We start from the raw sequence: 288,358 nt of genomic DNA, 5'->3' as shown, positions 1-288,358 counted from the left end.
TGTCTTTTAGTCGCCATCTTGGATCAGCCATTTTGAAATTCTCTAATATGAATTAGTTGTCAGCAAATATTCTAAAATCAGTACCCTGGATGCTAAGTTGATGCTAAATACTAGGATGTTGTGAAGTTATTCTAAAAATACATTATTTTTTAAGTTTTTTCGCTCAAACCGCCATTTTGAGGTAGCCGTCTTGAATTCACATTTTCACCAATGCATACCTTGAAAGTTCAACATTTTTGAGATAAGATGTGACACTTGTATCTGTATCAAAGTAACGTTTTTGATACGAAATCAAGCTTATAAAAAATAAAATTGTCGATTTTTCACGACTTTTTCCAAAGATTCCGCCATATTGGATTTTATTGTGAATCTAAACGCATTCTGATGCCGGCATCTTGTAGAACGACCCCGAAAACACAAGGAAATGCTATTCCAACCTTATATAATGTTTCTCTGTATATAAAATACAGTTGCAAAGTAAAGTTAATATTTTAGGACTTTTGGGCGTTAATGGGTTAATTTAAACCCGAAAATACATTTTTCGATACAAAATATTTGAGGTGTAAAATAATTTTTCATTGAATGTCGATCTTTCTAGACTGTTTCAAATATTTTTCTTTTGTGAATCATTGATATATTTCATTGTACAAGAAATAAATAAATATTACAAATTTTTAGTAAATAAGCATTGTTATAATAGATAATCTTGAATCAATTCATAGCATAATATTAACTAGAAGAAATGTATTATTTCTCAGGTATCATATGTTATTAATATCGTACGTAAAAAAAGTTTTTTATTCGGAGTATTGATCGACTAATAATTTTTTAAAAATAGTTTTAAAAATGTAATATGTCTCCGGTACTAATATTTAAATCTACTTAATTATCTATATTTTAGTGATATAAACATATTAATTTCTGAAGATAGATTATTTAAAGTACATGAACTTATTGATAGATTTTAATTACTTTTAAAACAAACATTCTATCCTTTTTTAACATATCGACGAAAGCTTATTGTTATTCTATAAAAATCAATTACTGTTTAAACAATTTATCCTATGTAAACGCAATGATTAGAATGAAGTTTTTCGTTATATGTGACTGTATAACCGGTTATTTTTTTAGATATTATATATTTAGCTTTTGCAAATGACATTCTAGTACGCCAAGAAGCGTTAGGTGTATCAGCCAATATAGTGATGACATTAATGAAAGATTATCTTGCAAAAGGTCATACCTTATATGTCGACAGTTGGTATACAAGTCTACAATATACAATTTTGTTTACCACATTATATTTAAATAATACAAATGCTTATGGTACAGTTAGGAAAAATCAAAAAAAGTTTGCTAATTGTGTAAAATAAATTATAAAGGGATGAAATATCGATTTAAGTGAAAATTTTATTATTGTTTAAAATGGCAAGATGAAAGGGAAGTCTAGAGATGTGGACAAGCTGCCATTCTGCTGATATTATCGACATAAATATAAATTCCGAGCCGATATTATCGATAAAAGAAGTAACATGTGTACAACATTATAGTCGTTTTATGGATATCGTAGATAAGACTGACATGGTTATTAGTATTCTTATATCTATAAGAAATAATTATAAGTAGTACAAGAAATATTTTTTTCTCATATTAGATATAAACGTTTAAAATGGATTTGTTTTATTTAAACATATTTTGGATAAAAAAATACAATTTGTAATCTTCCATCTAAATTTGATAATACTATACAATATAAATGTTACGAGCTTCAAATGCAGCTCAAGGCAAAAGAAATGAAAACAACTTAATATATCTCACAGAAACGCATTTTTCAGTCATATATTTTAATCCTACTTAAGAAAAAGGAACGAATAAGATTTAAAAATGTGTTGTATGTATAAAATATAAAATCTGACGGAAAAATAAATATTAATGTAAAGACGATTGTGACATAGATTTGTGTATTGACCCATGTTTCAGAATGTAACATACAAAGTTTTATGATTAAATGAATTACATTATTTCTACTATTATGTTTTAAGTGCATTTTAATATTTTATGTTCCATTTTATTATTTTATATATCCATTTTTGTTATTTTATGTTTCATTACCTTTATATTTCATTCAGAAGTAAGTACGTTGCACACGTGAACGATGTTCGCATTTCCGACAATGAATATAATGACACACCTAAGCTAATCGCAGCGATTGTCAAGCGAATATCGTACTACACAATGCTGACGGTTTTATGCTTGAACGCTTCCCAGTTAGAAAGTTAAATATTGCTTATTTTTTTAAATTTATTTATAATTTACTTTTTTATAATATATAATATAGGGCTGATCTCATCGATTTCAACAGTCTTGAAATTTGTTACAGTCATAATTCTATGAATAACTTTTAAAAAGTTTTTGCCATCCCTCTTTGTTTGGGTATGTGAAGTTAGTACCCCAACTTTAGTTCTCGATAGTTCTGATTAGAGTTCTAGCTTCCTTTTGAAGTGTATAAGAGTTCTTTTATATTAATAAAAAGAGTTCCGGCGATTAACGGTATTAAAATAGCAATTAAAGAATGGGGTGCTAATTTCACACCCAACTTCAAGATCGAATAGTTCTGAGTAGCTCATTCGATGTCTCTTGACGAATACTAGAGTTCCTGATAGATAAAAAGATATTCTGATTTTTTTCCAAAAAATTAAAAATTTCGAAAAATTGAACATCAAGCTCGAATAGTTTTGAATGGTTTATCTGATTTCTTTCGATGAGTTCTAGAGTTCTTGATACAAGAAAAAAATTAAATTCACAGAATCGTTTAAAAAATAATTACTAACAGTATTACGTAACAGACCTTTGATGTCAAATAACTTTTTAATTACTGGTCGGATCGCTTTTGATCGTTATAATTTCTTTTAAAACTCTTAGAATGCTATCCAAAACTGCCCTCAGAATTCCTGAGAACTCTCAAAAAATATTTCGCTTAGGGCAGCCAAATTTCGCTAGCTGGCGAGATTTTTTAAAATAGTTCCAAGAGTTCTCATGATAGTTTTAGATAATATATTGAAAATTCTAAAAGAAATTCTAATGATCAAAAGCGATTTAACCAACCACTTAAAACTTATTCAATCCTGAAAGGTCAGCGAGCGAAATTTGGTTAAGTCCTGAGTGAAATTTTTTTTCAGAGTTCTCAGGAGTTCTGAGGGTAGTTTTGGATAGCATTCTAAGAGTTCTAAAGAAATTATGACGGTTGAAAGCGATTCGACTAGTAATTAAAAAGTTATTTGATATCAAAAGTCTATTACGGTAATACTGTTTTAGTAATTATTTTTTAAACAATTCTGTGAATTTAATCTTTTTCTTGTATCAAGAACTCTAGAACTCATCGAAAGAAATCAGATAGACCATTCAAAACTATTCGAGCTTGATGTTCAATTTTTCGAAATTTTTAATTTTTTGGAAAAAAATCAGAACATCTTTTTATCTATCAGGAACTCTAGTATTCGTCAAAAGACATCGAATGAGCTACTCAGAACTATTCGATCTTGAAGTTGGGTGTGAAATTAGCACCCCATTTTTTAATTGCTATTTTAGTACTGTTAATCGCCGGAACTCTTTTTATTAATATAAAAGAACTCTTATACACTTCAAAAGGAAGCTAGAACTCTAATCAGAACTATCGAGAACTAAAGTTGGGGTGCTAACATACCCTCTTTGTTTACTAAAAAGTTATTAAAAATTTCTTATTAATATATATTAATCATCGTAGAATAGATAACCGAATCGAAAGCGAAATCAATATTCTAATAAAAGAGTAAAATGGAAATAGCAGTAAAATATATATAATCACTTACATTTTATATTTTCATGTAAATATATACATTTATTACGTTTTTATCACAAAAGAAACTATAATCTTTCACTTTATTAAGGTACATCTATCTTGCACTAAAACCAAAAAACAATGAAATTTAGTATAGACCTCTATGCAAAGTATATCTATTGAATAGAAAGAAACGTAAAAAAATAATGCAGTAGTTATAAGTTAAAATAACAACAAACCTTGCATAGGTACTGATAATCATGAAACTGACTTGTGATTAAAATCACCATTCGTAGACATAAATTTTTTGCTATAGAATTTATTGATAATATTGATAATTTATTCAGTAATAATAACATTTCTAACATTCAAGAAGAAAAAATTCTAATAATTCTAATAATTCTAATAAACGATGAGTGTCTTATGCACGTTCTTGCTCATCCGTATGTCACGAAGAATAATGTGTCCGTACATCACGATCGTTATGGTGTTCTAGGCATCTTATGGTTTTGCAATCAAAGCGATAATTTGATTATACGCATAAACTAGCTTTGTATTAAAATTTTCAAGAAGTCATCCTCGTCTGGTACTACTTAAAACAAATAAATATATGATTTTCGTGACGTACGGACACGCTAATCTTAAAAACGAATCTGACGTTACAACCCTACTCTTTTAAGTATTGGATATATCAAATACATATTAAAAATTTATTAAAGATATCCACAAACAATATGTAAAGTCAGTTTCATTATTACAATATTACATTATTACAATATTACAATATTATATTAAGCACCTGTTCTTATAACCTAAAAACAAGAGCTTAAGCACCGAAAAATCATGAATAGCATACTTATATTTCAAAGACTATTTTGTAAGAAGAAATTACTTTTATAAGAAAAATCGCTGTATATATTGAAGCGCTTACATTTCAAGAAGCTCTATATCAACGAATTTTTTGTATGTAATATTTGTATCTAATGTAATCACTTCCGTAAATTTCCGTTTTTACCCAGAAAACGTGGCGCTGCTAGTTTCATATAAAGCTAACAGAACTACAATAAGAAAATAAAAGAAAAACAAAAACAGAGACAGGAATTTAAAGAGTAGAATTTGTATTAATTTGTATCATTAAGAAAAAAGTAATATTTGCGTTCAATCATGTGGAAACGATTCTATTGCATTCAACTATATTAAGCTCGGTAGCAAACCATTTCTTATCAGCAGAAAGCAAATGCGAGATAATTGGTGTCACTAAAATCTGTAATTAGAGATTTTGTACTCACTTCGTTCTTTAGGAAAACTGTCTTCGACCATCATTACGTTTAAGAGTGAAGTATCATTCCTTATCAGTAAAACTAAACGCGACTTTTATAGTAGATCCGAGGTAAATTGTACCACTAACACTTGTAATTGCAGATTTTGTACAGATTTTAGTGGCACCAATTATCTCGCATCTGTTATAAAAGCCGCGTTCGGTTCTGCTAATAAGAAATAGTACTTTGTTCTTGAGTTTAATATAATTGAATGCAATAGGAGCTTGTTTCTACATAATTGAATGCAAATATTACTTTTTCTTAATGGTATAAATTAGTACAAATTCTACTCTTCCTGTTTTTGTTTCTGTTCTTTTATCTTTTTTATTATAGTTCTGCTAGCTTTATATGAAGTTAGCAGTGTTATGGTTTATTTTTTTAAACGGCACAGGGTATAACATTTTTATTAATGATATAAATTGATACAAAATGAGTACTAAATAGTCCAATAAGTGCAGTTAATTCTGTCGATTTGGTCCTGCTAGTTTCAGAGAGGTGTGAAAAAAGTTATATAAACATCTAAAAATGCTTCTTTTCTAGATTACAAACTTGTTTTTATTTATAGAGACATTTTTAGACTCTCGTTTATGAAACTCCTATTGCTACTGTAGAAGTAACCCGAAATTGTGTTATCGCTTCATGTGACAAAATACGAAATACTCTAGGAATTTTTGGACGTCGAAACTATTTCTTGATATCAATTAAAATAGAAAGTTCTTGTGCATTTTGCGCGCACGTTTCAAATATTCATAGCGAAAAGATAACAGTTAGACGCATTGTTTTGAAATGTAGTAGTCAAACCTTTGATTCGATGTTTGCTGACAGCGATGTTGTGCTGACACAGCACAATTTTCAGAAAACCGAAATTTGTCCTGCCTGAAAAGTAATTACAGTGATATTCGAAAATTAGAAGCTAGGAGTTCTCATCTGGGCTAAGTGGAAAAAACCAAGATGGGCCAAACTGTGACGAATATCGATACCATGTTCGGCAAGGATCTGACAGAGTCAAAAATAGTTCAGTACTGATATCGATGCTTCAACAACGATGATGAGAGCTGTGAAGTTGATAATCGTTTTAGGCGGCCGATTGAGATTGATGAGCACCAAATTAGCACGCTGATCGGCGAGCAATCACCAATTTCTGCATTTAAGCTTGCTAAGCTATGTGGATTCTCGCCTTCTGGTGTGGGGGGAACGCTATATCGTATAGGTTATATTTGCAAATTAGATAAATAGATGTTAGCAACAGCGACACTGAATCAGCGTGACTGCTGAAAACTGCGCAACTCATATCCGCATTTATCGCGAATTTTTCTCCAGATACCAAAGGTGTTCATTTTTTGGACGGGTTGTGACGCGATGAAAAGTGAGTCTATCACGACAACTTTGCGTGTGTTAAAACTTGAGTCCAGCGTGACGAGAGAGCTGAAACGATGGTAAGACACTGGGCATTACCAGGAATAAGGTTCTTTTCAATATCTGGTAAGATTACGAGAGCATTCTTTTTTTTGCCTTCTGATGGAACGATTAACGTAGATACTTGTACCTCAGATATAATTTACTTAATCAGGTGAAGAAGGCACATGTCGAAAAGCGCATTGGCGAGAAAAAAGGGCGTAATTCTGCATCACAATGTGCTCCCACACACCATGAAGATCACCAAGGTTAAGCTGAAGGAGCTTAGTTGGGAAATTCTTCTGCATTCGCCATATAGCCTGGATATCGCGCCTTCTGATTTTTATCTTTTCCGGTCTTTCCAGAACTATCTGTGAGGTGCACGCTTCAATTCAGGCGACGAGGTCAAAAATGAGGTGACCGCCTTTCTCGAATCAAGAACGACTGACTATTGTAAGAAGGGCACTGACATACTCGTATATTGTTGGCAGAAGGTTATCTGTTTGCAAAGAAATTATCTTGATAATTAATAAAGCTTTCGTTTTCTTGCTATGAACATTTAAAACGCGCACGTAAAACATAACATGTTATAAGGACTTTCTATTCTACCTGATACATAAAACAGTAAATTAAGCTATTTTCAGCCTAAATGAACATGCTCAACGTAGTCGTCATCTTGTTTAAATGTAGAAATTTGTATTTGTGGATTCTGTTAAAATGAAAACAGGAAAGAGGAATAAAGAGAATGAGAGGCAGGGGGAAAGAAAAAAGGAAGATGAGTTACATTTCCGATTTTTAGAGATCTAATATAATATAATATATCTGATCTAATATAATATATAATTATAATACGTTCCAATATAATATAAAACTGTAATACATAATTATAAAATGTAATCTCTCAGCGTATCAAAGTCACATTTTTTATGTTTTTACTTAACTTCTTGAGTTAAGTACGATAAAAGGCGGTCATTCCTTGCGGTTTTACGGTCAGATATGTGTATGCACTACTTAACGTATTTCATTGTCGTCATTAATTTTATGTATACAAATAATTTTTTATTATGATGTTTATGATTTTCTAATATAGGGTGAGGCACCTAAAACAGGTCAAATAACTTTGAATAACTGAATAACTTTGAAAATATGCAAGATAGAAAAAAAATGTTAAATACAAAAATTGTAGAGTTTTTAAGTGATGTACCACATAGCAATATCAGTATGACTTTTTTTTGTTAAAGAGGGAAAAATGTCTAACGCAACCCTGAAACAGAGAAACCGTACAGAGATGATCCTGGGATAGCGTGGGACTTGTACCCACTAAAAATCCCCACGGGCCTACAACATGCTGAGGGCCCAGGAAAACTATGCTAAATAGTAGTTGACTATTTGGGCTCCCTGCAACGCAAGCGCCACTATGCGTTCAACTTTAGGTGAAGGTTTTACGCTCCTCCCAACCTACTACCTTCCTCCCAGGGTCAAATGACGTTCTGGAGGTCAGGGGAAAACTCCTCGGACCTCCAGAACCTCTCCTGGACAGCAAACGATGACGAGAACAACGACAAGCAAGACGACGATGACGACGACAATGATGACAACGACGACGACGACGACGAGGAGCCGGAGAAAGTGGTGAATATTATGACTTTGAACAACGTCATCAAGGTTACGGGAAAGTCATCTTGCATTTTTTAAATAGAAACTCCCATTTTTTTATTATATTATCTTTTTTCTACTAACTAATTTGAACATCTTTTGACTGAAACATTTTTTTAATTGCTTAATATTTTTTTAACTATTTGAGGAAAATTTGGTAACTTTTTCAATATTTAGCTTACGATATCTCGGTCAATATACTTTAAATATACTTTAAATATATCAAAAAATATTAAGTAAATAAGAAAATATTTCAGACAAATGTTTAAATTAATTGGTAGGAAAAGATGATATAATAAAAAAATGAGGGTTCCTATTAAAAAAGTTCGAAGTAATTTTCCCATAACCTTGATAACGCTGTTTAAGGTCATACTAGTATTGCTATATGATGTATTACTTAAAATGCTATAACTTCTATACTTAATGTTTTTTTTATCTTGCATATTTTCAAAGTTACTCATGTGGCCTATTTTAAGTGTCTCACCCTGTATGTAGCAAAATATTTTAATATGTTAACGAAATATTACTTTTGATATAAAATAATTATTGCATTTCTGAAAATACATTTTTACTAATTATTCTAATACTAATACTAATATTAATACTAATTGATATTCAATAATTCATTATTATTTGTTGACAAGTTTAATTGACAACTTGTAATCGCAATATACAATCATATGTCTGTAGTTGCTGGAAAATAAATAATTTCTAATCAATTTATATAATATTTTAACATGATTTATGTAATTGCTGTACAACTTTTGGTATCTAATACATCGGATAAATAACACTTCAGTAACATATTACGTTTATATTACTTAACTGCAATTTTGTATGAGTAGGAAATTACAATTAACATGTATGTTGCATATAACTTACATGTTATATTAACTGTTTTGTTATAAATATTACGACAATGTAACTGCTATATGTTTGATGGAATAGCAATTATTTAATAAGTTCGTACTTAATATTTCAAAATAAATAATATAAACCCATTTCTAAATGACTTAATTATTTGTGGTTTAATCTATTATATAATCTATTATTTAATATATCATCATCAATCATCAACATTTGGAAAACAGTTGTGCATTACATATAGGATAAGGAAAAAGTATGGAAACCCTAAAAAATCTCGAAAAATATAAGTTTTATAAAAAAGCTTTCGAATAGAAATAGGGGTTAACCCTTAACACTCACTAGAGGTCTGAACGACTCTACGCCAATTTCGGATTCAATTTTGATCACGAAGATATTGGAATCGGGACTTGAAGCGCTATGTGTTATTAGTTTCAGGTATCTACTATATGTTTAAACCCTTAGGACAGTATTCAAAACATCAGTGTAGCTTGGGCAGCCAAAAAAGAAGACGGTGTGAAATCTGTGGGTCTGTGCGATCCCGTGTGAGTTTTACGAATAACTGAAAATTTTTTAATATTTGTTTCGTGAGTGTTATATTTCTGCAGAGTCATGCAAAGTATAAATAAGTATAAATAAGTATAAAGAAGTATAAATTTTATACTTCCGGAACAATTTTAACTCATTTTCAAGATGTTAAAGATTATCTCTGATTTTTTTCATTTCATAACTATTAATGGTATTCATTTGACAACTATGAGAAGTTGAGTGAGGTCTGTGCGACCCCGTGTGAATGTTATGAAATTCTGCGGAGGTGTGAGTGTTAAGGTTAAGAAGATTTATTTACTGATCTTCTCAATTTAACTTTGAACGACGTTGCCAAGGTCAGGATAAAGTCAAGTGGAATGTTTCAAATGTAGCCCCCCATTTTTTACTAAATACGAGGGCAGTCTGAAAACTTCTCGGCCTGACACATAGATGGCATTAGAAACTGTCAAACTATAATTGTATTGGAAAGTGGCATCCCTGATATAAACCCGGAAAATTTTATTTCGATCTGTTCGATATTATAAAATTTTATTTCGATCTGTCAAGTCATTCGAGTAGTAGCACCAGTTTAATATTGACGTGTCATTGTCTTTTTTAAAATGGAAAATATTGAATATCGTGCAGTGATTAAATTCTTTGTTTTGGATGGTTTAACACCAACAGAAATTCATCCGAAATCGTTAAAAGTGTATAAAGATGTGTAAAAGTGTATAAAGATAATGCATTACCTTTACTTTCCACTGTGAAAAAATGGGCTCCTCTTTTTAAATCTGATCGTATAAGCCTCGAAGATGATCCACGCGAAGGTCGTCCAAAAACTGCTACAACACCACAAAACATTCAACAAATCCATGATATGGTGTTAGATGATCGACGAGTGAAAATGCGTGAAATAGTTGAGGCCATAGGCATCTCAAAAGAACGAATTGGAAATATTTTGCATGAAGAATTACATATGAAAAAGTTTTGTGCAAGATAGGTGCCGCATTTGCTAACAATTGACTAAAAATGCATTCGAATGCGTATTTCTCAAGCGTGTTTGGATCGTTTTAAGCAAAATAAAAGGGATTTCAAGCGTTGTTTCATAACTGTTGATGAAACTTGGATCCACCACTATACACTAGAGCGAAAAGAACAGTCGAAACAATGGACTGGAGCTGGTGGAAGTGCACCAAAGAAGGCAAAGACGGTTCCATCAGCAGGAAAGGTTATGGCAATAGTTTTTTGGGGTTACAAAGGTATTTTGTTGATCGATTATCTTCAGAAAGGTAAAACAATTAACTCTGAATATTATTGTAACCTTTTGGATCTATTGGATGCAAAAATTCGTGAGAAAGACCTGCTTTAAAGAAGAAAAGAATCATTTTCCATTAAGACAATGCACGTATTCACACAAGTGTTTTGACAATGGCAAAATTCAACGAATTAAAGTACGAATTGCTTGAACATCCAGCATATTCACCAGATTTGGCTCCCTCTGACTATTATCTGTTTCCAAACGTGAAAAAATTCCTAGCTGAAAAGCGTTTTACATCAAATGACAAAACTATTGCAACCGTGGATGGATATTTTGCAGACCTTCCGGAATCATACTTTAATAATGATATTGAATTATTGGAAAAGCATTGGAATAAATGTATTGAAGTTTCAGGAGATTATATTGAAAAATAAAACATATTTTACGCAAAAAAAATTTTCTTTCATTGTTAGGCCGAGAAATTTTCAGACTGCCTACGTATATTCATAATACGTCCTTGCATTAGGGTCTTGTTAATTTTTTCAATATCAATTATTTTTAGTATATTGTAGACTTATCTATTTAGTAAGGTGAAGATTTAAAAAATATATTTATAATATGTCTTACCTTGCGTAGAGGTAAGACATATTATAGGCGTAGAGGTCTTACCTTGCGTAGAGGTCTTGTTAATTTTTTTAGCATCTATTTTTAGTATGTTGTAGACTTATCTATTTAGTAAGGTGAAAATTTAATAAATATATTTATTTATCATTGAAATCTAAGCGTTGCATAAATATCTTGTTAATTATTTGTCGGAAAAAAGTGGCATTAGACTTTTTTCCTCTATTTGATCTCAAGAATATATTATTATAATAGCGCCCAGACTTTTGTTAATTTGATAATTTTGAAATTTCCAAAGGTCAATAAGTTAATAAAAGTTAGGACACTATTGTAACAATATATTTTTGAGATCAAATAGAATAAAAAAGTCTAGTACTATTTTTTCTTCCGATAATAAATAGTTAGCGAGATATCGTAAGTTAAATGTTGAAAAAGTTATCAAGTTTTCCTAAAATATCTTAACAAATATGAGGCAAATAAAAAAATGTTTCAGACAAAAGTTGTTAAAATTAATTGGCAGAAAAAGATGATATAATAAAAATTGGGGTTTTCATTTGAGAAAAGTAATGATCAGTGAATACCTGGAAAGTGACGTCATCTGTAAACAAAATGATAAAATTGTTTTATGTCCCCCTTGGAACCATATAACTTGTGTCTGAGACATTTTTTCCTGAAATATTTAGTTTTGCATTTCCCCGTTCCGGTACTTTTTATACACCTTATATAATCGCACAGTGCATTTTTTTTGTATTGGCTCTACACGTGAATAATGTATTTATTATTTATATGCGTATTATATAATTATGGAGCATAAAATATTTACATACACGCGTGTACAAGTATACGAACACATATATTTATTATAATAGCTGCAGTACGTAGAAGAGAAAATTGTGTGCGCGCACGTGTGTGCGTGTGCATGTGTGTGTAAAACTGGCGACTCATTTCGCTGAAATTCACGTTGAACTGTTGAAAGTTCTGCTTTTTTTCTTAATAATTTAGAGAGAGTTTCTAATTAGGTTAATTAGATTAACTAGGTTAAACAAATAGTTCCTCCATTTAAGCAAAAAAATAGATCCGGATAATCTGACATTCATGTTGTGCCCCTTATTTCCGTTCTTATTATTAGATAAGTTTTGTTCTATACAAATTCCACCATCATATTTCGATAGATTTTGCGGGATCTATAGTTTTATATTCTATATGAGTTTTACATTCTATAAAAAATTTCTGTCATAAAAGTAAAAATTTATTATAGTTACATGAACACTTGCAACCATAATGTAATAAGCTAAACGAATTGAGATGTTAGTCAAAATTTCGGAGTGTGGTAGCATTTTTAAAAGAGTACTCGTATAATTCTGTACATACAAAGCTATCCGAAAAATATCCGACCTTAAGCTGTAGCAGGAAAAGTTAATTTTGGTCAATGGTGACGACGTCCCTTTCAAAGTACTCCCTTTTGAAAACCATAATTTTTTCAGCGATCCTCCCATTGTCGGAAGCGTTCTTTATATTCAACTTTCGGAATAGCTAACAGCTATTTCGTCGCATTCCTTTTTATTTCCTTTACATCATCAAATCTTCTTCCTTTTAGAGAATTTTTCCATTTAGAAAACAGCCAGTAGTCACAGGGAGCCAAATCAAGACTGTAAGGGGGCTGACGAAGTTGAACAATTTCGTGTTTCACCAAAAATTGCTGGATAAACTGCGATGAATGGGCAGGTGCGTTGTCATGATGAAGCCCAGTCATCACTTTTCTACAAATCAGGCAGTTTCCTTCTCACTGCATTACATAATCGCTTCAGAATTTTTATTAGGTCATACTCTTTGTTCACCGTTAACTTTCTGGAACATATTCATGGTGAACAACACCTTCCTAGTCAAAGAAAACTGAACATTACTTTGATGTTGATCCGACTCTGACGCACCTTCTTGGGTCGTTGTTCTTCAAGCGTCCTCCACTGTGAAGATTGGACTTTTGTCTCAGAGTTATAATCATAAGCCCATGATTCGCCGCCATAGTTGTTGGCAAGTTTTTGGCAAAATTTAATGCAGACTTTTTGTTCGATGCGTTTAGTCATTATGAAATGCGACGCGCACAAGGTTCAATCTTTACACAACAGTATAGCGTTGTCGACTGAACAACTGTTGCATCGTGCATGCGTTTGCGTTGCGTTTAATGAGGGTATTCAAAAAAGTCCCCTTTAAATGGTGAATACCTTTTGACAATAGTTCTCTTAAGTTCAACGTTAGAGCATAAGGCTGGATACTTTCTGGACAGATCTCGTATTTACACACATTTTAAATAGTTATAGTGCTGTTATTTTTTAAACAATTATACTGTTCGTGCCTAGCTTATTTAGACATAACTAAGGTATCCTAAATTTGACTAGAAACTAAAACGGCCACCGGATTTAGATCCATTTCTTTTTTTAGGGATACATTAAAGACAGTTGTTAAGCTGGAAATTCAAAAATGATGTCAGATTTAGTAGCAACTATTTAAAAAATCGTCGGTAATATTAAAGACAACATGTTGGAAAAAGTTTTTACGAGTTTTCGTAAAAAATTGAGTTTTATACAAAATCAGATAGTGCGCATTTCGAAAACGTTTATCACTAGCTTATTTGATCGCTAGCATGTTTTTTATCATTTTTCATTAATAAAGTAAACTGATAATTACCATTTTTAAAAATTTATTTATATCATTAAAAACTATAGACTCTCTTTCTTTTAATTTTTGTTTTTACAATAAATGAAGACATTTGAAAATGACAGCTGATTAATTTCAGCAACTTCCCATGGGACACCATGTATTACATATACAAACATGTTATAAGGTAATGAATACTTGAACTTTAAAGATTCTTAAGGCTCCGGGTTCGGTTTACAAGTGAGGTGGATTGTAAAGGAGGGTTGTGAATGAACAAAAGAGTCTCGCCTTTCTTTTATTCTTTGTTTCTTCTGATACACTGTAATAGAGGTGTTTTGAAGTATATGCGTATCTACAAATCATGTGCAAATACACTGCTCAAAAGAATTATGGCATAGATAATTTATTGTTAAAAATTGGCCAACTTTGACTGGCGATTACTTCGCGAAGAATTATTGTAGACTAATGATTTTTTTTTTCAAAATGAAGCTTGAAGTCTCTACTTTAAGAATGTATCTCCATTTTTTGCATGCAATGCACTCCTACCCCTGTAACCTCTGATATCTGAGGGCATGTTTGGTATACTGAAAATTGCAAAGTTTGACAGAATGCACGGACGTGGACAATTTTTTTCGGGGACGCCGTTTGCATCGTCATAAAGTTCAAATCTTCCCCTTCAATTTGAAAAAAAAATGGAATCGCTACAATTTTTTTTCGCAAAGTTACAGCCTTTCAAAATATCGTTGTTTTTACCTCTTTGAAGCTGGCAGGACCAAATTGGCAGAATCGAAACGCACCTATCAAATTTTGTAGTACTTATTTTGTGCTAATTTGTGCTATTAATAAAAATGTTGTACCTCGTGCCATTTTGAAAAAAATCGTGGCGCTACTACCTTCATATGAAGTCAGCAGGACTACAACAAAAAATAATTAAAAAATAAAAACACTTACATAAATAGAAGGAGCATAATTTGTGCTAATTTGTTCCATAAAAGAAAATTTGCTATTTTGAAAAAAAGTGGCACTTTACTCTTGAGCGTAAGCTGAGTCTGTGATGAAGAAGGTTTCTGAAGAAATGCCGCGAGTACAAAATCTGCAATTACATATTTTAGTAGCATAAAATAAGCGATATTTATTGCAAAAGTCGCGACTCGATTCTGCTCATTACAAGTGGCACTTTACTCTTGAGCATAAGCTGGGTCTGTGATAGTTTTTGGAGAAATGGGGAAGAAAGGTTGGACTCCTTAAATAACTTTGAAAATATGCAAGAAAATAATATAGAAAATATGCATAGAAAATAATATTAAATATGGAAGTTGTAGGATTTCAAGTGACGCATCACATAGCAATATTAGTATAAACAACGATATCAAGATTACAGGCAGGTCACTTTGAATGTTTTAAATGGAAACTCCTATTTTTATTATATTATTAATATCTTTTTCTACCAATTAATTTGAACTTTTTTATTTTGAAATTTCCAAAAGTTATCAAATTAACAAAAGTTAGGACACTATTGTAATAGCATATTCTTGAGGCTAAACAAAGTAAAAAAGTCTAATACTACTTTTTTTCGACAAATAGATAACGAGATATTATAAGCTAAATATTGAAAAAATTACTAAGTTTTTATAAGTATCTCAAAAAAAAATATTAGACAAATAAAAATATTTTTCAAGCAAAAGTCCAAATTAATTGGTACAGAAAATGATATAATAAAAAATGGGAGTTTCTGTCTAAAAAATTCAAGGTGACCTTCCTATAACTTTGATGACACTGTTCAAGGTCATCAACCATACTAGTATTGCTATGCGATGTATCAAATAAAACCCTATAACTTCTGTGTTTGATATTTTTTTCTATTTTGCATATTTCTAAAATTATTCAGGAAGCCCGACTTTTTTCCCCATTTTGTATGTACGAGATGTATACATTTACATTTTTGTTGATGCGCCTCTTTATATAATCTCGTGTGTATTTGCTTTCACACGAACAAACCTCTGACCACAATTGCGAGTTGACGAAGCTTTGCCAGTCTTTCCGCATTCTCCTTCCTCTCTCGTCCCGCGACTCTAAACTTTTATACCTTATAAGTTTATCAAGAGTCGTAAACACTCAGCTGTTGTTTCCATTTCTACTGTATGTGCGTGTAAATAAGTGCGTAACTTAGCAAATTATTTAATGGCTGCGATTTTGCTATCTCGATCAAATTAAATCTAATCTTGTGCAAAAATGAAATAATTTTTGTTTTGCTTGCTTGAGTGTTTTTGGCACAAACGATCAATTTTTCGGGTCTCCTTTTTGCCAACAGGCTTGATCGGCCGTAGGAAAGTGACCGCAGGTGGTAGTCGTCGAAGAAAAACAACAAGGGCAAAAACAAAGATAACGACGACGACGGCGAAGAGAAGTCGATCTGCCGTCGAAGGTGAGGCGAGGTGGAGTCCGGTGAAAAAAAGAAGAAAAAAAGAAAGGTTGAAAGCGGTGCGGAAGGGACATCGTGAGGGAGAAGGAGAGAAAAAAGGCAATGGTGGTAATGTTGGAAGTAGTGGTAAAGGAAAGAAAGAGGTCGAAAAGTTGAGTGACCTATGATTTATGAGTAGATGGTAAGGAAAGGACAACAAGGTGGAGTTACGTAGGCGGATAAGGAATAAAAAGAAGACTATCGAGAAAGGACGGAGAAATGATCTTGGTAGGTGACTGGCAAAGTACGATGATCGATTTCTCGACGAAAGGCAGATAGCGTCACAACTAGTTGTCGCTAGGGCACAAAATATCGAGCTCATGCGCGTTGTGGCCCTAGCTGTGGATGAGGAGGGAGAGGAAGACGACGAAGAGGAAGAAGACAAAGAGAAGGAGGAGGAAAGAAAGGAGAAGAAAGAGACCGGAGAGCCAACAGCGACGGAACAAAGGAGATACAAGAGACACCACTGGGTCCACGGGCCTGCGATGCGCCCCGTGGTAACAACGGTAGTAGGGGATAAGAATCGACGGCCTAATACAGCGTGTTTGATTTTCTTTGTGCCGTCATCACCACCGCTGCTACTGTTGTTGCTGTTGCTGCTATTGCCCACTTGGATTTTGACGATCGTCGTCGATGCGTCGCCCGTTCATCCCATTCCATTGCATAAAGGTGAGTTACATTAGTCTTCTTTCATTAATTTGTTAAAATAGCGAAACTCGCAAATTTTTCGATTGGATAAATTAGATTTATTTTTAAAATTTTGTAGTATTTATATATTTATATAGTTAAAAGATGTCCCAAAATTCACGCAAGAAGTAATTTTGATAGAAAACAGGTTTATAATTAAAAATTGTAAATTTTTTTATTGATTCATAAAATATACAGTAAAGGGTTATGTATGGAATAGCATATCGGGTAAATGGCCTCCACGGCTTTGCTGGCACATATGCATTCTTTTGTTGAAATTTTCCATGATCGTTTTGCATAAATGTGGCTGAATTTCGTTGATACAGCGCTCAATTTCCTCCTTCAAGGCGTGGGTGGTCGTGGGCTTGTTGGCATAAAGGACTTAGACTTTAAAAAACCCCAAAGAAAAAAAGTCCAACGGCGTTAAATCGCATGATCTGGGCGGCCAAATCTGATCACCAAAACGGGAAATTACACGACCAGGAAATGACTCATGCAGTAATTGAATTGTTTCTCGGGCTGTATGGCATGTGGCACCGTCTTGTTGAAACCACATGTCCACATCCATATCTTGCAATTTAGACACAAAAAACTGGATTATCATGTCGCGATAGCGAGCACTATTAACTGTTATTGCCTGACTAGCCGCATTTTCGAAGAAGAATGGTTCGATGATGCCTCCAGCTCAAAATCCGCACCAAACAGTGACACGTTGTGGATGCATTTGTTTCTCAACAATCACTCGTGGATTTTCTGAACTCCAAATGCGACAATTTTGTCGATTAACCAAACCATCAAGATGAAAATGAGCCTCATCGCTGAAGATGATTTTGTTCGAAAAATGAGCATCCACTTGTTGTTGTTCCATAATCCATTCAACGAACTCTCTTCACTGTGCGTGGTCAGTTTAAAAACCCTAAACTGTCAGTTGTCACGCTGTCTTTTTTTTTCGTTAGCAACACTTTACCGCACAAATGGCGCAAAACTCAAATCTTGCGTGAATTTTGGGACACCCTTTATTATATAGGGTCTGCCAAAAGTTCCGGAACAGCTAATTATTTCAGAAAATAATGATTGTTTAAAACAATGTTTGAGACAAAAATTGTAAGGCTTAAGAAAAGCTATCAGATATTGATAATTGTTTGACCTTGGAATGACCTTGAGAAATGTTATCAAGGTCGACATAAAAATCTTAAATGGAAACTCTAATTCTTTATTACACCGTCTTTTTCCACCAATTAATTTGAACAACTTTCTGTCTGAAACACTTTTTTATTTGCCTAATATTTTTTGAGATATTTAAGGATAACTTGGTAACTTTTTCAATATTTAACTTACGATATTTCGCTAACTGTTTGTCGGGATAAAAAAGTGGTACTAGACTTTTCTATTCTACTTGGTCTCAAGAATATATTGTTACAATAGCGCCCTGACTTTTGTCAATTTGATGATTGTGAAATTTCGAAAGATCTGCTTAAGACCTAACCTAGGTAGACTGTAGTAAACCGATAACGTCGATAACAAAAACCCAAGTGTTTTGAAAAAAAATTCTCTGCACATGGTGGGAGCAGAAGGGTTGCGATGAGGAAATGCTAAATGTAGTATAAGGTCTTGGAATCGGGTAAATCCATTAAAGCAGAGATTTATCAAGAACATTGATGTCTTTGAGCGATAAAATTAAGAAAAAATTCCATTTACTGGATAAAGCAGCCATAAAGTCATTCTGCTGCACGACAATGCTAAATCGCATAAAGTAAAGCCACAAAGGAAACCATCTTATGCTTAAGCTAAAAAGTTCTCCTATATACGGCGTGTTCTCCAGACTTGCCTCTATTAGATTTTCGCTTATTTCGGTTGATGCAACACGTATTGCCTGATACACATTTCTCGACAGTTGATGACATACGAATTCATCAGTGACTTTATAACCTCAAAGCCACCAGTTTCTATCGTGATGGGATTCGGTAATTGCCCAATGAATAGTGCAAGGTTATTCGATAACAACGGAAAATATTTCCATTGTTGAATCTTGGTTAATCTTGTTCTATTGATTTTTAAATAAAGATTGAAAATTGTCGAAAATCGGAAAGAATTAACAAAATCTTATACTTGGCAAATATAGAGAAAGAATTTTATTAGTAACAAATTAATTTCTTAAATTTGATAAAATATTTTTATAAGTTTCTTTTCTTTAATTTAAGAAATTCATAGTGCGCGCGCGCGCATACACACACGCATACAAAGTGCTTGCAAAAATTCATAAGGTCACGAATAGATGGCTGTAGCAGCGACTTAGTAATTGTTATTTTTTGAGCTACTTTTTTAGTTTCCAAATATTGACCATATTCAATCAAAATTGATAGTTGATAATTCATAATTACAAACCATAGAACGTCATATTTAACATGATTCGGAATGGAATAAAATAAAATTCATCTTCGTCACTGCTTTACCACTTTAATCCAGGTGCAACAATTAAAACACGAAGTTGTGAAACCTGTGGAGAGAATATTATGTCCGCCGCTATTTGTGAGAAGTAGCTTAATAAGTTTAGAAATAATGATCAGGATGTCAACGACAAATCACGTTCATGTCATTTAAACGAGATGCAGAATAACGAATTAGAAACATTGCTCAACGAAAATTCGAACGTTAAAAAAACTTATAGGGAAGCTTGTAGTTGATAAATTAACAGTATGCTTCTATGTGAAAGCAATAAGAAGATCCAGGAGGAAGGAAGATGGCTTCTTGGTGAACTCTTTACAAACGTGAATGTGAATCGACTTATTATCTGTTTTTCATTGTTTGTCAGCTATAAAAAATTTTTTTTGTGACGAATAGTTATGGGTGATGAAAAGTGGATCTATTTTGACGGTTCTAAACTCAAAAAGTCGTGGATTGATCTCGATCAAATATTGATATCTGCAACAAAACGCAACATCCATGGTCATAAACTTTTTTATGTATCTACTGGGACTAAGGAATGTTTTACTATGATCTATTACTGGAATTTATTACTGGAGTAGATACTAGGAGATCAACAGATAATGTAGTTGTCAGTGCAGACAATCATGGATTAGATTGGGAAATCCTGCCGCACCTAGCGTGCTCTTCAAACATCGCTTCATTTGATTTTCATTTATTTAGATCGATGCAGCATGGTCTATCTAATATATAGTTTCGAAATGCTAAGGAATTGCGAAAATCTTCCGAAATAAAGGAATGAATTCCATAATTCAACAAAGGAAAAGTACCATCTGTGCAAAGTAATAACGAAGGAAGTGACAGAGGAAATGACCATCAACGTCATCTTCAATCTACATTAACTAATTTATCTTTTATGGTAAAAATTAAATTCTCAGTATTAGACAATCACAAAAACACATGCGATTATAAATTAATGCCAGGATTATCAGTAAATTTAATCAAAGATAATTATGTCCCATTACAAGCACGCACACCCATGTCAAACAATATTAATTCTTACTTTGATATTAATAATATTCCTTTAATGATCCTAACTATAGTATATATACTATAAATATATAAATATATTTGAGACAAAGATTATTAACGATATTAAAATAGAGATTAAATTTCTTATTGCTCCTGATAAGACTATGATATTCTCCTGCAGGTCGAGATTTTATATCATCGTTCAATATAAAAATCTTTATGAACAAAGATTGTACAATGTCAACTAATAATGATAAAATTATAAATAATGCATATAATGAAACTAATAACTTTATACAATAAACTACACATATAGAATATCTCAACAAACCAAAAATAACAGATAATCTAAATATTAACCCAGAAATAGATTTTGCAGTGATAGAAAAATTAAAAGAAATTTATATTCAAACGTATACGAGTATTACTGAAACTGTACTGCTGTACTGACACTATTAATAATAATAGAGAAATCAATATCGTTTTAAAACATAATCAACCAATTAGCTTCAGACCAAAATGTATTTCCCGATAAATAAAAATTACAAAAAAAGAATTTAGATGATCTACTAAAAAATAATATAATTCAAGAAAATATTAAATAGTCTTTGTGCAAGTCCTATTGTTTTAGTGCATAAGAAAAATGGTGAATTATGCTTATGCATAGATTACAGCGAAATTAATAAAATTACAATTAAAAATAATTTTTCTACATAATTAATAGATGATCATTTAAACAAATTACACGATAAGAAATATTTTGGCAACCTCGACTTGCGCAATGGATTCTATCATATCAAAACGGCTACATCAATAAAATATACAAGGTGTTCGGTAATTAGCTGCCAACCCGAAGTGTGAAGGTAGATTGGGTTAAGACAAACATAAAAGTCCCATACCGTTTTGCAAAATTTGCAATAATTATCGTGTTATTAATGACAGAAATCTGAGAAGTGAGAGCGCGCTGACATAGATGATTGGAGAATACTGATCTGTATTATAACTGAATAGCGAATACGCCGAATTTTCTATGCCCATATGATCGGCGCCATGTTGGAAAAAGCTTGTCAATTTCAGGCGTTATCGGAAACCGTCATGAATCGTCGTGTGCGTAATCGTATATATGCATCGTTTCGCGAAAAATATTAACGCATTGAGTTAGAAATTATTCAGTAGATTAAATATATGTATAAATATATGGTCGTAAATATTTTTGAAGGAAAAAATAATTATAATATATACAGAAAAGTTGTAAAAGTATTGATCATATTTCAATGTGTACATAAAAGTAAATAATTTTTAAAGCAAAACACTGGAAAAATAGTCTTGGGAACACTATTATTAAATGTGGTAAGAAATATTAAATATAACGATAAATTGTTTACAGATATATAATTATAAATTAAGGTCGATTTCATCGTAGTAATTGAAATTGTCTTAATATAAATAAATGTTGTAAATAAATGATTGATTAATGTAAACTTTATTATACATACAATTAATGTAAACTTAATTATACATACAATTGTGCACAAGAGACGTTGATGGCAGAAAAAATATAAAAAAAAATAAATGTCAAAAATCATATATACAATTTTTTAGTAATACAGTCAATTAATTGTTATATAATTGTTGCAACATAATTATGAATGATATTGAAGTATGACACTTGTTCAGGAAAGACAGGCAACGTTTATAGACGATGACATCATATAACATGGCTTCGGATATCCGCTGAGCATCTGCACTTGTAGTATCTGGAAAAAAACGCATATATTTATGACAATAATTATATTATTAAATTAATTATATAATTATATTAACTATTACATACGTAGACATAATCATATTTTATTATTATATTCCAGGCAACTGTACATGAAGTATGTGTATGACGCAATGTATTAATACTACTACTACTACTCTTACTAATAATAATACTAATTATCAAAAGAAATGTAAATATCTTTACTAATAAACATAAACAGGACACACAGAATAGAATATTATAAGAAAATATACAAGAACGATAAAAGAACAAAACATATATTAAATTATATAATTATTAATAAACAACAATATAAAATTTTCGAAAGTATCGCAAAACATAATACGTAATGATTTTGTATTGTTTTAAAAAATTATTGACTCTTCCAAATTATTTCAAGCTAAATGATGTTGTAATTTCATGCCGATAGCAACATCTGACGTGCGGTTCGTAATGGTAAACATTCGTAGCTTAATGTAGCATTTACCAACTTCTTTCGCTAATATAAAAACGTGACTCGAGAAATGTTCGATTGCATCGTCAAAGATGTGCTCATTCAGGGACGGAAATAAATTGCAAGGCGGCTAAAAAACGTCTTGCAGTATTTTTGTGCAAAGAACTGCTTCAGCATTTGATTCTCGGAAAAGAATACCCTTATTTCTGTTCAAGCTATGTCTTATAACGTTTTCAGCGTATTGACAGATTGTAATGACGCATTTGCTAGGAAATATTAGCCCACCTCGCGTCTTTGCCTGAATAAGACTATTGTCCGAAAATTCTGCTACACTCTGACTGTCTTGAAATAACGCATTTCGATATTTCTCACATTTCACTAGCGGTTTTTTTTACTTCGATTATTTTCTTGACTATCCAGCCAGCTATGTTCGCGATACAATTTTTCGAAAACGCGGACAGTGAGGCTGGTAGTTGCCACTTAAGTACGAGATATTCATTTAGAAATTCGTCATTTTTGCTGCACTGTCCGATCTCCTCAACTAATCCATATTTTTTACAAATTCGAGCATTGTCCATAACGCTATAAATAGCAGGATTGTACCGATCGATAGACTTTTCTTTTTAACACTAGAAGGAATCGTTAGGATACTCGTAGAATCCATGGCTTCGACATTACCATTTGTGGCAATTATTTCGTGTCGAACCAATAATTTTCTGTATGTGGAAACAAATTGCGCGCAAGTCGGATTCGGACACCAGCCACCACATCCTTAGATTGCATAAAAAAATAGTTCTAAATGGTCCTAACTACATTTGTATGTTAACAAGTATTTTATTTGAGAACCTTCCGGTTTAACGTATGTATCGTAAATGTCAATGATAGACATGGCGGCTATAATCATTCCGACGAATGGAACGTACCGTTTGGTATTCCACATTAGCTTGCCTTCGACATTCGTGATATTTTTTAAGTACTCTAACTCGGCCAAAATTTGTGGTCGCCAAATAAATTTATTAGTAGATTGCAATGGAGCCTTTCCAAATATATTACGCGAATTTAAGAAGTCGAAAAGTCTATCGATACAACGAATGAAACATACTGTTGCCTCACTTCTTTGAAATTCTAATAAACCTAAGTCTCGCGCACAAAACTCGATTGCATCAACAATACTGCTACTTAAATTTTGAGCAGCTAGAGCCACCTTCATTTTCATTTTATAATAATGGATATATGCGATCTTAAGTCGATATCCTGCCTGTATACCTTCTTCTTGTTGTAAATGCGCTAGAGCAGTTACGAATCTCCATTCGATTTTTTTGCCATCGCTGTCATGCAATTCTTTTTGATTGCTTAAACAGTTATTTCTAAACAGTTTTAGCATATGGCAGGCATCGAATATTATATGTACTTTTCTCTTGTTCGAAGGATGCAGAAAATAAGGTTTCGGATCTATGAAATCAAAAGTAGCTCCGAGTTCGCGTACTGTCGCGAAATGTTGCGATGGACCGTCTAAAGTCAAAGACGCTACTTCGACGCCAATCTCATTCAGACGCTGTAAACAATTCCGTATGAGACTAGTATTTGCCGAAACATCTATCCCATTCACCAGAAAATATCCTAAAGGAATCTTCCATCTATCATGTAATGCGACTGCCATAAAAACTAATGCGTCTTTTGCCAAAGGTAAGTCATCGTATGTTTCCATTCCCGATCCTATACCTACATAGCCTCTAATTTTCTCATTATGAAGATATTGAATATCTTTCTTAATACCTATTTCGTCAAGCATCAAGGCGACAATAATTTGCTTTTTGACTTTTTTTCTTCCGAGACTTTTTTCTTAACGCATCAAAACTTTCGGAGGTAAACCCGGGTTCACAATTAATGGTGCTATACTATGACTGAAGTATGCTTGGGTGAAGCAGAGCGTTGCAAAATGTTTGCCTTACATACCTGTAAGCTTTTGGAACAGAAATGAAGGGTCATAGCAAATTACCGAATGGCAGATGGATATTTTTCGCGAGAAATACCTTCTAATTTATCTCGTTGACGCTTAAATGTATTACGACTCTTTGTTCGTTTCGGTTTATTCGCATTTCGTGCGTACTTCTGCAGAAACTCCGAAACGTCACTATCAGCGATCGATTCTAAACATGCAAGTCCTGACTCACTTACAGATGTATTTTTTCGCAATATGCGTACTATACCCTTCAAGAAGCTTATTTTTGTCGTCAGTCGCTTGATCCGTTGCCCGTTTGACTTGCATTCTTTTTTGTATATCCTGATCAACTTGCAGGCCGAGGCAGGTTGTCTCTTCAAGCTTCTAGGAGAGTTTTCATAACGGTGGTCATGCCGTAACAAAATTGAAACAGGAGTATTTGGTCTCTTTTTCTTATGACTGCCTGTTGGAGTATTTGAGATGAGTGAAGTAGGTATTATGTCTGTCGTACAATCGACGTTAATAGTGTTAAAGTTAATAGTTTCCATGTCCGCATTATTTCCAATATTCGCCGCTGTTTCTAAATCTGTAATAGTTTCTATCTCCGTTGTAGTTTTCATATCAGTAACAGTCTTAATCTCAGCAGTGATTATCTCCGAATTATATTTAACAACTTCTATTATTTCTATATCCGCAATGGCTTCCATCTCGGCAACATTTCCTGATTTCTCAACTTGCAACTGCTGTTGCTCCTATTTTCGAAGATAAAACGTTCATTTTTAAAATGTAAGAAATAGGGAATAATTGAAAGTGTACATGGAAAGCTCTAATATTATATCATTAAATATAGCGATACGTATAAAAGGCAATAAATAAAATTAAAATGTTTCATTTAAACGAGTATTATTTACAATAAAGCGGTAGAAGAAAACTATTTTTCATTAATACTTTTTAGAAGAAGAGAATCAGCGCGGTATGTATGTTGTACTTATTACACTTACCTGTACGCAGTATAGACTTAAATATTGTGGGGACCACAAGCGTTTTCAAGCGCAACCCATTCTTAACCCATTGGAAACAGTTTGGCTCAAAGTGGTCAGAACATAGAATGTCTTCTTCCGTCGGAAAGAAAATCTGCAACGGTATGCCAGATAACCATTTCCGAAGCTACATTGAGTTTTGGAGAGGAAATCTGTAAATATATAATAGTTAATATACTGCATGTAATTACATTTTGGAGTAGAATTGATTCCGATTATTGCATCGAATGTCATAAGTAGTGGTAATAATAATTATCCAACAATTATTAAAAACAGTTAAATTATAAAGAAAGATATATAATACAATAAATCGAAAATATGTAATAAACCATACCTTTATTTTTTATTAGTAAAAATGCTACATTTACTTACTTGTGAAATGTACGATCACCTTCATTTGTCTTAGGCACATTGCAATAGATGCATTTGCTCTGGTGCTTAGGTGCATGAAACAATGTTGGAATACTTCCTTGTCGTAGTGTCACGATTCCATTTTCTCTTATAAAACATTTCTCGGAGAAATGTTCAGAGCACACTCGCAAATATTCGAGTGGCTGCTTATTGTCCCGTAGGCTCAGATTTTTTAACCAAGACTGACGCTCTCGTGGTCTTTTTATTGGAAATCTAAATGAAAAAAACAAATTTTATGATAGTCTATTTTTATTCACTTAATTTGTAATTTTCATGATACATCACATCATGTACGAATAAACTATATATAAAAATAATATATTTACATTTTATATATAAAAATCGTATGACTATTTATAGAAAAACATTCACGTAAAAGTAAAACAACAAAAAGTAATTAACTATTCAATATAACCTACAATTTAATTGAATGACTAATTGTCATTTATATATAATAAGTTGATTTATATATATTAATTAATTTTTTCCATTCTTTGAGTAGTTCTTGTTTCTTTAGAAGCAGAAGTCGTTTCGCGCGCCGCTGTCTTCAAGCGCATCGTCTTTCTTTTCAACATAGTATCTGGCTATGTATCCTATTTTTATTTTCATTAAGTGGAGTATATGTAAAATTGTTGTATTACCCTGATTGAAAAAGCTGCCACATACGCTGCAATATTTACAACTTTCGACCACAACGATGCTCAGAAATAATTGACCCTACTATGTGTATAATAATATATAATATATTATTATACACATTAATAATTATACATTAATAATATATAATATATAATATATAATGTATAAGACTTATTCAATAACGGACAAGTAAGACGTTATTCTATATACTTAAAACTATCAATTTATGAAAAAAAAATCGATTTTTTCAACTTTCTAAACTAAAAAGGTCCTTTAAAATGATATGTTTTTGCTGCACTTCATATTGTCAACCATATGACAGTATGATATTCGTTTCTTTTGCCGAATAAAATATTTTATTAAAAGCAAAAGTCCGTTTTACAGAATAAATGGCAATTATTAACGAGAGAAGATATAATAACTCATTCTTTAATTCACCATCAGTTATTATTTCTATTTTTCGAAAATACAATAAATGCGTGCACGATTTGTATCCAAATTAAATCTAGAAAAAACTATATTCAAAAATATTACTTAACTTTATTTCCCACAATGTCAAGAAATGCAACATTTAAAACGTTATTATACACAATGCGTGTGTTTATAAAATGTATTTGCCAAAGTTTATAAGAAATATTTATGTTTCACATATCAAAGACAGCTGGCTATTTATAACTTTATTATTATAATTTATAACTTTATTTATAACTATATTGAAAACAGCAATATATGGAAATTACTGTATATTTTTAAGTATAGATAAAAATTTATGTAAAAATTCAGAATTATATGTTTTGTAGTTTTCCAAAAAATATAAATATGCTCTGTTTAGTTTATCTTCCAATAACTTTAATGTTGACATATATAGAGTAATTCAGAATAACTTTCTGTCTTTGAAATCACATGTTCTTGAACGAACTCTGAGACGATTTTTCTTCTTGTAAAACGTTATCCGAAGTTAGTTTTTAAATTATAAAGATAAGCAGTTTGCTTATTATAGATCGAGTACAAGAGGTAGATAGGGACGGCACAACTCATCGTTACAAGCAGGCGCTAAGTTGAACGCTTAATGTGATGAGTTTATGCACGTAATAACATTGCACATGACTATTTTTACAACTGTTACTGCTGACCGAATTGCACCCGATGGAGTGTTAATTTCTGTTCTCTTTAATATTGCTCGTCACAAAGAGGAAGGAAAGTCCATAACTCACGATCGAACCGAAACTGAAAATAAAACTCTTTAATATTACGAACTAACGAACTAACAGGTGATAAATGCTGACAAATAATAAATGTTGATAAATGCTAACAAGTGATAAATGCTGTCATTCTCAAGATAAATAATCTTTACAAAGGAATGCAAATTCGTCTATTGTCCTAAAAATAAGAATATCTTTTCAAACCGTGATTAACACTTTTTTTGGTTTTTATTTTCTATTTTCCTCATTTATATTTTCAAAGTTCATTTTTTAGTTCGGAAACATTCACATAATTAAATATTTTACCCTCAAATGTTAAAACATTTGACTTTGGTTTAATTAAAATTAATTTAGTTTAATAAAATTATATATAATTTTATACAATTAATTTAATATAATAATTAATTTAAAATATTTCATTTGATCGCATTAATCCTTACTGCTTGGCACATTAATTTATTTATGCTGAATAATATTGCCGTTAATTTACTATTGCGTTTTGCTGCACAATTATACATGTTTGCAAAAGAAAGAAATGCATCAATTTTGCATTCCCTTGTAGCCTTCGATATGATCATTAAAGAAATTTATAAAAATTATGTTTGCATTGTTAATAGAGGTATGCAAAAGTTTCCATCGTTCACGTATATATAGCATTGTGAATTATTTACATAAAAATTGCGACGTATGCTTGTTAGATTATGTCAATATTGGTCAATCTGCATAGAAACTAATGCATAATAAGTCATATTTATCGACATAAACATTTTTAATTCGTATGAAAATGGGAGTCGATGAGACGCATATTCGTCATTGTATGCTTTTTTTATTTCATATGTACAAAACAGCTGCCGAAGCAACCAAGATCATTTGCGAAACTTATGGTAAGGAAACGATAGCTGAAAATTCATGTTGTGAGTAGTTTCGGCGCTTTAAAAGTGGCAATTTTTGAAAGACAACTTGAAAGACAAGGAGCATGCTGAGCGACCGCGAGAGATGAGTTCAGATGACTTGAAAGCGTTATTACAAGAAGATTCGACTCAATCGAATATAGAACTTGCGAAAAAGTTACATGTTAATCAAAGCACTATAATAGTAATTTGACGCTTGCATGAGATGGGGAAAATTCAGAAGGAAGGAAAATATTACATATTACATATTACAAAAAAAGAAATAGTAATTTTTTTCATATTATTTTTTCTATTATATTATAAATATTGTTGAATGTATTTTTTATGTACAGGGTGTCCCATTTAACCTGACAAATCGTAATATCTGGAAAACTACATGTCGGATCAAAAAAAGTGGGTAATGAAATTTGTTCGCCTCGAAGGGGGACATCCAATAATATCAAACTCGATCTCCCACCCCACTCCCGGGGGGTGGAGGTTGGGGGCAACTTTGAAATCTTAAATGGGAACCCCAATTTTTTATTGCAGATTCGGATTCTACGCCACAAAATACATAAGTTTCGTTGGAAACTTTTTTTTTGATTCATGATAGATGGCGCTATAATCGCAAAAAATTAGATTTTCTGCAATTCTCCAGAAATGATCATTGGATTGAAAAATAAAAAAATACCTGTTCAATATTTCTAAAATTAAAAATATTTTTAAAAAACATAACAGTTATTCCCCTCCATGAGAAGCGAGGGGACTCACCTAAAACAAGCACCCCGATGGTGAGAGGCGAGGGGACTCACCGAAAACAAGCACCCTGATGGTGAGAGACGAGGGGACTCACCTAAAACAAGCACCCCGATGGTGAGAGGCGAGGGGACTCACCTAAAACAAGCACCCCGAAGGGAACAGAAAGCTACTACGTCCTCGTCGTTGTTCCTGGGTAACGCTAAAAGTAGTTTCTCGGAAAAATTCAACGCTATCTATCACGAATGAAAAAAATTGTTTCCATAAAAACTTCACGTAAAATCTAATTCTGCAATGAAAATGTGGGTTCTCATTTGAGATTTGAACGTTATCACCCACCCTCCCCCGAGGGAATGGGGAGGAATAACTGTTATTATGTTTTTTTAAAAATATTTTAAAAAATATTGAACAGGTATTTTTTTATTTTTCAATCTAATAATCATTTCTGAAGAATTGCAGAAAATCTAATTTTTTGCGATTACAGCGCCATCTATCACGAATCAAAAAAAGGGGTTTCGGACGAAACTTACGTATTTTGTGGCGTAGAATCCGAATCTGCAATAAAAAATTGGGGTTCCCATTTAAGATTTAAAAGTTGCCCCCCACCCCCACCCCCCGGGAGTGGGGTGGGAGGTCGAGTTTGATATCATTGGATGTCCCCCTTCGAGACGAACAAATTTCATTACCCACTTTTTTTGATCCGACATGTAGTTTTCCAGATATTACGATTTGTCAGGTTAAATGGGACACCCTGTATACAAAGTGTATAAAAAGTCCCGGGATCTTTGAATATCTCAGAGGAGTTACGTTTTAGAAAAAAATGTTAAATATGAATGTTGTAGGGTTTCAAGAGGTCTATCTATTAGTTAATCTATCTTATCAGCTTGACCTTGAGTGACGTTGTTAATTTGATGATTCTGAAATTTTCAGAAGTCGATAAGTTAACAAAAGGTAAGGTATTATTGTAACAATATATTTTTGAGACGAAATAGAGTAAAAAAGTTTAATACTGTTTTTCCTTCCGATAAATAGTTAGTGAGATATCGTAAGTTAAATATTGAAAAAGTTACCGAGTTTTCCTTAAATAACTCAAAAAATATTAGGCAAATAAAAAAATGTTTCAGACAAAAGTTATTAAAATTAATTGGTAGAAAAAAAATAATATAATAAAAAATGGGGGTTTTCATTTTAAAAAATTAAGTTGACCTTGACCTAACCTTGGCAACGCCAATCAAGGTAAAATTGATAAGACTAATAAATAGATTTCTTGAAACCCTATAACATTCATATTTAACATTTTTTTTTCTAAAACGTAACCCCTTTGATATATTTAGGGTTCCCGGGACTTTTTATATATTCTGCATATTTCCAAATGCTAAGTTCAGTAAATTAAAAACATGTAAACAGTATGTGTGTGCGTATTTTTATAGTTTATATTTTCTAATTTTTTAAGTTCTTGTAAAATTTTATTGTGTTTCAACTGTAAAATTAAATTTCCTTTCTTCTCAGGCTTCACTTTGTTTTCTTTCGTAAAATACATAGGTCACTAGCTAAGTTTTGCAATACACTAATCATTTTCAGCGCAGTAATTTTCCTTAAATTTAGCATCGCTGAATAGTATGCTTCAATAGAAGAACACATGCTACATTTGCTTAGTCTAAGTCAAAAAGTTTATTTGTATGCTGTATACGTTTAAATATTATGAATATAGCGATTTGATCCAGAGACGAAATTCGAATGATTTTAAAGTATAATTTTGTGAGAAGATTGTCAATCGATGAGTACATGGGTGAACTGTAAAATGTTCTGGTCGACGATTGTCCTCATCAAACAGTCGTGTTTCATTGGTATCGAGAGTTTCTACACGGAAATTTTTCCACTGACGACATACCGCGTTCAAGCCGTCCGATCGATGTGGTGATTCTCGATGTCGAAAAAGTAAAAAAATCGAATTGCTGAAAACAAGCAACTAACCTATCGACAGATTGAAGAAACATTGGTGATTAGTATACCAAATTTTAAATGAACATTTAAAAGTATGGAAGTCTCATTCTAGGTTCTTCAATCGGTCACAACAAAATACTCGTAAATTGCATGTAGAATGATTTGGTGCACAAAGATGCTAAAAGACTCGGCACAAAAACGGAGCTCAGCGGTATCTAAACAACTGCGTTGCGGGTGACGAAACCTAGCTATATGATTACGACCTGAGATCAAAGCATAACAATTAAGAATGGTTCTATGAAAATGAAGAAACTTTTAGCGAAGGTGTGAAAAACGTGATCGATAAGGAAGAAGATGATCGTGATATTTTTTATACCATGCACTAGACGTGTGCAGATCTATCGGAAAGTGGCAGCAAATGTTTACCGACTGGTTTACTCGTATGAAGAAATGTAAAGATGGTACATGGACTAAGGAATAGAGGAATAGAATCTGAAAGCATTATTTGGGCGAGAGGGATATAAATTCAGACATGCGGGGAATTGCTTTCCGCCATATTAGTTTCTACCAATTCACACATAGACATGTGTTTGTGAAATGTTGTGACTAAGAGGTTAGGTGTATATAAATTATGAAAATTAATATTTTATAGGAAAATGGTTAAATATATAGTGCCAGAGTGTCCAATAACGGAGTATATAAGATAAAATATCTAAATATTTAAATATCTAAATATTTAAATAATTACAAATTAGAAATTCTAAAATAATTAAAAATATTTAAAGATTCGTTATATTGTATTTTTATTTATTAAAACGTATTAAATGAAAATGTTGAATGTAAAACAATATATAATACGATTTTTTATAATTTTATGAGCGATATTTTTATATAAGTTTCATATTTAAAATTGTCTTCAATTTATTTTCAGATACTTCCTAGCAAATAAAACTATCCGTATAGCGTCTAAAAATTAACTTAATTATACTAAAATATAAGATCCGACTGTAAGCACCGGTTTAAATTTTATTTTGAAGCTGCGGTCTACTTGATGCTACAAATGCATTGAAGCGTTAAATAGACCGCAATAGAAGAAATGAATATAGCGACACTCCCTCCTCCGCTGTGACATGTTACTCAGCTATAGCTTGTACTTCGTCTCCCTATTCCTTAGTCCATGAGATGGTAGTGGAGATTTTGAACGAAATAAATTAAGAGAGCTGTATTGCGAAACTTATCTAGTGATCTACGTAGAAACGTATCTTTACAAGCGACTCATCTTTGCGTGATTTGATATTTTATAGTTTTGCACAATACATCCTTTTCAAATTGCTATTACTAGAAACATCCGTTTCTTTGTATGGTTTTCAGGCATTACACTTGGTTCGTACATTAAGTACTACGAGGCAGCTACATATGACACTGCAGCCTTGAGACGACATCGCAATCGGATACGTCGTGATGTTGCCGATCCTGTTGACGAGCAACCATTGATTTTACATTTGAAGACACATGGGAGGTGAGTTTCATAAGCAAACTTGTTTGTTCACTTTATCATCCGTTGGTATATATGTTACCGTTAATGTATGAAATTAAGCATTGTATATCTAGGAAGTTAAGCATAGAATATCTAGGAAATTTATAGAATGCCGAAAACAAGATGTCAAAGTATAAAACATTTAATATTTCATACATTTCCTAGGCATTCTATGCCAAAAGATAAACCGGCAATGTATAAAATACTCTCGCGCTAGTGATGTTTTTATTGTCATGTGGCGAGGCACGATGTGATTTTCGACGCACGGAATGCTTTTTCGATCAGCTATTATATACTCTAGTCTACCGGAAGCGGTCAAACTCTTATAATCGTCTTTGAACTATTATCGTAAATATAAAAAAAGTATAATTGTAAATAATAGCAATCATATATTGAAATTAGAGTTTTCAAGAATAAATATACATTGTACTTTCTTTTTGTTTGATTTTCAGTTTTTATAAGTCAACATAAAATATTTGATTACTTATTATAAAAAAATAAATTAACCTTTGCAAGTAGGACAAAAATATTTTTTTTATACGGTTGCTGACACCAGCATACTTTTTATGAACCTACATATAAAACACTGTATCATATCTCCAACAGCATATTTATTACATATTTTGCACTTTCTTTGCTTGATATCAATATCTTCTGATTTACTGTTTTAACGAGCTGTTTTGATGTTTTTTTTTATTGTTTCTTTTTCTATTTTTATTTTTCTTTGGTTCTGATGATATTAGATTTATGTATGAATTTTCGATCAACCCTATAGCCTGTTGATTCTTACAATTTCGTATACATAACTCTCTTATTGTATTTATTGCATCTGATGTTATTTGCGTGATATGAAATGGGAAGCTAGTACTTGGTGTTGTTTCATTAGTTTTAGATTGAGCAAGTTGAGCACGTGAAGCTTTTGAAGGAGTTGAATTGATAGATAATTTATTGAATATTATACAGCGCGGTGTGTGGAAGACACCATACTATTGCGGAGCAAGAAACGTATCTGGACATTAATAAATATTTAAAACTGTAATGTCTCTATACATCTCTCTATATATGTATATATATAATATGTCAAACTGAAAAAACAGCTCGTTCTACTATTGACGTCTTGTGTTATCCGTAATTCCGAGAAGCTTTGTAGACTTACGTTTTCTGACCGCTATAAATGGAATATTTTGTATAGAAGCTCTGACTTGCATGAACATTATATGTTATATTTATAATGTATGTTTATTAACTTGGTGATTAATTTTATATGCCTTCATTAATTTAACAATACGTTAATATTTCTTACATAAATTGATATTATGTTATTTATTATAAAAATTAACATTAATTCCCTCCTCCATTTTTCTGATAAAATGATTAGCCCTATCAGTATTCCACTTCTATTAGCTTTCCTTGTTCTTCTTGTTTCTTCTTCTACTCCGGCTTTGCTTTGTTTTTAATATATTCTGGGAGAAGCTTGAGGCCATTCCGTAAAGTTTGCACGAAATGTATTTTTCGATGCGCCCTTTGACAAAATGTATAAATTATATCCATTTTTCGTAAAGTCGCTTGGGAGGGAAGGTTCGTATCCAATCTACTTCCATACAATGATAATAAGTTAAAAAGAACGGCAATCATTCATCTTGTCTTTATTTCACCACTGATGAGCAGTCACGCGACGATAGATACAAGATGAACTAACAGCAATTTTATAGCTAAACTTATAGTTAAGCAAACATCCTTACCAAGTCTCAATTGTCCAGCTATTCATGCGTTGCTACAATTTTCCTTATCTGTAATCTGGGAAGAAAATGATTTCAAGGCTTCATACGATTTCTGGCAATAATGTAACAAAGCTAACAGCCATTCACTTTTGATAAATGTTACATTTGCTTATATAGAGTGTCTTATAACTCAGTATGAGGAACTCATGGAGACATAGGATAGCTTAAGACAAACATAAAAATCCCATACCGTTTTGCGATATTCGCAATAATTATTAATGTTATTAATGACAGAAATCTGACGAGTAAGCGCACGCCGAGATGATTGGAGAAGCGTTGCAGCCGCTCGGGTCACAATGTAGCCCAGTCGATTTAGCAACCATTGTCGGCGTGCAGCGAGACGTAGGAACGACGAGTAGGAGATAAGACGAATAACAGAGTGTTGTCCTTCATTTCGCCACGCGCCGGCAACTGTTGCTAGATCGACTAATTGTGAGCCAAGCGGCTGCAATACTTCTTCAATCATCCATCTCGGCGCGCGCTCACTCATCAGATTTCTGTCATTAATAACTGGATATAATTATTGCGAATATCGTAAAATGATATAAAACTTTTATGTTCTGTCTTAATCTGTGCTATGTCTCCATAAATTTCTCGTATTGAGTTATGGGACACTTTAGATACACATGATCTTACTAGATGCGTAACTAAGTTTCCGGGTTTCTTTGATCAATGAAAAATGGAAAATTTCAAGAGAAATACAAAAAATGGTTTATTCAAAGTATCGTCCCTCACTAGCTACATATTTTTGCCATCTCTCTGGCAATACATGAATACCGTGACGATAAAACGACGCGTCTTTGGACCGAAACCATTTATCCAACCAATTTTGCACTTCTTCGAAATTGGCCAAGTGTTGCCCAGTCAAACCATGCGCCATCGACCGGAACAAGTGATAATCGGAAGGGGCCAGATCTGGCGAATACGGCGGGTGCGGTAGCAGATCCCATTTCAGCGTTTTGATGGTGTCCTGGGCGATGGAAATGCGATGGCACGGAGCGTTGTCGTGCTGCAATATCACTCGTTCATGTCTCGTGTCCCATTCTGGCCGTTTTTCGGGCAATGCATGGTTCAAATTGATCAGTTGTTGTCGGTAGCGATGCCCATTGACAGTTTCGCCCGCTCATTCAGCAGCTCATAGTACACGATTCCTTTCTGGTCCCTCCAAACACAGAGCATTGTCTTCTTTCCGAAGCGATTTGGCCGTGCTGTCGATGTTGATGCTTCGCCAGGTGAAAGTCACGTTTTTTTGCGTTTGGGATTCTCGAAATATATCCACTTCTCATCGCCAGTAACAACTCAATGCAGGAAATTTTCTTTCTTTCTTTCATGCCGCAAAAGCAAAATTTCGGAAATGGCTCTTCAATTTTCCATCTGTCTCTCAGTCAACTCATGCGGCACCCATTTTCCTTCCTTTTGAATTTTTCCCATGGCATGTAAACGTTTGGAAATACCTTGGCGAGTCATGTTTAATGCCGCTCCGCAAGTTGATCTTGTGTTTGCGTATCATCTTCATCCAATAACGCTTGCAGATCGGCGTCCTCAATTGTTTTTGGTCTTCCGGAGCGCTCCTTGTCCTCAGTGTCGAAATCGCCACTTCTGAAGCGTTTAAACCAATTTTCACAGGTAGTTTTCGATGGTGCATGTTCGCCGTAGACCTCCTCAAGCAAACGGCGTGCTTCAGCTGCACTTTTTTTCAAGTTAAAGCAGAAAAGCAAAGCTTCCCGCAAATGCTGTTTATTTGGCACAAAACTCGACATCTTCCTTGTTAGAGAAAATATTTTTGCGTTGCGGTATGTGTTGGTATTACGACTGGTTATTGTTAACAGATGTCCAAGCTATAAAAAAAGCACAACTTCAGACATGTATGTCGACTACATGTGTCGTTAGCGCCATTCATATGTGAAACCCGGAAACTTAGTTGTGCACCTAGTATGTGTGTAATTAATGTGGATAATTACGCGCGTGTTTTAACATTACGCAATGGTAAATGATATCAAGCAAACACAATAAAATAATGCTTAATAGAATAATGAAACATGTTCGTCAAATGCATCGGTCAAATATAAGTACAGAACAGACTCAATAATTTTCTATTCTTCTCGTACATGCTCTCCCGTCCGAACTTTTTCGCCCATGCTCTTCCGCCTCTCTCTCTTTCTCTCTTTTCTTCTCTCTCTCCCTTCTCCTCTCCTCTTCCTCCCTCCTCTTAACCTTTTCTTCCACCCCTTTCACCCTCTCTTCTTCTCACCCCCTTCTCCTGTCGTACCTCCTCTCTCTCTCACTGTCTCTCCCTCTCCCTCTCTTTCTCCCAAAAATTAATAGAAATATTGCAATGAATCAGGATAGTAATTATTTTGGAGAATTTTTTCCAGCAGAAGGAAAAGTTCGAGGTCAGTGCTATTTTTCGTATTTTGACGAATGAGTTTGAATATTAAATATAATATTAAATGTTCACATAAAAACACCTAGTTTAGTTTGCAGAATTTTACAGAAGCTGGTAAATATTATGAAAGGCTGCAAGTTTTAATTCGAGTCTCAGCTAAAAATTGTTTTAGCCGAAATTCAAACTACCATTTTAGGTAATGAAAAAATGTATCGGTTTATACAAAAATTTTGTCATGATTAAAACAGTATATTTTTGGGATTTTGGAATTTCATCCGATAATACATTACTGAATAATGTAAGATGGTACCACCTCCGCATTCTTTCCATTATCAAGTATTGCAAGAAAATTGGTCTCGCCGCACGCCGACAACAGTTGTGGGATCGACTGGGTCGCATTAAGCCCGAACGGTTCTTTCAAGACCATATCAATGTGCACTCACTCGTCAGAGTTTTGTCATTAATAACTCGATAATTATTGCGAATATCACAAAACGATATGGAACTTTTATATGATTATCTTAATCCGTTGTCTTTACGAATTTCTCATATTAAGTTATGGGACATTTCATATATAAGCTCCAGCATTTTGCATGACATTTTAGCTTGTACAAGGATACATACAAAATAATGGAAATAGTAAAAGTTCGGCAAATCTCTTTTTTTGTTATCTACATGTTATTATCAGATTATTTATTTTCTACTTAAATTATCTAAGCTATGAGGATTATATTATTATTGCAATGCGTGTGAAAGGTCAATAATTTACTCACAATTAACTCGCAAAATATCTGTTCTTACTTGCCACTTTATAATTATATTTTTACAGATCCTGGACAATACGCTTAGTTCACGATGCGAATTTATTCAGTAAGGATGTATCGTTTGAAGGTACGAACGGGCCAATATCCTTCGACACATCGCATTCTTACACCGGTACCGTTCTAGGTAAGTTTAATATTGAATGTTCCGCTTAACAACACACACATATTTGTAATGACACATAACGTATAAATGTTATATCACTTAACCATTATATCAACTCTTCTTTTAGACCAACCTATACTTTTATATATAATATAGAATTAGTATATTTTTTTGTATTTTTGTTCATATTTGTTAGTACTATATTGTCATATCTAAGACGGAAATTGCTCGTATTATATTAATAATGCGTCCTCGGGACATGCGTATTGAAATTAACGGACAATTTCGTGCGTAACAAGACTTTAAATCACGATTATTGCAATAATCCAATAATCTCAAAGTTTGCCGTATCAAAATCATGTAGTCGGCATAATATACGTCGTTTTACAAGAAAATTGTCAGAACTGTTCCTCACTGATTTTGATAGGCTTTGGATATGTTGTAGAGTATTGAAAAATATTCGATTCGTATCTCTTTAGCGGCGTATTTCAACGTTTAACGACAGAAACAATCTCTCGAAAAAACACTTTTCGCGGTCATGCTATACTCAATCGCCAATTTATCTGATCTCGGCGAATATACCGAGGTAGCAGCGAATACGCCCGGATCTGTCAAACGGATAATACACGGAGCCTTGGAAAGCGCTAAGAAATGGTGTTTTTCCCGCGTTTTGCTGTCTGAGTTTGATACTCTTTTCTCGGTTTTCTCGGTATCCGTATCGCTTCATACTTACAGGGCGGGAATGTTCTCAGAGTGCGGTGCTAGCTTTACTTCCGGTAGCTGCTTGCTCTAGTATCGCCTCTCGGATCTGGATTCTCTCTCGGATCTCTCAAAATCCTCGCATCTGATGAATCTATGAAATCTGATCTCTGTCATCGAGTTCGCGATCTTTTATATTGGTTCGATTATTGATTCGGTGATTGTCGCTAACTTGATCGGTTATCTTCGATTGCTCTCGAAAATAGACGGATATGCCTCGGTTCGGTGCGTATTCGGTGACGGCTGATGACTCCCGAATGTCGGTAAGCCGGCATTCGGGAATAGTCGTCGGTTACGGCCGATTGTACCGCGTGCGCGATGGGCGGCGCGGGCACGGGGGAGATGCGGCGGCATTCAACCGTTTCATAACGGACTGTCAGTCGTGGTTTGTTGTCTTTTCTCGTAATGATCAAAATAATTTGATCTTTACATTACACCTTCCCCCTTTCAGTACGGGTTATTGTTGAATTACAACGGCGGTGAAAATTGGCGCTTCGTAAGCAACCATTTTGATGGAACCATAGATTTCACCGTCCGCCTGCGGTGGTCAACCGGTATCGACGGGAGATTATTACAGCAAAATAGGGAATCTTCGCTGTCTGCCCGGTGGGTAGAGTTACGATGATGGGCGGCGGAAGATCGGGCCCGTAGGTTAGGAGCGGTGCTGGCTGATCCTCCTTCTTTTCGTCTGCCTCTCGTTGGATTGTTATCCGGGTGGTCGGTGTCATTATTTCCCCGACTCGCGGGGTCGCTTTTGCCGGTGATGCTGGCTTCTCCGGGGATTTCTCGACGGCGGTGACTACCGGAGCTGGTGTGCCTCTCTGTACTCCGGCTGGCTTGTCCTTGACGGCGGTGGTCAAGGAAGCGGGCGCGAGCCGGATCGGTGGCCGCGCGAGGCAGCAGAATGGCCCGCATCCAAGTCGTGGCGATAGTGGTACCATCAGCATCTCCGATTTTTGTTGGATCGCCGCGTCCTTATTCTTATCTTAGCATCTTAGCGCTGGTGGACGCGGCCGCTTTCGTCGCTCCTTCGATGGTGATGCGGCTCAATGGAGCCAGCGGCGGCAGTTCCGTCGTGTTTAGTCGCGGCGCCGCGTCTTTCCGGGATTTCTCGTCGGCGGCCTCTGTGGATGGTGGCGTCTCCGGATCCTCGAGCAGCTGCTCCCACATGATGGCGGCTTCATCATCCCCAGCAATTCTACATCGTCTAATTCTTCGATGTAATCTCCGAGCTCCATAGCGAATCTCTCCTAACGTTGGTTCGGCTGGCGATTATATATGCTCCCTTTCGGTGGATTCGAAAGCTTTCGGTCGTTGGAAATTTGATTTTGGGACGAGTTATTACCTTATTTGGTTCTATTGTCATATACTTACCCGATGTTTATTGTTTGTCCTCTGTGGAAACTAGTCGCAGGTCGCGTATGTGTATATGTCGATATTATGTACCACGCGTATTACGGAGATCGACTATTACCAGGGAAATTATCTTTTTAACGGTCATCGGTTCTATATATTTTGGTGCTAACTGGACGTTAAATGCCTTTGCTTTATCGGAGAATGAATATTCCTGTTTCTAGATCATGTCTCCCAAGCGCGATCGCCACGCGCAGATTGTAATGCGGTTTTTGTTGATGAAATGCTTGAGCTAAATGTAATTTTACCAACTCGTAAGTTTCTTGTAGCAATTTACTGGTTTTTTTGCGTATCTGCTGTTATTTTGAGATTGTTTCGGTCAGCTAGGTGCGGTCGCATTAATTCGCTTAAATTCCACAATTTAAGAACGCCGGGCTGAATTGCGTGGCGTTATGCTTTGCGGTATTATATGCGAAACGTAATACAGTCAGGTATTCGTCCCAACAGTGATATCGGTTATTTATCATTGTTTTGATGGTTCGTTCGACAGGATTGCACTGCAGTGTGTATACGGAGGTGATACAATGGCGGATCTCGAATTCTTTGAGCATCGTTTGAAATTCTTTGGATTTCTGTATGCCATTGTTGGAGACGATTATTGATGGGTAACAGTATCGGTAAGGTAAACGATGAGGTCGGTAGAGCTGTTAATAATAGCTTGCGTGGTGGCTGCTTGCCGTAGGGACTTCAACTCTAATCATTTTGAAAATTGGTTTTGCGTGGTTAGTAGTCATGTGCGTCCTTGACTTGAGCGAGACAGAGGTCCAATCAGGTCGATCCTTACCTGCTCCCAAGGTTGGTTTATGGCGGTGGCGTGAAGTAGTCTGGCTGGTTTCTACTGACTGGTTTTATGAGTTATACATGTCTGGCATCATCGAACATATTGTGCGATGTTACAGGCCATATCAAGTCAATAATAACTTTCTGCGATACGAACTATAGTTTTCGCTATTTCTAAATGTCCGGCGTCGGGTGTGTTGTGGTGTCGTCTCATGATCTCCGAACATTCGTTCGTCGGGGCGCATTTCTCTCATTGTATCTCAGTCGGTATTTCTCAGAAGTTTAGACTGTGGAGAAAATGGCGATACAGTTTCCCGTCTCGAATCATCAGGAAACTCCTGCGGTTTAGTAGTCGCTTGTTCTTTTAACCGTTGGTACCAGACACAGTTCCAGTTCCAGATTTGGTTATTCATTCTTCGGATTCCCGAGATAAGGCGTTAACGACCTGATTCTGCGCGCCTCTCCGATATTTGATGTCGAAGGAATATTACTACAAATTGAATTTTATTATCCGAGGCATTTAGCTGCCTCCAAGCGCTTCAGCCATTACAGGGACTGATGGTCAGTCAGCACGATGGAAGTGTATTTTTCTAGATACTTGCGCATGTGGCGGATGCCCCACATGACTGCGAGGAATTCAAGTTTGGTGGCGCTATAATTTTTTTCGGCGCTGTTCAGGGTTCTCCTAGCGTAGGCAATTATTCGTTCACCTTCTTCCAGATGCTGAGTCAAATGTTTGTGAAGTTAGCACGTTTTGTGAATTGATAAAAAATACTCATTGTTCTAGTAGCACTTTTCATTACTCTGCTGTTCTTCAAAAAACGAAAAAATGTTCCGTATGCATAATACCAAAAAACCGAAAATTAAGATGTGTCGTGCTAACTTCGCGTTTCAGCACGACACTTGTCCCTCTGAAGTACAAGAGTACGACAAATATTATGATATCTGACGATTATTTTAGCTAATTGTGTGTAAGTTTAGTGTAAATAGAGCATTTTAGAACAAAATGCCAAAAATTAACCAAAAAAGCCGAAAATTAAGAAATGTCATGCTAACTTCGCATTCTAGCACAACATTCCTCCCTCTAAAATACAAGAAACAGATAAATAATAAGTTTATTCGACTCGAGCTCTATATAATTCAACTATTTAAGCATTGTTTTGTTATATAAGTATTTCTAAATTAATTTTGACTTTTTTTGGCGCCGGCATGACATTCGACGAAAATGTCTTGTGCTATTATAATATATAATATACGTATTGTGCTATTATAATATATAATATTATATATTTGGGTTGGCAAGTAAGTTCGTTCGGTTTTTTAGAGTAGAATAAAACACAATTTTTTGATACACAAGATAAATTTTAATCAATTATATATTGGCCATCTTTATCGATGACCTCTAGCCATATTTTCACCATCTTCATTATACTGCGTTCGTAAAACATCTGGGGCTTATCGGCGAAAAACCAATCCAGGTGGTTTTTAACGGCCTTTTCATCCTTGAAGGTTTTCCTGTTCATAGAGTTCTGCAGCGACCGGAATAAACGATAATCGGAAGGGGCAAGATCTGGTGAATACGGAGGATGAGGCAAAACATTCAAGCCAAACTGAAGCAGTTTGTTCCGAGTGGTCAATGACGTATGAGGTCTGGCATTGTTGTAATGGAAGACGACACCCTTGCGATTTGCCAATTCTAGACGTTTTGTGCGGATTGCTTGGTTCAATTTCGTCAATTGCGAACAGTATACAGTTGAATCAATCGTTTTGCCTGACGGTAACAGTTCGTAATAGATTACACCCTTGAAATCCCACCACACGGAGAGCATTATTTCCTTCGGATGCAATCTCGCCTTCGAGGTTGTTTGCGGTGGCTCGCTGCTGTGCTCCCATGTAATCTTTTACGCGTTACATTATCGTAGACGACCCATTTTTCGTCACCCGTCACCATTCGTTTAAAAAATGGGTTGTTTTCTTGGCGTTTCCGTAGCGAATCGCAGATGGATATGCGTGTGATCAAGTTAGCCTCGGTTAATCGTTGTAACACCCAAACATTAAGCCGAGAAACGTATCCCAGCAAATGCTTTTCTACGCTTGTGTGGGATATATTCAATGTCGTAGCAATCTCTCGTACCGATTGGGATGGATTTACTTCGATTATAGCCTTAATGTTACTTGAATTAATCTCAGTCGAACGACCGGAGCGGGGCGCATCATTGACGTCGAAATCTCCAGAACGGAAATTGGCATACCACTTTTGGCATACGCGTTCTGTTAAGGCATCATCTCCATGCACACGGCATATCTTTTTATGAGCATCCGCAGCTCGTTTGCTTTTTTTAAAATAATAGAGCAAAATGTGACGATAATGCACGTTATTTATTTCCATGTTCACAGCTACGCAGCACACACAATACTGATGTTAGTCAAACCAAACACAGCACAACATAAACAGTGAAACGTAACCTTTCAAATGTGTATTCGATTTGCACGATAGTGCTGAGAAAAGAAAAGTGAATCTGCATGAAACTTACACTGAAACAAAAACCGAACGAACTTATTTGCCAACCCAATATAACCGTTTTGACGGTTTTTTAAATAATTCTGCTCGAGTAGTCTGAGAGTTCCGGACAAAATTAATAAATTGTTATAGAAACACACATTTATATTCCGGAACAACACATAAAATACAATAGACAATAAAATTGTAAAATATATAGAACTTGAATAGATATACCTAAAAGAATCATTAGAATAACGTGCATTGTATAGTATATTTTCTAAGTCTCGTTTAAATCACAAAGATAATAAATTGTTATAGAAACATTTATATGCCGGAACAGAACCTAAAACTGATTGTATAATACAGTATTCGAGCAGAATTATCCCAAAAAACCGTCAGAACAACGTATTATATTAACGTATTAACAACGTATTATATATTATAATATATTATATAGCACAAGACAAATTAATTGCTTATATAACAAATTAAATACTTATATAACGAAACAATGCCTGTAAATAGTTGAATTATATAGAGCTCGAGTCGAATAAACCGGAACAATCATTAGAAGTGTAAAAAGTCGACGGCACAACATATTTCCGTCGAGTGTCATGTTGGCGCCAAACATTTAAAATTGCATAAAATTGTTAATTATTGGGATGTTGTCCTGAAATGCTTCATAATGATGGAATGCGATAAGAACGAACTGTGATCGAAAAGTTTATTATTTATCGATTTCTTGTGCTTTAGAAGCAGGAATGTCGTGCTGGAATGTGAAGTTAACACGACATTTCTTAATCTGCGGTTGTTTTGGTCAATTTTTGACATTTTGTTTTGAAACGCTCTATTTACACTAAACTTGCACACAACCAGCTAGAACAAATGTCAGATGTCATAATATTTGTCGTTCTCTTGTACTTTAGAGGGAGAAGTGTCGTGCTGGAACGCGAAATTAGTACGACACATCTTTCGATTTTTTGATATTATGCATGCGGAACATTTTTTCGTTTTTTGAAGAACAGTAGAACAATGAATATTTTTTATCAATTCGCAAAATGTTGTGCTAGCTTCATAGACACCTGAGTCCAAGTACCGTTATTAAATACTTGACATTTTTATTTATGGTAAAACCATTGTGTGAAACTGATCAATTTTAAAACTTCATTATCGAACGAAATAGAAGATGGACACACGAAGAAGAAGGAGAAGATTCACAAGGAGAAGACGTGTACTGCAAAATTTATTTCCGAAGGAGTTATAGCTAATTTAGCCATATATAGCCATGATAGCCATGCATAGAACATGAAAACCTGAAAGAGATTCAGATAAATAAGCTTTTGCTTATGAGAAATTTGCAATGCATAATAGGACTCACGGAGTCATGCTTCTCATAAGACAAAACATAATACTTTCTTTCGTTGAGGCGACATAGTTGAGCGGGCCCGCGCCGATGCTTCTTGTCGACGGCTAATGTTCGAGTCTAGCTGAATTATTTTTTCATATTTTTTCGTGTCCTATATTGAAAGTATATAATTATAATTGTATTATGTAAAGGACAATGGGTAAAAAGAGCCGATTTTGGCCCATCATGGGGAACGGACAAAACACATCATTTCCAGAAGATTTTGACCCGCTAAACACGATGCTGTCGTTAGTTTTTGTTTAAAACCTGGGGAACATATTCCAATCCGACCTATCATCCAATAATTGAATGGCCCGGGAAGCCTTTGCGTAAACTTTGAAGCTATTGCAAATTCGTGTACTAGCTAAATTAGCTCAAGACAGTTAAGATTTTCGATTTAATAGAATTATTTTCGATTTAATAGTTGAAGATGTTCTTTTTTATGCAAAATTTGCTGTAACAAATAATGCACATGGTGTCACAGATCATCCGTACTATCCGATTTTTTTGTAAACGCGATATTTTAGGGAAAAATATTTCAACAAAAGTTATATAGTTTCAAAAGGGACATATAACAACTATATTATTTTGAGATGACAGATGGCGCTACTTTCGAGATATTCACTGATCATTTATCATTATTTTTCTTAAACAAAAGCTCCAATTTTTTAATATATCATCTTTTTCTGCCAATTAATTTTAACAACTTTTGTCTGAAATATCTTTTTATTTGCCTAATATTTTTTGAGATATTTAGAAAAAACTGTGCAACTTTTTCAATATTTAACTTACGATATCTCGCTGTGTGTCGGAAGAAAAAAATGATACTAGACTTTTTTATTCTATTTCTTAATCTTAATGTCTTAAGAATATATTGCTACAATAGCGCTCTGACTTTTGTTAATTTGATGATTTTGAAATTTTCAAAGGTCGGTAAGTTATCGCGTTTTCCTTAAATTTCTAAAAAAATATTAGGCAAATAAAAAAATGTTTTAGACAAAAGTTGTTTAAATAAGCTAGTAAAAAAAGATGACATAAAAAATTGAGGTTTTCATTTAACCCTTTGTATCCTGACGGTACTTCAAAGTACCGCTCCATATATGCGCTCTTGAACCTTTTTCCCGTGTCTTACCCTACATTCCTGTCGGTACTTACAAATACCACGTCAAAATTTAATCATTGAATTGTTACAAAATTTATTTTCCTGTCTTATGTTTATGATATGCCAAGAGTTATTTAATTACGCAAAAATTTAATAAGGTCTTGGGTAAATTAATTTAGGATATAAAGGATTAAGAAGAATAATGATTAGTGAATATCTTGAAAGTAGCGCCACTTATAAACAAAATGATATAGCTGTTATATGTCTCCTTTGAAATCATATAACTTTTGTCTGAAACATTTCTAATCCTAAAATCGCGTGTACAAAAAAATTAGGTGGTATGGGCGAGTTGTGACACTATGTATATTATTTGTTACGGCAAATTTTACATAAAACGAGAACATCTTCAACTATTAAATCGAAAATAATTCTATTAAATCGAAAATCTTAACTGTCTTTAGCTAATTTAGCTAATACACGAGTTTGTGATAGCTTCAAAATTTACGTAAAGTCTTCGCGGGCCATTCGATTATTGGATGATAGATCCTCGGATTAGAACATGTTTCCCGCGTTTTGGACGAAAACTAAGAACGGCATCGTATTCAGCGAGTCAAAATCCTTTGAAAATGATGTGTTTTGTCCGTTCCCCACGATGGGCTTAAAATCGGCCCTTTTTACCTATTGTTCTTTTTCATCTATATTGTATATTGATTTTATTATGTGAGCAATTAAAATAGTTTCAGATGCTGATATAAAATAATATGGAAATATAAAGTATTTAGTTGTTGTAGTCATAATTTGTTGCACGTTTTGCATAGCACACAATATAAAAACAGTATATAAAATTCGTAACATGGCCGGCATACACCTGGCATTATGTAACAAAAAGTATTTTTATTTAATATCAAAAATGGAAAGGAATGCCAGCTCTTCTTCTTGCTCTGATGTAACGGTTTTTGCAGAGGGATTCTCATCTTTTGCGACCTGATCTAGTCTCTTGGCATCCTTCAAAGCCGTAATGTAATATGAAAATTTGTGCCTACGAAACGTGAACGTCAGATGAAAAAACATGGTAAATATAGAAACAGTGAATCCATAATTAACTATGTATAATTAAAGTCCTTGCAAATTGTGATATTTTTAAAGAAGACTTAACGAATGACATAGACTATTTCCGTGGTAAATATACATGGGTTGTTTGATAAGTTTCAAGCCTGAACATGAAGATGACATTACGGATCGGAAATTCGCCCCAAAAACTACATCGACTGAAGAAATAGTGGACAGGAGAAAGTGTATCAAATCGTATTGGATAACTAGAGACAGAAGGTCAGAGAGATAGCAAATGTCGCAGATATATTTTCTGAACGTATATTCCAAATATTACATGAAGATTTAGATATGAGAAAGCTGATTGCGCAATGGATGTCATGTTCGTTGACGTTGGACTAAAAACGCATTCGACACATATCAAAAGAATATTTAGGAGGGTCGGATAGGATTTCTTGCGTCAATTCGTGACTGTTGACAAAATATAGATTTACCACTACACATCTGCAAGCAAGGAACAGTCGAAACAATAAACTTCACCAAGCGAACTTGCTCCGAAGGAGGCGAAAATGTTTCATTCAACCGGAAAAGTTACAGCGACTGTTTTTGGGATGACCATGGCATATTATTCATTGATTATCTTCAGAATGGAAAAACTATTACTGGCGTATATTATGCAGTATTATTAGAACATTTGAAGGAAGAAATCGCAGAAAACAACCGTATTTGAAGAAAAAGGTGCTTTTTCACCAGGGCAATGTACCAGTTCACTCATCTGCAATTGTCATGGCTAAACTGTATAAATTACAAATTGGTCCCTCTCTTCTATTTGTCTGATCTAACTTGCTACGACTGTTTTTATTTCTGGACATGAAGAAATGGTTGAGAAGAAAAACATTCGCGACCAATGAGGAAGTGATTATCGCCGTAAACGAGTATTTTGCAAAGCTTAAACCAACTTACTTACTTTGCTGACGGAGGACTAGAAAAGAGATGGACAAAATATATCGAGCTAAAAGGAGACTATATGGAAAAATAAAACCCATTTTACCCAAAAATATAAATGTTTTATTGTTAGGCTCAAAACTTATCAAACAACGCATATATCTTATAAGTTACTAATAGAAATGAGTGTAAATTGGAATTATATTGCTGAGTGTTATTTTCAAATATTTTAATATAATTTGATATATCTGTCGACACGCTAAGAAAATTTTTGAATACAATGACTGTGTGTATGAACACATTATATTTCCATATTAATTTATATTATAAACACCTGAAATTGTTCTAATTGCTTATATAATAATAAAATCAATTTAAAAAAATTTAATCAATTCAAAAAAAGGCTCAAGATTTTAAAGGCAAATAATATTCATAAAATGGAGGAAATAAATCCTGCAAAATATGGATCGAAAAATTAATATTGTCGGAATTATAAATAATTTACTTTAATTAAAGCAAGTAACTTACTCGCTTTTGGTGCGTTTGTATTCTCTGATGTAATTATGTCTATATCTGTACTCTAATGTAATGTCTGTCATTTATCGTGAAGAGAGAAAACTATACTATAAAGGAATCCCTGAAAAAAAAGTAACGATCCGATAAGTGACATAGACAAATTATATTAGAGAGTATAAAATGCCTGTCAAATAGTTAGAAAAAAGCCGAAAATGTTTGAAAGAGTTTGCAATTCCATGGTACGAAGATTTGAAGCATGTGTAGAAATAGAAAGAAGACATGTAGGAAATTTTCTGTAAATTTTATAAGCACCAGAAGCGAATAAATTATTTGCTTTAATTAAAATAAATAATTGTTCATAATTCTAACAATATTAACTTCTCAACCCATGTTTATTAGAACTTTTTTTCTCCATTTTGTAACTATGTGTCCTTTTTTAAATATCTTATATAATGGTTGCCTAAATGTAAATGTCCCAAGGCCTATATGCCTTGAAGAAGAATTTATAAAAAATTTGATAGAAAATTAAATTTCATCGAAAATTTCTTTATAGACTTTGTAAATTATTACAAACATTAATTATTACAGATATTAAAAGACAAATATTGGCAAATAATGATGCAATGGATTAATCTCTGCAGTTAAAGTTTTATCCAAGATGTCTGAATCTATTGAGAATTTCTGATGAATGTGAAATGTATAATGTCGGACAGTAAAGGCGTATAATTTTATGATGTTTTGCACGCCTCCACTATTCAATGTCAGATATAACTCTTGGATAGGGTTTGGCTTAAAGTGCATATCCCACTGCATCGTGTAAATTGATTGACTACAATTTTCTTTCAATGATATCTTCATAATTGTGATGGATTAAGTAATTTTGGTTGAAGTTAAAATGACATTTTTCTGTTTAGTTCAACGAACGTTCTAATCTAATTAATCTTTAATCTAAACATAAAATAAACCATTATGTTGTACATAATAGTAACATAAAATGTAAAAGTGATTAATTGTTTATAATACAAATAAAAATATATTTACATAACATTTATATAAAACCGGTGTAAAAAGCGATATTTATAAAGAAAAAGAAAAATGCTGTTACATTTTAAAGATATAGAAAAAGGTACGGTATCTTAAATATCTGAGAGTTTGCGCGTTTTAAGATAGGAAAAAAATTTTTAAGATTATTAATGGCCATAAGATAATTTAATTATATAGCATTTTATTCAAAATGACAAAGCTTCATAATAAAAGTTTGTTTAGTTTTATTTTTTACTAAAAATGAAATGTGTCTGTCAAAAGTCGCACGCAATTGGATAAGTAATACGTTCACAAGACAATATTTTGTTGTTGATAAATGTTATGATATAAATTCGATTATTAACTACATATTGATCAGCGCCGCCTATCTTTTTTTCTTTTTTCAGAGGATGAAAGCGCTGTAGTGCAGGGTGTCGTTACTAAAGAGGGTCTTTTTGACGGTAGCGTCATGACCAGATTTGAAGAGTATTACATAGAGCCGACAAACAGGTATCTGAATAAAAATGAAGACACGTCACCACTATATCACAGCATAGCTTATCGTACCTCCGATGTTATCATCCCACCTCATCCATTATCGTGTGCTAGTCATCAATTGCATCAAGGAACTTTTCGCAATTCCGTTGATAGGTGAGTTTTTTTCTTTCTGCATTATCCTTTTACATATAAATATATACGCACACACACATATGAATATATACGCAATATGAAATTTGAGAGAACACGTAATATAGGTATACTATGTCTACGCTCGCACAGCTCGTGGATCGCGCATGAGGGAAGACGTAAGAGGAAAAGTGGTAGACGAGGCGAGTTGAAAATTGAGCAAAGTGTGCAGATTTTGCCGAGCTCTGTTTCATGAAATAGCAAAAATAGCTCATACTGAAACTATAAAAAATTCTGTAATAAAGAAAAGATCGAAAGAAAGAAAACAATAGAAACCGATAAGATCTACAGAGATCATAATCTAAAATTCAGTGTTTTCTATCATAATCTATCGCTGCATCAAATTCGAAAAAAATAATATTGTTTTTTTACTGTACTCTATCGCTCCTTGTTAGGAAAACATTTAGTCGTTAGAGTATGATAGAATTTTCTTAAAGGCTTATCGTGTTCTATTGTTTTGTTCAAGTCTATACAGAGGAAAATATTTGATTGAATAAACTAATTTCCTGATGAAATATGAACGATGCAAAAATTTGGATTAAAAATACTGCAATTTTGTTTAAGTTAATAAAAAATCTTGATAATTTAGACTGAATTTTGCAATAATTTAGACTGATAATTGCAATCGAAATTTCTATATCGTTCGTATTTCATCAGAAATATGTTTCATTGAAAAAAACATTTTTCTCCGTATATCGTGAATAAATTGCAGTTGTAATAAGGTGGTGTATTAAGTAATGCATTATATAGGAGAAATTCAAATTCTTTATCATGCAATTATGAAAAGAAACCCATCGTTATCAATTATGCATTAGCAATATTTGACATAGAATTGATTCCTAGGTGTAATTACGATAGGAAAAACATCGTAATTTATCGCGAAGTCATTAAAAAGTAAATATATTGTATAATTAAAAAGGAATATAACACATTATATAATTATATCTTTCACATATTTTTCTAATTCTCTAATAAAATATTGATGAAAGAAGAAAAAAAATTAACCGTGAATTTACGATAGTTTTCTGTTAATTCATGATTCGTGGAAAAGAAAATAATACGATACAACATGATGTAAAAATTTGATGTAAATAATATATTTACGGAAGGAAATGATAGAGAATCAATCGTAAATTTATTTTTCATCAATATAGGATTCATAATCACGATATAACACGAAAAAAACAAGAATTGTGAATGCTGTAAAAATTATATACTTATGAAAAAATAACAAAGAATCTATCGTATATTTATGATAGGTTTTTGTTCGTTTGCTATTCGTAATAAGTAGGCTAATAATGAAATAAAAATAAGCAGAGTAAAGGATCATATTAGAATAAATAAAACTAATAAAGAAAAGAAAATAATCTTTTGGAATGTATGAGGTTTGGGAAACCAATTGATAGTATTAATAGATGTAGGCGAATCGAATCGCGCGGCCACCGCTAGAGGCGCGACCGCGGTTAGGAAAAGGGGGGATTACGCGGGAATTACGAGGAAGAAGGACACGTGAGGGCGGCACAGGCGAGAGGTTGTAAAAGGCGCACGGTATACGGAGGACGAAGTGACTAGTAAAATATATTCTTATACTAACAAGGGGAGGACGCATCGACCGGGAAACGGTTTGGAAGGAAACTTACGGAGTTAATAGTACTTGACTGCTAATAACTCATGGCAATAGCATACGATGCACTACCTCTTCGTTTTTAAGAAAAAACGGTCTAAAGAAAAGAGCCAACAAAGTGTATGAGTTAGTAAGGAGGGTATTCAACGAGGCGGTGTAGCGGAGCAGCGAAGGTAACGGACTACCGAGCTAACGGCTCGGGTTCGATCCCTGCTGTATGGTTTGTTTTTTATTCTGTAAGCATAAAAATGAAACAGAAAACATTAATAAATAATAAAACTGCGTTTCTTAAATATATTAGTGTTTATTAAATATATTATTAATAATTTAAATTGCAAAAAAACCGTAAATCTTATCTGTAAAATATATAGTGTATGAGAAAATTTTTATATAATTGCAATGGAAATAGGAATAAAAATATTGTTATGAAATATATAGGAGTGCTATTAAACTAGTGTGAGATCATTTTTCGTAATCTTATATCGTATATATAAAATATTTGTTTCTATTACAACTCTCTATGTTGTGTTGAAGCTCTTTATCTTTTCTGGCAATCCCCCTCCAAAAACTTCCTTTGTGTCATTCTAAACGACCGTTAAGAATGATGAAATGATTCGAGGGTCGGAACAGTTGTCAGTAGAGCAAGCAGCAGTGTGCGTTTACTAATGATACAGAGCAGTTCGGTGATCATATTTAAATTACAAATATCATAACAATGTCAGAGAATCCTTCAACAAGCAAAATAGTTGATGTAGAATCGCTAGAAGAAAGATCTTTTGACTACACCTTTATATAATTATAATAACAACTTAATATATTTTTACTCCTATTTCCATTGCAATTATTATATAAAAATTTTCTCATACACTATATATTTTATAACGTGTCACTCAATAAGTTCGTAGGATGACATATAAATGGCGCTACTATTGACAAATCCATATGATTTTTAGGAAGTACTAACCTTCAAATGATACGTGTCAAAATTTTATGACAATTGGACGTTTAGTTCACAAGTTACAGTGGTTTTAGTGACGCACGACGTCGACTCGTTTTAGCAAGGCTTCAGTTTCGGTAATCACTTCTTCATTGGAGCCAAATCTCTTTCCCTGGAGCTTTCCCTGCCGATTTGACTCTGGAGTGTAGTGATGGATCCACGTTTCATCCATTGTCATATACCGCATCAAAAAATCCTTTTTATTGCGCTGAAACAGCTCCAAACAGGACCAAACCGCTGAATCGTCGACGTGTTGCTAAAACGAGTCGACGTCATGCGTCACTAAAACCATTGTAACTTGTGAACTAAACGTCCAATTGTCATGAAATTTTGACACGTATCATTTGAAGGTTAGTACTTCCTAAAAATCATGGATTTGTCAATAGTAGCGCCATTTATGTCATCCTATTGCTTATTGAAGAACTTATTGAGTGACGTGTTAGATAAGATTTACTGTTTTTTTGTAATTTAAATTATTAATAATATATTTAACAAATACTAATATATTTAAGAAACACAGTTTTATTAATTATTAATGTTTTCTGTTTCATTTTTATGCTTACAGAATAAAAAACCATACAGCAGGGATCGAATCTGAGCCGTCAACTCGGTAGTCCGTTACCTTCGCTGCTCCGCTGCACCGCTTCGTTGAATACCTTTCTTACTAACTCGTACACTTTGTTGGCTCTTTTCTTTAGACCGTTTTTTCTCGGAAACGAAGAGGTAGTACATCGTATGCTATTACCATGAGTTATTAGTAGTCAAATACTATTAACTTCGTAAGTTTCGTTCTAAACCATTTCCCGGTCGATGCGCCCTCGCCTTGTAAGTTGTGCCTCTTTCGGAGCCGCTCGGACACGTTTGAGGACTTGTGTCTATCGTTCCCTTCCGTTCCTCTCATATCCGACATAGATAAAAAATTTGGGAGATATACAAGAATTTGATTTTATAAGTTTAAGGCCGGGTCTACAATAGATATAGTAAGCTTTAAGCCTTAAAAAGCTGGCTAACTTTATTCGATTATTCTTGTAAAAATCGACTAGAATTGGTTAATTTCTTAAGGCTTAAAGCTTACTACACTTATTGTAGACCCGGCCTAAAGGAGAGTGAGAAGGAGAAAGAGAAAGAAACTTGTGAATAAGAAAAAAGAATTGGGAAAAAATTAGAAGTAGGTTTCCAAAGACATAGTTTTTTGACTATTTTACAAGTATAATTTAGTAATGTAAAGTATTTTTTCATACAAATATATTTTTACTTAAAAATGTCACGTGAGAATTGTTAGCATTATTTTTTCGCTTCTGAAGTCACTATCAAGACGACGTCAAAACAGTATCAAAAACTTTAAACATATTTAGTTGCCGATAAATAAGATACGCATCGAATATTTTGATCCCTTCTACAAATCCACTAAGTTTCTTTAAAATCGGAGAGGAATACTTGTGTGCTTTTTCTTATAAATATACATTTAAAGCCCGTAAATATTCTATTTTTCCAGGTATAGATATAACAATTCTGAAGAATTCTACGAGCCTTTGTTCGAACAACATGATGGTATCTTCTTCAAGCGGAACGACGCGGAAGTGTTAACATCAGAAAAAAATGACAATATTGCATATACAGACATGTGAGTATCTTACATTTTTAATGAAAAGCTGTCAAAATGTTTTTTTACTTTTAGCCGTAACGTTAACAGTTTATTAACCGTATTTTGATTCGTATTATATTACAAGCGGTATAAATTAGATTTACAATATATAAGAATATTTCATTGCGTGTAGAAACGTTCTGACTAAATGTCACAAATGATTACGTGATCAAACTCATATCTGTTTAATGGCCAGCATGCACAGCTAAGTGGCTTACAATAGCCAGGGTTGGGAAAATTACTTTTTAAAAGTAACTCGTTACCGTTACTCGTTACGGGTCTTAAAAAATACCGTTATTGTTACTTGAAAATAACGATATTACTCCGTTACTTTCCGTTACTATTTCTTGTTGTAAATACATGATTATAAGAAAGGTACTAAGACAAGATATAAATCGGACATAAGATGATTAGAAATATACAGGGTGTTTCTGAATGGTCTGTACAAACTTTCAGGATATGTTCCAGAGACCAAAACAAGCAGAAAATGTCATATAAACATAGGATCGAAAATGCTTCTTTTTAGAGTTATAACGGTTTGAAGTTTTCCTGCAGTAGAAGAAATTATAACGTTAAATCGTATAGGAGTTGCAAACTGTGTTCGAGGAGGGAGTGCCGGCGCAGTTCCCCCGACTCCTCATATTCCGGCCCGATTGGTAGACACCCTGGTGGGGTTTTAGCCGGTAAGAATCCGGCATAACCCCCCCCCCCCAAGGGACGGGGGTATCCATGAGGATTTCCCCACCGTGATAAAAAAAAAAGTTGCAAACTATATTTATTTATTTCTACGGATATAACAAGACAATATACTTACTATAACAAATACTCAAAATGGCCTCCGTTAGATTCCAAGGAAGCCTGTGCACGTTGTCGCATTGATTGGCGAAACCGTTGGAAAATACCAGATATATTACGGATGATGTCGCAGCCATCCAGGATATGCTGACGAAGAGTTGCAACATCTGGTACTGGGGAAGAATAAACAAGAGTTTTCAAATATTCCCAAAAGAATAACCTTTTCCAGATTTTTCCAAATTTTTCCAGACTGTCGAACTCCAAATCATCAAACGTTCAGCAGTTAATCGACGATTATGAGAATTTAGGTAATTCAGGTCGGTAACAGCCAACAATGGTGCTCCAAGAACTGTTCCAGAACTATTCGAATCTGATCTTGAAGAGAGAAAATTTTTCTTAAGACAGTTCTTTGAATTGTCGTAACTTTTCTTCTACTGCAGGAAAATTTCGAATCATCATAACTTTATAAGTAAACGTTTTCAATGCCATATTCATATGACATTTTTTGCTTGTTTTGGTCCCTGGAACATATCCTGAAAGTTTGTACAAACCATTCAGAAACACCCTATATATTTATATATATATATATATATATATATATATATATATATTTAAATATTTTGATTATTTTATGTTATTAAATGTTGTACTTAATGTAAAGTACTTAATGAAAAGTTTCTTAATTAGTGGATATGAATTTAATATTTGGACATTAGTGTCTGTTGATTTTAAAAATCTTTGCCATTCATCATAGACAGATTCCTCATTTGATATTTGCTGTTTGAAATTAAAAAAGTCTTCGTTATCATCATGCTTATCAGACATTAAAGAATGTTTAGCTGAAGGAGTTCCTAATAAATCTTTTAAATATGTTTGCGCAAGTTTTCGCTTATCTCCGGCTAACCAACTCAATTTGAATTTGGGGTGCAAACAGCTGGCAATTATCAATTCTTCATTTTCGAATGTAGTACAAAACCTAAATCAAAATACAAAAATGAAATCAATGAAATTAAATATGAACATATTGATTTTTCTTTTTGATCAGATGATTATTGTTTGATGAACATATGTGTTAATCAAAAAAACCAACCTTTCTTTTAAATCTTTTTGTACTACTACGGCCAATGGATAACAATATGTGAGTCCATCTTTATTGGTTTTCATTAAATCTACCATAAAACAAGAAATGCATAGAAATTAAATACAATTAAGTTTAATTTTATAAAAATTAACGATTAAAGTAACGGACGTTTCGTTACTCGTTACAAAAAAAAGTGTATGGCCGTTACTCTTTCGTTATTGACACAAAAAAAATTAGGTAACCGCGTTACCTAATCGTTACTCAAAAAAATAACGATACCAGTAACAGCGTTATAAGTAACGCGCTACTTCCCAATCCTGCAATAGCCATAGCATGTATGATATTCAGTTGTATGCCACATATTACAAACATCAATTTTTTTTGGCCTCGGGGGGAAATCCTCATGGATATCCCCACCCCTTTGGGGAGAGGCGGGGGTTATGCTCCGGACTCTTACTGGCTAAACCCCCCTTTCCGAGGATATCTTCCTGGTAGGTCTTAGTGAGGTGCTGAGGGAATTACGTCAATATTCCCTCTCCAATGCAAACATCAACTGAACTACTGAATCTATGGTTTCACAATATGTGTTTTTAGTTTTTTTTATTAACATAGCAGGTAGATACATAGGAGATATATACAGAGAGTACAAATTTGAATTCGAATTTCTTGCTATATTAGAGTTCAGCAGTAGGTGACAGTTGGCGTTAAGATAGGCCAGAAACGTGAGTAAGACGTTATTTACCTCGAAATGGCCGAGTTCAGTTAGGTCCAGCTTAGAATATAATCTGGAGAACGGCAATTATTGAATATTCTTTGCGCTGGAAGGACGCCGAGTGAAATAATAAACTTCTTCGGATATCCTAAGTCGACAGTGTATAATGTTGCTCAGAAGTACGCAGCCTCAGAGGAGTCTGACCATGGCGAGAAGTATACAAGTGAAAGAGAAGGCAACACGGACTTCAGAACTTATTCAAAGAACCCAAGACCACATTTTAGAAGATCCAGGGACTTTACTCAGAAAATTGGCGTCTTGGAGATGAGCAATATTTATATTTTAGGCCTTTTTATATCCATCTTTAGATGCTGCACGGATTATTTTATTGGCTACAGACCATCTGAAGATAAACTTAAGGAAGTCTTAAATATAAGGCCTGACTATGAATACGGGCATAACGTTCCTTGGATCATTTAAAAAGACTTCAGATACATGTTCTACGCCCTCAAGATTCAACAGATGCTTTCTGAAATCGTCAAGGTTACGAGACTTGTCCGTGGCCACTTTTTCATATATTTACTTCGTGTGTGATCCAAGAATTTCTGGCCTCTTAACAACCCCGTCTTGAACCCTTTCGATTACTACGTATGGAGCGTAACCGAGAGGATTTTCAACAAATTCAGACATCCTAACGTGGTCTCCTTCCAGGTCGCTATTGAGGCAGCATTCGCAACCATGGATAAGACTCATTTGAAGACAGCATACTCGCGCTTTAGGAATAGAATTGAGGCCGTGATTGAAGCAAAGGGAAGCTACATATTATAGAATAAAAAGATTTTAGAAAAATTCCTCAATATAAATATAAAAGCATTATTTTGTATTTTTATACTTTTTCTATAATAAAGGGCTTTCTCGATAAAATATTTTCATGTTTGGATTCTAGTGACGCATTCTATATATCGTTATCTATATCTATCAGGTATATTATAGGTGCTTGAATTAATTCTCGCTGTTTTTTGCAACAATAACTCATGTTTATTTCAAAAGAACGGTACATTATATTTTATTTGAAGTATTGCCTTTCGGAAATTATAATCTTTTCCTACTTTTCGGGTAATACATAGATTCTGCGGTAGAAAAATTCAGGTTTTTTTAAGGCGATCCAGTCATCGAGCCATTTTTTGATATCTTCGAAAGATCTGAAATGCTGCTCAGAAAGGTCATGCTGCATCGACCGAAACAAATGGTAATCTGAAGGAGCAACGTCTGATGAATAGGGCGGGTGGGGTAAGACATCCCATCCAAGTGCCTCCAAGATTTCTGTTGTGTCGTTGACTCTGTGAGGCGTATCGCCTATAGGATAGTTCCAGGAGGGGTTGCTCCTTCAGATTAAGTTGTAAATCAGACACGATCGTGGATACACTTCTTAGAGAATATATTCTGTTTTAAAATACAAAAACTTGGTCTCGACCTCCTAATCTCTCGCTATACTTCTCATCTCTCAATCTATCTCTCTACCGCTACAAACCCGTCTAACTGCACCACCTAGCTCTCGCTTAGTCTCTCTACGTGCATGTCGCTACTCGCATCCTCGTGCACGCGTTCTCTCGCGCGGGAAATATAATCTTCACTATCCGTACAATTTCCTTCATTGGTTTTGTAACATGTGATCTAGCATTGTCACGGAGAAGAATAATTTTGTCATATCTTGGTATATTACGGGTGTTTTTCTTTGAGTGCTCGATTCAAGTTGAGTAATTGTCGTCGGTACCGTTCAGCATTAATGGTTTTATTCGGTTGCAGCAGCTCATAATACACTACATTGACTTGATCCCAAATGCACAGCATGACCTTCTTCCCAGGAATATCCTGTTGTGGCATTGATGTTAATGGTTCGCCGTACCCATGATTTCTTGCGCTTAGGATTGTTGTAATGAATCCATTTTTCATTACCAGTCACAATTCGATGTAAAAACTCCCTTCGATGTAAAGACTTCCGTTTTTGTCTTCGAAGCAGCAATTCACAAAGGATTAAACGTTTCGCAACGTCTTTTTTCTCAATTTATGTGAGACCTAGTTTCTTAGCTTCTGGATCATTCCTATTGCTTTTAAATGTTTGCTAACAGTTGACTCATCGACATTTAGTGTTTCCGACAACTCTTTGAGCGTCTAACATGAATCTTTTTCCAGTAATGCTTCCAATTCTCCATCTTCAAACTTTTTCGACTAGAGCGCTCTTTGTCATTCACGTCAAAATCGTTGTCTTTGAATCGTCTAAACCATCTTTGCTTTGTTGTTTCAGATAGAGCATGCTCCCCATAACCTCCATTAACAAACAATGACTTTCAGCAGTAGATTTCTTGAGATGAAAGCAGAAAAATGATGCTTCCCGTAAATGCTCTTTTCTTGATACGAAACTCGACATCTTCAATGCAGTAAAAAATTGTGTTCTTTGCACTTCGATCTAATGTCACACACTGATTATTAAAGCCTATTGACAGTACTTTCATATACAGCAACAGTCACTTTCGGCCATATTGAAATAGCATAACTACTGATCTTTATTAATCAACAGCGAGAATTAATTCAAGCACCTAATATATCTATTAGATCTTCAGTTTCCTAAAGGTTTGGTCTCTTGGTGTTATTTTTAAATACTTGTTTTTTCGAAATATTTTGATGCAAAAGTTAAAACGAGACTCTGTATATAAATACACTGATACTCAATTATGGATAACTGAGTGGATTGATTTTTATCTGAACACGCAAATATCTACAAATTCTGTAGATTTCGTTTCTCGAGTTAAGTGAAATGAAGAGTAAAGGCCACAGAAAACAGCACATATAAAAAATTAGAAATCTTACAGCTCTTGATTGCCTAACTGCATTCTTTCACTCGTCAATTCGCACTTGCACTATTCCGGTTCTAGTACAGCCTTAGTTAAGTTATAAAGAATCTTAAGTTAAAATAGGATGCAGACAAGTGTGCTTGGAGTGTTTCAAAACACACAGGAAAGAGTAACGAGGTGAACAATATTTTTTATTATGCTATAAAATAACCTTATTTTTGTCCTTGTGCGCAGGATAAAGGGAAGAGATCGGATTACGAGGCATCTGCACAAACGTGCGACGGTAGATCCCCGGAAAACTACTTGCATGCTTTATTTGCAAGGGGACCATCAATTTTTCGCGCGATATGGCACGGAGGAAGCCTGTATCGAAGTGATGACGAGGCATGTGCAGAGAGTCAACTCTATTTACAAACACACCGGTGAGTTCCTATCATGATGATGCTATGTACGCGTACAATGGAAAAATGATTTAATACATTTACCGTGATTGCCAAATAATATTAAGTTGATCGAAAAATAATTTCGGTTTTTTGCGTAAAAATGAAAGGCGATATTTTTAACAGAATGAAAAAAGTTTTATTTTGTTAAGTATTGATCATTGTGTTCTAACACCTTTTGCCATCTTTGGGGTAATAATATGATTCTACGCTCGTAGAACTTCTTGTTTTTATTAGCAAAAAATTGAATTAAGTGGGTTTTGACACCTTTATTTGAATTGAAATTTTTACCATCCAAAGAATTTCGCAATGATTGAAACAAGTGATAATCGAATGGTGCCAGATCAGATGAATATGGTGTATGCTGTAACAAATCCCATCCAAGTGCTTCTGGCGAATCATTAAACTTGTCTAAGGTCTAGCGTAGTCATGATAAAATACAGCACCTTTTCTGTTCGTCAGTTCTGGTCTCTTCTGCTTGATGAAATCATTCAATTTGTTCAATTGATGACAATATACATTCGAATCAATTGTTTGGTTGTTTGGTAGCAGCTAAAAAAAAATTATTCCTTTCCAATTCCACCAAACAGAGAGCATTACCTTCTTTTGATGAATATCAGCTTTCGATGTTCCTTGAGCTAGTTCATCACGTCTGCTCCATGATCTTTTGCGTTTAATATTGTTGTACACAATTTATTTTTTATCTCCAGTTAAGAGTCGCTTCAGAAATGGATCGTTTTTCTCACGTTTCAACAGTAAATCGCAGATAGTAATGCGAATCAAATCTCTTTCTTTGAGAGCATGTGAAACCCAAATATTAAGCTTTGAAACGAAACCAAATTTTTTCAAATGTTCATGCATGGTCGAATTCGATCAATTCAATCACTCAGCAATTTTCCGTGTTGTTAAATGACGATTTGCACCACCATTTGATCCACTAATACCTTTATTTGGGTTTTATCAGCCTCAATTGGTCTTCCAGAACGTGCATCTTTGAGGTCGAAATTTCGAAAATTAATTCTGACATTGGCGTTCAATCAACACATCCTCTCCACACACAGCACATAGCAATTTTTCCTTGCTTGCGCTGCATTTTTGCTTTTATGGTAATTAAAAAAGCAAAATATGATGAAAATGCTCACGTTGGTTTTCCATTTTTGATATGACGTCAAACAAAAATAAGTTGATAGATTCCAAAACAACTTTTTTGTAAATGAAGCTGAAATGTGCGTTGTAAAAATATAAAATAATTTTCTGATTTAGAATGAGGTTAACTGTTTAAAAAAGCAATCATCAATTTGGATAACATCTATTTGAAAAAAGCAATACCATCTATTTAAAAAAACCGAAATTACTTTCCGAACAATCCAATAATATGTTAAATAAAAGGCGAAGAAGGAAACTAATAAAATAATGAGCGAATAATCTATTATTTAAACAAATTACTTATTTTTATTTATGAAATCGAGAAGAAAACATATAAATAACGATATATTGTCTTCTTTTAGATTTTAATCAAGATGGACAACCGGATAATATTGGTTTTATGATAAAACGCATAAAAGTGCACAGTGAAGACGCATTGAGAGATCCTAATTATCGTTTTCCGGGCAATTATGGCGTAGAAAAATATTTGGAACTTTTCTCCGGTAAAAATCTATATTACCTTTCTTCCTTCCTCCTATATTTGGCTTCAATACTTCTAGCTGAATCTTATACGTATACTATTATTAGTCTAAAAATCTATTGTTCTTTGTTAATCCCAATGCGATGATATATCACTATAGGTTAATACAATACCTTAATCCAATGCTGGGAATTAAGTGAGCAGCGCGAGCCGATTTCAGAGGCAACGCCCGCGCTTCTCCCACTATCTCTCGAAGTGCGGCGGCCGAGCCGCCGATCGCGCGTGAGACGCTCTGCCTCAGGAAAGGTCTCATATACGATATAAGATGAGATCGCACCCTCCGTCAAACCAAAATTAAAATATTTATTTATCCTTAAAAAAATAATTCTTAATGATGAACTCTTAATGATGAAATATTACGCTTTTATTTCTAATATAATAAATTCTCTTTAATAATAATATAGTGATGACAATAATTAAAAATATAATTATTAAAATTTTATTAATAGATTTCCACATCACCCATGAGGTACTATTGTTGGTGCGTTTTTTTTTTTTTTTTTTTTTTTTTTTTTTTTAAGAAAATCCAATTAATATTTTTATAAAAATTGGCTATTTTGCGCTCTGTACTTATTCTTCCTCTTTCGTTTTTATATTTCTCACGATGTAGCATTTCGCTTTCCTGTTGAGCCATATATTTCATTTTCATTAATTTTTAGTGGAGTAGGCCTACTGGGGAAACCACTTAAAAAAACGCATCAACAATAGTACCTCATGGGTGATGTGGAAATCTATTAATAAAATTTTAATAATTATATTTTTAATTATTGTCATCACTATATTTTTATTAAAGAGAATTTATTATATTAGAAATAAAAGCGTAATATTTCATCATTAATGACAGTAAGAATTATTTTTTAAGGATAAATAAATATTTTAATTTTGGTTTGACGGAGGGTGCGATCTCATCTTATATCGTATATGAGATCGTTCCTGAGGCAGAGAGGCGTCTCACGCGCGATCGGCAGCTCGGCCGCCGCGCTTCGAGAGGTAGTGGGGGAAGCGCGAGCGTTGCCTCTGAAATCGGCTCGTACTGCTCACTTAATTCCCAGCACTGCCTTAATCGAACGTTTGTTACATTACAGAGGAAGACTATGACACATTTTGTCTAGCTTACATGTTTACATATCGGGATTTCGAGATGGGAACTTTGGGCTTGGCTTGGACAGGCGATCTCAAAAATGCCGGAGGTGTATGTGAAAAGAACGGAGTAAGTTGTAAAATATATAAATGTTGATAAATATATAAATATATACAAATTGAATATTGATATCGGTATCAATATCGAATATATAGGGGAATTATAAATTTACAACCCGAAGTGTGAAGGTAGATTAGGTTAAGACAAACATAAAAGTCCCATACCGTTTTGCGAGATTCGCAATAATTATCGTTATTAATGACAGAGTTATTAATGACAGAAATCTGAGGAATGGGAGCGCGCCGACATAGATGATTGGAGAAGCGTTGCAGCTACTCAGACCACAGCGCGGCCCACTCGACCCAGCAACTGTTGGCGGCGTGCGGCGAGACGTAGGTCCGGCGAGATAAAACAACGAATAGCGGCGCATCGTCTTTTCCCTCGCCGCGCACCGGCAATAGTTGTTGGATCGACTGGGCCGTTCTGCGGCCTAAGCAGCTTGCAACGCTTCTCCAATCATCTATGCCGGCGCGCTTCCACTCCTCAAATTTCTGTCACTAATAACTCGATAATTATTGCGAATCTCGCAAAACGGTATGGGACTTTTATGTTTGTCTTAACCCAATCTATCTTCACACTTCGGGTTGTAAACTTATAACCCCCTACTTTGTATAAATTGATAAATACATGAAAACATATTATGAATACAGATTCAAGATACAGTCCAATATGATGTAATATAATGATTAATAACCGACGAAATAATGAATGTTGCAGCTTTATCGTGGCAGCATGAAGTCCTTAAACACCGGCATAGTTACTTTGTTGAATTACGGAAAGCATGTACCACCTGCGGTTTCTCACGTTACTTTAGCTCACGAGATTGGCCACAATTTTGGCTCACCAGTATGTATATCTATTTCTGTTTCTGCATTCTGTACTATACACAGTAGTATACGACGTATAACATGACATCCCATCAATCATCCCTATTGAAAAATAAGTTCGTTATTATATCTTATTTGTCCCGTAATAGCATGATCCTGAAGAATGTACACCGGGTGGCGAGGATGGCAATTTTATAATGTTCGCCCGTGCTACTAGTGGTGACAAGCGCAACAACAACCGCTTCAGTCCGTGTAGTTTGAATTCTATAAATCCTGTACTGAACAGTAAGGCACGTTCGCTGAAAGGGTGCTTTACCGGTTAGTTATTTACGAAATTTCTTTAATATATCGTCATATTAGTGTTAGACATTGTGCGATGAAATATCGAATCTTCATCTGTTTTTCAAATTACTCCGCTATGCATTGCACTCTATACTTGATAATATTTACATTGTGCGTAGATCCGAAAGTATCGCTGTGTGGCAATGGCGTTGTAGAAGAAGGGGAAGAATGCGATTGCGGTTGGGAGGAAGATTGCAGAGACTTGTGCTGTTTCCCTCAGCGTCGTTACCAACTGCCCGAGGAGCCCCCGTGCAAACTTACTTCACGCGCCGTGTGCAGCCCTAGTCAAGTATGTAGAATATTCGACATAAAAGATATGGCTTTTATTTTACTTTTCAAGTGAATTTAAAAATGATCTTAACATTTAATCTTAAGTTCTATTTACTCGCTTTTTTATTTCAAATGTCGAATATCGGTATTTGTACAAGTTCTCAACAAATTATTCACATTTTTATGTGCATTTACGTATAGTTGAGTACTTAATACTTCGACGGCCGGACTCACATATACGTGAGTTCTTTGAGCTAGCGATTATCGGCCGGACTCACGTATACGTGAGTTCGCTGAGCTTGTGTCTACTGGCTGACTTCACGTATATGTAAGTTGATTTAGTTAGTGGTTATTGGCCGACTCCACATATATGTGAATTGATTTAGTTAATGGTTATTAGCTGGCATTGATTGTTGTTAAAGTTTCAAGTTTATATACAGGGTGTCTCATAACTAATGTTGCAGAGCTCGTAGAGACATAGAACAGTTTAAGACAAACATATAAGTCCTATACCGTTTTGCGAGATTTGCAATAATTATCGAGTTATTAATAACAGAAATCTGAGGAGTGGGAGCGCGCCGACATAGATGATTGGAGAAGCGTTGCAGCCATTTCAACAAAAAAGAGCGCGGCCCAGTCGATCCAGCAACTGTTGCCAGTGCGCGGCGAAGGGAAACACGCCGTTATTCGTGTTTTATTTCGCCACACCTACGTCTCGCTGCACGCCACCAACAGTTGCTAGATCGATTGGGCCGCACTGTGACCCGAGAGGCTGCGACGCTTTTCCAATCCATTTCGGTGCGCGCTTACTCGTCAGATTTCTGTCATTAATAACTCAATAATTATTGCGAATCTCGCAAAACGGTACTTTTATGTTTGTCTTAAACCGCTCTATGTCTTCACGAGCTCTGCAACATTAGTTATGAGACACGCTGTATAAGGGTGTCCCATTTTAAAAAACGCACCTCGATAATTCTTTAACGAAGCATTTTCAGCAAAAATGTTTCGAACAAAAGTTGTATGATTTCAAAGGGGACATAAAACAATAACTATACTATTTTGTTTACAAATGGCACCACTTTCGAGATATTTACTGATCATTACTTTTCTTAAATGGAAACCACAATTTTTTATTATATCATCTTTTTCTACCAATTAATTTTAGCAACTTTTGCCTGACACATTTTTTTATTTGCCTAATATTTTTTAGATATTTAAGAAAAACTTTGTAACTTTTTCAATATTTAACTTACGATATCTTGCTAACTCTTTGTCGGAAGAAACAGTGATACTAGACTTTTTTACATTACATGGTCTCAAGAATATATTGTTACAATAGCCCTGACTTTTATTAATTTAATGATTTTGAAATTTCCAAAGGACGATCGTTTCTTAGTATCTTTCATATTTTTCGAGATTTTTATCTGGCTTATTTAAAATGAGACACTCTGTATGTAGAGCAGTTTGTGATGTTCTCGCAGCGTTCTCTTTTTATTAAAATTCATAAAGAATATGATATAATGATATAATGTTGTATATAATAATGTTGAAATATGATATAATGTTGAATATAGGAAAGTTATCCATTACTATCCTCTCTCTCCTTCCCTCTCCTCTTCATTCTTTCTTTCCCCTCCTCTCTTTCTCTCTCTTATTATTGAATTAAATAAAATTTGGAATTAATTTTATTAGTTGAATAAATGACATGTCAGATCTTTTAGTTCGGCATTTACACTACGTAATCACAAAAAGACAATAAAATATTTTAGATTTAAATTATTTTACCGTGTTTTCACATAGGAATATTTAAAAATTCTTTTTTACACTTGATATAATGTATTCCTTATTGATATGCATAATATACTTGACCAGTATATATTGAATATATATATATTGAGCAGTATAATGCACCAATTGAGATAATTTTAATTTATCTTCTAATCTATGTCTGAAATTTCATTTGCCTGCTTTTCAGGGTCCGTGCTGTAATACTGATTGTACTCTCCGTTTCGGGAATAAGTGCAGAGAAGACAACGGTTGCCGCGATGCAAGCTTCTGCAATGGCCGTTCTCCAAATTGTCCACCATCCAATAATAAGCCTAATAAAACTATATGCAACAGTGAGCTGGTTTGCTTCATGGGGGTAGATATCTCAGCTATTAATCAAATATTAAGAACATAGACGTGCTCTTGTTAAGCGAAATGATTCATTTTACGACCATAAAAGTGGTATCTCCTTTTGCAGGAGTGCACTGGTAGCATTTGCTTAGCATATGGATTAGAATCCTGTCAATGCATACCAGGTTCAAATGACTCACCGATGAAAGCTTGCGAGCTCTGTTGTCGACATCCTGGTGAAAATCAACCGTGTCTGTACGTTATTTTATTAATATAATAGTTTATACAAAAGTTTCTGAAAAACAAATTACCATTTAATAAATAAAAAATTTTAATTAACATTTAAATAATTTATGTGTACTTTTTAAACGATTTTAAATAATACTAAATAGATATTTTGAAAAAGTTGTTGGATATAATTACCAAATATTTGGTGCTTTAAAAACTTTATTATAAATATTTTTAACATTATTTTAATATTATTTAATATTAATTTAACTGAGGTTAATGTAACCCATATACTTTTTAAAATTATTGATAAAATTTTTGATCTTAATTAATATAATGTTAAAATTATAAGAATTTCGTTATAATATTTTTCTTTTTTATTGTCTTTTAATATTACAAATCTCGCTGTTTACCTACGCGACAGGGTGTCTCAAAATTTTGGCACACGGGCTCCGTAGGGATATAAAGCTAAGTGAGAGGAACAGAAAAGTCCTCTGCCATAATGTGAAAATCGTAATAGTTTTTTAATTATAACAGTGCAAAATTAGGCGTTTTCCACGCCCAGCGCGGCCTATAGACGCTCCGCGGCAAGCTGTGTGCGTGGGGGCTGAGCGGTAACGCGGCTCGCGCTGACCGTCGCGCGGCATCAAAGCGCCAAGATGCCATCGTGATAGTCAGCGCGAGACGCATTATCGCTCAGCCTCTAGCTTGCCGCGGAGCGTCTATAGGCCGCGCTGGGCGTAGAATATGCCTAACTTTGCGCTATTATATGGTCTGTTCTTTGTAGCTGCACTGTTGAACTGGTGCAATAAGTTAAAGTGAGACAAATATAGGTTTTCTCATTCTAGCTTATTGCACCAGTTCAGCAGTGCAGCTACAAAGAACAGACCAATAATTAAAAAACTATTACGATTTTCACATTATGGTACAGGACTTTTTTGTTCCTCTCACTTAGCTCTGTGTCCTACGGAGCCCGTGTGCCAAAGTTCTGAGACACCCTGTATATAAGGTGTCCCATAATTGTAACACATCAACTCCATAGGGGTGTAGAGCTAAGCGAGAGGAACGAAAAAGTCCTGTTCCATTTAGCGATATCTCGCATAGTTTTTTTAGTAATAACCGTGAAAAGTTTGGCGTTTGTCATGCCCATCACGGCCTATAGACGCTCTGTGGCGAGCTGTATGCATTGAAGCTAAGCGATAACGCGTCTCACTGATTGTCGCAATGGCATCTTGGCGCTTTGCCGCCGCGCGATGGTCAGCGCGAGCCGTGTTATCGCTCAGCTTTGACGCACACAGCTCGCCGCACAGCGTCTAAGGCCGTGCTGGGCGTGACAAACGCCAAACTTTACGCGGTTATTACTAAAAAACTATGCGAGATATGGCTAAATGGAACAGAACTTTTTCATTCCTCTCACTTAGCTCTACACTCCTATGGAGTTGGTGTGTTACAATTATGGAACACCTTGTATATAGGGTGTCCCATTTTAATGTCTCACTCTAAATAACTCAGTATTGAAGTTTTAAGGAAAATGATCTGAATAAAAGTTGTAGGGATTTAAGTGAGCTACCTTATGTTGACCTTGACCTCTATTTTCAAGGTCATTTGAAGGTTTGAACTTGCGTTTTTTAAATGGGAACCCTTATTTTTTATTACACTTTTTTTTCTACTAATTAATTTGAACAACTTTTGTCTAACGCATTTTTTATTTGCCTAATATTTTTTGAGATATTTGAGGAAAACCTGATAACATTTTCAATATTAAACTTACAATATCTCGCTAACTATTTGTCGGAAGAAAAAGTGGTACGAGACTTTCTTGCTTTATTTAGTCTCAAGTATATTGTTATAATAGCGCATTGACTTTTGTTAACTTACTGATTTTTGGAAATTTCAAAATCACAAAATTAACAAAAAAAGCAGGGCACTATTGTAACAATATATTCTTGTTTTTCTTCCGGCAAATAATTAGTGAAATATCGTAAGTTAAATATTGAAAAAGTTATCAAGTTTTCCTCAAATATCTCAAAAACTATTAGACAAATAAAAAAATGTGTTAGACAAAAGTTGTTCAAATTAACTAGTAGAAAAAAAAGTAATAAAAAATAAGAGTTCCCATTTAAAAACGCAAGTTGACCTTTAAATGACCTTGAAAATAGAGGTCAAAGTATGCTGACCTTGACCTCTATTTTCATAAGATAGCTCACTTAAATCCCTACAACTTTTATTCAGATAATTTTCCTTGAAACTTCAATACTGAAGAGTTACTTGGGGTGGGACATTAAAATGGGACATCCAGTATATATTGTATTTAATTGTTTTATTAATATCTGAAAAAAATATATAGAAATAAAAAAACTTCACAGCATAACATTATAATATTTCTTTTTTATCATTACCGAAATTTCAAGATTGCGACTAAAGTATATTCATAATGATGTTTTATACACTAATATCTACATATTTGATAATGTTGTGTTTTTGAACATCAGTGTAAAAATATTATATTAATGATTTTTTATTTATTGAGTAACTACGGTTATAATAATAATTCCTTAACAAATTATAGGATCAACTATTTCTTTTACGGGATATTTTTTTATAGATCGTCCTTTGATTGGAATTCTCCACCATATGATATCCCCGATATGTTTTCAAAACCGGGCACTCCCTGCAACGATTACAATGGTTACTGTGATGTCTTTAAAAAATGTCGTGAGGTATATGAAATTGTATTCTCAAATTGTATTATCAAATAAAAAGCGAATGAAATAATGATGTTAATTAAAATATTCTTTTTTCAGGTTGATCCTAGTGGGCCATTAGCAACTTTAAGAAAGCTTCTTTTATCCGATGAGAGTCTTACCACTTTCAAGCGGTGGGTAGCTGAACATTGGTATGCCGCAGCTCTAATAATTTTAGCGGCAATATCATTATTGGTACGTTATTAAAAATATCGTTTTTAATTTAATTTATTATTGGGTTATTAATTATTGAGTTATTAAGTTTTGAACTTTTATTTAACTTTATTTTTTACTACTTATTTTTTTATCTATTTGTTTTCTTTTAATTATTTTTTATTTATTTATTTATTTATTTATTATCTTCCTTTCATTTTTTATATTTATTAGCTATATTAGTGTTTTGCAACAACATTTGATTATTATATTATATAAAAACAGAACGAATATATTTTTATATAAATAATTGAAAAATGTAAAATTATGCAACATATTTCATATATCACGAAACTGTTTATTGCTAGTAACTTCTACGGAAAAGAATTGTTGCTAAATATGAAAATAAATATAGAAACATTAAAGTGGTTTCATAACATCATAGTGTATGTTTTAGAATAATTTGCTTTATTAAATATGTATCACAATTGTATATTATTACATATTACAGAAATATCACAATTCCAAAAAATGCCAAAAATATATCTGATTAAAGTATCATTAACTCTTTTACTGCCAGGCTCATCTATGCGATATATGCGAAGACTGCCAGGGCCGATTTGATATGCACCTTCTATAAATTGCTTTATAAAGAAAAAATCGACTTTTTGGAAGAAAGTTTTAGTATTTATTTTTTTTCAAACAATACAACACTAGGCATTAAAGACAATGATTAAGTGTGAGTGAAAGCAACTTGACACTCAGAGGAGCGATAATCTGAATGTAAAAATACACGGAGTCGACGCATTAGTCCGTGGGAGTTTTCGCATACATATCGCGGGCCGATAGATCGGCCTGCTGGCAGCCAAAGGGTTAAAGCATTAGAGAAATATGTTTAGTTAGTCAGAAAGTTCGTTCAGATCTTTTACAGCAATTAAAACTCAAAAATTAAATATTAAAATGCAATTTTAATCGATAAAATATCACTTTCTTGGACAATGTCAAGCCACTTTCTTCATTATAAATATCATGAAATATATTTATTATTTCATGAATGTAGAATTGGATTGGTTTTTCATTATCCGACCATATTTTATGGTTAAGTAAAATATCCTAACCGAAATTTAACATTTTTTTTATAACACATATACAGTTTTGTATTGTTATGATGAAAAATAATATCTTTATAATTTATGAATTTCGGATGATTTTTATTGATTTCTGGATTTAACTGGCTTAACTGGCTTAATTGCAAATATTGTTTTTCATTATTCTATTTTATTAGTAGAAAATTAATAGTTTCGTTTAGTAAAAGCTCATAAGTTACTGTTCTCTTTCAATCTCACCAAACAAAGAATAACTTTTTAGATAAAACATTGGATTGCGCTAATAGAGGTTGGTTTTTTATCCAAAAATATTTTCTTTATAATATTGTTACAAGTGATCCATTTTTTATAATGCCTATCACTAAACGTACAAAAAATAACTCATAACATTTTCATTATGTTTATAGAGCAAATTGCAAATAAAGACTCAATCTAAACGATTCTTCTCACTCAATTCTTACATAAGATGCCATACATTATATTAATTAATGTATCCAAGTCCCTTTAAATATATTACAATTGATGCATAGGATATTTAAAATATGATCAATCTCTCTTATGATAATGCACTGTTTATTTTTAACTAATATAGTAAACTAAAATTGATTGTCATCAACTGAGGAAAGAATTTCTGAATATGGAGAATTTTCCAAAAAGAAATTTTTTTTAATTTTTTATTCAAAAATTTTTATTCAAAAATTTTTATTCAAAAATTTTTATTCAAAAATTTTTTATTCAAAAAATTTTTATTCAAAAATTGGCAAATCACTTCTGACATGTTTGATTATTTACAGAATTATTTCAGAATCATAAAGATATTATTTTTCATCATAATGCAAGATCATATATGTTTTAATTACCTCAAAAAAATTATCGTCAAAATTATTAGATTTCAATTCAGATGTTTTGCTTTAATTCACTATATTTTCCCGATATCCATTCAGACTATATCGTTCTATATCGACTATATTGTTCCTTTCATTTCAAGACATCTTGAATAATTAAGAATTTTTTTTGTGAAAATCGTACAAAACTTTTGTCGACTTTGTATTATATTTTTATACTTACGATAATAAAAATACATAAAATGGCAATATATACCATATTTTCTACTTTTAAATTGTTATTGCATATTGTTAATTATAAAATTCATGCAACTGCTATAAAAAATTGTATCTTCATTATTTTTGCATATTTGTAAATTTGCATATTATTAAAGCAAAAAAATAAGTAAAAAATATAAAATTATATCTACAAAATATAATAAAAATATAGTATAATACGGAATAAAAATATAATATATAATATAATAAACAAAAATCTGTTTTTTCTATATTAGGTGGTCAGCATAAGATTGTTGGGCAAGCGACCGGATCTGAAATTAAAGTCTGTTACAATAATCCATAGTTCTACGACGGAAACAGTGCGACTTCCGCCAGAAGGTGCGGAAGGTGTTACTGTGCATCCGCCAGCGGTGCGTGCTAAACTTCCTCTTAATAGGAAGGTTCGAGAAAAAAGACGTCATCGCAAACACAAAAATGGTAGTCACACCGATAAATTTAATAGGGTAAGGCGAATTATTCTAAAGAATTATCGGTAATTAGATATAATTAATTAATTTGTGTTAATCAATTTTTCTAAGAAATTAATTCAAATATAATAATTATACACATGAAGTATGATGAGTATCATACATATGTTGATCATACATATCATCGATTTTAACATGCGCTCACTCCTCGGATTTCTGTCATTAATAACTCCATAATTGCGAATATGCACAAAACGGTATGGAACTTTTATGTTTGTCTTAAGCCACTCTATGTCTTCATGAACTATGAGTAAAAATTATTCTGCGACATCCTGTGTACAGAGTGTCTAAGAAATTTTGGACCAACCATTTTGTACAGATAGAATAAATGGAAATGGAACAATAAAGTCATATAAAATTTTCTAAGAATCGTAATAGTTATTAAGTTAAAACATCTGAGCCAATAAGCGTACGGAAAACGGTAGACCAGACTCGACAGAAGTATAAAGACAATAGATGAGATAAATGACTTACTTCTGAACACTCATAGCAAAGACAATCAGTCGATTATATGAGGCGGGTCAGCACGCAATATCCTTTCCTTGTCTTCAACGGCAAGATGCATTAACGCATCAGTTGTTCTATATGTTATATGTGCAGTGCAAAAGTTACGTGAGATTGGGTGTTTAGTACATAACTATAGAGCAGTTGATGCGTTACTCGGTCATCAGCTGATTGTTTTCGCTACGAGTATTCAGAAGTAAGTCATTTCTCTTATCTATTGTCTTTATATTTCTGTCAAATCCGGTCCGCGTGCTTATTGGCTCAGATGTTTTAACTTAATAACTATTACGATTCTTGGAAAATTTTATATGACTTTATTGTTCAATTTCACTTGTTCTACCTATATAAATTGATTGGTCCAAAATTTCTCAGATACCCTATATGTATAGGGTATTCGGTAACTTATATAGCCATAACAAATAAAAGCATAGAACTGATTAAAACAAATATAAAAGCTCCAAACCATTTTGCGATATTTGCAATAGTTATCAAGTTAGTAATTATAGAAATCTGACGAATGAGCGCACATTGTGACGGATGATTGGAGGAGCATTACAGCCACTTGGGCAATAGCGCGGCCTAGTCGGTCATTGCAAAGAGTCGAAAATAATTTTCGATTACGCGTGACACAATGTATCGATCAAAATGGAGGTGTGTTTGAACATTTGCGATAAGAAATTGCATAGACATGAGAGGCAAGGGGACTCACGTAAATCAAGCGCCCCAAAGGGAATAGAAACCTTCTACGTCCATATCGTTGTTCCTGGATAGCGCTAAAAGTAGGATAGTGGGTAGAAATTTAGAGTAGTAAGAGTTTAGCACGACCATTAAATCTTTTTGCACGAACAATACAGGTGGAGTCAGTCTGGGCTTCATAAACTTTAAAATTTCATATCTCTGAAACGGCTTATGCAAAAGACAATTATGGTTTTTAAATGTCTCGACGAGATCTACAACTTTTATGTGAAGAAAAAAATTAAGTTCCATTTAAGAAATTAGTAACCTTCAAATTTTCTTGAAAACAATGACACCTGCGACACGACTTACGTCGTGATCATGTCCCCCTTCAAACCAAACAACTTTTGTCGGAAGTATTTTTTTCTACAATCAAAAATAAGAAAGTTTTTGGAGGTGGTACATTAAAATGGGTCACCCTATTTATTAGGAGATTGAGTTAATTTTGGTCTTTGTCAATTTTTTATCTTTGTTTTAAAGAAATGGTTAAATTTATATTAACTAAAATATTTTCCGTCGTCAGCTCTGATTGTTAGCTTTTTCCCATCTTTCTGGTAATATAGCAATTCCATGACGATAGAACGATCTGTCTTTCGAAGCAATCCAATCAGACATCTATTTTTGCACATCCTTGTAATTTTTGAAATGTGTATCTGCCAAAGCATGTTGCATCGATCGAAATAGATGATAATCAGATGGTGCTAGGTCCGGAGAATACGCTGAGTGCGGATTTCCCGTTCGAGTTCTAACAATGTTTAATGATTGAAGCAATATGTGGACGAACATTATCGTGCAAAAGAGTCACTTTCCGTCTATTACTGGCTATTACTGGTCTTTTTTGTGTCAATTCATCATTCAATTTGTTCAATTGTTGCTGGTATCACTTTCCCGTAATTGTTCTATTCGGTTTTAGAAGCTCATAGTACACCACACCTTTCATATCCTACCAAATACAGAGCATTGCTTTGTGACCGTGAATGTTCCGTTTTGGTGTCGATGTTGATAGTTGTCCTAAATTAACCCATGATTTTTTCACTTCGGATTATCAAAATAAATCTACTTTGTTTTTTCATCTCCAGTTACAATTCGCCACAGAAATCTCTTTTTTCTATCTGGCAAGTAAAGATATGGCGATATTCAAACGATTTGCAATGACACTTTCATTAAATTCATGTCAAAAGGAATCCATTCCTTTTGAATTTTTCTTATAGCGTGTAGGCATTTGGAAATTGTTGATTTATCGACATTTAGTTGTTCTGCTAATTGTTTTTCCGTTTAAGCGACGTTTTCATTCAATAATGCTTACAATTCAGAATCTTCGAATTTTCTTGGTTGACCAGTACAATCTTTGTTATTCAAATCGATATCACCACTTTTGAATCGTTGAAACTAAAATTTACAGTTGGAATATGATGCAGCTTGATCACCATAAGTTGTAACAAGTATTTCATTAGTTCCAGTTGCTGATTTTTTCAAATCAAACAAAAAAGTAATGAATGTCGAAAATGTAATTTTGTACGGTCCATTTTAGATACATATAAACAATGAAACTATCAGTAAAAATAACGCGCAAACTATAACTATCCTATGTTATAGAGAAATATCAAATTTTTCAATGTTTCCACATTTCACATTCGTACTAACTATTAATTTGTTACTAAAGCCATCTATTGCTAGAGACCAGAACTACCTCAACCTCCTAATATATAATACGGCATCGCAATCCAATTAATTTAATCACAATTGCATTGGGTAATTTTACTTTTTGCATATCTAAGTAGAAATGTCTAAACGGATAATATATCGTTTGTCTGAACAGTTTAGTTTTATATTATTTGTTATATATATAATAAGCAACGTATAAGCTATATAAGGTCACAAACAAGTAGGTTTAACAGACATGTGTTGGACTTCTTGATCTATTGGAATGATGAATATGCACAGCAAACGCAGATATACAGCGTGTCTTTTTAATCTTAACAAGTAAATATTTTGAAAATGTGCAATTTTGCAAAAAAATGTTTCAAATAAAAATTATATGTTTTAAAGAGGGACATACATGGTGCCCTTAGTTTGACCTTGAAACGTATATTTAAGGTCAGATGAAAATCAACTTAATTTTTTCCAATGGAAACCCCAATTTTCTATTATACTTTCTTTTCCTACCAATTAATTTTAACCACTTTTGTCTGAAACATTTTTTTATTTACCTAATATTTTTTAAGATATTTAAGAAAAACTTGGTAACTTTTTCAATATTTAATTTTTCAATATTTTTGATATCTCGCTGACTATTGGGCGAAAGAAATAATAATACTTTTTTATTCTACTAGTACTTTAGTACACTTTTTTATTCTACTTGGTCTCAAGAATATATTGTTACAATAGTGTCCTAACTTTTGTTAACTTATCGACTTTTGGAAATTTCAAAATCATCAAATTAATAAAAGTCAGGATGCTATATATCTAATATATTTTTGAGACCAAATAAAATAAAAATGTCTAGTACTATTTGTTCTTCTGACAAATAGTTCCGACTGATAGTTAGCGAAATATTGAAAGTTAAACATTGAAAAAGTTACCAAGTTTTTCTTAAATATCTCAAAAAATATTAGGCAAATAAAAACATGTTTCAGACAAAAGTTGTTAAAATTAATTGATAGAAAAAGAAGATATAATAAAAAATTGGAGTTTCCATTTGAAAAAATTAAGTTGGCCTTAAATATATGTTTTAAAGTCAAACCAAGGGCACCATTATACGACTCCCTTTAAACTATACAACTTTTATCTGAAACATTTTTTTGTAAAGTAGCACATTTTCAAAATATTTGCCTGTTGAAATTAAAAAGACACCCTGTATAACTATTACATGACAGTAATGAAACGAAATATAACATGCAATATAACACATTTATAACGGGTTAAAGTATAATAGAAATATCAGGGGTGTGCAAAAATTTCCATCGTTCACATATATTATAGATGGCACTGTGAATTATTTACATAAAAGTTGCGACATATTTTTGTTAGATTATGTTATGTATTGGTCAACCTGCATAGAAACCTAATGCATAATAAATCATATTCATTGACACAAAACATTTTTAATTAGTATGAAGGTGAAAGTCGACTTACAAGTATATGTTACATATAATGTAAATGTTATATTGCACATTATATTTTATTATATCAGAACAACGTAATAGTTATATTATTGTATTCTAGAAATAGAAAAGATTATTTCATGATATTTTATCTTTGTAGTATCAAAATCATAATAATCACGAGATTACGAAGTCATAATAACACTAGTCTACATTTTGCGACTTTTTTTGTCACAAAAAGAGTGACACATGATTTCGATAGGATTTTTCCCGTAGATTACAAATTTGAAATCCAAAATGTTCCATTACGTCATGTTTTTGAAAAAATGGCGGGCAAAATGTGAAAAAACGCGTTTTTGGCCCTCTGTCTTTTTGAACCTCTGTCACAAGGAAACGGGACGTGATACAATACTGTACGTGGGTTCAAATTAAAGCTTGAACCTTAGCTTGAAACTTTAAATGTATGACGCTAGATAACATGTGACAATACTGTGGAATCGTGTAGCACTGGTTTTTTGATTAGGCGCGCGCCAATTTAGACTCCGCGTTTGACAATAAACCTGATTACAACAGAAAGTCTCAAGTAAGCAAACGTAAGATAAAATAGCTTAAAATAAGAAAATTTAAGAAAGCTATTGAAAGTTAACATAAATTGCCGGTAATCAGATTAGTAGGCTTTACAGGGCAACTAAAGGGTGTCCCAAAATTCACGCAAGAAGTAATTTTGATAGAAAACACAGGTTTATAATTAAAAATTGTAAATTTTTTATTGATTCATAAAGTATAGAGTTATGTGTGGAATAGCATATCGGGTAAATGGCCTCCACGGCTTTGCTGGCACATATGCACTCTTTTGTTGAAATTTTCCATGACCGTTCTGCATAAATGTGGCTGAATTTCGTTGATACAGCGCTCAATTTCCTCTTTCAAGGCGTGGGTGGTTATGTACTTGTTGGCATAAACCTTAGACTTCAAAAAACCCCAAAGAAAAAAGTCCAACGGAGTTAAATCGCATAATCTGGGCGGCCAAATTTGATCACCAAAACGGGAAATTACACGACCAGAAAATGACTCATGCAGTAATTGAATTGTTTCTCGGGCTGTATGGCATGTGGCACCGTCTTGTTGAAACCACATGTCGTCCACATCCATATCTTGCAATTTAGGCACAAAAAACTGGATTATCATCGCGATAGCGAGCACCATTAACTGTTATTGCCTGACCAGCCGCATTTTCGAAGAAGAATGGTCCGATGATGCCTTCAGCCCAAAATCCGCACCAAACAGTGACATGTTGTGGATGCATTTGTTTCTCAACAATCACTCGTGGATTTTCTGAACCCTAAATGCGACAATTTTGTCAATTAACCAAGCCATCAAAATGAAAATGAGCCTCATCGCTGAAGATGATTTTGTTCGAAAAATCAACATCCACTTGTTCCATAATCCATTCAACGAACTCTCTTCGCTGTGGCCGTTTACCCGATATGCTATTCCATACATAACCCTATACCGTATACTTTATGAATCAATAAAAAATTTATAATTTTTAATTATAAACCTGTGTTTTCTATCAAAATTACTTCTTGCGTGAATTTTGGGGCACCCTTTAGGTTCATTGTTAAACGCGAGATCGAAATTGGCGCGTGCCCAGTCAAAAAACCAGTGCTACACGATTCCACAGTATTGTCACATGTTATCTAGCGTCATTTATTTAAAGTTTAAGGTTCAAGCTTTAATTTGAGCCCACGTACAGTGTATCACGTCTCGTTTCCTTGTGACAGAGGTTCAAAATGTATCAAAAACGCGTTTTTTTTCACATTTTGACCGCCATTTTCTCAAAAACGTGACGTGATGGAACATTTTGGATTTCAGATTCGTAATCTACGGGAAAAATCCTATCGAAATCATGTGTCATTCCTTTTGTGGCAAAATCAGTGTCGCCTAGTGTAATATATGAATATTACAAGTATGATGTCATAAGGGACATCACACTTATCGCGACATTCAAATATTACCATGACCTCAGTAATGTCTTTGACAAAGCGGACATTATTATGACTTCATTGTAATCTCATTGTGATTATTGTGATACTATGAGGATATGATCACTACTAAAACACAAGACTAACTCACATATCACATGAAACAAAATTTTTAAAGGTCTAATTAGTTTATGGTTTAAATTTAGATTTTAATACATAAGTTATTTAGATCTTCATCTGTTTTATACACATACACACACACACACATAATACATATTTGATACATGATACATACTTAAAATTTTAAATTAAATTTTTTGTTTGAAGGATGTTGCGACAAAGAAAAAACAATCAAATCAGATGAAGAAATCGTCTACTGGTGCAGCGACGGACGATTTTACGCGCAAGAGGTCAGCCGAAATTACTCTAGCGGTTACACAGGAAAACAAACGAAAAAAAATTATGTCTACGGCCAGAGATAAAACACAAAGCGGTGATAATAACGCTGTTGGTGGCGGTGATAATGATAAACGGAAGCGCAAGAAGCATCACAGAAAGGAAGTGATTGATTATTCAATGATTCAGACAGAAAAAGATTCTGAACCAAACACTGATCCTAAAAGTAAAGTGCGTTCTTGGTTATTGGCATCCTCACAATGTAGACTACCAGAGACTGTAAGGACTAATGCTACCGGTTTGCCAAAAAGCAAGTCAACTCCGGTAGGTTTGACGGCCGGTGGTGGAGGCGGCATCAGAGCGTCTGTGTCAAAACAAGCACCATCCGCACGACGTGTTGGCGCAGAAACTAAAGAGTCGAAGAACTTGTCGTCTGGTTCAAACGCCAAGAAGGAACGCGCAAGACTTCAAGTGGTGTATAAGCCGCCGTTCCGCTTTAGCGTGAAATTACGCAAGTCTGATAAAGTAGCGCAAGCTCCGCAGGCAATTGTTTCATCAAGTGCCGTGACGACAAATCATACTAATATCGGTAAAACGGCAGTAGCTAAGCTACCGAGAGCCGGCGTGCTCCTAAGGACGGCAACCAAGAGAAAGGATAGAGTCAGGATAGGCAGAGCACGACAAATTGCCCCTACCGGCATAGGGAATGGCGGTGGAGATCTGCCAGAGCTAGCTAACTCTGACTTGCATACTGTACCCTCCGATTTGGAAGTGCTTCTCTCTGAGAGCGAGTTCCTCTTCTCGGACACGTGACCATGGGTCTCAGTGACGGGCATGTTTATTTCACTACACAACTAAGTAATCTTTTCTAGTACGTTATATAAATTTTTGTTCCTCAGCTCAAGAATAGCTTCATTATATGAACTTTGTGGAATGATAGTTTTGTGTTGAATCGATAGCTCATGCATGAAATCATCTCGTCCAAAAGCGTGAAAGGGAATAGTCACTGCCTTTGATATATTACTCACTTATGTTAAATTTGTTGTATACCATTTCGATATGTTATTTCTTCCAACTGCTTACCAACAACCGTGTTATATACACTGTATATACAGTATACTCGAGAGCAAATTTTGCATCTGCTCTCTTGTTCTTTTATCTTCATCTGTAGAGCGAACCGAAAGCAGCAACGTAACACGATTGCGATCATTCACATGTTCTATCAGCAAAGCAACGAATGTTGGTGCGTGATTGACAAATGGAATTTACAATTCTATGGTAAATTTACGGAAGTACCGATGACAGTTAGACGATCAAGCCAGTTCTCTTCTTCCAAAGAAAGGGGCCAAATCCATTGTTCAAGAATGACTGCCGCTGACTTGCATAAGTGCTAATTTATGTATTCTTGTATACCGAAATACTACGAAGCAGTCTTACGTCTCGCTATTGGTTTTTAATCGCAGCTTTAAATTTCAGGGATCAGTGCGCAACCATTGCAATTTCGAAACGCAAAATGCTGTATTTTGAGAGTGAAAGTAAAATACTTTATCTCTAATCTCTTTATACCGTGCCTACTGTTACTATATTCTTTTTTTTGACTCTTAAGAAAGATAAATGTCTAAACAAGAAAATAAAATTTTCTTTTCTAGGACGATATACATAATATTGGTCGTGAATAGATGACGAACGGTAAATTGTATCGGTGAATTCTCTTCATTTATTTGTCGCTTTTCTCCACATTATAGCCTTAGTTATGATGTAATCCTAATATATTCTTATATTAATGTTGCTACTATATGGCTGTAAAATATTTTATATGTTAACCTTATATATAAAGATTCGCGTCAAGATATTGCGCAATCTAAGTAAATCTAATGTCGACATTGTATTGACTCTATTGCTTGTTGCAAAGCATCTAATATTATTTTTATTTTCCATTAGTCCCTCCTAGTTTTGGAAAAAAGAGAAATATCTATATTTCCGACTGCAAAGAATTAACGATATTATTAATTGAATATCCGAATACTCAGGATACTACTCCGAATACTGTTAGGCTGCTTGGAAGATTCGTTTCAAATTTTCTATATAAATTCAGAACGTAATATTTTATTCAAAAAGTAACTTTATTTGTTGGAATTATTTATTGAAGTAAGTATATACCATTTTGTTTTATAATCTTGACTCATTTATTGGGTAGCTATATGATGCCCTTGCTCCAAAACGAAGGTTCCTTATTGACGAATAATTGAATTTGGCGAATTTTGAAGGTTTTCAAAGAATTCGAATTTTTTTTAAGAAAACTTTTCCAAAAGAGAAATAGGTAATAGTCAGATGGAACAAGAGAATATGGAGGATGACAACGTCTCATTCAAAATTCAGCAACTCCCTATGAACATCGTAAAGTTTGGTAATATCATGATGAAAGACATGCCTGTTGGCCAGTTCAAAGCACTTCCGTGCGAAGCCTTCAGTTCGTCTAGCTGGTGAGTGTACTTCGCAGTATTGATGTTCTCGTTCAGATGAAGAAGCTCACAATACATCACGCCTTTAAAATCCCACCAGATATTCAGGAAAGCTTTCTTTAGGTGAAGCTCTGGCTTGGCCACTGTTTGCGTAGATGCGCCGCGGGAGGTTCCCCAATTCCCCATTCGCCACTGGTTCTCTTGTGGCTAACATTATTGCATAGGATCCAACTTTCATTGCTTGTTATGGTCTTCTTTAAAAACGGTTCCTTTTGATGCCATTGAAGCAGTATATCACATATGTTTACACGTTCTACCAGCTGCCATTCACCCATTTCGTGTAACATCCAGATATCCAATCGAGTTGAGAACCCCAACTTTTTCAAGTAGTCATGCACGGTCAAAGACGAACTTATGCAGAGTATCGGTGAGTTTCCTAACGGTCACTTGCGAATTTTAGCGTATCAAAGTCTCAAGAACCATTTCATCAACTTTCTGAGGCCAAGCCCGAACGAGCTCAGTCTTTCATATTAAAATCGCCAGCTTCGAATCTGGGGTACTACTTCCGAACTACTTCCATCTGGTGGGTGACGCAGGCATCTCTATACGCAGAAAACATCTCATTCGTGGTCTATGAAACCACGCGTGAAGCCATGCTTAGAACAATAGAGCATCACATGGCGAAAATGGATTTTTTGGTCCTCTATTTTTCCTGATTTCTGTCGAAATGGTTGTACTTAGATCACAGTTCGAAGGTTCACAGATCGAGGAAGGTTTGTTGATGAACAAAATTGTTTAGAGTGCTCTCGCTTTCACTGATAGCATAACAAAATGGAGCATGCGAAATTTGAAATGAACTTTCCGAACATCCTAATATTTTATGTTAAAACGACTTTAAAAAATCATATTATTGATCTACCATTCAATTATTATTTTTGAACTATTTTCATTATTTGGCTTAAAAGATATAGATACGATTCTCCAAGGATAAATGTAAGTCTTATATTTTATCAATTTTATTAAAATGCAATTTTAAACTTTTCTTTTCGATATTGTCATATTGCTAGATTGCATAAAAGTAACAACTTAATTTCTGTAATGATATTTACTCTTCTGATTACATTATATTCATTATATTATATTCTTTTTAATTATATCTACATTTCATATTACATTTGCACATATATGTATTTCTTAGCCTCTTGATTAGCAACTTAAATTTTGTAAAAATGTTTAAGTTGGTAAAAAATGGATTTTCAAAAGTTAAATAATGCCACTAAAATTTTATGTTTAAGGGTTTTTTGAGATCACTGTTTATGAATATGAAGTCAAATTTTTTTAAGGTTCAAAATGGTGAAACCAATATAGCGACCAAAATTATAATTTTACTTTATCAAAATAAAACTAGATCAAAATAAACAAAATAAAACATCTAATTATGAAAAAAGTTAAATAATGAAAATACACAAAATTTTTAATTAAATTCCATCGAAAACAAAATATCAAAATAATAAATATTATTTATAATAATAAAAGTTATATAGTATACATGTAATATTTTTTTAGTCATGTATATTGGTTTGAGGACTCGTCATTTCAAATTTTTATTTTTAAAATTTACCATTGAAAAGAGCGATCTAAAGACCGCAAAATACAAAAAATTTTAAAGTTTTTGTGAAACTTTTATATTTTTATAAATTTTATAGACGAGCTATATTATATCTGTCATTTTCAATGTGAATTGTACAATTGAATAGAGCGACTCCAAAAAATGTATAAATATCTAATTTTAAAAGTATTGAACTGCCAGAAATATTAAAACGCAATATTATGTTGCCTCCAGTTTAAATTACTTTTTGTGAACGTAGTATTGCGTTTCCGCCAAAGTCGGTGAAGGGATTGACAATTCGAATAGCACAGCGTAGAGAATTATATATATATATATGATACCATTTTAAAATCGACTAAATATAAACTACAAAAGAATGATAAGAAAAATAGTAGGTCCTATTTTAAAAATTCAGGCAAAAAAATCGAATTTCTTTCAGACAACTTTATATAACCTTAATATTATCATTTAAAGTTAAACTATTATGATAATCTGATGCATCATTTTAAACCTTATGCTGTTTATTTGAAACTTTTTTTGTCAAAAATACTCCTTTTTTTAAATATTTAAATATTTTCCAATATTTGGGAATCTTAATTTTTTCATTATTTTATATAATAGTACATCAAGGGAGAAACGCGTTACTTGTAATGCTATTTATTATAACAAGTTCCTTTCTTTCTGTAACATCTTAGCAATGAATTTTATTACGTTTATAATAATAACAGTAACACAATTACATTTTTAAGTTAGTGATAGCGAATATAATCATTATCTTTATCCTTTGTACATATAGAATACACTACACAACTTTGCAAAATTTAACTTATAAGAAATTATAGTAATTATGCAGTGTAGGGGATGCACCTTCAATGACTTTGGCTTTGACTATGTTGTCAAGGTCATCACTCTAAGTAATGTGTAAAAGGATTTAGGCGGCGCTCGTTGTTTGTTAAAAAGTTATTAACAAAAGAAGTTTCGGTAAATATAACATAAGGTCAACCTCTTCAAAAGCCCATGATCTTGACATATGTTAAGGACATGTTCCTGAGTGTTATGTTAAAAGTTACAGCCGTCGCCCACTATTAAAAAGTTATTAACAAAAGAAGTTGAGGAAATTATGGATATTAAAGGATATCGCCGATGATCTTTAATATCGATCAACTTCATATATATTATCAAGAACATAGTCCTGAGTAATTTAATTAAAAAGTTTCAGCCGGCTGTCATTGTTTATTAAAAAGTTATTAACAAAAGAAGCTTCATTAATCGAGCGTAATTTTTCGACACAGTGTACATTTAACATCTAAAACTTGCAGGAGATTACTTTGAAACACAGTATATATGAGCACACTCCTTCTCTAAGAAAATCTTTTTTTTTTAGTGTCGGAGAGGAAATCCTTCATGGATATCCTCCAGCCTCCCGGAGGAGAGGACCGGAGGGTTATGTCAGACTCCGATTGACCAAAACCTCTCCGGGCCATGCCGGATCCTAACCACGATCCTATATATGTAAACATTCTCTGGGAACGCCAGCAAGTTCACATACCGGAAAGTATCTAGATCCAACCGTAGAGTCCGTTCGGTCCCTTCTCCGATCATCCGCACTAGTGGCACGAATAGACCTTTCTTATCTCTAATCAGCGACGGATGGTCCGCCATGCCATCCGCCGCTCCCCCTTGGCTGGTGCCCGTGGTTTCCCGAAGCTCGGCATCCCCAGACCAAACCCCTCCACGGGCCCCGCCAGATGCATCTTCCTTGAGGGTTGGGCCTGATATCACCCCCGACTGCCAAAGGGGCGACAACCTTAACCCTCCATCTTTCCTTATGGGATACCGTTCTTTTTTACTTCCACTCCCCCCTGCCCCTTCCTCCCCCACACCCTTATCTCTCACATCCTTATCCCCCTCGGCTCTTCTCTTCATCTACTCCGCCCCACGCCCACTCACACGTTTCCACACACACATACCCACACGCGCTCTCTCTCACCGCACACGTAGTCACACACATCCATTCACCCCTTATCCCTTCGCCTACATCCCCTCCCCCGCCCTCATTCATGCCCCCTGTCTCCCTTATGAAGCCCTGCCCTTCAGATGTTTCCAGAGGCCTGTTGATCTTCTTCTCCACCTTTGCTTCTCTCGCGACAATCTTAGCCTAGCTATCCTATCTTATCCTAAACTTAACCTAAACCTAAACCTAAACCGGCAGCAACAGCGAACTACTAAGCTGATTTCTCTCCATCTTATACCGTCGTTCCCGCCGTTCTATTCATCACTTGGGGAACCATCTCTGTTGGGGGAAGCCATCTGCACACTTGGGTCTGAGCGCTCGCCTGCATCACCTTCTCTACCTCCTGTCTCCTTCTTTTGGCTTCCTGCTTGCATCATGACGGCCGTTGCAAAGGTTCTGACCGCACACTATACCTCCTCTGAGCCAAGTATGGATCGTATAACCGTTGATAACGTCAGATCACCCCCAATCACCCTACAGAGTTCCAACCTCTGTCTATCTCAGCTGGAGCATTCCTGGAGCGTGTGTTGCGCTGTATCTACCCCTAATCGATAGTGCTCGCACCGGTTACTATCCACCTTCTCTATACGCTTCAAGTAATCGGCGAAACAGCCATGCCCAGTAATAATCTGGGTCATGTGAAAGATCAGTCCTCCTTCCTTTCTCCCTGTCCAATCTGCGAAGCTCGGCAGAACGGCTTCTCTCACCCTAACCCCGGATGCATCACGTTGCCCCACCTGTATTTCCCACTGCCGATCCATTAATACGTGTTCCATGCTTTTAATTTCTTCCCGCAACTTCTCCGACCATTCACCCCTTTCTCTCGCATCCTTCACTCGATGGAAAATTCTTCACTGCATGCCCGCTATTAGGTATAGCGGTAGGGGGAGGGGTCCTAGTCAGCAGAGTTGCCGCCTCAAAGAACACAGTCCTATAGCCAGCTATCACCGGCACAGCCACGAATCTTTGTAGCCTCTTCAGCGGTAGTTGTGATCGTTGCACCAAGGACAATGACATCGGTGAGGCTATTGCCTCGCTCCATATTGGAACCCCATACGTCACGACTGACATAACGACGTCGTATATAGCCTCCTCTTGGCCTCCGAGGGTCCCCTCAGATTGGGCATCAATCTCCCCAGCGCTCTCGCCATTCGCGAGGCCTTGTCGGCCACAATTCAAAGTGTGAGGTGAATTTCCACCTACTGTCCAACATGATGCCCAGATACTTGATACAGTTCTTGGTCACCACGCAAGTCTCTGATTTTGACCTCAGGCATAACGGGAGGCTTCCTTCTAGAGCCATAAAAGAGGATGACTTCCGTCTACGATAACTTCCAATTCCAGCTGCTCAATCCTTCTGATCGTGCATGCCACCTGCAGGTTAGCTCTTGCTACCGCCGTCTGTACGTTATCCGCCGTAGCGACTATAAATGTATCGTCGGCATAGCACAACAGGGTGCATCCTTCCACTGTCTCAGCGCGCAGCACCTGGTCGTAGGTCAAATTCCAAAGAAGTGGCCCCAGCACTGAGCCTTGAGGGACCCCTGCCCTAACCGCGCTCTTCCTCACTTCTGCTGCCACCGTGTACTCCACCCAGCGCTCCGAGAGGTACGCCCCCACTATCTTTTGCAGGTAGCCTGGAAACTGCTTCATCTCCAGCGCCTTATTTATCTTAGCCCAGGATATAGAGTTGAAGGCGTTTTTAATATCAAGGCTAATCTCGATAGTATACCTCCCGGTCTCCATGGATTTCCTGACTATCTGTCCTACCCTCAGGATCACATCACACGTGAAGCGTTCCTCCCTAAAACCGAACTGGTTATCCGCCAGTTTAGAAGCTGGGTTCCCCGCCATCCATTTCTTTATACGGGTTACTAAGACCCTTTTAAAGATTTTTCCCAGTACCCGGATAAGGAGGGGCAACGGTGGAGGCCGGCATACATGGACAGCAGGTCTTAAAAGGATAGCAACCTTTGACTTTGAGAGACTGTCAGCTTGTACCACCAGGTACAAGTAACAATGCCTCTCTCTGTAGTCGCCGTGCGCTCGGGATAGCACTAGAGATGTCGCTTCCGAACGACATCTCTCAACGTTATCTGGGGAGGGGAGAGTGTCGTGAGCGTGGAGCGTCAGATAGCTCAGTGGTCTAGAGCAGTCGCCCGGCAAGCGAAAGACCCGGGTTCGATTCCCGGTCTAGCGACTACCGCGCTCTCGATATTTTTCTCTCCTCGGAACGAAAAATGAGATGCAGGTCCCGAACGCACGGCGTCCCGTCGCCACCTAGTACGCCCTCCTTCTTTCATGGTTTGCCATTAAGTTGGCAAATAGGCCTTACCTTAGGCGTCCTCCCCGCCGGAGTGTTTTCCTTCGGAATCAGCACCACAATTGCCCCCTTCCATTCCCTAGGGAAGAATCCCTTCCTTAAACAAGCAGTAAAGTACTGCGCCACCTTAGCCACTGCTCCATTCGGAACCCTTTTCCATACGAGTGTCGTAAATCCATCCATCCCAGGATGCCTTATTCTTGGCTTGCCTTTTCTTTATCACCTCATACGTTTTTTCCTGCGTTACGTCGAGGTCATCTTGCCAGACCACCTCCACTTACTGCCCTGGATTGCACTGCAGACTTCCACCTAGGTACAGGGAGTCCATTAGTCCCCCCCACCATATCCTCATTCCAGGTTTCAGTGATGCGCGACGCAGCGCCCCGAATCCTTTTCAAGACCAATCTATAGGCGGTTCCCCATGGATCCACCTCAACCGTCCGGAAGAGCTCGTGCCAGGCTTCCGTCTTCGCCTTCCTGATTAGTCCTTTCAGCCTGTCCGCACATTCCTTATATACCCTGCCCATTTTTGCAAGCTTTTCCCTCCTCTCCTCCTTCTCTCTGTCTCCTCCTCCATCCCTTCCTTTCCCCAAGAAAATCCTAACCTAACCTAACCCAACTTATTGCATCTCCACATATTGTTCAGTGTGGATTTTAAAGGTTTTAATTTTTTCAATACCTAACAATATATAAAGATGCAATAAGTTCCGTTAGGTTAGAATTTTTTTAGGGAGGGGGTGTGGGAGAGGGACTCCGCCCCTCCCCCGCTTATATATACTATTTAACATTTTTTAATATATACTCGAGATTTAATGCATATTTAAGATATATTATCCGATCATGGATTATTTTATAATAGTAAAATATGTACACGTTGTTCGAAAATCACATACATTTTATTCAACTTCTTTTGTCAATAACTTTTTAATGAACAATGAGCGACGATTGTAACTTTTTCCATAACACTCAGGACATGTCCTTAACAACATATTTCAAGATCATGGACTTTTAAGGAGGTTGACCTTATGTGCATATTTACCGAAACTTCTTTTGTTAATAATTTTTTAACAAACAACGAGCGCCGCTTAAAACCTTTTGCAAGTTACTCAAAGTGATGACCTTGACAACATATGTCAAAGCCAAAGTCATTGAAAGTGCATCCCCTATACTGCATAATTATCGAAATTATTTTTATTGTGAATAGTTACTTTTATTTATACTTGTGAAGACAATAAAAAATATAATTAGAATATCTCTATTTTACATTTAAGTATGAAAAATTGAAAAAAAAATTTATTAAAAATGTAACAAGTTATATATTTTATTCACGTCTATAATGTTCTAAATGAATTTAACTAAAAATATTTAGTTAATCCAAATATTTTAAACATATATGTAAAAATAACAATATATATTCATTTACTTACATATAACTTTCTAGCTTTTGCTTATTTTTTTATCTGAAATTTTATTTGATAGCCCGTTGTTTATATCTCTTTTGTTTCCTTATATATTCTTAAATTTCTTTTATATCCTTAAATTTTGAAGAGACAGAAACAACAGTCGTTGTTATTGATTTTTATGTTCCCTTCATATCCTTGGAATAACAATAGTAAATGCTTTCTTATCTTTCGTTCATTATTTTAGTTTCTCAACATAAATAAATCAGGCACTACAAGGGACTCATCATTTTTCTTAATCATCGAGTTTAACTTCGAAGTAAACTTGTCTTAAAATATGTTATATTCTTTCTTTTTTTGTTTCTTTTACTACAAACTTTTCGTAAATGCAGCGAAAACATCAAAACTGTTCAACAAATATTTAATAACTTAAAGTTTCTACTTTTCAGATCAGTCTTTATATAACAATTTTATTGATTTATTATGAAATTACATTGATATAAATAAGGATTATCAAATCTCCTTTATAAAATGTATTACGAACTGCATATGACGTTTATAATGTGATAAATAGAACAAATATTATTTTCCTTAAAATTTTAACTTTATACATAAAAAATATGGACAGAAAAATGTTGTAGCCGTTTTTATATTGAACTAGTTAGACTCAGTGTATTTCTAACTTTAAGTATATGTTAACATCATAGGATTTCTCAACTTTTTTTGGTCGAAATATATCGAATTTCATAAAAATTTATTCTCAACCCTATATTTCGCTTAAGTTTATACATTAAAAGTTTTACTAAAAAGAAATGATAGATACACTTTAAAGAAGAAACTTGAAGATTTCTACTCGTTTTTTAACAAATACCGTGCATTGCCCCGTTGGTCTTTTATGAGCGATCAAAGTTGAAAAGTCACTTTTTGTTTCACTATTAAATAACTCGTTTAAAATCAGTAAAATCTGTTATCTAAAGACAGACTTGAAAAGTAGAAACTTCAAACTGTCAAATACTTGTTGAAACATCTTATTCTAATTATTTCTGTCGGAGTTACACTCATTTGAAGTTTGTCTATTTTTCGAGACTTCAATTTCCACTGGTGATATAATATTATTAATAGTATAACAACACTTGAATTTATCAACAAAATACAAAGAGATTTAAATTACTATTTTCAATAAATATCACTGCTGTAGGAAAAGAAATTCTTTACTGGAAGTCACTGATCGCTAATCAACTGATTGATTCATACTGAGGTTGTTATACTTCAATAAAGTTCAATGATACGGGAAGCTCAGGTTCATATATGTTTCAAACTGCTAACATGTTGCCTGTTGCTGTAACTTATTATTACTTTGTTTTATTCGAAATATATCCTGAATTTATTTTCAAGTAAAATATCTGTCACTTTAAATACACATTGATCCTAATTTTAGAAAATATTAAATTCAAATAAGTTATTAAAATAAAATACTGATATCAATTTAATTATATAATGTGGGGAAATGATAAAAATTTGTAATTGATAATTAGAAAAAACTACGTAAAAAAATGTATTATATGACTAAAAAAATTAATTTTATTATTTAATTCAATAACTAAATATGTATAAAAATCACATAAAATAATTAAAACAAATTTTTGGACTTATATTACTTATATTATCCATACAGAGTGTTTAACACAATGCGCACATCCGTTAAAACTCGTCAAACTAAATAAAAGGATTTTTTACCATTTTGCAAACAACTACATTTTGAATTATTAATGAAGAAAATTTTCTATTGGTGAAGAAGCGAAATATAAAAAGTTTGACCGAATTTTATCCTCTTAATATATTTATTTTGGAGTTGGACACGTGAATCATTTTAACTTATTAACGCTCTGTTTCAGCAACGTTATACATTTGATCCCGGAAGAGTCTTTAAAATTATATAAGAAATTTGACTGTGAATGTTTAAAATTATGTAAGAAATTTACTGTGTATTTAGTTTGATGGAGAAGCAAAATATAAATTTTGACTCAATTTTATCTTTATAATATATTTATTGGAATAACAGCAAAAGACCGAGGAAAAAATGCGAACAGCAATAATAAATAATTGTTTGTCATAGTTCAAAATTTTATGTGGTTGTTTGCAAACTGACAGCAATCCTATTACTGAATTTGATGTGTTCTACAGGGTGTTTGATAGCTGATCATGCAGACGAAAGTTGGAGATAGATTGGTTGTAGCCGAGAAGAAAAGTCATGTACCATAATGTCAAATTGGCAATAGTCACCGAGTTATTAATTAAAACATGTGAGCCAACGAGCGCGTAGAGAGCGGAGGTCGGCCGCAGTAAGCACGTAGACATTTGATACAGGCGGAGTCAATGAGTGTCGGTAGGCAAGCGCGCGCGGCGAGGGGCAACGTAAGCGACAAAAGGCGATCGCGCGCGACGAGGAGCGAGCGAGCTTTTTCTTTATAGCTTTTTCCTTATAGCTCGCTCGCTCCTCGTCGTTCGCGCTCGCTCACTCTTCGTCGCGCTCGCTCGCCTCTTGTCGCTTGCGCTGGCTCGCTCCTCGACGCGCGCGTTCGCCTCTTGTTGTTTACGTTGCCCCTCGCTGCGCGCGCTCGCCTGCCGTCACTCGCTGACTCTGCCTGTATCAAATGTCTATGTGCTTACTGTGGTCGCCCTCCGCTCTCTACACGCTCGTTGGCCCACATGTTTTAATTAATAACTCGATAACTATTGCCAATTTGACATTATGGTACATGACTTTTCTTCTCGGCTACACCCAATCTATCTCCAACTTTCGTCTGCATGATCAGCTATCAAACACCCTGTATATGCACATGAGCATTGGTACGGTTTACATCAGATATTTTATATAATATTCAGTATTACATACCGCCCGCGGTTACCGAAAAATTGTCAATTGATTGATTTAGATGAGACTGAAGAGCTCATCCTACCGCATTACGTGCACTTATTCCCTGATTTTTTTCTTAATAACTTGAAATTTTACATGAATATTTGTGAAACGAACTTTCTTATTTACAATCAAAATTTTGATGATTTGCACTCGAGCAAGTATGCGCGTTGGGCCAGATACCTTGTATGGAATGAACAGATGGAAACTTTAAAAAAAAACCTTCAAAACTTGGCGCAGAATATAATGAAAATTATAAGGATACATTATTTTTTATATAACGTCAACGATAATGAATTATTTTGTTTTCCGATAGATAACGAGTAACAATGAAGCGTTACTTTTTGAAAATAACTTTCTCAACCCTGCATTATATTTATGTTATAACATTTTATCAAGTAATATTGTATTTGTTATATAACTGCAATTCTATATACATAGGAAATTACAATTAACATGTAAGTTGCATGCAACTTACGCGATATGTATTATTTCGCTATATATTATGACAATGTGACATTTACATACCTATGTTTGTTGGATAAAAATGAACAATATCCTTATAAATGAAATATTTACATTATAATTAAGGCTATAATATTGTCACAGGAAAATGAAATTTAATATACTATGATTAGAGCCGATCAACGTTGGTGTAACCAGCCTCAAGACATTAGGCAAACACAGGTTAATCGGGTAATCTATTTGTTTTGCCCTTCGAGTTGCCTGTAACGTTAAAATAACGTATTAGAGACTTGTAATAGAGTTCGTCAGATTTTTATTCCTACTTCTTTTATTAACGGTAACGAAACAATATATATTCATATTCATACACATATTCAATCGAAACATTTATCATCGTCCATCATTTTCTAGTTAGTCTAGTTTAGATAATTGTTTGATATCATGCCTGTAATGTAGTTTAATTTTTGAGCTACTTTAAAATTATTGACAATCCAACGAACTTTTGCAAGTCCCTAATGTCAATCTCGTGGTTCCTATCGTTGACAATTCCTAATCGTATAGCGAGCATTACGTCGGATCAGATTACTCCGGCGCGTAAAGATTATATCGAACCGATGAGTCGCTTATATTTTTAAGACTATACAAAAGAAATGAATCTTCAATGACAGCTATTTCGCCGCGTTTTAGCGACTTAGTTTTTCACGAGCTATCCTTTGAATGGAAACGATCCTCTTGAAAGGGTACGTTTGCGAAATGCCCCCTTACTGCTGTTCCTCCTTTTACACATACTTAACTTTATTTTAACTACAATATGGTGCTGTTAATCTGTATACGTACGTTACTATTCAATTACATGTTGCTAATATTTTTGTGCGTACTTATACTTGTAAATATATTTTATCGCTTAGACATTCCTGTTCGCTTTACAAAAAATAAATGAGTTGGCTAGAATCGACCAGTAACTGTGTCGTGCAATTAAATTGTCTTAAAAAGATAATTTCGAATAAACTGGAGAAAGATTCCATATAATCAAATATGTAGAATTTTTATTCGACAGTTTGGAACGTAGAAAGAGAAATGGTATTTTTATAGTTTTAGAAACTAAATTGAAATGGAGATATATGATATATAAATACAATTAAACTAACTCACACACTGCGAGATGTGAAATTTTAATATGTTCTTGTTACTTTCATTAACGACCCTGTGTAACATCAAGATTATATAACTTAAAAGATATATAAAGATTATAGTTATTTGATCTATTATTGATTACATCGTTAAAATTTCAGATTTTCTAAATTATTATTTTCTATTTCTGATCTGCAATTTACACTTATGCAAATTGAATTCTTACTAATATTTCTCGGTTAGCTTGTACCTCTTTTTTATATCGTTGAATGTATTTGCTGAATTTAACTATCTCGTATTCACATATGGGCTCGTATATGGAATAAATATAAATACTCGGACCAGTCACACACACGTTCGCGTTTTAAAAGTTGGCTTAATACCATACTATCTACTCGTGCATCGTCACAAGCTCCAGCTCTACCATGTACACGCAATATAAAACACATACATATATACACGCGCCTGCACGCGGGCATACATAATACCGCTCTCAACGATAGACCGAAAACGTTATCCAGTTAATTGTTATGAAATCGATTCTACTACCTCGTTAGCTAACTACATATGAGTACGGTTAATGTATCCACTTTAAGATTCGTTTTACAATTGCGCGACTTCTCACACTCCATCAACGTCAAAATGTATGAGTTGTCGTTCTGTACAGTAAAATAGCAAATGGTTGAACCGATATTGATTCTTGATACTCAAAAGAGGATAATGATATTAATAATATTAATATACTCATTATTATTTACATATAATTCCTTATCAATAAATATACGGTAAAAGAGAAAGATAGAGAGAGGGAGAGATAAAGTAAATTTTAAGACTTTATCTATATTTTATTGTATGTATTACTAAAATATGTAAAACAGGATCTTCTCATAGATTTCTTTGATATTTGATAAATTAATGTCGCTACGTATTTACACAGATTTAGCACAAACGAATCACATTCAATTACCAAATTGCACGCCTAGAATTAAATTGGGAGATTCTTTTAACAAGCGTTATACTACTGTGAAAATGTAATATACTAGTGGATTTGCTCTATATATAATACTTTATATTGTATAAATTAATAAATAATGTGCGTGCACGCGCGCGCGCGTGTGTGTGTATATGTATGCGCGTGTACGCATATGTGCATGCATACGTATGTGTGAAATACGTCTGAAGAATCTCTCAATTTATTCGGAACTATCTGTGGAAGTTTTTTTACTTATGTACTAGCCTATATTTACAAAATTAAACACAAATAAAGGAATTTGAGAATTTACTTCTAAAGGAGACACCTTTTTGATTGGGTTGAAATTTTACAAGTGATATTGTTACGATATAATAATGATTATTTATGAAGGTCTTATCTTCAAGTTCTCCATAGTTAAAAAGATAAAAAATAAAAAGAAAGAAAAAAGAAAAATTATATAGTAATTATTTATGAAAGTTCTATCTCCGAATTCTCTACAATCGAAAAGATAAAAAATGAAAAAATATCGCAAAATGGTATGAGACTTTTATGTTTGTCTTAATCAATTCTATGCCTCCATTGGCTATGGCTATATTAGTTACCAAATATATCAATAAATATGTCAATATAATTAATTCGTACATATTCATGTTAATGTCAACACCATGTACATTTAAAAATCAAAGGAAACTAAACCTAATCAAAAACCTACAATATATTTTTTTTGTTCTTAATTTTTTTAGTTTTTCTATTTTTTAGTTTTTTATTGTTTTTAATTAGTTTAAGTTAAACATTTTCTATCCTTTTAATCATAAAAAACTCGAAGATAGGACTTCATAAATAATTATGTATATTATAGTATAGTATATGTATAGTACACTATGTATAGTAACAATATTAGTTGTTAAGTTTCAGCTTAATCGGAAGTGTCCCCTTCGGAAATATACCCGAATTTAATTGCTTTATGTTTTATGGCATGCGTAATTAAATATGGTTTTCTCATGCAATTTTCCTGAAAGAAAATGATAAAAATATGTATTATTATTCATTAGTAAACTTTTTTACGTTTATTCGATGAATTCTACCAAGAAGTCTGTTGCTAGAACAGTCAAATCATTTAAAGATAGGTTAGTGCCATTCATAGCAAATCTACGAGAGGAATCTGTTCATGCGTGTACTCTGCGTGTCATTTAACTCTTTGTGCGTACATGCACGAGCGTACGTCAAATGCATCAGTGCACGTACGTACACGAGATTGTACATGTACTTAAATTATAAGGAGATGTGATGTTACTTTTACACGAATTCATAAACAAAATTGCTTAACTCTTAAGGAAATGCACTTCTTTAAATTTTAATTTAAGATCAAGCTGCGTTATATTCTCCCTTTTATTAATTGAATATCGGAAATGGTGTCGGTTTGGTAAGTTAAAAAGAACTTAAATTAAATTTCAATTAAACTAATCAATAAATAACTAACAAACTTACCAGCTGCAATTTCTGGCCATGTAATTTGTTGTCAAATAGTAACCAATCATCAATAATTCATTTTGTATTAGCAATGTATAGCAAATACTAATTGACTGATGGTAATTTCAAATATATATTATATGAAGAAAGAACAATTTTCACTCTCGTTTTAATAAAGATTTGGTTTGTTATTAGTAATGTACAAGCATTATTAGTATATTGTATTAGTAATGTACAAACATTATTACTTGACTGGTAATATAATATCAAATATATATTATATAAAGAAAATACAATATTTTTATTCTCGTTTTAATAAAAATTAATTGGTGTTGGTTTTACATTTTGAAAACATTTGAATTTATCATCGATCAGATTAATCAGAATTTAGTGGAGGTTACTCTAAATTTTTAATATACATGCTGCAACTTATATAAATAAATTTGATGCAATCTGAAATAAAGAAGTTATAATCTGTGTTTATACGAACCCCATTAACTTGTGCATACAGGGTGTCTTAAAAATACCGGAATCCTCGGATAACTTTGCAGTATCAAGTTTTCATGAAAAACTTCAAATACAAAAGTTGTAGAAAATCGGATAATGACTTGATGGTGAACTTGAATTTGACCTTAGCCATAACTTTCAAAGTCATTTAGAGATCAACTTGCGTTTTTTAAATAGGGACCACTATTTTTTATTACACTATTTTTTTCTACCAATTAATTTGAACAACTTTTGTCTAAAACATTTTTTTATTTGTCTAATATTTTTTGAGATATTTGAGGAAAACTTGATAACTTTTTCAATATTTAACTTACAATATTTCGCTATTTGTCGGAAGAAAAAGTGGTACTAGACTTTCTTGCTTTATTTAGTCTCAAGAATATATTGTTACAAAAGTGCCCTGATTTTTGTTAATTTGATGATTTTGAAATTTCCAAAAGTCAGTGAGTTAACAAAAGTCAGGGTCTAATTTTCTTTCAACAAATAGTTAGCAAGATATCGTAAGTTAAATATTAAGAAAGTTATCAAGTTTTCCTCAAATATCTCAAATATCTCAAAAAATATTAGGCAAATAAAAAAATATTTTAGACAAAAGTTGTTCAAATTAATTAGGTAGAGGAAACAGTGTAATAAAAAATAAGGATTCTCATTTAAAAAACGCAAGTTGACCTCCAAATGACTTCGAAGGTCATGGCCAAGGTCAAATTCAAAATCACCATCAAGTCTGTTACTCGATTTTCTACAACTTTTATATTTAAAGTTTTCATGAAAACTTGATCTTGCAAAGTTATCCAGGGATTCCGGTATTTTTAAGACACCCTGTATAACTAAAATATAGTGTAAGCATCATTAAAGTGTATAAAAATAAATGTACTTAGCATGAAACAAGAATCTCTGGGGGGAAAAGGCTTTGTTTATTTATTAAAATGATTTTCTGATTTAAAATTTCCAAAATAAAACGTTCTATAGGAATTTTTCCTAAAAAAACTACAAAAAATGGGATTTTTAGTCATTGTGTACATATCTATATAGAGTGTCTAACGGCATTATATTTACCGTGTGATTGTCGATAAGTCGTAAATTGAACGCTGAATTCCTAGACCATTTTTTAAATAATCATGTAAAATTTTAAGTTATTAATGAAAGAAAGGTACTGAATGAACGTATGCAATGTCGTGAACGAGCTCTGTAAAGGTAATGCCTCAAATCTCTACTCGCCACATGTCAATCGACAATAAGCAAAGAGAGAAGTAATGACCTTCCTTAATCAATTTACATATTATGCTTTACGAGTTTAGAAAAAGCATAAAAGTTGGAATTTTACAGTTGGAATGTATGATGCGTAGCAGTCTATATGAATTTCAACAGAAGAAGTTACAAAGAAGATAAATGACAGTGTTTCAATATCTAAAAAAGTAAGTACTATTGTATATAATATGGTATACTAGTATATGGTGTACAAATGAATAATTAAATTTTTTTAAACAATTATTATTTAAGCAGAAATTAATTTTAAAATAAATTTTCCCGCTTTTTTGTGATTATATAGTGTTGGCATGTAATTATTAAGGCTGCGTTCCAATATTCATTGCCAATACTGAAACTCTAGAGTATATGTCACATAAACTATAGATTTTTAGTACTAACAGTGAATATCGGAACGCAACTGTAAAGGTAATGCAACAAAAATGACATTTAGTATGGCGGAAAGCTCAACATAACCTTCAAAAATATCCAGTTCAGTAGAGTCAAAAATGACAATAAATAAGGTTATTCGATAATGTATTCTTTACGAATTCTAAAGAAAAAAAAATGCTGTAAGAGCATATGAATCGATTTGTTCTTTTTTCGATGAAAATATTGTATCGTATGATGTATTCACATTTTGGTTTAAGCAGTTTAAAAGCGGTGATTGCAATCTGATCGACAAATAACGTTCTGGAAGCCCTCGGAAATGCGATAACGATTATTTGGAACAAATGCTTGCTAAGAATTCCACACAAATGCAAAAAGAATTTACAGAATAGTTAGGAGTAACGCAGTCAACCATTTCCAAACGTTTACATAAGATGGGAAAGATCTAAAAAGAAGAAAAATAAGTTCCGCATGAACTCACTGAAGCCAATAAAAATCAACGAGTAGCAGTGTATTTTTTCCTTTTAATATCGTCGAAAGTCTTTCGTATGCAAAACATTATAGGCGATGACAAATGAATACTCTATGATAATCCGAAACACAGAAAGTCATGAGTAAATCTCGGCGAACTATCAACATCAATCGTAAAGCCCAGTCGTTTCGGAGAGGTTTTACTCTGCATTTTAGTAGGATATCAAGAGTATACTTTAGTAGGAGTTGTTGGAATTGGAAAATACAATTATTGCTGACTGTTACTAACGCCAATTAATCTGTTTGACTCAAGAATTAGAACGAAAACGTCCATATATTGGTAAAGGAGGACGCCTTATGAAATTGTTGCATGACAACGCCAGGTCATACATTGCTTCTAACAATAAGACAAAAGACACTTTGATGAATCTTAGTTAGAACGTCTTGCAGCACCCGGCTTATTCATTAAGCATTGCTCCATCCGATTACTTGTTCCGGTCGATATAACACCCTCTTGATATGATATGCATTTCCAATCACATCCGAATGAATGAGATCCGAAAATAGCTTGACGACTTTATTGTGTCCAAAGACAGTATTTTTCTGAAATAAAATTCATCAGTTGCCTGAAAAATTACTTAAAGTTATAGAAAGTAATAACGCATACCTTAATAATTAGCTCCGCTAATTAAAAAAAGATCTGTTTCTAAATTAATTAGTGATTAGCGATGGATCCTATACAATAATATTCAACGCAAACAAACTTGGAAAAAAGAGATGAATCCAGTCAGCCTATCAGCCTAGTTTGCATTTTTAGTTATGCTATTTGTTTAGTGGAATTATGCAAAGGTGTAATCTATATGTAATTTTGAATTGTTTCCTGTTGATGAGACGATTAATTCCAACAAGTACTGCCAATAAGTGCATAGTTTAAAGGTAATAATTCAAGAAAATCGTCTGATTTCGGTCAATAGAATAGATGTCATCTTTCATGACATAATGCCAAACCTCATGTTTCAATGTAGACAGTACAAGCTAAGCATGTTTTTATTATATCTTCCATATTTTTCTAACATATTGCACTATCAAACTATTACTTGTTCCGGGTCATTACAGATCAGTTTAAGTAAGTAAAAATAACATTTTATTTTTTGAAATCTTAAAAAAACTACGTTTTAAAGTTCTTTAACGAGAAACCGCATATATTCTACGATCATAACATCCATATGTTGTCAGAATGTTGGAAAAAAATTATAGAAAGTGATGGAAAATATTGGGCTGATTAGATAAAAATTTGGTAACTAAATCATCTAATTTTTTATTGCGAAAAACAGGTACGAACTTTTGCACTCATCCAATAAAATTATATAATGAATATTTACTGTTATACACCCTGTGCATGTTTTAAGAAAATGTTTTTGTGAGGCAGAAATTGTTTATTCCAAAGAAGAAATAGTTGTCAAAATAATTCATAATATTGTCATTCCAATAATTTTTCTTTCCTATTTATCTAAAACAAGAGATAAAGAAAGAGAAAGAGAATAAAATAAATTTATGTATTTAATATAAATGTCGTTATAGCATAAGCTACAACAAATAGACAATATTAAAAATTACAAAAGTAGCAGCATTTAAAAAATAAAATTTGAAATTGTATCTAAAAATCAAACTATTTTCCGTTAGGGAAAAGAAAAATTTTTCATATGATATGCATTAATTGTAGTTCATGTAAAGATTCACTTATTTTATACAGGATGTTTGGAAATTCCAAAACTTAACATAAGAAAATTTAACATCCAACATGTGCAAGTAAATTGCATTAAAGTAATCAGAAAATTCATCAACCATCTTGCAAATAATGAAATACCGAGATATTAATTAAATAAAGTCGGTTAATCAATGCATATGTAGGGTGGATCGAATTTTGTGGATATGATTATACTAAAAACGACTTCAACTTGATTGTTTTTTATCGACAAAGAATGTGGATGTGCAGTATAGCTTCGCATATTATTTTCTGCTGCTGCTACCACGATGATGCCAGGATGAAGATGCGTCTCATATAAATTTTAAACGAACAAGAATCATATACATATATGGTAGCTGAAGTGCAGAGCGCATATTTTACATATTTGAGTGATCGCATATCTTTTCTATTACGATTTATGCGGAGCTGTTCTTCGTTCTGACATCTTTGATACATACTCCATTCTTCGCTGTTAACCACTTATCTGTTAATGACGAAAATTTCAATTTTAAAAGTAGATTATATAGATCTAAAAATCTTTAAAATTCCACTTTCATGCAAATTGAATAATTTTCTATATTTTTTTGGCTATTATTGGATCTATCATTTTTACTTAAAACTTTTGAATTCAAAATCACCAGCTTAAAAAATGCCTGAAGACTAATTTTTATATAAGTCGATAATTATGTAAAATTTTTCGCCGCTATATTCGCCCCGCTATTTTTGTAATTAAAAATTTTTATTTTGAACTTGAAAATTGCGATTTCGAGAAACTTCAATAAAATTTTTTATAATAATCGAACGAGTCTTTGGATATTTGTCCTGTCATATTAAATTCACCATTTTTAATTTTGAAATTTCAATCTCAAATTCAGATTTAGCGACTTAACAAACTTCCAGAAAGTATTTTGTTTATAATTTAATTAATTTCATTGTCAAAATCATTTTGGATACACAAGTATTTTTATCACCCAATATCAAAAGGAAACCTGAGAACGACTGTTCCGTAAGATTTGCAGAGCACACATATTCCGACGTACCCTCTGATAAAGTGTATGTAAACTATGTCCGGATTGTATCTACGAAGTATACATCAATCAATATAGAATAATGTAATAAAAAAATTATTCCGTAGTCAAAGGCCGAAAACCTGCGAAAAACAAGAAAATCGCTTACATGCAAATCGAGTTGATATTTGGTACATCAAATCGAGTTGATATTTGGTAACCGATTTCATTTCTTTTTGTTATGCGCTGTCCTAATACGTTAAAAATATTCATGTTTTACAAAGAAACTTATTTATTAATCCTTTGTACTCGGAGCCATCTCGCAGGTTACCTACCAACAGCTCAGCGGCATCTTTTTAGGAAAAAGTGCAAATAGGAATCGCGTCATATTAAATAATGTAGTTGTGAAACCAAGTAATTTATTGTAATGATATTTGGTTTATATGAATCTTTACACATTGAGGAACATATTTATGACAAAAAATTAAAATTTTATGTTATATTTTTCTAATATGTGGTAATGTGTGAAACAGTCACCGATATGCATTGCAGGTTCGTTTTGCCATTGTTCTGTAAACTAAATAAATGGGTCAGAAATTTCTAACTATAAATTACAAAATCACAAAATAAAATTTACTAAAAGAATATTACTTTTCCAATTTTACTTTTTTGACTTATAAAGAGAGTGACACAACTGTCCCTCACCGATTTGAATGGGCTTCGGATATGTTGTAGAGCATCAAAAACTAAGGGACACGTATTTTTTATATATATCGGCTTCGGAGCATGTTTAGGGAGTGAAACTACCCCTTGAAAAAAATAGCCGTTATCGTTTTTAGCAAATATTTTCTAAATTATAAGTATGAAAAAATATGAAAAAAAGTTTCAGACAAAAGTTTTGCAATATTTTATGCTCTTTGCAACCATGTATCCAATTTTTTAAAATTTCAAATGTTGAACTACTCTCCCTCGCCCTCTCATTACTCTGACAAAATTTTTAAGTTTTTGTAAGGACAAAAATTGTAGAGCATTAAATACCAAATCCATCCATATATAATATTAGAAGATGGTATTTAATATTTTGGACAAAATGCAATGAGAAAACTTCATGGTATATGTACCGCGCTGCCCGAATAGATAAATACTGTAGGTAGGCATGTATGTAGTTTTTCCGTTAGATATTTTTCGAGTTAGAAGATTTAAAAGCAGTATCGCCGGCATTAGCATTAGCACCTAACCAAGGTGTACCACGTGAAGGTTGCATGGTCGGATTTACTTCTCTTTTGTGTGTGCGTGTGCGTGTGTGCGTGCATGCGTGTGTGTGTGCGTGCATGCGCGTGTGTGTGCGTATGAGTGTGTGTGCGTATGCGTGTGCGCGCACGCGCGCGTGTGTGTGTGTATGTGTATGTGTGTGAGAAGTGCACCGTCAATTTTGTTATTTTCATTTTTATGTGCGAAAATCCTATTTCCAATTTTAACATTTTAACAAACAATTTTAACAAACTGGCACATTGTCAGACTGTTAATGGCCAGCAATTTGAGCATTTATTATGAATGCAATGTTCAGAAACATGTAGCGGTATTTACGCACACTTAAATAAAAATATGTATATATGTATGTATGTACACACGAGGGCACACGTCGCGCGCCCACTCACACACACACACAAAAGAAGAATAAATCCGACCATGCAACCTTCACGCGGTACACCTTGGGTAATATTAATGCCGGCGATATTGCAACTTTTAAATCTTCTAATTTGAAAAATATCTAACGAAAAAACATTTAATTATAGTAATTTTGAAAAGCCTTCGAGATGAGCTATAAGAATATGTAATGAAAAATAGAGGTTCGATTTAAGAAATTTAAGATGACCACGTAACCTTGATAACGCTATTTAAGGTCCTAATAATATTGCCATATAATGCGCCTTATAAAACCTTACTAATTTTGTATGGAACATTTTTTTCTAAAATGCGTATTTTCCGAGATATTAAGGGGTTTCGATACTTTTCGTACACCCTGTATATAAAATAGGTAAAAGTAATATTAATATAAAATTTACACGAATGTACATAGATATTATAAAATAGTGGCAAGAAAAAAACAATTAGAGAATACGAGAAGAATTCTAAAAATTTCAACAAAAAATGAAAACATATATGAAATATTTATCATGGAAACGATAAGATATTTAAAATACAAAAGTAGACGTTAAAAATATATACTTAATATTTAGGGAGAACATATGAGGCAATGCAAGAGAGGAACGAAATTTTAGAACTTTTCCAATAATTAATTAATGGAAAAGATAAACTAAAAAACTAATATATTGTTTTAAAGATTACAAGATTCATATTTAAAAAAAATCTTTAGTTGTATATTTCCTTATTTTACAATTTTCGAAATATTGAAATATTGTCAAAATATTGAAATAGTAGTTGCCTATATAAAATGATGTTAATCAAGAATACTGCTTTCATTTCAATTTTTTAATATTTACAATTAGTACCACAATAAATGCACTACTTTGTCCTTTTCAATTTTTTTTATTTTCTATTGTCCAATATTCTATTCAATTATTTAAATTAATTTATAATATAAATAATTTTAAAAAATAATATACTTATAATTCTTAGAATCACATTTCGTAATCAATAATGCGGATTTTTATTCGACGTTATTTTATGTAGTGTTGTCTTTGGTTTTAAATTCTTTCTCGTTATTTCTTTAAAATAAATATATCTTTTTAATAATATGAAAGTATTGTAACATACATATCATAATTTTTCGGTTGAGATTAATTTACTTCATTCGTCGATTGTGATTTTACAATATGTGTGAGAAAACTTGGATTAGTTTCTTTCTTGTCGATGGTATGCAAATACTTTTCTCTTGCATCTAAAACTTCTTCAAGTTGTCTTTTGTGTCTCATTGCTAATTCCAAAGCTCTGTTTAAGATAATACAAATAACAGCATTAGACAAGAATCAATTACTTTATAAAATTCAGAAACGAAACCAAATAGCATGAAAAAGAGAATTCTTACATGGGATTAAATATAATTTCAGATTTATTATAAAATATATAAAATTATATAAAATATATAAAATATATAAAATTATAAATATAACATAATACATAGAATGTCCCATAACTCAGTACTAGAAATTCGTGGAGACACAGAACGGATTAAGATAAACATAAAATCCCATTCCATTTTGTGATATTCGCAATAATTACCAAGTTATTAATTACAGAAATCTGATGAGTTAGCGCGCATGAAGATGGATAATTGGAAAAACGTTGCAACCACTCGGGCCACAGCGCGGTCCAGTCGATTTAGCAACTGCTGCTGGCGCACAGCGAGGAGGACAACGCGCCGCTAATCGTGTTTTACCTCGCCACACGCCGCCAACAGTTGTTAGATCGACTGGTCCGCGCTGTGGCCCAAGAAGCTGCAACGCTTTTCTAATCGTTCATCTCGGCGCGTGCTCACTCATCAGATTTCTGTAATTAATAATTTGATAATTATCGTGAATATCGCAAAACGGTATGGTACTTTTATGTTTGTTTTAATCCGGTCTATGTCTCCACGAATTCTGTAAAAATTGTTTTAGAACACTCTGTATATAGATTATAATATATATTTATATCATATATAATATAAATAAATTTAAAATAAATTTGTCAATAACAAAAAAATGAAACTGCTAGGCATGTGTGTGTGATAATTTCATTTTCTTAATCTTCGATGTATGTGTTATTAAAGACGACTAAGATTTTCGATAGTCTTCAACATACCTATTCCAATTATAGACCTCAGTGTTAATACGTATAGCTTCTTTAATCAAACCATTTTGTAATAATATACCTTCTGCCGCTAACAAATCACCAGCTAACAATGCCATTTCTGCATATTTTTCTGTAGCATTGGATAAACTCTGCAAATTTTTCATGAAAATTTACATTGATCTTTAATTAACTTTCATTGATCGAGTAATTTAAATGAATAAATGCTCACTTTTATATATCTGATATAATCCACCTTGTCGTATCTACCGATAGCTGCATAAGCTTCTTCCGCCGCATCCAATTCCTTATTATCAGTTGCTATAACAGCCATGCAAGTCCACAATATTTCGTTCTGATAGAAAACAATTTTTCAAAATATAAAATAATTTTATGCTCGGTAAGAAAAATCAAAGTTTATTTTTAACTTTATTACCTGAGCTATACGACACAGAGAAAGCGCTTCCTTTAATCTTTTGTTCAATACATGTTGGTGTAAATTCGTGAACAGAGTGTAAAAAGAGGAAGCAACAATAGCACCATCTCCGCGTTTCACCATGATAAGACCGTTACGGACGCTCACGATGCTAGGATGTTTCCCAAATTCGCTACATCATAAAAGTTATGGCGAATCGTTAATTTAAGTTATTTGATGTACTAATTAAATCAATACGAGTTTTTTTGGACAATTACTGATTGAAAGGAACAAATGTTCGATTCTATTCGATATCTATTCGATCATGTTTCAGTAAAGCAGACGATGAAATCATATTCTTCAGTAAAGTGAAAAAAATTCAATGACACTAGCATGACATGAAATTAACATATTGACTATTATACTAATTTCCATTGATCATTGCAATGCTCATCTCAAGTTTAAGCCACTAAAGATGTGTAAATGCAATTCGCAATGGATATATTTGTTAACTCATTTCATTGACTCTATGAATTATATATATTATATGTTATATGTACAATTTGTTATGTTTTATATATAAATTAGTAGAGATGTGCGAACTATTCGAATTCGAATCGAATCAAATCTAATGTAATTTGATTCGATTCGGATCCGAATCCCTATGATTCGAATCCGAATAATTCGGAAATTTTGAATTGCGAAGATTCGAATACGGATCAAATACATTAGCGTTTGTGCGCATCAGCTACAAAACGGATCATCTGGGCCTCTATGTTTGAACCCTTAACTTGTAATTAACTTAACTTATAATTAATAACTTAACTATAAATTATTTTAAATATTTAAATATATATTTTACTTTAAAATGATATTACAATATCAATATTATCCCTTTCATATTAAAATCATCATTATTTGCATGTTTAACAGTCATGTTAAATTTTTTAATGATTCGATTTGATTTTATTCGATTCGATTCGAATGAAATTTCATAGATTCGATTCGATTCAAATTCGAATTTAAAAAATGAGATTGGATTCGATTCGATTCGACGTAAAAATTCTTGATTCGCACATCGCTACAAATTAGTTATTATTAAAACGCGCTAATATTATAACGCTTTCTAATATTACAGCGATTACTGATAATCACCATGACACAGTCAATATGTTAAATGAAGTAATTATGAAGAATACCTGCTTTCCTTATCAATTCTTGTTTGTCGTATCACTTTACGATCACTGTAATGAACGCAATTAGGACATAGCCATACAGACAAAGTTGTGTCCAACATGGCAGCCAGGACGTTTGCATCGGTCGCCCAAGCGATATTTTGTGCCATCGCAGCTGTAACAAAATAGTAAACAATTATGACATTAGTAACACGGCTCAGAAGTTATCATTCTTTAAAACTGGTTTTTCTACTTAGAGTTTTCATTAATTAAACTATTAATTGTACTACCCAATAAACGAAATGTATTCAGCATTGCAAACTTTTATATTTTTAATCCTCATTTACCATATAGGAGTATGATATACCCAGAGCATTTGAAAATCGTGCGGCATTTCTAAAAACCGGAAAATGAGAGGACTGGATATGGGAGGGGAAAAAAGTGTTTAAAGTATTTAACGTATACTTGTCCCTATCTAGCATCGTCAGTTTGTATAAAAAAGCCATAGCGACTGTACATGAAAGTTGTGCTCAGATAAGACATACTACAGTGCGATAATAACGTGAGCAAACGAAAAAATTCAAGATAAGTAAATATCGTTGAAAATCATTATTTGTTGAATGTTTTGAAAGAAATAAGTAGTACTTGCAATGACAATACTAAAAATTAAAAAGAAAAAATGGTTTTTCTATGTCTTAGAATTTTTTTTCGCTACTGTATGCATATGGCAGAGCGAAGTTGTTTTTGCTTTTTATTACCACAGTTGACAATTGTATATTTAGCTTTAAATTTTTATCAATAAATGTCTTCTTACTGCGTTTTCACTCGATTTTTATTAAAACTTTTTTTACTTTTACTGAGCCGCCATTTGATGAAAATATAAAAATATAAAAAATAGAAAAACATTTCTCGAATAAAAATGTAATGGTTTGAAAAGTAGACGTCGTTTTTATATTTTTTTCAATATTAGAATTTTAAACATATTTCCACTATTTACTTATTTTTAATAAAATAAAAATTTTGTTGTTATTAAATAAAAGGATATTTTATATTAAATTCGACCATATATAATAATGCTACTTTCCAACATACAAATTTTCCGAAAAATAGATAGGAACACCTCTATATCAAGTTTTCCAAAAATAAAGGACCTCCCATCTCAGAATCTATGCATTATAGGAAAAAATAACCCGAACAAAAGTTTTAGGGTTTATAAAGTTCTGTTCTTTTGTGATTTCAAATTTGACCTTGACCTCGACCTTGAAGATCATTTGAAAGTCAACTTGCATTTTTTAAATAATGGGAACCCCTATTTTTTATTACACTTTTTTCTATCAATTAATTTGAACTTTTCTCTAAAACATTTTTTTATTTGCCTAATATTTTTTGAGATATTTGTTCCCATCACTCCTTCTATCTCCCTCTCCCCCTCCCCCTCCCCTCCCCAACATTTTTCCATTTCCTTGATCCATCCCTCCCCCCTTCCCTTCTCTCCCAGCACCTGCCCCTCCATCTCCTGCTATTCTCTTTCCTCTCTCCATCCTGTGCACTCCTCCCATATATGCTTGCATGTTCCTCTCACCTCCCACACATCCTGCCCCTCCTCTTTCATCCTCCTCCCAGTACCTTCCTCCTCTCAACTCACAGCCTAGCCTAAATCTTACTATCCTCCTCCATCTTTTCTCTCCCCATCCCATTTTCAGATATCCTGGTACCCCCTTTCCTTCACCCTTCCATATCCCTCATTGTATCTTGATTCTCTTATCCTTTCCCATCTTTCTTCCTCCTGCCTTCTCTTTTCTCTACTCTTTATTTCCTCTCCCTTTATCTCCCCTCCTTTTTCCCTTATCTCCTCTATCTTGTCTATTTCCACCTATCCTCAAAGAACCTTCTCCTCTCTTCCTCCCATTTCCCTACTTCTTTTCCTCTCCCTCCCTATCCCTCATCTCCATCCAGCACATTCTTGCTATCTCTCCCCCCTTCCTCTCTCCCATCTCTTTTCATACTCCCACGCTCTCATTCCCGCTCTACTCCTCAATAACTCCCTCTGTACCTCCTCTCTCACCATATATCCTGGCGTCCACCTCTCTACTCCCAATATCCATCTCAAATACCTTTCTTGCAACTCCTCTATTTTTCTCCTCTCTCCATCCCCAGCTCTACCCCGTAACTTATCACCGGCCACACTAGTTTATCAAACAGCCATACCGTCCTTCCCCAATCGTTTCCAAGCCTCCTTTTTCCTATCCCCCATACTTGCCCCATTACCTTCGTTCCCTTCCTTACCCTATTTCTCACCTGCGCCTCCTACCCTCCATTCCTCATCACCATATATCCTATTTATATTCCTTCACTTCCTCTAGTCTCTTCCCCTTCCATCTCCAGTCCACCTTCCTTCATCTCCTTCCACTCCTCCTGCACCTCATTACTTTCGTTTTTTCTATGTTCACTTCCAAACCCTTCCTTTCTAAGTACCTCTCCAGCCTCCCTATCATTCCCTACATCCCCTCCTCGTCTTCTGCCAATACTGCCAGGTCATCTGCATATGCCAGCGTATACATCCTCTCCTTCCCCAACCTTCTTCAACTCCTCATCTATATCCGCTATTAATATTATGAATAACCACTCTTAAGAGTTCCATTCTTAAAAGACCGATTGGATATATATAATCAAAAAATTCGGGTATTTTATTTTAGTTTAGATTATTTTAGTTTAAATACTTTAAGTTCATCAAAATCAGAAGGGGACATTTCCATGTACTTATTTTAAAAATCAAAATTATAAAATTTAGAATAGTAAATTCAATATAACGACTGAAATCGGAGAATGTTATATGCAGCGATCAATATGTACTGATATTTGATAAAATAATAAAATTAAAAAATCCAAAAATATAAAAGTATAAAAGAAATAAAAAATATAAAAGGGTCAGTTGCTGCTACGTTCATATAATTTATTCTAGGTTCGACAGAGGGCGGTTTACTTATGTGACTTTATTTAACACCTTATAATAAGAACATTATAATAAAACGATTTACTGAATGTTATTCTATCAGATTAATTGAAACGACTGTTTTATTTTATTTTATTCAATTATGAATATATTGATTGAATATAAGAATTACCGATTTCAGTAGCTACATTTGTTGGACATGGATATGCTATTTTAAATTTTATAATTCTGATCTTTGATTCGTAATTAGCGACACTAAAAATATACAAAATTTATACAAAATTACAAATATATAAAATTTAATTAATTACAAAATTAATATACAAAATTAATAAATAAAATTTAATGTGAACTATCTGAAAAATACTGAAAATCATTATTTGGAGCCGTCATTTTAAATCTTAAAATTTTTACCGTAGAATTGTGAGCAGCTGATGAAATTAAAAAAAAATTGTTACAAAAGATTTCATAGTTTTTAATGGCTAAATATCATTTAAATAATTACATTAGTAATATTTATCATTGAATATGTATCATACCTATTTTACAGACTCTCCCAAATCCCGAAGTTTTTATTGCAAGTAAAAAGAGATCTTTGTTAACATCTATCAGTGCCAATTGTCGATCGTTTATGCCACCAATATGACTTAACGCCACCTGTGTCACGTTTTGTAAGTGTGAATACGTTTGACCTTCTGTTATAGATTTATTGTTAGCTATTTCCAAAATATGAAGTACTGAAAAAAATATTGAAATATTTAATAAAGTAAAATAATTATGGATTTGCACATTCAAAGGTCAAATATTTACAGAGTTAATCTAGAGCGAATCCGCTAAAACAAGAACATATCGAGTGCATTTTCCGTTATATTCTATATATTTATCTTACATTTCATGTTATTCTGATCCCTTATGACCAAAGTGTCTGAAGATAATGATATGCAAGGAGGATAAAGAGGTTCCTGAGTAAATCCTTTCCACTTGGGAATACCCAGTAAACGACCTTGATAACTATATAATGACACAGTATTCCATTCCACAATCAAAAAATGTCTGTAGAATAATGCACATATATAATTAATACATTATAATATTAATAAGTATAAAATTGTATTATTATACGCACTATATTACCCATTATATTTAACTGCTTACTTTTCCGCAAGAAGTACGGCAGAGAGAGTACTACTTTTCAAGTTAAATATTGCAGGAGTATTCCAATTTGTCACAGAATATACGTGACACTGAGCGGGTGTAATGACGACTAGATGTCCGAAACCGAATTCGAGATGCACTACACGATCAGAGATTTCCAATACTTCACGAACTTCATTACCAACTTCTCTAACTTCGATTACCTTTTTCTTCACTAACGTTACTTCGTAATTATCCCATTCTAATCTTCTGTGTGTATCATACATAAATGAAAATTATATCGTAAGATATCTCGTAGCTAATGATCTTAATTCATATAATTTATACATTAATAAATGGAATTAAGTTTTTTTTAGTAGAAATGTTAAGATACAATTTTCTATGCTCGAATTGATGTAATAAATCTAAGCAATTTTTTCCTTGAAACTTACTTATCTATCACATGTCCAGTTAATAGTTTTCCATTACTGCACACCATAGCCACTTGAGTACTATCGTTGGACCAAGCTATGCTATATATGCTCCCAGTATTCAATTTTTCCATAGAATGTGTCCACTAAAATATAGTGACGAATATAAAAATGCTAATATATTGATAAATCATAAATATATAAATTAATACAATAAAGAAAAATTTTGTCCATATATGAAACTTCTTAACTTTTTAGAATTTAATTATGAATATATTTATAAGGCAAACAAAGTAAAACATACCCCATTTTTATCACAGAGTTTGACAGTATTGAAGGATCCAACCGCAAAGTAGTTACCAGAAGAATAACACCAGCTAATTGCTGTCACAGGATGATCACCGATGCTACTGCTATACAACTGATTACTATTAGCATCCCATATCTGTTAAAAGTTATCTATAATTTTTATCAAATCTTTTCCTCTAGATATTATTAAATTCATACAAATATTCTTCCCTAGATAGAGGGGAGAAAAGAATTAGAGTATTATGTACCTTATATTTACAATCTTCACCACCAGAAACTATAAGTCCATTTGTTTGACTCCAACAAACAACCAAAATAAGATTGTCATGTGCATACCACTAAAATTAAATAAAAGAAATAAAATGTTTAATTACATTAAAAGTTAAAGATCTTATATATAAATATTATCTATTTTCAATAGAATTATTTAAATTTATAAAAATTTAATTATAATAGATAGTAAAATTTAATTATAATAGATAGATAATAAAAAATAGAAAACATCTTGTGTTAATATATACATATATTACAATGCATAAAGTATAAGAATATATCCAACCTTGCGTAGTTTCGAATTGGAATTGAGTGGCTGGAGAAGCAAATTTGATCCTTGAGAATATAAAATTGTTGAACAATCAGGACTCCAGGTTGATGTTAATATTGGGAAATTAGTTCGCACTAAAGTTGATCGCAACATACCACTACGAGACCAGATTTTGATCAATCCATCTTCACCTGCTATAATTGATATACTTTTTAGACTAATGGAAGTTAGGAAAATTTTATATTACATAATGCAAATAAATTAGGAGTTCTGAAAATCTCATTTTTTAAAAAATGAATGAAGTTACTTGAATAAGAACATTTATTCATGATTTAGAATATATTTAAACACATTCTTAAATACTAAGTAAAATATTGTTAAGTTAGTAAAATAAAAATATAACATCAAACCTGTTAACAACGCAGAACCATCATTGCTCCATTTACCTACTGTTGTTGCACCTTTGTGAGCTTCAACACTTTTTTCAATACGACCATTTTTATTGACTAAGTGATATTTTCCTTAAATTTATATATTAATTATATTATCATTATTAATTATATTAATAATATCATGTTGAAAATATATTTGTCATAAAATATATTTAGTTTTCTTTATATTATTTCCCATCTTCCTCTGTTATAATAAGAGGAAAAAGAGTAAAGGAATACAACTTTTTTTTATTAACCATATGTTATTTAAACTGTCATTTGAAATGATAGTTAAACAATTTATTATTTAATTATGATTAAAATAATTAAGCAAATTATTGATATGTAATTTCTAAGTTGAGTAACATACCATCAGCTGTAGTAATTAGTAAAACATCCAGAGATGATTTCTTGGCAATAAATACAGTATGATTAAGACATGGATGGCATTGCATATCTGTAGGATAGAAATCATTTGGAAATTGTGTTACAACACTAGCATGTGCAATACCACCTTCTAAATGCCAAGATATCAATAAGTGATCCTCCCTATATAAGAAATAAAAATATTAAATATTTTTTTAATTTAATATTTACACAAGTAAAAATGAAAGAAACTTTTCAAGATATGTTTTTTATCAATAATATATACAATTGTATATATGTGCTATGTATATTGAAGTTAATATATTTGCAATATATTAACAGACCTACCCACACGAATAAATTTCTTCTGCTGAACTCCACGCAACACAAGTGAGCAAACTTTTGTGCTCATTATTACCTTGTACAGATATCTTAAGTCTCATCATAAATAAATTTTGACATTAGTTCTCTATTAAATTTCAAATAATAACTTCACACTGTCTATTTTAAGAATATTAGTGGAAAGAAAATTCAGTACTTCACTTCATGAATGAACGCTTAAGAAAACGAATTACTTAATCAATTAACGTAACAAATGAAAACAGACATAGATATTGTTCATTAAAAATAACTGCTGCTTATTTTAGAGGAAATCGGTTTCGACACGAAAAAACTTGTGGAATAGATAGCAATAAGATCAATATATTTTGTTTATGTTTTAAATTCAGTGGTAACCATGGTAACATGTAAAGAGAAGACAGTGGTTGCGTTCAGAAAACAAAACGCTCATTGAGCGCTTAGTAACTATTGGCCCTTACTGTTAGAACCTTACATTCAGACCAATAACGTTGACGAATTACTCAACCGTTGTATAACCGTTGTGTTTTCTGAACGCAGCCAGTGATTGCGTTCAGAAAACAAAGCGCTCACTGAGCGCTTAGGAACTATTGGTCTTTACTGTTAGATCCTTACATTCAGACCAATAACGTTGACGAATTACTCAACCGTTGTGTAATACCTCGTCTACAATAGAAGTCATAAGGCTCGTCTACATTAGCTGTAAGAGTAAGGCTGTAAGGTTGCAAGGCACGAAATGAAATATTTTCATTCGCTGACAGCTTACGTTACAGCCTTACTCTTACAGCTATTGTAGACGAGCCTATAGAGTCGTAAGTCGTACAAATTGACCAATCGCGGTCGATTATTTTTCTCTTACCGGACTATGATTGGTCAATTTCTACGACGTACGACTCTACGACTTCTATTGTAGACGAGGTATAACCGTTGTGTTTTCTGAACGCAGCCAATGGGTGCATTCAGTACTACAACCGCTCACTGAGGGTGCGTTCGGGGAGTCGCTATTAGTGCTACCAACGCAAATGCTACAAATACTGTTCGTGGAGTCAATAGCGCGATAGCGATAGTAAATTTCATGAACAGCACTAGTGTAACGTTAGCATTACTGCGTCAGAACCGTTGTTTAAGCTAAGACTCCATGCATGCGGTGAGCTGCGGCAAACGGTTGCGGTGACCAATCAGAAGACAGACGCATGCCGGAGCTTGCCGCAACCGGACTTGCGCCTCCCTCCTGATTGGTCACCGCAGCATTTGCCGCAGTTCACCGCATGCATGGAGTCTTAGCTTTAGCTTTACCGCGAGCGCGCGGCAGGAGGAGGCACGTGACGAGTCAGCGCCGCTAAAATCTCTCCTGTCTGGCCCTTTCTCATCTTTCATGCAACGCACTACCCGCAATTCGGGAAGAAATATTTCGAGAACGCACGGATAATTTCTAGCAATGACACAACCCAGACAGCACCGGGCATCCAATGGATATATATTTTACGTCCAATTTATGTCCGTATGTCCGATTTACGTTCGTGTATATAAATTGGACGTAAGGATGTCCTTATTGGACATCGGACCTGTAGGACGTCCGATGTACGTCCATCGGACGTCCTATGTCCGAAGTTGTGACAAACGTACGTCCTATGAACGTCTTTTGTAAAAAAAATAGACATATAACGGACATCCAATGGACATCCGTATGCTGTCTGGATATATGTGTGTCTGTACGTATGTCTATATAGGGTATCTCATAATTGTAATACACCAACTCCATAGGAGCGTAGAACTAAGCGAGAGGAACGAAAAAGTCCTGTTCCATTTAGCGACATCTCATATAGTTTTTTAGTAATAACCGCGTAAAGTTTGGCGTTTATCACGCTCATTGCGGCCTATAGGTCCGCGGTGAGCTGTGTGCGTTGAAGCTAAGCGATAACGCTGACCGTCACGCGGTATCAACGCGCCAAGACGTCATGTCAGACGTCTATAGGACGCGATAGGCGTGACAAACGCCAAATTTTACGCGGTCATAAAAAATATACCGTAGTACTTTTGTATACCGTAAAAAAGCTGCGCAACGATAACGAAACTGTCGTTAACTCCAATAATGAGTTGAATCGCACTACAGGCCTCACAGTCATAACCGTAAGATCGGGAGAAAACTGACCAATCACATCAGTCGAGTATTTAGCACAAGGAGAATAGTCGACTGTGATTAGTCAGTTTTCTAACAACTTTACGATTACGAGTGAAATTTGTATACGTGTCTTCACGATAAAAAGTGCAATTGAGTTCAGTTAAAAATTTAGATTCTGATAATATATTGCTCAGTCATCTATTCACGTATTTAGTTTACCTGAATTATTTAGTTAGCCTACATATGTTCAGTTACGATGCTGTGTAATGGTAAATATAAAATTATTTTGAACAAAATCAATGATAAATCGTTAACAGGCGCATTTAGAAAAGTTTTAATTATGATTTAAATTAAAAATTATTGTATGGATATATATTTGTGAAAATATTTTTAATCATTATGTCAATATAATCTTAGTGTTATATCTTTTAGGAAAAATGTATCTTCCATATGTGGATGTTCCAGCAAAATTTCTAAATAATATATTTCAAAATAAGGAACCATGGCAAATAGTAACTATGACAACTACTGCTACTTTAGCTACAATATGGTTATGGAACTTCATATTTCAAGATGAAAGTAAATATAATTCTTTTATGAAGAATAATTAAATGAAGTATTAGTGATATCTTCCAAAACATTAATAATATTGTAAATATAATAAGATAATAGTTTGTTAATTTTTAAACATTTTTTCTGATAATTTATAGGTCTTACAACACGTGCAAAAAAACAGATATTTAAATTAGCTCGTTATATTCCTGCTATTCAGGATAAAATAAATAAGGAATTAACGAATGTTAATGAAATCTTTCAAAAAGATGCTTTAGATAGATTGAAAGACCTTCAATTTACTATAAAGCTTCCTGCAAAAGGATTAAGTGATGAGGAAATATTAAATATGGTAAAACAACATGTTTACATAGGTAAGATTAATTAATTTACTAGTTTAACAAATACTGTGACAACTTAGTTGACTTTTTTTATTTTCTAGGTGACTATAAGTGGGAAACAGGTCAAGTATCAGGTACAGTTTATAGGAATGATGATAAACTCGTAAGTCTTATGGGAAATATATATGCTATTGCATCGTATACCAATCCATTACATCCAGATGTTTTTCCTGGTGTTTGTAAAATGGAAGCAGAAGTTGTTAGGATGGCTTGTAGTTTGTTCCATGGAGACAATGAAGCCTGTGGAACTGTAAGTGGTGTTTTTATGATTGTTAAATTCTTAGCTGCATAAATTAGATAAGTATAGTTTTGACAAAAATATTTTAGATGACTACAGGTGGTACAGAATCAATTTTATTAGCATGTAAAGCATATAGAGACTATGCTCGTGAAGTCAAAGGTATAAAAAATCCAGAAATAGTGATGCCAATTACTGCTCATTCAGCATTTGACAAAGCTGCACAGTATTTTAATTTAAAAGTACATTCTGTACCAGTCAATCGGGATAGTTACACAGTTTGCATTAATGCTATGAAAAGAGCAATTACAAAAAATACAATAATGGTAAGATATAATATGATACAGTTGTACGAGATTAAATTTATATCAAATAATAGTTAGTTAATATCCATAATAGTTAGTAGGATCTGCACCAAATTTCCCCTATGGCACAATGGATAATATTAAAGAAATTTCTGAATTAGGTATGAAATATAACATACCTGTTCATGTAGATGCTTGTTTGGGTGGCTTTTTAGCCTGTTTTATGACTGATGCTGGCTATAATTTTCCCCCTTTTGACTTTCAACTTCCTGGTGTGACTAGTATATCTGCTGATACTCATAAGGTATTTATCTTTAATCTTATATTAAACAAATGAGGGTAATATGTCACATAAAATATAACAATCCAAAAATTTTTTTAATATTTGTCATATTAAAAAGTTCTTCATGAAGAGGTTTTGTGTATTTGAATTGTCTTTCTAACTATGTAAACAAAAATTCGTTCCTGTTCTTCCTTGAAGGAAGACAGGTACCATTGTAATTTCAAAGAGAATCTCAAAATATTACATGTTTGGATTCTACAGGAGAAAGATAAGCAGATGTTATCTGAAACATTCCTTTAAAAAATGTTTCTATTAAAAGTTATAAATATTTAAACTTTTAAAGTAAAGTGCATTCAAACTAATGTAATAAAACCATAAATTCAATAAAAAACTTCATAGTTTCTCCATTTTTTACTTTATTAAATATTCGGATTGTTGACTATTTACATTTAAAGACTCTTTACATTTAAAGACTTATAAATTCTTTTCACAAAATTTTGTCTAACTATAAACAATATTTCATAGATTATGCTAGCATAAATTTCATGTATTTTTTGTTTTAAATCATTCATTTTTAATTTTAAGTGTTTAAATTTTTTGTAGGTAATTGAAACATGATTTTCTTTTTGATATATGCCCATAAAAAATAATCAAAGGTGTAAAGTCAGATTATAACAACAAGGCTATTGAATAGAATCTCTTCGACCTATCCATCCATATTACCAAACAGTTTGTTTAAGAGAGATATTTGGTAACAAATGGATAGGTGGAGGAAATCCTGTTCAATAGCTCCCTCATTCAGCTGATTTTACAATTTGACAATTTTTAATGGGGATATATCGAACAAAAAAAGTCATCTTTCAACCTACAATAAAAAAAAGAGTTAAAACAAAGAATATGTGAAGCTTATGCTAGTGTGATCTCAAAAATGTTGTTTAGAATTAGACAAAATTTTGTAGAAAAAATTAATAAGTGTTTAAATGTGTACGGTCAGTAGTCCGAACATTTAATAAGTAAAAAAACAGAAAAACTATGAAGTCTTTTATTGAATTTATGGTACAAATATAAAATACAAATATTTAAAAAAATTTTGTCATTCTTTATGTGAGTTATTCTGTATATAATATCATACCATATATACGTTATTTGTATATGATACTGTAGAATATTGTACATACTATATAAGGAATATCATGCAATCCTTTTTCAGTATGGTTACGCTCCGAAGGGATCTTCATTAATTCTTTATAGAAACAAAAAATATCGACATTATCAGTACACAATAACAACAGACTGGCCTGGTGGCATTTATGGTTCTCCCACGATAAATGGTTCTCGTGCTGGTGGTATTATAGCCGCTTGCTGGGCCACATTAATGCATTTTGGATATGGTGCTTATGTAGAGTCTACCAAAAAAATAATTGATACTACTACTTATATCGAAAAAAGGTAGACAATTATAAAATTATAATTATAGAATATGTTATTGCGAATGCTCGCTGCTGAAAGATCGCTTATTGACAGATGTTGATATTGATCAATATTCTAATTTTTTTTTATAAAGTAATTAAACAGTAATAATAATTTTTCTAAGAAGACGTAAGTTTACTAATACTAATTTTGTTGCAGTAGTATCCGAGAATGTTGCATCGCGATCCGCGTTATCTGATCATGCGAGTGTGTGTTGATGTATGAACTCAATATTTTTGAATAAGAATTATAATAATATTTGTGATTAGAGATTATATAATCGTCCCAAGCATCACGCGGAAATATTTGTTCCAGCTTAAAGCTTAAGATAGTTTTTTTTTCTTTTCGGACGTTAAAATTGGACGTTAAAAAGAGGGAGTCACTTTTTTATCTTTTGTTGTATTGGTTTTTTATCAATTTTACCCTGATTTCAATGTTCATTAATATCGATAAGTTTCAGCGATCGATCTTTCAGTGCAATCGTAATAATATTTATATCATGATAAAAATTACAATTTTACAGTAATTTTACAATTTGAATATAGGTTGAGGAAATTAGATGGAATTTTTATTTTTGGTTCTCCAGTCACATCTGTCATTGCATTAGGTTCGAATCAATTTAATATTTATCGACTTTCGGAGGCTCTTAATTTCAAAGGCTGGAATTTGAATACATTACAATTTCCTTGCGGCATACACATATGTATTACACATATACACACTGAACCAGGTGTAGCTGAACGTTTTTTACAAGATGTCGAATGTGCATTGAAAGAAATTTTGAAGGATCCACAAAGTGAAGTGGAAGGAAAGGTAAAACAGCAAAATTGAAATTTATAATTCTAAAATGCTCTCTTTTGAGATGATAATTGTTATATATTTTTCAGCTGGCAATGTATGGAATGAGTCAAAATATTCCTGACAGAACTGTAGTAGGTGACTTTACAAGATACTTCTTAGACACCATGTATTATACTGGTGATAATTAAATATAACTTTGTAACTTATATAAAAATTATATTCACATATATATTATTTTGATATAATATTTCCTATAAGTATATTTTATAGTGTGATTATTTCCAAAATAAAAATATTACTCAATATTTAAAAGTATGAATATATGAGTCTTCCTATAGGGCAGAAACGGAAATTTGCGGAAGTGATTACGTTAGATACAAATATTACACACAAAAAATTCGTTGACATAGAGGCGTTCTTGAAATATAAGCGCTTCAATATATACGGCAATTTTTCTTATAAAGGTAATTTCTTCTTACAAAATAGCTTTTAAAATATAAATATGCTATTCATGATTTTTCTGTGCTTATAAGCTCTTGTTTTTAGATTATAAAAACAGGTGTTTAATGTAATATTGTAATGAAATTGACTTTACACATGTTTATGGATATCAAAACAAATTTTTAATATGCATTTGATATGTCCAATACTTACAAGAATAGGGTTGTGGCGTCAGATTTGATTTTAAAATTAGTGCGTTCGTACGTCACGAATCATATATTTGTTTGTTTTAAACAGTACCAGACGAGGATGACTTCTTGAAAGTTTGAATACAAAGCTAGTTTATGCTTATAATCAAATTATCACTTTGATTGCGAAATAAGGTGCCACAAAGTGCCTTGAACACCATAACGATCGTGACGTACAGATGAGCAAAAAGAATGTGCGTGAGATACTCATCGTTTTTTAAAATTTTTTCTTGGATGTTAGAAATGTTATTGAATAAATTATACTCTGCAGTTTGTCCAAATATAGGATAGTATAAAAAATGTTGTTATTAGCATTACAAGAATCGTGCATTTAATAAAAATTATGCCCCTTAATGTCTCATCCAGATGGAGAAATTATGTAGTCGTGTCCCTGTACGCGCCTTGGCAACAGAATTAAAAAAACCCGCCACTTAGAAGAAAACGCCGCTCTGTGCCGTGGCGCCTGTGTTTCTGTGCGCTGCGCGCGCCCTCGTTCTTCATTATCTTCTGTTCGTTAGCCTTGGTAACACGTGCGTTGGTTAGTTTTATCAGTTTCTTTCAGTTAATTTGTGCCAATTCTTCTTTTCAGATATGTCTAAGCATAAAAAATCTAAAAAGAATTCCTCCTCGAGACACTCGAGAGAGGAAAGGCACGCGCATAAGCACCGTTCAAGAGATTACTCTGGGGACAGGCGATTGCGGAGACAGGTGATTGCGGGACCGTTCACGCAGTAGATCGTGGAATGCACGTCTATCGCGTATTTCTCGGACGCCAGAGGATCTGTGTTCTCGAAGTTCCCTCGTGGAAATTCTTGACCGAACGCGTGAGTTTATCACCTCTAGTGAAGTCGGACATAACCTCCATTCTAAGGAGTGCTCTCAGGAGGTTATGTCATCCTCAGAACCATTCTTAGGGGTCCCTCAAGTATTCCCCTGGGAGGTTCCGACACTACTTCCTTCGTTCACGCCACAGGTTCCAGACCAGATTGTAGAAGAGCAGCCGGTCGCACAAGCGAACCGGGGCGTTGTACCAGGTATGTCCTCTTGTCGACCCAGCATTATTTGATAAATCCTGGCAAAGAGAGGACATAACCGATTGTCTCTTCTATCTGGTTACGCCGGTTTTTTTTCGCAAATCGATAACGTCGAGCCTCTGACTCCCAACACTGTGGCTTTCGCTGACACTCTTGTCACTATCCTCCCGGATTCTGAAGATCCATTGACTGCCCTAACATCTCATACTTTGGCCAGAGAACTGTTTGGCGGATCTGAGGTTCCCCCAACAATATCTTCTTGGGATCCTATCATTCTAGAATCGATACAAGCAGAATCCCGAGCAGGTTGAGTGAGGAAACTCGTAATTGTCTTCTGGCTAAATACAAAGTCAAGGACGACCTTGCAGCATTAGCTCCACCGAAACTCAATAAGGAGATTATAGCGACTTTAAGTTCTTCTACCTTTAAGAGAGACGAGTACCATTCACTCTTGCAAGCACAAATAGATGCCTGCCTCAATGCCTTGAGCTCAGGTATGTCGTTTCTATTGAAACCACAGCCTTTACAGAGCCTCAACGATGAGGCAAAATCTGCCCTGACAAACCTTTTAGAGTGCATACGCCTGCTTTCGGACCATTGTTATCGCCTCTTTCTGACAAGAAGAGCCTTTGTTAAATCTTCTCTCAATATTATCGGCAAGAAAGCTGCGGACACGGCGCCTTTGGACAAATTCTTTTCCGGCCACAATTTTGCCGAACCACTAAAGGCAGCTCAGGCCTGTGAGAGGACGAGTCGCGAGGTCGCCAAACCGGCACCTGTTATAGGAAGACGCTGCAACCCGTTCGCCAGCAGTCGTCTGCAAAATCAGGCATCTAGGCCACAACTCTGGGAAACCGCAGGGCCCCTGTTCGTTTTCCGCCGGCTCGACAAACAGGAGTCTCTTACATCAGCAGTCGCCGTCAACGACCTCAGTTAGGGACCTGGTCTTGTTATCTACATTAAGCAATGTAAGATCTGCCGGTCGTCTAAGCTTGTCACTGAGCAGTGGTCACATATGACCTCGGACCCCCTTGGTTTAAAAACAATTCAGGGGTACCGCATTCCACTCATGCATCCACTCCCGCTGAGGGCCTCTCTCGCAACCTATATTTTCGCAATCCACTGCCTTGCTTTGCGATTTTAAAGTAAACCGCATACTACTCAAGAGTGTTATTAAACCAGTCGACAAGATGCTATATTCGAAAGTTCACTAGTTTTATCGGCTCGGTCATCTCAGTATGCCCAGCAGTCCAATACGGGTTGCTTTATACTAAAAATTTGAGAGAGCAAAATATCTAGCCCTTCACTCGGAGGGAGATTATTCAGCTTTGATGAACATCCCTTCGGATCTAATCGACGATCTTATATGGTGGATTAATATATTCTCGAATCCCCACCAATCAAATAGAATTCGTTTAGGTAGATTTATCCGAGAATTTTTTTCGGATGTATCTTTGAACGGTTGAGGAGCTTCTTCTGGTGACCCTCGCACACGCCCGGTGGTCAGCAGATGGCTCTTCATATAAACGCACTAGAATTGAAAGCGGCGTTTAACACTCTTCAATGTTCCGCAGCAGATCTCAGTGACTAACATTTTACTTCGCATCGATAATACCACTGCACTTGCTTACATTAACAAATTTGGTACCGTTCAATATTCCTGTCTGTCTGCAATCTCAAGGGAAATCTGGTCCTGGTGCGAGAAGAGGAATATTTTCATTTTCGCCTCGTACATTTCATTAATAGAAAATTCTATTGCTGATTGCGAATCTCGATGCAGAGATCCCGACACAGAATGGTGTCTGTTTGACGAGGCTTTCCAGCAAGTGAATAAGGCTTTTGGTCCCTTTGACATAGATCTTTTCGCTTCCGCGATTAATAATAAATTTCCGCGATTAAAAATAAAGTGCGACGCGTACGTCTCTTGGTTTCCGGACCCGGGTTCGTTTACAACAGACGTATTCGCTCTCGCATAGGAGGCACTTAATTTCTACGCCTTCCCACCATTTATTTTATTACCATGCGTATTACGGAAACTTATAGACGACGAAGCAAAGGGAACTCTGGTGGTACCGTGGTAGCCATCACAAATTTGCTTCCCGCTGTTTCAACGACTCCTGATATCGAAGCCGTTAATTCTATCTTCCAACCATCTCTTACTTTCTTCACCTTTCAGGGACCATCATCCATCGTGGAAGACTCTTTCCCTGGGGATCGCGAAATTATCAGCGGGGCGTTTGAGACATGCTTAGTGCCTCCAGTAGCCATTCCAGCACTACTATCCTCACTTTCGGAAGCAACCATAAAACAGTATACTCGTCCTTTATGTTTTTGGTGGCACTTTTGTCGGAGGAGTAAAATACATTTGCATTCCTTAACGTTTTCTCAAGCACTGGAATTTCTGGCTCAGGAAGCACTCAACGTTTCTTCATACTCGAGCCTGAGTAATATGAGATCAGCAATTTCCTTAATCTCTCACAATGAGATTGGGAACCATTCTATGGTCAAGCGTTTCTGCAAAAATATAGCAGCACCGCGGTCTCGGTATGACTTTATTTGGGATCCGGCCCCTGTCTTAATAAAGCTATCTACGATTTATTCGTATGATTCTCCCTTCCTGAGTGTCATTACTAAGAAATTGGTCATTCTTCTTGCAATTTCGCAAATCTCTATAGACGATAAGCTAATTCTTCGCTTTTCAGATCGAATCAAAGCCTCAGCGTCGGGCCGTTCTCACTCTTTTTTTTTCTTTTCACGATTCGAAGACCATGAGAATCTTTGTGTCTTTCGCCTAGTACAATACTACTTGGAGAGGACTAGATTCTTGCGTCCTGCCGGTTGCGATACCTTCTTTATTTCGCCTAAGAAACCCCTCAAGGCGGTTACAGCACAAACGATAGGTCACTGGATTCGACAGAGCTTAGAAGACTGCGGAATTAACAATAATATAATCTCAGCCCATAGTACGCGTCATTCCTCTACTTCGCGGGCAGCCCAAAAGGGTGTTTTTTTAGACCTAATTAAACGCGCAGCAGGCTGGACCGGACAGTCTCGCGTCTTTGCGAACGTCTACAACAGGTCCATTATCAGTATAGAGGACTTTAGTAATGCGGCTCTTTTACTATGATATTTTACCTTCTTTTTTTCTCTCTCTTGAAAGAAAACATAGGAGTCAGATAATCTTAATTTTAATAGAAAACGATGAGCGTTTATCCGTATGTCATGCGAGTTTTTGCCCTAAACCTACCTAGAAAAGTTTATATATAAAGTGTTAAAACAAAAGATTCTAAACTTACAGAGTATATAGAATTAATTGTATTGAGTAAAAATTCTATGCCATAAATATAGATCAAAAAATAAAGGACAATGTTAACCCTTAGCGCTCCGTTGGCTCCGGTACGGAGACATCGCTCATTTGTTCAGTAACTCCGGTGGCTCCGCTGCAGAGCCAAATGTTTTTAACATGATTACACTTAAGATGCTATGTCATCGTCGCTGTAGTTAAAACGTGCTAAGTCTGTAATATTGAGGTTAAATTATTTTACGAACTTTTTTATGGTTAAAAACATAGAGACGAATGAATGTTATGATGAAAATTTAGAGCTGAGTGATAGTGAAGACGTATTTGATTTTCAAGTATTATTATTATTATTATTTTATTATTATTTTCAAGTATTATTTTCAAGAAAAGGATGGCAGACGTCAAACTAGTGAGTACTGTGACACTTGCCCAAGTAAACTCAGAATGCACATGGGGGATTGTTTCCAAAGATATCACACGATGGTGAATTATAAAATTTAAAATTTATGTTTCATTTGCAAGAGAAATATGCATATTTATAAAATAAATAAAATCAAAAACATTTACAAGCACGTGTAATTCCTTCCACACAAAATAAGACTTCTTCTCAGACGCTCCGCTACAAAAATGTGCCGGAGTTGCTGGTAGGCAGTGGTACAAAAACGCGCAGAGCGCTAAGAGTTAAAGAATCCCGTTTTTGTGTCTCTCGAGGGAACGGGCGAAACCTATTGGAAACATTGTGAATAAGTATCTATTTGAAGAAAATGAACTTCGGAATGTCCAGAAGTGAGGGAAAAATTTTTGACGCTGAAACAAAGATGCATATTATGAAAGATAAAGATAAGTTTACGGAAGAGTTTCTATGTTCTAAGTGCTACGTATTTTCACTATTGTTTTAAAAAGAGTAAATAATAATTTTAAAAATAATATTTTTCTAATATTAAAACCAACAAGAGGATGCAATTTTCAATATACCATATGTCCCGTAAAAACTAAGAACTAAGGTCTCAGAAGAGTGTCTTGACTCAATATTATAAAGGAGGAATCCCATTGGGCGTTTATCATATTGATCATCTCGGATCACTTCCATCTACGCACAAGAATTATCGACACATATTCATTGTCGTGGACGCTTTTTCAAAATTCATATGGTTGTATGCGACGAAAATAACCAACGCTGCGGAAATTTTAAGATGCCTGAAGAGACAGTCAGTTATTTTTGGTAATCCGAGAAAAATCATCTCCGATCGAGGTTCGGCATTTATCTCTCATGATTTCCGAGATTATTATGAAGCTGAAAAATTAGAACATGTGTTAATTACGACCAGCAAGCCAAGAGCCAACGGCCAGATAGAAAGAATAAATCGAACGGTGATTCCATTGTTACTATACGTGTATAGTAACTACTATACGTGAGCTCATAGAAGAGTTAACTAGTATATTCCAGGAGCAACGAGACGAAATACGAATCTAGGCCAAGCAAATATTCCCAAAGTTCAGCAAGAAAACAGGCACGGGTTTAACAAGACTAGGAAGGCGGCTGTACAATATAGAAACGGGCATCTGGTCGTTATTAAAAGAACTCAATAGGGGTCCGGACTGAAATTGGCATTTAAATATCATGGTCCTTATCGCGTTATTAAGATCCTGAGAAACGAGCATTATATGGTGCAAAAGATCGGTGAGCATGAGCGAACCCTACGAAACACAGCAGATGAGTACATGAAGCCTTGGATCAATAATGTCGATGAAAAACTAACCGATGATGAGGAGATTGAAATTATCCGAGGGAACATATCCGAGCAGGCTGGCCGAGTTGTTGGATGCTAAATTTTAATTTTTATAATCTGTCGAACTTATTCAAATAGCGCGGCGTGCACTTAGATTTAGCAGAGCAGCGCTAGTTTCGGCGCTGTAGCCGGCGCGCATGTGTGTAAAGCCAGCAGCACACGGTGCTTATTTTCGTGCTGGATTGCTTGCTGGATAAAAATACTGCGTTCTGATTGGTACATTTCCGAAGATGGATGGAAATGCACCAATCAGAACGCAGTATTTTCATCCAGCAAGCAATCCAGCACAAAAACAAGCACCGTGTGCCGCTGGCTTAAGCGAGTGAGGCGAGAAGAAAAACAGTCGAAAAGAGATAGAGAGTTAAGCGTGTGATTCGTAGAGAGTAAACCGAAAAGCGAGTTATATTCATAATAAACCAGTGACAATCGTAAATCCCACATATATTTCTTTTTAAATATATTTAATACATAGTATTTTATACTAAAAATGTTCATTTCACAAAATAAAATAAATACAATTTTATTTTTTCATACAATTCATCATCATGTTTACAATTCCAATGTTTTTATAAAATCCTGTTTATTTAAAATTAAAATTCGTATACATAACTACACAAATATATACAAATAATATTAAATATATATATATAACTTATAATAGAATAACATAATATAAGACTTTTATATTTGTCTTAATCTGCTCTGTCTCCACGAATTCCTCATACTGAGTTATTATAGGGCACCCTATATATGAATAAAATAATAAAAAAGAACTTTAATATTTAAAATGTTTAATATTTAAAAACATTTATTTTTTATAATTATCATAATAATATATATTTCTTTTTAAATATATTTAGTACATAGTATTTTATACTAAAAATGTTCATTTCATAAAATAAAATTAATACAATTGTACTTTTTTATACAATTTATTATCATGTTTACAATCCCAATTTTTGTCTTTATAAAATTAAAATTCATATACATATATACATATAATATCAAATATATTCACATAATTTATAATAGGATAGCATAATATTTTATATGCTATTATTTATACACACAGATATAACAATAAAACTTTAATATATAACATGAATTAAAGTATTAAAATATGTATTATATATTACAATTGAACATTTAAATGCTATTGTAATTTCATAAATATTTATTATTATAAATCATCGATGATTTATAATAATTTAATTTATTAATATTTACAATTACAATAAATTTTGAGAGAATGAATTTTATTATCTAGATAAATTATAAATATTAACCTATGTCCATTTCACGAAAAGAAAGAGCAATTCTTTTTCTTATACTATAATCACTTTCTACCTCTTAAAAACCAAAAACACTTCATTTCCTTTTAAATAAATATATTCTGTAGAAAGAAGTGTAATCAACTCCAAATTATCTTGTAAGTATTTAAATCTATCGAGTCCATCATTTTTAAGTCTCATTATGCTTCTTTGTGTTGCAGGCTAAAAAAGAATAAAATATATTACTTTCTTAGAAAGTATTAATATTTTTATTAATTAGAACTAATTTTCTGATTTCTGACTCTTTTTTTTATTATTTATGCCATAAGTAAATAAGATACAATAAATATTATATATTTTAACATCTTTCATCATTATTACTTCTTTCTTTCTCTGTATGTAGCAATATACAGGGTCTGCCAAAAGTTCCGGAACGGCTAATTATTTAAAAAAATAATAATTGTTTAAAACAATGTTTGAAACAAAAGTTGTAGGGCTTAGAAAAAGCTATCAGAATATTGATAATTGTTTAACCTTAGAATGACTTCGAGAAACGTTATCAAGGTCGACATAAAAATCTTAAATAGAAACTCAAATTTTTTATTACATCGTCTTTTTCCACCAATTAATTTGAACAACTTTTATCTGAAACATTTTTTTATTTGCCTAATATTTTTTGAGATATTTAAGGATAATTTGGTAACTTTTTTAATATTTAATTTACGATATCTCGCTAACTGTTTGTCGGGATAAAAAAAGGTACTAGACTTTTCTATTCTAATCTCAAGAATATATTGGCACAATAATGTTCTATTTTTTGTTAATTTATCGATCTTTCGAAATTTTAAAATTATCGAATTAACAAAAGTCAGGGCGCTATTGTAACAATATATTCTTGAGACCAAGTAGAATAGAAAAGTCTAGTAAATTTTTTTATCCCGACAACAGTTAGCGAGATATCGTAAGTTAAATATTGAAAAAGTTACCAAATTATTCTTAAATATAAAAATATTAGGCAAATAAAAAAATGTTTCAGACAAAAGTTGTTCAAATTAATTGGTGAGAAAAGACGACGTAATAAAAAGTTGGAATTTCTATTTAAGATTTTTATGTCGACCTTGATAACGTTATTCAAGGTCAAACAATTATCAATATCTGATAGCTTTTTTTAAGCTCTACAACTTTTGATTCAAACATTGTTTTAAACAATCATTATTTTTTGAAATAATTAACCGTTCCGGAACTTTTGGCAGACCCTGTATATGTATACAGGGTGAGTCAAAAGTATGACAACCCTTAAAAATCTTGAAAGATATGTTTTACAGAAAAGTGTTTTAGACAAAAGTTATAAGGTTCAAAACAATGCATTTACTGATCTTATCAGTTTGATCTTGAGTGGTGTTGCCAAGATCAGATCAAGGTCAACTTATTTTTTTTTTATAGAAACCCCAATTTTTTATTATATCATCCTTTCTACCAATTAATTTTAATAACTTTTATCTGAAAAATTTTTTTATTTGCCTAATAGTTTTTTATATATTTAAGGAAAATTCGATAACTTTTACAATATTTAACTTACGATATCTCACTAATTATTTGTCGGAAGAAAAAACTATTAGACTTTTTTACTCTACTTGGTCTCAAGAATATATTGTTACAATAGCATCCTGACTTTTGTTAAATTGATGATTTCAAAATTTCCAAAAGTCAATAAATTAACAAAAGTTAGGGAATTATTGTAATCATATGATCTTGAAACCAAATAGAATAAAAAAGTCTAGTTCTATCATTTTTTCTTCCGACAAGTAGTTAGCGAGATATCATAAGTTAAATATTCAAAAAATCATCAAGTTTTCCTTAAATATCTCAAAACATATTAGGTAAATAAAAAAATGTTTCAGACAAAAGTTGTTCAAATTAATTGGTAAAAAAGATGATATAGTAAAAAATAAGGGTTCCTGTTTAAAAAAATAAGTTGACATTGACCTGACCTTGGCAACGCTACTCAAGGTCAAACTGATAAAACCAATAAAGTTTGAGCCTTATAACTTTTATCTGAAACACTTTTCTGCTAAACTTATATCTTACGAGATTTTTAAGAGTTTCCATACTTTTGACTCACCTTGTATATATACGGGTGTCTATAAAGTCCGACTCCTGAATCTCGAAAACGGCTTTAAATATGGAAAAATGTTTCAGACAAAGGTTGTAGGATATTAAGGGGGACAGATGATGAAAGTGTGGATTTGACCTTGAGTGATTTTATCAAGGTCAGGTCAATGTGATGTGTCAGGTCGATGTTTTCTTAAATAGAACTCCCCATTTTTTATTAGATAATTTTGTAGCCCTCGTCGAAACATTTTCAAAACACTATCTATTTGTGTCTTTTGCCTAAGCCATTCCCAAGATATGAAGCTTCAAAGTTGACATACCGCCGGCATTCGCATTACCCAAGGTGTATCGCGTGGAGGTTGCACGGTCGGATTTATGCCACTTGTGTGTGCGTGTGTATGTGTGTACTATGTGTGTGTGTGTCTGACTGTGTGCGTGTATGTGTCACAATAGAGATAAGGATTCCACAGTTCGTCATTCCCGTAGTATCTTTTGACTCCAAAATTGTATCTCCAAAATCTCTCCACTGTGACTCGGACTTTACAGACACTCTGTATATAAATATACATATACAGGGTTTTCAAAAAGTCCGGGAACGCTAAAATATTTCGAAAAATGTGAAAGATACGAAAAAATGTTTGATACAAAAGTTGTAGGGCTTAAAAAGATCTATTTAATAGCTATATCAGTTTGACCATAGGTGGTGTTGCTAAGGTTATATGAAGGTCAACTTTGTTTTTTAAATGGAACCCCCTATTTTTTATTTGAAATTCTTGTAGCTTATCTTGAGAGCTTTCCAAAAAACTATAATGAAGTCATTTTTTATTAAGTTCTTTCCGAGTTATGACGCTTGAAAGTTACAGTACCGCCGGCATTAGCATTACCCGAAGTGTACCGCGCGGAGGTCGCACGGTCGGATTTACACCTCGCGCGCGCGCGCGCGCGCGCGCGCGTGTGTGTGTGTGTGTGTGTGTGTGTGTGTGTGTGTGTGTGTGTGTGTGTGTGTCACTACAGAGATCAGGACCCTACGGTTCGTCACTCTCGCAGTATTTTAAGACTCCAAACCCTCTCCGTAGTGTATGTGTATATATGTGTGTGTGTGTGTGTAGGTAACATTTTTCAAGCTATTGTTTTTTATTTTTTCAATTCATCAAATGTTCAAAATGTCTTCCTTCTACTGTTTGGCAATGAGCTAAACGTCCATAGAAACTAGTGATCACATGGCTTATTTGTTCTAAAGTGATCAGAGATGTTTCCTGCATTATTCGATTCTTTACGTCTTCCAAATTACTTGGTTTCGTCGCATAAACCTTACTTTTGATGTGTCCCCAAAAAAATAAATCAAGAGGAGATAGATCAGGTGATCCAGCAGGCCACTCAATGGCACTTCTCCTACCTATCCATCGATTAGGAAAAGAATGGTTTAAAAATTCTCGAACTCGTACCGCAAAATGAGGTCCTACTGCATCTTGCTGGAACCAAACGTTTGACATATTTGCGTAAAATAAATTTTCAATTTCAGGAATATGATCTCACAATAAATTTTCATATTTTGCAGCATTTTAATCACCATCTATGAAAAATGGGCCTATAATACCGCGACTACAAATCTCTGTCCAAAGATTTAATTTTTGTGGATATTGTGTGCGAAGATCACTCATCCAATGTGGGTTTTCGTCACTCCAATATCTACAATTGTGGCGATTAACAGCACCATTTATTTGAAATATGGCTTCATTAGAAAAAATAAAATTCAAAAAGTTAGCATTATCATCACACCGATGCATCAGTTCTTCACAAAACTGAATTCTTCTGTCAAAATTATCTCCCATAAGTTCTTAAGCAATAACAATTTTATACGGATAATATTTATGTTTTTTTAAAATGTTAGAAACGCTACCTTTACTGATATCATGGGCTTGTGCTGTTTTTGATACGGACAAATGAGGATTTTCCTGAAATGATTGGAGGACATCCAAAGTCTTATTACCATTAGTTGCGGATTTTGGCCTTCCGCTGCGAGATCGGTCCTTAACTGTTCCCGTTTCAAAAAAACGAGTCACTGTTCTGCAAACGGTGAATTTAGAAATAGGATCGAGATCAGGATGTGTAACATTGAATAGATCAGCTACTTCTTGATATGATCTAATACTCAAATCCTCAAACCCTCGATAAATAAGTAGCAATATTCTTTCTTTTTCGGTCAACATTTTTCAGAAAAAAATGTGATATTATAATCGGAAAAAGAAACAAAAGAGACAAAGAGTGAGATACGAGCGAGCGCAACTCGTTTTTAAAATATGTGGGCCGAGAAGCATCTCTGGTCGCAGTGTACCTCCGCGTGGTACACTTTGGGTAATGCTAATGCCGGCGGTACTGTAACTTTCAAATGTTATAACTCGGAAAGAACTTAATAAAAAATGAGTGTTTTGGAAAGCTCTCGAAATAAGCTACAAGAATTTCCAATAAAAAATAGGGAGTTTCATTTAAAAAAACAAAGTTGATCTTCATATGACTTTAACAACGTCACCTATGGTCAAACTGATATAACTACTAAATAGATCTTTTTAAGCCCTACAACTTTTGTATGAAACATTTTTTCATATCTTTCATATTTTTCGAAATATTTTAGCGTTCCCGGACTTTTTGAGAACTTTATATATATATATATATATTATATGATATACATATACCGATTGTTTCGGACCACCCGGGCACCCGATTTTTTCGTTAATGCGACATTTTAGAGAAAAATATTTTAGACAAAAGTTGTAGGGCTTCAAAGGATCTATTTACTAACGCTATACATTTAACCTTGGGATAACCTTGAAAAGTCAAGTCCAGTCAAGATCAACATAAAGATCTTAAATGGATACCCCAATTTTTTATTATATCATCTTTTTCTAGCAATTAATTTGAACAACTTTTGTCTGAAACATTTTTTTTATTTACCTAATATTTTTTAAGATATTTAAGGAAAACTTGATGACTTTTTCAATATTTAACTCACGATATCTCGCTAACTATTTGTCAGAAGAAAAAGTGAAGTGAAGTCAGAAGAAGAAAAAGTACTAGGCTTTTTTGCTCTATTTAGTCTCAAGAATATATATATACAATAGCGCTCTGACTTTTGTTAACCTGCTAATTTTTGGAAATTTCAAAATCATCAAATTAGCCAAATTCAGGACGCTATTGGAACAATATATTCTTGAGACTAAATAGAGCAAAAAAGTCTAATACCACTTTTTCTTCTAACAAATAGTTAGCGAGATATCGTTATCGAGTTAAATATTGAAAAAGTCATCAAGTTTTCCTTAAACATCTTAAAAAATATTAGGTAAATAAAAAAATGTTTCAGACAAAAGTTGTTCAAATTAATTGCTAGAAAAAGATGATATAATAAAAAATTGGGGTATCCATTTAAGATCTTTATGTTGATCTTGACTGGACTTCTCAAGGTTATCCCAATGTCAAATTCATAGCGTCAGTAAATAGATGTTTTGAAGCCCTACAACTTTTGTCTGAAATATTTTTCTCTAAAATGTTGCATTAACGAAAAATTCGAGTAACCCGGGTGGTCTGAAACACCCGGTATATATGTATATGTATGTAATGTTCATATAATCTAGCTTCACGCGCCGCATATAGCTCATATACTTCTCTCATTGTCAGCTGATATTCATTATTTAGCGCGTAAACTACATTCTCTTCTTTATTCCCGGCGTGAAAATAATGATCACACAAATATACTTAAGTGTAAAATATTCATAAGCAAAGAAAAATAGAATATAAGCTTACCATATAGATTAGATTATCTGTGCATTCGTTCGTTGCGTTCGCTATCGTCTTTCGTCGAGTGCTTTTTCCCATATCACGCTCTCATTCTTCGTTCTCAATTAAATTATTGAGCATAACTTCTTTTCTCTCGTTTCGCATTCATCTTTTCCGTGTCTTCTGACGTATGCGTCACGAGACATCCCATAATCCCGCATGATTTACGTCTCAACAATTAAAGACCGGAGAAGTAAGTGGAGGAATTTGCGTACAGTTTCGTACAACGTATTGATAAGGAGGCAGTCTCTCCAACAAATTCACCAATAAGGAGCGTCATTAGCCAGATGATGCCAAGACGCAAATTCACTCCAGGTACGCATGTTCATCCTAGTGGCATCCGTGACACGCTGAACGCCATCCCTTGTTTCATTATTATTCGAAAATCCATTGCACGTTATCGACGAGGTGTCGAATCGTTTGACCAATACTCGAGGCTGGAACACAAATGCAATATATTTTTAGTTTTTTGGTATTATTATTGTGACAAGATTTTATATCTTTATTTAATTCTAATAATCAGTTCATTTAAAACTCCGTTTTTTAATAATTAGTTCACTTATATAACTATTTTATTCATAATTAAAATGTAAAATATTAAATTTGGATATTAACATGTAATATTCCCAAGAATATTTTAATGAATCATAGTAAGTCATTGCTGTTGTATAATCGATTAAGAGAATAATCCGAGGAATACTCATTCGTTATTTTTATATATGTTTATAATTAATTTCGTGTAAATTTTGCAAAGTATCCGTTGTCGCTACATTATCAAAGAATGAGTAAAACCTCACGTATGTATCTGATGCATATATTTAACGGATGTTAACTTTCAAAATCACATCCAAACATAAATCTATAATTACATTCAGAAAACTTTTGAGTAGTTACTACGTATTACTCGTATCATTGGAACACTTTTTTAAATATTAAGAGGTTACATTGAAAGCCGCTGTTATGTAGATAGCTCTAACTATATATGCTGTGGGCAGTAACAGATATCTCTTATATCGTTTTGAAATGTGAACATTTCTCACTAAAATTCAGTCCTCAGACGTCATCCTTTGTTTACACAAGTGCTTTTCTATAATCAAATTAAAATGGAACGCGATAAATTGTTTTTCCGATATATACAGTCTATTCCACAAGAGCGTACGGCTTCACATTTTATTAATAGATGACGCACAGACGTTAAGTTCGGTTTTTCCAATTCTCTGAACAGTTCGGAAAAATGTTTTGAGGTGATATGCGTAATGTGACTTGTTTTGTCTGTAACACAACAGAATAAACACAATGAGTGCTGCGTATGCAAGTCGTTTTGAAACAGTGTTTCTTTGCACACATCCGAAAGAACCGAAAATGTCGTATGCAGCTGCCGGCCGCTACATGAAAAAGTCAAAGAGGTTGGTTAGGAAGCGGATGAAACGTTATAACAAAACAAAAACAAGTGTTAACGACCTGCCGGAACGTGGCACCCAGCGCTCAACGACGAAAAAGGACGATAAAGCTATCATCAAGATATTTGAGAAGAATCCTAGATGTTCGTTACAGCGAGCGAAGAATCTTTTATTGAAAAAGGATATAGAAGTGAGTCTTAATATTAGCAGACGACGATTGTTTGATTCTGAATACAGCTGGCGGTCCACAAAGTTAAAACCTTTCTTGAGCGAGAAACACATCGAAAAACGGTTGGAGTGGGCAAAGGCTAATATTGACCGTGATCTTGCCAATATAATCTTCACCGATGAATCATCCTTTTGGGCCTGGATTCCCAGAAGGTATGCGAGGTCGACTCGTCACGATCCCGTTGTTCAACGTACAGTAAAACACCCAGTAAAAGTACTCATGTGGGGATGTTTCTGTAAACAGGGATTTGGTACTTTGTATTTCTTCACAAACAATATGAATGCACAGAAAATGAATATGATTTATCATAAGTGTTTATTAAAGTCTGCTCAAAGATGGTTTGGCTCAGATAATAGTTCATGGGTGCTTCAAGAGGACAAAGAACTCAAAACACCGAAGTCGTGCGTGTACGGAGTGGAAACGTGAAAATGACATCACTACAATGGATTGGTCTTCCCAATCGCCTGATACTAATCCTATCGAAAACGTGTGGGCAGTCATGAAGATCAAACTCAGAGAAAAGAAAATTTTTAATTTAAAGCAGCTCGTTCGTCATATACGAGAAATCTGGAGATCTCTTCCTGAGACAATGGCTGAAAATCTCGTGGAAAGCATGCCCTGACGCTGCCAGGCCATACTCGATAACAAAGGAGAACTTACTAAGTAAACGCATTTTAGTTTATTGAATTTATTAATAGATCCAAATCAAATTTTTAACAATTTTGTGTTTTTTTAGAAGAAACAGCCCGTACGCTCTTGTGAAACAGATTATACTTTTACATTACTTTGATTTGAAAAAAAGTGTAACTGAAACTCATCGATTGCTTGCGAAAACTTATAGCAAATCTGCTCCATCGGAGACAATATGAAGAGATTGGTTTTGACGGTTCAAAAGTGGTGATTGTGACGTTCGCGACAAACAGCGGCCAGGTCAATCGAAAAAGTTCGAAGATGAACAATTGCAAGCTGTATTGGAAGAAGACCCTGCTCAAACACTCAAAGAATTGATTCAACAGCTCGAAGTCGATAAATCAACCATTTCGCTACATTTACAAGTCATGGGGAAGATCCAGAAATAAGGGAGATGGCTGCCACATAAATTGACCGAAAATGCTATTGCTAATCGTTTAAACATCTCCGACCGATTTCTTTGTTTGTAAGGAATAAAAGGAAGAGTTTCTTGTGGCGTATCGTGACTAGCGATGAAAAATGGATCTATTTTGACAACCCGAAATGCAAGAAATCATAGGTTGATCCTGGTCAACCGTCAACGTCGATACCAAAGCGAAATATCCACAAAGTAATGCTCTCAATTTGGTGAGATATGGAGGGTGTTATGTATTATGAACTATTGAAACCAAACGAAACAGTTACCGCCGAACATTATTGACAACAATTGGAGCGTTTGAATGATAATTTGACGCAAAAACGACCATCAATTGTATCAAATCGCCGAAAAGTGATTCTTCTTCATGACAATGTTCGATCCCATGTTGCTACAGCCGTGAAATAAACACTGATGGAGCTCGAATGGGAAGTTCTCCCGCATCCAGCGTATTCTCTAAACCTAACCTCAAGCGATTACCATCTGTTCCGATCGATGCAACACACTTTGGAAGATATATATTTCCATAATTACGGGGAAGTGGAAAATTGGGTTACTAAATTGATTGGCTCAAAAGACAGATCGTTCTTTTGTCGCGGAATTCAACTTCTGCCTGAAAAGTGGGAAAAAGTCATAGCTTCCAAGGACAAATACTTTAATTGATGTATTCATACATTTTATTATTGAAATAAATGCTCAAAAAACACAAAAATAGCGGCTTTCAATGTAATCTCCTAATATATCATATGAATGTAAAAGTATATTTATAATTTATGCTATTGCTACTTTTATATTTATATTTGTAATTTTTTACAATACAAAAGAATATTTAACAATTAGAAGAATAATAACACTAATTGTTCATTGCACATTTCCTCACTAGAAGAAATAATAAAAACTGTTCATTGAACATTTTATCTTATTGAACGTAATCAATTTATCTCAAGAAGAGAATATATGAAATGCGAGGATTGAGACACCTACCTCTTGCTTCTTGCGAACCAGATAATTTTTGCCATCATTATTGTCCCACGATTCTATACCGTCGGTACGGTATCGTACGCAAAACTCAACTACATTCGATGCTACCGGCAACGTCAATCGAAAACGAAAGGTGTCATAGAGAATGAGGGCCGGTGTCCCAGGCTGTTCTACATATGTGCAATGCACGTCCTCATGGGTGGACCAATAGTCGTTGCTAACCCTCACTACGACCTCTTTATCGTAGGCCAAGTTCCTGACTTTCACTGTGCCCACCAAGCACTGCTCAGACTCGCGCACGATTACGTTCTCTAGGCTAACGTTATCCTGATCAAGTTTACGACGAAAGGCAAGGTAATCGCTCGCTGGTTGTGGAAAAGTCACCTGCCAAGGTGGCGTAACATCCTGCACTGTGTCCTGATTCTCCTTTGACGTGCGTAGCAAATCGCCGGTTAATCCAGTAACATAAGCCGTACTCCATAATGGTGGCATGTTACTTGGCTCTGACATCATACGAACCTGCATGCCAAGTTAGATGTGCATGATACAATGAAGAATGTACGATAGTATGATATAGTTTGATAATGAAAAAAAATCTAAAAATTGATTTAATATAAACATGTTTCTCTAAAAAATAACTCATAATAATAATAATAATAATAATAATAATAATAATAATAATAAACATAATTATAAGTTAATATATTAAATATTAAAAGGCATATATATATGAAAATTTTTTGTTCCTTTCGACAAATAAATAAACAATAATTAAAAACATTAAATAAAAAGTTCTAATTATTTATATTAGAAGACACCTTGTCGTTAATCTTTCCCTTTCTTTCATATATGTTATCAACTATATAGCCCTAAATAACAATTAAAAGGTTTTAACATTAATTTTTATTTATTATTTATTAATGTTTCTCCCTATTTTCGAGGAAAGTAGTTAACATTCTATTCTCGATTAGGGTGAGGGATTAGGGATGAGGAGTCACGTCCCCTTGGAGATTTGCGGATTTGGTCACTTGGTCTGCCGAGTTGAAAATCATATGAAAGAAGCTAGTTAAAGCTAAGCTAAAATTAAACGGCTTTAAGCTTGTAAAATATCCTGAGCTCCGATGGTATTCCTGCCAGCACCTAGAGTCAGGATTCTTTCAGAACAAGGTTTCTTAAGGACAGATTCTAACGGCCATTTGACGTTGGCCTGCAGTGTGCCCGGCTTCCTCTAGCAAATGGCATAGATGATTATTTTCTACAATACAGGAAAGTCCGCGGACTCTTCTTCAATTTACCAGCCTATTATTTGTTTAGTGAGACGGGTAAGCTTTTCAAGTATGTACTCGCCGCTCGTCTTCACCCGCCTGGCCCACGTTGACTCCAATCTGGCTTTTAATCAGTTCGAGTTCCGAAAAGAACAATCGATAATTGATACGGTCATTAAGTCCTTCTCAGAGAAAGTCATATTTTTTCTTAAGCCGAGATTATATTAGCGGTGTCACTGAACATCGTCAACGCATTCAAGATCTTACCTTGGAAGAACATAAGAATTAGAGGACTCGAATGCTACTGAATGTCCTTTATCTCGGAAGAGTGGTCAGAACCTATCTACGAAACAGGTAGATATAATACTTCAGTTCGATATAATAAGATTATATATACAGGATGTCCCATTTTAAAGGACCCACTCAAATATCTCGGAAACACTGCGTTAAATCGAAAAATGCTTAAGACAAAAGTTGTTTAGCTTGAAGGGGGACATAGGACAGCGATAGCATTTTGTTTATAGATGGCATCACTTTCGAGATATTCACTGATCATCAATTTTCTTAAATAGAAATTCCAATCTTTTATTATATCAACATTTCTACAAACTAATTTGAACAACTTTTGTCTGAAACATTTTTTTATTTGCCTAATATTTCTTAAGATATTTAAGGAGAACTTGGTAATTTTTTCAACATTTAACTTACGATATCTTGCTAACTATTCATCGAAAGAAAAAATAGTATTAGACTATTTTACTTTATTTACTATCAAAAACATATTACTATAATAGTGCCCTAACTTTTGTTAACTTATCGACCTTTGGAAATTTCAAAATTATTATATTAACAAAAGTTAGGGTACTATTATAGTAATATATTCTTGATAGTAAATAAAGTAAAAAAGTCTAATATTATTTTTTCTTTCGATGAATAGTTAGCGAAATATCGTAAGTTAAATATTGAAAAAGTTACCAAGTTTTCCTTAAATATCTCAAAAAATATTAAGCAAATAAAAAAATGTTTCAGACAAAAATTGTTCAAATTAGTTGGTAGAAAAAAGTGATATAATAAAAGATTGGGGTTTCTATTTAAGATAATTGATGATCAGTGAATATCTCGAAAGTGGCGCCATCTACGAGGGTGGTCCGATAAGTACTTAGCCTACAAAAGAAAAACGAAAATTTTGGAAAAGTGGCGATTTATTTCTCAACATAGTCTCCTTTTAGCTCGATACACTTTTAGCTCGAGACCCAGCGATGCTCCAACTTCTTTAATCCGTCTGAAAAATACGTTTTCTCGAGGTCTGCAAAGTAGGCCTCCGTGGCGGCGATGACCTCCTCATTCGACTCAAATTTCTGCCCGGCGAGTGACTTTTTCAAGTTTGGAAACAAAAAGAAGTCGCACGGGGCCAAATCTGGAGAATACGGTGGATGGAGCAGCAGTTCGTAGCCCAATTCGACCAATTTGACCGTGGCGAGGGCGGAGGTGTGAGCCGGTGCGTTGTCATGGTGGAAGAGCACTTTTTTCTTCGCCAAATGGGGCCGTTTTTCTGCAATTCGGCGTCGAATCGGCCCAATAATTCGGCATAGTACAGCCCTGTGACCGTTTTGCCCTTCTCCAGGTAGTCGATGTAGATCACACCTTGTGAATCCCAGAAAACGGTGGCCATCACCTTTCCGGCCGATAGGACAGTCTTCGCCTTCTTCGGAGCACGTTCGCCGGGTGAAGTCCACTGTTTCGACTGTTCCTTGTCTCTGGTGTGTACCAGTGGATCCATGTTTCGTCGACGGTCACGAAACGACGCAGAAACTCCTTCGGATTACGCTTAAACAGCGTCAAACACTGCTCTGAAGTGGTCTCACGGTTGCGCTTGTTGTCCGGAGTGAGCAAACGCGGCACCCATCGCGCCGACAGCTTTCTCATGCCCAAAATTTCATGCAGGATGTGACCCACGCGGTCTTTTGAGATGCCTACTGTCTCAGCTATCTCGCGCACCTTCAATCGGCGGTCTGCCAATACGAGATCGTGGATTTTTGTCATGTTATCCTCCGTGGTAGCCGTTTTCGGGGCACCTGGGCGTGGCTCATCAAAAACCAACGTGCGACCACGTTGAAACTCGTTAAACCAATTTTTGACGGTCGCCATCGAAGGAGAAGAGTCACCGTACACAGCATCCAAGCGCTCTTTGATTTCGCTGCGCGATTTCCCTTCCAAAAACAAGAATCGAATCACCGACCGATATTGCTCTTTTTCCATTTTTCTAAAATCCGCGGACACGCCCGCTTCCACACGCGGTCAAAACAAAACTACGAGTCCGATTCGGCTGAAATTTCGACAGTAGCCGTCTACGAGAATGTACTACACGATAGTAAATTTCTTTTGCGATAGTGGCGCCATCGGGCGGTGAGGCTAAGTACTTATCGGACCGCCCTCGTATAAACAAAATGATATCACTGTCTTATGTCCCTCTTCAAGCCAAACAACTTTTGTCTGAAACATTTTTCGATTTAACGCAGTGCTTTTGAGATATTTGAGTGGGTCCTTTAGAATGAGGCACCCTGTATATACAGGGTGTCCCATTTTAATGTCCCATTCCAAATAACTCTTTAGTATTGAAGTTTCAAAGACAATGATCTGAATAAAAATTGTAGGGATTTAAATGAGCTACCTTATGATGACCTTGACTTTGACCTTGACCTCTATTTTCAAGGTCATTTGAAAGTCAACTTGCGTTTTTTAAATGGGAACTTTTATTTTTTATTACACTGTTTTTTTCTACTAATTAAGTTGAACAACTATTGTCTAAAACATTTTTTTTTGTCTAATATTTTTTGAAATATTTGAGGAAAACTTGATAACTTTTTCAATATTTAACTTACGATATCTCGCTAATTATTTGTCAGAAGAAAAAGTGGTACTAGACTTTCTTGCTTTATTTAGTCTTAAGAATATATTGTTACAATAGCGCCTTGATTTTTGTTAATTTGATGATTTTGGAATTCCAAAAAGTCAGTAAATTAACAAAAGTCAGGGTGCTATTGTAACAATATATTCTTGAGACTAAATAAAGCAAGAAAGTCTAGTACCACTTTTTCTTCCGACAAATAGTTAGCGAGATATCGTAAATTAAATATTGAAAAAGTTATCAAGATTTCCTCAAATTTCTCAAAAAATATCAGACAAATAAAAAAATGTTTTAGACAAAAGTTGTTCAAATTAACTAGTAGAAAAAAACAGTGTAATAAAAAATAAGGGTTCCCATTTAAAAAGTGCAAGTTGACCTTCAAATGACCTTGAAAATAAAGGTCAAGGTCAAAGTCAAGGTGATCATAAAGTAGCTCACTTAAATCCCTACAACTTTTATTCGGATCATTTTCCTTGAAACTTCAATACTGAAGAGTTATTTGGGGTGGGATGTTAAAATGGGACACCCTGTATATACATACAGAGTGTGGCAAAAGTCTGGAAACATTCAAATATCTCTTAAAAATGAATTAAAAAAACGGTTCAGACAAAAGTTCTAAAGTTTAAAAAGATGCATTCAACGATAATATCCACTTGACTTTGGATGGTGTTGTCAAGGTCAGGTCAAGGTCAACCTGATATTTGTAAATGGAATCCCCAACTTTTTATTATATATTCTTCTAGCTTACCTCGAGAGTTTTTCAAAACACTATAACAAAGTTTCTTTTCGTTAAGTACTTTCCAAGTTATGAGGCACGAAGGTTGCAGTACCGCCGACATTAGCATTACCCAAGATGTACCGCATGGAGGTTGCACGGTCGGATTTACATCTCGTGTGTGCATGTGTGTATGTGTGTGTGTGTGTGTGTGTGTGCGTGCGTATGTAAAAAAGTGAGTGAGTGAACGATTGAATGAATATGCGTTTACAAATTTAAATGTTCGAATTGTTGGCCTTCTTCAACTTGACACTGAAGCAGTGATCATGAAAGCTCCTACTAACATTTTCCAATGTTTCGGAGATAATTAATGCCACTTCAGTGGTAATCCGGTGTCGCAAATCATCCAAATTTTGACGTTTTGTTTTGTAAACGCGATCTTTTAAATAACTCCAAAAGAAAAAATTCAAGGATTTCATGTCAGGTGATCAGGGTGGCCACTCGATTGGTCCCCTCTTTCCTATTCATCTTTCATCATCTTTCAGGAAGTGTCGTTTAAAAACTGTCGTACCTACAATCCAAAATGTGGAGGGGCACCATCCTGCTAAAACCAAACTGTATCAAAATTTAAACCGTAAATATTGCGAATAGCAGGAATAATATCGTTTCGAAGCATGGCAGCATACTTTTCAGCCGTTAAAATTTCATCAATGAAGAATAGCCCTATTATATGCGTTCCAACTATTCCCGCCCATACATAAGTTTTTGTAGATATTGATTGATACAGTGTGGTTACAATCGGTCGTCTGAGTGCGTACCGCCGGGTACAGTGTCAAATTGAAGATCAACAATTCAAACATTTATATTTGTAGACATATACTCATTCAATCGTTCACTCACTCACTTTTTTACACACGCACGCACACACACACGCACACATGAGATGTAAATCCAACCTTGCAACCTCCACGCGGTACATCTTGGGTAATGCTAATGTCGGCGGTACTGCAACCTTCGTGCCTCGTAACTCGGAAAGTACTTAACGAAAAAAAACTTTGTTATAGTGTTTTGAAAAACTTTTGAGGTAAGCTACAAGAATATGTAATAAAAAGTAGGAGATTCTATTTACAAATATCAGATTGACCTTGATTTGACCTTGGCAACGCCATCCTAGGTCAAGCTGATATTACCATTGAATGCGTCTTTTTAAACCTTATAACTTTTGTCTAAAACGTTTTTTTCTAAAATTCATTTTTTAAGAAATATTTGAGTGTTTCCAAACTTTTGCCACACCCTGTATATATATAGAGAGAGAGAGATGTATTGCAGAGCTTCGCAGGAATCGGTCTTGAGACTGCTCTTGTGAAATTTGACGCGCAATGTACTTCTATGGGCTGTCCTCCCAACTAGCCTAAGCGTAACACTGATGACACTTTGATGTTAGCAAGAGGGAACTGAAGAAGGATTGTCCTACTTGCCGAAGTGGATGTGTGCTATGTCATCCAACGAATTCGCGCCCTGGGACTAGTTGTTAGGTAGCTCTTCAGAAGACCAAGACCCTTTATAGTTACATAGATCTCAGAAACGACTATCTCAATCTCAAATTCGGATTGGTGATGTCTGTAAGTGAATTCGCGTATGAAATATCTGGTCCTTATCCTGGACAGTTGCTGATGCTTTGATGTTCATATTGGCCGCCTAACCTCTCGAATAGTGAAAGTATTAATCACATTAAGCCGGTTCCTTTCTAAGCTTGAGGGGCCTGGAAATAATGTCCACCGCCTTTATATGAGGATGGTGCATTCCATAGCCCTGTACAGGATTCTGCTGTGGGCGAGTGCCCTGGTAACCGCGTCGTACAAACAACATTGTGCACAGTAATAGACATCAGAATAGCTCACGACGGATAGGACTATTTCTTATGTGGCGGCGAAATTTCTGACGAAAATGTCCTCCCTGGACATTTTGGCAGAGATACGGGCAGCGATATTTTACCGATTAGACTCTCCGTCAGAATAAAGGGACGGCCTTAACTATTAGGATCGAGAAGCTAAGGCATCAGATCTGGCAGTTTATGCTTTAGCTAGCTTGTGCTTAGGTAAGAATAGCAGTCGGCCTAGCCAGATATGGCTAACCAACGAGCCGTTAAGGCTATTCGATCATACTTCGTAGTGTGGCTAGATAGAAAGTGTAGCAAACTCATCTTCTGTATCACGCAAATGCTTAATAGCGCTTCGAGAAATATTTGTGTCAAATCGGACGCGAAGTAACGATGCAATATTACCACCACGATACGACTCGTATACAGCACAGCATATTCTTGTGCCGTGTAAACGGAGGAGCGTCATACCCTGAAAGCTGTCATAAATGAGGATTTTTCATTGCCAGCCGTTGTTTGCGCAATGACAAAAGACTGTAAAGGGTCATGATCGACTTCTGCGAGTAAATAATGTTAGTAAATAATGCTCCAGAAGAAAGCTACCGAACAGGACTGGAAGCAGAGCCCAGTTCTCAGGCTCATTCCTCTGAATAAAGGGGGGAAGAGGTATTATAAGAGCTTTTATTCGTATCAGCGGATACTCCTCCTCCTTTTCTCGAGAAGAATAACGATGGCGGTTCGGTCGAAAGGGACGTTCCCTTTTCATTCAATAGTTTCATCACAATCGGTCGGCAAAGCGGATTTGCATCCAAAGAATGTGATGTTGAGTATGTGGTTGGAGTAGCGAGGCGTCCTGTACTTCAAGCTATTTCCGCACGGTCAGACCATCGACGCCAAGGAGTACTGCGCTCAGCTGAATAAGTTGAAGTATGCAGTGGCGGAAAAGCGATTGGAATTGGCGAACAGAAAAAGTGGCATCTTTCACCATGAAAACGCCAAACCATATACTGCTTTAGTGACCAAGTACAAATTGAAATGTTTTGACTGGAAAGTTATGCAGCACCAACCGTTCTCCCCAGACCTTGCGGATCTATATCTCTCAGATTAATGCCGACGGTACTATCTTTAATTTTCAAGCCTGATAACTTGAAAAATACTTATAAAAAAATATTTTGTTATAATGTTTTAAAAAAGTTTTAAAATAAGTTATAAGAATATACAATGAAAAATAGGAATATATGAAATTTAACCCATTAAGTCCTAAATGGACGCTTTTTCGTGGCTTTTTTCAGGGAATTTCTTTTCTACGAAACCGGTTTTGCAAAAATTCCAGAACAATCATTTTTGACGTAAAATTGTGTGAACTTTCATAATCTATCAACAGAATTTTTCAAAAATGCGATCCGAAAAAGTTATGTTTATTTATTTAAAAAGAAAACGGATTTTTTTCACTCAAATATTTCTCCTATTGATATTTCCGCATCTAATTCGGATGAGGATATCTGTAGGGAGTAAAAATCTTGCGTCCGTGGATCCTAAACTTCAAAATGTATGAGTGAGTATTTTGAAATTCAAAATGGTGCCATCCAATATGGCGGGTCAAAGCCGAAAATTTTATGCTATTTTCGATTCTTCCAAGCACAATTTCTTTTGATGAATTTCCCATGAAAATTGGTTTATTGAGGTTTCTTGGGTCGCTGATTACAAATTTGTAATCAGATTCTCCGAATCCAAGATGACGGACCCAAGATGGCGGACGAAAATTCTCAAAATTCTTTAATTTTTATAAAAATTTGTATATATTGCACATTTGAGTTTTTTAGGTCGCTGATTACGATTCCATCATCAAAATTTCCAAAATTAAAAATGGTGAATCCAATATGGTGGATAAAAATCCTCAAAATTCTTCAATTTTAATGGAAATTTGTATATAGGGGTTTTTTGAGTCACCGGCATTCTTATTTTTACTTGGAATAACTCAGCGATTTTCAATCTATACACATCACAATAAATGTATATTCTATGTGAAAAAATAAGCATAGAATATGTTTTTCAAAATACTTTACCGTTATCCGGTTCTCACAGGAGGTGAACGTAAAATAAAGAGCCTTTGTTTTTTTATATTTTTTTATCATTCTGTTCCTTTGGTGATTTTTAGAATTTTTTGTTTTTTGTTATGTTTTATTACTTAAAATTTATATATGTTATGAGCATGGAAATAATAAGAAAAAATGAAAAATCGACAAAGAATTTGAAACATAGAACTTGAAGCTTTATTTTTCATTATAAAAAGACATGAAGCAGGACAAACATAAATGAATATTATAGTTTTTATATATTTTTTTGTGTTAGTGTAGGCGGCGGTATTGGCAGAAAGGCTAAGAGAAGAAGTGTAGGAAAAAGGGATGCTGCCAGGAAGCCAAACGGGATTCAGGAAAGGGATCGGGGCAATAGACCAGGTGTATGCGTTGAACTATGTGATAAACAGACAGTTGGGAAAAAAGGGAGGAAAGCAATGTTTGTAGACTTAAAGGCCGCGTTTGATTCGGTGGATAGGGAGAGATTAATAGGAGCGATGAGGGAGAGGGGAGTGAGGGAAGGACTGGTGGACAGAGTAGAGGAAATATTTAGGGAAACAAAGAATAGAATAAGGATAGGCAATAGGGGAAGAGTTTTGGACGGCAAAAGGGATTAGACAGGGATGCCCACTAAGCCCAATATTGTTCAACATAATGCTGGCGGATTTAGAGGAAGAGATTTCGAAGGGGAGGTGGGGAGGGGTAAGGATAGGTGGAGAAAAAGTGTATACCCTATCCTATGCAGACGACATAGTAATGATGGCAGAGGACGAGCAGGAGATGAAAATGATGATAAGCAGGCTGGAAAGATATCTAGAAGAAAAGGGGTTGAGATTGTAATACAAGGAAGACAAAGATGATGAGATTCAGGAGTGGGGAAGGAAGGAAAAAGAGGATGGAATGGAGGAAAAGCAAGAAACTAGAGGAGGTAAAGGAATACAGGTATTTGGGATATGTAATGCAAAATAACGGGGGACAGGAGGCACAGGAGAGAAAGAAATAGGAAAGCGGTGGTAGTGATGAGGGAAGTGTGGTATATAGGTAAAAGATTGTGGGGAAAGGACTGGGGAAGAAGGATATGGTTATATGACAAATTAGTATGAACGGTGATGGGATATGGAGCGGAGATATGGGGGTGGAAAGAAAGGAAGGAAATGGAAGGGACGCATGAAAGATATATAAGGTGACGATGGGAGCAGATTGGAGTACGCCAGGCTATATGATAAGAGAAGAGACAGGGAGAGAGAAGATGAGGAGGAGAGCAAGAAAAATGGCATGGAACTTTGAAAGGAGGCTGCAAGAGGGCAAAGGGGGGGAGGTGGCGAGAAGATGCTGGAAGGAGATGAGAGAGAGATGGGGGAGGGAGAAAGTGGTGGGAAGATGGAAACAGGAGAGAAGGGAGTTTATGAGAGAGAGTGAAATAGGGAAAGAAGAGCAGGGGGTGAGGGAGTATGAGACAATAGAGGAAAGAGACAGGGGAGCACAGAAAGAAGAAAGATGGCAAAGAATAAGAGAATCCAGATATAACAAGTGGTACAGATATATAAAGGGTGTCCCCCATGGGGATTTTCCAGGGAGTTTTCCATGAAACTTCAATACCGAAGAGTTAGGGTGGTTCGTTAATTTTAGGACACTCTGTATATACAGGGTCCTCAAAAAGTCCGGGAACGCTAAAATATTTCGAAAAATGTGAAAGACACGAAAAAATGTTTCATACAAAAGTTGTAGGGCTTAAAAAGATCTATTTAGTAGTCATATCAGTTTGACCATAGGTGGCGTTGCTAAGGTTATATGAAGGTCAACTTTGTTTTTTAAATGGAACCCCCTATTTTTTATTTGAAATTCTTGTAGCTTATCTTGAGAGCTTTCCAAAAAACTATAATGAAGTCATTTTTTATTAAGTTCTTTCCGAGTTATGACGCTTGAAAGTTACAGTACCGCCGGCATTAGCATTATGCAAAGTGTACCGCACGGAGGTTGCACGGTCGGATTTACACTTCGCGCGCGTGTGTATGTGTGTGTGTCACTACAGAGATCAGGACCCTACAGTTCGTCACTCCCGCAGTATTTTAAGACTCCAAACCCTTTCCGTAGTGTGTGTGTGTGTGTCTAGGTAACATTTTTCAAGCTATTGTTTTTTACTTTATCAATTAATCAAATGTTCAAAATGTCTTCCTTCTACTGTTTGGCAATGAGCTAAACGTTCATAGAAACTATTGATCATATGGCTTATTTGTTCTAAAGTGATCAGAGATGCTTCCTGCATTATTCGATTCTTCAGGTCTTTCAAATTACATCGTTTCATCGTATAAACCTTACTTTTGATGTGTCCTCAAAAAAAGAAATCAAAAGGAGATAGATTAGGTGATCCAGCAGGTCACTCAATGGCACCTCTCCTATCTATCCATCGATTAGGAAAAGAACGGTTTAAAAATTCTCGAACTCGCACCGCAAAGTGAGGTCCTACTCCATCCTGCTGGAATCGAACGTTTTGCATGTTTGCGTCATATAAATTTTCAATTTCAGGATGATATGATCTCGCAAAAAATTTTCATATTTTTCAGCATTTAAATTACCATCTATGAAAAATAGGCCTATAATACCGCGACTATAGATCACTGTCCAAACATTCAATTTTTATGGATATTGTGTGCGAAGATCACTCATCCAATGTGGGTTTTCGTCATTCCAATATCTACAATTGTGGCGATTAACAGCACCATTTATTTGAAACGTGGCTTCATCAGAAAAAATAACAAACTTCAAAACGTTAGCATTATCATCACATTGATGCATCAGTTCTTCACAAAACTGAATTCTTCTATCAAAATCATCTTCCATAAGTTCTTGAGCGATTTTATACGGATAATATTTATGCTTTTTTAAAATGTTAGAAACGCTACCTTTACTGATATCATGGGCTTGTGCTGTTTTTGATACGGACAAATGAGGATTTTCCTGAAATGATTGGAGGACATCCAAAGTCTTATTACCATTAGTTGCGGATTTTGGCCTTCCACTACGAGATCGGTCCTTAACTGTTCGCGTTTCAAAAAAACGAGTCACTGTTCTGCAAACGGTGGATTTAGAATAGGATCGAGATCAGGATGTGTAACATTGAATAAATCAGCTACTTCTTGATATGATCTAATACGGTCACCAAATCTTCGATAAATAAGCAATATTCTTTCTTTTTCGATCAACATTTTTCAGAGAAAAATGTGATATTATAATCGAAAAAAGGAACAAAAGAGACAAAGAGCGAGATACGAGCGAGCGCAATTCGTTTTTAGAATATGTGGACCGAGAAGCATCTCTGATCGCACCTCCGCGTGGTACACTTTGGGTAATGCTAATGCCGGCGGTACTGTAACTTTCAAACGTCATAACTCGGAAAGATCTTAATAAAAAATAACTTCATTATAGTGTTTTGGAAAGCTCTTGAGATAAGCTATAAGAATTTCTAATAAAAAATAAGGGGTTCCATTTAAAAAACAAAGTTGATCTTTATATAACCTTAGCAACGCCACCTATGGTCAAACTGATATGACTACTAAATAGATCTTTTTAAGCCCTACAACTTTTGTATGAAACATTTTTTCGTATCTTTCATATTTTTTGAAATATTTTAGCGTTCCCGGACTTTTTGAGGACCCTGTGTGTGTGTGTGTGTGTGTGTGTGTGTGTGTGTGTGTGTGTGTGTGTGTGTGTGTGTGTGTGTGTGTGTGTGTGTGTGTGTGTGTACATTCGCTTCTGAAATCATAATTTTATATTGTTACAACTCTGATAGAGATACCTGAGTAAGTGGATGACCGCGATCATCGGCGAATACCACACGTTTCTTCTGTTTGTTGTTTCGCAGCGCATCCAAAGTCAACGATCCCGAAGAAAGACATGGTCTAATTCTAGGTGGCACCGACCTATTGGTAATCGACGGTGCTGTGACCACCAAAGGACTATACAGCAGAGGATTATATACTGGAGGGCTATGCCCTAGGAGCAATTCAGTTGGCATCGCTATTGAACACATTTAGACCTACGAAAGAAAAAACTCATTTTTTTTAACTATCATTATTATAAACATAGATAATATTAAGTTTGATCAAACTTTCACGTTTTATTTATATTTTCATTTAACATCAAAGTTGCAAGCATCACGAAAAGTTTTAAATTATAAGCGGGAGATTTCCTATATTCATATAAAATCAGATGTGTGTGTATCTAAGTAATTTTAATGAAATTAATAACAATGTACATATACTTCTACCATATTCTCTATATTTTACTTTATTCTGTATATTATAATTTTTTACAAAATTTTCAATTTAATGAAATTATGGTACTGTATATTATACGACTACAATATTCCCACTTATAAGCTTATTAATTATGTTTTTATATTTCAACTATAATTATAAAGCCATTAAAATATTTGCAGGATATCACATATGTGATAAAGGGTTTTATTTATTATATTCTAAAGTTCAAGTGTTTATATACAGGATGTCCGGGATTTTTTGGAAACGAAAAATTGTGAAGATTAATCAAATCAAGCTGAGAAGAAAACTCACGTATCATTTTGCAAAAATCGCAATAGTTATTAAGTTATTAATGATTGAAAATGATCATATCTAGAGGCTCTTTTAATTGATAACTGGAAAATTTGTGTACTTATTTGCAAAATGATAATAACTTTTTTGTTCAAAATGACCTAATCTACAATTATATAACAGCTATTGTGTTTAACAATGGATATGAATATATTAAATTTTGAACTTTAGATCTTGAATCTATCGCTAGGCATAATAGCCGTCATATAACTGTAGATTGTTTTTCATTTCCAAAAGACCCTGGACACCCTATATATAAAGATCCATTATGCTGTAAACTTGCTGTAAACTATATCATGTCGTGGACGAAATTATATTCCGGTTCAATATAGTATATCAAAGTCAAAACTGTCATTAATGTACCTCGTTCTCCTTCCTCCTTATCTTCTTAAAATTTTTATTAATCATTCCGAATCATTACCAGTTCAAATGGATTATTATAATCTTGATACTACTTATTAATTACTTAATAATTATTAATTACTTGATAATATCTGATATATATATATATATATATATATATATAGTGTCTGTCACAACATACGACAATGTTCGTATGTGGATAGAACGGATTAAAATAAATAAATAAAAAAGTTATCTTCCATTTCTTAACTCTTTGAAGTATATATTTCTCTGTTCAACAGTTTTTCATGAAAATTTGCATATAATGGTTTTTGGTGTCGCTGATTATGAATCCGCTGTCGGAATTTCGAAATTCAAGATGACGGATCCAATATGGCGAACCAAATTTTAAAAGATTTTTTATTTCCATGAAAATTCGTATATAGGGGTTTTTGGGGTCGCTGATTACGGATTCGCTGTCGTCTGTGCATAAAAGGAAGAATCTTGTGGCTACTCAAAAATAAAAAGTCCAAAAAAGTGAAATAAGAGAAAACAAAAAATTATGAAATTATTAAAAACAAAAAAATAAAAAAAGGAAACGAAAAAGATAACGACAAAAAATAAAACAAATATATATACAGGGTGTTCGATTTAATCTGTCCAGGCCGATATTTCGAGAACTAGCAAAGCTAGAAGAAAAATCAAAAAAGGTTCTTCAATGGCCTTACTTTGAGATGATTTTCCACGCGGTGAAACCGTACTTTTCCGTATCGGACTTCGAGGGAGGAGGGCCGTTCAAATTTTTTAAATGGAAACCCTCTACGAAAATAACATTAATCAATAGGACTCGAGATGACGAATACCTCTTCATGACTCTTCCGAGCATCATTACACTTTAAACAATTTTAATAATCTTCTATCATTATTGCGCTATGTGGTCGTTTTATTTTGTGAGCCATGGGTTGATATCCATCCATCTCCAACTTGTACCACTAGGTACAAGTAACAATGCCTCTTTCTCTAGTCGCCGTGCGCTTTGGATAGCACTAAAGATGTTGCTTCCGAACGACATCTCTTAACGTTATCTAGGGAGAGGAGAATGTCATGAACGTGGAGCGTCAGGTAGCTCAGTGGTTTAGAGCAATCGCCCGGCAAGCGAAAAACCCGGGTTTCGATTCCCGGTCTAGCGACTACCGCGCTCTCGATATTTTTCTCTCTTCGGAACGAAAATAAGATGCAGGTCCCGAACGCACGGCGTCCCGTCGCTACCTAGTACGCCCTCCTTCTTTCATGGTTGATAATACGTTGTATATAGCAAAAAGACAAAAGATAAGACTAAGAAACTAAAAAACAATAAATGGAAAATAAAAAGTAAAACAAAAATAAAAATTTTCATAAATAAAAATAAACATTTTTTTAGATTTTAATTTTCGGCATTGGATAGTTATTTATCGGATTTCATCGGTTGACAAAACTGCTCCAATTCTGACAGCGGATTCATACCTGCGATCCTGAAAATTTCTACATACCAATTTTCATGAAAATCAAACATTTTTTAAATTTTTGGTCCGCCATATTGAATCCGCCAACTTAAATTTTGAAATTCCAACAGCGGATTCATTATCGATGACCCCAAAAACTTCTATATACCAATTTTCACGGAAATAAAAAATTTTTTAAATTTTGGTCCGTCATTATGAATTCCGAAATTTCGTCAGCAGATTCATAATCAGCGACCTCAAAAACCCTTCAATGCAAATTTTCATTAAAACTTTTGAATAGAAAAATGAATCTTCAAAGTTTTAAAGTGTTGTATATATGCAATACTATGCCGCAAAAGGTTAAAAAACTACGTAAAATTTTGAGTTATTAGTGAAAAAAGATTCACAAATCAGTACATGGATGTGATAAGACGACGCACTCGTATGAAAAATGGCTAACTGTATGATCATCTTTTAGCAGTAATTTATATTGAATGCTACGATAAACAATCATTTATACGCCACTCACACTTTTCCCACGCCACTTTTTTCCGCTTTTCATTGTTATCCGATATTGATCATTGTTAAAAGACGATTGCGCGACCAACTATTTTTCATGCGATCACGCCGTCTCATTATATTGCATGCGCTGATAATTATCTTTCGTTAACCCTTTAAGGACCGAATCAAATCCATAAAAAGATCCAGAAGTTCCAAAAATTAAAATCCGTCATATTTCGCTGAAAATCTGTACATGAGGGTTTTAGTGATGCTGAATACGAATTTCATGTTAAATTCCCGAAATTTAAGATAGTAGATCCAATATGGCGGATTGATCACGATAATTCCCGTATTTTCGAGAAGAATAAATTCACTCAAAATCCACGTTCAGGTTTTCTAAGTGCTGACTGCAAATTATTCGCAAATCGCGTCCGAAAACAAGTTCGATATGTGTAAAATATATGTAAAAATTGCAAGGTCGCATTATATAAAGATACATGTTTCGATAAGTACCACGAACTGTAGAAAAATAGTGGAAAAGTTCGATAATTGAACAGAAGAGAAAAAAGACGGAGGAATAAGAAAGGAGATGATGAAAGACATGTAAGAATGAAAAATAACAAAAAAATTAGGAAAAGTGGAAGGAAAATGAAAATTATGAAACAATAAAAAATGCAAAAATTAAAAAAAGCACAAAAAAATAAAAAATAAAAAATGAAAGAGTGGGATGTTAAATCCAATTGACAACCCTCTCCAATCCATAAAATAGTTGTGGGGGATGCATCCTGCAAAATACATTTTCAACAAATGTATTCACGAATGTCAAGAGTAAGAATTTTTTGCACATACAGGGTGTCCCATTTTAATGTCCCACCTCAAATAACTCTTCAGTATTGAAGTTTCAAGGAAAATGATCCGAATAAAAGTTGTAGGGATTTAAGTGAGCTACTTTAGGATGACCTTGACTTTGACCTTGACCTTTATTTTCAAGGTCATTTAAAGGTCAACTTGCGCTTTTTAAATGGGAACCCTTATTTTTTATTACACTGTTTTTTTCTACTAGTTAATTTGAACAACTTTTGTCTAAAACATTTTTTTATTTGTCTGATATTTTTTGAGAAATTTGAGGAAAACTTGATAACTTTTTCAATATTTAATTTACGATATCTCGCTAACTATTTGTCGGAAGAAAAAGTGGTACTAGACTTTCTTGCTTTATTTAGTCTCAAGAATATATTGTTACAATAGCATCCTGACTTTTGTTAACTTACTGACTTTTTGGAATTCCAAAATCATCAAATTAACAAAAATCAAGGCGCTATTGTAACAATATATTCTTAAGACTAAATAAAGCAAGAAAGTCTAGTACCACTTTTTCTTCCGACAAATAATTAGCGAGATATCGTAAGTTAAATATTGAAAAAGTTATCAAGTTTTCCTCAAATATTTCAAAAAATATTAGACAAAAAAAATGTTTTAGACAATAGTTGTTCAAATTAATTAGTAGAAAAAAAACAGTGTAATAAAAAATAATGGTTCCCATTTAAAAAACGCAAGTTGACCTTCAAATGACCTTGAAAATAGAGGTCAAGGTCAAAGTCAAGGTCATCATAAGGTAGCTCACTTAAATCCCTACAACTTTTATTCAGATCATTTTCCTTGAAACTTCAATACTGAAGAATTATTAGGGTGGTCCATTACTTTTGGGACAGCTTGTATATTACGTATATTATTTATATCTATAACTTATGCGAATAAATATTTTCTTATATGTGTTTGTAAATATTTTTATATCTGAATTTGATTCTGATTTTTATTCCTTTTATTGTAAGTTTCCTGAAATTAGTCAATCATTTATATTTAATAAAAAACGATAAACGTCATTTTGTTAAAAGACAGAATTTCACATATGGAATCAGGTCAATCAAGCCTTACACGAATATATTATAGAAAATATATATATTAGTGGGTTGTGAGGTAACAGTGGACTGTAGTTTCTCTCGCACTTCGCAAACTTCGCAAACAATCTCTTTTCGTCCTTACTTCGTTGCTTCGTTACTTCTTCTTGTTGTGTATTGTTTTTTCGCTCGCTCTTGTCTCGTTGTGTGTTGTTTTTTCGCTCTTTTCTCATGCTGTTACTAGTGTTCCCCGTCTGCCTCTCAAGACACCACACAGCGCCACCACAATCGCGGCGAGTTTAAAAACTTGCTTCGCCCTAATCGCGTGCATTCTAACGATCCTATACATATTATCCAATTTATTTTAAATATTATATTTTCCAAAATTTACTTTCGAAAAAATTTAAATATTAATATTGTATTATAAGAATAAAGAAATCTATACAGAATATTAAAAAAAAACATTTTGCAGCACAATGTAACGAAAAATTATTTAATTCTCTTTAAACCGATTTCAATTTATTTTTCAGAAACAAAATGATATTCCATGTTGTAAGTTCCACTGTTTCTTTTGTAATTTTCCAACCAACATCTGTTCTTTCAGACGTTTTAATTATTTTATAAAAAAAGAATACAACTGTAATTCATCAAATGTATATTATGTCGCATGTAAAACTATCGCATTCTGCGCTATTGTTATGTAACATTCTGTGTTTGAAGCCTGATTAAATGTATAAAACATCTAACTAGATCAACTAGAAACAAAAAAATTGATTGGAGGTTTGAAACTTGCGGCAATGTGCGGCTATTCTCTATCATCCGTAATCTCATCGTTAATATATTTTTACGTGCAGCATAACAAGTATATATACCTATAATCATGTTACTTATAGAATAGAAATACGACTCTTAAATGTAACTAAAGTGCGCGGTTCTTGTGCCGTCCTTCTCATACTGAAGACCGGTTCGCGAACCAGACTCGAATTAGATACGTATGTATCATACGTACCAGACTGGAACCGAACCAGTGCGCGCGCAATTGAGAATCGGCGGACCATGAATCGGCAAATGTTTTAAGTTTTAAGTTTTAGGTTTCAGCATAAAGTTAACTTTTAAAGTACACTCACGCGCACATCCGAGGAAATAGAACGTGTCAATTGCACTATAGGATTTTCGAAAAATCAAGCATTATTCTATTAACACAAATTAAGAACGGATAAAACTGCGATTAACAGACATTTTTAATTTACATATATTACGGAACACATTAAATTTTATGTGAATTCTTAAGTTATGGATTTCCATAAATAAACATGATTTTGACACGTTCGTAATAATTAACACTCACATTCATAACCATCGGTTTATAAAAATTAACAATCTATAAAAGATAGAATATGTAAAAATAATTTTTATAAGCACTTTGTAAATCTAATAATAAAATAAAATAAGTATTTCTAAAACTAAAAGGAAGACAGTTTGTAATTATTGGAATATACACTCACAAAGTAATCGTCGGAAGTTTCCCTCATCAATTTTAATGGCCTTCGGATATATTATAGAGCATTAAAAAATATTAGATCCATATTTTTTAGCAGCGTATATTTAGCAACGTTTAGGGGTAGAAAAAACCCCTTGAAGAAGATAGACTTTCATCTTTGCAAATATTTCCTAAACTACGAGATATGTGAAAAAATGTTTCATATAAAAGTTATAGAGTAATTTATATTCTTTGAAATGATCTATTCAAATTAAAAAAAAAATGCAAAATTTTAATACTCTCCCTCCTGCGTTACCTTCGCAAACTGTTAAGTTTTTATAAAGACAAAAATTAAAGAGTGTTGAATACCAAATTCATTCATATACAGGCTGTTTCTGAATGGTCTGTGCAAACTTTCAGGATATGTTCCAGGGATCAAGCAGAAAATGTCATATAAATATGGAGTCGAAAACGCTTCTTTCTAGAGTTATAACGGTTTGAAGTTTTCCTTTTTGAAGCAGTTTGAAGCAGTAGAAGAAATTATAACGTTAAATCGTATAGGAGCTGCAAACTGTATTTATTTATTTCTACGGATATAACAAGACAATACAATTGCTATAGCAAATGCTTAAAATGGCCTCCGTTAGATTCCAAGGAAGTCTATGCATGTCGCCGCATTGATTGGGGAACCCGTTGGAAACTATCAGATATATTACGGATGATGTCGCAGCCATCCAGGGTCCGCTGACGAAGAACTGCAATATCTGCTACTGGGCCAGAATAAATAAGAGTTTTCAAATACCTCTAGAAGAAGAACTTTTCCAGACTTTTTCAAACTTTTCCAGACTGTCGAACTCCAAATCATCAAACGTTCAGCAGTTATTCGGTGATTATGATAAATTAGGCAATTCAAGCTAGTAACAGCCAACAATGGTGCTTCAAGAACTGTTCGAAAACTGTACAAATCTGATGTTGAAGAGAGAAAATTTTTCTTAAGACGGTTCTTTGAATTGTCGTAATTTTTTTTCTACTGCAGAAAAATTTCGATTCATAAATAAGCGTTTTCGACCCCATGTTCATATGACATTTTCTGCTTGTTTTGGCCCCTAGAACATATTCTGAAAGTTTGTACAGACCATTCAGAAACACCCTGTATATCAGGTTGGTTAGAAAGTCTTATCGTATTTTATGCAAAAAAGAAAAGATTGTTTTTCATGAAGAGCTTCTTTATTTTAATATCTGCGCTTCGTCTAATGATTTCCTCCCAATGATTTGGAATTTCCATATGCGGTTTATCCATATGTTGTTTGTGTCTTATACAATATTATATTTTCGAATAAAAATTATATTGTTTCGTTGAAAAACATTATGTTATTTGATGGAAAAATCTTATTAATTGAAGTATTATTTTCCAAATAATATTTGATATTTAGTAATCTCCAATTTGTTTGACTTGAATTTCCTTGGATTTTTTTCAAACTGATTTATTATTCGGATTAACTATTATGATATTTTATTAAAACTAAAAGCAATCATAAAGTTAGTGGTTTGCTAATAACATTACAATTACATTGCTAATAACATTACAATTACATCCTGTTACGTTGTTTTCAATATCTATCAGTATATATATAAGGTATCCATCACACGACAAAACTCGCGTGTGGGTAGTACGGAAATAAAAAAATCATTTTTCATTTTTAAAACAATCATGCAAAATTTAGAGTTATCAGTGGGAAAAAATTAACGAATCATTGCACGCGATGCGGTAGAATGGTGCAATTACATAGAATTTGGCTGACCGCACAATTGTTCTTAACGGTGATTAATATCGGATGACAAACGACTCTTCGCAAAAAATGGAATTTGATATATCGAAATCTAGGGTTAAAAATCATTTAAACAAGCTTGAGTTCATTAATTGTTACGATATTCAGATATACAATTTATCCAAAAAGAATTCAACGGACCATATCTTCATTTGCGATTTGTTATTCAAACGTTACGAAACGGATCTACTACTGATCAAAAAGTATCCGAACTTTATTTTTTTTAAATCGCGGGTAAACTGTAAATCAAATCCGTTTGCTTTCTTAAGTTGGTACACATGTCTTTCACATTTGATAAAAAGTTCATGGCGTTTCTTCAAGCCGTTTGAAAGTGGCAGTTGTTTATGTCAGTGAAGATTATTATGCACGGCGATTTGTACAATGTCGAAAAATATGGAGCTAAGAATTTGTTTGAAATTTTGTGTTGCAAACGAAATTTCGTTCACAAACGCATTCAAAATGTTGCAAAAAGCTTATGGCGATGATTTTTTATCGAAAACAAGTACGTTTGAGTGGTTTAAGAAGTTTCAAGAAGGACGAGAATCGGTTGAAGACGACCCACGCTCTGGAAGACCATCAACGTCAACGGATGACGCTCACATTGAGAAAGTGGGAGAATTGGTGCTCCAAAATCGTCGATTGACTGTACGAGAAATAGCAGATGAAGTTAGAATATCATTTGGGTCATGCCAGCATACAATCCATAAGAAACGACCGGACACGGACGGTGGGAAAACAACTCGTAGATTTTGCATCATGACAACGCACCATCGCATACCTCGACACTTGTGCATAAATTTCTGACAAAAAACTCAACGAATGTCGCTCCGCAAGCACCGTATTCACCAGACATGGCCCCCTGCGACTTTTTCCTGTTCCCCCTACTGAAAAAATCATTTCGCGGATAGCATTTCGAATCAATTGAGGACATCAAAGAAAAATCGCTGCATGAATTGAAGGCCATACCGTCTACCGCGTATGAGCGATGTTTCCAGGACTGGATCAAACGCTGGCATATGTGCGTTGCAAGCAATGGGGACTACTTTGAAGGAGACTATAAGAATTTTGATGATTGAATTGTAATTTTGATTCTTAAAAATAAAGTTCGGATACTTTTTGATCACAGTAGTATTCCCAATAAACAAACTGACCGCAAATTGCGCGCTAATTTGCAGCAAATTCTATCAAAAACCTATATGAAACCATAGCCATCTGTGTCCGCATTCAGCTCGTGTTTTACCGTCAAGACCTGCAGCCGGGATAATTTACAGCAAAAATCGCGCAAATCTTGCTGCGCATAATACCTACCTAACTTAGCGTTAGGTAGGTATTATGCGTAGCAAGGTTTATGAAGTTTCTGCTACAAATTTGCAAGCCTGGCAGCAAGGTTTGTTGCATATTTGGCGGCAATTTCACAACAGAATTTGATAATACATCCTGCTTCAAAAATGATACCTAGCTGCCATCACAAATTGCAAACGTTGCTCACGTAGGTTTGACTATCTGGGTTTCTTAAACAAATAATGACGATCGATGAGAAATGACCTGTTTACAACAATATTCACCGTAAAACATCCTGAGTTAAACAAAATAAAACAAGATTAACGACTCCAAAAGCTTTTATTCAAAAAAGTAATATTTTACATCTGGTGTGATTGGAAAGACGTGATGTATTATAAGCAACTAAACTTTTAATTTGGATAAGTAGTCTCTGCAACTGAACAAACTGAAGACTATAATTTGTGAGAAACATCTAATTGATCAATAAGAAAGACATTATGTACTATTAGGAAAATATCCGACTTCACGTTTCTTTCACTACTCGTTAAAAATTGTTGCAGTTTGACTGAGATGTTTTGTCTCATCGTATTCTTCAGATCTTATATTATCAGATTATTACTTATTTCACTTCTTGTACAATTTCTTTAATGCAAAGGAATTTGACAATATCTGGAGGTATATAAAATTTACATAGAAGAATATTTCATTGAGAAAAGCGTACTTTGAGATGGAAATAATAAAGCTGCCTGGAAGAAAGTAATCAAACAAAACGGTCAATAGATTGATAAAAAGAGTTTTGAATTTGCATATAAAACAAGTTTCTAAATTTCCTTTTTAGAAAAATGAGAAGATTTTTTGACCAACCTAATATATGTATTAAAACTATTAATAAATAAAAAAATCATTCCAAGTCGGTAGAACCAAACCACAATTAAATTACGTTAATTATTAGACTGATTCATTAAATCTAATAAAACTTCTAAAATAACACATTGAATTTTCGTTAAACATGAAACGATATTAGCAAGAACATTTGTTTCAAATAGTAACTGTAGAGATTTTCACGAACAATAATCGCGATGTTCTAGTTTTAGTGTTTCGCAAAATCCGCCGTAATTTTTTCTTATTATAATGTGTCTACCAACAATAAACATCTAATATACCTTGTTACATTTCTATTCATCAGAATCAATTCGCGGCGTATTGTATCTTTCTTAAATGGATCGTGTAGTGTGCTCGCGTGAAACGTGATATATTTGGCCGCAATATTTTTAACGGCCCGAAGAAGCATCATAAATGAACTAACTTTAACTAGTAGATTTTATTTCCCATACAATATGTCTCACTATATTTCTTTCATATTTATCATTGCATGTCGATTAACTTCAAAAATAAAAAAGCACAGTAAATACAATGAAAATTCGATAAAATTAACGTATTACATTATTTTTATATTTCAATTACAAAAATGCTGTTGTAGCCACTGAAATGATCTGCTCTATTTTCAATAAAAATGCTATGACTCACCTGCATAAAGTAGTTTCATAAATTTTGTGATGGAAATTTCGGTCAGTAACCAAGAATATTCTAGCTACCTTGAAAATTTAATGAAGAACAATAACAGTTATTGGATGAGAACTCTACTCGAATTTAACAAGAATTTTTTTCACAGCTTAGAGTCATACAATAAACTGTTAAAACAAAAATTCAGAAAACAGGGTATGTAGTTTCCGTATTAAATGGAAACAATAAACAGTGACGTTTCAATATAACCGTAGTTTTATTATCTAGAGAAGAAAGAATATTTTAATCAGATCATAACTGATGATAAGAAATTGATTCTATACAAAAATCTTAAATATAGAACATCATAGATAGTCCTAGGCCAAGCGTCAATATCGATTATCTTTGAATCGAACATTTCAAAAACCGAACACTCGTGTAAAAAATATATTGTTCTATATTTTGTAGAATACGAAAGCCATAATATATTATATTTTGTCATATCCAGACGGAACAGTGACAAAAAACGTTGCTAGCAAAAACTCATCATTCATTTGTTAAAATAAAAAAGGCGTTTGTTACTGAAGCAAGCCGTTAAAATTTTGCTACATAATACTTGATAATATACCGTATATCGTAAAGAAAACAAAGAATGTCATATTTAAGCTGGTCTACAGTTTTTCTAACATGGTTCACTAAATATGGCTCCTTCCGATTCTGCTCACCTATTACAAATGCTGCAGCTTCATCTGGCAGACAGCCATATCAAGATATTAAAAGAAGTCCGAAATAGCACCAATGACTTTATCGACTCAAAGCTGCCAAGTTTTCATTGAGACTGAATTCGAAAACTACCTGATAGGTATAGCACAAGATCATGAACACCAACTATTTTAATTATTGAGTATATATTGGTTTCCTAGTAAATAAAATTTTTATTTTATTTTATTAGAACTACATTTTTTCAGAATATATAAATTCATATTCTTTTAACCATATTAGCAAATGGTTTTCATGGAAATTGTGATAAAAAAACTGCACTATTTAATGTCCTTTCGAAAAAATAAGATTCAATTATGCGACTATTTAAAATACCGTAGCAAATGGTTAAATTTCAGATACGTTGATTATCAATCTACTATATTCAATGTAGATTCTCTCCTGACCAATAATACATACAATGCATATTATGTATGATTTACACAATTATTGCTTTTAAAAGTAATCCATTAAAAAAATAGATAGTATAGAAAAATTGTGAATTTTATTATATGGCGCAAGGCCCTGCGCACAAAAATTTATTCCATCTTGGAAATCTGTTCTGTGAAATTCTTGATTAAGATTTATGTGATATGCATGATAATGCATAGAATGTAAAATTTTTTGTATTATAGGAAATTTCTTCTAGTACTGTGTCATGTGTCCAAAATTCTACGAATACTTGTATGCGGATCTAAATTAACCATTGTCAAAATGCCAAATATGTTGGCTTCGTTGTCTTTCATATAATATGACATTGATGATTTTTTCTTCTTATTAATGTTTTGCTGGTGATCTATAATATTAAATGGGCATTATATCTAAGTCTATCTGCATATTGTCCCATTTAATATTTTTGAGATTCCAGTTGCTTTTTCTATATTCGCCAAAAGATATATCATGATAGCAACTTTAAATAAAAATATTGAAACCGCTTGAATCTACAAGCTGATCTGCTGATTGCAATTAGTGAAAAAACTCCATGCTTTGATAAATTAATTCAACCAAAACAAAAGAGTTATTAAACATTATATTTATGTTATATTTATGTTTATTATTATTATTATGTTTATTTATGTTATAAATATTGCATATTCATGTTATAAATATTTATATTATAAATATTGCATGTTATTCTACAATACATTACTTTACTCTTTATGGTTTAATAAAAAATTGAATATCTTTTTTAATTTTTAACTTCTCACTTTAAAACCCTAACAACTAATTTTTACCATAAAACGTGAATAATCTTTTTTTTATAGAGGATGTGAAGGTTCATTAATAAATTTTTAAGGATGCGAAATATAAAAAAGGTTGAGAAACTCTGGTTTAAACCAATACTCGTATGTCTTAATACCTCCATTAAGTTAGCCCCCCCCCCACAGTGAAAATAAAATATCCATTAGGTGCAAAATTAAGTGCTAATTAGGTGCTAATTAGGTGTTACAATCCCGAATTTGGTGTTCGCGCGGTTTGGCAGAAAAAAAACAAAATAATGGGGGGGGGCCAGCTTAATATTAACTTAGCTCTCTCAAATAAGAAAAACGTACAACCAACACTTAAAATCGAAAGCAAATTATGTCAAAATTAGGTGCTAATTAAGTGCTCCAAGAGACAATTAACGGATATTAAAAATATAGCGCCGCTTAAAAGTTATAACACAATAAATATGTCATCTCAACGATGACTGTCCAAGACAGAACTTATATATTATAAAATTAGATGCTCTCGTGGCTATGGAATCAAGTTACTCGTCTCTTCACGCAGTCGAGATACCCAAGCACCGAATTAAGTGCTCGTCCCGTTTTGCAAAAATTCGCACTTATACGTTAGTAGTAGTTACGTTAGTAATAGTTGTAATTGGAATGTTTTCGACAAAATTGACGTTAGTGCCACCTCTTGCAAAACCCTCAAAACTAAATCACATTCCTAATATTATCAATGTTATACAATTGTAATGTTCTTAAAGCGGTTATCTTCATTGGTTAGGGCAATTATGCGGGCCGCTTCCAGAACACGTTTTCTACAACTTTGTTGTATATAGCAGAAAATAACATCAATATTTTGTTGCAACCGTATTTAGCCAAGTGATATCACTATTTTCTCCGTGTGTGAATATCTACAAATAAGACTTCCTGGAAAATTGAATAATTCTGATTATCAATTCGCTTGTATTCCATAATAAAGTATCATAATACATTATGTAACAATCATCAATGTCAATGTATCACGTATATAGTTTATGTAGATTCGAGCGAGATAAAATACTAAGTTTTAATTAAGCTCTACCAATATTACGTAATGAATTTTTATAAAATATTCGTTCTTTCCTTTTTATCTGGCCAATAAGATACGATGGAAATTATTATGTATATGTATATATATTTATTGTTATAAATTAGCACTTCGAATAATTCTTTGTTTTTACTTTTTCTTTTCCTTATCTTTTAGTATTACAAAAAGGATGCTTCTTGAAAAAAATATATCACTCTTTTTATTTTTGCCAGACTGTTGTTAATAATTTGATGCACATATTATAATTTCTCTCTACAACAAATATTCAAAATCTTTGAAGGATACGTAGAATATTAACTATGTTACTTTGTTAATTTAATAATATAATAACTATGATAATTAAATTAGTTATCATAGATATGTATATGATATATGATCGTATGTATATGATACATGATTCATATATACAGGATATATAAAAAGTATCGGAACCCCTTAATATTTCGGAAAATATGCATTTTAGAAAAAAATATTTCATACAAAGTTAATAGGGTTTTATAAGGCGCATTATAGGGCAATATTATTATGACCTTGAACAGCGTTGTCAAGAGGCACAAAAGAGGTGTAAATCCGACCATGCAATCTCCACGTAGTACATCTTGGGTAATACTAATGCCGGCGGTACTGCAACTTTTAAGTCTTGTAACTCGAAAAATAACGAAAAAAACTAACGAAAAAACATTTAATTATAGTGTTTTGGAAAGCCCTCGAAATAAGCTACAAAAATATATAATGAAAAATAGGGGGTTTCATTTAAGAAATTTAAGATGATCTTCACGTGACCTTGACAACGCTATTCAAGGTCATAATAATATTACTATGTAATGCGCCTTATAAAACCCTATTAACTTTGCATGAAACATTTTTTTCTAAAATGCATATTTTCCGAAATATTAAGGGATTCTGATACTTTTCGTACACCCTGTATATAATTTCCGATGTAATAAAGATATAATTAGTAAAACTATCAATTGTGTTACGATATATCTCAAAAAGTCAAAAATATCTCAACTTACGATATATCTCTCTCAAAATATACGTTGCTTTTCATACTTGTTCTTAACCTTTTGAGTTTAACGTTTCATGATAATCGTGTGCATTCAGGTAATCTTATCACTTTCTCATACAACATAATGCCAATAACGATTAAAAAAATTCGTGTGATTATTGAACAGTCGGTTGGAGCGTTATTTTTTACTACTAAAAATAATGTAATTATCTCACGTTAATATTCAGGAGATATCCTGAAATTAGCATTCTTGCGTGTATCTTCAAATTCTTTATTCAATTCTGTGTCTTAAGACCATCGAATCTCTGTTTGATAAAAATATTGGAACATTACCGAATGGTTCAGAATGATAAAGAAGTATTTCGAAAATATAAATACGCAAAAGTATATGCAACAATAATTTTTTTCCAATTAATATTATAAACGAATATGTAAATTATTTACATAAAATAAAGCATTGATCTCTAAGGGTATTACATTATGATACGTGAATGTTCTGTCGAGTATCATCGAATTAAATTATAAGAAGATTCAATCAGACGTGCAATAAGGAAAACATTTCGGTATCGGTTGCGCCCGTTTTCTCGACGAATAACGTGACTTTTGTTTATTACTCCGTAGTGCACGATATTGGTTTGATATAGCCTGTAATCGTTATCACCTCACAGTTCAAGACGCATATTCCTTATCGTTATGAAGAGAAGAGAAAGAAAGAGAGAGGGAGACAGACAAATGAGGGAGAATTAACTTTTCTATAGTCAATGTATTATATCAGAAATATCAAATATATATATATATATATATTTAGCATACACACACATATATATATATACATATAAAAGCCGCAACAAGTATGTGATGACGTTAGAGACATTAGTAGCACAGCAATAAAAGGTGAAAGTCGTCCCATCAACATAAATAAATGTCCAGAGACACAACAATTAGCGCGACGCCCTTATGAATCAATTGATAGAAATAAAGGCGAAATAATGGATCGTAAATGGAAATAGTAATCGTTTACGCACGTTACAGAGTCCAATATCGAATGATTCTAACCCCTCGTTCGACAAAAGATCATGTACATTAAAAACATAAAGGATATTATCTTACCATTGATACAGCCTATTTTAGAAACGCGTGAAACCTATAGTATATTTCCATCACGCACAGAAAGATAAATAGGCTAACGCGAGTCACTGATTTCCATGAAGTTTTATCTGAACTTATGATCTTTGTCATGTCTACCAGTTATGCTTGATGTCACTCATCGTTGTCAAGTCGATAATTAACGATCAAGTTTACATTAGTAACGTACAACAGACATTATGAGAATGCTCAAAAATTTTAATACAAATCAAATATATCAGTAATATCATATATTTTAAGTTCTTGATAAGACAACTTAAAAATAGAAGCATTTATTGAAGATGTGTAGAGTTGGCATCTCTACTTTATTTTAATTAATTTTAACTTTTCTTAAACAGTAAAGAATATTATTACGTTTATAAATAAAGTCAGTAATTTTTTAACATCATTGAATTTATTTAAGAAAATAAATACTAATCTTACATTTAATATATTAGATAAGATGAAACAGTTTTGGCGGAAAAATTCAATTTATTTTCTTTTGATATATACTAAATTTATTGATAAACAAAAAAGTATTTAAACTTTTTATATAAAGAAAAATTTAACTTCAAGAAAAAAGTTTTAAGCAATATGCTTTTTACATCTTTCAATAAATACCAAAATTATTGATAAATCAAAAAATTTAGAATTTCTGGAACTATTAGTAAATGATAGTCGGAACTGGCATAGATAAAACTAGTGGCACTTTTCAAAACCAGTAACATTTGTATACATAGTCGAATCACTCTCAACCATAATAGTTTCTTCTAGAATTTTATATTTAATATTCAAGTAAAACTACTGGCCAAAATTTATGCTTTCAACTTGTTATGTAGCATGAATGTATTAAAGTGCAGTAGTATATTCATTTTTATTCAAGTTATTTAAAATCGTTTAAAAATTTGAAAATGAAAACACTCAATAACAAAATTATTTTCATAATGATATTTTTAGAAGTAGAACTTGAAAGCAAATGATACATAGTAGCGTTGTAAGAGATAAGAATTGCTTGCAGAAAAGGATTAAAAATTTTCTATAATATTTATATGAAGAACAAGAGAGCCTATTATTATATAACAGAAATAATGGATTAACGATAAAGAAGAAAAATTTTACATCATACATTTAAAACTTTATTCTCTTAAAAACTGTTTCTTTCAAAATAGCATTTTTCAAATTGCCAAAATATTTCCAAAATAAAACAAACATACCAGTTTATATCTGCACTTATTTTAAAGATTAAACACTTTTATGGCCATACGTATTCATATTAATGCAATATTCATATTATATTCATGTTAATGTGGTATGTATTCATATTTATTTAGTATTTTCTGTTACAGACAAATTAATGTAACAGAGAAAGATAAACGAAAAAATTAATTTTTTCTTGAAATATCTGTTATTTTCGCATTTTTTGTATTTTTGAATAATTGAAGTTCTATCTGTAGTCACATTAATATAGATTAAAAAATCTTTAGTTCATTTCATTTCATTGATTACACGTAGTTATATCTATTAGGTCAATCGGAAAGTTCCGTCCGTTTTCTTGCAAAATGTATGGCTTTATTTAAGAAACAAAATGAAAAAGTACATCAATCAAAGTATTGTCCATCGTTAGCGATGACTTTTTTCCATCTTTCAGTCAGCAAGCGAATTCCATGGCGAAAGAATGACTCATCTTTGGAGGCTATCGAGTCAGAGACCCATTTTTCGACATTTTCATAAGAATTGAAGCATTCTTCAGCGAGTGCGTGTGCCATCGACCGAAACAAGTGGTAGTCGGAAGGGGCACAGTCTGGTGAATAAGCCGCATGGAGTAACACTTCCCATTGAAGTGCTTCGAAACGTTTCCTTGATAGTTTGAAAAGTAAGTAAAGTAGTAAATAGTAAAGTAGTAAAGTTTAAGGTAAATAAAATAGTAACGTAAATAGTTTAAAATAGAATGAAAACTAAAAGAATACAAAAGAATAAAAAAGAAAATAATAATGTATCGATGTAACTATGTGACATTACTTAAAAAAAGTGATAATAATTGATTTATTGTAATATTAATTTACAAAAAAAAGAAGCAAATAAAGGCAGATATCAAAAAGATAGCATTAGATAGTAAAGAGATAAATATTGTATCCTTAACCTTAAAAATAAATATATAACCAGATAATTATTTCCCAAAATTTCTTAGATGTGTGCTTTTAAAGCATATATGTAATGAGTCAGAATTATGTAAGTATTTATATAAGAGTAATTGCTTCAATATTTCCACATGGATATATTCGAGGGATAACTGATTAGATAACACGCAAGAATATGAATGTATATGACTTGACGAAGGCACACGCATTGAACACGTGTTTAAAAAACGAGCGATCGAGTCGGTTTCGAGAAATTATTTTAGTGCGATCGAGTCGATTTCAAGAAGAAAGTTATTTTTATAACACACTTATAGCATCTTATCTTTTTAATCAATAAGGACAAGACAGATTGAAGGAAAACATTAAGGAAAAACGACCAGAACTTGCCAATAAAAAAGAAATTTTCCATCAAGATAATGTGAGGCCACACGTATCAATACAGACTTGACAAAAATTGAGAGAGCTGAATTAGTTCTTATTCATCTATCATATCACGTAATTTAGCGTGATCAGATTTTCACTTATTTCATAACCCTTCAGATTTCCCTTCAGTCTATCCAACTGTGGATAATATTTATCAGAATTAATGTTTTAATTAGGCGGTTAGAAGCTTATTAAACAGTAATCTTTTCCAATTTCACCATACACATAACATGACTTTCTTGGAGTATAAACTTTGGGAGAGATTAACGAGATTGATCCTGATTTATTCCAATGTCTTTTTGATATCACATTATTATATTTGGTATCACATCCTTATAAATAATTCATTTTTCATTCTCAGCAACAATCCGCTTCAAAAATAGTTCGTTCTTATTATATTTTAGCAATAAATTATAAGCTGAAATTCGATTAACTAAATTTTTTTCGCTTAAATTGTGCGAAACCCAAACACCATATCTAGAAACCATATCAAGTTGATGCAAATGGTTCTCAACATTAGATTTCGATATTTCTAATATTTCAGTAATTTCTCGTGTATAACGTGAATTTTTTAGTTTCTCGTGGTTTTCTGATGTTATAACGTAAATTTTTTAGTTTTAATTAGATTTGAAATTTGATCATAAAGCCTGATCTACAATATGTTCCCGCTTCCTGTTTTCTACATTCTTTATCTTTTTCTATCTTGAGACATAAAGTTTAAGTTAAAAAGAGATAAAAATAAACTTAAGCAAGGAACACATTATAGATAAGATTTTATCAACCTCTGTAGGTTTGCCAGAAGGTTTATCATTAATAAAACTAAAATCTTCATCACGAAACTTTTTGAATCATCTTTGCATCATTCTTTCATTCACAACACCATCATCATGCACATCAGAAATCTTTTTTGTTGTTTATACTGCATGCTTACCTTTGCGAAAATAAAAAACATAATTGCACGAAAATATATCTTCTCGTTGTTCATCTTTAAATTAAAATCAATATTGAAAATTTTAAACAAATGCAATGAATTTTTTTTAATTACACATTTGTATATGCGTTTCTTTACGGAAAACATTCAAATATTGAGTATCTACACTCAATTATTTAAATTCACTCTCAGATGTGGGTATATGCATCAAATTTAAGTGTATACATTCATATTTGAGAATAAATTCGAATTGAGTGTAAATATTCAATATTTGAATGTTTTCTTCGTAACAGTTTATATATTATATATGCGTTTTATAGATTACAAATAGTCTTTTATTTTAAAAACAAACAATCTCTTACAGAAAAATATGATATTATTTATTGGCCGACCCAATATATCTATTAGATGAGTGCAAAAATTCGTGTTCGATTTTTCATTAAAATTCAAATAATAATTTAGCATGTAAAATTTTTTCATTAATCAATTATGTAATTGCCGTCGATTTTATAATCTTTTCCCAACGTTCTAGTAACATACGAATGCTTCAATAATACAACGATCTCAGTTTTGCATTGAAAAAGAAAAGAATAGTGGATGCGATTTGCCTATTTCAGTTTTTTAATTTGCACAAGATCTGTTTTGCAATACAATGTGGTGTAGCATTGTCATGGTGAAATATAACTCCCTTATGATTACCCAGAATCGAAAGCTTCTCCTAGATTGCTGTCTTTAAATTGTTGACAGTACTTGTCAAAATTAATCATTTGGTCAACAGAAAACAGTTCAAAATTGCAAGCTCACTAAACAAAAAGCAACCTTCTTCTTAGGATGTAAATTGGCCTTGTCATGAATTCTGTATGTTCGTTTGTTTGTTTTCAAGCGTGTTTGCGTTGAACATTATTGTATAGGATTCATTTTTCACCACTAATCACCAGTCAATTCAAAAACGATTCTTTATTTAGTCGATCAAGCAAGGATATAGCTTCAAAAACTTGATTCAATTTGTTCACTTCAGTTAACAAATGCTGCACAGCTCCAACCGACTTCATGGTCTCTTTTAGTAGTTCAGTCTGTAAACTGATACTTTACTCTTGTGATGCGGTGCTGGCGCTAAGTTTCAAAAATTATTTAAAAATAGGTAAAGGCCGACATCCGCGATGAAACCCACCTAAAGCGTTAGAACTATTGTAGAACTACTCAAAGAAATCCAGAAGTCGGCTGGAACTGCCAGCAAACTGATACTTTACTCTTGTGGTGCGGTGCTGGCGCTAAGTTTCAAAAATTACTTAAAAATGGCTAGAAGCCAGAACTTTTGCTAAAACATATCAAGAACTGTAAAACTATTCTAGAACTATAAGATTTCATGTTTGAAATGGTTTTTTTGGAAGTTGCGGTGCTACGGGAAGTTAGCATCTCATATTTTCAATCTGCCATTTTGTTAACTAATTCGGCGGAACTATTGATATAACCTATCAGGAACTGTAGTACTATTGTGGATGCCAATAGAACTATCGTTAAAACTTGCGATGCTAAAAAAGGAGGTGCCAACTTTACACTGGCTGTCTTAATCTACTCTGTCTCTACGAATTCCTCGAATACTGAGTTACGGGACACCTTGACACAAACACGCGCACATCTGATATCTTCTTCCACTATACTGTATAATATACAAAAACCCCAATTTTTTGTCGCTGTAGCTCAGAAGCTGTTCATTATCGGACTCTGGATCCATTCACACTTTTGGCCTACACATAAAAAATAAATTGACAAAAAACTTAACAATTTCCCATAAGGCAATCTATAATACATCTCGTACACTAGGAAAAATGTATTATTGCGTGAACCAAAATTTTGTTGTAACAACAAAATAATTTGGCTAAAATATGCCCAACAAAACTGTTTAGTTTCTGTAAACAAATATCTTGTTTGATTACGGTCTGTTCGTATAACGTAATACTTTTGTTATAGCAACCAAAAAGCTTTAACTATATGAATTTTGTTAAAAATACTATAATTCTTTTTTAATATATAAAATCTAAATTTTAGTGCACAGAAAGACAAAATAGTATCCATTGGGCATTATTTTAGTTATGTAAAATAACATTTCGTTATTATGTAATTTTTATGGATAAAATAACTAAAATGCTTAATTTTTATATATGAAGATCTAAGAACAAAATCATTTTTGGTCCAGAGAACAAAGCAGAAAAATATATTTAGTTGAGACAACTAAATATTTTGTTATATAAAACTAACTAAATATTTTGTTATATAAAACAAGATATTTGGTTGCTATTAAAAAATGCCTCAACTAAACAATTTTGTTAGAGATAATAAATTTTTTTTTCTTAGTGTAGTAATTGCCATCCTTCGCAATTCACAATTGAGTATTTGCAACCTATTCTGGACCGGCCTTAAGTGTCTCGATCGCGCGACGAGAGAAAGACAACGCGCCACGTTCGTCTTTAAATCGGTGCTGCTACATCTTACCGCACCGCACATGGATTCGGGCTGTATTATGGCTCGAGCTCCTCCTTTGCGGCTTTGCTTTCCTCTGATCTTTTAATTTCTTAAAACTTATTTTAAATTTCGCAAAACGGTACGGGTCTTTTGTGTTCGCTTCCATGTTTCGCTCTAAGTCTCCATGAGAAATTGTTTAGATAATCTGGGACACTTTGTACATGGATAATTTGGTATTCAATGTCCTTCAATTTTTATCCTTATAAAAAAGGGAACAAAGAGAGGGGGTAGTAAAAATTTTACATTTTTTTTATTTGAATAGACGATTTCAGAAAGTATAAATTATTCTACAACTTTTGTATAAAATATTTTTTCATATACTTCGTAATACTTTGTATGAAATATCTAAGAAATATTTGCAAAAAATGGAAAAGTCTGATTTCTTCGAGGGGTTATTTCTATCCCTAAACATTGAGATATGATGCCGACAAAAAGGATCTAATATTTTTTAATGCTTTACAACATGTTTAAAAGCTATTAAAATCGGCGAGAAACAATGTTGACGGTTTTCTTGTGAGTTGTTTTATTACTATAATCATTAATGACTTTGAGTGCGTAAATATCAATTATTAAAGTAAGTGTTGCTAATATTTTAAAGTAATTTAATAATGTTACACACGAGTGATTAATATGATCTAGAAGCAATGTTTAATAATAAAATTTATTGCAATATTTCCCTATAATATATTTCATAATACATCATTTTTTGTACACTTTATGTATTATCTTAATACATTCAAACTTAAATATATTAAGAACTTGTTTCAGCAATGTTTTATTTATTTATTAAACACTATAAGCTATATTATTATAAAAACAATATTTATAAATATTTATAAATGCAATGTAAATTTTTTATAACAAAACAGATAAACATAAATTTTCCTGATTATTATAAATTGTTTCATACTATATTTTTTTCAATTTAACTTATTGTTTGATTTTTAATTAATGTTCAATAAACATTTGAAAGCTATATAGTTATGTTGCTATTCATTTTTCAATTTATTATTTGTTATATAAATAAAATGGATGATATCGATTCTAAATTACTTGTTGTTGCTTTCGATTGCTATTATTATTGCTATTTGACTACAGTTTTCGAAGAAATAAAAATGTTTGGTAAGTACGATATATTGAGATATCACAACTCAGTAACGTTATTAGTTGCTATTCAATCATTGAAGTAAAGCAATACTACCCCTTATAGAAAAGCATCACTGACATAGAAACAAATAAAATAAAATAAATCAATATTTAATCTTTGTATAAGTAATAAAAAAATTAAAATAAAAAAATAATAAAACAAAATAAAAAAATGTTTTCATCATTTCGATCCAGCTGCACCATCTTTGCTTTAACTGCAAACTTTTTATAAAAAGTATTACTGGTTGTAATAAATTAGCTAGTGATAAATGTTGCTTGGTAATTTTACTTATATGAGTAATAAAATTTGTACAAATAATTTTAGTATTCATATGAGTAAAAAATTATTAAGAAATAATAATTTATCACTAATCAATTTATTATAACAAATAATATTTTTCTATAAAGGAATTAAATTATTTGTGTTTCATGTTATATCATGTTTATGTGCGTGCATGCGAGCATGTATGCATGCATATATGTACGTACAAGCACGTCATATATACATAGTCTGAAATGTAGATTTTTATAAAATATTTATTTAATTTGTTTTTATATGAAGCAAAGTTAGATGATAGTACTGAATATAATACAATATAGAAAAGTAAACAAGTAAATATGCATTCTGTGAATCTGCTTCCACATCAACGAACCACCGAAAAAAAAATGTGCGACTACGAGTACTTTTGAATTATAACTCTTATAGAAATTTAATATTGCTAAGTTTATTTGATTATAATGAATTATTTATTTCGTGTATTAAAAATACTATTATTAATAATTCCTAGGAATTCAACTACTGGGCTCGTAGTGATCATAAGTATTTCAGTGTTTAAAGTGAGTGATTAAACGTTATTTCAGAAAAGTATTATTAGTTGGTCAGTTGTAAATTAGTATTATTCAGTAGCTTTATCATTGTAACCATTAATGATCCTGAATATTTAAATAATGATTATTGAAATAAGCATTGCTAGTATGCTAGTATGTCCCTCTTTCTTGAAGTTAATTTATTTTTTCAATAATTTCAAATTTAGTAATGTTTTATAATAATGATAGTACTTAGGAACAGTGATTGGGATTTACTATAATAATTCCCTACAATATATTTCGTAATGCATCGTTTTTTATACAGTCTTAAAATGTCTTTGATATAGTATCAAAATGTTTTTTATACAGTCTTAAAAAAACTAAGAGCTTGTTTCAGCAATGTTGTATTTATTTATCAAATATTATAAGTAATATTTTGAAAACAAGTATTTGTGGAAACAATATAAATTTTTTGTAACAAAAAAAATAATCATAAACTTTTTCGTTATTATAAATTGTTTCAAACTATAATTATTTCAACATACCATATTTCTTTTCAATCTAGCTTATTATTTTTTCCAATATTCACTATAATGTTTGATTAAAAATTTCAATGCTGAAGTATTGTACCAATTTGTTATTATTAATTATATTAATGAGATAAATGATATTGATTTTAAGTTAATTGTTGTTACATTATACTTAACATATACTATTACTATGCTTTTTGAAGAATATAATAACATTCTATAACTGTAACCAACCAAGATATCTTCATGACTGAATAGCATCACTGTTTGATCATTCAAATAAAGCAACATTGGTTACAGGGGAAGAATAGTGATCACTGGATTGAAATCTCATTGGATGAGAAAGAAAGAGACAACATAATTTTTTTCATTACAACTAAAACATCATTAATTCACTTTAACTTTTTTGTTTTTATCTAATTTATCTAATACAAATATAGTATTTTCCAATAATAACATAAGAAATTCACAATATATATATAATTAAATATTAACTAAATAATTATTGAAATATTAGCAATATTTAATTGCTACAAATTTTTTAGTAAGTCTTAGTATTAAATTTCTGTAAAGAAAGGGAATATGCAGTCTTAGTGCAATGATCCAAGCATCATTTCAAAGTGTTTGTTCAAGTACGGTCCACAGCTATTATGAATGCAATAGAATATCACACATTTGTAACTTGCATAAAACATTGTAATATTGTAAATGGAAATTTCCAATTTATATTTTTATAAGCTTAGTCTAAAAGAAGGTAGAATAATTGAAAAGCATATCCAAAACATAAATTAAATATATCTAATTAGTGAATAACTGAGATAGAAAAGTGATTTCCAAATTTGATATTGAGCAAATTATTAACTATAAGATTTCAAAGAACTTCTCGCTGCAACACAAAGTGTGTGCAAAAATTGTGTGTATAACCCTCCTTTCTTCTATTTTTATTCTGGATAAATTAGATATATTCCTTGATTAAGAACTTGAAGTTAGTATAATGCTTTCACTTTCACTTGAACTCTCTTTTTTTATTAATTCTTACATTTATTTTCTAAAAATATATATAATAATATATGATATGAATTCTGGTTCTAATGATTCTTGATAATTGATAAATATCACAACTGTATCGAAAATAATGAATCACTAGAAGAAGTTGTTTTATATTATGTGAAATTTTGAATAAAAATTAATTAAGGAATTATATGTGTATATGTGTGTGTATATGTATGCACGCACGCATATGTATGTGTATGTGTACGAGGAGTCCTATTTTAATTTATCTTTCTCAAAAACATTTTTTATTTCTGATTGTTGAAAAAAATATTTCAGATAAAAATTGTTTAGTTTAAAAGGTGACATTTCTGAAGCTAACTCTGTTAGATGTCGTTTTAAGGAAATTTCAAAGGCGAATAATTTCTTGAATGAATTTAAACTTTTCATTCAAATAAAAGTTTTACTTCAAATTTATATGCCAATATTAAAATACTTCATATATGCATTTAGAGAAAGTATATATGTTTTACTCCTAATTAATTCTTATAGAAATCTTGTTAAATTTCTTGTAACGTTGAAACGAGTTTAGAACAAATATTAAAATATTTTGTACAAATTATATATATATGAAATCATAGTATGTAAACTTAAAAATTTCATATCTCTGCAATAGCTTATGCAAAAGAAAATTTTTAGGGTGATGTTTTAAAAACATCTCAACAAAATCTATCACTTTTATCTTAAGAAAAAAATCGAGTTTTATTTAAGAAATTAGTTGCCTTTAGAATTTCTTGAATGACGTCTGCGATGACATCTATGACACGATTAACGTCAGTATCTTATATCCCTCTTTAAACTGAACAACTTTTGTCTGAAGCATTTTTTTCTACGATCAATAATAAAAAAGTTTTTGACAAGAGGAAAGAGGGATAAATTAAAATAAGACATCCTGTATATTGACATACTAGTGAATGCAAGTATTTAAATCATTTATACAAATGAAATATCAATAAAATAACAGTAATAAAGAAGGTGACGGAAAGTTATATTTCTTACTTGCTTCTCACGGTAGTAATGATTGCTCCGCGATGAAGAGTGAATTCAAGAAAACTTTCACTGCTTTTATTGGTTCCACTGTGATGTCTTCTTCCTCTGGTTACGTTTTTCTTGCTCCTCTTATCTCACAATTTCATGACCAATGACGTCGTAACGAAAATCGTCAACTATAATTACAAGCTTTTTTTCTGACAAAATTTCTTATATGATTGTAAATGACATCACGATACTCGACGACACAGCATGTCGCGTTCCGGTTTTGATATTGCTTGACAAGTAATATACTGATGGAAGAGAAAATTGAACACACCGATCATGTTTAAAAAACCGGCGAAACAGTTGGACAGCTCTCTTTCTTTCACGTAATATCAAGTTACGTTGTGCATCGCGTATCTATTATTGTGTGCATATCTATTATCGATTCCAGTGAACAGCGACCGACAGTGGTATCTTATTTCGTTGTTAGTCGATACTACGACGATAACTTTGCCGAAGTCGTGAGAGAAATTCGTTCGCGGGATTTTATTCCTAATTTGCCCGACACCGGCGTGTCGCCAATAGCGTTCTACTCCGCCACGTACGACACACGTTTAAACGAACGAGAAGTCTGGCGCGTGTCAACTGCCGGCTGTCTGCTACTCTTCGGTACTGTCCGGTAGCACCGTCACGACCTCGTGGTGTTCACGTGATTGCAGCGCCTTCACGAATCGCAGCGACGCGTGGACCGCGTGCTTGCATTCTTGCAATCGCGTCGTGTTGGCGACGCGTCGAGTTGACTCTCAGTACGATCTACGGTTCGGGGGACACGAGGAAATGGGGTTTCGTATCATACCGGTTCTGGAAGACCAGCTCTCTCCTACGGTGTCCCGTTGTAGTCAAGCCTTCCATTTTTGAAATGATAAAATCTCAAATCGCTATCGCTATCGAAAGTTTATATTCATATTGGCAAATCTCGCAAATATGTCTTATATAGAATGCGAATTGACTCGTGTTGTGACCCGAGACGAGCTTGCTCTTGCTCGCGACCCGTACTGACGCGGAATCGACACTAAATTTCCGGTAATGTGTTTTTCTTTTCCGCGGAATTTGCCATGCACGCGATGAATGATAATAGCATCATGTCTGTCGTTGAGTGTTCGTATTACGATACAGGTGTCTGTGGTCAGCCGACTCAATTAAATATGATTTCTGCGCGATATTTTTAGTGTTAATAACTGAAACGATTTCACAAAATTATTTTTTATTGCACGAAATCTGCAATGTTCTTTCAAACGATCATTTTCTTGAATGTATTCGGGCGTTTTATATATATATATTTTTTTCTCACTTTATATATATATATATATATATATATATTATATATAAAGTGAAAGTATTAATACTGTGAAACATATATCTCTAACTCTAAACGTTCTTATCTATACCGGATGAGAAACTTAAATTATCACCTTGAATATCTCCGCTATTTTTAGAAATATAAAAATATCCTAATTACGAAAATTGCACATCAAAAAGAATCACTTCCCAGTAATAAAATGCTAACAATAACTTTTATGAGTGAAAACGTTTCGGAGATTTCAGTCATTTCCGTTTTTCTTTTTTCTTAGCAGCATACTATACTTCTTTATCCTTAGAGCAATAGCAGATGTTTACACAATTTCAACAACTTATAATATAAAGTCATTCGGCATTAAACAAAAGAGTAAAATAATAACTCTTATATTATAAGAGATATTCGAAATGACATCCGCTTATATCGATTTCATCACTGGAATAATAAATGATAGATTAATAGATGGGTATCAAATTATTGGCAATTAAATTAAATTAAAAAATGAAAAACTTATCTAAATAAAATAATAATGACAATAACCTTTCCTTTATTTATATACTGTTAATAATTCAAAAAATATTGTAATGAGCACGTGTTGCATAAAACATACAGCAATACTGTATGTGTTAATTTATTATCTATTTTCAGTTGATAAAATCGATGTAAGTAAATATTAATTTGAGCATGTCTTATGATATAAGAATCATTATTTTATTCTTTTGTTTAATGTCGGATGACTTGGTATTATAGTCATTGAGATCGTTTGAAGATCTACTCAAAAAATAAAAAAAATATACCTTACACCATTCACAGAAAAATTATTAACTAGCATATTATAATCCTTCGTAATATCTTCGTGATACTATATACACAATTTCCATAATTACAATATTTTGATACTTCTAAAAACAGCGGTCATATCTAAGGAGATAATTTTAAGTATTTTTTTCGGTATATGCAGGGTGGGTGAAAAGTATGGAAACCCTTAAAAATCTTGAAAGATATAAGTTTTATAGAAAAGTGTTTTAGACAAAAGTTATAGGATTCAAAACGATGTATTTACTGATCTTATCAGTTCGACCTTGAGTGGCGTTGCCAAGGTTAGATCAAGACCAACTTATTTTTTTTAAACAGAAATCCTCATTTTTTATTATATCATCTTTTTTTACCAATTAATTTTAATAACTTTTGTCTGAAACACTTTTTATTTTCTTAATATTTTTTGAGATATTTAAAGAAAACTCAGCAACTTTTTCAATATTTAACTTACGATATCTTGTTAACTATTTGTCGGAAGAAAAAGTGGTTTTCTATAAAACATATCTTTCAAAATTTTTAAGGGTTTCAATACTTTTCACTCACCCTGTATATTGTTTCAGCTTTTAAATTTAAATATTTAAATTTTCTATATATATATATTTATATATATATGTAGTGTGTGTGTACATGTATTAAATTATACCAAGTTTTTTAGAAGTAACGGATCCCCCTATCTCAGAATCGATGCATTATAGGGAAAAATGACCCGAATAAAAGTTTTAGGGTTCATAAAGTTCTGTTTTCTGTGACCTCAAATTTGACCTTGACCTCGACTTTGAAAGTCATTTGAAGGTCAACTTGCGCTTTTTTAAATGGAAACCCCTATTTTTTATTACACTGTTTTTTTCTACCAATTAATTTAAACAACTTTTGTTTAAAACATTGTTTTATTTGCCTAATATTTTTTGAGATATTTGAGGAAAGCTTGATAACTTTTTCAATATTTAACTTACGATATCTCACTAACTATTTGTCGGAAGAAAAAGTGGTACTAGACTTTCTTGCTTTATTTTGTCTCAAGAATATATTGTGCCTTGATTTTTGTTAATTTGATGACTTTGAAATTTCCAAGAATCAGTAAGTCAACAAAGGGCACTATTGTAACAATATATTCTTGAGACTAAATAAAGCAAGAAAGTCTAGTACCACTTTTTCTTCCAACAAATAGTTAGCGAAATATCGTAAAAATTGAAAAATTAAATATTGAAAAAGTTATCAAGTTTTCCTCAAATATCTAAAAAAATATTAGGCAAATAAAACAGTGTTTTAGATAAAAGTTGTTTAAATTAATTGGTAGAAAAAGACAGTATAATAAAAAATAGGGATTCCCATTTAAAAAAAACGCAAGTTGACCTTCAAATGACCTTCAAAGTCGAGGTCAAGGTCCAATTTAAGGTCACAGAAAACAGAACTTTATGAACCCTAAAACTTTTATTCGGGTCATTTTTCCCTATATAATGCATAAATTCTGAGATAACGGGGGTTCGTTACTTTTGGAAAACTTAGTATACCAGGTATGTAAATATGAAACCAGAATTTTTGTATAGAAAATACACATTTATTGTATGAAAATGATAAAAAATATTTTATTCGAAGTATTGCCCACCGCTAGCTATACATTTTTCTCACCTGTCTGACAATTTGTAGATGCCACGGCAAAAAAACTATTCTTCTTTTGAGGCAAACCAGTCATCGAGCCATTTTCATATATTTTCGTAAGAAGTGAAGCGCTGCTCAGCAAGTGCGTGTCCCATCGATGCAAATAAGTAATAATCGGACGAAGCCAAGTCTGGTGAGTAAGCCACATGCGAAAGTAGTTCCCAACTAAACGCCTCAATCGGTTCCTTGACCAGTTTTGCTGTGTGTGATAGTGCATTATCATGAAGCAAAATCACTTTGTGTTGCCTTTTTTGATATTCTGGTCGTTTTTCACGCAAAGCTTGATTCAAATCGATCATTTGTTGTCGGTGGCGTTCAGTATGAACGGTTTCACCAGGTTTTAGCAGCTCATAATAGATCACACCCTTCTGATCCCACCAAACACAGAGCATTGTCTTCCGTCCATAGCGATTTGGCCTTGCAGTCGATGTCGATGGTTCGCCTGGAGTTACCTGGATGATCTTTTACGCTTAAGATTCTCAAAATATATCCACTTTTCATCGCCAGTCACAATTCGATGGAGAAATGACTTTCTTTTGTACCTGGCGAGCAATATTTCGCAAGTGGTTTTTCGATTTTCCTGTTGTCTTTCATTCAGTTCATGTGGAACCCGTTTTCCCATCTTTTGGATCTTTCCCATGGCTTTCAAACGTGGAGACGGCTTCTCGTGTCACATTTAATTGATCCGCGAGTTGTTGTTGCGTTTGAGCGTCATCCTCATCCAACAATGCTTGCAATTCACTGTCTTCAAACTTTTTCGGTGGTCTTCTACGTTCTTTGTTTCTCACGTCAAAATCGCCACGTTTGAATTTTTTAAACCACTCAAAGCACTGATTTACCAAGAGCATGCTCACCGTAAGCTTCGACAAGCATTCGATGCGATTCTGCAGCAGTTTTCTTCAAATGGTAACAGAAAATCAATGCTGTCCGCAAATCGTAGCTTCCAGGCACAAAATTCGACATGTTCAACTATTACAAACTATGCTGTTGTATGAAACTTGTATCATTGTAAGTTGAAAATCTTTGTCAGATGTCAGCAAATGGAAATGGCGCCAATGACGCGGTTTGACGGTAACTACATTGACAGCTAGGGCCATCTATGGGCAAATTCCGGTTTCATATTTACAGACCTGGTATACAGGGTGTCTCATTTTAACTTTCGTATTAAAAAATCTCGAAATCTTCGAGGTCGACGAAAAAATGTTTCAGATAAAAGTTGTATAATTTCAAGGGAGACATAAAACAACTATATTATTTTGCTTACAGATGGCGCTACTTTCGAGATATTCACTAATCATTACTTTTCTTAAATGGATACCCCAATTTTTTATTACAACTTCTTTTTTTACCAATTAATTTGAACAACTTTTGTCTCAAACATTTTTTTATTTGTCTAATATTTTTTTGAGATGTTTGAGGAAAACTTGATAACTTTTTCAATATTTAACTTACGATATCTCCTAACTTTTTGTCGGAAGAAAAAGTGGTACTAGACTTTCTTGCTTTATTTAGTCTCAAGAATATATTGTTACAATAGCGCCCTGACTTTTATTAACTTACTGACTTTTGGAAATTTCAAAATCATCAAATCAATAAAACTCAGAATGCTATTGTAGCAGTATATTCTTGAGACCAAGTAGAGCAAAAAAGTCTAGTACCACTTTTTTCCGACAAATAGTTAATGAGATATCGTGAATTAAATATTGAAAAAATTATCAAGTCTTCCTTAAATATCTCAAAAAATATTAGGCAAATAAAAATGTTTTCAGGCGAAAGTTATTTAAATTAATTAATTATTTAATTAATTAATAATAAAAAAGAAGGTATAATAAAAAATTTAGGTATCCATTTAAGAAAAGTAATGATCAGTGAATATTTCGAAATGGCGTCATCTGTAAGCAAAATAGTATAGTTGTTTTATGTCCCCCTTGAAATTATACAACTTTGATCTGAAACATTTTTTCGTCAACCTCGAAGATTTCAAGATTTTTTTATACTAAAGTTAAAATGGGGCACCCTCTATATATATTCCAGAGAAATATATGTATACAGCTCATTTATAATTGGAATTGATGAAATTTCTTAACAAGGCACTGCTTCCTGTTATTAAATTTTTCCGAGTCGCCTTTGATTTGACGCGGCGGCTAGACTGTTCGCTATATGTGTCTGTTTCTTATGTCCATTGTTATATTAAAAAAAATAGAAGTTCCAGAGAAAAAAGTTTTTTTTATTGCCCGGTGTCCACAGGACGTAACAAATGTATTAATAAATTTCCAAAATGTAACGGAATTTTATTTAAAGTTTTACTATGCTTTTTTTATAACAATTGATTTTACCTGTCAGTACAAAAAAAAAGTAAGATAAACAAAAAGTGAATAATTCACGAAATATTTCATATTATAATAATAAAATATCAAGATGAAATGTAAAATGTTTAAAAAAATATTCACTTTTTAATGATTTCACTAGTATTTTTATACGTCGTTTCCAGTATTTTTATACATAGAATGATCAGAGGAATTAATTTACGGTAAAAAAATCATATGGATCTTTTGAAAAAACCTTCATATGATCTTAATGAAGTGATTGAAACTTAAAGGAATAATATCACCATACATCCCCATTGAAATTATGTAACTCATATGAAATATTTTCCGCTAAAATCTCTTTAATTTTCGAAATATCAAAATGCGAAAGTTAAAGTATGACACTTTGTATATAGATATATTTAGCAGTTGATACTTCATCTTTTTTTATAAAAAGTTTTTAATTTATAAAAATAATCTGAAAAGACAATAAACTAAAAAAGAAAAATAAAATTTCCCATTTGAACTATATGTATATCACAAGAAGTATAAAATCATAAAACATAAATAAAAAACTATAAAATTGTATAAAATGTCTTTGGATATACCTCGTAATGTTTATTTGCTGAAAATTTAAAATACATCATTTCCAAAATTATAACAATTTTTAAACATTGAAATAAGCACATACAAAAATTATAAATCTAATGGTTTTTGTTATTCTACAATATATTCAAATGCTATCACAATCGGTGAGGAACATTCCTAACATTTCTCTTCTAAGAATTACATCAAATTAATATATTAATTATAAGGTATTTAATTTAAAGAGAAAACGTGATATGCATAAGAAATTATTTTTCTACAAAAGAAATGTCAAATAATATTGTTAAGTTTAGCATTTTTCTTTGCGTTTTTCTTTAAGAAAGAAAAAAGGAAAAATCTATATGACACAGATATTTAAGTTAATCTAATATGGACCAGCATATTATAATACATATTTTGATTTTGCAGACAGATGATATATGTTTTATTGATATCGCACGAACAGTACATTTGATAAGTATTCAAAAGCACTGCAGACGCGATAAACACAATTTATAAAAATATCGGTATGATTACGCAAAACTAATGTAATAAACATGGATATGATATAAAAAAATAAAAAGAATCGTTGTCTTTTTTCTATGTACAACTAAACGTACCATGTTGCTTGCTTTGAAAAATTTCGTTATGTACAAATCGCCATTTCGTGTTTGTAACCAAAATAATCGTATATTTATTAAAATTATTTAATTTTATTTTATTCTACATTGTGTAATTTTACACATAAATTTCATGTGAACCTGTTCACATCGCAAAATTTTCAAAATTAGTATAAAACGCAAAATAATATTGACATATATAAAAATTGTTTATCGAGAAATGTGAAACAATATGCGTAACGTGAATCTGAAACTAGATAGAAATAAAAATTGACATTATTAAAGAGGCTGCGTTCATCGTTGAGATGAAATAAGCACATGACAAATCACCAGCGATGTTCTAATTTGTACATATTCATATTGTATATCATATCATTTTCATACATGCATGCACGCATACAAGTACACACACACATACACACATACAATATACAAAGAACCTAATCACCGCGACACTAATCTCCGTGTGACTTAACTGTCGCCATCATCATCACCATCACTAAATATTACCACTACTAAATGATACATATTCGGGTCTGTGAGAATCCAAACACAAGTTCCATAACAATAGCACTCGACTTTCAAGTTACAGAGTATATCTAGTCTATCTCTTTTTCTCAAGATAAGAAATGGAACGCCATATATATTACACATTCACGTGCAAGGTGGTGGTTGTTGCTGCGGTGAGGGAAGGGGCGCCGCCGCGGCAGCTGCGACCGCAGCGGCAGCAGCATAGGACGACGGGTCTGAAGGATCGAGAAGCGGTGGCGGCGGCGGCAGACTACCACCACCGCCTCTTCCTCTGCCTCGGCCTCTACCACGACCCCGGCCCCGGCCCCTTCCCCTTCCGCGTCAACTCCGCCTTTCCGGCATCCCTATGTTGCTCGTTGTCTTTTCTAGAAAAGCCAGTGGCCCTTGAAGTGCGCTACTTCCTACACCTGCAACTGGAAACCCAGTGGCGCCCCTGCCACCGCTCACACCCACACCACCCTGAGTCATGAACATGCCTTGCTGATTGACCGATACGCCAACTCCCTGTAGACCAGACGCTGGTGGTCCACCTGACCCCTGTTGTACCTGCAAAATTACATATATATATAGTTTAACATTTAAATTATATATATGTTTATGATTAAGCTTTTTGAATTAAAATTCAAATAAAAATTTTGAAGTAATTTATAAATATCGAGTTGGGAAAAAGTAACATATTTCTAGTTTAAAATTGGAACAAATGTATTTAAAAGCAACTTCGATCAATAATATAACGGCCGTTATTTTCTACAATCTTTAGCCACCCTTTCAAGCAACTTCATAATTCGTCATCCTTTCCCGTATCCTTTCCCGGATAATCAAAGAATTATAAGGCTTAGTGTTGTATTGATAGCATAAAACATTCATTTTATTCATAAGTTCTGAGCATCTTTCTATAATAGCTTCTTTCAGTTTGCAATTGGATACAGTAGTTATTCGAATAAAACCGTATGTTCTTCGGTAAAAGTTTATAATATACATTTTATTAGTTTCACCAAATGTATAACATGACCTTTTCCGGATAAAACCCAGGTTTTGGAGCGGTTAATAGGTTTTCTGAATGTTTTTCCCCGAAACTATCTAAATAATGTATTCGAAGACCAATGGATTGGCTTAGGTAGTCAAACTCATGAATAGCCTTCAAAATCTCCTGACATAATACCATTAGATTTTTTCTCTGGAGATATGTTAAAGAAGAAAACAAAAATGAGTCAACGACTATTGAAAATATGCAAGAACGCATTCGTAACATATTTAAGAACATAACACCAGCTATGGTATGTTTGAAAGAGTCCGTAACAATTTTTACGAAAGATTGCATTTATATATCCAAAAAGGGGGACGTATTTTCGAACACCTTCAATAAAATATGTATTTTATCATTCTTAGATATCCATACTCATACGCAAGCATCGCGCTCGCACGCACGCACGCACGCACGCACGCACGCACGCACATGAACACGAACACGCACACGCAAAAAACAAAAGAGGTGTAAATCCGACCGAGCAACCTCCATGCGGTCACCTTGGATAATGCCGGCGGTACTATTTCAAGCCTTGTAACTCGGAAAATATTAGCTGAAGAAATACTTAATTATAGTGTTTTGGAAAGCTCTCGACCTACAAGAACTACAAGAATATACATTGAAAAATAGGGGTTTCCATTTAAAATGTTTATGATGACCCTCGAATGACCTTCAAATTTGACCCCAAGGTCAAAATGAAGGTCATCATCAGATGACCCCATCTGATTCCGTAGAGCTTTTGTCTGAAATATTTTTTTCTACGTCCGCTCCCTATAAAGTTATGAAGAATAATACATTCTCGGCATAAAACCCCTGTGATTAAACATGGGGGATCTGGGGGAGGAGGGTAGCCTGATCGGGGCCGGGTCCTGCTCCCCCAACCCCCACCTCTAACATCGAGGTGGGGGAGAGGGAGGGGGTCGGATGCCCTCCCTCCCTCGCCGGCCTTGTTGACCGGCCGGCACAAGGCTAGGCTTTAAGCCTGGTCTGGGGTCGCGCACTGCGGTTTTGCGGTGTGCGGCGCCAGGCGAAGGGCCCTATGGGCCAGGGGGATGGGGTGGTCGGAGAATCGGCTAGATATTGACGTAGTTCCTCCCCAGCTATATCCTCGAGGAAGGCATCCCGGTGGAGTTTAGCCGGTAAGAGTCCGGTATAACCCTCACCCCCCTCGGAGAGGGGGTGAGGGTACCCATGAGGGTTTCCCCACCGAGATATATATATAAAAAAAAAGAAAAAAAGGTGATAGATTAAAATGGGACACTCTGTATAGGATAAATGAGATTTCTATTTTGTTATTTCTCTCAACCTCCTATCATATGTCACTGATTATTTTCGATTAAAGTCTTGATTTTATCGCTATCAACAGTTTATGAACTAAAATGCTCCTCATATTTCAATGTCGTATCATTAGCACGAAACTTCGCAAGTCTTCTCTGATACATGCGTTCGGTTACGATATTCTTTCCACACACAGCACATATTTTTCTTCGTTTGTATCACGTTTTTTCTATTTCAGAAATAAAACGGCATCACATAACAAAAATATAATTTGTTTTATTCTATTTTTTTCTCGACCTAAAGCAAACGGAAACGCTTTTACACATAATTATAAATGACGCTTACAGATATTAGTTCTTACAATATCATCTACGCTATTTAAAAGAAAATTTCTTTCAAATAAAATTTACTAAATTTCTATTGAAATTATCTATTGAGAAAATATAAACATTACTTTCTTTCCAATCTAATAATTAAATCCAAATTAAAATAAAATTAATCAAAACAAATAACCCAGTCAGAATCATAACGTTGATTCAACGTTGATTTGACGTTGAAATGGTCGATGAATCGTTAAATCAACGTTAATTCAACCCTCATCGACGTCGAATCAACATTGTGGTTTTGGAACTGGACTGGATAAGTAGTTTACTTAAAATTTAATAACGGAAAATGATTTTATCTTTCACTTTATTTTTCAACTTACAACAGCAAAAACTGTTTTATAATCGTTCATAAGTCGAAATATTGGGTTGGCAAATAAGTTCGTTCGGTTTTTGTTTAAGTGTAAGTTTCATGCTGATTCGCTTTTCTTTTCTCAGCGCTATCGTTCTATTATTTTAAAAAAAGGCAAACGAGCTGCGGATACTTATAATAAGATATGCCGTGTGTATGGAGATAATGCCTGAACAGAACGCGTATGCCAAAAGTGGTATGCTAATTTTCGTTCTGGAGATTTCGACGTCAATGATGCGCTCTGTTCCGGTTGCCCGACCGAGATTAATTCAAGTGACATTAAGGCTATAATCGAAGTAAATCCATCCCAACCTGTACGAGAGATTGCTATGACATTGAATATATCCTACACAAGCGTAGAAAAGCATTTGCGCCATCTGGGATACGTTTCTCGGCTTAATGTTTAGGTGCCGCATCGATTAACCGAGGCTAACTTGACCACACGCATATCTGCAATTCGCTACGGAAATGCCAAGAAAATGACCCATTTTTAAAACGAATGGTGACGGGTGACGAAAAATGGGTCGTCTATGATAATGTACACGTAAGAGATCATGGAGGCACAAAAGCGAGCCACTGCAAACAACCTCGAAGGTGGGATTGCATCCGAAGAAAATAATGCTTTCCGTATGGTGAGATTTCAACGGTGTCATCTATTACGAACTGTTACCGTCAGGCAAAACGATTGATTCAACTGTATACTGTTCGCAATTGACGAAATTGAGTCAAGCAATCCGCACAAAATGTCCAGAATTGGCAAATCGCAAGGGTGTCGTCTTCTACCACAACGCCAGACCTCATACGTCATTGACCACTCGGAACAAATTGCTTCAGCTTGGCTGGGATGTTTTGCCTCATCCTCCGTATTCACCGGATTTTGCCCCTTCCGATTATCATTTATTCCGGTCGCTGCAGAACTCTATGAACGGGAAAACCTTCGAGGACGAAGAGACCGTTAAAAACTATCTGGATTGATTTTTCGCCGATAAGCCCCAAACGTTTTACGAACGTGGCATAATGAAGTTGGTGGAAAGATGGCTAGAGGTAATCGATAAAGATGGCCAATATATAATTGATTAAATTTATCTTATGTATCAAAAAATTGTGTTTTATTCTACTCTAAAAAACCGAACGAACTTATTTGCCAACCCAATACTATATATTTTTACTAAAAAAATATTGAATTAAAATTCTTTAGATTCTTCAATTTGTTCCTAAAGTTAACAAAAGAACTGCACTAGATATAAATCATTAGTTACAAGTATATAATTCATACAAATATATTTTCTTTTTCTAGCACTGTGTATATCACAATTCTCAACGTACTTAATCTGCATCCATATCAGCATTTCTCTCCAAGTAACAACTAATAAAAAGTAATATGTGTCTATATTGTATCAGGTTAATTTTAAAGTATAATATTCATGGTACACGAAAAGATGTTTAGTCCAGTGAAACAAATTTCTGATGAAGTATGGAAGATATAGAAATTCCAGTTGAAGATACTAGAACTCAGTCTAATTAATAAAGATTTTTGGTTAAGTCAAAGGAAATTCTGGTATTTTCAATCAAAATTTCTTATTTCACCAGAAAATTAATTTATTCAACCAAACATTTTTCTCCGTGCAGACTTGAATAAATACACGGTAAGTCTTTATGGAAATTCTATCATACTCCAACGATTAAATACTCCTCTAACAAAGGACGGTAAAGAGTACGATAAAAAACGATATCATTTCTTTCGGATTCGATGCAGCAAATGCAATAGAAGACAATGAGATTCTTTACAAATCCTATCGATTTCTATCATTTTTTCTCTTTCGAGCTTTCTTTATTACACGATATTTTACGGTTCCAATATGAGCTATTTTTGCTACCTCGAAATAATCTCGTAATTCTAATCGTGGATATTTAAAAGCCGTATCAACATGAGGTTAGGTGTGGTGTGGCGAGACGTAGGAGCGATAAGATAAAATATAAGCAATAGCACCTTGTCATTCTTCCCGCCGCGCGCGGACAACAGTTGCTCAATCGATTAGGCTGCGCTATAGCCCGAGAGGTTGTAATGCTCTTCCAATACCATCTCGGTGCGCGCTCAATCGTCAAATTTCTATAATTAATAATTCGATACTTGATAATTATTGCGAATATCGCAAAACGGGACTATATATTTGTTTACTCCGCTCTACATCTCCACGAATTCCTCGGAGCGAGCTCTCTATATAGGGTGTCTCATTTTAAATGAGCTAAGCAAAAATCTCAAAAAATATGGAAGATACTAAAAGAAACGTTTCAGACAAAAATTGTATGGTTTCAAAAAGGACATAAAATAATCATTTTGCTTACAGATGTGGCACTTTCGAGATATTCACTGATCACTACTTTTCTTAAATGGGAACTCAAATTTTTTATTACATTGTCTTTTTCTACCAATTAATTTAAACAACTTTTGTCTGAAACATTTTTTTATTTGCCTAATATTTTTTGAGATATTTAAGGAAAATTTGGTGATTTTTTCAACATTTAACTTACGATATCTCGCTAACTATTTCTCGAATGAAAAAATAGTACTAGACTTTCCTACTTTATTTACTAAGTACGCAACTAAGTTTCCGGGTTTCACACATGGATGGCGCTAACGATACATGTAGTCGACATACATGTCTGAAGTTGTGTTTTTTTATAGCTTGGACATCTGTTAACAATAACTAGTGGTAATACCAACGCAACGCAAAAATATTTTTTCTAACAACGAAGATGTCGAGTTTTGTGCCAAATAAACAGCATTTGCGAGAAGCTTTGCTTTTCTGCTTTAACTTGAGAAAAAGTGCAGCTGAAACACGTCGTTTGCTTGAGGAGGCCTACGGTGAACATGCACCATCGAAAACTACTTGTGAAGATTGGTTTAAACGCTTCAGAAGTGGCGATTTCGACACTGAGGACAAGGAGCGCTCCAGAAGACCAAAAACAAGCCGGAGGACGCCGATCTGCAAGCGTTATTGGACGAAGATGATACGCAAACACAAGATCAACTTGCGGAGGCATTAAACATGACTCGCCAAGATATTTCCAAACGTTTACATGCCATGGGAAAAATTCAAAAGGAAGGAAAATGGGTGCCGCATGAGTTAACTGAGAGACAGATGGAAAATCGAAGAGCCACTTCCGAAATTTTGCTTTTGCGGCATGAAAGAAAGAGTTTCCTGCATTGAATTGTTACTGGCGATGAGAAGTGGATATATTTCGAGAATCCCAAACACAAAAAATCGTGGCTTTCACTTGGCGAAGCATCAACATCGACGGCACGGCCAAATCGCTTCGGAAAGAAGACAATGTTCTGCGTTTGATGAGACCAGAAAGGAATCGTGTACTATGAGCTGCTGAATGAGCGGGCGAAACTGTCAATGGGCATCGCTACCGACAAAACTGATCAATTTGAACCATGCATTGCTCGAAAAACGGTCAGAATGGGACACGAGACACGAACGAGTGATATTGCAGCACGACAACTCTCCGTGCCATCGTACTTTCATCGTCCAGGACACCATCAAAACGCTGAAATGGGATCTGCTACCGTACCCGCCGTATTCGCCAGACCTGGCCCCTTCCGATTATCACTTGTTCCGGTCGATGACGCATGGCTTGGCTGGGCAACACTTGGTCAATTTCGAAGAAGTGCAAAATTGGTTGGATGAATGGTTTCGGTCCAAAGACGCGTCGTTTTATCGTCGCGGTATTCATGTATTGCCAGAGAGATGGCAAAAATGTGTAGCTAGCGAGGGACGATACTTTGAATAAACCATTTTTTGTATTTCTCTTGAAATTTTCCATTTTTCATTGATCAAAGAAACCCAGAAACTTAGTTGCGCACCTAGTAGTCTCAAGAATGTATTATTACAATAGTGCCCTAACTTTTGTTAACTTATCAACTATTGGAAATTTCAAAGTCGTCAAATAATAACAAAAGTCAGGGCATTATCGTAACAATATATTCTTGAAACCAAAAAAGAGTAAAAAAAGTCTAGTACCACTTTTCTTCTGACAAATAGGGAAATATCGCAAATTAAATATCGAAAAAGTTATTAAATTTCCCTTAAATATCTCAAAAAATATTAGGCAAAAAACATATTTCAAACAAATATTGTTAAAATTAATTGGTAGAAAAAGATGATAATATTATGCGTAATTTGTTATTGCATCCGCGATTATTAAAATTTTTAAATTTAAAAAATAATATGTATGAATGTTATCACATGTGTCGCCCAAATTGTCGCCAAAACCAAGCGCCCAACGTCAATTGTTCCGTCCCTGCCTCCTTTCTGTATCCGATCCATAATAGACGAACTATTTATCTTAGCTCAATAACTAAGCATCGGATAACATTTTGCAAGAGGAAAAATAGTCTTGGAATTTGTTTAAGAATATAGTATATTAAGGACAAGAAATTGTTCCGGATCACCCTACGTGTCAAAGGAAATATGAGGCAAGAAGTTTGGTTTATGAAGTCGTATTATTTCATTAAGATAACTATAGATATGTCAAAACAGGAAATTATAAAAATTTATAACGTTGCATAAACATGCATAGGTTCTGATAACAATGATTCTTATAAAAAATTATAACATATATCAGGTACGTATAAATCGGTTCTAATAGATAAGATAATAGTAGTTTCTAAAGGAAGCTACTCTTTATATTATCGAGCATGTTTACAGTTACGAATACTCAAAAATAAAAGAATTTCAAAAAATTTTGAAAGAAATACGTTTAAAATTAATATATAGAGTTGTAGAAATAACAGTTACTTTTAAAATAATTGGCAGACAGATTAAGGGATTACTCTACTTTGAAAGTTTGAAATTTTCGAAATTTTTTTGCTTAATTTTAAAGCTTGAACATTTAAAAACTATTTAAAACAAATCGCATGTAAATATTCGTAAAACTGACAAAATGACAGACGTTTAACTGAAGTAACATTCAAAAGAAACGGTCCACTTATTCCAACGTCTAGCGACAAAGAACGGTCTTCCGAATATTTCTCTATTTTGTAGTTATTGTCCTTCCAGAGTATTTTTGCGAGAGTATATATATACGTATACAGGGTGTTAGAAAAGTCTGGAAACGGTCAAATATCTTGAAAACGAAACGTTTCTGAGAAAAATGTTCCCAACCAAAGTTGTAGGGTTTTAAAAGTTCTATTGAATGATCATATCCGTTTGTCCTTGAGTAGAGGAGTCAAGACGAGGTCAAGGCCATGATTTTTTTAAATGGAACACCCCAATTTTTATCACACAGTGTTAAAGATGACAGCGAGACATTTCCAAAACACTACTTGATGACCTATTTTTGTTGAAAATTGTCTGAGTTATGAGCTTTAGAATTTATGGCTGGTGCCGCCAGCATTAGTATTATCTAGGATGTACCGCGTGGAGGTTGCATGGTCGGACTTTACATCCCTGTGTGTGTGTATGTGTGTGTCAGCAGAGATAAGGATCCCGCGATTCGTCACTCTCGCAGTATTTAACGACTCCAAACCCTCTCTGCTGTGTGTGTGTGTGTGTGTATGTAGACGGGTTTTAACTGAATTAAATGTTCAAATTGTCTTTCGTCTGCTGCTTGATAATGACTTAATCGTAGATGAAATTCACTTAAAACGTTTCGTCTCATTTCTGGTGAGATAAGATTTACTTGGTGCAGATCCCGAACGCACGACGTCCCGTCGCCTAGTACGCCCTCCTTCTTTCATGGTGGATCCCCCTTCGGCGCGTTGCAAAAACGTGTCCAAGCGTCCGGGGGCAGCCAAAATATGGCGTCGACCCCGGGGCTTATTTCTATGATTTGCACCGGATAAGGAGGGGCAACGGTGGAGGCCGGCATACATAGACAGCAGGTCTTAAAGGATAGCAATCTTTGACCTTGAGAGACCACCAGCTTATACCACTAGGTACAAGTAACAATGCCTCTCTCTGTAGTTGCCGTGCGCTCGGGATAGCACTAGAGATGTCGCTTCCGAACGACATCTCTTAACATTATCTAGGGAGAGGAGAGTGTCGTGAGCGTGGAGCGTCAGGTGGTCAGCTCAGTGGTCTAGAGCAGTCGCCCGGTAAGCGAAAGACACGAGTTCGATTCCTGATCTAGCGACTATACCGTGCTCTCGATATTTTTCTCTCTTCGGAACGACAATAAGATGCAAGTCCCGAACGCACGGCGACCCGTCGCCACCTAGTACGTCCTCCTTCTTTCATGGTTCCCTAAGACTGCCAAGTTAGCAAATTTCGTTGTGTACACATTGTAATAAATTATTTGTAAATTGTCATTAATGCAACCTCCACGCGGTACATCCTGGATAATACTAATGCTAGCGGCATCGTAAATTCTAAAATAACTTAGACAATTCTCGACAAAAATAGGTCATCAAGTAGTGTTTTGGAAATGTCTCGCTGTCATCTTTAACATTGTGTGATAAAAATTGGGGTATTCCATTTAAAAAAATCATGGCCTTGACCTCGTCTTGACCCCTCCACTCAAGGTCAAACGGATATGATCATTCAATAGAACTTTTAAAACCCTACAACTTTGGTTGGAAACATTTTTCTCAGAAACATTTCGTTTTCGAGATATTTGACCGCTTCCAGACTTTTCTAACACCCTATATATAGAGTATCTGTAAGGTCCGACTCCACCCCTAGATCTCGGAAACGGCTTTAAATATGGAAAGATGTTTCAGACAAAAGTTGTAGGATATTGAGGGGGACACATGATAAAAATATATACTTGACCTTGAGTGACTTTATCAAGGCCAGGTCAATGTGATCGATGTTTTCTTAAATGACTAAAAATATTTGTTTTACTGACGAATGTACTTTTTTTTTTAAACGGTGTTGTAAATCGTCACAATTGTTATTGGAGTGACGAAAATCCACACCTTGTTAGAGAAAGTAATGGCCGGAAAAAGTTAATGTTTGGGCAGGCATTCTAGGAAATACCGTAATAGGACTATTGTTTTTCCAAGAGAATATGAATGGTAATCTTTACTTAAATTTACTAGACAACGTCATTGATCCACTTATAACTGATTCTTGAAAACCAAAAAGATGAAGATAAAAGGTAATTTGTTTTGTTAAATGAGGAACTTTTGTACTCCCAACAAGATGATATTCCCCCGCATTACGTGTTACCAGTTCGATAGTGGTTAAATAATCGATTCTCACAGAGATCGATTGGAAGAAGAGGAGCTATCGAGTGGCCACCAAGATCTCCAGATCTAACTCCATTCGACTTTTTTTTGTGGGGGTATTTAAAATTCGTTGTTTAAAACTCCATTGGAAAATATCAACGATTTGCATCAAAGAATTGTACAGGAATATAGAGCTATTTCAACAGATATCTTCCAAAGTGTTCGTTTAGAATTTCAAAATTGTCTTTATTATTGTTTAGCAAACAACGGAGAACATTTTGAACGTTTGTTATAATAAATAACAAATTTGACGCAGTAACTATGCATTACTATTTTCTTAAGTATCTTCCAACATAGTGCTCAGACAAAAAAATGTTTCCTACAGAAGTTGCTGGTTTTTTTACGTAAAATAATATCCTGTAATAAAAAATATAGGTTTCCATTAAAAAAACAAGATTGACCTTCGAATGATCTAGAAACTCCCTCCAAATAAAAAACTGATAATGTCATTCTCTTTCCCCTTCGAAATCATGGAACACGTATTTTAGCTTTTTTTAATATCTTTCATAGTTTTCGACATAATTAGCTGGAAAGTTTTCAAATGAACACTTTGTACGTGAATGTATTAAGATATATATAAGGTGTCCCATTTTATTTTTGATAGCAAAATCTCGAAAAATATGGAAAATATGGAAAAATGTTTCAGATAAAAGTTGTATGGTTTCAAGAAGGACATAAAATAACTATATTAGTTTCTTTACAAAAACCACTTTTAAAATATCCACTGATCATTACTTTTCTTAAATGGAAACCCGAATTCTTTATTATGTCATCCTTTTCTACCAATTAATTTGAACAATTTCTGTCTGAAACATTTTTTTATTTGTCTAATATTTTTTTAAATATTTCAGGAAAACTTGGTGACTTTTTTAATATTTAATTTACGATATCTCGCTAACTGTTTTTCGGAAGAAGAAATGATATTAGACTTTTTGGTCTACTCTACTCTATTTGGTCTCAAGAATATATTGTTATAATAGTGCCCTAACTTTTGTTAACTTATCGACTTTTGGAAATTTCAAAATCATCAAATTAACAAAAGTCAGGGCGCTATTGTAACAATATATTCCTGAGATAAGTAGAGTAAAAGTCTAGTACTATTTTTTCTTCCGACAAACAGTTAGCGAGACATCGTAAGTTAAATATTGAAAAAGTTGTCAAGTTTTCCTCAAATATCTCAAAAAATATTAGACAAGTAAAAAAATATTTTAGACAATAGTTGTTCAAATTAATTGATAGAAAAAGATGATATAATAAAAAATTGGAGTTTCCATTTAAGAAAAGTAATGATTAGTGAATATTTCAGAAGTGATGCCATCTGTAAACAAACTGTTATAGTTATTTTATGCCTCTCTTGAAACTATATAACTTTTATCTGAAATATTTTTTCATATCTTCCATATTTTGCGAGATATCAAGTGTAGTAAAAAGAAATCCATTATTTTTGCATGAAATTGAAGGCTTTAATTACCATAGTTAGAATGATCCGATTTAGGTCAAATATGCGCCGTTTTGTTCGATAACTTATTGCCATTTTGAAGGTAATTTCATTATGCCTCTCTCATAGAAGTCGTCCCTATTGGCAAAAAATTGAGACAGTCGATTTTCACTCTCTCTTGAAGCGAATTTTTCACCAGCAAAATTGTTCGCCATGGACAGGAACAGATGGTAATCACTTGGTGCCAGGTCCGGACTATAAAATGGATGCATAAGAACCTCCCAACCAAGCTCCCGGAGCTTCTGGCGAGTCACTATCGATGTGTGTGGCCTGGCGTTGTCCTGATGGAACACAATTCCTCTCCTATTCGCCAAAGCTGGCCGCTTCTGGACGATTGCTTCCTTCAGACGGTCCAATTATTGACAGTACAGTTCCGAGTTAAGAGTTTTGCCGTAGGGGAGCAGCTCATAGTAGATAATTCCCTGCCAATCCCACCAAACACACAGCAAAACTTTCCTGGCCGTCAATCCTGGTTTGGCCACCGTTTCCGCCGGCTCACCGCGATTCGACCACGACCGTTTTCGCTTGACGTTGTCGTAAGTGATCCACTTTTCATCACCAGTGACCAACTGCTTCAGAAATGGGTCGATTTTGTTGCGATTCAGCAGCGATTCGCAGATGGAAATTCGGTCCATGAGGTTTTTTTTCGTTAACTCGTGTGGCATCCATACATCGAGCTTCTTTTTGTATCCAGCCTTATTCAAATGGTTCCAAACGGTTTTTGTGCAATCTTTAGCTCTTGGGCAATCGAAACAGTGCTTACATGACGGTCGGACTCGACAATGTCCATGATTTTATCGATATTTTCGACAATTGGCCTTCCAGTGCGTGGTGCGTCTTTGACATCGAAATTACCGGAACGGAATCGACGAAACCAAAATTGCGCGTGATTGGCTGTTACAGTATCAGGACCATAAACACTATTCACATTTTCAGTCGCCTGGCTTGCGTTTTCGCCTTTATCGAAGAAAAACTGTAAAATATAGCGTATTTTCTCTTTGCTAGTGTCCATCTTTGACGCGCGCTCAAACAAAACTGAGTTAACTAATCACAAAACTGTCAAAAAAGTTTTTTTAGTACGAAATCTCATCTTTCTAACGCCATCTAGTGGAACCCGATCGGACTTATACAACGCGAGATACAGATAACTAAAGCCATCTATTGGACAAATAATGGATTTCTTTTTACTACACCTGATATTTGTCTGTTAAAAATAAAATGGAACATCCTGTATATAGGGTGTTTCATTTTAAGCGATACTGTCGATTATCTCGCGAATCGATGGCTTTGTTGAAAAATTTTTCGAACGAAAGTTGCATGGCTTGAAAGGGGACACATAATGGAAATGTGGACTTGACCTTGAATGACCTTGTCAAAATTAGGTCAAGGCTATTAATGTTTTTTTTAAATGGAAACCTCTATTTTTTTATTACATATTCTTGTAGCTTATCTCGAGAGCTTTCCAAAACACTATAATAAAGTTACATTTCGTTGAGTACTTTCCGAGTTATGAGGCTTGAAAGTTAAGGCAAGGCACCGATCACTGATCCGGCCAACTAAGGCAAGACTTATCAACGGCTAAAGACATATTCGAATTGATCTTGCCTTAGTTGGCCGGATCAGTGATCGGTCTTGCCTTAGTTGGTCGAATCAGTGACCGGTCTTGCCTTAGTTGGCCGTATCAGTGATCAGTCTTGCCTTAGTTGGCCGGATCAGTGATCGGTCATGCCTTAACTTTCAAGCCTCGTAACTCGGAAAGTACTCAATGAAACGTAACTTTATTAGTGTTTTGGAAAGCTGTCGAAATAAGCTACAAGAATATGTAATAAAAAAATAGGGGTTTCCATTTAAAAAAAACATTAATGGCCTTGACCTGATTTTGACAAGGTCACTCAAGGTCAAGTCTACATTTTCATTATGTGTCCCCCTTCAAGCCATGCAACTTTCGTTCGAAAAATTTTTCAATAAAATTATCGATTCGGGAGATAATCGACCATATCACTTAAAATGAAACACCTTGTATATATGTATATATATGTATATATATACTTTCCCAGTCTTCATTCTATATATAAACGTACTAAAATAAGATATCAGAACATGAATATTTTTCGAGATGTATATTTCACATTTTATCTTGGTAATTTTTTACACAAAATATTATATATACATGCGTACATACATATACACATATATATATACACATACATATATATACATGTATGTTATGAAACATTCATCCAATAACCTTATTTTAATATTGTTATACATAAAATATTAGGAGAAGAATCAATTCAAAATATTAATCTTTATATATTGATGTATATATTAACATCTGCAAAATGTAATGAAATTTGTTTTATATATTTCTCAATGTTTTCTTTTGCACTAATTCATTTTTTATATTATTCCAAGTATAAAAATATTTAAGCAAATATTCATAGCATTATATGTATTTATATAATATACAGAACACGCACGCACGCATATACGTATGCGGAATGTTTATCAGACTCTACCTCTATATATCCTGGATAATACTAAAAGAATTTCACATTTTATGAAAAAAGGTATCTAAAATCTATTTTAAAATTATAATGTATAATATGGTTAAACTGGTCTCAGATTGGAGTACTATCATGTGTATCATACACACATATACAAATTGCACCGTTTAAAAGGATTGAATTGAATAAATATACAATGAAATATATAGTATTGGTAGAGAAGGGTCAACGTTATAGTCTCAGCTATGTATGCTAGAACTTTCAACTGAATACTTGTATTTTAACACTTACTGTTTATAATTTATTCAAATGTATTATTCTATTTAAAATAATTTCAATAATTTAATTCAAGTATATTATTCTATTTAAAATAATTTTATATACAAAATGTAACTGAATATGTTCTGAATATGTAACTGAATATGCAAACAATTCAGAAATGGATTCAGCATTTAAAAACAATAAAATATATTCCTATAGATATATGTCCGATTTAGTCTTATTTCTTTGTTAAATTGTAATGTTTTTTATTCTCTAACATTTACCTTACTTTTAAATGAGATCTTCAAAATAATTATATTACATCTCAATATAAGCTTATTTATTTTAGTAATATGCTTTAATCATAAATCTGATTTTTTTACATATCTATTTATTACTTTGATTTTCAAATCTTGATAATAAATATTAGAGTTAAACACGTTATAATAACTATAATATATATGTTTATAACTTAGCTTTATAATGAATCGTTGAAAAATAAAACTTGCTATAACTCGGGAATAAAATTAAATCGGATGTATTTAGCTTTAGACTTATTTTATTATTTTTAAATATTTAATCCACGTGTAAAGTATCTTTTACCTATTGAAATATATCACACGTGCGCTTTTACATTGTAGTTATATACAATTGTTAAGATACTTTAATTGTTTGTTTTTTTCATACGATACATTACTCTCAGCACAGATAAAAATTATACATACATACATATATGTATATGTGTGTGTATACACATATATATACATATATATACGTATGTATATAAGCACTCTCATAAATATTATTATATACAATATCAATATAACAGTATCGCCCTTTTGTGTGCATGTGTGTGCGCGCACGCACGTGCTTGTATGTGTGTATGTGTGTGCGTGCGTGCATGCATACGTGTGTAAGGGATTTGTATCCTAAGTAATAATCTCGTTTGAAAAAATGAAAGGTTTTCAAGTATTTAGTATTTTATACATGCGCGTACATGCACGTGTGTCTATGTATGTGACTGAAATAAAAGAACACTTTGAATCTAAGTGTAGTTATAAATACGTAAATATTTATAATTGTACATATTAAAAAATTAAATTAATCGAAATTTAAAATATCAAAATTAACTAAAACATTTGATGCATTCCTGTATTTTTTATATTTTTTCAATAATATAATTTGCATGAATAATTATGCAATTTATACACTTGCACTTAGGCGTTGATTATAGCTATCTTCCTTTTATTGCAATTTTATATAAAAAAGTTTTATTATTTACTTTCAAAGTTTACTTACTATTATATAAATTTGGTATAACTGTATTTTTGTATCATATGTTACAATATATCATGCATACACGCAGGCAATCACGCATGTATAAGCAATTGCATATCTCAAGCTGCTACACATAACAAAAGAACATGGTATATATCATATATGTAATAAAGATAAATATACATTGTCATTAAGGAAAAGAAGACATAGATGATTAAAAATTGAGTTTTACGGCTTAGATATGCCTGAATGATACAAAAGAAGTCTTAATATTAAAATATCTAAAATTAGCAACCAAATTATACATTTTGATAAATTCGGAATAAAAAATCGGCTATCTACCTCAAAATAAAAGTAAAAGTATAGATATTATCAGCATTTTAGTATTTCTTCTTGTAAAAACCAGAACAAAATCTTCGCTTACTCTGTGACAACCTTCTTGGCTTTTCGCGTGCTTTTCTTTTCTTTCTAATTTGGAAAAAGCATACTTTAATGCTAAGTTTAGTAACAATTGCTTGAAAAACAGATTTTTTTAATTTTGGTTATTACAACATTACTTAAATACCTGTTGCTGATGTAATTGTTGCTGCTGCATCTGATGTTGCTGTAGGTGTTGTAACTGTTGTTGTTGCTGCAGTTGTTGCTGATGTTGCAGTATTTGCTGTTGTTGTTGTTGCATAGAAGTATTATTGCTCCCATTTCCAGCTTGCTGAGTTTGTCCACTTTGAGCTCCAGTAGATAGTCCTATTAACAGCGATATCAGTATGATCGAATATCTTTCGTTTTAATAGGGATAATAGATTCTAGCTTACCATTAGGTGCTGGTGGACCTTGAGCTGGAGATTTAGCCCATCCTTGTAAATCTGCCAAAAGACTCTGCCATACAGCAATTTTGTCATAATGCCGCTTTATAAGTTCATCTTTACGACCCAATTCCAATTTTAAATCATTAATATCTTCTTTGACGACTAATTCAGGCTTTAATGCAGACAGTAAAAATCTCTTTTGTAGGAAGAAAGCTTCCATTTGTCTAGCCAAATCTATAAATCTCAGAGTAACTTGTTCCACTTCTGTGCGAGCTTCATCTTTATCTACTGCCACACCATTAGATATACCAATCCCATTATTACTTAATCCTTCATCCTTTGTCAATATGCTCAAGCATTGCTGGAAATCATTGATATATAAAGAGAATAAGATTAAAATAAATAAGATGAGACAATGTTTTACTTGTAACTAATAATTGTAATTAATATTTCAAATTATCAATTTTTTGTTTTGGATAATATATAGTGGATTCAGATAACATAATTTACAAAATAATCGCTTCTTTATATATATATCTGTCATCTATACTTGTAAATACATATATATATATATATGTATATATATACATATATGTCTGATATAATTAAATAAAAAGCAATAGTTCAGTTACAAATATGATTATTTGCTTTTTGCATATTATTGCATTGTTTTACCACTATTTTTGCATATTATTTTGCTATATTATTCTACATTGATCTATTTCTTATTAATATACATCCTAAAATAAAACATTTTCTCACAAATAAATTTTAATTAACTCAGAGCTTCTATATAGTAAAAAGATAGGTGTTGTGTATATGTATATGTGTGTGTGTGTAACTTTTTATTTCTAGATAAAATATTATAAATCAAGAGAACAGAATATATTTTTCCCAGTTGCAGACTAAATATTAGTATTAATATTATGAGTAATGAATGACTACCTGCAGTGGTAATTCTTAGTTCATATTCTACTCCCATAATATAAATTATTCAATATATTTTTAACATTTTCTTTATGTAAAATAAACAGTATTAACATCTTCACGTAAAATATACATAATATAAAAAACATCAACTGATAATAAACTAAACAGAAACTATATAAAAATTTGTAGTCTGGAATATAAATTTTTGAAATGCATCAAACAAAAATTTGACGTATAAAAACAATTATTTTACCTGAAATGCCTCTTCAAACTCATCGACGAGATTACCATTGCCATTAGTTGGAGTTGCCATTATATTCTGTGACTCACACGTGCAATAATTGTGTCAATTTTTAATTACTAAGTCTGTTTAATAACTCATTTGATTATATCTCTATTATTCTTTACTTATATATTTTCTTTAAATCATTGATGCAGTATCACTTTCGATTTTCTCTTTCGTTTAAATATTTTCAATTTTCACGAGTATAAAATTAAATATTAATATTTATAATATTCTTCTGTCATCATAAAAATTTCGTATGGTGTAGATAAAAATAAACAAATAAATTTGTTTATTGTTGTAAATACTTTGTAACGTTATAGAGCTAGTATTTATAATCTGCAATATGTTAGTAGCAAATTCTAACCAAAAAGAATCAAATAGAACGAAAGATCCCATACAAATATAATATATTTTTGGACATGCGAAATTCAGTATCATTTCGTGAGTTAAATACTGAAACTCCCCACTTCTGACACGTCACATTTCTATCTCCAAACAGAAATCTTACAGCGGACATGCCGTACAAAATTACAAAAGAATAGATGACGGCACCATAAAGCAAACACAGGCTGTGTTCCAATATTCACTGCCAGCACTGAAAATCTATAATATACGTGACACAAACTATGTATTTTCAGTACTGGCAGTGAATTTTGGAACACAGCCATCATATATGAATGCAGTAGAGAGAAACCTGAAAGCAGCCACAGTTTCGATTTTCCTATAACGTTATTTTGAAGCGCCCTTATGTTTATTTTAAAGACAAACTACGTTGCCGTATTTTTTCTCAATAGATAAAAGATGCTATCTACGTAGTTTTGTTCCGTGCTAGAATATAATAGAACCAATAGGGTCGTATTCATAGTCGAGTCTTAAGTTAGCACTTAAGACGATCTTGGTTAAGTCGGTCTTATTCAATCAAGACCGTCTCAAGATCAGTATGTTTCGTAGTCATGAAATAAGACAATCTTCGCGAAGAATATGGGCAAGAGCACAGGCTTTTGCATAACACATAATACATAACGCATAAGAGAATAAACCGATTAGTTTTCTTCATTTCCCTCCTCAGGACAGAAATGAAGAACTCTGATTGGTTGATTCTCTTATGCGTTGTATATTATGCGTTATGCAGAAGTCTGTGCTCTGGCCCATGGCCTTTAAAACTAGCGGCACACGGTGCTTGTTTTCGTGCTAGATTGCTTGCTGGATGAAAATACTGCGTTCTGATTGGTGCATTTCCGAAGATGGATGGAATGGCTTTAGACAGGACAGAGCAGAGCAAGAGCAGCCATAGAATATATTAGTATAGATGGGGATCTCTTCTATTCTCTCGGATTCAGATCTCATTCGCTCTGATCTCAATGGCTGCATTCAGCAGACTCAACAGTTGGACAACATTACTAGATTTTCTATTGAATCTCGCTCCTGATTGGTCAATACTTCTGGGTCTATGAAGAATCTAAAAGAATGCTCCAATCACAGACAATAATCACTAAGCGCTCTCTGATCACTTTGTTCTACTGAACGCGGCCAATATCGTAAACACCCATTATCTTCCTCTCTCACTTCCATTTTTACCCCATGCGACGCGAGCCAATCAGCAATCGTTCACCCATCGGTCGATCTCTGTTTAAGGATCTCTAGTACTGGCGGCGCTGGAGATGTTGACACACGACCAAAATCACCGTTAGCAGTCCATAGTTATATAGTCAAAGGTTAAGACTTATACTCGTTTGGCTTTCTTTAAACTAGTGTGTTGCACTTATAGTTGTTGCTCTCTAGTTAAAATAAATTTTATGTGGATATTAATGAAACGAATATTATCATAATTATATAGTTTAAAATTACATTTAATAAAAATTACTTATAATCAGTTGATTAATATCAATCTGGGACGAAGATAAATTGAAAGAAGTACTCGAAAGCTGGAAGAAAGAGGTAAGTTATGCGTTGGTACATTTATTCTTTTTTCTTTTAGTGTAATAATCAATGAAATTACTATGTCTTAACTCACTTGGAGGTATATACAGCTATATGGCGCATTGTCACATTCAATATTATATAAGGTTATCTTATGTTGTTATTTGGACTGGATCGAAAATCAAAAATAGCATCTTTTGTTATATACATAAGACTTGTAGCGCGTGAATTTATAATTTTATTTTATTTTAATATGATGTATTCGCAGATAATATAAATGAATAATATAATATGAAAAACTTATATGATCTGATGATTTATAATATGACTTATAATATAAAAGGAACGAAATTAAAAACAGTCTGCGTTCCGATATTCAAACTAAATAACTGATCGCACATATATAAACACACCCACTCGCGCGTGCACGCGCACACACACAAAATATTATTTATTTATAGTTACGTTAAGCATACTGTTGATTTTCAGTATTAGTAGTAAATATTTGATCGTAACTTAACAGCTAAAATATATAAATTAAAAATGACGTAAGTAGAGTATATGTTAAAATAATTGTTTTGAATAGGTTAATAAAATAAATGATTACATACTGATAAAAAACATTTAGAACCATTACACACCAATTAAGGTTAAGTTAGAAATGTAAACATAATTTGAAAAATGATTCAAGTTAATTGATTTACGTTTTAATAACCTAGAAGAAAATATAAAAATGATGTTTAATCTATTTAGACTATAATTTATTTCTGCATATTAATATGTATTGTTTTTTATATAATTATTATAATATTTATGTTATTATATAAATATTGCAGCTAAATATAATTTTTAATAAAAAGTTATTCATAAACAAATATTTTTTAAAAATATCTATTGTTTTTGATAACATTAGATACACGATATAATCATTAATATTTTCTTCTGAGCAGATTTTTATCGATTTAGAAATGGTTAATGATGTCGTAAACTCTGTTTCATTTGTAACAATTTATAATATTATTAATCTATTGTGAATCAATCAAAATCTTAGTTAAAAATGCTATATGTAAATACTCTCCTGACATCTACCCTATTATTTATGTTTTTCATTACCTGTAATTTTGTAGAAGGATATAATTCTATTAAATCTTATTCCTGGATTTTTATGAAATTCAGTGAAATGGTTTCAAATATCTTCAAATAAATATCTACAAAGTTTTTTAATGCTGATTAAATATCAACTGAAATAATGTTAAAGCAATGAATATATTTGTTTCTAAAAAAATTACCATAGATAAGAAAATGATCTTGTATTGTGATATTATATAATTATATCATATATATAATAATAACTAGTTATAATATTAACCAGTAAACACAAAGTATCATCGATGTTAGAATGTCAGCTAAATCATATGGTATGTTACAAAACTGTTATTTTGTTATATAATAAAGCAACTGTCATGTAACATACCATATGATTTAGCTGACATTGTAACATCGATGATACTTTATGTTTACTAGGTAATTAATATCAACATTATATAATATTTATTATTGCAAAGTATATAACATATTTTGAATAAAATGAAAAGTATTTTTAACTTAGATTAAGTAAGGAAACAAATATAACATTATTTTTATTTAATTATATAATAAATGAATAAAATAAATTATATAATTAAATAAAATTTAATTATATAATAAATATAATAAATATATAAGTCTGTTATATTTTGAATAGGTTTAATGAATAGATCTATATTTTGCTTTATAATATTTCTTCATCACAAAAATTCATAAATGATTGGTGATATTTTCTTTTTTAATTCCATGACGATTCAAGAATTATTGTATTGCATACTACAATGTTTCGATAATTTGTGTGCACATATATTTTAGAATTAACAAGTTTTATTGTATGATTAACTGTTTTATATATATAACCAAACATATCTAAATTTTCATATTCTTTCCAGCAGTCAAATTTTAGTGCTTATACATTTTGTATTAAATTTAACAAAGTTTTGGTGTTTCTTTCATTGTTGGACAATTTTTTTATAAAATATATGTGTAAAATTCTATATAAAATACATGTATAAAATTTTTTAAAAAAATGTTTGAAGTTCTGAAGAATCCCTCACAAACATTCCGAATGTTTATGATTCTTCAATGATGTTTGTTCATATTTCCAATGTTCTACTACATTTTTGTCAACCTTAACAATAAAATTTGATTTATTAATATTCTCTGCAATATATTGTTTGTTTAGTGATAACATGTATCTCTTTACAAAATGAGTATCTATCTGAAATTGTCTCTTATCAGGTCTTGTAAGCATGAATAAAACTATTTTCTTAGGTAGCTTATACAAATAAAAAAATGATTTATTGCAAAACGATATGTTAAAATTATATATTTCTGAGCAGAAACATGACATCATTTGAATCATATTTAGCAACTGAAATAGAATGATCATATTTAATTTTCTTATTAACACATTTAAACATTGCACAAATGCTTCTTGATTACTTTAAAATTATATTTCTTTTATGTTTGCTACATTGTTATAATGATAGTATCAATTTCAACTCTTTTAATTAAGTTAGTATGGTTTGCTTGTTTTGTAATTTGGCAGCCATAAAATATAAATTTATTTTACTATTCATTTTGTTACTATACACTTCATTACTTACTATTTCTATCTTTATAAGTATATTTTTGAGCGATATCAATACATGAATATATGTTTATGTGACTTTATCCATTGTAAAAATAAAATAAATCATCTTTTTGACTTATATAGGATGTCCCATTTTACATGTCTCAGGCAAAAATCTTGAAAAATATGAAAAATACTAAGAAACGTTTCAGACAAAAATTGTATTATTTCAAGAGAGACATAAAACAACTATATCATTTTGCTTACAGATGGTATCATTTTCGAAATATTCACTTCTCATCTTAATTTTCTTAAATGGAAACACCAATTTTTTACTGTCATCTTTTTTTACCAATTAATATAAACAACTTTTGTCTGAAACATTTTTTTATTTGCCTAACATGTTTTGAGATATTTAAGGAAAACTTGGTACCTTTCCAATATTTAATTCACGATATCTCGCTAACTATATATCGGAAAAAAAGTGATACTAGACTTTTTTACTTTACTTGGTCTCAAGAATATATTGTTACAGAGTATACCTTCATCATTCCCCGCCGTCGACTGCCCTGATGGAATAATAAACTTTTATCTCGATTCGAAGCGTGCTCGCGTGATTTTTCCCCGGCGCCATAATATCGCCCTGACTTTTGTTAATTTTATGGTTTTGAACTACAGCGTTTACAGCGCCATAGCGTGTATTAATACATGTGCCATTTGGGTCTGATATTCCTTCATGATCGTATAGTACTAATTTAATACACCATTTATATTATATTAATTATATAATACACCGTTTATATTATATTAAGCCAACTTGGTACGAATATAATATTTAATACGCATGTCAAGTGATTAGTGTAAACTAGGTCAATGTCATTAGCATGATGAATCGCACTTTTTTTTTTTACCATATACAGAATATCCCAAAAAGGTCAGGACCCTTAAAAATTTCGAAAGATATAAGTTTTACAGAAAAATGGTTCCGACAATAGTTATAGAGTTTGAAACGATGTATTTACTGATCTTATCAGTTTGACCTTGAGTGGCGTTGCCAAGGTTAGGTCAAAGTCAACTTAATTTTTTAAAATACGAGGTGTGTGAGAAAAGTAATGAGACTGACAACACTGCGAGCGATCTGGCAACACTGTGTTGTTCTTGTGTAGACCGGTGTGTTCATCCCTTCCAGATGCTCAGTCCGAGTTTCAGCTCCGTACAGCCATCACGTGATTTTTGAGAGCGCCATCAGAGAAGTTGTATTTTTGTTGTGTGTTACGAGAATGGAACAGCGGAATTTAGAGTAACGTTATGCCATCAAGTTTTGTGTTAAACTTGGGGAATCCGCGAGTGTGATTTTTGAAAAGTTGAAACAGGCCTATGGAGAACATTCCTTATCAAGAGCACAAGTTTTTCGCTGGCACAAATCATTTTTGGAAGGCCGAGAACACGTTGAAGATGAACCTCGCTCAGGGAGACCTTCAACTTCAAAAACCGACGAGGCATTCTTCTTGTTCCACAGTCCCCCTATTCACCTGATCTGAGTCCTTGTGACTTTTTTCTTTTCCCGAAATTGAAAAATGTCTTAAAAGGACGTCATTTTGGGACTCTGGAGAACATTCAAAAGAATGTGACCGACATGTTAAAGGCCCTACCAGTTGAAGCCTTTCAGCGCTGCTACCAAGACTGGGAACTACGACTCCGCCGGTGTATAGCTGCCGAAGGGAACTACTTTGAAGGGGACAATATTGTTGTTTGAAAAATATAAAAACTTTGGTAGATAAAAAATCAGTCTCATTACTTTTCTCACACACCTCGTAGAAACCCCCATCTTTTAGTATATCATCTTTTCCCTTTTTACCAATTAATTTTAACAACTTTTTGTCTGAAATATTTTTTTCTTTACCTAATATGTTTTGAGATATTTAAGGAAACCTTGGTAACTTTTTCAATATTTAACTCACGATATCTTGCTAACTATTTGTTGGAAGAAAAAATAGTACTAGCCTTTTTTACTCTATTTGAATATCTCAAGAATGTATTGTTACAATAATGTCCTAACTTTGGTTAACTTATCGACTTTTGGAAATTTCAAAATCATCAAATTAACAAAAGTCAGGGCGCTATTGTAACAATATATTTTTGAGATCAAATAGAGTTACAAAATCTAGTACTATTTTTTTCTCCGACAAATATTATAGTTAGCGAGATATGATAAGTTAAATATTAAAAAGTTACCGAGTTTCCCTTAAATATCTCAAAAAATATTAGGCAAATAAAAAAATGTTTCAGACAAAAGTTCAAATTAATTGGTAGAAAAAGATGATATGACAAAAAATTGGGAGTTCTATTTAAGAAAAATAATGGTCAGTAAATATATCGAAAGTGGCGCCATTTGTAAACAAAATTATATAGTTGTTTTGTCTTTTTTGAAACCATACAACTTTTGTAGGAAACATTTTTTTCTGAAATCTTATTTTCGAAACATTTTATCGGTTTGGGACATTTTGGACACCCTGCATATGTATGACATACAATAGTTTTTAATTCAAGAATTAAAATAATATATTTACTATAACAAAGTAATATATATAATTTATCTTCTTTAAAAAATATATTGCATCATTTTGTATATGTATACAGGATGTCTCATAACTAATGTTACAGAGCTCGTGGAGACATAGAGCGAGTCAAGACAAACATAAAAGTTTCATATCGTTTTGCGAGATTCGCAATAATTATCGAATTATCAATGATAGAAATCTGACGAGTGAGCGCATGCCAAAATAGATGATTGGAGAAGCATCTCGAAGCGTCGTAGCATCTCTGACCACAGTGTGGCCCAATTAACGTAGCAACTATTGTCGGCGTGCGGCGAGACATAGACTACGTTTACATAGCTTCTAACTTCGGCTTAGTAACTACCGTAGTTAGTGCAGTCTCGAATCCGATTAGAGTATTTTTAAATCTAAAAGAATATACCAATCGAATCGAAGAATTCACTAACTACGGTTGTTACTAATCCAGATTAACCTTGTCGTGTAAACGTAGTCATAGATGCGGCGAAGTAAAACACGGAGCGGTGCGTTGTTTTTCCCTTCGCCGCGCACCGGCAACAGTTGCTGGATCGACTGGGCCGCGCTCTTATCGAAATAGCTGCAATCTCCGAGAGGCTGCGCCTCTCCAATCATCTATGTCAGGGCGCGCTCCCACTTTTCAGATTTCTGTCATTAATAACTCGATAATTATTGCGAATCTCCCAAAACAGTATTGGACTTTTATGTTTGTCTTAATCCGCTCTATGTCTCCACGAACTCTGCAACAGTTATGAGACACCCTGTATACAGAGTGTCCGGGATCTTTTGGAAACGAAAAATTGTGAAGACTAATTAGATTAAAGAAAGTCAAGTACCATTTTGCAAAAATCGCAATCGTTATTAAGTTATTAATGATTGAAAATGACCACATCTAAAGGTATTTTTAATTGATAATTTGAAAATTTGCATATTTATTTGCAAAACGATAAAGAACTTTTTTGTTCAGAATGACTTAATCTAAAATTATATGACGGCTATTGTGTCTAGCGATAGATACGAGTATATTGAATTTTGGACCCTGAATCTTGAACCTTTCTCTAGGCACAATAGCCGTCATATAATTGTAAATTAGGTTATTCTTGAATAAAAAAGTTCTTCACCATTTCGTAAATAAATCGAATTTTCAAATTGTCAATTTATCGATTGAAATATCCTTTAGATGTCATTTTCAATCATTGACCAGTTCACTGATAATGGTTCTCTTTCTCTTTTTCTCTTTGTTTCTCTCTTCACTCCCTCTCTCTTTCTCTCTTTTCTTCCTCCTTCAGTAGTGAAATACACTGATTCCTCTTCTAATTCCTCTTTTAGGTAGATAATAATATTGTATCTTACCGATTTCAACAATTATTTCGTAAATCAATAATATATATCGCTTTTCAATTAAAATATTACTTTTTATTCATTAATATTGCTTACATATTATTATTAATTTAAATATATATACAGAGTATTTGATACAAAATACGTAATAATCATAAAAGATAGAGTATGTCGTTCTGAATATGAGGACTCTTGTCATTTTATAAATTACGTGAAATTATGAGTTCTTTTTAAAAGAAGATAAGCAAATAACTTGAAATTTTACGTGCTTATTTACAAAATTGTAGAGATCCTTGCATTTATAATGACATGATTTATCATTTATACTGGGTGATCCGAAATTCCCGCATTCGGAATACAGGACATGATACTTTATGCTAAAACAAACAACTTTTTCCTTTAGCAAAATTGCGCCCGACAAGTAGTTTTTGTAGGAGAGCGTGTTAAATTTAACGAATAATCGCTCTTGTCTATGTAACGCACAGGGCCGGTGCGCGCGCCTCGCTCGCCTAGTCCGTGATTAGTAATCATAAGTAGTGTCTTTTAAGACGCTCATACGGTTCTGTTGTGATTAGTTTACGACATTTTAAGACTGTGTTTAAGACAATTTTAAATAATAAGAATCAATTATGAACAATACCGGGATTTGACCTGCTTTCGTATTTGTATTGCTTAAATAATGAAAAGTTAATAAAATAAGTACTGCCTTTATTTCTTACGTAATAAATGAATAAAATATTGTCTGATTGCACAATATTATCTGAAAATAAAGACAAATGTAAATAGTAATATGTTTTGTGAGCTGTGAGCGTTCTATTATTCCAAATATTGCACAATTACATGATAATTAAATAATATCATTAAACTTAAAGAATAATTTACTGATCAAGCGTATACATAGGAGTATACATATTTGTAACAGTGATTACAAGTAAAATATTTGAATTAACGCCTTCTAAGAGCTCTCTTTTTATTTTTTTATAATAGAAAATACAAAGAACTTATTTAAAATTCAAATTGTGTGATATACTCACGTCACGGCCTACATTTACTTATTATTGCTTATGCACGTTAGCCTTTCCATGCATACTTTCCTTACATGTTTTGATTATTGCGAGGAATATTGCTATAGCCTCAATAGTCAAGTTGGTTAAGAAAATAAATCATTGAGGCTATAGCAATATTTCTCGCAATAATCGAAACATGTAAGGAAAGTACGTATTGAGAAGCTAACGTGTATAAGCAATAATAAGTAAATGTAGGCCGTGACGTGAGTATATCACACAATTTGAATTTTAAATAAGTTCTTTGTATTTTCTATTATAAAAAAATAAAAAGAGAGCTCTTAGAAGGCGTTAATTCAAATATTTTACTTCTAATCACTGTTACAAATATGTATATTCCTATGTACACGCTTGATCAGTAAATTATTCTTTAAGTTTAATGATATTATTTAATTATCACGTAATTGTGCAATATTTGGAATAATAGAACGCTCACAGCTCGCAAAACATATTACTATTTACATTTGTCTTTATTTTCAGATAATATTGTGCAATCAGACAATATTTTATTCATTTATTACGTAAGAAATAAAGGCAGTACTTATTTTATTAACTTTTCATTATTTAAGCAATAGAAATACGAAAGCAGGTCAAATCCCGGTATTGTTCATAATTGATTCTTATTATTTAAAATTGTCTTAAACACAGTCTTAAAATGTCGTAAACTAATCACAACAGAACCGTATGAGCGTCTCAAAGGCACTACTTATGATTACTAATCACGGACTAGATACACGGCGAGCGAGGCGCGCGCACCGGCCCTGTGCGTTACATAGACAAGAGCGATTATTCGTTAAATTTAACACGCTCTCCTACAAAAACTACTTGTCGGACGCAATTTTGCTAAAGGAAAAAGTTGTTTGTTTTAGCATAAAGTATCATGTCCTGTACTCCGAATGCGGGAATTTCGGATCACCCTATATAGATGTACAAAAGAATTATTTCGAAAGCGACAGTAGCCACAAATGTACAATTCCGAATGTGTGTCTACAGGTTCATTTCGGGAATTAAATTGTCACACCTTGTATGTAATTTAAATCTTTCACCTAACTACATTGATGAGGCTATTATACAGGGTGTCCGGAATATGATCATTAATATTTTGTGTACTGGTAGAACTCGTTAAAACAATTAAAAAAGTCCTGTGCCATTTTACAATTTTTTCAATATTTATTCCGTAATTAATTAAAATGTGTAAACGAATGAGCGCACGAGAAAGCGACAGGACGGGCTCTGTGTATAAGAAGATGGCTTACCTCGCGCGGCGAGAGGCAACCGTAAGCGACAAGAGGCGACCGCCCAGCACTCTCTACGCACTCATTGGGTCACATGTTCCAATTAATAACTCGATAACTATTGCCAATTTAATATTATGGTACATGACTTTTCTTCTCAGCCACACCCAATCTACCAGTACACAAAATATTAATGATCACATTCCGGACACCTTGTATATTAAAATAATAAAATAATAGATTAAAATAATATATAATATAATTAAAATAATAGATTGTAAAAAAATTAATAAAGGCCCACATGCAAGGCGAGGATTTTATAAAATGAAAAAGTAACTTCGATACTATATTCGAGTAACTATATTCGAGGCTTGGAATAGATCTCGCTGTGCATGGAAAATTAAAAACCTATATAGAACTATATGTTTCAATAGAAAATCAAGGCGAAGCAACAACGGAGTTAATAAATACAATAAACTAAAACACTATCACTAAATGTATTTATAAATGATCCATAAACTATTGAAAATATATAATTCGATAAATTCAATAAACTCACTGAAAATAATTTAAGCTCAACAAACTATTACTGAAATAAACTATCAATAAACTATCAATTAAAATAACTTAATAAATTTTATAAATTATTGTTGAAAGTAATTCATAAACTAGGCTGATCTAACTTTAAATTTCTATATTTAAGTTCTTACTGAAAAAGAACAGTCAGTATATATAGGGTGTTTGAAAGCTTATCATACAGACGAAAGTTGGAGATAGATTGGATGTAGCTGAGAAGAAAAGTCATGTACCATAATGTCAAATTGGCAATAGTTATCGAGTTATTAATTGAAACATGTGAGCCAGTGAGCGCGTAGAGAGCGCTGGGCGGCCGCGGTAAGCACGAAGACATTTGGTATAGGCGGAGTCAACGAGCGTCGATAGGCGAGCGCGCGCGGCGAGGGGCAACCGTAAGCGACAAGAGGCGTGCGCGCGCAACGAGGAGCGAGCGAGCGCGAACGACGAGCGAGCGAGCGCAAGCGACAAGAGCCGTCCAGCGCTCTCTACACGCTCATTGGCTCACGTGTTTCAATTACTATAGTAATATAGTAATATAGTAATAACTCGATAACTATTGCCAATTTGATATTATGGTACATGACTTTTCTTCTCGGCTACACCCAATCTATCTCCAACTTTCGTCTGTATGATAAGCTTTCACCCTATATATACCGCGCGAAACTTATTTTTTTCAATTTTTTGCTTACAATTGATCATATAAAAATGTAATGAATACTGTTTTGTTAATAACTTTATAACAAACAATGAGCGATGGCTAAAATTTGTTGGAGAATATTCAGAACTATGATCGTCATACTATTAGGTTGTCAAAAAAGTCATGACGCACCTTTGCAATAGATGACGCTAATTCATTTTTGGAAGTACTAGGGTCATTCGCATCTATGCTATTGCTATATCATTTGACAGCTGACAATCTTAGCTTCAACCTAGAAAAAAAAATTGAGCGATTTGGTTGAATTTTGGAGATTTTAAAACAAGTTGAAGATGTAAGACCAAACTGCATTTTTTCCATATTTTACTGTTTTATTTCCGTAAAGGGAAGAACGCGCGTCAAACTTGTCACAAATTGTGTAAAGTTTACGGTAACAACGCTGTCCAAGAACGTCAGTGCTAACGATAGTTCACGTAATTCCGTGCTGCTGATTTTGATCTCAACGACGTTCCTCGGTCAGGAAAGCCCACCGAGGTTGATGACAAAATAAAGGCATTGATCGAGTCAAACCCACGTTACACGACACGAGAGATTGCAGAAACATTAAACATCCATCATTCAAGCGTTCACGACCACTTGAAGTAGCTGGGATACGTAAGCAAGCTTGATATTTGGATTGCTTATGAATTTATAGTAGTTCATTTGACGGCGCGTATAAACATCTGCGATATGCTCATTAAACATGAGGAAAACGATCCTTTCTTGAAGTAACTGGTGATGAGAAATGGATTGTTTACAATAATGTGGAGCGCAAACGGTTTTGGTCCCGACATGATGATTCGTCTCAAACGACATCGAAAGCAGACGTTTATCAGAGGAAGGTTATGCTCTCAGTGATTTTGTGGTGGGATTTTAAAGGTGTCGTGTTTTTCGAGCTCTTACCAAGGAACCAAACAATTAATTCGAATGTGTATAATTGAATAGTTTGAACGAATCCATCATCCAGAAACGTTAAGAGCTCGTTAATCGTAAAGGAGTTGTGTTCCATCACGACAACGCGAGACCACATACAAGTTTGATCACCTGTGAAAAATTATTGAAACTTGGATGTGACATTAAATAACGTGATATAATGTTAAATTCAAATGAGACTGTAAATCAGCACCTTGTTCAGTTTTTCGCTGATAAAGACAAGTCCTTCTATGAATGAGGAATTATGAAGCTCACTGAAAGATGGCAAAAGGTCATGGAACAAAACAGGCAATATATCATTGATTAATCTTTGTTCTTCATATAAACAAATGACCTTTGAAAAACATAGAAAGAATACGTCATGACGTCTTTTCCAACGTCTTTTCCAACAACCCAATATATATGATGAAGAGTAAGCAAAGATAAAAATATTTTAAAACTATTCACTTTTATAATATTATATTTTTAAACTTTGTTTTTGTTCAGAGGAATAATTCTCATGGATACTCCCGCCCCTTTAGGAGAGGGCGGGAGTTATGTCAGACTCTTACCAACTAAAACCAGCTAAAAGGGTGTTTTTCATTTGGCCGTTGTGGAGCCGAGGACGCACTAAAGTTAACACTACTTTCTTCCTGTTTTAAACTATTTAAAAGTTATAGTTAAGACCTTAATGATAACTTTAATATGACTTAATCCCTGAAAATTGACTTAAAAAATTCCATCCCAATCGGGAGTGGTCTGTCCAAAATGTAGCCAAATATGATTCATACGCAATTCAAAATATGCAATTTATAAACATAAGATTTTATATATGCAAGTATTAGGTGTGTGGATTAATTCGGTCCATCCGGCGGTCAATTGCTATACTATATAATTTTCTAACCTCTAATATTTGCAAAAGGCTTTATTTTTTAGTTTTGATATCTGCCAATTCAGTTGATAAACGTTTGGGTTTATAACAATAACATCGTGTTTATCTGATTCGACAATGTCGAAATTCGAACCAAAAAGCATCATTTCCGGGAAGTTCTCATTTTCTATTTTCATTTGAAGAAAACAGCCGCTGAAGCTCATCGAATGCTCGTAGAAGCTTATGGTGAAAGTGCTCCCATCGATAAATCATGCGGAGAATAGTTTCGACGTTTCAAAAGTGATGATTTCAGTGTCGATGACAAACCTCGTCCAGGTCAGCCGAAGAAATTCGAGGACGAGGAATTACAGGCGCTAATCGATGAAGATCCATGTCAATCGTAACATGAGCTCGCGCAATTGTTGAATGTTGATCAATCAACAATTTCTGTGCGTTTGGCAGCCATGGGAAAGGGGATTTACAAAGAAGGAAGATGGGTGTCATACGAACTGAAAGAAAGAGAGACATCGAGAGGCGAAAAGCCATGTCTGCTTGCCAGGCAAAAAAGAAAAGGTTTTTTGCATCGTATTGTAACTGGAGACGAAAAGTGGATATATTTCGATAATCCCAAACGAAGGAAATCCATTAGCGATCCAGGAAAACCATCCACATCGATATCAAAGCGGAATATTCACGGCAAGAAAGTAATGCTCTATATATGGTGGGACCAGAAGGGTGTAGTGTATCATGAACTATTAAAACAGAGCCAAATCATCACTGCCGAACTTTACCAACAACAATTGATCCGTTTAAACAACGCATTGAAGAATAAGCGGCCGGAATATGGAAAGAGACACGATAAAGTGATCTTCCAGCACGATAACGCTCGGCCACATGTTGAAAAGATTGTGAAGGCCACCTTGGAAGCACTTGGCTGGGACGTTTTGCCTCACCCGCTGCCATTCACCAGACATTGCTCCATCCGATTATCACTTGTTTAGATCGATGGCACATGGGCTTTCGGACCAGCACTTCGACAGTTATGAAGAAATAGAGAAATGGCTTAATGCATGGATCGCTTCGAAAGACGAGTCGTTTTTCCGTTACGGAATGCAACAATTGCCAGACAGATGGGAAAAAATAATAGCAAGCGATGGCAAATACTTTGATTAGTGTACTTTTTCATATTTTTCATACTAAAGTCTTTTTTGGAAGGAAAAATGGACCGAATTAATTCACATACCTAATATATAAAAACATATCAAGTTATATGCATTAAAATGCTTTGAAATTAATTGGAATACATTTAATGAAAATTTAATAATAGAGTCTAATAAAGAGATTTTATGAATGTAAAAAAAAATAATTATTAAAAGTGTATATAAAACATTAAACATATGTTATCTAAAAAATTAATTTTGCAAAAAAAATAGGTTCAGAAGAAAGTACTAAGAGATTTTCATACAATATTGATTAAAATATTCATTAAAAACGGAAATTATTAAAAATTATCAAACAAATAAAAATCTTTTCTTTATTTAAAAGTTAATGAGATATATTCTTATACATAAATACTTTTTAATCTGTGGTTTTTTGTATATTTAGGATACTTAAAAGGAACAGTAAAAAATATTTGAAGAATATTTATAAAAAAGTTGTTGAATAATCGATTTGTCTTTTATTGTCAATTGCAAATAATTTTATTTGATTGGTTGTATTATATTAATCGTTATACATTGAAATTTCAGTTAAGAAATTCAGAGAAAACTTGCTATTGGATCTCAAAAATTTGATGTGCGCAGATTGTATTGAAAGCTCATCCATAAAGTGTATATTTGACCATAAAAAGGTTTATATTTTTTTTCAATGAAATTGCTACACGTTAAGTCGTTATAACTAAAAGATGCTGTTGATACGTTAGTGTAGTAATTGGTTGTGACCGAAGCTGAAATAACAATATATGATAAATATATTAACTCTTTTTATCCTTTTATTTGATAAATAAGAATTTAATAAAAATATTAATAGTTCTTGAATTCTTTGTTGCAGTTGCAATGTTGCATGTCATATATATTGTCACTTCGATTCTTGTTATAAGAGATTACTATGTAAACTCGTTAGTAATGCTTTTTATTTGTTTATTTAGAGTACTGTATTTTTTTAGGAAAAATAAATCATTTTGTGGCCGAATGTACATACTGTACATTCAGACACAATTGTACAATTGTCATATGTTAATTATTTGAGTAACAGCGCAGCGAAAAAGCGTTTTGCATGACCATAACTTAGCAAAATTGGGAAATGTTTTGTTTAACATTGATAATATTAGGTAGAACAGAAACAAATCGATGATGGGCGCAGAATCGGGAAGTCTGGAATCTGGAAGTCAGATCAAACATTCTCTGCATTGCGAAAGTCAAAAACATTAAAATAAAGATAAATTAACGTTTTAAAATCATAAAAAGTAAGACATAAATTATTGCTAGCAAGCAAAGAAAGACAGAGAGAGAGAGAGAGAGAGAATGTGTAAATAGAAACCCTTATAAATGTTGGTAGTTATAAGGGGGACCTCTCTTATTCTGAATGCATATATGTAACTATTATAATAAGTAAATTATAATATTATGTAAAATATCGGTCAAAATGCAACAGCAATTCTCATTCATCTTAATTATATTAATAATTATGTATTTTCTCATACGTCATTTTTATCACAGAAAGCTATATACAAAAATATTTATTAAAAATCTCTGGAAGAATTTCAATATCTTACAGCAAGGATTAATATATTTAAAAATTTTTTATTTATTCTAACGCAATTTGGATATACAAGTTTTTGAGACTCGATATTAAATTTTTCTTCAATTTCTTACCCGAAGATATTTCAGCATATAGCTAGCTATTAATAAAACCAATAATATTTTAAATCGTTACTTTTTAGTTGGAGAAAAAAGAAACAAACCAATTACTCAGCAAGTTTTTATGGATAATGCTCAAATATTTGTTGTTTTTTTAAGCGACCTAAATAAAAAAGTAGATTGATAAATTGTGTATTTTTGAGAATATTCTTCATTATTTTTTAATTGAAGAAACATTCAAAACATTCAAAAATTAATTCAAATTAATCATGTGACAGTTTTCAATAATTTCCCCTGTTTTTAATATTATATGAGTATCTTGGTACTTTTGTTCTAAATATTTGTTTTTAGATAAATTTATTTCTAAAATATAGCATAGTTTTTTTATTTTTAATTATTAATTTACTTTCTTAAAAGCTTTTTCTTAAGATTTATATTAAATTTTTATTAAATGTATTCCAATTAGTTTTTAAATATTATATTGCATATTTCTGTTAATGTCAAGAATTCAAAATCTAAAGTGACTGATTCAATCAGAAGCGAATTTTCCGAAAAATTTGTACGATGAAATCACATGCTCCACGTTGTTTCGATCTTTATTCAAAAGGTCACTCGTTAATATGAATAGAACACCCTCCGTTCTTTATAGCATACATTTAAAATTCATTCGAATGCACGCACTGTATGCACGCACCGGCGCACACCACCAGAGTCGTAGAATCAGTAAGTCAGTGAACTGTCTTCGGCAGTGGCTACAGTGGCGGCGGTGACGTTGACGGTAACAGCAGTGGCAGCGGTAGTGGCAGTGGCAGTGGTGCAGTGGCGGCGGAATGTAGCTTGCTGGTAGTTATTTAATGTGTTTCGGTAAAAAGTCAACAGCAGTTGACGACATCGGATCGTAATATATAGTTTTATTGAGAATTCAAGATATTTGATCCTCTTTAACTTTCCTCCCCCTTCCTTACCACCCCTTCTCTCTTCCTCGCGTGATCAAAAACGATCCATGGATCTCTACCGCGTGATCGATAGCATCTGTCTCGCGTTAGCAATCCGCGACTTGCTACACATTTCGTCACTTACAACGATCGTAATCCTGCTGTGACGCTGATATTATTCATTTGTCGACCATGAGAACGATTATGACAATAAGCAACACCTGATTTGATGTCATAGGACGAGAATTTTGTCATTCCTCGTCAAATTGCAAAAAAAAAGAAACCTCGAGAAATTGGAAATGGACGGCCTCGTCGAGATTTTTCTTTTTTGTGGAGTGCTCTGTTACTTCTTCAATCTCAGGTAATTTTGATTGTGTGCGATTTATGAGATGATAATTTGTGTCAATAATTCGAATTCGAATAATTCAAAAGGTAATGAGAAGTTATTTGGATTATGTTCATAGTATTTTGTGTTTGACATTATATATAGTTATATGATTTTGTGCTTATTTCGATTAAATAATCGATTGATCAACAATAATTATTATTTTCTCTAGGATATCAAATAACATTACGAAATTAAATTATCATCAGTTTCTTTATGCTATGGGTATCTTCCATTTATACTTAGACAAAAATGAAAAAAAGCAAAGATATATATTTATAGCTTATAAATAATAAATAATAAATTAGCTACAACGTGGTTTATCAATATCTTTCAATCTTCTTGGTGAAATAAATATCTATAGTAACCAATGCTTTTACGTTAGTGGGATATATTTTAGGTTTTTATAATTAAAACTGAAATTATCTATAATTAGGAAAAAAGGGACAGAAAGAGAGAAGAAAAAATGGTATATTTAGTAGATACGTGACACATTGTATCTTTTTGTTAGAGTTGTTTTCGGATTTATGCACGAAGAAAATTGTTTATATGTTATAAGATAATTTTATATATGATCAGTTTAGTATAATTTCGTATTATTATTTATTTATATATTATTGTTGACAATCCTAATGAAACAAATAATAGATAATTTACATATATGAATAAAGTAATTACTATTATGTACAATATATAATGTTAGTATTATAAATTATGAAGTCTCATATACAGTAGGTTATAGAAAAAAAATTTATATATATATACATATGTATATATATTTATATATGTATATACTATATTGTACAAAATTATATAACGTATATATTAATTATAACATTAATTAATCTCGAAACAAATTTAAGATACATGTTCTTTCAAAATCCCCTTATTCTTCTTTTGCATAAATTCCTCGAAATTTTATAACAATATTACAGATCTCGCATTTCCGTACTTTGAGAGATTGAAGTTTTTTTTCTACTTTTCTACTAAACTTATCAATCCAATTCAACTTCTTGTTTTGACGCCAATTTGCACAATCCAAGTATTCACTGTATTATCAGTAACAATATGCAAAAATTTGATGATAGTTAACAAGCAATGGTCAATGCTCCTTCGATTCGAAGAAAGTGCTTTTAATGATTATGGTGATGTCGACATGTTGTTTCTTTTCTTTGCTATATATTACGGAAAACGTTAATAAACCATCCATTATTCTTCTAAAATATATATTTGCCATGAGTTACCTTTTGACTATCTTTGGTTGTTTTTATTTCCCATCATTTTTAGCAATGTTGTAAATATTTTTATGATTTTGTAATATATTTTATAGATAACACTAATCATAGGAAAGATCATTTTAACAAGCATAGAAAAGCGTTATCATTGAATTTATATGTTATTACTGAATTATCATTGAAATATATATTATTATATTAAATGTATTAATTCACTGTGGATGAGAGTTCGTGCACGTAATGAAAATAGATAAATTAATGTAGAAATTTTTGTTCTAACGACTAGCTTATATTTTCAAAGTTTCAACTTACCTTGCAAAATCATTGATTTATTATTTTATAGTTTTAATTTTAATAATGTTTAAGTTATACCAAGCTTTAAAGATTGTTAATAATCTATGTGGAACATATTTTTGAAAATAACCATTTGTACATGGTTTGTAAATTGTAAATAAATATTTGTTAAATTGTTAAAGTATCTCGTTTGTTCTTAAGTACAATGAATGAAAATTTAGTGTGAATCCGATGAGGAAACTCGGTTTAATCAATATAAGTACATTCTCGATTATATTGTCGTTGGTTGTGCTTCAAAAGGTATCTCAATTGCCTACTTAAGATCGACAAAGAAGTTTTATGGTAATATTTCGTGAGCATAGTAATATTTTATCATCACCAATATTTATTAATATACTTTTCATTAAAAGTAATACATAAAACAATAGTATTACATTAGCGATATTCATCGTAACCGAAATTATTGAAAAATTATGTAATTACGATTTGTGATATGAATGAATGTTGTGCAAATAATGTGCTTTGAAATATTTCAAGTGATCAAAATCCATAGTTTTATATCGGTTTTTACTATTGTTTTTTCACTTCAGTTGACCGTTTGTAATCGATCTTCCAATTATATAAAGTATTGACAAATATTCCAATTATGTTAAGTGCTGCTTGCAGTAGCAACACATTGCACCGCATAAATTTTGTTATAGAGAAATACTCGATAATTCAGTAATAATACACTTTCGATCTACTTATCGATAGTTACACAAATGATGTTTCTGATTATGTTTGAAATAAATTTATGTTTCGAATAAACGTGTGGAAAAGAGCATTACGTGCAATTTTACCAATTGATGTGACTTGACTTTTCTTATCATTATTGCGCGAGCTTTATTTCATCATCGTCGATCATAGTTCTATACGTTGATACAAGGGCAATAGTAATTTTCGTTTCTCATGGCAATGCAACACGACATGCATTGATTCCTATACATATAGGACAAGTATTGGATATTCTAATTCAAAAGTGCTACTATGTTTGCAGTAACAAAAAAAAACATTTTTTAATGAATTTGCAATTTTGATTCATTTTTAAATGATCTTGATTCATGGAAAATAGTTCATAAAAATTGTTAATTGTCATTTATTTTCGAAGAAGGCTGTTCCACTGTCCCAAACAATATGCAGTTGAAACAGAAAAAACGAAGATATCGCTTCTCTCTCTCTCTCTCTCTCTCTCTCTCTCTCTCTCTCTCTCTTTCTCTCTCTCTCTCTCTCTCTCTCCTTCTTCCTTCTCCCTTCCTCCCTCTTTCTTTCCCCCTCTCCCTCTCCCTTCCGTTTTCTTTCAGAGCCCTATTTTATAATTAAAGATTATATTTAATTCATCTTAAAATGTTGTAAATATATGTATTATTAGTCATTTAATATCAAATGAACTTACAGTAATCTTAAATATAGGAGTTGCCCGGATGTGTTTATATATATATATATATATATAGCGGAACAGAATCGACAATTTAATTGGTTAGAAACTACGAAATAAGTATCTTAATTACGTCAGCGATCCAAATGACCTGACCTGCATAACACAGATAAATCTTTAAGTCTATACGTTAACATGAGTTGAAATAACAAAACATTCTCGCGAATGTAACTTATCAGACAACGAACGATGGGAAGTGTTCAGTTAGTTTCACAATGAATATAACTTTATATTCAATGAAAGTCAATTACATTTCCAAGACATCAAAGAACATGAATTTAAATAAGTTGTCAATAAGTTATGGACAACAATTTCAAGTTCATATTATATTCATTAATATGTGACAGCATAATATTGACAACGTGATATTACACTCATAGCAAAATATTTTGTATTTAAATAAATGAATGTCTTTAAAGAAATTATTGATATCGATAAATTTGATCAATACCAAAGATATTTTTGATAATTTTTACTATTTTTACCTTTTTTATATGACGTATTTCTTGTTAATAAACATTATAATTCTTTACAAAGTTGCAATTATAGACGCAAGAAAAATCTATATATTTAGCAAAAATAATATTAATACATTCATTTAATACATTCACTATGTGTGTCATGTGTGACATATGATGCACTAATTTTCGTGAAATACTGATATCACACATGTTTGACAGCGATAACAGCATTTTATTTTATATCTACATAAATCAAATCTATTTATATAAATATAAAGTGATCCATGATGAACGATTTCTTAAATGAAATATAACAAAGATGTAAAAATTTGAATAATATATTGCAATACATACCATTGCATTATTATTATTGCCCTTATTGATTATAGAAAAATGCAGTTACAAATATACATAATATGCAGTTACATATAAACGACAAGATAAATTCCATTGTTGTAGTTAGTACAGTATACAATAAATATTTCACGGTTACAAAAAATACCAATTATTATTAGTCTACTGAAGGAAAATAGCAAAACCTTGAGGTTAAATGTAGAAAAGACGAACTCTTCATTGTGTCAAGACACTCACATTTTTTCATCTTATCCTTCAATATACCAATTGAGAGTCGTTAATTAACGTTTTATTGCAATTTACACAATTTAAGTCTTGTATTACTCACGATCGTGATGTAAATTCTTTACTAATCGTTTTTGTCTATTCCCTTACATTAAAGAACAAAAAAGAAAAGAACAAAGACAGAGTACGCTTTTCAGTCTATATTGAGTTTATTAGCAATAATCAGGTTTCCTTCATGCGTTGTTCACGCGATATGCTTATCAATATGGACTTTGACAAGTATTGTTGAAGAAGTTCAAACTCTTATTCCTTTTGTCAGTATGTACCATAAATATGATTGAGCCATCGAATGTATTCTCGATTTATTATTGGTCATTCGTATGATCATTAATATTTGTAGCATTTGCGTATTTGTAACGTGTTATATGATACTCATACATATATCCAACGGTCAAATATAATAATTGATTCGATATTCCAAAATTGGAAGGTATTGATATTTTTGTTTTAATATCGTATCATGGCATTACACAGTAGACCAAAAAGTCAATAAAAACGACCAAAATGCAATTTTGGCCTTATTCTTAAACATAAGGACATTTATTAGTGATTTTAATTTATTTAATAATGATTTTAATTTATTTATCTGTACAAGGTTTTCAGTGTCAGTGATTCTTTTTTATGCAAAAATTTTGAAATTTAGAATGGCAGATTTAATCAATTAATAGTATAAAAAGTTACAAAAGTAATTTAAATATGAGTGAAAAGAGATTTCTTAGTCCCTCGCTCTGTAATTTTTATATCTCGTATAAAAAAAATTCTCTAACATAATATTTAAAATAGTTGATTCAATTATAGTGCCAAAAAATGCATAATTATTAAAGAACGCCGCACAATTCTTTATGTAAATTGGATTTCGGTGGAATTGGCTGAATATTTGATATGTTGTAGATCTTGTCTCTATGATAGAAAGTTCTTATTGGCACAACTCCTAATAATTGATCATTTGACTTCTACGAGGCGTTAAATGTCAAAAGTATTTAATATCACAGTTTCTTATTTTCAACGAGTAAGATGTATTCCTACTTTGATTTACATCTAAAAACTTTTTCCTGTATATATTTAAAAATAAAAACTATAAAAGTGACATTAACTTGAAGATGATGTCTTCATTTCAGAGATTTCAGTGATACTTTCATTTTCTATTAGGTGTGTGAATTAATTCGGTCCATTTGGCGGTCAATTGCTGTACTATGTAATTTTCTAACCTCTAATGTCTGCAAAAAGCTTTATTTTTTTAGTTTTGATATCTGCCAATAATATTCAGTTAATAAACGTTTGGGTTTGTAACAATAACATCGTGTTTATCTGATTCGAAAATGTCGAAATTCGAGCCAAAAAAGCATCATTTCCGGGAAGTTCTCATTTTCTGTTTTCATTTAAAGAAAACAGCCGCTGAAGCTCATCGAATGCTCGTAGAAGCTTATGGTGAAAGTGCTCCCACCGATAAATCATGCGGAGAATAGTTTCGACGTTTCAAAAGTGATGATTTCAGTGTCGATGACAAACCTCGTCCAGGTCAGCCGAAGAAATTCGAGGACGAGGAATTACAGGCGCTAATCGATGAAGATCCATGTCAATCGTAACATGAGCTCGCGCAATTGTTGAATGTTGATCAATCAACAATTTCTGTGCGTTTGGCAGCGTTTGGGAAAGGGGATTTACAAAGAAGGAAGATGGGTGTCATACGAACTGAAAGAAAGAGAGACATCGAGAGGCGAAAAGCCATGTCTGCTTGCCAGGCAAAAAAGAAAAGGTTTTTTGCATCGTATTGTAACTGGAGACGAAAAGTGGATATATTTCGATAATCCCAAACGAAGGAAATCCATTAGCGACCCAGGAAAACCATCCACATCGATATCAAAGCGGGATATTCACGGCAAGAAAGTAATGCTCTATATATGGTGGGACCAGAAGGGTGTAGTGTATCATGAACTATTAAAACAGAGCCAAATCATCACTGCCGAACTTTACCAACAACAATTGATCCGTTTAAATAACGCATTGAAGAATAAGCGGCCGGAATATGGAAAGAGACACGATAAAGTGATCTTCCAGCACGATAACGCTTGGCCACATGTTGAAAAGATTGTGAAGGCCACCTTGGAAGCACTTAGCTGGGACGTTTTACCTCATCCGCCGCATTCACCTAACATTGCTCCATCCGATTATCACTTGTTCAGATCGATGGCACATGGGCTTTCGGACCAGCACTTCAACAATTATGAAGAAATAGAGAAATGGCTCAATGCATGGATCGCTTCGAAGGACGAGTCGTTTTTCCGTCACGGAATGCAACAACTGCCAGACAGACGGGAAAATATAATAGAAACAATGGCAAATACTTTGATTAGTGTACTTTTTCATGTTTTTTCATTATAAAGTCCTTTTTGGAAGAAAAAACGGACCGAATTAATTCACACACCTAATATGTGAAACACATGTTTCAATATATGATATATTGACAACTAAGTGTACCATTCGATTATGTTTCACTTTCTGTTAAGAACACAAAGCACAACTTTTTTAATTAAACTATATTTTAAAGCGTAACAATTCAAAATATTTTCATTAAAAATTCACTTTTTAATCACATGTAATGTGCAGCAACTAATAATTTCACTGCTATTCGTTCGGATGCGATACTTGACAAAATAGAAAAATCCACATTATCTCACTATTATACAATACCCGCACTTTCTCTATATTGAATATTTAATATTGACTAAAATGGCAAATAGAAATCAAATGCCTTGTTTTGTTTGTGATCGAGCTTTTCGTCCAAATCAGTTAGCTCGATTAAACGGTAACGATAATGCGATAAAAAAACGAGAAATAGCTATGAGAAGATGCGAAGAAGTTGATAGGTAAGTTGATTTGATGGATGATGCACTCTTGTGTCTTAATTGTAAATAAACCAAAAATATTCTGAATTATTACGCTTTAAAATATAATTTAATTAAAAAAGTTGTGCTTTGTGTTCTCATCAGAAAGCGAAACATAATAGAATGGTACACTTAGTTATCAATGTATTATACATTGAAACACGTATTTTACATAGAAAATGAAAATATCACTGAAATCTTTGAAATGAAGTCATCCTTCTTCAAGTCAATGTCACGTTTATAGCTTTTTATTTTTAAATATACACAGAAAAGAAGTTTTTAGATGTAAATCAAAGTAGGAATACATCTTACTCGTTGAAAATAAATTTTGATATTAGGCCCTTTTGATATTTGACGCTTCGTAGAAGTCAAATGGTCAATTATTGGGGGTTGTGCCTATGGGAACTTTTTATCAGAAAGACAAGATTTATAACATATCAACTAATACAAATATTCAGCTAATTCCACTGAAATTCTCCAATTTACATAAAGAATTGTGCGGGGTCCTTTTTACAAAAATTAATTTCTAGTGAGTTCCCTAAATCGCTAATTCCACGAATCAAAAATTTGCATTTGGGGATAGAAATTTTCGGTTTTCGAAGTTATTTAAAAAATCCTATTATTACATTCTTTTGATAAAATTTAAATATATCTTTCTAATACTTTAAGCTTCTACTTTCTAGATAATTTTCCTAAAGAAGTAAACTGACATGTTTACAAAGCGTTGAAAATAAATTTAAGATAGATAAAATACAAATCCGGAAATCAAATTAAACATTTCAAATGCATCTTTAATCTAATCTGTAAATAATTTACAAAGATTGTTTCCAAGATATACCACAAGATTAGGTATAACTTCTCTTTCTTAATAATACAGAATGTTTTTTCATTATGAATCCCTTCGCCTCTCATAAACGGTGCGCTTGGTTATTGTGAGTTCCCTTGCTTTTTACAAAACAGTGCGCTTGGTTATTATAGATTCCCTCGCTTCTAATAAAACGGGATACTATTATGAATCCTCTCATCTCTCATAAAATGAGATACTTAATTATTGTTCCCTTTTGTGTGAACATTTCTCGCCTCTTATAAAATGGAATGCTTGTTTTTATGAGCCTGCAAACTATTCCTCTTCAGATAACTCTATTTCATATAAAGCGGAGATAGTTTCATGTCAAAACTATACGATTTTCATATTAAACTATTCATGAAATTATTGGGGACTTGAATAAGTTCCCGTTGTTTTTTCGTGAAAATGAATGCTTTATTTAAAAAAATTAGTAAAGAACATGTCATTGAAAATATTGTCCATCGCTAGTCCATCACTATTTTCTCCCATCTTTCTGGCAGCATACGAATACTATGTCGAAAGAACGACTCATCTTTTGAAGTTATCCACGAATCGACTCATTTTTTGGCATCTTCATAAGAATGAAAGTGCTGCTCAGCCAGGCCATGAGTCATCGATCGGAACAAGTGGTAATCGGAAGGAGTAATGTCCGGTGAATATGACGGGTGGGGTAGGACTTCCCGTTTAAGCGTTTCCAAGTAGGTTTTGACCGGTTTTGCAACATGTGGCCGAGCGTTGTCATGCTGCAAAATTACTTTGTCGTGTCTCTCCTCGTATTGCGGCCGTTTTTCCTTCAATGCTCGGCTCAAACGCATCAATTGTAGTCGATAGCGATCTCCCGTGATGGTTTCGTTGGGTTTGAGGAGCTCATAATATACTACACCCAGCTGATCCCACCAAATACAGAGCATGAGCTTGAAACCATGGATATTCGGCTTTGCCATCGATGTTGATGCATGGCTGGGCTTACCCCACGATTTTCTACGCTTCAGGTTATCGTAGTGTATCCACTTTTCATCGCCAGTCATGATACAATGTAAAAAACCTTTCCTTTTTTGCCGTTGGAGCAGCTGTTCACACGTGAAAAAACACCGTTCGACGTCTCTCGGCTTCAATTCGTACGGCACCCAATTTCCTTACTTTTGAATCATTCCTAATGCTGTTAAACGTTTGGCAACTATTGTGTGATCAACTCCTAATGATTCTGCAAGTTCATTTTGCGTCTGACATAGGTCTTCATCGAATAATGCTTCCAATTCTTCGTCTTAAAACTTTTTCGGTGCGCCAGAGCGTTCTTTATCTTCATCAACATCAAAATCATTATTTTTAAAGTGTCTAAACCAATCTCTGGATGTTGTTTCCGACAGAGCATGGTCACCGTAAGTCTCCACAAGAATTCTATGTGCTTCAGCTGCAGATTTTTTTTGAAAAAAGTAATGCGGTAAAATTTCCCGCAAATACTCTTTTTTGGCACGAAATTCGACATGTTTAACGCTATGAAAAAATATGTTGTTTACGCTTCGGCGGAATAACATATACTGTCACTTCGAGTCTAATGGTGGAGCTACACGATGAAGTTGGCTGTAGTATTGCCCGATGCAAAAAGGCTAAGATAACACTATCTATCGGGAAATAGCGAGAACTTATTCAAGTCCCCAATAATTATATTGTAAAATTTCCAAAAATCAATAAGTTAACAAAAATCAGGGCGCTATTGTAACAATATATTCTTAAGACTAAATAAAGCAAGTCTAGTAGCAATAAAGAAGTCTAGTACCACTTTTTCTTCCGATAAATAGTTAGCGAGATATCGTAAGTTAAACATTGAAAAAGTTATCAAGTTTCCCTGAAATATCTCAAAAAATATTAGACAAATAAAAAATTGTTTTAGACAAAAATTGTTCAAATTAACTAGTAGAAAAAAACTGTAATAAAAAATAAGGATTCCCACTTAAAAAACGCAAGTTGACCTTCAAATGACCTTGAAATTAGAAGTGGTCAAATCAAAGTCAAAATTAAGGACGCCATCAAAACGAAACATCTTTAAAGCGGATGATCACTGACGATGAAAAGTGGATTGTCTACAACAATGTCAGTCAAAAAAGATCATGGTCGAAGCGCGGGGAAGCTGCTCAGACGGTCGCAAAGGCTGGATTACACCCGAAGAAGGTCATGCTCTGTATCTGGTATTTGTATCTGGTGTTTGCTTTGTATCTGGCATTGAAAATACATCGTCTATTATGAGCTGCTGTTATCCAACAAAACGATTGATTCGACCAAGTATTGCTCACAACTGGCCAAATTAAAGCGAGCAATCGATCAGAAACGACTCGAATTGGCGAACAGAAAGGGCGTTGTGTTCCACCAGGACAACGCTAGACATCACATTTCTCTGATGACCCGGCAAAAGTTATTGCAGCTTGGGTGGGATGTTTTGGTGCACCCACCGTATAGTCCGGACCTTGCACCTTCAGATTATCACTTGTCCCGGGCGCTACAGAACAATTTGAATAATAAAACTTTCAGTTCCCTGGACGTCTTCAAAAACCACTTGGATGACTTCTTTGCTCAAAGATCTCAGGACTTCTATGAAAGAGGGATAATGAAGCTCGTGGAGAGATGGTAGAAAGTCATTGAATAGAATGGAACATATTTAGTTGATTAAAATCGCTTTTTTTGCTAAATATTTTGCGTTTGAAATTCATTCGATTTTTGCTACGGAATTATGCATATACCCAATAATATCAGGAAATTAGACCAAATGCCAATAAATGCAAATAAATTTTGCAAAAATAACAATAATAGAATATTGCACCAATTAGAAGTAGAAAATAAAATATTAAATGCAATATTTTATATATAAACATCAAATACACAAACACCAAAAGCTAATATATTCAAGTTATGTACAGGATGTCCCATTTTAATAGGCTTTGACAGGCAAAAATCTTGAAAAATATGAAAGATACTAAGAAACGTTTCAGACAAAAGTAGTATGATTTTAAGGGGGACATAAAACAGCTATATCATTTTGTTTATAGATGGTGACACTTTCGAGATATTCATTAATCATTACTTTTCTTAAATCCAAATTTTTTATTATATCATCCTTTTTTATCAATTAATTTGAACAACTTTTGTCTGAAACATTTTTTTATTTGCCTAATATTTTTTGAGATATTTAAAGAAAATTTGATAATTTTTTCAACATTTAACTTATATCTTGCTATTTGTCGAAAAAAGGTGGTACTAGATTTTTCACTCTATTTGGACTTAAGAATATACTGTTACAATATTGCCTTTTTGTTAACTTTTGTTAACTTGATTTTGAAATTTCCAAAGATCATTCCAAAAGATATTGATCTCATCCACCCTACTATATTCTACAGACATTCTACATCCCCTATAACATTTGCTGCAGTTACAAATGTTAGCAACAAATTTTGTTAGTCGAAAAGCCGTAAATATGAAACATACTTTGTTGTTGCCAATTCTTTTAGCATACTTCCATCAATATGCAACAACCTCTGTCGATAAAAATATATGACAAAGTAACGACTAATAGTAAACAAACATCGAATATATTGATAACAGATTGACGACAAAAATCTAAAAGATCTGTCTTCATTAAAATCTCTTACCCATGAGTAGTACGCGGCACCGTAGATAGATCGACGCGAAGTTTACTTCTCATAAATAAAAAAACTACTACAATGAAATAAAAGACACTATAATATGAGATTTTTTATTCATATTCTAATGAAATGAAGGCTGAAGCTTGAGAATGTACGGTTTCGAAGGCAAGAGGCTTACGATTAAGAAGGCAAAAGTTGAAGTAGAGTTAGAAGTTTAAAGTCTAGAGTTTAAGAGGGGAGAAGGTAACATGCGAAGTGCGTATACCTGATTCTCGTCTTACATTCTTCGAGTTTTCGTAGATTTATTTCCTTTTATATTCGAATTCTATCACAACAAAATATCGTATATTTCATGGTTTTGGAAGGTTAGGACATTCCGTAAAAAAGATCATTATGTATTATCATTATGTCATTCTTACAACACATGCATTCTTATTTACTCGATTCTTTCGCATTTTTACATATGTTCTCTTTATGTTTATGGAAAATTAATTGCACCATGTGATTTTGCAGCCTACAAACTAATACAAAATAAAAAGACATACAAATTTCATTTGCCGACTGGGAGCAAAAATTGACGACTTTTACACATTCTCCTTTGTTATATTTACATATAAGTTACTATATATAGGATGTTTGATAATTCATATAGTCATAGCCAGTGGAAGCGTAGAACTGATTAAGACAAATATAAAAGTCCCGTATCGCTTTGCGATATTCGCAATAATTATCGAGTTGTTAATTATAGAAATCTGACGAGTGAGCGCGCGCTGTGATGGATGGTTGGAAGAGCATTATAACTATTTGGACAATAGTCGATCTTTTACCGACAATAGTTGAACTTTTACCGATGTATGGCGAGGAGAAGGACTACTTTCTTCCATCTTTTAAACTTCATTATTCCGTCTTCAAAGAACTTTCTATTTTTTTCAGAGAAAAATTCCTTCAGATAGATTTTACAGACTTCGAGATTGTTGATTTTAATTTCATTATTCTGCAAGCTTTGCAATATAATTATCAAGATATTAATTATAAAAATCAAACAAATGAAAGCGTGCGTCGTACGGCAGGCAAGGAGCACTTGAGCTGCTCAAACTATGGCGTAGCCCAATTGATTGATTGAAACACCAGTTGCCGACGCGCGATAAGAGGAAGAACAACGCGCCACTACTTGTGCTTATGTCGTCGCTTATATGTCTTATATGCCACATCGCGCCAACACTCGTGTCGGTGGTTATAACACACTTGCGATTACAATTACGAGATTATTTTATGGGACAACAAAAATAGCTCAAATTGAAATCGTAAAGAGCTTCTGTGACAAAAAAGAAATAGAAAAAGAAAAAGCGACAAAAATCGATAGAATCGATACAGGATGAAATTTCATTGTTTTATGTTGTAATTTATCATTTTATTATATCGATTTCGAAGGAAACGATATCGTTTTCTATTGTATTCTGTCGTTATCTTACTTTATTGTTAGGTATCGTACTCTGTTAGGAGAATATTTAGTCGTTGAAGAATAATAGAATTTTTATACAGACTTATCATTTTGAAGTTTAAATGTTGAAATTTGAATAATTTCCTTAATCACCAAATGCTATGATTTATTGCGCGCTTAATAATTCACTCAAGGACAATATACTTAGCACATTATAAAAAGCGAAGCTTCAATCCTAATTCAATAGAAAAGTTAAATTATTTATTAAAAGGAAACTGATCAATTTATTCAATCTTTCATTACTTTTGTATAAGGCGAATGCTCAGTTTACATTCTTTTTTTAATTGTATAAATGTGGCATAAACGTTGACTGAAACTTTCTGATTTTTTATATATATACTTTTAGATTATACTTAAATAGTTGTTGTCTCATTTCATTCTGATTTCCAATTTCTTTAATATATTTTTTGTTAAGAGATTTTGAAAGCGTTAACACACGATACTAAGCACTGCGTTCATTATGATAGCAAATATAACATTTGGTGCGATTCACGTTGTTGACGAACCTAAGCTTTATTGTAGCAAATTGATAAACCGATCGATTTTTCTCATCTTTTTATTCTTACAATATTATATTGATGTATTGTACCCAATAGATAAGCACCCTACTATTTCAATTTTACAGTAAATAATTTTTTATTTTACCTAAAATAATACTGAATAATATTTCTGCGTGTGTATAATATTTGAGAATGAAGCCCAACGTGTAATATAACCTATATTGTAATATAACTTATAATATTTAGTACGCTTTGAATAAACAACTATAAATAGATAGAAATCATATAAGTTTTCCAAATTTTTAGTACAATAGTATGCTAATATTATAAGAGTATAATAATGGAAGAAATATATCTAATATAGTATTAATCATGAGAAATGTCAAACAGATCAGTCAGATGGAGAACTTCAACGAAAATGATGATAACTGATCTAACATTGAGTCTTAATTATTAGAATATGAAGCAAATAGATATCTGAAATTGCATCTAATAACGAAGATAATATAAGAAAGATGATTTTTGTGGAAAAAGACATAAAATAACAATTTGAATTTTCAGTAAAATTAATAATCAAACGTGCGTTATTAATTAATAGGCGACATTCATCCAAGAATATTATTTTACCGGGCATCATAAAGTTGGCAAGAAACTGTTCAACACATCTAGAAATATGTTGAAATATGTTCTTTACAACAAACTTGTGATGTTGATTGCAGAATATACAGGGTGTCCCATTTTAATGTCTCACCCCAAATAACTCTTCAGTATTGAAATTTTAAGGAAAATGATCTGAATAAAAGTTGTAGGGATTTAAGTGAGCTACCTTATGATGACCTTAACTTTGACCTTGACCTCTATTTTCAAGGTTATTTGAAGGTCAACTTGCGTTTTTTAAATGGGAACCTTTATTTTCTATTTCACTGTTTTTTTCTACTAGTTAATTTGAACAACTTTTGTCTAAAACATTTTTTTATTTGTCTAATATTTTTTGAGATATTTGAGGAAAACTTGATTACTTTTTCAATGTTTAACTTATGATATCTCGCTAACTATTTCGTCGGAAGAAAAAGTGGTACTAGACTTTCTTGCTTTATTTAGTCTCAAGAATATATTGTTACAATAGCTCCTTGACTTCTGTTAACTTACTGATTTTTGGAAATTTCAAAATCATCAAATTAACAAAAATATTCTTATATATTTTCCTTCCAACGCTGCAATCTGAAAATATGAAATATACAGTATGAAACAATATATTCTTGTTATGGATAAATGAATATATATAAATATATATAATAATAAAAGATATTTTTTGTAGAATATTGTATGTTGCTTGATAGTGAATCGGTTGTCCTTCTGTTCAATAGTAATGCCTCACTGCAACTATCTGTAAATGTCAAATCAAATGCAGCTACCTGTAAATGTCAAATATGCAATATGAAGTAATGTATTATTGTTATAACATTCATCCATATTATTTTTAAAACTTAAAAATTTTAACAATCGCGGGTAGTAACAAATATAGTATTATAAATTAGTAGGATAATTGTTCCCTGCCTGCCTTCTGTATCCGGCCCGTGGACTATTTATTTTAATAACTCAGTAACTAATGCTCGGATAATATTTTGCAAAAGGAAAAATAGTCTTAGAATTTGCTCAAGAATATGGCATATTAAAGACAACTGATTGTTTCGAATCACCCTGTATACAAAGCAGTTTTACATATTTTGTTTATCGTACAAACCAGGTGTATTTACTTGTGCAGCAATGTAGCTTTACGACATGATAATTTTTTTAACTGTTAGATGTCAAAGGAAGTCTTCCAAATATTGCAGAATGTTTATTTTTTTCATTCTTGCTATTTTTAAAATTTTCATCTCATCTAAGTAATTCTTACAGAAAGTTTAAATTATTTTTCACCGGTAATTGTTCCACGAATTATATTAAATTCGTCGTGATTATTTTGTGTTACATGAATTTACAAACTTCTATTACGAAGTTACATATTGTTTAAGGGTTTAAAAAGTCATCATTTATTAATAAATTTTCGCTTAAATAAAAATTTTTTTTTCGTCTAATTTATTCATACATAAATTTTCAGACTCAATAATATGGTGGACGTCCTATCTACGCGCCTTCAAGAGGTTTATGCTAAATGGGAGACTAGGACAGAAATGATACGAAATGCGAATCCGACGACTGCACAATTTTCACTAGATGGTAACGAAGATATTTTTTCTTTAATTGTTACATTATTTCTGTCATAGGACGTTTATTGAAGAATCGTTTTGTGGGTGACAACCATTAACACGTTGTCATAATTTGACTATATTTATAGAACATGTTTTAAGTATGCAATGTACATTTTAGTAAAAAGCATATTTCTATTTTATATAATCTTCTAAAAATATAATGTATCATATCTATAATATACAGTCTGTAAAGTGAGAGCATGCACGGGTTAATGTGTAGAAAAATTTATTTTTCTTTTTCTTTTAATGATTTTTAAGTACATGGATTTGTTGTACTCCATGAGAAGAAAAATGCTATACCATTAATAATGAGTCCAGTCACCACCGGCATTCATAATTGCCTGGCATCTCCGAGGCATACTTTCCACTAAGTTGACTGTGTATTCGTTCGGTAAAGACCTCCAAATGAGACGAATTTGTCGTGTCAGCTGCTTCAAAGTGCACACTCTTTTTCTTCGAAGCTTGTGCTTGAGATATGCCCACACATTTTCAATGGGATTTGCATCTAGCGACTGCGATGGCCAATCAAGTGTGACGATGCCAGATTGCTCTTTCCACTCGGTGCAAAGCTTGCTCCGATGTTTTGGATCGTTGTCTTCCTGTAAGATCCAGTCCTCGTTTTTTTTTTATGAAGCATCGGCAACAAACACTTCTCATAAATTTTAAGCATTAAGGTCGGGTTCCGCTTAAACAAATTCACAATTTTTTTTTCCATATTCAGCGTCACTTTGTCTATCGAGCCACGTTCTGGCAAGTCATCGACATTTTTTATCTTCTTATATTGCTGAACCCACTTAGCGACGAACGATTTTGACTTTCCCATGTATTTAGCAGCCACTGCATATGACATTTTTGGTCCTTTGGGGTGGGAACAAAGGAACACAGCCTCGTAGCGCGATGCGTATGCGGCATTCATGGCGCATGGTTAACGTGTTTCTCAGGTTAGAGTTCGACGCCAACTGAATCTTTTGTGACAAAGCATTCACGACAAAGATTTCATCTATCGGCTTACAAAAAATTAGGACGATATTTGAAGCCAACTGCCATTTATGCCGTGCATGCTCTTACTTTACAGACTGTAATTAACAAAGAAGGTTTGATAACTCGTATATTTAAAAAAAATCAAAATCTTTATAGAAAAAAATATATGTAAAGGGTTTAGCGGAATAAGAATGTGAAAGTTTAAGGGGGAAAACTTCTCTGTAGGCCAAAAAATAGGCTGTTTTCACGAATTTCTTTTTTCCGAAACTAAGCGGACGATTGATTTCAAACTTGATAGAAATAATAATATATATTTAACTTATAAGAATGAATTTATATAATGTTATATAAATAATAATGTAGCAAATACACAAAAAATAACGTGACGTGTTTAGCCGCGCACCGTTTCACAGCTCCTATGAATTTGAAATCTCGAGATATGGTGGACTGGAACAAAAACGCAAGTAAGATAATTAATCTACGAGCTTGCCGCTATTGTCTGAACTAGGGAAATAAAAAACGAACTGCTTTTTCAATAATTTTAAGGCATTTAAAAGTTATTTGAAAAATCGCCATAAAAATCGACAGTTTTACGTTAAAAATAAATATAAAAAATTAATATTTCGCTAATTTATACGATAGAGACATATTTCGAGTATGTAACTACATGTTGAAGTCGATCGGTTCATTAGTTTGTCTTAAATCGTGGGAGCCAGTTAAAGCAAAGTCGTTTCGGAAAACACATGTTTAAAGTTTCAGATACTATTCAAACATATATTTCTCATATTATCATCATATCATCATCATATCATATCATATTATCATCATATCATATCATATATTAGTATTCATGTAAGTTTCAGTCTAATCGGCAATTCCAGGTCCATATAATTAATTCTCCTCGACTTCATGGAACGCTTTTTTACATTCCTAAGGTTCGTAGGATTGTTCCTACATCAATTGTATGACGATATCTTGCAAACAATTATAGACAGCAAAGTGAGTAAAATAATAAATAAAAAGTAATTCGTAGTAGAATATTTTGCTAAGTATCTATATGGTACGTTGGTGTTAAAAAAAATAATTTTCAGAATTAGTTTTTTCATGAACCCTTCTAATGACTACCTTGTCAAAAATCGAAAACAAAGCTTATTATAGTATTTACATTATATAAATGCTTAGTTGATTGATTTAACATAATATGTTAAAAAAAATAAAATCAATAATTTACTATTCTGACTTATCTAAATAAATTATTTAATTATTTATTTTTTCCTGAGCAAAGTATATAATGCAAAATAATACAGAAACAAACCATTGAATAAGAAAAATGAATAATAATTGTATATAACAAATTATAATAATTATATTATGAAAAGAAAGTGTATATAACTTTATATAAATAACGTAATTAAGAATATATATACAAAAATTAAACATCTCTTTTTGTTTCATTTTTATCATTATTATTATTTATAATCTACGGTAAGATACCTTTAAATAGCTAATTATTATTATTATTTATAATCTATATCTATATAATATCTATACAATATATAATCATTATTATTATTTATAATCTACGGTAAGATACCTTTAAATAGCTAATGTGTCAAATTATCTTTAAAGTTAACTTTACCATTCTTATCCTGCTAGTTTCTTTGTGTATATTATCTCTCTGCGAAGATTTAAGTTTTTCAGAATATGAGTTATCAAACCGTCTTTGTTAATTACACTTAATGCAAAATATCTTACAAGGAACATCCGCGAAGTATGTATCTCCAATTTCGACGAAATTTGGCATATTTGTAGAATAGCTAAAAATAAAAAACCCGTATTTTTTAAATAAATAATATGAATGAATTTGAATAAATATATAATAAAGTAGAATATAATGAAATAAATGAATAAATATGAGGCATAAGAGATCAAGATATCTATATCTATATCTTATCAAGTTATGTCAGAATATCATTATATATTTCGCTCGGATATTGACGGATAATAATCTTTTGAAAGACCAACTTCCTAATCTGAAAAAAAACTGACGTGATAGGTCAATTTTGAATACCGATTCATTGTTAAATTCAGTAAATGTAATTGCCTGAGGTAATATCCTCCTTCACTGGTACAATTTCAATCCGTCATATTGCGTCATATTCCGCCATCTTGAATTTTGTAATTTTATCTCCAGATTCGTAATTAGAAGCCCTAAAAACCTCCAAATACTAAAATTGATTTGAATCAACCACCTTTTTATAATTTCGGCCCGCCATATTGGGTCCGTCATCTTGAATTTTGTAATTTTATCTCCAGATTCGTAATCAGCGACCCTAGAAACCCCTTACTGACTAGTACAGTGGAAAATAAGTTCGACGGAAATCACATGTAATATGTACAAAGGGTTGAAATAGTGCTTTCAATATTCAGGGATCAAGGGGTGATTCCACCCTTAAAATGTGTTGTTAGCCGGTATAAAAAAACACGTGTTCGATATTTTTCAATGTTCTACGTGCATGCCAAATTTCATTGGAATCGGTGAGTGACAGTTGGGTAGTGTTACTTGTTAGAGAGGTTTGAACGAAATTACTTAGAGAGGCCTGCGACCTCGCAAATTAAAGCTTGAAACTAGCATTTTTTGCAATTTTTTTTTTTTTTTTGGAAAAAAAGTTGCAAGCAATTGAAAGCGAAGATAATTTTAAAGTTTCAAATAAGATCATATGTCCAATATGAGATCACACACACACGCATACGCACACGCGCGCGTATCGAAATAGTTTATCTTTTAATATAATTAACAATAAAAGTTCAAAAATGTTACATTAATGCTATATAAAATTAGTACCAAAAATTCTAAACTGGGTACTAAAGTAGCTTATTTAACCTTTTGCACTCCGCGCGTTTTCTTACCACTGCCTACTAACAGCTCCGGCAGCACTTTTGCAGTGGAGCGTCACAGTATGATCTTTGAAAACAGTCTCCCATATGCATTCTGGGTTTACTTGGGCAAATGTCACAATAATCACTTGTTTGACGTCTCCCACTCTTTTCCTTTCTTTTGGAACATACAACACAGTTCCTCTTTTCATCTCTCCCCATTATGTAAAGTTTTCCGTTCAACTTGGTTTCAAAAATTGAAATAGAAGTTCTTGTTCTGTCCTGCCGAAAATCTACGAGTTGATCGACTAAAAGTTTTCAATATTTTAAATGCGTCAGTGGTTTCTCATTTTTGTTGTGCTGTACAATTTTATAGAGAATGTATGAATTGATAATACATATTTCCATTCCCTAAAAAAAACAGCTTCCGCCACCACTTAAGTGATTTCCTCAAAAACCAATAACTGGAAGTATATTGATGTTAATATAGAATGTCTCCACAACGGAGCTAACGGAGTGTTAAGGGTTAATGATTGAATATTTAATCCATAAAAGTGCAAGGTGTTAGCATAGTTCAAACAAATTCTTTTTACGTAATTTTTAGCTAAATATGAAATATGTCAACAGGTCTCCGTAGAGCAGGGACACAGTTACAGACAAGAAAAATGCAGGAAAAGGACTGGAGGCGAACTATACGCAAAGAGCAGCTATATTGTTATTCGATTAAAAATTCTATTCCGCGTCCACTCTTTATGAAGCGAAATCCCCCATTTGTACGCTACTGCTGTCACACCTGTACACCCGATTCTAAAGTAAGTTTTTTTCTGTCTATGCTATCAGATTTACTTTCGGTAATTGACATTTCACCAGTTTAATTCCTTAGCTATTAATGATGGAAATATCCGTGCATTTCCCTCCTCTCGAAAAAACTTATTAAACGGAACAATTGGAACAAGATACTTTTTTTTGGTCAATAAATTCAAATCTGAGATTAAAATCGCGAAATTCAAAATGACGGATCTAATATGGCGAGCCGGAAATTAAAAAAATCATCCGACTTGCATAAAAGTTAGCATTCAAAGCTTTTTGAAGCTGCTGATTTTGAATTCAAAATAAAAATTCATGAGTTCAAAATAACAGTTTCGAAAAACCCTCAATAAAAGTTTGTATGAAAATCGAACGAGTCTTTGGATATTTGATCTGTTATATTGAATTCATCATTTTGAATTTCGAAATTTAGATCTTAAATATAAACTTAGTGATCCAACAAATTCCCATAAAATATTTTGTTTATGATTTAATTACCTATATTATCATAATCAATTTGGGCACACAAATATTTTTATCGCCCAGCAGCTAAGAAATTAATGACGAATTACGCACAAAATCTACGATTGAATCGATAATTTTTCAATGTTCCTCTGTTTATTGTCAATTTAGTATATCGTGTTATTTTGCATATAGACATATATTAAGAGAAACATAATACGATGATGCGTCACGCCCCAAATATACGTGAAACGACATACGAGCTGCGAGATTCGTTTTACATTACATTCGTTTTACATACATAAACAATACATTTAATTAAGTGCAGGCAAGATTATCATAGTTATAATAGCTGAATCGATAAAATTCTAATTAGGCTTATTCTTTTAATTTTTGATTTTAATATCTTTTCGAGAGATACACAATATCTTATGCAGTGTCTCACAACTCAGTATAAGGAATGCGTAGAAATACAGAACAGATTAAGGGGATGCTAAACCTGCCGTTTTCATAGAAACCGCTTTATTCTTTTTTGGTTGTACATAATTACAAAGTGTGCTTTTACAGTGTGCAAATACAAATATTAATGAATGGCGCATGACTAAAATTTGCATAAAAAACAATAAAAATTTTTTATGCAAATTTTTTTATGCAAATATCGTTGCTTCATATGTATACTTGATATCAAAAGTTACGAATTCTTATATATAAATTGAAAGTTATACGCCATGCAGTAGACTTTCCTGAATATTATAAGGGCATCCAAACATAATTTTAAATTTATAAAATAAAGTGTAGTTTACGATTTTGTTATACGTATGTTAAATTTATACAATACTATCGGTAAAAATGTGAAGAAATTAGTTCATTAATTCAAATTAGCCTATTTCGGCAGAAGGCACAAACTCTGGAACGCGCTGACACATATATTAACAGAAAAATAAACTCGGTATATTTATCAGGTTAGGAAATCTGTTATCTGAAGTGACTTTTTGAATGAATAGTAATTCAATTGATAAAATGACAGGCAGCGAGATCTATGCAGCTGAGGAAAGGTAAGAGCTGAGTGATAGTATCTTGCATGGAGAAAAGAAAATATGTAATGTATGCTTTTAATAATATATAGTGTCCAATTTTAAAGTTTACAGTACTATATTTCGCAAACCGATGATTTTATTGAAAAATGTTTCAAACAAAAGTTGTAGGATTCAGAAAGGGACATCTGACGGTGACCTTGGCTTGACCTTGGATTATCGTTTGAAAGTTACGTAAAGGTCAACTTTAAAATCCTAAATGAAATTCCATATTTTTTATTGCATATTCTTGTAACCCTTGTCGTGTGCGTGTGTGTGGGACTCATTCATCATAGATGTTCAAAAACGCCGCCATCGGCAGCTCGGCACACTCGAATTCGCTTTTCGAAACTTTCGACAAGTTTCAAAAGAACGTTTGCTAGAATCGTTCGGCACGCACTTCTGATGCGATCCATCATATCCTGCCGCGTCGTTGGCGGTTGACGGAACACTACGTCTTTCAAAAATCCTCACAAATAAAAATCCAAAGGAGTCTTGGTGACCACCAAACTGGACCATCCCGACCTATCCATCGATGAGGGAAAGTGGCATCGAGGTGGTTCTTCACAACCCGAGCACTGTGAGCCGGTGCCCCATCTTGCTGGAACCACATTCTTGCTCGCATAGCCAAGGGAACATCTTGCAGAAGCATCGGCAATCTATTCTGCAAGAAATCGAGGTATCTTCCAGCATTTACTATTCCCTCAAAAAAGTGTAGACCTATGAGCATTCCATCAACAATCCCGCACCACACATTCAAACTCCACCGATGATGATGATGATGATCGATCTGCCGAATCCACCGTGGATTTTCAACAGACCAGTAGCGACTATTCTATTGGTTCAGCTCTCGGCTGTTGAGCGTTGCCTCATTACTGAATAGGACATATCTGAAAAAATCCGGGTCAAGCTCAAAGCCCATTGACAAAATTCGACACGGCGTAACCTATCTGGTTCTGTCAGACTTACAAGACAGATGCAACGATATCCGGTAGGGATGATACTTCATCGCTTTCAAAATCCAATGTGCGATTGACCGTGCAACTCCCAAATAACGTTCCATTTCCCGAAGACTTACTTCGGAATTAAGATTAATCATCGCAAGAACAGCAATGTTCCGTGTGTCAAAGTGACCAGCAACATCTTCATTGACGTTCCGGTAACGTTTCTTACGCACTAGCTGTCCACGTCGAACCCTTCTTTCTATCTTCAAAATAGTCATCGTCGATGGGTATCGACGTTGAGGAAATCGGCAACGATAAAGCAACGCAGCTCTGTGATAATTTCGTTCACATTCTCCTAAAGCAAGAAGAATATCAACAACTTCGTTTGAGATAAAATCGGGCATGACGTAGTCCAAATCTTTTGTCCCACAAAAATAAAATGTGCAGGCTTGCATTCCACACGACAAGGATGTGGTATTCTGCACGATAACTTTACTGACAGGGAAAGTGGCATCGACGTGATTCCCGAAGGAAAGTGAACTATGATATACAAATCCGACCGAGCAATCTCCCCGCGGTGTAATCGATCGGGTAATATATCGGGTAATGCGAATATCGGCGGTATGTCAACTTTGAAGCTTCATATCTTGGGAATGGCTTACGCAAAAGACAAAAGTAGGTAGTGTTTTGAAAACAACTCGACAAGGGCTGCAAACGTCTCGACAAGAATATGCAATAAAAAATGGGGAGTTCCATTTAGGATTTTAAAGTTGACTTATACGTGACCTTCAAACAATAATCCAAGGTCACCGTAAGATGTCCTTTTCTAAACCCTACAACTTTTGTTTGAAATATTTTTTAATAAGATCATTTGAACATTCATCGTATAGAACGGACAAAACATATCATTTCTAGAGGATTTTGACCCGCTGGACACGATGCTGTCGTTAGTTTTTATCTAAAATTCGGGGGACATATTCTAATTCCAGGATCTATCATTCAATAATCGAATGGCCCGGGAACCTTCGCGTACACTTTGAAGCTATTGCAAACTCGTGTATTAGTTAAATTAGTTGAAGACAATTTAAATTTTCGATTTAATAAAATTTAATAAAGTTATTTTTGATTTAATAGTTGAAGGTGTTCTCTTTTTATGCAAAATTTACTGTAATAAATAATATACACGGTGTCACAGACCACCCCTACCACCCTATTTTTTTGTAAACGCGACATTTTAGAGAAAAATGTTTTAGACGAAAGTTGTATGGTTTCAAAGGGGGCATATAACAATTATCAATTTGTTTATACAGGGTAATTTGAAACAATCAGTTGTCCTTAATATGCTAGTTCATCCATTACGGCCGGGTACTGAAGGCAACCAGGGACGGAACAATTAATACCCTTTATATATATATATATATATATATATATATATATATGTATATAATATATATTTGCTATTACACCCGCGATTGTTAAAATTTTTAAATTTTAAAAATAGTATGGATGAATGTTGTCATATGCGTCGATTAGCACATCGCACCAAGCGCTCAACGTCAGCGCCTAGCGGCGCGCGTCTCAACGGTCAATTGTTCCATCTCTGCCTGCCTTCTGTATCCGGTAATCCGTAATAGACGAAATATTTATTTTAATAGTAACTAAGCATCGAATAACATTTTGCAAGAGGAAAAATAGTCTTAGAATTTGCTCAAGAATACAGCATATTAAAGACAACTGATTGTTTCGAATCAACCTGTAAATGGCGCCACTTTCGAGATATTCACTGATCATTACTTTTCTTAACCCTTATGTCTCTACTCTACTTTTCTTAACCCTTATGTCAATACTCGGCTACCCGGGTGCTCACTTAAGCACATATTGGAAAAATTCTTAACATTATTTTGAAAATTTCTCTATTGGCCGTCCGGATCGTCGTAATTTGATCCTTTTACTATCAATATATGCATTGACCTTTTCTTTTTAAGGCCCGGAAGTGGAAAAATTATCATCTTTAAGTTCACCTACTTGATTTTAATAACCGGGGTATCCGGGTGCTCACTTGTTAGAATATAAGTTTTATCTCCAGTTACTGAATAAATTGATTAATAAATAATTAATATGATTACAGAAATGATTTAATAATTAAAACAATTGTTTTTTAAATTAAAAATATAAAAATTATTTATTTATCACATTCTTTACATTTGGTAATAGTGACAGCATGCTCATCGTAAACAGGTTTTCCGCATTCTACACAGGATATTCTTAATACTATATGTAGTTTTTAGACTTTCGCGGTCATTGATATAATCAGGGTATGTTTCTTCCGGATGGATATCGCGTCGTAATTCAGCTTTGTGCTGACGTTTCGCAAACATTACAGCTTGCATCATCAGGGCTAGGAGCTCCAATACTGTATTACAAAGCTGAATTACGACGCGGTATCCATCCGAAAGAAACACATCTTGACAGGATATTCCTGTTTTCTCAAGCTTTTTGATGGCCTCCCAGTAACACAAATGACATGATCCTTTGATCATTTTTCTTCCTGTGTTGTCTCTTACAGATGTAGAATCAGATAGAAGCATAGCAAGATTCACCTGTTTACCAAGAACGCTCTCAATCGCAAATTTCGTCAATTTCTCATGACTTGAACATTTTAAAAACGATCTTCAATAATCGGTATAGCAAGTTCTTCGCTCAATTATCGCAAAAATAAGCGACGTTTGTTAGTCTTTTTTTAACATTTTATTATTTTTATAATAAATAATGTACGTGGCAAGTGCAGCAATGTTTAAAATATTGAAAAATAAGGCGAGTTACCACGAAATTCGTACGGCGTTGTGTTGTATATCGCCCTTGCATTTGATCCATTGTATCGACACCAGCCTTGTATTTATTATAATACAATATAATCTCTGGCTTTTTCTTAGCATCATTTGTCACTGCCATATCCAAGTGCATCGTCGATAATACAATTACGGTTATTTTTCTTCGACTCATACGAGCATAGTTACTTTCTCATGGAAACCAAACAGCGTCAAGCATTCTTTTCTTGTTTTCGATAGAGACATTGTCTTTGGAATATAGGCTTTTTTTTAAAGTGCCAATGATGGTCAAATTCCATAACAATAAATGTTTGGCAAGGTAGCGATGTGAAAAAGTTGTCCATGCATATATTTCTTCCACTTCCTTTGTATGGCACCGCAAATTCCTCCACAATTCTTTCTCCTTGATTCTTCTCTCCAACATTTCCAGTCTTCCCGGTGTAAATTATTCCATTTAGTGGATAAGCATTTTTGGCATCACAAATCCATCATATTTTTATGCCATATTTTGCAAGCTTAGATGGAATGTACTGGGTGAACTTAGTGTGTCCTCGATAAGGATATAATTGCTCGTCGATGGTCAAATTTTTCGCCGGTAATTTTTTGATAAATTTGCATTGAACATGTTCCACATGTCACATATTGGAGTATTTTATCCTCACACACACGTTCACAGCGCGTGTTTGAATCATCAAATCGGATGAAATGTAAGATACTCCGAAAACGATTTATACCTATCGCAACCTTATGGCTCTCTTCGTCTGTTTTCAAGCAGCATAGGCATCGAACAGTCGAGCATCTGAGCAGACACGAACACGGGTTCGATTGTATGCCTATGTTGCTTGCGGTGGAAATTTCGCATTACTGTCGAATAACATCGAATAGCTGCAGCTCGTTGGAATCTGAAATAAGCTGTGCGGTTACATGACTAAATCTACTCCGAATATTTTTGTAAAAGCTATAAAAGGCATTAAGGGGCTTACCTAGTGTGACGGTTTGAAAAAATCGAATTTTTTTTTTGCATTTTTGACAGTTTAACATCTGTAGAATAATATCCTGAAGTGTTATGGTCGTATCTGAAATATTTTAGAAACGGCAGGTATGAAACGGCGCAGCTGGTCGGGGGCCATAAACTCGATTCTCGCCGGCGAGGCAGGACGCCGGGCAGTTGCGGTAGTTCTTAGGCTTTGACGTAATCGTTTATACTTCAAAGATAGAAAAGAGAGCCTGGTAGTTCCAAGGACTCACAATAATCCCTTTATGTTTGTACGAAAGCGTTATTGACAGCTCAAAAAGTTTCGAAGCCGCTCGACGCAGGTATACGTAAGCGGCTCGTTTAGTTCATTTTTAGCCACTGTGCAGAACACATTGCAGCGCGAATTTCATTCAAAATGAGTGGGAAAAGTCAATCTAGTGTTCAAAAAGGCACACACGATACTCTAACGCGTAGAAGTACCAATAAGAAAAGAAAGTTCCAGGGAAATCGACACACGCTGGAGCAGTCGACCGAGTACACCAGTACGACATGGTGAAATTTAAACATGACTATCTCCCTCTGGACCTACAGATTCAAGAAGTTCTAGAGCCAATTTATAGTGATTTAAGTAGGCCTAAATTATTAAACAGGTGCAAGGGTAATAATACACAAAATAATAACGAAAGTTATAATGGTTTGTTGTGGCACTTTGCTCCTAAACACCTTCACAGTGGTTTAAAAACAATAGAACTGGCCAATTTCTTTGCTGTTGCAATTTTTAATGAAGGTTTCCAAGCTTTTTTGAAAGCATTTGAAACAATGGGAGTGATTATTGGGCCCTCTGCCAAAGATTATGCAGAAAAACGAGACATGAAGGTAGCAGAAAAACAGCACCGCGAGGCTTCAAAGGAGGCTCGGACAGCTCGCAGGACAGCTGCAGCGGCCCAGCAACAATTTTTCGAACAAGAGGAAGGCGAATTATATGGACCTGGAATAGCTGAATAGCTGTAAGTATGATAAATTTTCTTTTATAACAAAAAAATCAATAGTTAAAACTTGAAACGCGTTTTTCTCGAAACAACGTTTTCGAAATTTGCTGCAGTCATAACTCGCGAACAAATTAATGAATCAACTTCAAATTTGGCATACTCAGTACATGTTTTGTCATACAGTAAACTAGGATTTTTTCAATCCGTCAACAAATGTCAATTTGCCACGCAAAAAACGGGCACATTTTTTGCTAAATTCGAACTTTTTCTTTTACAACACCGTAATTTTTTTAATTTTCAATATTTTTTCATAATCCTAGTTCACTGTATAAGAAAACTTATTTCGTTTAACGCCTTTTTGTCTTTTTTTATTTCAGGCACTCTGACGTCACTTATCGCTGCAGCAATTGGGCTACTTTTTTTTTTACCTCCGAGAAATTACTAATATTTCCAATACATGTCGATATTTTTTCGTAATAAAATTTTTATAACTTCTTCAAATGTTACTTAATATAGCCTCAAACTTTTAAAATATATGGTAGAATAGTTTTTTTTTTTTAATCCTCGAAAATCGCCCTCATTTTCATGTGGTCACACTAGGTAAACCCCTTAAGGCGTATAAAAGTTTTTCTTTCCTATTTTTGACTTGTAATTGTCGAGTATAATGTTAAGGAAAAAATGCTCTCATTATACAGAACATTTATTTAAGGAATTCAGTAGGTGGGCAGCTGAGTATCCTTAGTATAGAACAACGTTGTATATTTTAAGTATTGACATAAGGGTTAAATGGAAACCCCAATTTTTTATTATATGATCCTTTTCTGCCAATTATTTTTAACAACATTTCTCTGAAATATTTTTTTATTTGCCTAATATTTTTTGAGGTATTTAAGGAAAACTCGGTAACTTTTTCAATATTTAACAATATTTCGATATCTGTTAACTGTTTGTCGGAGGAGAAAATGGTACTTTTTTACTCTATTTGGTCTCAAGAATATGTTGTTACAACAACGCCCTGACTTTTGTTAATTTGATGATTTTGAAATTTCCAAAAATCGATAAGTTAACAAAAGTTAATACACTATTCAATAATGTATTTTGAGATAGAATAAAAAAGTCTAGTACCATTTTTTCTTCCGACAAATAGCGGAATATCGTAAGTTAAATATTAAAATACTTTAAAAATTACTGAGTTTTCGAGTTATTAATTACAGAAATCTGAGAAGTGAGTGCGCGCCGAAATGGATGATTAGAGAAACATTGCAGCTACTCGAGCCACAGCGCGGTCCAGTCGATCTAGCAATTCTTGCCGACACGCAGCGATGAGAAGGACAATACATCGCTTTTTTGCTATGTACTAGTCTTATAGTCTTATTTTGCTGCTATGCGGCAACAGTTGCTTGATCGACTGGGGCGCGCTGTGGCCTGAGCGATTGCAAAATTCGTCCAATACCATCTCGGCGCGCTCTCACTTGTCAGATTCCTGTAATAACTCGATAATTATACATGGATAATTATATATTGTACTTATACATGGTGTCCGGTAATTAGCTGCCAACCCGAAGTGTGAAGGTAGATTGGGTTAAGACAAACATAAAAGTCCCATACCGTTTTGCGAGATTCGCAATAATTATTGATTTATTAATGATATAAATCTGAGGAGTGGGAGTGCGCCAACATAGATGATTGGAGAAGCGTTGCAGCTGCTCAGGCCACAGTGCAGCCCAATCGATTCAGAAACTGTTGCCGGTGTGCGGCGAGGGGAAGGACAACGTGCCGCTATTCGTTGTTTTATCTCGCCGCACGCCGCCAACAGTTGCTGGGTCGACTGGATCGCGCTGTAATCCGAGAGGCTACGACGCTTCTCCAATCATCCATCTCAGCGCGCGCTCATTCGTCAGATTTCTGTAATTAATAACTCAATAATTATTGCGAATCTCACAAAACGGTATGCAACTTTTATGTTTGCTTAACCCAATTTACCTTCACACTTCGGGTTGGCAGCCAATTACCGGACATCCTGTATAGGATACTCTATAACTCACAAGGAGATGGCAAGACATAAAATTGATAATTGAATGAGTCATATTTCATTCGAATGAGGGGGGGGGGAGTTGAGTACATAAAAACCCTAAAAGGGTTTGCGTGCATGGGCCTTCGTTTGCGAGAAATTTGGAATTAAAAAAACAGCTACATGTTAAGTGTAATAATTTGGAATCAATAAGCGTGAAGCGCGGTAACCGCGGAGACTAAGGCGCGCGTTAGTATCTTATCGTCTATGTCAAAATGGGTAAAAAGTACTGATTTTGGCCCATCGGGATTGACCCATGGAGAATGAACAAAACACATCATTTCTATAGGATTTTTGACTTGCTGAACACGATCATCGTTAGTTTTTCTCTAAACCCCGGGAAACATGTTCAAATCCGAGGATTTATCATCCAGTGATCGAATGGCCCGGGAAACCTTGTGTAAACTGTGAAGCTGTTGCAAACTCATGTTTTGGCTAAATTAGCTGAAAAGAGTTTAGATTTTCGATTTAGAAATATTTTCGATCTAATAGTTGTAGGTGTTCTCTTTTTATGCAAAATTTTGCTAAATAATATACACGATCACATTCGATTGTTTTGTAAACGCGACATTTTAGGGAAAAATGTTTCACAAATGTTTAAACAAAAGTTGTATGGTTTCAAAGTATAACATCTATATCATTTTGTTTGTAGATGGTGCCACTTTCGAGATATTCACTGATCATTACTTTTCTTAAATGGAAACTCGAATTTTTTATCATATCTTCTTTTTCTACTAATTAATTTGAACAACTTTTGTCCGAAACATTTTTTTATTTGCTTAATATTTTTTGAGATATTTAACCTTTAGAGGATCGGCATTTTTCCTTCAAAATTTGCAATTTTTTTCGCGGAAAATTTATATATATATATATGTAACTATCATGTTGCATAGAGTTTTCGAGTTTGTTAGTAGCTCCTATAGGAGCCACCCCGGTCCGGAACGAAACGGTCAAAATAAGTTTTCCAAATTTAAATCTTTGAAATTGGCATTTTTAGGGGGTTTTTTCTTATATCGCTGATCGTTATTTTGATATCAGATTACCGAAATTTTACAAAGAAAAGCAATTATTTACCTAAAATAAGTCTATATAAGTAATCTCATGCGGTAATAAAACTTTCCTTTAGTATAACCCAGAGCTAACGACGTGGACGTAGAAAGTTATGTAGCTCCTTTATTTTTTTTATATTTTTTGTTATTTAAAAATTTTATTTTTTTATAATTTTTTAAATTTTGGTTTTAAAAAATAATGAAAATTATTTTATTTCGAAAACTATTTTTCTGTATTTTTATACTTATTTGTTACTTTTAGAGTGATTGTTATCACGCACTGTGCACAATCGAAACTCTAATAGTGTTGTGTGCTGATTTTATATAATTCTAAGAGAAGGTGGGTCTATTATAAATAAAAACGTACTGAGATGCAAATTACTATGCAGTTAAAATGTGTACTTGTTAATAAATGTTTATTTACAAGTAAGGTAAAAATCACGCGAACACATATGCAAATATATTTTTAGAGCACATAAACATCGACATAAATGCATAAATAACTATAATATAACCTTTAAGAAAACACTGAATGCCGATTTATATGTGGCTCCTATAGGAGCTACTCCGTTCTCTAAAGATTAAGAAAAACGCGGTAACTTTCTCAATATTTAACTTACGATATCTCGCTGTTTGTCGGAAGAAAAAATGGTACTAGACTTTTTTTACTCTATTTGGTCTCAAGAATATATTATTACAGTGGCGCCCTAACTTTTATTATTTTGATGATTCTGAAATTTCCAAAAGTCAGTAAATTAACAAAAGTCAGGGCATTATTATAACAATATTCTTGAGACTAAATAGAGCAAAAAATCTAGTTTTTTAATTATATAAGTTTAAATAGTTAGCGAGATATCGTTAAGTTAAATATTGAAAAAAGTTATCAAGTTTTCCTTAAATATCTCAAAAAATATTAGGCAAATAAAAAAATGTTTTAGACAAAAGTTGTTCAAATTAATTGATAGAAGAAGACAGTGTAATAAAAAATTGGGGTTTCCATTTGAAAATTTCGAGTTGACCTTCAAATGACCCTCAAGGTCAAGTTTAAGGTCAATTTCAGAGTCACCAAAAGATAGTACTTCATGATCCCTATAAGTTTTATTCAGGTCATTTTTCATGAAAGTGCATATTTCTGGAGATAGTAAGGGGGTCCTATTTTTTTTCGAAAACCTGTATATTTTAGATGGTTTGTTTTATAATATATATTGTTTTATTTTTTTTATTGGTTTTATGTATCTTTATACGATATATATATATATATATATATATTAACATTTTTTCTGTTTAGAACTCTTTAATAAATAGCATAAAACAACAGCAGCAGCGATTCGATTTGAACATATTAATGGTGAAACGAGGTCCTACATTTTTCTCAAAAGTATTCAATTATGTATCACAAGTTTCTAATTTTAAAAGTTTCGATTATCCAATGGTCACCCAAACAGTAAGTTTTTATTCCACCAAATAATATCAAATTTTACATGGAGATAATTAACATTATTAAATTTATTATCGCATCATAGGTATTGAATAACGAAAGATTGAAAGAGGTTATCAATCTAACTACTTGTGAGATAACTAATAACGAGAATTGTAATGAGAAAGAGGTCACAATGGCAAAAAACAAGACCAAAAACATATTACTACAAATGGAAAGCCGATGCAGTGATATTCTACTTAAGATAGTTGCATGGCTGCTATACAAGTTGCTTCCTAGTTTCATACAGTCAGCTATCGTAACACCTTCTCAAATAGAAGTATTAAAAAAGGCGAATGATACTGGTTTACCGCTTATATTTTTACCTTTGCATCGCAGTCACTTGGATTACATAATGATCAGCTTCATTATGGTCGTAAATAATATGAGAAACCCATTAATAGCGGCTGGAGACAACTTGAAGATTCCGTTTTTTGGGTGAGTTATCTATCATTTATGATATAAGTAATATAATTTAAAACTATCGAGAGAGAAGGGGGAGAGGGAGAGAGGGAGGGAGGAGGAGTCGGAATGTCTGCATAGTTTATAAGTTATGTATAGGCTTGACATACATGTTTGCTTTTGTATAAATAAAATTCATTTGTCGCACAAAATAAAAAACCCGTTATGCAAACATTTATTATTAGAATATTAATTAAAAAATATAGTAAAAATGCTGTTTAGCGGCCCACCTCAGATGATCTTGATTTTGAAATTTATCATAGAAGTCACCTTCCTGAGTAAACTTCAAAAAGTTGTAGTCGTCATTCATTGTTTATTAAAAAAATATTAACAAAAAAAATATAAATATTGTAAAACCGTGTAAAAACATACGGTATACATTAAAAATGGTAAAGAATACATATATGCGCGGATGAGGGGCTCTGCCCCTTCCCCTGCATTTCTATCTGAAAAATCTAACAACCTATGAAATATAATTTGACCCATCCTATATATTTTTATGTACATAGTTCTTTAATGAGATATTTTAATGGGACTTCACAACGTACTTGGCTGGATGTTGCAAATATAATTTAGTATGATAAGTTTTATTTCTAATGAAGTTGAATATTTTGTTTTGGAACAGTTTCGTTGCTTTTCTTAACATTTTGTCAACCGCCCGCGCTATAGCTAACTTCAAAGTGGGGGAGATTTTCCCACTAGTTCGGCAAAGTTTAAGAATAGGAGAAATTTAATGATTTTTTTTACGCATGAATAACAGATGGCTTTTGAGAGGCCTAGGAGCTTTTTTTATCAAGCGTCGTATGGACGCCGTAGTAGGACGTAAAGATGTTCTCTACCGCACAGTTCTTCAAACATACATAATGGAGAGTTTACGGGCCGGACACAACTTGGAATTTTTCGTGGAAGGTGGCCGTACACGAACTGGCAAACCTTGTATGCCAAAGAGTGGTATCTTGAGCGTTATTATTGACGCATACATGGATGGTACTATCGAAGACGCATTATTGATACCTGTAGCGATGAATTATGAACGATTAGTAGATGGTAATTTTGTTCGAGAACAATTAGGACAACCAAAAAAAATGGAGACTTTCGCATCAACGATTAAAGCTATGTGGTCGACTTTAAGAGGTCATTATGGTATCGTCAAGATTAATTTCTGTCAACCATTTTCACTCAGGGTAAAGAAAATATTTTTTTATATTTAATAAAATTCGCGATATCTAAAAATAAATAATATGAAAGATTTTAATCTTTGATAGGAAATGATAAAGTCTTTCCAAGCTCAACAAAACAAAACCGCAAAACTTTGGCCAGAACGATCTTTAAAATCCTCCAGGTCGAGTTCGTCCATTTATGGTACGGACGTCGTTGTGGAAGAGCATCGTCAATTAGTAGATAGAATTGCCAGACACGTTGTGTACGGTTAGTTCACATAATAAAATTATTTAACATTAACTATATTAAAGTTATTAGTATGAAAATTATTATTCTTCTTTAACCATGATGTCGAGTTAATATTTTGTAAGTTGAAAAGATAGCATTATAAATATTAAGTTTGTCAAAAAGTTTATTCAAATTTTTTTATATCGATTAAAACTCAAAAATGATATATTAAGATATAATTTTAATCAGTTATACTACTTTGCACACAAATGTATATATCATTTTTCTGAATAATATTAAATCATCTTCCAAGTAGCTTCATTGTTGCATTCATTGTTTAATTATAAAATTGAATCGATTTTTCATTAAAGAAGTTATAGAAGTGAATTTTGACAACTTTCAAAGATTTAAATTCTTTACTGTTCAAACTGTTTTGAAATGTGATAGCTTGAAAATATAATATTAGGAAACATATGTGCATTGTATAGTGAGAAACAATATCTTAATGATTTGCCAAATCCTAAATGTTTTTTGTCAATCGTTATCTTCAGCTGATTTAATAGCAGATAGTATTTATCAGAATTGATGGTTTTGTTGTTTGAAAAACAATGTTGTTTAGAATTGTTGTTTCGTTTGAAAAATGCATAGTATGTTATTTCCTTCCAATCCTATCCAATATAGAGTATGACCCCTAATAGCACAGATGTCCAGAGGATGTCCAGAGTACGTCTTGAGGACGTCCTGGGGATGTTTCTTCATCAGAATATTCACTTTTGATTCGAGGGCCAATTTCATAAAAACGTTTTTCTATTTTTTTTCAATTTCCGGCTTCTGGTTCGACTTACAGAATTGTCGTTTTGAAACAATATTTGGAACAACTAGCACAAGTTATAGCGATAATAAAATGTTTGATTTTTGAAAAAAGGTGCTGATCAAGAAAAGGTTTTTCTTTTTCGTTTTCTGCGTTTAAAATAAAATAATATCGTTTTGGAACAATGTGACACAAAATTTGCATAATTTAAAAAAATATGATTTTCGAGAAATAGGGTGAAAATAGGGTTCGAAAAACTTCACTCACTCGTCTTACAAAACCAGATTCTTTGACAGATTACGTGTTACTTTCTAATTCACATACAAAGATTTGACAATTGTAGATTTTCTTTCCTATATAAAGATTTTCTTTCCTATATAATATTTTCTATATAAAGTTGTTTTCTTCTTTAATTGTTAAAAAATTTAATAATCTGATGCCCGTTGTAATAATTTTCAGATTCGTCTAAATCCACGCCGATTATGTCGACCAACGTTGTTGCATTTTTACTTTTAAATAGGTTTAGAAATGGTTGTACATTAGACAAATTAGTCGAAGCGTTTGATTCAATTCGAAAGAAGTTTCAGTACTATAAAGATATAGTGTTTTGTGGAGAGAGCGTTAATATAATTAAACATGCAGTAAGTAATTAGTAGAGAATAGATAAAGAAATAAAGGATTTGTTGAAGAAATACGAATCCGTTAATATTCATAATTTGCAGCTGGATATCTTAGGTCCTGATTTAGTAACGCAACAGCAACAGGAGATTACCGATGTCGACGGTGAATCCGTCATTGTTACTACAATCCGTCCTGTATCGATTCTGCCGAACATAATCGAGCTCTCTTATTACAGTAACGCTATGTTAGCACATTACATTAAAGAGAGCATAATAAGTAAGACGCAACCGACAAATCAATGTATTTTATTGTAGTTTTATAATATATTTTGTTATTTTTTTCAGTAACTGCTTTGTATGCTGAGTTGCAGTCTCAAATTAACGATCCGGTAGCCATTGCTGAAAACAATATTACACTATATCAAGATAATTTGGTCAACCAAGCACTCAAATTATGCGACATTCTGAGATATGAGTTTATTTTCTGCAAACCTTGCAAAATATTGATAGACGTAGTTATCAAAACAATAGAAGACTTGCCATATATACATATCATGCCTCGAGTATGACATTTCAACAAGCCAAGTATCTCACGCCTAAATATATATATATATATATAAAAAGAGTAACTCTTTTCATATAGGAAGACTATCTAAATGATCGAAGTGTACAGAGCAATACGAAAAGACGTTTAGGAATTTTGGCAGACAGTTCGGACGAAGAATATGACAGAAGAGAAGAAATAATACAAAAACAAATAGAAGTTTCGAAAATCAAATATAAAGTAATTTTAATCCAAAGTCTCTCTTTTTTAACACCAATTTAATTTGCATGTAAAAATATAGAAAAGAAAAAATATTACATTACCATTAATACAAAACTGATATTAACTAACAACACTATCCGACATTATCTTGTCCTACTAAATTACTTTAAATGTATTATTGGCTACTACGAATACGAATCTGTTAATCTGGTTATCACGTCGTAATTTTGAAAAAAAAAAAATAGTAAAATGAATCCGAAATGACGACTTTAAGAGATTTTATGTTGTTGTAGTAACGAGAAAAAAGTAATAAATTGAAAAAGCATTTTATTTCATCACAATATTTCATACAATTTCATACTTTATACTAATTTTAATAGATATATTCAACAGAAACAGTGCATTCAAAGCATTCTGCACGTATACTCGCAATCTAAACAATATTTCCTACTAATTTCATACAATATAATAACCCAAATATTAAATAAAAGAATAATTATTGGTTTCACATACATATTTATATATAAGGTGTCCCATAATTGTAACACCAACTCCATAGAGGCGTAGAGGTAAACGAGAGGAACGAAAAAGTCCTATTCCATTTAGCGATAATTCCATTTCGCGTTTCGAGCTGACTGTCGCGATGGTGTCTCAGCGCTTTAACGCTACGTGACGGCCAGCGCGAGCCGCGTTACCGCTCAGCCTCGACGCACACAGCTCGCCGCGGAACGTTTATAGACCGCGATAGGCATGACAAACGCTAAACTTTACGCGGTTATTACTAAAAAACTATACGAGATATCGCTAAATGGAAGAGGACTTTTTCCTCTCGTTTAGCTCTACGCCCCTATGGAGTTGGTGTGTTACAATTATGGGACACTCTGTATATACATCTGTGTCATATACTGCTGTATAACGGCGCCATGTCTCGGCATTTTGTATATTATTTTTTTTTTTAATTTCATATCGCTCCTAGATTTAATATTTTCTGATTATATTATATAAATGCAAAAATAATTTACTTTTCAACTAATTATAATATAATAATATTATATTAATATGGGATAAAATATCTTTTTATAATTAATCTAATAAAACTAAATCAAAATTCTAATAAAATAAAACTAATTGATATAGTAATATAGTATTGATATAGAATAAAATATCTTTAATTTACTATATGGAAAAAAAATTTCGAACAACTATATTTTCAAGATGAAAAAAAAACATACTAAAACGAAAAAACATATTTTAAAGTTTGAAATTCATACTTGCTGGGAATTAATAAAATTAAAAAAAAATAATTGCTGCTGCAACGACATTATAAAATTCTTCAGAGTTGCTGTTTTTAGTCTATTTTATTCTACTTTTTTTTTAATTGTGTTTAATAATCAAAATCGAACAACACATACATGTGTACCTGTCAAAAACATGTTGGACATGACTACTTGCTTTTATAAGGCAAAAAAAGTAAAGTTTTATCGGATAGTAATTAACAGAGTTCTTGATTTCTTGCCGTAGAATTTTTGATTGACAATATTAGATATGACGAAACGCATGCCTAAAATTTTGCGTTTTCAAATAAAAAGATATTTATATGAAAAAATACTTCAGATCTTAGAATATATTTATGAAACACTCTAAGCATATGCTTCTCTCTTGAAAATCAATCAACGTCGCATAAGATGTATGACTACGTCTCATATTAGTCATTTTATAGTTAATTGATTATCAAGGGAGAAATGCATTCAAAACATTCTGCAAGTACGCTCTAGCGAACTATATTTTCATAATATCTTTTTATTTGAACGTCGTACGCAAAATGATGTCACTATCTAATATGGCCGCAACAAGCATCCAGAAGCTTTAACCCATTAAGGCCCATCCTTAGACGAGTAGAGATATGAAAAAAGTAACTATTGGGTTTCTGGCATAAGTTATAGCAATGATTATTGGTGCTTTAAATTGGTTGAAAAAAAATTTTTTAAACAAATTATTGTAAACAAATTAAGAAAAATTAATTTTTCCGAAAAACTAACCACGCCAATCGATTCTATGGGAAAAATCACTAAAAAAATGTGTTACACTTTCGATTTTCCGCTTCATTTGTTGTTAAAAAATTACAAAAAATCTCTATATGGATGTACTCGCACCAGCCCATGCTTAGACCAGTAAAGATATGAAAAAAGTAATTATTGGGTTTCTGACATGGATCCTAGCAATGATTATTGGTTATTAAAATTTTTTTTCAACCAATTTGAAGCACCGACAATCATTGTTAAGACCCATGCCAGAAACCTAGTAATTATTTTTTTTATATCTCTTCTGATCTAGGCATAGGCTGGAACGAGTATATCCATATAGAGATTATAATTTTTTAACAACAAATGAAAATCGAAAACGTAACACATGTTTCTTTAGTGATTTTTCCTGTAGAATCGATTGGCGTGGTTAGTTTTACGGGAAAATTAATTTTTCTTAATTTGTTTACAATTTGTTTAAAAACATTTTTTTTTCAACTAATTTGAAACACCAATAATCATTGCTAGGACCTATGCCAAAAACCCAATAGTTATTTTTTTCATATCTCTATTGATCTAAGGATGAGCCTTAATAGGTTAATGTACAAATTATTATTATACAAAATGTTTTGTATTAATATTTTCTGTATAAAAAAAATTAATACATATCAATCATAATATATGTCATCACAATTGTATGTCATTTTATAATTTCGTATTTATGATAATGCGGTCATATTTCACATTTATACATTTCATTTCGCTTCTAGCTGGATTTAACGCCGAAACACTTCGCGCAGATGGAATTCCTACATATGATATTACGGCCATTGATCGATACGTACACATGCAGTGCCTTTAATTTAAGAAAGTTAGTTGGTCATTCACTTTGTGAGCGAGATTTAGTTCGAGAAGTGTTGAGCGAAATCCAAACAAGTTTAGACCATGGTACAATAAATTATGGTGAGTACAATGTAATAAAAACTCAGTAATTTTAATTAAATAATTTAATAATTTTTCTTAATCCCCCTAAAGATATAATCTAAGAATTTCTCTTAATCCTCCCAAAGAACGAGAAAGTTTTTTCTTTTTTGGCAAAATTGTCTTCAAGTATACAAGTAAATAAATTTGTATTTTTTGAGTCGTTGATCACGAATTTGAGATCAGAATTCCAAAATCCAAAATGTAGTCCGATATGATGGTTGGAAAAGCAATTTTCGGTTTTCTCCAGTCAATTTATATTAAAATATACAGGGTGTCCGGTAATTAGTTGCCAACCCAAAGTGTGAAGGTAGATTGGGTTAAGACAAACATAAAAGTCCCATACCGTTTTGCGAGATTCGCAATAATTATCGAGTTATTAATTACAGAAATCTGACGAATGAGCGTGCGCTAAAATAAATGATTGGAGAAGTGTCGTAGCCTCTCGGGTTACAGCGCGGCCCAGTCGATCCAGCAACTATTGGCGGCATGTGACGAGACGTAGATCTGCGAGACTGAGCGATAACGCGTCTCAAGCTGACCGTTGTGATGGCGCACAGTGGGGCGAAAGGCCCGAAAACCGGACATCGAGCCAAAAATTAAATTTGTAAAAATATTTAGTTTTGGCATGTTTTCTTGTCCTTCATAATTCAATCTATTTAAAAATATGTTTCAGTTATCAAATATGATTGAAATTCCTACTGAAAATATTTAGCGAAGTTTACATTTGGTGCAACTAATGAGGGTCCACCGTTTCGACACATATTGCGTTAGGAAATTGTCACATTAAAACTATAAAAGAGCAATATCTGAAACTTTTACAGCATAAAAAGTAATATTCAAACTTGATATTAAGATTATCGTCATATTAAAAAAATATCTAGATATGCATAACAAATATATTTAAAATAATGAAATTCATACAATCGGGATTCAATACTTCAAGCAAGCTATCAAAAAGTTTACGGTCCAAAACGGTTCAAAATATGCAATATACCAATTGATTGCGGAAAGTGTCTAGTTTGTAAAAACCTCTATTGTTCCCCTTTTATTAAAAAATTGCGTTAAAAGTTATAATAACATAGTAAAGCGTTACAACAGAGTTTGCATTATAACAAAATTCGAAATTATTCTACATATCAAACAATCTTATATCAAACAAATCTAAGTGAAAGATTGATGAGTATCTAAACTAACGATATTTTTTAATATATAGGATGTTGCACAAATGCGAAACAAAGAAAATTGTTCTGTACAATGTTCTATATATATTTCATGAATATATACTGTATATTTTTATATATTATAATTGGATGTATTTATGGTACATCACAGAGATCAAATTCTATAAAAATAATGTATTCTATTAAAACAAAAAATATAGAGTATCCCATTTTAAATGCTCCAGGCATACCTCGAAATCTGCAAATATCTCGAAAAATATGGAAATACGGAAAAATGTTTCAGACAAAAGTTATATTATTTCAAAGAGAACATATAACAGCTATATCATTTTGTTTACAGATGGTGTCGCTTTTGAGATATCCGTAGTAATACATCCAATTATATAATATATAGTATATATTCATTAAATATGTATAGAACAATTTTGTTTGGCATTTGTGGAACGTTCTATATATTAAAAAATATCGTTAGTTTAGATACTCATCTATCTTTCAGTTAAATTTGTTTGATATAAGATTGTTTGATAGAATAATTTCGAATTCTGTTATAATGCAAACTCTGTTATAACGCTTTACCATGTTATTATAACCATGTTATTATAACTTTAATGCAATTTTTTAATAAAAGGGGAATTTGGGGGGAAGAACAATAGAGGTTTTTATAAACTAGACACTTTCCGCAATTAATTGGTATATTGCATATTTTGGACCGTTTTGGACCGTAAACTTTTTGGTAGCTTGAAGTATTGAATCCCGATTGTATGAATTCCATTATTTTAAATATATTTGTTATGTATATCTAGATATTTTTTTAATATGACAACAATCTTAATATCAAGTTTGAATATTACTTTTTATGTTGTAAAAGTTTCAGTTATTGCTCTTTTATAGTTTTAATGTGACAATTCTCTAATATTTTCAATATGTGTCGAAACGGTGGCCGCGTAAAAAGCGACTCTCACTAGTTGCACCAAGTGTGAACTTCGCTAAATATTTTCAGTAGGAATTTCAATCATATTTGATAACTGAAACATATTTTTTAATAGATTATAGGAGGAATATGAAGAACAAGAAAACATGCCAAAACTAGATATTTTCACAAATTTAATTTTTGGTTCGAATGTCCGGTTTTCGGATCTTTCGCCCCACTGTGTGGCGTCTCGGCGCTTTGACGTCGCGCGACGGCCAGCGCGAGCCGCGTTACCACTCAACCTCGACGCATACAACTCGCGCGGAGCATCTATAGGCCGCGATGGGCGTGACAAACGCCAAACTTTTTACGCGGTTATTACTAACAAACTATACGAGATATCGCTAAATAGAAAAGGACTTTTTTATTCCTCTCGTTTAACTTTACGCCCCTATGAAGTTGGCGTGTTACAATTATGGGACACCTTGTATATTTAGTTATTTTAACGTAGATTAATAACTGTTTGAAACTAAACAATTAATATATTTAGTTATTTTAATGTAGATTAATAATAGTTTGAAAATAAACAGTTGAAAATAAATTTTTTAGTTGTATTTTACAATTTTTTACATCATAATTTTGTTACAAAACTATTTGAATATTGTTACAAAACAACATATTCAATTTTGTATTGTAAATGCTAATATAATAGAAATTAAAATATTTTTATATTGAAATATGATATAATTTTTGTTTTAACAGGGGAAAGTTTATGTGTCGATCCAATAAAGAATTCTCTTAAGCTTTTTGAATACTGGGATGTCTTAGAGTGTTACATGCAAGAGAACCTTAAAATGTTCTGCTTAAAAGAAGAGCACAATACAGATACAGCAGCGGAAAATATTTACGATGCCTTAGCGGTTTTCAAGTGGACCAGAGATGCGGATTAAAAATCAGAATCTTTTTTCTGTTTTAATTAGAAAGTTTTTCTTTTTATTACTATTGTTTCTTTGTTTTATGAATACTCATTGACGTATGTTTGGCAAGAAAATCAATAAATAAATTTTTTTCTTTTCGTATATTTCTTTCTCCAGTTGCTAAAAATGGGATCAAATATATTACAGTTAATAGTTAAAATAGTTAATAGTAATTGCGTATGTATAATACCATAAATTACTACAGGATATATGCGTAAGCGTGGGCGTGTACGAAACAAGGTGTCATGTGTAGGTATGTATAAGTATATATGTGTGTATGTTATACACGCATACATAGTATATATACATACACACTATACATAGTATATATTCTATAATAATAAGTAATGTGCATTGTAAAAATTCAAACTTTTATAAGATTTATAAAAGTAAGATAAGAATAACATGTGCCTCTAGATAATATTTGTATTATTAGTACATATCTGATCCCATATTCGATTATAAATGAGCTTATGTAATAATATTTTTACATATATCAGGAATATAAAACCGTAAATGTTATAAATACTGTTCGCGATTTTCATAAAATATTTGTGACAATAGGAAAGAGAATTAGCCAAACTTATGTTCCTAAGTGTATGTATAATATAATATATATCTATCTATATATACATGTATGCATATGCGTGTGTATAATATTTTACATGTGTATAATATGTTTATAAAAGAATCTATAAAGAAACTACATTATGTCTATTCTATTATGTCATTTGTAAATATTTTTATAAGCATGTAATATACCCAGATAACCAAATCTGTGCAAGCAGATTTCGAGTAAAGCCTGCTATCATAGTTTGATAACAAATAGGCAACAAATTTAACGCAGAATCTGTTATATCAAATTATGCCACCAATCTGCAGTTAAATATGCGCCAGATCCTACTGTCGGATATTTAACGGCAGATTTGTAGCAAAAACCGCGCAAGACTTGCAGTAATCTGATAGCAGATTGGCGGCAGAAACCGAGCAAACTCTGCGCGCAGACTCTGCGAGTAGTTTGGTAGCAGGACCTGCGCGGTTTCTGCCGACAATCTGCTCGCACGGCCTGTCACGCAGATCTTGTCGACAAAACACGAACCTAATGAGGACAGATGACTATGGTTTTGATGTGGGGATCTGATCGAAATTGGCGTCAATCTGCGCGCATTCTGCTAGCATTTTGCTTACTGGGATGTTACTGACAGATTCAAATGTTATCAAGTCATTGAATTGGGTTTGGAATATTTCTGCAATATTGCAAACGAAATATCGGAGATGCATTGTACAATGCATAACATGTTATAACGTTATAAAAATATTTTTAAAATATTTCTAAAATTTTTTAAAAGTTCTGCTGAATGCATATAATTTATGATATTCTTTAAATATTACTGAACATTTTATTCATTGCCAATACTGGAAATCTATAATATACGTAATAAACTAACTTTTCAGTACTGGCAGTGAATGTCGAAATGCAGTCGATATTTGTTTTCGTGCTGAATTGCTAGCTGAATGGAAATACTGCGTTCTGATTAGTGCATTGCTATCCATCTTTAGAAATGCACTAATCAAGACGCAGTATTTCCACTCTACAAGCAACAAAAGTCAGTGCAGTAGTGCATCTAAAAAGAATGCATTAAATATCATTTACAAGACAACGACAACACGTGCTTATTGTTAAGAACATCATGATTTACGTTAAAGATACTAGTACAACTTGTAGATAGAAAGTCTTCTTAAATCTATTCTACAATTTCATAGGAATATAAAGGCTCATCTACAATAGCTGTAAGAGTATGGGCCAGAGCACAGACTTCTGCATAACGTATAATACACAACGCATAAGAGAATAAACCAATTAATTTTCTTCATTTCCCTCCTCAGGATAGAAATGAAGAACTTTGATTGGTTGATTTTCTTTTGCGTGTGTATTATGTGTTATGCAGAAGTCTGTGCTCTGGCCCTATGTCTGTAAGGTTACAAGACATGATTGTAACTACGTATTTCCAGTGTAGTAGATTGTAACGAAAGCTGTAAGCGTGGTCTACAATGGCCATAAGCAGTAAGAAATAAGCGTGAACAGTAAGAAATGGACCAACTACAGTTGATTATTTTTGTCATAGTCAACTGTGATTGATTTATTTCTTACCGCTTACGCTTACTTCTTACTGCTTACTGTCATTGTAGACCACGCTGTAGACTTTATGACTTTACGACTTCTATTGTAGATGAGGCATTAATGCTAGCTTTGGGCAGCGATCATGAATCTTTTCCCTAGCGTGAACTAATGAAAAGTGAAAGACTTCTGTGGAAAATGAAAAATTTTATATGAATTTGTGAAAATCGAAACATTTCACACGACAATTGAGTCGTTCAACATGGCAGTTGCGTTCTGCATAATTCTTAATGAATATCAAAGAAATCAAAATGATCAAAATAATAATGTCCGTGTAGTCCGAAGGATATTACGTGACACGCAAAATCCGTTTGATACAATATCCAAAGAAAATGTTTTAAAATATGTATGTACGTATCGGAAGATATCAAAGACTATTAATACAGAAAATAGGCCGAATATGTATGTGTGTATGTCTTTTGGGATTACGAGACGTGAGAAAATTTAGAATAATTTTTATTTTATAAATATACACACGTTAGCATTCCTTAAGTTAATAATTCGAAGTTGAAATAATACTAAAATTGCAATCGTAAACATATGTACAGAGTGTTTCACAAATTTCATGCTTCTAGGAATTCACGAAGATATAGAAAGGATTAAGATAAATATAAAATTCCCATATCATTTTACGATGCGCAATAACGCGTCGAGATAGTATCGAAAAAGCAACGAAGTTGCTCGAACCAAGAGCGGCCCACATGATCTAATGATAGTTGCCAGCAAGAAGAAGAAGAAGAAGGATAAGCTGCCGGCGAAGTAAAACACAAGTAAGCTGGTGAGGCACCCGGACGAAAGAAACAGGGCTAGGCGACAGAACGACGGCTGACGAGAAATATAATCTAATCGGAAATTTCAAGATAGTACCCGCTAAATATTTCCGCTACGTCGTCGCTGCAAATTCAGGTGTGTTGTTTTTACACGCGTGAGCGTATAATTAGCTCAAGATTTCTTCACACGATTCTTGCGAGATTTGAAATGACAAAACTCGCGCCTAAAAAAAGCCTCAGCTAATCGCACGCTCGTATGCATATAAATAACACATTTGGATATGCATCTCGAATTTTTCGAAAAAAATCGATACTCGCTCTTCAAGTTCTTACAGAGAATGTCTAAAAACCTCCCTCAAACAAGCAGTATCTGATCTTGAAATTTTCATGGATCCCGAAACTTATAAAGCGCAAATTGGAGGAACGAGAATAGGTTCCTTCGCGGTATTTCATTTCAAGATGGTACGTACGCTGAGTATTCTCCACGTGCAACATTTTTCGTAGGCATGTTTCGGAACATTTTTTATCAAGCACGGGCGACGAACTTGCGTAAAAGAGCTGGAAAACTTTACGAAACGTATCGTTCAGAGGACAAAAGTTATCCGCGGATGTCACTTTCCCCATACTTATTCGCAAAAATGATTGTAATGCAGATTAAACAGCCGCGGGAGCAGCTGCGGAAGGAAAATCCATGTGGTTTTTACGACCTCACCGGCAGAGCAGGCTCTGATTTCTTTTCGTCTTTATCACCGACGAAAGAAGCGCCCCAATTTTAAAGGGCGATCATAAAATGCGCGACTACTTTGTCACGCATATATCATCAACTCCCGCTTCAATCTCCCACCCTCGATCGAGAGTCTCAACGCACGATCAAGCGCGAGTTATGAAGATTCAGTTTCCGCGGAAAAACTAGTCGGGGGATGTTTAGCCGCGGTGGAATTTAACGCTCGCGTTCGCAAAGGCCTAACATTCTACTCGCGATCGCGGACGCCATCGCGCCTCTTTTCACAACGGTGCGGATGTTTAACTTCTTTCTTCCTTATCGCGACAACGATATCGCGACGAGGCCTTAACGAGGCAAGTTTGCTTATAACCAGCGTTTATGTCAAGAGCGCTTCTTGAGAACATTCCGCTCGAAGGGTTAGTCTGCGATAAAAAGTTTCCGGAGGCCGCTGTGATTTAAAGTTAAATTAAATTGTAGCAAGAGCATTGTTATCGAGCAGCCCTGAGACGGACTGCTGTTATCTGTCCGTGACGTCTGCCGCGCGCTTTTGCAATTATCGGCAAATTCAGTTTTCTCGATTGTTCACGCGATATCAAGTGGCCATAATATATGACGATAATATATGGCAATATGTGGCAATAATATATGGCAACAATATATGGCAATAATATATGGCCATAATATATGGCAATAATTCATGGAATATATTTTTCGTTACAAAAGTCAATGCAAATTTGCGGCATGCACAATGTAATAATAAAAGAGCTCTTTGCGAGCATTGAATCAGACACTCACCGATGATGATATTGATGATGTCCTGTTGCATTCAACCAGATCCACCAATGTCCCATGTGCGCCCATGTGCGCTGCCGCTCTCCATGTCGCGCAGCATCCGTCTTGCAACGCGTCCCACGTTGATTGCTACACTTTCACCACATTTCCACAACGCGGTCGATATTTGTATTAGAGCGGCGATATTTGCGTCAATTAACGAACGTTTTACGTCGACATCGGTGAAAACTTTTTACGCGCTTCGAAACGAACTCTATAAACTCGATCGGCGAGGAGCAAGAACCGTGTAAAAATTTATTGACTCGTCCAACGGATTTTTACGGCGCTTTTCGCGATCATGTCTGAAAAGTCGCGAAAATGTGGGAGTATCGACATCTACGAGAATATTCGCGAATGCATGCGAGGAAAGATTAGACAATTAGAAACCGGTCACTTCGAGGGAGCGCAAAAAGAGAGAGAGAGAGAGAGAGAGAGAGAGAGAGAGAGAGAGAGAGAGAGAGAGAGAGAGAGAGAGAGCGGGGCAAAGTTTTCACGCGTGATAGTTCCGTCACGACGAAGCTTATGTTCGCGACACTTTGGCGATACTTGAGAATTTAAGCTTTCTTTGTTACCCGCAGCGCGGGTAAAAACGCGTATATTGATAACCGCAGTCGCGATATTCAAAGGCACGCGAGCGAGGATACCTCAAGCTCAGCGTGCGTTGGCGCAATTTCTGCGCGCATTATACGCTACTCGAGACAATAGGGATCGTAATGAATAGACAATATTGCCAAATAATTCTACAGCCTGTTTTGGAAATAAAAGAAAAGTAGCCAACGATCTCGGCATTTATGCGTATGAATATATTTTATACGGACAATTGAATATTGTCAAATAATTAAATCGTTAAATAATTCTGCGGCCCGCTTGAAAAATGAAAATAAAGCAACTAATGACAGTATCGCGTTTGTAGATATGAATATCTTTTATTCAGATGACTGAACATCAAAAGAGAATCATTCGGTATTTTAAATCTCGTATGTAATGCAGGCTATCGATCAAGTAATCTGATTGTTTCGAGCAATGTATTTTATTCAACGTCATAAACACACACATGCAAGAATCTATTTGCAATTCGCATTGACTCGAACGATATTTTATCTCCCATAGTCCCACATCCGTCATGCGGAATTTTATTTCTCTTTTCATTTTGTATTTATTTACCGAAACGACTTGCAGTCAGAGCCGGCCTCGTTCCGCTTCAACTCTGTAATAAAAAATTCACATTCGCTCATTAGATTTGACCAACCAGTGCAGGCGAGTAAAAGTAGTTTATCCTCTGCGATCGTAATTCAAGTCGAGCCGGAAATTATATCCCAGCTCTAGATCGCCAAGAGTCAAACAGAGGACAGAGAGATAGTAAACTTGTAAACTTACCTTCAAGCCGACTCTGCTTGGCCCGAACCGGATCCTCCGGTGCGGCATCCGCGTCCGCCGGACTGCTGTTGCTTTCCGCAACAACTGAAACAGAAAAGTAATTTTCCCAGTTGATAATCTGCGGTACAGAGAGAATATCTTTGATCGAGACGAATCGAAAATACGGAAATATTTTGATATGGGATTTTTATCTTTATATTTTTATTCCAACATTGAAAATTTAAATGAGACATGAAGCTTTCAAGAGAGCTGATGAGGAACAAGTTGCAAAGGCAAAGATTGTAAAGAGTTGAACACAGATATGTAGGAAACTTGTAAACTTTACCTTCCGGTAAACCTTCCGGCTGACCCTACTGTGCCCGAACCGGATCCTCCGGTGCGGCATCCGCGTCCGCTGGACTTGCTTCCCGCAACGTCTGGAACAAAAATTTAGCATTCTTGGTTGGTAAGCTGCGGTAAAGAAAGAATGTTTGGTCGGGATGAGTGGAGAATATTCACTACGGTTTTTTTTCTTTATTGACATTGAAAGTCTAGATAGGACTTAGAGCTTTTGAAGAAGAGCTAACGAAAAAAGATGACAACAAGAAGCGGAGACAACAGTTGTGTGCTCTCGAAAATACTCTTTTACAAATGGACATTTAAATTTAGATCCCGTAACGAGAGTAAACAGACTTGAAAGAAGCGCTGACCGAAAACAAAAAAGGTCGCAGTCTAAGAAGCGATATGACGTTAAATATTCTACCAGTATACTCATGCAATTCGGAATTCTTCAGAATGTTTAATTGAGAACATAATGAATTAGAGATCCGCGTTCATGGACCGTTATCCGTCTCTGTCTGAATCAATATCTCTTGTATACAACAACGCAATAAATAGATAGACAGAGATTGACGAGAGTAATTGCAAATTCATAAAGTCATGATTACTCGGATTAGTCGGATAATGACGGATTGTGAATGCCGAGCGCGAAATTTCGACTTCTTATTCCCGAAAAATTCGCAAAACGTCCGCTCTCGTTATCAGAGACCTCCCACATAATAAATGATTCCACATACCTGGAAACGTGACGTATCGCTGCCGACATCCTGCTTCCCGGCTACTGGAGTCCTCCGGATTTCACTCACTCACGCTTCTAATGCCGATACTCGTGATTCAACCGTGCGGTTAATCAATCAACGCGACGTCGACGCGATGCCGATTGAGTATCTCGAGGACCGACGAGATACATTTCTTTGAATTACACGAGACGGAAGTGACGAGCGCGTCGCGCACGGCTGCTGTTGATGGAATGAGATCGAATACACGAGGTGCGCGAGTATTATAATACGAAGGGCAAAAAGTGTCGTCGCTCGAGAGCCGATCAACACAATCGGCGCGATGTAAACATCGCGGGCCTCGGCAGCCCGCCGTTGAAGCAAGAGAGACTTTGCCCTTGGACGTCTTTTCTCTTTCTTTTCTCGAAGGTTCCGGGACGACGAGAAGAATGCGAGGAGGCCTTTCAACTGTACGCGACATTGATTTACTATTTATTGATTGCTGAAAATAAAGAAAATTATTCTGTCGAAGCATCAGACATTTGTTAGCTTTATATTAATTAAAGAGGAATGTGTACGATTAGAAAATGTGTTAGCAACTAATTGTACAGTGTGTCAAAGTTGTTGTGACGCCATTTTCAGAGAATAATTAAAGGTGGTAACGTTAAAGAGTGGAATTTCATCTCATGCGAATTTTGTCACGTTCTTATTAAATGTGAGATTATCCGCTCCGGACAATAATTCTTCTACATTTCATCTAATATTTAATGACGATAAATAACATTTAGTTACATTCGTTTGGCTTTTTTTATTTCGAAAATAAAAAAATATATACTAGGGTGAGATTTCACCCATGACAACATTAACGTAATTTTCTTTGATGCTTTTTTTAAAAGTTCAGATATTTCGTCGACTCGCGGGATATTTATAATCGAAGTCTCGTCGTGTTAATTAACACGTACTCCTCCGAGCGGATCGAATGCTCATCGACGGCCACTGTCAGTGCCACGAGCGAATGTCCGGAGCGGACGGAATGCTAAATTGAGAAGCAGGGGCTGTATTCCGTACTCGCATACCGATAGTTGTCGGCGTCGTTAGCAGTATTGCGCAGCTTTTTTGTTATATGAAAAACCTGCGCAATGCCGCTAATGACACTGACAACTGTCGATTTGCAGGTACGGAATACAGCCCCAGGACGAAGGGAACGGGACGCGGGCAACGATACATCATGCGTCTCCAGACGTGTCAAATCGTTTATTATACAGAAGACTTTGATACGGCAACATATATTCGAAGATTTAATATTTAATACGTACTTTTATTTTTTCTGCTCCTCCCCCCTCCCCCCCTCGCGCTCTTTTAGACCTCCGGGTATAATCTGGCATAGAGATGGCAACTGTGGTTGCAGCACGGACATAAACCGCCTGAAAGTGGATGTAGCACAAACTTCCACCACATACAGATTTTACCACCGAAACCTGAAAGTGGATGTAGCATCGTAGTTCTCCTCTCAAAATGGATGCAGATGGCGTCCTTTCCCAGTGCGGAAAGTCGGTGTCGCAGAAAATGCCGTGTCGGCCACTCTCAGGTTTCTCTCTGGTTATATTAAGCCAGCGGCACACGGTGCTTATTTTCGTGCTAGATTGCTTGAATGAAAATACTGCGTTTTGATTGGTACATTTCCGAAGATGGATGGAAATGCACTAATCAGAACGCAGTATTTTCACCAGCAAGCATTCCAGCACGAAAACAAGCACCGTGTGCCGCTGGCTTTATTTGGTCTGTTCTTTGTAGCTGCACTGCTGAACTGGTGCAATAAACTAGAATGAGAAAACCTATATTTATCTCACTTTAACTTATTGCACCAGTTCAACAGTGGAGCTGCAAAGAACAGACCAATTGATAGAAACTAAAGGTCTATCTACAATGGCTGCAAGAATAAGGTTCTAAGTGTAAAGCTAAGACTCCATGCATGCGGTGAGCTGCGGCAAACGGTTGCGGTGACCAATCAGGAGACAGACGCATGCCGGAGCTTGCCGCAACCGGACTTGCGCCTCCCTCCTGATTGGTCACCGCAACCGTTTGCCGCAGTTCACCGCATGCATGGAGTCTTAGCTTAAGCAGTAAGAAATAGACCAACCACAATCGATTATTATAAGAATAATCGATTATGGTTGGTCCATTTCTTACTGCTTACGCTTACAACTTTATTCTTGCAGTCATTTTAAGCGTGGTCTACAATGGCAGTAAGCAGTAAGAAGTAAGCGTAAACGGTAAGAAATAAACCAATCACAGTCGATTATGACAAAAATAATCAACTGTGTGGTTGGTCCATTTCTTACTGTTCACTTTCTTCTTAAGGTCATTCTATAATACGTGTCGTAAGTTGTAAGTCGTAAGAATTGGCGAATCACAGTCGATTATTAGAAAAATAATCGGCTATAATTGGTCAGTTCTTACGACTTACGACACGTATTGTAGAATGACCTTTACTGCTTACGGCCATTGTAGACCACGCTGTACTGCTTACGCTTACAACCGTAAGCGTCGGCTACAATGGCAATAAGCAGTAAGAAGTAAGCGTGAACAGTAAGAAATGGACCAACCACAGTTGATTATTTTTGTCATAATCGACTGTGATTGGTTTATTTCTTACCGTTTACGCTTACTTTTTACTGCTTACCGCCATTGTAGACGACGCTTTATTCTTGCAGCCATTGTAGATGGGCCTTAATAATTCTGCTTAGAGCCATATATTGAATGAAGAAACTAATATTTAAGTTAACTTTCTTTAATTATATGGTATTAGTGATTAAATTTTTGAACATCATTGGCAAAAAGAGCAATAGACAGATATTATATATCTATACATATATATATTCAACATGTTTTATCGTAAAATATAAAAACTAGAAAATATTTTAATAACTCAACTTTGCTGCGTGTCGTTGGGTTTAATCATAGATGGATTTAATTAACGCTTGTAAAAACGAGAGTTAGTTAAGTATTATATTTAAAATCGTCTTAAATTTATCTTTAGGTACTTTGTAGCCAATGAAACGGTACATGCAGCATCTTAAGATAAATTCAAGACGATCTTAAATATAAGATCCAATTAGGAACATCAATCTATGCGCAAAAGCAAGATGGATTCAGAAGGATCCGAGAAGGCACAATCGAGTCGTCACAGGAAGAAGTGTCGGTAGTGTCAAAGTCCTGTAACGTGCCAAAAACCTGTCATGTGCGAGATACTTCGCTGCATATTCGAACCGCGATTTTGTACGTCTTTTTAATAACCATATGATGAGTTACTTTTCAAGTATTGGAGTATGGCTCGATTAGTGTAAATTCCATTGTGGCACATCGATCCCCACCCAAGAGTCGAACCATTATAGGCCCCACAGCTGCTTAGTGAATTGAAATGTAATATCAACATGGAGGTGATGGCAGATAATAGATCGATGTTTGATGATATCATGCACAGTCATTGACTCCTGTTTGGCATATTGGTGTGAGTATATTTGTACGTCGAAAGTACAAACAGATGCGACATTACCGGTGTCAAATTAGACCCTATGGTGTGATTGTGAACAACGTGTACAATACGTGGCTGCGCGGGAAATTTGAGATTGCAAATTTTTTGGAACATTTCGTATGAATGTTGGTTCAATCGATGAAGATGTATAAATAGAAATATATTACATATGGTATAGAGCAAGGCTGCTATTTTATGTTGTATAATAAATATTGTCAAATTTGCTGATTAGCTGTCGGAGTGATAGTAAATTTTAAAATCCTTTATATTCTTTCAAGGTAACCTAGAAATTCTTTATTTAATGACTAATCGACATATTCAACAAACTCGTCCTACTACGTATAGAAAATAGTCTAAATTCGAAATTATCTAGCCTAAATTTTGTCCTTTATTTCTAAACTCACTGCATTAAATAAAAAAATATATGGTTGTGAACAGAAAGGTTGTTTGTAACTTTTTTATGAATTTCAGAACAGCATCCATCTTACCTAATTGAAGAATTTATTTTGTAATAGAAGAATATAATTGTACATCAAAACATTCATTGTAGCAAAACTAGTGCAAGCATTGTTTTTTATTGCAATGCAACAATGTATATTATTATATGGTATATTATTATTATATTACTAATATATATTAATTATACGGACTACACTAGCTTAAGCATAATAAAGCACTTTTTATAGTTTTATGAAAAATTTGAGCAAATGCATGCTGGTACAATAGGTCAGAGTGAGACATATATATTTTGTTTTATGCTAACTAATCAATATGTGTCAGTCCGGGAAGTTCTTTGAAATAACAGCCTAGATAGACAAATTTTGGCAGATTGTCTGCATAGAGACTGAATTTGGCAATTAAAATAGTAGCATAAGTACATAAAGATGCGTTTTTATATAAGAAACATTGTTTCTTATATAAAGTTATTTCTTTATATATGAAATATTGTTGCAAGTAGCATCTAAAAGAAGCAATTTGATGCCATGAAAATTATGGCACATGCCACAATTGTATCAGCAAGGGGACACAATTAATCAGCAATACAAATAAACTGATATTTTGTTGCAAAGTATGGAATAATAAATACATATTTCTTATAGCAAGCATATTATGAACATGGTATGTCACTTCAATGGTATTATAAAATATATATTGAATGCATACATGCTGCCAACATTGTTAACATGTGTTTATTTGGGAGATTATATAACAGGACTAGTATAAATATTGCTGTTTATTATTGTATAGTACAGCTGAACTCAATACAAGCAGATTTATTATACTGACTGTATTAAGCTAGAAGTATAAAACATTCTGACAGCCAAATTTACAAAAGCAGATTTTATACAATGTCTGCTGCAGACTCTATCAGCAGTTTGCTAACAGAAATATAACATGATCTAGTGACAGAGTATGATAACAGACTGATGCAGAAACTAAGCAGGATCTGCCATTTCAATGTATTTAAATGGAACACATTGTAGATCTATTTGCTTTCTACTGTCAATTTGCTGTTAAATTCTATCGTAGACTCTTTTGATAGAACAAGAGCTGAATACAGACAAATATCTCTATGAATCTGTCAACAGTTCCTGATCAAATCTGTCGCCAATCTGTCAGCACAATTGTTAATAGATTGATTACTGAACAGTGACTTAAAAATATTAAAGGATATTAAAGGATAATATAAAGGATAATATAAAGGAAAAATATTAAAGGATAAATATTAAAGGATTTCAAAATATTCAAATAGCTGGTAAATTTGAATCAAGAAACTGAAAATAAAAATAAATTGACAGTTAATGTGGAAATACTTTTACTCAGTTTTGTCAAAAAAGTTTATATTATATATTTTACTATATACATTTACATTTTGCTTTTACTAATAAGAGAATGATAAATCTTAAATGTCAAATTTGATATGATCAGAAATATATTAACTATCGGTTTTATATTATGTGTGTATTTTAGTATATGCATACATATGCGTATATGTGTGTGTGTGTGTGTGTGTGTATATATATATATATATATGGGTATGTGTGTATTATTGATATCCTATAATAATATTTATTATTAAGTTGAGATATTAAAGAGAACCAAAAGTGAATGACATCAGAAAAAAGGTTTATTTCTATGTTATGAGAAGCATTGGGCAAGAACTTCATCCTTTCAGTATGAAAACTGAACAAAAACTGCTAACACTAGACTTTAATATTCTTTATGTTGCATTGGAATGATTCATATAAATGTTTATAAAATGACGAAGAGCTATGTTTTCTGTTGTCCAAAGTTTTATAACACTTATTTAAGTTAAATATTTCCGAGCAGTTATAGGTTTGAATATATCTGTTATTTATCTGAATGCCTGTATTGATTTGAAATCTGAGATCGAATTATGGGAAGGTAAATAGTGAACTTCTTGGGCTTTAGAAAAAATTACAGTTTGGGAATATAATATATTTGTCTAACGATTTTGTCAAAAAGTTTTTAGAAGATGCATATGGCACATAACATCTTTCTAGAGGAAAAAAGATATGGTCTAATTAACTAGAAGTTATGAAATATATTTAATTGTGTAAACAACATAATTGCATTATTTTAATTATCTATCTGTGATGGTTATATATATAGTTGATATAATTCATTTATTTTAGTGTATTAACTACATAAATGTAATTGCGCATGATCTGTGGCAACTTGATTGAAAGATTATTTACCATGGATAGGCTAATCTATCCATATAGTTACATTAATCGGAATTATATATCACAATATCGGAATTATATTGCACAAATCAACGTTGTCAGAAAATAGAAGCAGCTTACTATACCCACAGCTAAAAATGTGAAATGCTGATTGACTGAGCACACACATATACATTTCTAATTATATGCGTAATAAACTATGGATGTTTTCTAATGTCACTGACTTACTGCACAAACAGATGCAAACGTGTGTGTTTGTGTGTGTGTGTGTGTATGTGTGTGTGTGTGTGTGTGTGTGTGTGCGTGTGCGTGTGCGTGTGTGTGTGGGTGTGGGTGTGGGTGGGTGTGTGGGTGGGTGTGTGTGGGTGTGTGTGCGTGCGCGTGCGTGTGTGTGTGTGTGTGTGTGTGTGTGTGTGTGTAACAATAGCATATAAGGAATTTATCATCTCAATTTCCTCATTTTAATTTCGTTATAGATAAGCATTGCAAAACTATGTTGCAATGCATGAAATTGTCACATTTTATTAGATTATTTGAAAGTGTATACAATCAAAAAGTTGTATCTGAATATACAATTGGAAATTTAGGAATTCTTAATAGTATATACTGTCTTCTTTCCATTGATGCCTCTCTGATATAAGAAATAATTAATTCAGTTGCGTATACACGCATGAAGATGTCTATTGTTCGATATCATGTACAATATGCCACAATTTGACTTTAATTTAGTAGATTCTTGAAACAGAAAATCTTAAATTGAAATATCAAAGCTGCAAGCGTACAGTTGTCAAGATGTTTTACATACTGGTCTTTTATTTTAACATTAAAATAATGAAAATTCCTTGTTGATTGAATCATACTCTTAAACGCGAATAATGTATATGTGTGCAGATAATCACAGATAAAAATATTAAATAATATCTATATTAAAAAATGTTAAACAATGTCAAATTAATAATTTGATAAAGTTGTCATAGCTGTCACATAAAGTTATCATATACGTTTGATTTCTTTCTTCATTTTTCCTTTAACATTTTCTTTAAAATTTTGGTCTCTGTTTCAATAAAAATAATTGTTTTATATATTGAATGTCTAAAGAATATGGAATGTTTACCCATGTTTACAGAGAAATTATGAATCTTTGCAACAATTTCATAAGTAGTTCTGACACAATTTTATTTATCGTTAGTAATGTGAGCAACTACAATGCTCAAAAGAATTATGGCATAGATAATTTATTGCCGAAAATTGGCCAACTTTGACTGGCGATTACTTCGCGAAAAATTATTGTAGACCAATGATTTTTTTTTTTTCAAAATGAAGCTTGAAATCTCTACGTTAAGAATGTATCTCTATTTTTTGCATGCGATGCACCCCTACCCCTGTAACCCCTAACATCTGAGGGCATGTTTGGTATACTGAAAATTGCAAAGTTTGACGGAATGCACGGATGTGGACAATTTTTTTTCGAGGACGCCGTTTGCATCGTCATAAAGTTCAAAATTTCCCCTTCAATTTGAAAAAAATGGAGTCACTACAATTTTTTTTCGCAAAGTTACAGCCCTTCAAAAATATCGTACAGAGTCGTGGAAAATACGGAGAGAGTTTGTTTGCCGATGCTAGGAATGTTGGTTGTAGTCAAAACACGAGCCAGGAGCTGAAAAACATGCGCGCGTGCTTGCGTGCGTATGTCAAACACTTATGACAAACACTTTTGCCATTGCTCCACTATGATTTCGTCATTTAATCCGCCGGCCGGTACTTGGCCCGAAGGTAAAAAACAACGATATTTTTGAACGACTGTAACTTTGCGAAAAAAAATTGTAGCGACTCCATTTTTTTTTTAAATTGAAGGGGAAGATTTGAACTTCATGACGATGCAAACGGCGTCCCCGAAAAAAAATTGTCCACGTCCGTGCATTCCGTCAAATTTTGCAATTTTCAATATACTAAACATGCCCTCAGATGTCATGGGTGACAGAGGTAGGAGTGCATCGCATGCAAAAAATGAAGATACATTCTTACAGTAGAGACTTCAAACTTTATTTTGAAAAAAAAAATCATTAGTCTACAATAATTTTTCGCGAAGTAATCGCCAGTCAAAGTTGGCCAATTTTCGGCAATAAATTATCTATGCCATAATTCTTTTGAGCAGTGTAATTGAAGATGAAAAAAGTTTAAGAAAATAAAGTTTATTCTTGAGATTTGTATAAAATGATTTTAGAACAGAAATTCAGTCAATGGTGAAAAATTGAGATAGATAAATTTTGTCTTGCCTTTATATTATTTAATCTAATTCTGAATTTTTTTATCTTTAAGTAAAATAAGAATATAAAAAGGGAGTGAATTGTAGATACAGTTGCAGATGATATATTGGTAGTTTTATCTTCCACTTCATCTTTTATAAGTTAATTTTCAAAACTATTAGAGCCATCTTTATTAACAATATCATATGACATCTAGATATTAGCGGTAGAAATAACTATCGCGAAAAGGTTATATTTAAAGGAATCGCAACGGAATATTTAGAAGTGTTAAAAGATCAAGATTCCCTGAAAAATATTAATTTTTAATTTACTTCTTTAATATTTTCTCTACATAATATGATACACCGTAATACAAAATATGGTTCAGATTGACAGGATTTCCTTTTATTTTCAGTATATTTATGAATTTCTCCAAAAAACAGCCCTTGGAAGGATCATACTTGAGCTCTATCAGCAATCTACTTTGATAATAATGTACGATGTAAAATAGCTGAGTTAATCATACAAGTAGAGTATGCTGCAGACATTGATAAAACGTGAGTATTGGTATTTAATTTTTATCGGAGATTATTTACAGAATCACAATGAAGTGAATTACGAGCCAGTTTGTGAAGAAATACAGTTTTTTTTTCTTTAATATACAATTTTTTTTTATTACGAAGTCAATAATATGTTATTTAAATATATTTATAAACATTTTTAGTTTGATTATTTTTAATTAAAGATTTATACTTATATTATACCATACTTATATTACATAAAATACACATACACATATGTGTACAAGATGTCCCATTTTGAATGGCTCAGGCAAATATCTGGAAAAATATGGAAATGCAGAAAAATGTTTCAGATAAAAGTTGCATTTCAAGGGGGACATAAAACAACTATTAATTTGTTTACAGATAGCACCACTTTCGAGATATTCACTGATCATTACTTTTCTTAAATGGAAACCCCAATTTTTATTATATCATCTTTTTCTACTAGCTAATTTGAACAATATTTGTCTGAAACATTTTTTTATTTGCCTAATATTTTTTGAGATATTTAAGAAAAACTTGATAACTTTTGAATATTTAACTTACGATATCTTGCTATTTGACAGGAGAAAAAATAGTACTAAATATTTTTACTTTATTTGATCTCAAGAATATATTGTTATAATAGCACTCTGATTTTTGTTAATTTGGTTTTCAAATTGGTTCAATTTTCAAATTTCCAAAGGTCGATAAGTTAACAAATGTTAGGGCACTATTGTAACAATATATTCTTGAGATCAAATAAAGTAAAAGCGTCTAGTACTATTTTTTCTTTTGACAAATAGCAAGATATTGTAAATTAAATATTGAAAAAGTTATCAAGTTTTCCTTAAATATCTAAAAAAATATTAGGCAAATAAAAAAATGTTTTAAACAAAAGTTGTTAAAATTAATTGGTAGAAGAAGATGATACAATAAAAAATTGGAGTTTTCATTTAAGAAAAATAGTGATCAAGCAGTAAACACATCAATCACAAAGTCAGTAATGGGACATCTTGTACACATATGTGTATGTGTATTTTATGTAATATAAGTATGGTACAATATAAGTATAAATCTTTAATTAAAAATAATCAAACTAAAAATGTTTATAAATTGTTTACTCGCAATTAGTGATCGTTTTTTATCCAATGCTGTCTTCAATTCGTATAATTGTTAACGTTATCGACCACTGTCGATAACGATCAGTGGTGACAGTTTCATTCGAATTTAATAGTTCATAGTACACAATATCTTGAGCCCACCAAATATATAGTAAATCTTTGAATCGTGAATATTGTGCTTCGAAGTGGATGTTGCTAGTTGGCCTGGGTCAATCCATGATTTTTTTCGTTTTATTTTCGGGATTATCAAAATAGATCCATTTTTCAACCTCAGTAACAATTAGATACAAAAAATTCTTCATTTTTGTCTGGCGAAATGCAAATTAACGAAATGCAAATGTTCAACCGATTCGCAATGGCATTTTCCGACAATTGATGTGGAACCCATTTTCCTTCTTTGTGAATCTTTCCCATATTATGTAACCGTTTAGTAACTGTTGTATGATCAACATTTAATGTTTTGGCAAGTTTTGAAATGGATTGTGCTGGATTTTCGTCCAATAATGTAGTAAAAATATAGTAAAAAATAACGTTATGTTATGAGTCTTAAAAATTTGCCCGCTACAGGCGTAATTTTCGTAACCATTTTCATATTTTCATAATGCATTACCACGTTAAATATTTATACTTTTTCATACTAGAATCTTAGCTCAAACAGGCGAAGAGTTAATCATCTGAACTTGACCATAATGACACGATATGTGCAATATCTATATACAACTCAATCATACTATAATGCCGTTGGTAATACTAAATCGTGTGGTAAAAAGTTGTAACACAAATTCGTATGCACCCTGTATATTTATTTACCTATGTACGCACATGCCTGTACACATACATTCATACGCCCGCACGCGTGTGTGTGTGTGTGTGTGTGGCAGAGGGATAGGCATATGGACGTGGATGCGTATGCACTATTAATTTAAATTAAAATATTGTTACCTCTTCAGTGAATTACTTCATCTAGTCTATTCATCATATTGATGCATCTGTTGATATCAAGTTAGGGGATTTTCTATTAGATTTCCTGTAAGACACTTTCCAGTTCGGTTAATATTATCGGCTTAGACGATTTCTTAGTTACCAAGTTCCAAACATGTTATATAGGGCCTAAATTCAAGATCATAGCATGATGGTCGAAGACAATGATTTCGTAATCTTACAAAAATTTCTTTATCAGCCATCCATTTCTTTATGGAGATAGGCGTTATTTTGCATTAGGATAAATTAATCTCCTACTCTTCTCTAAAAAGTCAGAATTTGTGAACGAAAAATTTCATTTATGTATTAAGCTGCTGTTATCCTCGAAGGAGATATCATCACGTTTGTTCATCTTTTAAGTTTATGCGTTAGATCGTGATTATTTCTACTTAAACCATCATCGAACATTCATCAAAAGCTTATATTAGACACAGGCATAATTGAATCTTTCTTTGTGTCTACACTAGACACGAAGTCGTCTATCATTAGTGAAGCAAGAAAAATAGGTCCATGAAAAAGATTAGACTCCACTGCTTTTGAATATAATCCACGTGAGTTTTAGTGTATTTTATAGGAACTCGATATGTAGCCACCAATATTGACACACAGGTTCGATTACATGATCTCAGATCACTTTCTTTTAGATGATTAGGGATCATCTGAATATTATCTTATGGATTGATTTGGAAACAATTAAACCCTGATGTCATGAACATTTGCTGTACGTTCTCAAAGCTGTGTTAACTATATCATGAGATCTTCCCAAATAGATGTTACACATCTACGATCTTGGCCTCTTCCTTGTTGGTAAAACGCAGTAAGCTATTGCAATAGCAATACAATCGAAACAACAAAAGATCGACTGACATTAAATCTATTAACTGAGATACATATCGTTGAGAATTATTTTCTAGCAAAGCGACTTAAGCCACTTGATTTTCGCTGAGATGTCACATTTTCAAGTAAACTGTATTACCGTATTAAAGTCTATAAGGTTGCAAGCTAGTTCAAAAGTTAATTTTTACTCGTTTTTAATTCTGTTTTTATATGATTTCACAACTTTGCACACCTGGTGACGCAAGTTCTGGTGGTGTTATCCAATATCTTGCAAGATGCAAGGATAATTATGAAACCTAATAATATCTGTTCATAAATATAGTAGAACAATACTGCTTACACTATTCGAAGAAGAAAGTTCTTTTTACTTCAAAACCTACATGATATTATTCGACCTATTCTTGCTTTTTTCGTGGAACACTATAAATTCGTGAAATTTGCAGGATTTTCCCACAATCTGATTTTGATCTTCACAAAAAAGACAGTTTGATGAGGAGAACAAAATCACTTTATTCATCTTACAGTCGAGTCTTCATCTTTTAAAATACTCTAAAAAGAATTATCTTACGATCTTCCCAAGCTGAGATGTAACCTCTTGAATTTCGATAAAAATCACAAGTTTTAAAGCACTTTCGTAATTGTCTTGTGTATTATATATCCATAAGATGACACTTGTTATCAATTGAACAGATTCATAAAATAATTTAAAAACCAATATTTCCAATCGTGTCATTTTAAGGACGTAACTTTTTACATTAATAAATTTTATATTTACATATTTAGTAATAATTTCATGCATGTTTCTGCTAGTATTACAAATCGATATGCGGTGAAAAAACAGGAATCTGCATTATTTTTAATACACAAAGCCATTTATGTTTTTTCAGCGGAAAACATTGAAATGTCATGATGCAGTCACGAAAAAGTTAAATTACTGTTTAATTAAAGATATGAAATGATGTCACTTTGATTCTTTAAAGATAACTACATTTTCATGTTACTTTGACTTTTATAATTTTTGTTCTACTTGAATAATATCTTTTGATAACACGTTTAAAAAATCTAAGATAAGACTGATTAGTTCATTAGTGACCCGAAATCAACGTTTTATGCCAAAATTAGTGAGGACGAGTAATTTCGTATTTTACATGAAAGCTTACCTAAAAGGGATTTTAAGTTGCTGATGATGAATCCACAGTCAACAAAATTACAAAAGTCAAAATGGTACATCCAATATGGCGGCTTCTAGTGACTAATTTTATTATTTTATTATGGAGATAATATTCGATATTTATGTTTGTTTTTCGAATCGCTAATCATGAATCCAGTTGAAATTGCAAAATCTAAAGTGGCGAATCCAATAAAACAACTTCTAGTGACTAACGGTATTCTATTATAAATACTCTTATCTCTATTATTAACAAGTGAAATATGTTGAAGAAAACTACTTTTTTGTCGAATGGCTCTGACGGAAACCTTAGATTTATGACTATCATTGGAAAGTTGATACTATCATGATAATGAAGAACAAGTCTGTCTTTTCACTTGTTGAGAAATTTTCAATCTCACGTTTTATGAAGGGTTTAACTTTAGTTTTTCAAAAATTATATTATAAATTATGTATCAAATAATACAAAAATATTAAAAACTGGTTTTAGAGAAAATTTGACCCTGGATCCATAATGAACGATTCAAAAGATATACTCATTTTAAATGCGTACTCCAAATGAAATAACAAAACTTGAATATCTTGAACTAATCCGTTATCTACGACTAAAAAGACATCGAGTTTGAATTTGAATTAAAGTCATAGTCACTTGGAACCGTTATATTAGATCCGTCATTCTGAATTTTGTAATTTCGACTCTGGATTCATCATCAGCGACTCGAAAAGTATGAATATATCGAATATGATTTTCTCCACAATAGAATAAGAAAATTAGTCTCTCAGAGCTGCCACATTGGATCCCGCTATTATGAATTTCTCAAATTTGATTTCGGATTTATAATCAGTGACCCAAATAACATGGATATATCAAGTTGGATGCAAATATGTTGAAAATTGGCAAAGTTATTCATGATCATTCATGTTTGTATATGAGTTATTTTTTTGACATGTCTTTTTTCCGCCAATATACAGGATGTCCCATTTTAAAGTTTCCACTAAAATATATTTTTAGGAAAGCATTTAAGAAAAAAATGTTTCAGACAAAAGTTGCTTAGTTTGAAGGGGGATATAAGACAGCGATATTTTGTTAGATGCCACCATTTTCGAGATATTCATTGATCACCAATTTTCTTGAATGGAAATTCTAATTTTTTATTATATCATCTTTTTCTACTAATTAATTTGAATAACTTTTAAACTCTGAAACATTTTTTTATTTGCCTAATATTCTTTGAGATATTTAAGGAAAACTTGGTAACCTTTTGGTAATATTTAACTTACAATATCTCGCTATTTATTGAAAGAAAAAAAGTATTAGACTTTTTTACTTTATTTAGTCTCAAGAATATATTGCTATCATAGTGCCCTGTTGTTAATTTATCGACCTTAGAAAATTTAAAAATTGTCAAATTAACAAAAATCAGGATGTTATTGTAACAATATATTCTTGACATCAAATAGAGTAAAAGTTTCTAGTACCACTTTTTCTTTCGAATATAGCGAGATATCGTAAGTTGAATGTTGAAAGTTACTAAGTTTTCCTTAAATATTTCAAAAACTATTAGGCAAATAAAAAAATGTTTCAGACAAAGGTTGTTAAAATTAACTGGTAGAAAAAGATGATATGATAAAAAATTGGAATTATCATTTAAGAAAATTGATGATCAGTGAATATCTCGAAAGTGGCGCCATTTGTAAACAAAATGATATCGCTATCTTATGTTCCCCTTCAAACCAAGTAACTTGTCTGAAACATTTTTTTCTTAAATGCTTTCCTAAGGAGATATTTTGGTGAAAACTTTAAAATGGGATATCCTGTATAAATCATTATCAATGAATAGTTAAAATATTTTCAAGGCAGGTGTTATGTGAAGAACTTTTTTAAAAATTTTTCAAAAATAATGTAATATAAAAAAAGGAATTCGATTAGTATTCAATATTTTAATTTTGGAGATAATTTTATGTGCATTTACATAATGTTAAGCATAACTGTACAATGATGTATATGAATTTGTGTGTGCAGAACAGAGCATGGAATGGACGGATCCTGCCCACTCCTTTTCCCTAATTTCGGGGAACAAAGTTGTCCTAAACAAGGAGATGATTACTCATCACAAAAAGTTGGTGTGTATCGACCAACAGTGGATGCCATCGATTTGGGCTACCATACTCTTGATAACAATGCTTGTCGCACGACTTCATTATCATCATCTTCGTCGACCCCAGGAGCAATTAGTGTGTCTGTGCGTCAACAACAGCAGCAACAGCAACAGAAGCAACAGCAACCGCAACCACCTGGCAAACATCACTTAGTTATTCACACAAAACCAGATCTCTGTCAACTTGATGACAATCTGCTTCTAAAGATCTTCAGTTGGCTCGGTACCCGTGACCGTTGCACTCTGGCACAAACCTGTCGACGCCTTTGGGAGATCGCGTGGCATCCGGCGCTCTGGCGCGAAGTTGAAGTGCGTTATCCGCAAAATGCTACCACTGCTTTGAATGCATTGACTCGTCGTGGTTGTCATACCTGCATTCGTCGTCTGATATTAGAAGGCGCCGTTGGATTGCCTGGAATTTTTGTCCAACTGCCATTTCTCAATCTCACTTCTCTCATTCTGCGCCATTCGCGTCGTGTCAATGATGCTAACGTCACTACTGTGTTGGACAGCTGCACCCACCTCAGGGAGCTCGATCTCACAGGCTGTCCAAATGTGACTCACGCCTGCGGCCGTGCTACCAGTAGCCTACAATTGCAATCGTTGGACCTCAGTGACTGTCATGGCATCGAGGATTCGGGTCTGGTGCTTAGTCTATCGCGCATGCCACACTTAGGATGTCTCTATTTGCGTAGATGCGTTCGTATTACCGATGCCAGCCTAGTCGCAATTGCTTCCTATTGTGCCAATTTGCGCCAGCTGTCGGTGTCAGACTGTGTGAAAGTGACGGATTATGGGGTACGCGAATTGGCGGCACGTCTCGGCCCGTCACTACGCTATTTTTCCGTAGGTAAATGTGACCGCGTATCCGACGCTGGTCTACTGATCGTTGCTCGTCACTGTTATAAGCTGCGTTATTTAAATGCTCGTGGTTGCGAAGCACTCAGCGACAGTGCGACTGTCGCTCTGGCGCGCAGCTGCCCACGCATGCGAGCTCTAGATATTGGCAAATGTGACATCGGCGACGCGACCCTCGAGGCACTTTCCACTGGATGTCCAAACCTGAAAAAGTTGTCCTTATGCGGGTGCGAGAGAGTAACTGACACCGGTCTTGAAGCATTGGCTTACTATGTGCGCGGTCTGCGCCAACTTAATATCGGCGAGTGTCCCAGGGTCACATGGGTCGGTTACCGCGCAGTCAAGCGCTATTGCCGACGTTGTATTATAGAACATACTAATCCTGGATTCTCCAGCTGATTTATTCGGTTAATTTACCCGGTCGCTTAAGTCCAAGCTCTCAAATAGTGATGTGAGAAGATCTTATAGAGAAAATTTTCAAAAACATGAGAATATTTTGACGAAATCTCTGGAAATAAAAATACTATAAAGTATCCTGAAAATATTAATAATAAGAATGTCGTAATAATATACTTTGAGTATTGAAAAATTTGCCCGCACGAATACAAGTATTTAGTAAAAATGAAAAGAAAGATGATATATTGTTACTATATATCTTTAACATATCTGTATTTATAATAAATATCTTTTTTACAATGTCTGAGATGATTTCTTTTAACAAAATTTAAAGATTATTCCAAGACTAACGTAAAAATATTCTCCGTGGACAATGGAATTTTGAAAATACACGAATATTCTCAAAACATTTCGTCATCTCACATCATTAGTCTCACACAAGTGCCAGAATGTAATATAATACATATGGATATTATTAAGAAATTGTAAATCCATTTTTTATTTGAATTTGTGCGACGACAAACGTTATTCTTGATAAGACGTCTATCAAAAAATAATAAAGGACGTATTATCAATTTAAAACTTAACTTGTATTACCTGCAATATATTTATTAACAAATATTATTTTATCGCCTGCAAATATATAATTTTTTAAAAAACCAATGGTTTTTCGTAATTGATTGTAGAAATATATACATATAATGCACTCAAAAATTCCTGGAGCAATTAATTATCTAAAAAATTATTGTTTTATTTTTATTTTTATTGGAAAAATTTTACAAAATGGTAAAGTTAAAAAATTTATTAATTGATGATATTTATTCAATTTAGGAATAATCATGGATAGCCTTGTAAAAGATAATTTGAAAATTTAAGATAAAAACTACTTTTCATTGCAAATTCTAGTAGCTGATAATATAAAATATAGAACAAATACAGAGTCTCAAGATATACAATCAAATATAACATGTTAGGAGCAAGAAATAACGTCGATCTACAAAATGTACTAAAATATTAACATTGGTTGTGTACGTGTGACTAAATGTTTCGATATTTATATTTGCTATTTACTGATATTTTATAAATTATGAAAAGAAACAAAAGAAAAGATATTTATCAACGTTTATAACATGTGTCGATATATAGTAAAAGTGTGATCTAGAAAAATAAAACATACAATTTCAGAATTAGAATAACTATTATTTTAAAAAGAAAATAAATTAATAATGAACATTTTAAAAACAAAAGGGAGAGAAAAAGTAAAAGGGAGCTTACCAGACAGTTATATTATTAGAGAGTTTGACATCTGTACATAGTTATAACAAAAAACGTTAAGATTTTATATAAAGGCTCGGGAGATTGAAGATTTTACACAAAAGTTCCAACCAAAATATTTAGTTGCTTTAATATTTTAGTATAATCAATTTAAATAAACGGTGCACGATTAAATGCGTCTAAGGTGCGTGTTTAAATGAATGGTATACATTTTCAACTATCCAAATAATTTTTCTTGCGTGTATAAAATTCACTATGTCCAATTACAATTATCTAATTTGCAGCCATATCCAATATTAACGCAATCTATTTGCAACGTGTCTAATCTTAGTAAGCAAT

At 33.2% G+C, this 288,358-nt stretch overlaps 8 protein-coding genes across 29 annotated transcripts in view; 5 read left to right on the top strand and 3 right to left on the bottom strand.

Moving 5' to 3' along the window:
* Window positions 1-81,518, top strand: part of LOC105184009 (disintegrin and metalloproteinase domain-containing protein 10) — an 86,734-nt gene extending 5,216 nt beyond the window's left edge. The window contains exons 2-19 of one of the 7 annotated variants that reach the window (XR_849820.3): window positions 16,425-17,243; window positions 33,135-33,282; window positions 38,297-38,415; window positions 50,298-50,541; window positions 54,694-54,822; window positions 60,518-60,705; window positions 62,232-62,372; window positions 63,496-63,620; window positions 64,329-64,457; window positions 64,588-64,756; window positions 64,900-65,069; window positions 67,026-67,193; window positions 67,296-67,423; window positions 70,002-70,116; window positions 70,201-70,335; window positions 72,739-72,966; window positions 79,646-80,585; window positions 80,941-81,477. Coding sequence is in view for 5 of the 7 variants with exons in the window: in XM_025305859.1 (XP_025161644.1) it covers window positions 16,895-17,243; window positions 33,135-33,282; window positions 38,297-38,415; window positions 50,298-50,541; window positions 54,694-54,822; window positions 60,518-60,705; window positions 62,232-62,372; window positions 63,496-63,620; window positions 64,329-64,457; window positions 64,588-64,756; window positions 64,900-65,069; window positions 67,026-67,193; window positions 67,296-67,423; window positions 70,002-70,116; window positions 70,201-70,335; window positions 72,739-72,966; window positions 79,646-80,527 (3,567 nt within the window). In the remaining 2 variants the exon portion in view is untranslated. Of the gene's footprint in view, window positions 1-7,776; window positions 8,164-16,424; window positions 17,244-33,134; window positions 33,283-38,296; window positions 38,416-47,318; window positions 47,429-50,297; window positions 50,542-54,693; window positions 54,823-60,517; window positions 60,706-62,231; window positions 62,373-63,495; window positions 63,621-64,328; window positions 64,458-64,587; window positions 64,757-64,899; window positions 65,070-67,025; window positions 67,194-67,295; window positions 67,424-70,001; window positions 70,117-70,200; window positions 70,336-72,738; window positions 72,967-79,645 lie in introns of those variants that run through there. The other 6 variants (XR_849816.3, XM_025305859.1, XM_011142523.3 and 3 more) reach the window with 6 other exon arrangements.
* Window positions 81,519-104,497: 22,979 nt separating this feature from the next.
* On the bottom strand, window positions 104,498-114,202 carry Oseg5 (intraflagellar transport protein Oseg5). 2 transcript variants are annotated; one of them, XM_011142524.3, is made up of 15 exons: window positions 113,744-114,202; window positions 113,400-113,578; window positions 113,009-113,119; window positions 112,614-112,792; window positions 112,303-112,392; window positions 112,050-112,190; window positions 111,767-111,891; window positions 111,336-111,584; window positions 111,070-111,233; window positions 110,720-110,917; window positions 107,252-107,402; window positions 106,074-106,245; window positions 105,870-105,992; window positions 105,650-105,789; window positions 104,498-104,797 (listed from the first exon to the last, which is right to left on the bottom strand). In XM_011142524.3, exons 1-15 carry the CDS (start codon window positions 113,839-113,841, stop codon window positions 104,647-104,649), a joined length of 2,271 nt encoding a protein of 756 aa, XP_011140826.1. In that variant the 5' UTR covers window positions 113,842-114,202; the 3' UTR covers window positions 104,498-104,646. The 2 variants fall into 2 exon arrangements, with proteins under 2 accessions (XP_011140826.1, XP_019697405.1); XM_019841846.2 differs by having other exon boundaries at window positions 113,748-113,790.
* A 1,167-nt stretch (window positions 114,203-115,369) lies between these two features.
* Window positions 115,370-120,177, top strand: Sply (Sphingosine-1-phosphate lyase). 3 transcript variants are annotated; one of them, XM_025305884.1, is made up of 9 exons: window positions 115,370-115,464; window positions 116,307-116,453; window positions 116,585-116,800; window positions 116,869-117,077; window positions 117,155-117,391; window positions 117,465-117,674; window positions 118,864-119,102; window positions 119,669-119,936; window positions 120,011-120,177. In XM_025305884.1, exons 2-9 carry the CDS (start codon window positions 116,312-116,314, stop codon window positions 120,110-120,112), a joined length of 1,623 nt encoding a protein of 540 aa, XP_025161669.1. In that variant the 5' UTR covers window positions 115,370-115,464; window positions 116,307-116,311; the 3' UTR covers window positions 120,113-120,177. The 3 variants fall into 3 exon arrangements, with proteins under 3 accessions (XP_025161669.1, XP_025161670.1, XP_011140828.1); XM_025305885.1 differs by lacking the exon at window positions 115,370-115,464 and adding an exon at window positions 115,607-115,882; XM_011142526.3 differs by lacking the exon at window positions 115,370-115,464 and adding an exon at window positions 115,608-116,143.
* An 893-nt stretch (window positions 120,178-121,070) lies between these two features.
* Window positions 121,071-126,924, top strand: LOC112590135 (uncharacterized). 2 transcript variants are annotated; one of them, XM_025305882.1, is made up of 2 exons: window positions 121,071-121,321; window positions 123,824-126,924. In XM_025305882.1, the coding sequence occupies exons 1-2, from the start codon at window positions 121,205-121,207 to the stop codon at window positions 124,772-124,774; spliced, it is 1,068 nt and encodes a 355-aa protein (XP_025161667.1). In that variant the 5' UTR covers window positions 121,071-121,204; the 3' UTR covers window positions 124,775-126,924. The 2 variants fall into 2 exon arrangements, with proteins under 2 accessions (XP_025161667.1, XP_025161668.1); XM_025305883.1 differs by having other exon boundaries at window positions 121,071-121,437.
* A 1,105-nt stretch (window positions 126,925-128,029) lies between these two features.
* Window positions 128,030-177,801, bottom strand: Gbs-70E (Glycogen binding subunit 70E). Of its 6 annotated transcripts, XM_025305901.1 has the most exons (8): window positions 177,176-177,801; window positions 150,309-150,548; window positions 137,671-138,186; window positions 133,920-134,389; window positions 132,022-132,188; window positions 131,692-131,810; window positions 131,437-131,593; window positions 128,030-128,231 (listed from the first exon to the last, which is right to left on the bottom strand). In XM_025305901.1, exons 2-4 carry the CDS (start codon window positions 150,540-150,542, stop codon window positions 134,213-134,215), a joined length of 927 nt encoding a protein of 308 aa, XP_025161686.1. In that variant the 5' UTR covers window positions 150,543-150,548; window positions 177,176-177,801; the 3' UTR covers window positions 128,030-128,231; window positions 131,437-131,593; window positions 131,692-131,810; window positions 132,022-132,188; window positions 133,920-134,212. The 6 variants fall into 6 exon arrangements, with proteins under 6 accessions (XP_025161686.1, XP_011140834.1, XP_025161687.1 ...); XM_011142532.3 differs by lacking the exon at window positions 131,692-131,810; XM_025305902.1 differs by lacking the exon at window positions 131,692-131,810 and having other exon boundaries at window positions 132,112-132,188.
* A 6,926-nt stretch (window positions 177,802-184,727) lies between these two features.
* MED28 (mediator complex subunit 28) lies at window positions 184,728-203,061 on the bottom strand. Of its 2 annotated transcripts, none has more exons than XM_011142527.3 (4): window positions 202,839-203,055; window positions 201,662-202,016; window positions 201,415-201,593; window positions 184,728-185,574 (listed from the first exon to the last, which is right to left on the bottom strand). In XM_011142527.3, exons 1-4 carry the CDS (start codon window positions 202,896-202,898, stop codon window positions 185,350-185,352), a joined length of 819 nt encoding a protein of 272 aa, XP_011140829.1. In that variant the 5' UTR covers window positions 202,899-203,055; the 3' UTR covers window positions 184,728-185,349. The 2 variants fall into 2 exon arrangements, with proteins under 2 accessions (XP_011140829.1, XP_011140830.1); XM_011142528.3 differs by lacking the exon at window positions 184,728-185,574 and adding an exon at window positions 201,039-201,336 and having other exon boundaries at window positions 202,839-203,061.
* Window positions 203,062-204,621: 1,560 nt separating this feature from the next.
* Window positions 204,622-263,895, top strand: mino (glycerol-3-phosphate acyltransferase mino). 4 transcript variants are annotated; one of them, XM_011142538.3, is made up of 14 exons: window positions 236,470-236,588; window positions 237,997-238,065; window positions 238,483-238,600; window positions 241,106-241,290; window positions 252,966-253,121; window positions 253,201-253,592; window positions 254,377-254,800; window positions 254,882-255,044; window positions 256,276-256,457; window positions 256,539-256,713; window positions 256,782-256,999; window positions 257,080-257,220; window positions 259,994-260,186; window positions 263,061-263,895. In XM_011142538.3, the coding sequence occupies exons 4-14, from the start codon at window positions 241,144-241,146 to the stop codon at window positions 263,246-263,248; spliced, it is 2,379 nt and encodes a 792-aa protein (XP_011140840.1). In that variant the 5' UTR covers window positions 236,470-236,588; window positions 237,997-238,065; window positions 238,483-238,600; window positions 241,106-241,143; the 3' UTR covers window positions 263,249-263,895. The 4 variants fall into 4 exon arrangements, with proteins under 4 accessions (XP_011140839.1, XP_025161685.1, XP_011140838.1 ...); XM_011142537.3 differs by lacking the exons at window positions 237,997-238,065; window positions 238,483-238,600 and adding an exon at window positions 204,622-204,809; XM_025305900.1 differs by lacking the exons at window positions 237,997-238,065; window positions 238,483-238,600 and adding an exon at window positions 220,338-220,420.
* A 9,429-nt stretch (window positions 263,896-273,324) lies between these two features.
* Window positions 273,325-287,372, top strand: Fbxl7 (F-box and leucine-rich repeat protein 7). Of its 3 annotated transcripts, none has more exons than XM_011142539.3 (3): window positions 273,325-273,701; window positions 279,095-279,236; window positions 285,355-287,372. In XM_011142539.3, exon 3 carries the CDS (start codon window positions 285,368-285,370, stop codon window positions 286,745-286,747), a length of 1,380 nt encoding a protein of 459 aa, XP_011140841.1. In that variant the 5' UTR covers window positions 273,325-273,701; window positions 279,095-279,236; window positions 285,355-285,367; the 3' UTR covers window positions 286,748-287,372. The 3 variants fall into 3 exon arrangements, with proteins under 3 accessions (XP_011140841.1, XP_011140843.1, XP_025161662.1); XM_011142541.3 differs by lacking the exon at window positions 273,325-273,701 and adding an exon at window positions 277,982-278,206; XM_025305877.1 differs by lacking the exons at window positions 273,325-273,701; window positions 279,095-279,236 and adding an exon at window positions 282,010-282,143.
* Window positions 287,373-288,358: the final 986 nt, after the last annotated feature.

Source organism: Harpegnathos saltator, unplaced genomic scaffold (genome assembly GCF_003227715.2).
Source record: "Harpegnathos saltator strain DR-91 unplaced genomic scaffold, Hsal_v8.6 scaffold720, whole genome shotgun sequence".
In the NCBI taxonomy this organism is placed as follows: domain Eukaryota; kingdom Metazoa; phylum Arthropoda; class Insecta; order Hymenoptera; family Formicidae; genus Harpegnathos; species Harpegnathos saltator.
Note: the sequence above shows the minus strand (reverse complement) of the source record. Positions and strands in the feature narration are given on the sequence as shown.

What these genes read in the sequence shown, in the direction of transcription:
- Fbxl7 (XM_025305877.1), top strand. Translation starts at nt 282,097, where the DNA reads ATGTTACACATCTACGATCTTGGCCTCTTCCTTGTTGGTAAAACGCA. An exon ending in TTCCTTGTTGGTAAAACGCA is followed by an intron (nt 282,144 to 285,354) that starts GTAAGCTATTGC and finishes TTGTGTGTGCAG; the next exon opens with AACAGAGCATGGAATGGACG.
- LOC112590135 (XM_025305882.1), top strand. Translation starts at nt 121,205, where the DNA reads ATGTCTAAGCATAAAAAATCTAAAAAGAATTCCTCCTCGAGACACTCG. An exon ending in ACAGGCGATTGCGGAGACAG is followed by an intron (nt 121,322 to 123,823) that starts GTGATTGCGGGA and finishes TTCACCTTTCAG; the next exon opens with GGACCATCATCCATCGTGGA.
- MED28 (XM_011142527.3), bottom strand. Translation starts at nt 202,898, where the DNA reads ATGGCAACTCCAACTAATGGCAATGGTAATCTCGTCGATGAGTTTGAA. An exon ending in AGGTCCACCAGCACCTAATG is followed by an intron (nt 201,594 to 201,661) that starts GTAAGCTAGAAT and finishes CGCTGTTAATAG; the next exon opens with GACTATCTACTGGAGCTCAA. An exon ending in AACAATTACATCAGCAACAG is followed by an intron (nt 185,575 to 201,414) that starts GTATTTAAGTAA and finishes GTAATTTTGCAG; the next exon opens with GTACAACAGGGGTCAGGTGG.
- Sply (XM_011142526.3), top strand. An exon ending in CTTCATATTTCAAGATGAAA is followed by an intron (nt 116,454 to 116,584) that starts GTAAATATAATT and finishes GATAATTTATAG; the next exon opens with GTCTTACAACACGTGCAAAA. An exon ending in ACAATGAAGCCTGTGGAACT is followed by an intron (nt 117,078 to 117,154) that starts GTAAGTGGTGTT and finishes AAAATATTTTAG; the next exon opens with ATGACTACAGGTGGTACAGA.
- Gbs-70E (XM_025305901.1), bottom strand. Translation starts at nt 150,542, where the DNA reads ATGTGTTCAATAGCGATGCCAACTGAATTGCTCCTAGGGCATAGCCCT. An exon ending in GCGGTCATCCACTTACTCAG is followed by an intron (nt 138,187 to 150,308) that starts GTATCTCTATCA and finishes CTTGGCATGCAG; the next exon opens with GTTCGTATGATGTCAGAGCC. An exon ending in TGGTTCGCAAGAAGCAAGAG is followed by an intron (nt 134,390 to 137,670) that starts GTAGGTGTCTCA and finishes TTTGTGTTCCAG; the next exon opens with CCTCGAGTATTGGTCAAACG.
- Oseg5 (XM_011142524.3), bottom strand. Translation starts at nt 113,841, where the DNA reads ATGATGAGACTTAAGATATCTGTACAAGGTAATAATGAGCACAAAAGT. An exon ending in GCCGTACTTCTTGCGGAAAA is followed by an intron (nt 111,234 to 111,335) that starts GTAAGCAGTTAA and finishes ATTATTCTACAG; the next exon opens with ACATTTTTTGATTGTGGAAT. An exon ending in AGAATTGATAAGGAAAGCAG is followed by an intron (nt 106,246 to 107,251) that starts GTATTCTTCATA and finishes TTTATGATGTAG; the next exon opens with CGAATTTGGGAAACATCCTA.
- mino (XM_011142536.3), top strand. Translation starts at nt 220,812, where the DNA reads ATGGACGGCCTCGTCGAGATTTTTCTTTTTTGTGGAGTGCTCTGTTAC. An exon ending in TGTTACTTCTTCAATCTCAG is followed by an intron (nt 220,874 to 236,469) that starts GTAATTTTGATT and finishes ATAAATTTTCAG; the next exon opens with ACTCAATAATATGGTGGACG. An exon ending in TTGAAGATTCCGTTTTTTGG is followed by an intron (nt 253,593 to 254,376) that starts GTGAGTTATCTA and finishes CATGAATAACAG; the next exon opens with ATGGCTTTTGAGAGGCCTAG.